Source organism: Echeneis naucrates, chromosome 2, assembly GCF_900963305.1.
Source record: "Echeneis naucrates chromosome 2, fEcheNa1.1, whole genome shotgun sequence".
NCBI classification, from domain to species: Eukaryota; Metazoa; Chordata; class Actinopteri; order Carangiformes; family Echeneidae; genus Echeneis; species Echeneis naucrates.
Genome location: NC_042512.1, coordinates 2,066,370 through 2,320,953, shown reverse-complemented (window position 1 = coordinate 2,320,953; position 254,584 = coordinate 2,066,370). Strand labels below are relative to the sequence as shown.

The 254,584-nt window shown below is 41.8% G+C and overlaps 5 protein-coding genes, 1 long non-coding RNA gene, 84 other non-coding genes and 1 pseudogene across 92 annotated transcripts; 57 read left to right on the top strand and 34 right to left on the bottom strand.

The window, feature by feature from the left end:
* Window positions 1-11,644: 11,644 nt before the first annotated feature.
* LOC115053729 (NACHT, LRR and PYD domains-containing protein 12-like) lies at window positions 11,645-84,314 on the bottom strand (the record flags this gene model as incomplete). Its single annotated transcript, XM_029518518.1, has 11 exons — window positions 84,131-84,314; window positions 81,310-81,413; window positions 77,541-77,714; window positions 77,101-77,348; window positions 75,244-77,026; window positions 74,586-74,759; window positions 20,853-21,029; window positions 19,582-19,755; window positions 13,733-13,906; window positions 13,116-13,289; window positions 11,645-11,819 (listed from the first exon to the last, which is right to left on the bottom strand). Coding segments are annotated over exons 3-11 (3,246 nt in total), but the record flags the coding sequence as incomplete, so codon positions are not given.
* trnam-cau (transfer RNA methionine (anticodon CAU)) lies at window positions 30,928-30,999 on the top strand. Its single transcript has one exon. It is a non-coding gene; the product is annotated as a tRNA-Met (tRNA).
* On the top strand, window positions 32,472-32,662 carry LOC115058394 (U2 spliceosomal RNA). The gene has a single exon (XR_003842070.1). It is a non-coding gene; the product is annotated as a U2 spliceosomal RNA (small nuclear RNA).
* trnay-gua (transfer RNA tyrosine (anticodon GUA)) lies at window positions 34,068-34,155 on the bottom strand. Its single transcript is given in 2 exon segments — window positions 34,068-34,103; window positions 34,119-34,155. It is a non-coding gene; the product is annotated as a tRNA-Tyr (tRNA).
* Window positions 34,360-34,441, bottom strand: trnas-gcu (transfer RNA serine (anticodon GCU)). The gene has a single exon. It is a non-coding gene; the product is annotated as a tRNA-Ser (tRNA).
* trnal-cag (transfer RNA leucine (anticodon CAG)) lies at window positions 34,581-34,663 on the top strand. The gene has a single exon. It is a non-coding gene; the product is annotated as a tRNA-Leu (tRNA).
* Window positions 35,649-35,730, top strand: trnal-uag (transfer RNA leucine (anticodon UAG)). The gene has a single exon. It is a non-coding gene; the product is annotated as a tRNA-Leu (tRNA).
* Window positions 35,937-36,009, top strand: trnaf-gaa (transfer RNA phenylalanine (anticodon GAA)). The gene has a single exon. It is a non-coding gene; the product is annotated as a tRNA-Phe (tRNA).
* On the top strand, window positions 36,457-36,529 carry trnak-cuu (transfer RNA lysine (anticodon CUU)). Its single transcript has one exon. It is a non-coding gene; the product is annotated as a tRNA-Lys (tRNA).
* On the top strand, window positions 37,303-37,373 carry trnag-ccc (transfer RNA glycine (anticodon CCC)). Its single transcript has one exon. It is a non-coding gene; the product is annotated as a tRNA-Gly (tRNA).
* On the top strand, window positions 39,713-39,784 carry trnap-ugg (transfer RNA proline (anticodon UGG)). Its single transcript has one exon. It is a non-coding gene; the product is annotated as a tRNA-Pro (tRNA).
* Window positions 40,195-40,266, bottom strand: trnaw-cca (transfer RNA tryptophan (anticodon CCA)). Its single transcript has one exon. It is a non-coding gene; the product is annotated as a tRNA-Trp (tRNA).
* trnay-gua (transfer RNA tyrosine (anticodon GUA)) lies at window positions 41,385-41,472 on the bottom strand. Its single transcript is given in 2 exon segments — window positions 41,385-41,420; window positions 41,436-41,472. It is a non-coding gene; the product is annotated as a tRNA-Tyr (tRNA).
* On the top strand, window positions 44,867-47,008 carry LOC115053461 (galactose-3-O-sulfotransferase 2-like). Its single transcript, XM_029518190.1, has 4 exons — window positions 44,867-44,958; window positions 45,270-45,362; window positions 45,542-45,854; window positions 46,158-47,008. The coding sequence occupies exons 1-4, from the start codon at window positions 44,867-44,869 to the stop codon at window positions 46,977-46,979; spliced, it is 1,320 nt and encodes a 439-aa protein (XP_029374050.1). The 3' UTR covers window positions 46,980-47,008.
* Window positions 49,801-49,873, top strand: trnak-uuu (transfer RNA lysine (anticodon UUU)). The gene has a single exon. It is a non-coding gene; the product is annotated as a tRNA-Lys (tRNA).
* Window positions 50,324-50,395, bottom strand: trnap-cgg (transfer RNA proline (anticodon CGG)). Its single transcript has one exon. It is a non-coding gene; the product is annotated as a tRNA-Pro (tRNA).
* Window positions 58,051-58,124, top strand: trnan-guu (transfer RNA asparagine (anticodon GUU)). Its single transcript has one exon. It is a non-coding gene; the product is annotated as a tRNA-Asn (tRNA).
* trnap-agg (transfer RNA proline (anticodon AGG)) lies at window positions 58,832-58,903 on the top strand. Its single transcript has one exon. It is a non-coding gene; the product is annotated as a tRNA-Pro (tRNA).
* On the top strand, window positions 59,204-59,275 carry trnag-ucc (transfer RNA glycine (anticodon UCC)). The gene has a single exon. It is a non-coding gene; the product is annotated as a tRNA-Gly (tRNA).
* Window positions 60,434-60,515, top strand: trnal-aag (transfer RNA leucine (anticodon AAG)). The gene has a single exon. It is a non-coding gene; the product is annotated as a tRNA-Leu (tRNA).
* Window positions 61,217-61,290, top strand: trnat-ugu (transfer RNA threonine (anticodon UGU)). The gene has a single exon. It is a non-coding gene; the product is annotated as a tRNA-Thr (tRNA).
* trnan-auu (transfer RNA asparagine (anticodon AUU)) lies at window positions 61,788-61,861 on the top strand. The gene has a single exon. It is a non-coding gene; the product is annotated as a tRNA-Asn (tRNA).
* On the top strand, window positions 62,348-62,419 carry trnad-guc (transfer RNA aspartic acid (anticodon GUC)). The gene has a single exon. It is a non-coding gene; the product is annotated as a tRNA-Asp (tRNA).
* trnag-gcc (transfer RNA glycine (anticodon GCC)) lies at window positions 69,507-69,577 on the bottom strand. Its single transcript has one exon. It is a non-coding gene; the product is annotated as a tRNA-Gly (tRNA).
* Window positions 84,315-86,116: 1,802 nt separating the features above from the next.
* Window positions 86,117-86,190, top strand: trnat-ugu (transfer RNA threonine (anticodon UGU)). Its single transcript has one exon. It is a non-coding gene; the product is annotated as a tRNA-Thr (tRNA).
* Window positions 86,191-86,609: 419 nt separating this feature from the next.
* On the bottom strand, window positions 86,610-86,691 carry trnas-gcu (transfer RNA serine (anticodon GCU)). Its single transcript has one exon. It is a non-coding gene; the product is annotated as a tRNA-Ser (tRNA).
* Window positions 86,692-87,855: 1,164 nt separating this feature from the next.
* On the bottom strand, window positions 87,856-87,927 carry trnap-agg (transfer RNA proline (anticodon AGG)). The gene has a single exon. It is a non-coding gene; the product is annotated as a tRNA-Pro (tRNA).
* Window positions 87,928-88,659: 732 nt separating this feature from the next.
* trnaf-gaa (transfer RNA phenylalanine (anticodon GAA)) lies at window positions 88,660-88,732 on the top strand. Its single transcript has one exon. It is a non-coding gene; the product is annotated as a tRNA-Phe (tRNA).
* Window positions 88,733-89,231: 499 nt separating this feature from the next.
* trnal-caa (transfer RNA leucine (anticodon CAA)) lies at window positions 89,232-89,342 on the bottom strand. Its single transcript has 2 exons — window positions 89,305-89,342; window positions 89,232-89,277 (listed from the first exon to the last, which is right to left on the bottom strand). It is a non-coding gene; the product is annotated as a tRNA-Leu (tRNA).
* A 4,988-nt stretch (window positions 89,343-94,330) lies between these two features.
* On the bottom strand, window positions 94,331-94,404 carry trnat-cgu (transfer RNA threonine (anticodon CGU)). The gene has a single exon. It is a non-coding gene; the product is annotated as a tRNA-Thr (tRNA).
* A 2,229-nt stretch (window positions 94,405-96,633) lies between these two features.
* On the top strand, window positions 96,634-96,705 carry trnap-cgg (transfer RNA proline (anticodon CGG)). The gene has a single exon. It is a non-coding gene; the product is annotated as a tRNA-Pro (tRNA).
* Window positions 96,706-97,170: 465 nt separating this feature from the next.
* trnaw-cca (transfer RNA tryptophan (anticodon CCA)) lies at window positions 97,171-97,242 on the top strand. Its single transcript has one exon. It is a non-coding gene; the product is annotated as a tRNA-Trp (tRNA).
* A 1,071-nt stretch (window positions 97,243-98,313) lies between these two features.
* On the top strand, window positions 98,314-98,387 carry trnat-agu (transfer RNA threonine (anticodon AGU)). Its single transcript has one exon. It is a non-coding gene; the product is annotated as a tRNA-Thr (tRNA).
* Window positions 98,388-98,650: 263 nt separating this feature from the next.
* Window positions 98,651-98,724, top strand: trnai-aau (transfer RNA isoleucine (anticodon AAU)). The gene has a single exon. It is a non-coding gene; the product is annotated as a tRNA-Ile (tRNA).
* A 3,008-nt stretch (window positions 98,725-101,732) lies between these two features.
* On the top strand, window positions 101,733-101,814 carry trnal-uag (transfer RNA leucine (anticodon UAG)). Its single transcript has one exon. It is a non-coding gene; the product is annotated as a tRNA-Leu (tRNA).
* Window positions 101,815-102,477: 663 nt separating this feature from the next.
* Window positions 102,478-102,565, bottom strand: trnay-gua (transfer RNA tyrosine (anticodon GUA)). Its single transcript is given in 2 exon segments — window positions 102,478-102,513; window positions 102,529-102,565. It is a non-coding gene; the product is annotated as a tRNA-Tyr (tRNA).
* A 792-nt stretch (window positions 102,566-103,357) lies between these two features.
* On the top strand, window positions 103,358-103,548 carry LOC115058391 (U2 spliceosomal RNA). Its single transcript, XR_003842068.1, has one exon. It is a non-coding gene; the product is annotated as a U2 spliceosomal RNA (small nuclear RNA).
* An 834-nt stretch (window positions 103,549-104,382) lies between these two features.
* Window positions 104,383-104,454, top strand: trnad-guc (transfer RNA aspartic acid (anticodon GUC)). The gene has a single exon. It is a non-coding gene; the product is annotated as a tRNA-Asp (tRNA).
* A 1,152-nt stretch (window positions 104,455-105,606) lies between these two features.
* Window positions 105,607-105,688, bottom strand: trnas-cga (transfer RNA serine (anticodon CGA)). Its single transcript has one exon. It is a non-coding gene; the product is annotated as a tRNA-Ser (tRNA).
* Window positions 105,689-106,094: 406 nt separating this feature from the next.
* trnaa-ugc (transfer RNA alanine (anticodon UGC)) lies at window positions 106,095-106,166 on the top strand. Its single transcript has one exon. It is a non-coding gene; the product is annotated as a tRNA-Ala (tRNA).
* Window positions 106,167-106,502: 336 nt separating this feature from the next.
* trnai-uau (transfer RNA isoleucine (anticodon UAU)) lies at window positions 106,503-106,596 on the top strand. Its single transcript has 2 exons — window positions 106,503-106,540; window positions 106,561-106,596. It is a non-coding gene; the product is annotated as a tRNA-Ile (tRNA).
* A 1,396-nt stretch (window positions 106,597-107,992) lies between these two features.
* trnap-agg (transfer RNA proline (anticodon AGG)) lies at window positions 107,993-108,064 on the top strand. The gene has a single exon. It is a non-coding gene; the product is annotated as a tRNA-Pro (tRNA).
* A 795-nt stretch (window positions 108,065-108,859) lies between these two features.
* On the bottom strand, window positions 108,860-108,932 carry trnar-ccu (transfer RNA arginine (anticodon CCU)). Its single transcript has one exon. It is a non-coding gene; the product is annotated as a tRNA-Arg (tRNA).
* A 4,186-nt stretch (window positions 108,933-113,118) lies between these two features.
* On the top strand, window positions 113,119-113,190 carry trnaq-cug (transfer RNA glutamine (anticodon CUG)). Its single transcript has one exon. It is a non-coding gene; the product is annotated as a tRNA-Gln (tRNA).
* Window positions 113,191-113,897: 707 nt separating this feature from the next.
* Window positions 113,898-113,970, top strand: trnar-ccu (transfer RNA arginine (anticodon CCU)). Its single transcript has one exon. It is a non-coding gene; the product is annotated as a tRNA-Arg (tRNA).
* Window positions 113,971-113,976: 6 nt separating this feature from the next.
* On the top strand, window positions 113,977-114,048 carry trnam-cau (transfer RNA methionine (anticodon CAU)). The gene has a single exon. It is a non-coding gene; the product is annotated as a tRNA-Met (tRNA).
* Window positions 114,049-115,477: 1,429 nt separating this feature from the next.
* Window positions 115,478-115,549, top strand: trnac-gca (transfer RNA cysteine (anticodon GCA)). Its single transcript has one exon. It is a non-coding gene; the product is annotated as a tRNA-Cys (tRNA).
* Window positions 115,550-121,435: 5,886 nt separating this feature from the next.
* Window positions 121,436-121,508, top strand: trnak-uuu (transfer RNA lysine (anticodon UUU)). The gene has a single exon. It is a non-coding gene; the product is annotated as a tRNA-Lys (tRNA).
* A 1,527-nt stretch (window positions 121,509-123,035) lies between these two features.
* On the top strand, window positions 123,036-123,109 carry trnai-aau (transfer RNA isoleucine (anticodon AAU)). Its single transcript has one exon. It is a non-coding gene; the product is annotated as a tRNA-Ile (tRNA).
* Window positions 123,110-124,113: 1,004 nt separating this feature from the next.
* On the bottom strand, window positions 124,114-124,195 carry trnas-aga (transfer RNA serine (anticodon AGA)). The gene has a single exon. It is a non-coding gene; the product is annotated as a tRNA-Ser (tRNA).
* Window positions 124,196-126,895: 2,700 nt separating this feature from the next.
* trnal-aag (transfer RNA leucine (anticodon AAG)) lies at window positions 126,896-126,977 on the top strand. Its single transcript has one exon. It is a non-coding gene; the product is annotated as a tRNA-Leu (tRNA).
* Window positions 126,978-127,872: 895 nt separating this feature from the next.
* On the bottom strand, window positions 127,873-127,954 carry trnas-aga (transfer RNA serine (anticodon AGA)). Its single transcript has one exon. It is a non-coding gene; the product is annotated as a tRNA-Ser (tRNA).
* A 5,728-nt stretch (window positions 127,955-133,682) lies between these two features.
* On the top strand, window positions 133,683-133,754 carry trnaa-ugc (transfer RNA alanine (anticodon UGC)). Its single transcript has one exon. It is a non-coding gene; the product is annotated as a tRNA-Ala (tRNA).
* A 336-nt stretch (window positions 133,755-134,090) lies between these two features.
* On the top strand, window positions 134,091-134,184 carry trnai-uau (transfer RNA isoleucine (anticodon UAU)). Its single transcript has 2 exons — window positions 134,091-134,128; window positions 134,149-134,184. It is a non-coding gene; the product is annotated as a tRNA-Ile (tRNA).
* Window positions 134,185-134,819: 635 nt separating this feature from the next.
* On the bottom strand, window positions 134,820-134,893 carry trnai-aau (transfer RNA isoleucine (anticodon AAU)). The gene has a single exon. It is a non-coding gene; the product is annotated as a tRNA-Ile (tRNA).
* A 5,372-nt stretch (window positions 134,894-140,265) lies between these two features.
* On the bottom strand, window positions 140,266-140,337 carry trnaa-ugc (transfer RNA alanine (anticodon UGC)). Its single transcript has one exon. It is a non-coding gene; the product is annotated as a tRNA-Ala (tRNA).
* Window positions 140,338-141,129: 792 nt separating this feature from the next.
* trnac-gca (transfer RNA cysteine (anticodon GCA)) lies at window positions 141,130-141,201 on the bottom strand. Its single transcript has one exon. It is a non-coding gene; the product is annotated as a tRNA-Cys (tRNA).
* Window positions 141,202-147,218: 6,017 nt separating this feature from the next.
* On the top strand, window positions 147,219-147,290 carry trnap-ugg (transfer RNA proline (anticodon UGG)). The gene has a single exon. It is a non-coding gene; the product is annotated as a tRNA-Pro (tRNA).
* A 407-nt stretch (window positions 147,291-147,697) lies between these two features.
* On the bottom strand, window positions 147,698-147,769 carry trnaw-cca (transfer RNA tryptophan (anticodon CCA)). Its single transcript has one exon. It is a non-coding gene; the product is annotated as a tRNA-Trp (tRNA).
* A 4,513-nt stretch (window positions 147,770-152,282) lies between these two features.
* On the top strand, window positions 152,283-154,391 carry LOC115057366 (galactose-3-O-sulfotransferase 2-like). The gene is made up of 3 exons (XM_029524449.1): window positions 152,283-152,374; window positions 152,954-153,266; window positions 153,570-154,391. The coding sequence occupies exons 1-3, from the start codon at window positions 152,283-152,285 to the stop codon at window positions 154,389-154,391; spliced, it is 1,227 nt and encodes a 408-aa protein (XP_029380309.1).
* A 3,077-nt stretch (window positions 154,392-157,468) lies between these two features.
* Window positions 157,469-157,556, top strand: trnay-gua (transfer RNA tyrosine (anticodon GUA)). The gene is given in 2 exon segments: window positions 157,469-157,505; window positions 157,521-157,556. It is a non-coding gene; the product is annotated as a tRNA-Tyr (tRNA).
* An 878-nt stretch (window positions 157,557-158,434) lies between these two features.
* On the bottom strand, window positions 158,435-158,517 carry trnal-cag (transfer RNA leucine (anticodon CAG)). Its single transcript has one exon. It is a non-coding gene; the product is annotated as a tRNA-Leu (tRNA).
* A 2,263-nt stretch (window positions 158,518-160,780) lies between these two features.
* On the bottom strand, window positions 160,781-160,971 carry LOC115058386 (U2 spliceosomal RNA). Its single transcript, XR_003842065.1, has one exon. It is a non-coding gene; the product is annotated as a U2 spliceosomal RNA (small nuclear RNA).
* An 838-nt stretch (window positions 160,972-161,809) lies between these two features.
* On the bottom strand, window positions 161,810-161,883 carry trnai-aau (transfer RNA isoleucine (anticodon AAU)). Its single transcript has one exon. It is a non-coding gene; the product is annotated as a tRNA-Ile (tRNA).
* A 541-nt stretch (window positions 161,884-162,424) lies between these two features.
* On the bottom strand, window positions 162,425-162,496 carry trnaw-cca (transfer RNA tryptophan (anticodon CCA)). The gene has a single exon. It is a non-coding gene; the product is annotated as a tRNA-Trp (tRNA).
* Window positions 162,497-163,618: 1,122 nt separating this feature from the next.
* On the top strand, window positions 163,619-163,706 carry trnay-gua (transfer RNA tyrosine (anticodon GUA)). The gene is given in 2 exon segments: window positions 163,619-163,655; window positions 163,671-163,706. It is a non-coding gene; the product is annotated as a tRNA-Tyr (tRNA).
* A 278-nt stretch (window positions 163,707-163,984) lies between these two features.
* Window positions 163,985-164,057, top strand: trnak-cuu (transfer RNA lysine (anticodon CUU)). Its single transcript has one exon. It is a non-coding gene; the product is annotated as a tRNA-Lys (tRNA).
* A 1,562-nt stretch (window positions 164,058-165,619) lies between these two features.
* trnaf-gaa (transfer RNA phenylalanine (anticodon GAA)) lies at window positions 165,620-165,692 on the top strand. Its single transcript has one exon. It is a non-coding gene; the product is annotated as a tRNA-Phe (tRNA).
* A 447-nt stretch (window positions 165,693-166,139) lies between these two features.
* trnak-cuu (transfer RNA lysine (anticodon CUU)) lies at window positions 166,140-166,212 on the top strand. The gene has a single exon. It is a non-coding gene; the product is annotated as a tRNA-Lys (tRNA).
* A 2,397-nt stretch (window positions 166,213-168,609) lies between these two features.
* Window positions 168,610-168,682, top strand: trnar-ucu (transfer RNA arginine (anticodon UCU)). Its single transcript has one exon. It is a non-coding gene; the product is annotated as a tRNA-Arg (tRNA).
* A 3,266-nt stretch (window positions 168,683-171,948) lies between these two features.
* trnal-cag (transfer RNA leucine (anticodon CAG)) lies at window positions 171,949-172,031 on the bottom strand. The gene has a single exon. It is a non-coding gene; the product is annotated as a tRNA-Leu (tRNA).
* Window positions 172,032-173,166: 1,135 nt separating this feature from the next.
* trnaa-cgc (transfer RNA alanine (anticodon CGC)) lies at window positions 173,167-173,238 on the bottom strand. Its single transcript has one exon. It is a non-coding gene; the product is annotated as a tRNA-Ala (tRNA).
* Window positions 173,239-174,110: 872 nt separating this feature from the next.
* On the top strand, window positions 174,111-174,183 carry trnar-ccu (transfer RNA arginine (anticodon CCU)). The gene has a single exon. It is a non-coding gene; the product is annotated as a tRNA-Arg (tRNA).
* Window positions 174,184-175,510: 1,327 nt separating this feature from the next.
* trnam-cau (transfer RNA methionine (anticodon CAU)) lies at window positions 175,511-175,582 on the top strand. Its single transcript has one exon. It is a non-coding gene; the product is annotated as a tRNA-Met (tRNA).
* Window positions 175,583-177,259: 1,677 nt separating this feature from the next.
* On the bottom strand, window positions 177,260-177,331 carry trnam-cau (transfer RNA methionine (anticodon CAU)). Its single transcript has one exon. It is a non-coding gene; the product is annotated as a tRNA-Met (tRNA).
* A 1,513-nt stretch (window positions 177,332-178,844) lies between these two features.
* trnas-gcu (transfer RNA serine (anticodon GCU)) lies at window positions 178,845-178,926 on the top strand. Its single transcript has one exon. It is a non-coding gene; the product is annotated as a tRNA-Ser (tRNA).
* A 3,327-nt stretch (window positions 178,927-182,253) lies between these two features.
* trnaa-ugc (transfer RNA alanine (anticodon UGC)) lies at window positions 182,254-182,325 on the bottom strand. The gene has a single exon. It is a non-coding gene; the product is annotated as a tRNA-Ala (tRNA).
* Window positions 182,326-183,120: 795 nt separating this feature from the next.
* On the top strand, window positions 183,121-183,202 carry trnas-cga (transfer RNA serine (anticodon CGA)). Its single transcript has one exon. It is a non-coding gene; the product is annotated as a tRNA-Ser (tRNA).
* A 727-nt stretch (window positions 183,203-183,929) lies between these two features.
* trnaq-cug (transfer RNA glutamine (anticodon CUG)) lies at window positions 183,930-184,001 on the top strand. Its single transcript has one exon. It is a non-coding gene; the product is annotated as a tRNA-Gln (tRNA).
* A 524-nt stretch (window positions 184,002-184,525) lies between these two features.
* trnak-uuu (transfer RNA lysine (anticodon UUU)) lies at window positions 184,526-184,598 on the top strand. Its single transcript has one exon. It is a non-coding gene; the product is annotated as a tRNA-Lys (tRNA).
* A 1,023-nt stretch (window positions 184,599-185,621) lies between these two features.
* trnaa-agc (transfer RNA alanine (anticodon AGC)) lies at window positions 185,622-185,694 on the bottom strand. Its single transcript has one exon. It is a non-coding gene; the product is annotated as a tRNA-Ala (tRNA).
* A 748-nt stretch (window positions 185,695-186,442) lies between these two features.
* Window positions 186,443-186,514, bottom strand: trnad-guc (transfer RNA aspartic acid (anticodon GUC)). Its single transcript has one exon. It is a non-coding gene; the product is annotated as a tRNA-Asp (tRNA).
* Window positions 186,515-187,339: 825 nt separating this feature from the next.
* LOC115058381 (U2 spliceosomal RNA) lies at window positions 187,340-187,530 on the bottom strand. The gene has a single exon (XR_003842060.1). It is a non-coding gene; the product is annotated as a U2 spliceosomal RNA (small nuclear RNA).
* Window positions 187,531-190,123: 2,593 nt separating this feature from the next.
* Window positions 190,124-194,908, bottom strand: LOC115053801 (GTPase IMAP family member 8-like). Its single transcript, XM_029518593.1, has 4 exons — window positions 194,752-194,908; window positions 192,513-193,059; window positions 192,294-192,325; window positions 190,124-191,721 (listed from the first exon to the last, which is right to left on the bottom strand). The coding sequence occupies exons 1-4, from the start codon at window positions 194,777-194,779 to the stop codon at window positions 191,087-191,089; spliced, it is 1,242 nt and encodes a 413-aa protein (XP_029374453.1). The 5' UTR covers window positions 194,780-194,908; the 3' UTR covers window positions 190,124-191,086.
* Window positions 194,909-194,928: 20 nt separating this feature from the next.
* LOC115053848 (GTPase IMAP family member 7-like) lies at window positions 194,929-197,236 on the top strand. Of its 2 annotated transcripts, XM_029518700.1 has the most exons (3): window positions 194,929-195,004; window positions 195,111-195,238; window positions 195,392-197,236. In XM_029518700.1, the coding sequence occupies exons 1-3, from the start codon at window positions 194,977-194,979 to the stop codon at window positions 195,896-195,898; spliced, it is 663 nt and encodes a 220-aa protein (XP_029374560.1). In that variant the 5' UTR covers window positions 194,929-194,976; the 3' UTR covers window positions 195,899-197,236. The 2 variants fall into 2 exon arrangements, with proteins under 2 accessions (XP_029374560.1, XP_029374552.1); XM_029518692.1 differs by having other exon boundaries at window positions 195,111-197,236.
* Window positions 197,237-198,096: 860 nt separating this feature from the next.
* Window positions 198,097-203,647, top strand: LOC115053898 (uncharacterized). Of its 2 annotated transcripts, none has more exons than XR_003841544.1 (3): window positions 198,097-198,226; window positions 200,805-200,908; window positions 203,585-203,647. It is a non-coding gene; the product is annotated as an uncharacterized LOC115053898 (long non-coding RNA). The 2 variants fall into 2 exon arrangements; XR_003841543.1 differs by lacking the exon at window positions 198,097-198,226 and adding an exon at window positions 200,466-200,690.
* A 5,365-nt stretch (window positions 203,648-209,012) lies between these two features.
* On the bottom strand, window positions 209,013-248,040 carry LOC115057359 (protein NLRC3-like; annotated as a pseudogene).
* trnag-gcc (transfer RNA glycine (anticodon GCC)) lies at window positions 226,908-226,978 on the top strand. Its single transcript has one exon. It is a non-coding gene; the product is annotated as a tRNA-Gly (tRNA).
* On the bottom strand, window positions 233,478-233,548 carry trnag-gcc (transfer RNA glycine (anticodon GCC)). The gene has a single exon. It is a non-coding gene; the product is annotated as a tRNA-Gly (tRNA).
* A 4,801-nt stretch (window positions 248,041-252,841) lies between the features above and the next one.
* Window positions 252,842-253,032, top strand: LOC115058375 (U2 spliceosomal RNA). The gene has a single exon (XR_003842059.1). It is a non-coding gene; the product is annotated as a U2 spliceosomal RNA (small nuclear RNA).
* An 825-nt stretch (window positions 253,033-253,857) lies between these two features.
* trnad-guc (transfer RNA aspartic acid (anticodon GUC)) lies at window positions 253,858-253,929 on the top strand. Its single transcript has one exon. It is a non-coding gene; the product is annotated as a tRNA-Asp (tRNA).
* The last annotated feature ends 655 nt before the right edge of the window (window positions 253,930-254,584 follow it).

Genomic DNA, 254,584 nt, shown 5'->3' with positions numbered 1-254,584 from the left:
TCAGCAGACTTGAGGTCTGTGAGTTTCCAGCTCAGTGTGTTCACTCCAACACGTTAACATGAGCTGAGAGGAAGCAGCTGCTGCACATCTGGACTGAACAGGACTGAAGTCCCTGCAGGTCTTTATGCTGGATCTGCATCACTGACTGACAGCTGATGGACAGAGTCAGGAAACACTGATGGATCTGCTCTCTTCTTCTCTACACAGGTGGCTGTGAAGAGGAAGTTGTGTGTTGATGGAGGATCAGCTGGTCATCATCAGGAAGCAGATGATCCAGATGTTGCAGCAGCAGCTTGTCCAGACTCTGGACCATGTTCCTGGGAGGTGGAGAGGAGAGCTTCATCCAGCAGAGACTGACAGAGGAATCAGAACTGGTCTGAGAACAGAGTCCAGTCCACCATGATCCCAGAGACTCCTCAAGTCCTCCTCTCCTCTCAGCCAGCTCCTCCAAACTCCACCTGGGGTTTAGGTTCAGCTTCTTCTGGACCCTTTGGGCTGCTTTGGGAACGTTTCTACAAGCATTACTCTATGAAAGACATCATTTTGTTGTGAAACATGTCAGCACAGATTAAACTTTTGAATTGGCCCTTTCTTCCCTTCATAAAATGTAAATATTATTTTTGAAAAAAAAAAAATAATTCAGATCTTGAATTTTTTTTTTTTTTAATAGTCAGACTTTATTTTAATTTCTTAACTTACATTACACTTACTCATGTAACACCAATAAACAGTGGTCTGTGTCGGGGGGGGCAAAAGTAAAAGTTAACTGAAATAGAAAATTATAATAAGAGTTCAGAATATGGAACAGAAAAACAAAGGCACAAAAACAAAAATTACCCAACAATTAAAAACAGAAGGGTTAGGGTTAGAAAAAGGCAGCAACATATCAACAGATGAAGTCATATGTGTCCTTACACATGTTAAATAACCTTCCTTAGCATCAATTGATTTGGTCTGGGACCGTCTAATCGAATATGCCCTTTCACCTCGAAATACACTTGTATCCCAAGGCAGGTCATCTAGCAGAGGCCACCATATTTCCAAAAAATAGTTTTTTCCTTTTAACTAGGCACTTAGTCTTTCCATAGGAGGGACTCAAAAAATGTTGAATAACTCTTATTTTTATCCACATGCTGCAAAAAATTCTATATATCAATAAATAATGGGATACTGAAAGGACAGAACTCAACAGAGGACACTGAAGTTTATCTGGAGAAAGGACAGTTTCATCTCATTGATGGAATCGTGCACCGCGTCCACTGTGTGTGTGTGTGTGTGCTCTCTCTGCTGGTCTGAGCTCTCAGTTTATTTAAATACTTTGTTGGATCTGTCTGTCTGTATCATGTCAGAAACTCTGAAACACTCTGAACTTCTTTAAAATACGCTGGATTTACTGATATCAAAGTGTCCAGCGGTCCATGATGGATTATCATAGAAAGATATCAGCTTGAATGTAAAAACATTGTTGTATATTAATACAGAAATTACAATAAAAGTTAAGATGTTGCCGAATAAATTATGTAAATTATGACGTCATGTATCACTTTCCTGACTGAGGAGTGACGTCAGAGCTCCGTCTCACTCAGCGGAGGAACAAAGGAGGAGCTTGTGTTTGAACCTGTGTGAGAAAAACAGAAAAAAGAAGACTCTCCCTGATCGGGTTAGTTGCCACGTTATAAAATGCAGGAAGTACTTCTGAACATGCCAGCAAGTGTTGAAGGCTGCTGATGACTGGAGAATCGTGACGTCATTGTAAAACTCATTACACAAGCATTGGTGGTTCAGTGGTAGAATTCTTGCCTGCCATGCGGGTTCGATTCCCGGCCAATGCAGAGTAACTCTTTACCAACATCCAGATGTTAGAAACACAGTGCTGCTTGGAAAATACCCTGATAGACTCCAACACACTGTGACTTTGTGAAACAACCAGTGGAGCCCCCTGGTGGTCAGTAGAAGTGCAGCCCCTCTGAGCTGGTGGCAGACCAAGGCTTCAGTCTGCACACATCTTCCACATGTGATGGCACACACACTGTGTATTGTGGCAACATCCGTCCCCTCAGAGAGAATCTGCTCTTTAACCCTCCTGTCGTTTTCACCCCCCGCCCCTTACTTTAGTGTTCCTGCTCTGTTTGATACGGTGGCCGGTAAGTGCAAAACTAAATTACACAGTGCCAAACACTTTTACAAAAAGTGAAACAAACTTACATGTTAAGAAACATTTTTACATTTTATTCAACAAAATTACACAAGAAAAATACTTTTACCACGGACAAAACAAACTTACAAATTAGAAAACAAATTTACATGTTGCGAAACAAATTTCCAATCGACAGAATCTTCCGGAAGGGGAATGTACCAAATGCCGGAAGTGATCCAGAAGAAGATTGACTGTGAGCTCAAAAAGTTTGTATCGGTTTGTGTGCCGGGAAAACTTTGCAGGCATAGATTAAATGATGTTTTGGACGTTTTGTGGAAAGAACTTGAGCCAATTTACGCGGTTGTGTTTTCCGTGCGGACGATCTGTAGAATGTTTAACGTTGATGAACGGACCAGACGGAAGGAGCACGCGCACAGGAGACATCTAATAAACAGCCGGAAAATGCTAAACAAGCTAAGTGTAGCATCGCGCTAACTAGCTGAAGCCGCTGTCAGACATGCAGTGAATTAAAGTGCACCGTTTCATTTAGCAGCTAATCGTTGTCTTCACGGAATATCAACGCGTTTAGTTAGTATGCGTGCGCTGCTGCTAACTTTCTGTTTTGATGCGGAACTCCGTTCATTCCAGCAGAACAACCATGAACATCATATAAACAATTCATGGAGGACAGAAAGTCAAAGTCAAAAGAACTGTGGGCCGAAAGGAAACAGGTCCAGGTACGTGTGTGGATATATCTGTAAAATATGGAAGTAAATATGTGTGTGTGTGAAATGAATGATATCTTTTTGTTATTTTAGCAGATAAACATGGATTGATGGCGCCACATGGAGCTGATTTAAAAGCTCAGAGAGGGAAAACACTCCCATTATATACAGATCCGGAGGTAGCAGCACCTGATCTACTGAAGCAAGCTGTCCAAGAAATGAGAACCTTTAACAAGAAGATGGATGAAGGAGCAGACCTTCTTTTGTATCCAGACTGTTCAGAGGTGCTCCATGTGCCTGGGTCAGAAAGCCCATTCAAACTGGCAGAATAATATTTTATTTTTACATATTTATTTACTCTGATGTAGCATAATTAATAATGTGTTTGTTTTTACTGCAGAGGTTGATACATCAGACTCTGATTCTGAAATTGTCATCACATCGAGGAGCACAGCTGAATTCAATGCAGCTGACACTGTGGTACGATCATTTTTACATTTTGTACTTTGATTCAGTTTTTTTTTTGTATTTATTTATTGATAGAATGTGCATTTGGTTTCAAGTATTAAGTCTAAGAACCAAGTCTTGATTATTTGGCATTTACTATTCCAATCAGACACCCTGATAACCTTTCACCACTGATATATACTGTATGTGGTGAGGGAACAATAATGGAAGCTGTTTAAAGTTGCTGACAATTGTGTGCTTTTCTTCTCAGGTTTTTGAACCAAAAAAACACATTTCTCTAAAACGCAAACCTGAAGATAAAGGGTAGGTATTAGTTTTTACAAAAGAAGTAATTTGTCTTTAAGTTGTTGATGTGATTGTGATGAACATGTGGTAGAAACTACCATACGTGTGATATAATTTATAACAAAATCATCTCTTATTTATAAATCTTATGGTTCCTCTCTACCTCTAAATGTTACTCAAAGCTCTGTTATACTCTGTATCATAAAGTTCATCAGTTTATCAATTTTATCATGTTTCAGAGATTCATCCACAGCTCAGCCTGGACAGGTATTAAGGCAGATTATGGCAGCCTGATGTTCTTTGCTTTCAGTGTGTTGTTTCAGACATTTTCATTTGTTTTTCAGACAGTAATATCTGACACTGAGGATCTGGATCCACCTGAAACAAATCCAGTCAGGAGTACTTGCTACGGGTAAGTAAAAAAACAACAGTGATTCACTTAATTTTAATATTAATTTATTGATAACATGGGAAAGATATTTGCATTTGTAAGATGTTCAACATATTCTGAAATCTGTGACATGCTGGTAAAATTCACAGATGATGCTGTTTTGGAAGAAGGAATCGACACAGGTGGGCCAAGACGAGAGTTTTTAACTCTACTGATGAAACATCTGAAAGACCGGCCCATTTCTGATGGACCAGAAGGACATCAGTTCTTGGTGTACAATGCAAATGGTATGAACAGGGTTAGATGTAAACAAAACTAATGGTTAATGATCATTAACTTTATATATCACATTATATATCGCTTTGTTGCTTGAACTATTTTTCAAAAACATTTACCCTGCCAAGTGCAAAGCAAGACAGAGTTCTTCTTTAAATCAGTAATGTTCAACACACAACCATTTTTACTCATTTCTATATGTTTGGGTGGATAGTCATTTTAGAAAACATTGAAGTTTCTTTAGGTCATTTAAATGTGAAACAATGTTTGTGGTGACTTTTTAGATTCAAAGATGGTCTTTCAGCTCTTCAGTTTCTGACTGCACTGCAGCAACAGCCTACTTTGCTGGCCCCTGTCCTGTGCCACTCTGAAAAGCCACTCACTGGTCTGGAACTTGAGACTCTTCAAACCTGACCTCAGTCCATCAGGAAGTAACAGGAGACTTAAAGAAAGTCAAACTTTGGGCTACTGGGCGGACTGTGTCTTTGATTGTGAAGGTTTGTAAATCACTTTTTTTTGTAATTTGTTGAGAAAATACATTGCCAAGATGTAACTGAAGGTTTTTCTTTGCAGAAGGTCAGGCTGCTGTGTCTCTGGAGGATGTTTTGATGTTTGCAGCTGGGCTGACTTCACCTCCCCCGTCCGGATTGGAACCGTCGCCAAGAATAGAGTTCCTGGATGACTCTCCATTCCCAGTTCCCAATACATGTTCAAACACATTGAAATTAGTACTCCTAGATTCACACACTGAATTTTAACTGTAACTTGTAATTGGTAACTAGATCACCCCTCGAGACCAGACTCCGAAAAGGTGTTTTTTTTTTTTTTGTTAGTTTTTGTTCTCTCCACACAGTTAAGATTTTCACCGTTAAGTTTTAGACAAAACAAATTTCAAGAAGTTTTGTATTCCATACTTACAAAAATATAGGACTCATTACTTTGCTATAATTTTTATCAATTGATTTCAAACACAGCAAAAATGAAGCTGTGACACTTTGTGTTCAGACAGACTGCAGTGTTCCACCACTCCAGATCAGATTTCTTAGCTTGTCATTCACTTTTCCTTGTGATGTTTCCAAATGATTCTGGTACCTGTTCATCTGAAGAAATGAAACAATGGCAATGTAAATGTTTTGTTTACAAACAATAAAAAAATTGCAAATATTTCCTTCTGATTGCATCTGTGATAGATTGGTTATGAGTTTTTTCCAAACTATTTTAAAACAGAAAAACAATATTTCATTAAATTCTGTGTTACTTGTCTAATACCAAATCACAGCACAGTCATCTCATGGCTCTTGACATGTATATTAAAAAAATTAATTAATTTAAAAAATAAATAGAAATAGGACAGAAACTCCAATGAGTAAGCACTTGATAACGCAGGAAGGGAAAATTCCCTTTGTCACTGACTCACAGCTGAGCAGTTTCTTTCAGCTTCATGTACAGTTCTGTTGCAGACTCCCAGTTCTCTGGCTTCTGTAGTTGTTTGTGCTCCATAACAAAGTCAAAGTCCTCCTGCATGTTTGAGTCCCCACATGGAGCTATTGACAGGCTCGCCTCTGGAACAGCATCCAAATCAGCTGGTTCAATCTCAAATCCAGTCTGTGGAGCCAAATCTGTGTTAGATACAATAAATAGCATTTATTGTAATATTGTAATACATTTTAGCAATAAATAAATAAAACAAACATGGAAATATCAATCATCACCAATATTACCTGTGTGGTCAGCAGTACAGTTCATTGGACATGACGCTGTTCTGGAAGTGTGAATCCTGTGACTGTTCCACAGTCTCACACACTCATCCAACATCACCATAGCAACATCTCAGAAGGCACTGATGCTCATGGCTCCCGTTGAAGTATCCAGCAAACAACTCCATCCAGAACTGAGACCTGTAGAAATGGATAGAATCCGAAGTAAATATATATTATTAGTAGAAGTGGGACTCCATTAAAAAAATCTAATTCATTAAAGGCTTTGTAGTGAATGAATTGAAATGAACGCGTTAAAGTCCCAGCCTCAATTATTATATATGTTCAGAGGAGTTCATCTGAGATAGAACATAAAGATAAAAATCAAATGAAAGGTCAGTCATAATAAAATGACTTCATGAAGGCCACTTACCTTCCCCTTCTAAATATGGCCCACCAGGATTCAACACGCTGCTTATTCGTGGATGAGCCATACATGTGGCTGGACGGCCCAGAGCAGCAGTCATCATGATGGAGGCGTAGGGGAGACTGAATGGCAGCCATAATGCCATTCTCCGTGCCACAATCAGTCCTCAGTCTCATGAGAGGAGATTCTCAGCGATCACTGTTGGCTTCTTGTTATTTGTCGGTCCACATTGGAGCCACAGCACTTTAGGTGAAAAAATCCATCCATGCGTCCTGAGAGAGCCAGTTTATCAGAACCATCTGCATGCCACATACAGTTCGCTCCCATTGAGGAGCAGCTTCTTCTTAGAAACCTTCTGCGTGCTCTCTCATTCATCACATCATCTCTCTTCACTCGAAGATTGGACTTTTGTCTGAGTACCTGCCACATCGTCCGATAGCCAAACAGTTGTCCAGGTCCACGAAGTTCCAACCTGATGGCGTTTGGAGAGGAATCATCCTTTTAAGAGTCCGCAGGCTGATGTTTGCACCGTGTAAACTTCCCATCATGTTTCAGTAGATCAGGTGCTGCTACCTCCGGATCTGTATATAATGGGAGTGTTTTCACTCTCTGAGCTTTTAAATCAGCTCCATGTGGCGCCATCAATCCATGTTTATCTGCTAAAATAACAAAAAGATATCATTCATTTCACACACACACACACATATACATACACACACACACACACACACATATATATATATATTTACTTCCATATTTTACAGATATATCCACACACGTACCTGGACCTGTTTCCTTTCGGCCCACAGTTCTTTTGACTTTGACTTTCTGTCCTCCATGAATTGTTTATATGATGTTCATGGTTGTTCTGCTGGAATGAACGGAGTTCCGTATCAAAACAGAAAGTTAGCAGCAGCTAAAACAATCAGCAACAATTGTGCGTTTAGCATAAATGTACGCCTAAAATAAATAAATAAATAAAAACTAGCAAGGCATACTATCTAAACGTGTTGCTATTCCGTGAAGACAACGATTGGCTGCAAAATGAAACGGTGCACTTTAATTCACTGCATGTCTGACAGCGGCTTCAGCTAGTTAGCGCGATGCTACACTTAGCTTGTTTAGCATTTTCCGGCTGTTTATTAGATGTCTCCTGTGCGCGTGCTCCTTCCGTCTGGTCCGTTCATCAACGTTAAACATTCTACAGATCGTCCGCACGGAAAACACAACCGCGTAAATTGGCTCAAGTTGTTTCCACAAAACGGCCAAAACATCATTTACTCCATGCTGCCATAAACTTTCACTCCGCAAAGTTCTCCCGCCACACAAACCGATACAAACTTTTTGAGCTCACAGTCAATCTTCTTCTGGATCACTTCCGGCATTTGGTACATTCCACTTCCGGAAGATTCTGTCGTTTGGAAATTTGTTTTATAAAATGTAAGTTTGTTTTGTCCGTTGTAAACGTGTTTTTCTTGTGTAATTTTGTTGAATAAAATTTCTCAACATGTAAATTATTTTCACGCTTTGTAAAAGTGTTTGGCACTTTGTAATTTAGTTTTGCACTTACCGGCCACCGTATAAAACAGAGCAGGAACACTAAAGTAAGGGGCGGGGGGTGAAAACGACAGGAGGGTTAAAGAGCAGATTCTCTCTGAGGGGACGGATGTTGCCACAATACACAGTGTGTGTGCCATCACATGTGGAAGATGTGTGCAGACTGAAGCCTTGGTCTGCCACCAGCTCAGAGGGGCTGCACTTCTACTGACCACCAGGGGGCTCCACTGGTTGTTTCACAAAGTCAGTGTGTTGGAGTCTATCAGGGTATTTTCCAAGCAGCACTGTGTTTCTAACATCTGGATGTTGGTAAAGAGTTACTTAGTTAGAGAATTCTACCACTGAACCACCAATGCTTATTTAAAGACTTTTACAATGACGTCATGAATCTCCAGTCATCAGCAGCCTTCAACACTTGCTGCATGTTCAGAAGAACTTCCTGCATTTTATAACGTGGCAACTAACCCGATCAGGGAGAGTCTTCTTTTTTCTGTTTTTCTCACACAGGTTCAAAAACAAGCTCCGCCTTTGTTCCTCCGCTGAGTGAGGCGGCAACATTTTTTTTACAAGTTTGACAGATGATTATTACACACAGTGGACGAGGTGCGCGATCTCAAAAATGAGTGAAAGCAGGAAAAGAAGCATTTTAATAAGTAGTAGGAGGAACAAAACAAAAGATTTGGTTTTAGTTCAATTTAACGCCACTTATTTGTCTAATAACAGCTGATTTGTGTTTCACTTCATTCATTCGCGAGACAAGCTTGAGATTCTTCGTGCGCATGCGCCGTTCCGGCTGAATCTCATGCGAGTGTGACGTTTGAGTTGGTGTCGCGTGGGGGAGAGATGAAGGACAGGAAATGCCTTTGATCTCCAGTGACGTCACACAGTCTCTTTGTGAGGTGAGTAAACGGCTGTTGATGCTGTCAGTGAAACATTCATTCATCCTCAGAGTCATCTGCTTCTACCGATCTCCATTTTCATTTCCAACCACTCAGAGAGACAAGAACACACACAGACACACTCTGACTAACCAAACCATTCCAGGAACAATCAGGATGATTCTGGCTCAGGGTGTGACAGGTCCGGGGTTCAAATCCCAGATGAGCCCTTTGTCAGCTGTTGTAAGAAGTGAAAAAGCCTCCTAAATGTGGAGGGAGGCCGACTCTGTCAGAGAGCAGTGTGCATTCTAGCTTCCTTTAGCTGTCAGCCTCTGATCATCAACTCTTCAGCTTCTATGACTTCAACAATTCCTTCTGAATGCAGTCTGAGGCAGTGATTGTGAAACTTTCATTCAGACAGAGATCCCACATTCAGAAGAAAACAGCCACACACAAACAAAGTCATCATGAACAGCCTACATGGAGCCTAAATGAAAAGAAGCAGGAACTAAAGTGTGAAAATAATGATGAACAAAGTGTCACACAGAGAGGCTGCAGCCTGGTGTGGACTATAACGTCAGAAAATGGATCAGTCTGTGACACGGAGCACTAAAGTTGGAAGGCTGAGTTCAGCTTCAGCTTCTTTCATGTTCTCCCTGTGAAAGAAAGAAGGTGAACATGAGCTTGATATGAGAACACAGCAGTGTGCATCATGGTGCTCATGTTCATATAGAAAGAAGGAGGAAAAGCAGCAGCTCTGGTTTGCTGTTTCACTCCCTTTCCCTCCCCGCTATGAGCTGTCACTCACCCACAGCACATACTGTAGACTGGTTCACAGTCAGACTCATGATTCATGACTCATTGGTTCAGAGTGGAACTCATGAGTCCCAGTTCAGCAGCAGCACATTCACACACTGAGCTGAGAGTCTGCTGCACGACTCCACTAGAACATTATTGGACTGTATTATATCACTATATCAGTCAATCATTCAATTAACCAACCAACTAATCAATCGCTGCTTTAAACTTTTATTTTACAGCCCCTTTAGAAAAAAAAAAAGTTTCGCAAAGGGCTTTAAACATTAAAATATAAGAATAATCAGGATGAGTTCTCCCACACAGGCCACATCTCTCTCTCACACACACACACACACACACACACACACACACACACACATTATGTTTTTCTACCAAATATAATTTAGTACACTGAATAAAAATTGTCCTTTCAGAAGAGAAACTGTTGCCATGTCCTCTGTTGAGTTCAGCCCTTTCAGCATCCCTTTATTTATTGACATGTTTTTGTTTGCCACATGTGGATAAAAATAAATATTGTTCAAGATAAGAAAAAACATTAAAGAAAAATGCAATATTTTTATGAAGTGAAGAAAGGGCCAATTTAAAAGCTTAATCACTGCTGAATGACAGTCAACATGTTTCACAAGAAAATATTTTATACTTTACACAAAAATGTTTCTGGAAATGTCCCCAAAGCAGCCCAAAGGGTCCAGAAGAAGCTGAACCTAAACCCCAGGTGGAGTTTGAGAGGAGAGGAGGACTTGAGGAGTCTCTGGGATCATGGTGGACTGGACTCTGTTCTCAGACCAGTTCTGATTCCTCTGTCAGTCTCTGCTGGATGAAGCTCTCCTCTCCACCTCCCAGGAACATGGTCCAGAGTCTGGACAAGCTGCTGCTGCAACATCTGGATCATCAGGAAGCAGCTGATCCTCCATCAACACACACCTTCCTCTTCACCGCCTCCACTTCCACCTGTGTAGAGAAGAAGAGAGCAGATCCATCAGTGTTTCCTGACTCTGTCCATCAGCTGTCAGTCAGTGATGCAGATCCAGCATAAAGACCTGCAGGGACTTCAGTCCTGTTCAGTCCAGATGTGCAGCAGCTGCTTCCTCTCAGCTCATGTTAACGTGTTGGAGGGAACACACTGAGCTGGAAACTCATAGTCTCAGCTCAGATCTGACAGTTTGATGGACGAGGACCAGAATCTGAACATCTCTGAGTTCTTCAGCTGGAATCTGCTTCATTTGATGGTCACATGATCACATCAGTCCTCTGACTGATCTGATTGGCTGACTGTTTTCTCTCTGTCTTTCTGTCTAATTCTGAAATCTGTTTCTGTTCTCCTCTCACAGCTTCACTGAGGAGTTTGAAGGTTCACAGGAAACACTGAGTCTTTGTTCTGATACTGGATTTAAACAATATTACTGAAAGGAACATGAACTGAGTCCAACTGACCTCAGAGTCTCCAGTCTGAAGTCTGGACTCTTCACAAGATCAGACAGATCCTTCAGGTCTGAATCCTTCAGGTCGTTCCAACTCAGGTCCATTTCTCTGAGATGGGAGGGGTTGGACTTCAGAGCTGAGACCAGAGAAGAACAGCTGATCTCTGACAAACTGCAGTGACTAAACCTGAGTGAAAAATAAAATATGTGACAGTTCCTGCTTGAAAGCATTCAGTACTTCATCTGTTCAGAGCTGAAGGTTTAGAAAATGAAAGTCAAACAGCTTCACAACAGTCAAATTTAGCAAGATTTAATGAGAAAACATTTGACAGAACCTGAACTGACTCATGACTGTCAACATGAATAAAAACTGTGCAAAATTAAAATGTCATTTTCAAATGATTGAAAATCTGTTGTAAAAATTTACTTTGAACCATTTAACAGTTAAATGTCTAAAACCTAAAGAGGATTTTCCCTCATAAATATCAACCTGTCTGCAGGTCAGAGTCACCTCAACTGTAACATCATATTAATCTGAGAGCAGAAATAAAACATGAGTCTGACCTCAGAGTCTCCAGTCTGCAGTGAGGACTCTCCAGAAAACCACACAGATCCTTCACTCCTGAATCCTTCAGCCTGTTCAGACTCAGGTCCAGTTTTCTGAGATGGGAGGGGTTGGACTTCAGAGCTGAGACCAGAAAAGAACAGCTGATCTCTGACAAACTGCAGTTCTCCAACCTGAGTAAAGAATAAAAGATGTGACTTTAGGAGACAAAGTTCCTGCTTGAAAGTGTTCAATGTTTCATCATCTGTTCAGAGCTGAAGGTTTAGAAAGTAGAAGTTTAGAAAATGAAAGTCAAACAGCTGAACCAACAGGAAGCAGCTTCACAACAGTCAAATACAAACAGTGAGAAGATTTAATGAGAAAATTAAACAACACTGTAAAGAACCTGAACTGACTCAAACTGTCAACATTGTGATTTGAACACATCAGAAATAACCAAACAGCAGAGTCAGCCAAACTTTATTTCTATCTCTGATTCTGCCACATATGATCTCCTGTATAACAATCTGAGCTCTGGCAGGTAAGTCCACTCTAAAACCAGTCAAAACAAATCAAACCATATTTGTTTGTGTTGCACCAAATTGTAACAAAGTTACATCAAGGCACTTTACAAATAGAGCAGGTCTAGACCTAACTGTTTATAAAATTATTTGAAGAAACCATAGAGAGAGTGGCAAGGGAAAACTTCCTCTAGGACGCAGAAACCTCGGGCAGAACCAGGCTCAGACGGGGCGGCCATCTGCCTTGACTGGTTGGGTTGAGAGTGGGAGAGAGAGAGAGAGACACATGATGGTGATGTTTACATTAGGTATGTTTGGAGCCACCTTATTTCCACTGCTGCAGTGAGTTGCTCATGTACATTCATGTAACTGCTTTGGGGTCAGTGGTTCATGTAAACATTATTATTCTAATAATGGACCAGGTGGGAAGGTTCCTTGGAAAATGAAAGCATTAGTTCTGACAATCTGTTTGATATTCAAACTAAATTCAAACTAAATGACACAAATGTGTCTACAGTAGCGGACTAACAATGGTCAGTGGAACTCCTCTAAGGGGCTGTTGTCACAAGGAGCTTTGTGAACACTCCTACAGAGGTTAAATACCTGGGTCCAACTCCACTGTCTGTCAGACCAGTGAGGACTGATGAACTGATGAAGCCCCTGAGATAAGAGGCCAAACATCTTCTTAGACAAACCTAAGTGCAGTTTCTTTCAATTCGACACACAAATAAATAAATAAATGTAATGAACCACAGAGTGAAATCTGCATATTAACATACAAATATTCATTAATATATGACGTCCCCCTAAAAATCTGTTTTCCAAAGTTACTTTCAAACCATTTAACAGTTTAAATGTTAAAACCTGAAGAGGATTTTCCCTCATAAATATAAACCTGTCTGCAGGTCAGAGTCACCACAACTGTAACATCATATTAATCTGAGAGCAGAAATAAAACATGAGTCTGACCTCAGAGTCTCCAGTCTGCAGTGAGGACTCTCCAGAAAACCACACAGATCCTTCAGTCCTGAATCCTCCAGATCGTTGTAATTCAGGTCCAGTTCTCTGAGATGGGAGGGGTTGGACTTCAGAGCTGAGACCAGAGAAGAACAGCTGATCTCTGACAAACTGCAGTTCTCCAACCTGAGTAAAGAATAAAAGATGTGACTTTAGGAGACAAAGTTCCTGCTTGAAAGTGTTCAATGTTTCATCATCTGTTCAGAGCTGAAGGTTTAGAAAGTAGAAGTTTAGAAAATGAAAGTCAAACAACTGAACCAATAGGAAGCAGCTTCACAACAGTGAAATACAAACAGTGACAAGATTTAATGAGATAATGAAACAACACTTTAAAGAACCTGAACTGACTCAAACTGTCAACATTGTGAATATAAACTGTGTGAAACTCAAATGTCATGTTGAAATGAGTGAAATTCAGTTTTCAAAAGTTATTTTCAACCATTTAACAGTTAAATGTCTAAAACCTGAAGAGGATTTTCCCTCATAAATATAAACTTGTCTGCAGGTCAGAGTCACCACAACTGTAACATCATATTAATCTGAGAGCAGAAATAAAACATGAGTCTGACCTCAGAGTCTCCAGTCTGCAGTGAGGACTCTCCAGAAAACCACACAGATCCTTCAGTCCTGAATCCTTCAGGTCGTTCTGACTCAGCTCCAGTTCTCTGAGATGGGAGGGGTTGGACTTCAGAGCTGAGACCAGAGAAGAACAGCTGATCTCTGACAAACTGGAGTTGTCAAATCTGAATAAAGAATAAAAGGTGCAGATAAAATCATTGATAATCAGTCAGAAATGTTCAGAAGACTTTAAAGTAAAGTTCCACCACATTCTGTCTGGATGTTTGAAGTGTTTCTTTAGTGTAATTGTCATTTCAGCCACTGGAGGCTGAAGTTCAGCAGCTCCTCACTCTAAAACAAAGTTATTCCCTCAGCTGACCTGCGGCTGCAGTGGAATACAGGACATACTGTTGTAGGAATACAGCAGGTGGCTGCTTCATAAATATGTGGCAGCAAAGGAAAGTTCTGCTTTGACGTGATGATGAAGCTGTAAAATCTTCTAAATGAAGAACATTTCAACATGTGTGGGACTGTTTGTTTTCAAAGTGTGTAGAAGAGCTTTTTGATGTTGACTCCGTCCACAGCAGCTCATCACTCAGCTTCTGTACCGCTGCTCTGAACTCCATCTACTGCAGTAACACACTGACTGAGTATGACCACACCACAAAGAAACACAACTATCACTGTGCTGCACATGAACTGTGCTCAGTGCAGGGAAACCTGTGGTGGAGCTCCAATCCTTTGGAAATAACAGCTTTCAGAGCACAGGGGGGCCACGGCCACGTGTCTGAAAGCCCCATGAGGGCTGGAGTCTCAACAACACAACTGACTCTGGTCCTCAGCTCCACACCCTCCAAGTCTGAAGACATTTATTAGGACATTAGATTCAGCGGTGGATTAAAGATCTACCACAGTGGACTGACCTCAGAGTCTCCAGTCTACAGTCTGGACTCTCCACAAGATCACGCAGTTCCTTCACATCTGGATCCTGCAGGAGGTTTCCTCTCAGGTCCAGTTCTCTGAGATGGGAGGGGTTGGACTTCAGAGCTGAGGCCAGAGAAGAACAGCTGATCTTTGACAACCAACAGCATCTCAACCTGAAAAAGAACAAATAATCAGTCAGAAATGTCCTGATCCAGAAATTCTCCATCTCCTCAAACTCATCACCCACTTTAACATCTCAAATGTTGCTGGTCCACATCAGACCTTGTTCCGATACAAAGACCAAGACCAAGATTTAAAGATCCAGTCCAGATCCAAGACTAAGGTCTCCCTTGGTCCTGGTTTCTGTCTGGAGATCAAACATGTGAAACCAACTCTTTGGTTCCTGGAAGACTTTTCCTGATTAATATATTGAACAAGTAAATTCATGTTTTGGGAAAGACTGACAACTTTTATTATTATTATTATTATTATTATTATTATTAGAAACAACTGGAAACATGAAACAACAGTGATTTTTAATAAAAGTGAATACAATCAAGTTAAATGTGAATATAAATTCTGGATTAATAAAATCTACAACAACAACTGAACAGACCTCAGAGTCTCCAGTCTACAGTGAGGACTCTCCAGAAAACCACAGAGATCCTTCAGTCCTGAATCCTTCAGGTACCAGCTGTGACTCAGGTCCAGTTCTCTGAGATGGGAGGGGTTGGACTTCAGAGCTGAGACCAGAGAAGAACAGCTGATCTCTGACAAACTGCAGCGTCTCAACCTGAGTAAAGAATAAAAGATGTGACTTTAGGAGACAAAGTTCCTGCTTAAAAGTGTTCAATGTTTAATCATCTGTTCAGAGCTGAAGGTTTAGAAAGAAGAAGTTTAGAAAATGAAATTCAAACAGCTGAACCAACAGGAAGCAGCTTCACAACAGTCAAATACAAACAGTGACAAGATTTAATGAGAAAATGAAACAACACTGTAAAGAACCTGAACTGACTCAAACTGTCAACATTGTGATTTGAACACATCAGAAATAACCAAACAGCAGAGTCAGCCAAACTTTATTTCTATCTCTGATTCTGCCACATATGAACTCCTGTATAACAATCTGAGCTCTGGCAGGTAAGTTCACTCTAAAACCAGTCAAACAGTCTACAAACAAGCAGCTGAAGTTCTACACAGAAAATATAACTCATCATTAATGATATATTTGAAGAAACATGAACAGTTGAATGTGGAAATCATACTTAACCCTCCTGTTATCCTTCAGGTCAATTTGACCACATTCAATGTTTATCATTCAAAAAATATTAGTAGATTTTTTTTTTTTTTTTTTTTGCTTCGTATTTCATGACATTTTCAAATTTGATGGGTACAATTGATTAAGCATAAAATTATCATGAAGACATTTTTCAATGTGCTGAACACATATTGCACACATTGGTATTGCTCTGGGGTCAATTTGACCCCAAGCTGTTTCAGCTGTGTAAAACTGGTCTGCCTGTGTGTGACCCATGTGTGACCTAACAGTCCCACACCTATAGGTGCAGAATTGATACTTTTAAGTTGATACGGGACATGGGGGGTATGAATGTGTGTGTATCTGACATATTACTAACACCTTCCGAAGTAGATCTGATATTTCCCGTGCTGTGGAGGGCGGGTTCTCCCCGTCAAAGACATTGGTAGTTCATTCAAAATAAGGGAGGAGCAAACATACAAAAGCTTGCTCTCTATCCAAATCATTCCTCATTGTGCTGTGTATAAGTAAGTAAGTCAGTCAGTCAGTCACACTCTCTCTCTCTCTCTGTGTGTGTGTGTGTGTGTGTGTTTGAGAGAGACAGAAGATTGTGTTGAGGAGGACCCTGATTTGGAGGCATTCTCATCTGATGGGAATGAGAGTGCTGACCCTCCTGTTGTCACTCAACCACCAGAAACACGATCCCCTCCAAAATGAAAATATGCTCCCTTTCTCCACTTCAACAGCAGGATAGACTTAGTGCTGCTAATATTATCAGAATGGTTCCAGGCCCAACCAGATATGCAGTCAGCCGTGGTGAAGACATCAGGTCATCATTTGAGCTCTTCATAACACCAGCAATTGAAAATATTGTTCTTGGGATGACAAATTTAGAGGGGAAGCGTGTGTATGGGGACACTTGGGAAGACTTGGATGTAGTTGACTTGGAAGCCTACATTGGCCTGCTCATTTTGGCAGGAGTTTATAAATCAAAAGGTGAAGCAACAGCAAGCCTTTGGAACGCTGAGACTGGAAAGGCAATATTTCCAGCCACCATGGCTCTGAAGACATTCCAAGTTTTGTCCCGTGTCATACGCTTTGACCAAACAAACAAGGCACGGCCTTGTTGTGCATTGTATGAATTACATGAATTACATTGTACCAGTACATTGTATGAATGTAGTGGAATGATGATTAGCATTTGCATTGAAAAGACAATTCTTTGATATATTGAAATAAATTGCTGGTTAAGCTCCTTGATTCCTGGATTGTGAGAACATCCAGACAGGTACACCTACCCAACTGCAACCTTGAGGAAGAAACGAGCTTGAAGAAAAAGGGGAGAGGAAGCTTTGATATGCGAGTGGAGGGGAACCACAACATCTGTGACAAAAGAGCAGTCACACTTGTTTTCTCCTTTGCTGGACCAGACACTGTGCAGAAGATTCAGCCCCGGGACAAAGACACCAAAACCATAACTGAAGCTGAGAGGCCTTACATTGCTGGTACCTGTAACATATAGATGGGGGGGATTTGTTGGACTCATTTGCATCAAAATACAAGTTCCCCATGAAATCCCACCACTGGCACATTTACATGGTTTGGCACAGCATCATCCTGCAGGATCTGACAATCTGTTTGATATTCAAACTAAATTAGTATTATGGCTGAAATTTCCCAAACTCAACCAAGAGAGCCATGTTACATGTGGATGATCTATTCTGTTGGCTAAGAAAGAAAAAATATTCACGTTATGCTGAACATTGTTCCAAAACGGTGCTGGAAGTGGAGACTAATGGAGAACCAAGACAAAACACAAGTGGAGCATTTTAGGCCAAGCTGAATGTTGTTAATCTTGGGACAGTACTGCTGTCCTACACTGATCAGTATCAATGTCTTGGCCTGTCGTTGGACCAACACATGACATTTAACCCAGCTGTCAGTGTTTTAGCTCAGTCTGCAGGTAGAGCCCTGAACAAGTCTGAACACTGTGCTCATCTGGGAGTTCATACTTTCACTCTGTTCTGTAATGTGTGTGTGTGTGTGTGTGTGTCAGTCGATGCTTCTGCTGTCTGGGGATTCTGTGAATATTCTCTTTGTAATACTCAGCATCATAGAGCTATTGGTTATCTTACAGCAGTACACAAATGGACCTCAGTGTTGGCTCTTCATGGTGATTTGGGTTGGGAGCCCTCGAGTATCAGACATCAGAGACAAATGCTCCAGCTCTGGAACAGATCTGTGAAGCTGCTGATCATAGAATTACTAAAAAGATATTTCATTCTGACACTTTGCATCACCATCCCTGGGCCAGTGAGCTGAAATTAATATTTTATACAAGTGATTTATGAATTCTTTCTTCATTTGTCCTGCTCGTGTGATGATTGACCTTTTCTTTGCAAAGAAAAGAAAAATTTGTCGGCCGGAAAAAGTCTCTATTTCATTCTTCACCAGCAACAGAGAATTTCCACAACAGAAATGACACACAAATGTGTCTACAGTAGCGGACTAACAATGGTCAGTGGAACTCCTCTCATGGGCTGTTGTCACAAGGAGCTTTGTGAACACTCCTACAGAGGTTAAATACCTGGGTCCAACTCCACTGTCTGTCAGACCAGTGAGGACTGATGAACTGATGAAGCCCCTGAGATAAGAGGCCAAACATCTTCTTAGACAAACCTAAGTGCAGTTGCTTTCAATTCAACATGCAAATAAATAAATAAATGAAAAAAACACACAAACTACAATCTGCATATCAACATACAGATATTCATTAATATATGATGTCCCCTTTCAGAAATAGAAGATTGATTGATAAACTGGTTGCAATTAAAATGTAATTTTCAAATTAATAGAAATCTGTTTTCCAAAGTTAATTTCAAACCATTTGACAGTTTAAATGTTAAAACCTGAAGAGGATTTTCCCTCATAAATATAAACCTGTCTGCAGGTCAGAGTCACCACAACTGTAACATCATATTAATCTGAGAGCAGAAATAAAACATCAGTCTGACCTCAGAGTCTCCAGTCTACAGTGAGGACTCTTCAGAAAACCACACAGATCCTTCAGTCCTGAATCCTTCAGGTCGTTCTGACTCAGCTCCAGTTCTCTGAGATGGGAGGGGTTGGACTTCAGAGCTGAGCCCAGAGAAGAACAGCTGATCTCTGACAAACTTGAGTTGTCAAATCTGAATAATGAATAAAATATGCAGATAAAATCATTGATAATCAGTCAGAAATGTTCAGAAGACTTTAAAGTAAAGTTCCACCACATTCTGTCTGGATGTTTGATAGATATATACTTTTATTTATCCCAGTCTGGGAAATTGCTGTGAAACAGCAGCATTACACACAGATATCAACCAACTTAGAGGGATAGAAACATATACAGTAAAGATAAAATATATGCAGTACACATAAAAATAATGAATATAATAAAAAATATCGAAGTGTTTTAGTGTAATTGTCATTTCAGCCACTGGAGGCTGAAGTTCAGCAGCTCCTCACTCTAAAACAAAGTGATTCCCTCAGCTGACCTGCGGCTGCAGTGGAATACAGGACATACTTGTGTAGGAATACAGCAGATGGCTGCTTCATAAATATGTGGCGGCAAAGGAAAGTTAGTTATTAGGACATTAGATTCAGTGGTGGATTAAAGATCTACCACAGTGGACTGACCTCAGAGTCTCCAGTCTACAGTCTGGACTCTCCACAAGATCACGCAGCTCCTTCACATCTGGATCCTGCAGGAGGTTTCCTCTCAGGTCCAGTTCTCTGAGATGGGAGGGGTTGGACTTCAGAGCTGAGGCCAGAGAAGAACAGCTGATCTCTGACAACCAACAGCATCTCAACCTGAAAAAAGAACAAATCATGGAGATCAGATGACTGATAATCAGCATACCTTTCAAGTATCCCGTTTTGGCCGGGATTTTCCCGTATTTGAGCCTCCTTTTTCAGCCCCCTCTGGTTTTAGTATTTTCCCGTAAATGTCCTGTATTTAACCTGCATTTATTAGAAATAATAATAATAATAATAATAATAATAATACTCCGCCCATTCCCAGTCTGACCTCTGCCACCTGCTACACTAACCTACTGCATGTACTGTAGGTGTCGCAAGGTTAGTGTGACATTGTCAGACTAGAGGGACAACAATGCGAGAGAAAAAAAAATAACGGCAGGGAAAAACAAAGATAAGGCAGAAAACCAGCTCCTTTGTTTCCTGTCTGCCATTATTGGACATACTGATTAATCCAGGTGTGACTGACCTCAGTAGTCATAACAACAATGGTCAGACACACCTGGATTAATCAATATGTCCAATAATAAAAAACAGGAAACAAAGGAGCTGGCTGACGTTCAGGACATAGTGGAGCTGCATAAAGCCAGTTGCAGTTTGTAGGTGGTTGACAAGTGGGGATTTTAGCTTTCTTTGTCCATCTGTCTTAAAATGTACGGGATACTGGAGCTTAGTTGGGGTGGTGGGACGTCTCGCAGCAGGTGCCGGAAAATATCCCTTATTTTCAAATCCAAAACATGACAGGTATGAATCAGTCAGAAATGTCTTCATCCAGAACATCTCCATCTTCTCAAACTCATCACCCACTTTAACATCTCAAATGTTGCTGGTCCACATCAGACCTTGTTCCAATACAAAGACCAAGAGCAAGATTTTAAGATCCAGACAGAAACCAAGACTAAGGTCTCCCTTGGTCCTGGTTTCTGTCTGGAGATCAAACATGTGAAACCAACTCTTTGGTTCTTGGAAGACTTTTCCTAATTAATATATTGAAGTAAATTAAAGTTTTGGAAAAGACTGACAACTTTTATTATTATCAATAGAACAACTGGAAACATGAAACAACAGCTATTTTTAATAAAAGTGAATACATTCAAGTTAAATGTGAATATAAATTCTGGATGAAACAAATCTACAACAACTGAACAGACCTCAGAGTCTCCAGTTTACAATCTGGACTCTCCAGAAAACCACACAGATCCTTCAGTCCTGAATCCTGCAGGTTGTTGTTGTGACTCAGGTCCAGTTCTCTGAGATGGGAGGGGTTGGACTTCAGAGCTGAGACCAGAGAAGAACAGCTGATCTCTGACAAACTGCAGTTCTCCAACCTGAGTAAAGAATAAAAGATGTGACTTTAGGAGACAAAGTTCCTGCTTGAAAATGTTCAGCGTTTCATCATCTGTTCAGACCTGAAGGTTTAGAAAGTAGGAGTTTAGAAAATGAAAGTCCAACAGCTGAAACACCTAGAATTGAGCTCCGGCAGATAAGTCCACTCTAAAACCAGTCGAAACAGTCTGCAAACAAGCTTCAAAAGTTCTACACAGAAAACCAAACTTATCATGAATGACATATGGGAAGATGACATGTCTTGGCCTGACTTTGGACCAACACATGACATTTAACCCAGCTGTCAGTGTTTTAGCTCAGTCTGCAGGTAGAGCCCTGAACAAGTCTGAACACTGTGCTCATCTGGGAGGTCATACTTTCACTCTGTTCTATAGTGTGTGTGTGTGTGTGTGTGTGTGTGTGTGTGTGTGTGTGTGTGTGTGTGTGTGTGTGTGTCAGACGATGCTTCTGCTGTCTGGGGATTCTGTGAATATTCTCTTTGTAATACTCAGCATCATAGAGCTATTGGTTATCTTACAGCAGTACACAGATTGACCTCAGTGTTGGCTCTTCATGGTGATTTGGGTTGGGAGCCCTCGAGTATCAGACATAAGAGACAAATGCTCCAGCTGTGGAACAGATCTGTGAAGCTGCCTGATCATAGAATTACTAAAAAGATATTTCATTCTGACACTTTGGCCCAATCCCAATGTTCACCTACTCACTCCCACCAGTCCTCACCCTCCACCCCTTAACCTTCAAAAGGAAGTCACAAGGGGTATAGCTTTGCTTCTTCCCAAGGAATTGGGACACCACTTGCTATGTCACTGCACAATTTACATTCAAGCACGCAAGCGACTGGGTATTCCCAGCAGCGAGAGTGAGGGGAACAAAGAAAAGCTGTCCAGGTTCATTCAACTCTGCCTGCTAATCAAAGAAATGTTGGGAAAATAAGAAAGCAGTAACATGAGGAAGAGAACCAGCTGGATTCACTGGAGGTTTGGAAACCCATGGCCTGAGGAGTGGTGATGATCCCAGGAGTGCCAAGGAGGAAAAAGGTGCCTGTATACTGGGACTCCATACCTGCCTGGGCTGGAGGAGCCCCACAACAGAGCTAACACAGTCCATCACTGTCCCCTCAACCATTTAACACACTGATCCACCATACGTCCACTCACACACACTGAACCCCGGAGGAAGTGGAACCAGCTGGACGGACGCACGCACGCACACACACACACTTTTTAGGGCATTGATGATTTAAGTTTTGTGTTGCCATGATTTGTGATAACTGGGTGAACTGTGTACTGTGATATGTTGTTTATGTCTGCCGATTAACCTTACGAGCAAATATTGCTTTGAGAGATTTTGATTTGTAGTGTGTATATTGGGTTACACATTACAGGTGCTTTTTTTTTTTTTTAAATGAACCTCAATTTGATTTCTGTATTAAAACCCACCTTTGATTTAGACTTAGCCTTGACATTCTCTACACATATATCTTTTTGTAGGTAGGAGTAACAGCTAGCCGGTGAATTTCTTTAGGTTACCCACACACCTAAATGATGACATCAAATCTGACAGGACAATCGTGTCTTTTGATCCAGCTCCTGTCTCCTGTCTGCTGCCCAACTACAGAGTGTGTTTGTAACCATTTCTAGACCCGAAGCTAGAAGGTTCATTCATCCACAGAGCATCATATCAGCAGTCCACTCAACCTCTGGTGTCTTTGAGCCCCTTAAATATTTCCCTGAATGAGAACTTCATCATCACAACTGTGACAGATGTCAATAGCAGCAGAAAGGTTGTGTCCACCTCCCTAAAAGTAAATGATCTTCAGTGAACATAGATGACATCACTACAAACCTCTTCAGTTATAATTTAAATAAAATTGTATAAAAAAATTAAATCCAGTTTTAGTATTCACACAAACATGAACTCTGACCTGAGAGCTTCCAGCTCACAGTGTGGACTCTTCAGTCCAACAGACAGCAGCTTCACTCCTGAATCCTGCAGGTTGTTGTTACTCAGGTCCAGATCTCTCAGACTAGAGGACTGGGAGCTGAGGACTGAGGACAGAGCTTCACAGCTTCTGTCTGAGAGGTTACAGCCACTCAGCCTGAGGAGGAATCAGCAAAACAAGTGATTAAAGAAACATGTTTTTGATTCTCAACTAAAAAAAAGATCCAGTTGATCTAGATGGATTTATTTTTACATACAGAACTTTGTTGGAGGCTTTGACCACTGGCAGCAGCCTCAGAAGAGCCTCCTCTGAAGCAGAGTATTTCTTCAGGTCCAACACGTCCAGATCTTTTTCTGATGACAGTAAGATGAAGACCAGAGCTGACCATTGTGCAGGAGACAGTTTATCTGTGGAGAGACGTCCTGATCTCAGGGAGTGTTGGATCTCCTCCACCAGAGAACCATCATTCAGTTCATTCAGACAGTGAAACAGGTTGATACTTTTCTCTGGAGACAGATCCTCACTGATCTTTGTCTTGATGTACTGGACTGTTTTCTGATTGGTCTCTGAGCTACTTCCTGTCTGTGTCACCAGGCCTCGTAGGAGAGTTTGGTTGGTCTGCAGTGAAAGACCCAGAAGGAACCGGAGGAACAAGTCCAGGTGTCCATGTGGACTCTGTAAGGCCTCATCCACAGCACTCTGGTAGAAAATTAAAGGTTCAGGTTTGTTCCTAAACAGTTTTGATCGCAGGGAGGTTGTTTTTTTTTCTGACATCAGATTGACTCCAGAGCTGATGAAGGTCAGATGGACATGAAGAGCAGCCAGAAACTCCTGAACACTCAGATGGACGAAGCAGAAGACCTTGTCCTGGTACAGCCCTGTCTCCTCTTTGAAGATCTGTGTCAACACTCCTGAGTAAACTGATGCTGCTCTGATATCGATGCCACACTCTGTCAGGTCTGATTCATAGAAGATCAGGTTTCCTTTCTGCAGCTGCTCAAAAGCCACTTTTCCCAGAGACTTAATTATCTTTCTGGTCTTTTTACTCCAGTGTGGATCTGACTCAGCTCCTCCATCGTACTTGACGTTCTTCACTTTGGACTGAACCACCAGGAAGTGGATGTACATCTCAGTCAGGGTCTTGGGCAGCTCTCCTCCCTCTCTGGTCTTCAACACCTCCTCCAGAACTGTAGCAGTGATCCAGCAGAAGACTGGGATGTGGCACATGATGTGGAGGCTTCGTGAGGTCTTGATGTGGGAGATGATCCTGCTGGCCTGCTCCTCATGTCTGAACCTCTTCCTGAAGTACTCCTCCTTCTGGGGGTCATTGAACCCTCTGACCTCTGTCACCATGTCAACACACTGAGGAGGGATCTGATTGGCTGCTGCAGGTCGTGTGGTTATCCAGAGGCGAGCAGAGGGAAGCAGTTTCCCCCTGATGAGGTTTGTCAGCAGCACGTCCACTGAGGTGGACTCTGTAGGATCAGTCAGGACCTCAGTGTTGTGGAAGTCCAGAGGAAGTCGACACTCATCCAGACCATCAAAGATGAACACAACCTGGAAGTGATCAAAGCTGCACATTCCTGCTTCTTTGGTTTCAGTGAAGAAGAGATGAACAAGTTCCACCAAGCTGAACTTCTTCTCTTTCAGCACATTCAGCTCTCTGAAGGTGAAGGGGAATGTGAACTCTATGTCCTGGTTGGCTTTGTCTTCAGCCCAGTCCAGAGTGAACTTCTGTGTTAAGACGGTTTTCCCAATGCCAGCCACTCCCTTTGTCATCACTGTTCTGATTGGTTGGTCTCTTCCAGGTGGGGGTTTAAAGATGTCTTCTTGTCTGATGCTTGTTTCTGCTCTGTCCTGTTTCCTGGATGCTGTTTCAATCTGTCTGACCTCATGTTCCTCATTGACCTCTCCAGTCCCTCCCTCTGTGATGTAGAGCTCTGTGTAGATCTGATTCAGAAGGGTTGGGTTTCCTGCTTTAGAGATCCCCTCAAACACACACTGGAACTTCTTCTTCAGGCCAGATTTCAGTTTACGGTGACAATCTGGAGCATGACTTTCTGAATTAAAAAAAAAAAAAAAGAGATTGAAAACAACAAGGTTGATGTTTACTTCTTCCATGAATAAGAATATGATCATGTTTCTCTCCGTCTCCTGAGACTTTAGTAAATATCTAATTGATCCATCATGTTAAATCCTCTTACTGCTCTGCAGACAGTCAGCCAGCTCCTCCTGCTTCATCCTCCTCAGGAAGTTCACTGTGATCTTCAGAAATGCCTCTCTGCTCCTCCTCTGCTCTTCATCCACCTCATCATCCTCATTCTTCATGAATTGTGGGTAATCTGGACTCAGACTCCTTTTGATTTTCTTCAGCTCGTTCTTCACAAAACAGACGATGTTCTCCTCCAGCAGCTGGAACACAATAACATCCTGTGTAAAGTTCACTCTCAGTATAAACTGATGGATCAAAGCATCAGATCATCAGTCAGCAGAGTTCAACTTTAGCTGCTGCTGTATCATCTGCTGCCACGTCTCTTTCCAGAGCTACACAGAAAGATTCAGACCTGCTGACTTCACTAAACTAACTTCACTGGTGTAACTTACTAAGTTTGACTTTAGATTCTGACAACACAGAGATCCTGATCATCACATGAAGACCAAACTGATACAGCCCTTCAACACATCAACTTAGGAAGTGAAAATTCAGGGTATTAACTGTGACTGTGGCTGAAGATGGATCAGACCACCTGAACTAGTTCACTGATGAATTATTCCATCTTTAAACCCTGTAGAGACAGAGTCCATGGAGGTCCAGGACTGAATCTGATTAACTTTGGTCTTTGTTATTAAGTCACAGCTCAAATTATCTGGAAAACAACTAAATAAACTTTCTTTAAGATTCACTGTAGATGAACAAGAAGGAGCAGAAATGTTTTGTAAGTCTCCAACAGACCATATTCATACAGAACATATCTGTTGAGGCTGATGGATTATTGCTCTGTGGTGAACTACAACTCCCAGTCCTCTCCCACTCTCTCCCACCCCAAACCTGTTCAATCCCAATTCAACTCCTGTCTGTCACAGAGTAAAGCTCTACTGGTCTAAAGAGTGCAGCTTCAAACTCAAGTCTTTGTTGGTGTCTGTTGTAGTCACTGGATGAACATTTACACACCATAAATATGAAGTCCAGGTCTGTGTGATGATGTTTGTCAGACTGAACTCTGAGGAGAAAAGACACAAACACACAGTTTGTTCCAGGAGTTTTCTATGAACAGCAGAGAAACTGATAGACAAGCTTTGATACCTTTAATGAGTCAAACAACAACAAATGATCAGCTTTTACCTTTTTTCTTTGATAAAGTCATCCATAGACTGATCACTCTTCATGGAGACACAGCTGGATACAGCAGACTGTTGTCCTCCCTTAAAACTAATAGGACGACCCATAGACTGATCACTCTTCATGAACACACAGCTCAGTTCAGGAGAATCTGGTCTTAACTTCTGGTAGCTGGTAGAAACAGAGCTGACAGTAAAAAAATTTTAAACCAAGAAAGTTGGCAGAAAATTATGAGTTTAAAATAAATCAGACAAGTTCAGTTTTTACCTGTTTAGCCACAAACCATCCAGATAATTTTATTGTGCAATGTTTTTGTTCATTTTAATGACATTTAAGGATCACTTTGACTGTTTGGATGTTTTTTCATGAAGTTTTATTGACCTGTGCAAGTCAAATAATAATAATAATAATAATAATAATAATAATAATAATATCTCAACATGCAGGCAGCACAATGGCATTGTGGTTAGTGGTGTTGCTCCACAACAGCCATGTCCGTATGTCTGAGTGTGAGTGTGGCAGATTGTTTGTCTCTGTCTGTCTCTGTGTGTTGGCCCTGTGATGGACTGGTGAATATGAATGAATGAATGAGTCTCCACATCCTGGTTGAGCTCCCAATGGAGACAAGGACAAACTAAACAACAGCAGTAAAAGTTCAGCAGTAAAAAATGTAAGTGACAGTGAGAGTGAATAATGATGGAGCAGTGATCTGAGTGCTGAGCTCTGACAGATGGACAGTTAACCTCATCTCACCTCTGAGCTTTGGTCTGACTCTCATGTTCCCCACACAGAGTGGTTTTAGAGGGAGGGGCTCCCTCCTCTCTGTCCTCACACTGATTCATAGCTGAGCCTCCACCTTCACACAAACACAACAAAGAGATTCATTACAACAGGATTTACATCACAGCACACATAATCAGCATTACTGTCACTAATATGTCACTAAGTTAAGCTTTTAACTCCCAACAACAAACTGTTTATTACAGAATTTGACTGAAACCAGAGATAAAATCCACAAACGGCATTCAACAATGTCAAATGTTCATCCCAACATTCAATTCAAATCATTACAAGCCTAATCAAACATCAGTTACATGGAAACCCGTCTGACCTTTGTAAGGGAAACCCCTGATTAAGGGAGGTGGTTCTCTCATCTGATGTTTAGGATGCACCTTAAACATCTGATTATTTATCTGACACATTATTTAAATACTGTGCCTCCACAATTTCACATAGAAATCAGTCCGATATGTCAATAATCAGGAAGTTTCAGAGAAATATATCTCAGATCTGATGTGCTTCTCTCTGTCCACTAGATGGTGGTATCTGACTGTAGGCTGTGTTGATAGTGATTTAATTCACGTCACATTATTGATCAGATTACGTGATAACGTGAATATTTCTGTTTTGCTTTAAATAATCAAACAATAAAATCAATGAGTGCTGCTTTAAACCTTCAATGGCTTCACTGTATATGGAAATAATCAGTGCACCATTAACAGTAAGACTTAAATTCTCTTAGAAGTTCATCCAAAGTATCAGATAAGTTCAGACATGTTTGTTCTGTCACACCTCAACAGAAACACTGCATACCAGTTCAAGGTTAATAAGTTAAGATTCATTTGTTGATCATCTTTCCAAAAATAAATCTGGTTTAAGTCTGGTGATTTAAAATTTAAATTCTTGACTTTACTCTGTGAATCTTACTTTATATTAGAACAAGAATAAAATCTAATTAACTAATCTAATTAATCTTGTATTGTCAATCAATACGTTTCAAAATAACAAATATAAAAGCTTAACTTATGCGCAGTTTCCCCTCCTCCGTGTCACTCAAATGACCAAGCTGCAGGCACCTTTGGCGATCAAAATGATTTCGATATAAATTTTAACAGTGTCCATCATGTTGGCTTGTTTACATTGCAGAATTATTTGCGCTCAAGCAGAAGCTGTAACTTGTGTGGAACACTTTGGAGGTCTGAACTCAGATTTTAACCGTGAAATTTCAGAGTTGCCTGGAACGCAGCATTATTTTACAACCAGTGCAGTTACAGTTTGGCATTTGTTTAACTTTTCAGACTTTGGACAGTCTGATCAAAAATCATAGTCTTTAGATATTTACAGATCTGTCTGATGTGATTCTCTCATGTCTCATTAACATGGAAGAACTACCTACCAAAGCAAATCATCTTTATCTGTGACAGCAGCTCTACATTTGGTATCAAAGTATAATCCCAAATGTGTTACATTTATCACAAAAGTTGTATTTGTTTTCGAATCCAGAACAACTGTATTGACACAAAAAAAAAAAAAAAAAAAAAAAAATGTCTTGGTAAAATAAATTGGAAATAGATTAAATACTACATCTGTTTTACAATACAAACCCTGATACTTCTGAGAAATCACACTTTCTGGGAAGACAAGTCTGTGCTATTGTCAGTGATAATTAATGTTGATCTTTTAAAAAGAACAAAGACAACGCCTCAGTCATTATCTGAGCTGTCAGACCAGTTCTGTCATTAAACTGTCAAAAGTTGGCACAACCTGTGGTTGTAAAGTATGAGGACAAAGACAGAAAAAAAAAAATAAATAAAAGTCAATTCACAAGATCAGTGCTCTGTTGATTCATTCATGGGCATAAAATACAACTTATCCTCAAATCATCGGCCTTTAACTCAAAAGACAAACTATTCATATTATTTGTACACATCTGAAAGCAGCCAATCAGCATCCAGAAAAGTTCTCCTGTCCAGTCAAACAGTGAAACAACACAATGTGATCACAGTGATCCTGTTCACACATTTACAGATTCTCACCTGCTGAACTCACTTCAGGGAGACTTTCTGACACTTTCCAGCTTCATGTGAAGAGAAGAAGCTGCTTGTTCTCCCTCATCAGTCCTGGTGTCTGTTTGATCTGAGGAAAAGTCACATCCTCATAACTTCAGAGTCCAAAGTATGACACATTAAAACCGCTCCAACCTGTTTTTGGTTTGTTGTTGTACTGCTGCTGTTAGTCAGCGAGGTGTTACGGGTCACTAAAATAGGACCCCGATGGAGAAACACATCCGGTAAAACCGAGTCCAACAGAAATAGTCCGGTAGGGATACAAAAGTCCAACAAAAAGAGGAAACACAGACTGAGCTCGACTTTCTGAAAAACTAACAAAGTAACAACAGAGAGAGAAAACAAAAGGCGAGACTGAACAAACAGGGAACCAAGAGAGAGGCTGACTGAGAGACACCGGAGAACCTGAACGGAGGCAGAGAAAAGACACGATAATAATAATAATAATTAAATTATTAAAAAAAACACAAATAAAAACAGTGAACGAGAGCAGCGGTACCAATAAGAAGAAGCAGGACACTCCGGCAGCGAAGAGAAGTCCGAGGAGGGAATCTATGTGGGCTGATTGGCGGGAAATGCAGGACAGGTGTGCCTCATTAGAAGAGAGGACACGCCCACTGGGACAGAACACAGGGGGGAGGGGCCGGGGGGACACGTGACTTTAGCAACAAGGAAGCAGCTGACATACACAACCTTTATCATTCAGCCTGTTTCAGTCCACAGCTGTACTCTGCTGTTTTTGTTGCTTTACCTCTTCCACAAAACTTCAGGCTGCTCCAAGGGGAGACATGAAGACTGTGCAGAGAGACTGCTGTGTCCTTTTAATGGGACTTCAGTAGAGGAAGTTAGATGATCCAGTCAGACGCAAATGTATCAAACACAAATCACGCGAGTACAAGCTCGTAGCTCATTTGTAAAAAAAAAAAAAAAAATTGCCTTTTAAACATTCAGTACATTCATACAGTGCCCCCATTCACAGTGATCAGTATGGATATGCAGTATGTTTGCTGTCAGTGGAGGAAACTCTCAGACAGGACTAATAGTCATGTTTGGGATGTTCCTGGATTTGAGTTGAATGAGTGTAAATTCTCTCTGATTTTAACACACGTTCACACATCCACCTCTATTCAGACATGGAGTTTACATATTGTTTGGAATTCTAATGTGAATGTCACAGACAGCATTTTTTGTCAACACTTGTTCTTATTATTAATGTTAAAACCCAGAAAGCAGCATATTTAATTGATTGTTGTACCAACCTGAAGGTGATCAGGGTTTATAGCTCATAACCTGATCACAGATCAATAATCAGCCATTGGAAGACGCTCTGAAACTTTCTTCTGCAGTCAGAACTCATCCACCTTCAGACTGGACATCTTCTGACTGTAGAACTGGAGCTTTTTATACATCTCACTGCAGCACAATAAAGTCCTCTGTGAGTATTGTGTGTCCAACAGTGTACATGACATCTGAGCAGCAATATTTCCACCTGCTGGAGATTTATTGTTACTACAGCTGTAAAATAAATCTATCAGAACATGAACTCAGTCTGTAGAATCCAGAAGATTAATGACACACTTTGTCCTGCTGTTATGGAATCAAATCCTACTTTAGGTTTTCTATATATTAAACTTATGAGCACTGTTGGGGATCAAACAGAAAAGGACAAACGTATTAAAGAAGATTTTTCTTTTCTTTTAATTATATATAACCCACAGATCCAGAAGAGACTGCATGCACACCTAGCTGTGAGCAGAGTGGCGCAGCGGAAGCGTGCTGGGCCCATAACCCAGAGGTCGATGGATCGAAACCATCCTCTGCTATTCTAAGACACTGGATGTCTCATCATGAGATACAAGTTTAACTTCATCAGCATTGATTATCAGAAAAACATGCAGAATGTCACTTTCTCCATTAATATGTAAATTTTTCACTGTGCTGCTTGTGACTCAGTGATACTGTTGAATGCTTTTCGTGCCGCCGTTCTTTAAGTGTGTCTTTCCGCCCGGAAAGTAACACAATCCAATTGTGAACTGGAATTGCTTACATTTTTGTCATCTTTTTTTTTTTTTACAATTACAGTTTTTCACAATTCACAATTTCAAATATAAAATGCACTTTAATTATTTTATTTGCTTCAAAAATGTCAAAAGTATAAGCGTCAATGTGAATCATCTTGTTTTTACATGATTACCAAATTTTCAACGACTGCACATAAACCAGGGTTAGTGTTCGGAACCAGCCTTCTCTGTGTTGTTCTCTTGAGACTTTTGTCTGTCATAACAATAGAGAATCGTTGTGTTTTGATAAGCTGTTAACTCGCAGAGTGCGGCTGCATTACTCTCGTCCAGACAGGGACCAACATTTACGCCAGATTTTCTCCGAAACCGCAAAACTTCATTTGAAACTTCAGGATGTGTTAGAAAACAAAATCACCTATTATATCATTACAGATATGACACAGGAAATGATCATCACAATGTTTAAATCTAAAGGTTCACAGCTCAGACAAATTTACTTTTTGGTCTCAAAAACAATTTTCCGGCAATAACTTCGTGGAAGTGTGACGTCATTTGATGCGTCTACATTTATCCGATTAGGAGTGTTATATTTGTCCCATGTTACTTTGGTATCGGCTCTCCCCGAAGTATTACTGCCATGTTTGAGATGAAATAAGTTCACTGACGCTTTAAAATGATCGCGGTACTGATGCTAATCCCGTTAGCCGGTCTATGGCGTTTTCCATTGTATGTTAGCATTAAACGGACATAACGGATTTTATGTTAAGATAAAATGATGGCAGTAATTCTGGTTAAAATTACTTTGAATGCTATTTTAAATATGTGTGTGGTCAGTCATTTGTGTTTTATACTGTTAATGACGAAGATACTCTTTCATTGCATTATTCTCACTTTTGGTCGAAAAAAGCCGAGTCCAGTCGAGGAGAGCCGAATCTTCAGAGAATCCGTGCAGACAGGGGGGTTATTTTGATGGACACACCATGAGGCCAATCACATGAGAGGACAAACTGATGTTTTCACAATAATATTCAGCTGGTACATTGACATAGATATGAAGTTTTACAGGTGACCAAGAAGAGACGTTTTCTTTGCTCTACAACGTAACTTTGTTAAAATAACATGTCTGTGGTTGTTTTCTGATCCCTCCTTCGGTTCTTCATGTCTTCTGTTTGTGTCTCTCTCTCGGAGTGATGTTGTTACTGAAGCCGACTCTGACCCCTCACTGAGCGGGTCGGTGCGGAGAAACACTCCGTTACCTCCGACAGCTGAGCGGTATCGCTTCTCGGCCTTTTGGCTAAGATCAAGTGTAGTATCTGTTCTTATCAGTTTAATATCTGATACGTCCCCTACCCGGGGACCATATATTAAATAGATTTTTGGAACAGGGAGATGGAATAGGGGCTTGCTCCGTCCACTCCACGCATCGACCTGGTATTGCAGTATCTCCAGGAACGGTGCACTCCCTCTGTGTGTTCAATACAAGTCCTGTTCAGCTCAACATCACCTTAAACACATGATGTTGTCTTCATGTGTGTAACGCTGTGTGTAAGTGTACAGAGTGTTCATGTTCAGTTTATGGTTTTACAATCAGTGATGCATTCATGTAGAAACATCAGTTTAATGTTGCTGATTTCATCAGGTTATATTCTGCTGACCAGACTGAATCAATAAAGTTTTGTTTCAACACGTCATCGTTTAAATGTTGGTTGTATTTTGCATTTGTCAGCTGAATCCACAGAGTGACTGAAATGATGAAGTAAATCCAGGAAAGGAAAAACATTTGGCTCTGAATCTCAATGTAGATTTGAACAAAGAGGTCCAGCTGAAGAAAACAATGCTGTCTGTTTCCAGATGATGAAGAACTCAGTTCTCAGTTGATGCTCAGTTATCTCCATCTAGTGGACAGATGGTAGAAGTTGATTCCTGAAAAGAGGAAGTGACTTTTCCTCAGATCAAACTGTTGAAGGAGAACGAGCAGCTTCTTCCTCACTGACTCACTCAACCTCTGTCTCCTGGGTTTGGATTTAGGTCTGGGTCTGGGTCTGGGTCTAAGACCAGGTGGGCCTGCTCAGAGTCTGTGTGTTGGATGTGAGCTGCTGAAATCTCTGAAAACCATGAGTAACTGCAGTGAAAATACAAATATGCACTGAAAACGTGCATAGCAGCTTCTGTCAGAAGTTGTTAGTTGTGTTGTGTTAGTTGTAACCAATGAACCATGACACAATTGATCATCATCTGTTTTGCTTCATCTGCTTTTTAGTGTCCAGGACACAGAGGAAGAGGATGTCTCCAGATGCACATTTGTTCTTGATGTTTTCACTCACTGTTTAATAAAAAAAAAACAATTTAATTCATCCAAGTGTGATCTTTTGTTGCTCTGTAATATCTTCGATTCACATTTTCTGTATGGATTAGTCTTAAAATTATAATGGTTGTGTGGTCAGCTCCTGCCTCATCAGAAGAAGTGGGATGGACACTAAATGCTGAATGGACTGTTGCTACTCTGCTTTCTCCATCACTATCAGACCACGAGTAAGTCAATAGGAATTAAAGCAAAATCAAGGAAATCCAATAATATATAACATATATATATCATATATGGATAACATATATCCAATAATAATCCAATAATCTGAAAGGATGGTGGTTCAAGCCCACCCAGGGATGTTCTTTGTTTAAACCCCGATGTGGACAGGATCTCTGCCTGTCTTGTGGAAGACTGGGATTTCAATTCCTGAATGTTAGAAACTCAGTGCTGCTTGCAATATAAAACACAGCTGCTCTACATGAACAGTGATACAGCAGTGGTCACCTCCTGTCTGTAGGCAGACTCATCACCGTGCTGGATGAGGCCGATGAAAATAAAGACCTCCTTCGAGCCAGAGTTGAACCAACGACCTAAGGATTTCAGCTGTAAGCCTCTACAGTCCTCCGCTCTACCAACTGAGCTATCGAAGGGAGCTGTTCAACCTCTCCTCTTCTTGTCTCCTTTGACTAATGTTTACAGATTTGGGTTAGGGAAAACCTGGAGAATGTCATTTATCACAGTATGATCAAAAAAGTGGCTCAGCTCTAACCAGCTGATGTTGAGGACAATTCTGACTGGATAGATAATTTTAGGTGGAATAGCAGGCTGCAACTTAGACAGACTAAAGCAACCACCGACGAGGATGGGATTCGAACCCACGCGTGCAGAGCACAATGGATTAGCAGTCCATCGCCTTAACCACTCTGCCACCTCGTCATGTTTAATTGCTTCAAAGGCAGATATTTATTAATTCTAGCTGAAATAGCAGGCTGCAACAGGAAAAGTTCTGCATGTCTCTGTCTCTTGATGGGCTAATTTTTCAACAAATTTTTCGGCTCATTTGCTAGCTTTCGTTGTCAGAATGGCCGAGCGGTCTAAGGCGCTGCGTTCAGGTCGCAGTCTCCCCTGGAGGTGTGGGTTCAAATCCCACTTCTGACAGAAAGTGCTTTTCTTTCACCTCTACTGCAGCAAGGTGTGTTTGTGATGTCACAAAGGTTCTAACGACATCAAAGAGATCAAAGACTCCTCCCACTTTTTTGTCATGACCTCCACAGTAGAGTTCACTCTGTTAATGAAGCTCAAAAGACAATCATGGTCCTGCCAGATACCTTTGAGTTCTGCCGACAGAAGCGACAACAAAACTGGAACTATTTGGACGGAACCTGGTTTGTCTGTATTACTTCCAAGGTAGGTTTGGAGGTCTACCAGGTCCAGTTCTCTCCAGATGTCCCCAAACACACGCTTCCCCTCCAGGTTTGTCATCTCCGACGTGGGGCTCAAACCCACAACCCTGAGCTTAAGAGTCTCATGCTCTACCGACTGAGCTGAGCAATTTTCAAATATAACCAACCATAGATCGCGAACAGCTAGCTGTTTCTAAAAGTTTGTTAGCAGAGGATTGTTTTGATTCATCAACCTCTAGGTTATGGGCCCATAACCACGCTACACACCTCTGCTGCAAACCACCCCAGATAGGACTTGAACCCAATAGTGACTTGTGGGTTCAAGTCCCATTTGGGGTGGTTGCACGCTGCAACAACATGTCTCTTTGGGTTAATCGGTCAGCGTGTTCACTAAAGCAGCTGTTCACTGAAAGGATGGTGGTTCAAGCCCACCCAGGGAAGTGCTTTGTCTTATCCACTGGAACTTTAGTCGACACATGGAAGATTTGATTTGGAGAAGGTGTGTGTCCGGGTTCCCAGGGATGTTCTGTGGGAATATAGAACCATCCCATCACTATACACCAAGATACAAAGAAGCTGGACTTGAGAGTTTGTGAGGTTGGACGCTACACGCTGATTGTTTGTGTGTCCAGGACGTTTCAAGGACATCTTTCTGCCATCCTCTGCTCCAAACATTTCGATGCAACTTTCAGGGGTCAGAAACATGTGGCATTATTGCAGGCAAGCTGGGATTGACATGTGGTAGTGTGGCCGAGCGGTCCAAGGCGCTGGATTTAGGCTCCAGTCTCTTCAGAGGTGTGAGTTCGAATCCCACCACTGCCAAGCTTTGCACTCTACAGTGTAATCTCTGTAACCTCTGCTGAGGCAGTGATGCAAATAACAAACTGCATTCTACATTGATCAACTTGCTGATCACTGCCACTACACTGCATGATAACACTGTGAGAGATGTGCATTTGAAGCCTTCACTGTGGGACTTTGGAGAAGTGGATGGTGAACAGAACATCCAGCATCAGTGGGCTCAGCCAGCCGAAATAGCTCAGTTGGGAGCGCGTTAGACTGAAAATCTAAAGGTCCCTGGTTCAATCCCGGGTTTTGGCATCAGAGGTGGTACCTGAGTGAGGTGCAAGCTCAGGTTTCTTTGACCTACATTTCCAATATTCTCCCTCCTCTTTCAACCACACCATGAAATATTGTGAGGTTGGATGCGTCACACTGACTGGTTGTGTGTCCAAAAGGCTCTCAAACACATCTTTCTTCCATTTTCTCCTCCAAACATTTGTACACAGTTTTGAGATTTCCCATAATGTCATATGTGTGTCATTTTTGCAGTGAAGTATTTAATTAAATGTAAAACTGTTATAAACGGAGTGTTGCATCAGTGGCCACCATCACTTCAAGTAACCCAAATGGGAAAGATTCTTATCGACAGCATTGTTGCGCTTTGCTACGTCTGAGCTAAAGATACAAATAAAGTAATCTAAACCGGCTTTTATTTTGAAATGATTTTTGGCGATTTTTTTTGGAGGATGTTTTGAATTTCTAGCAGCCCGGCTAGCTCAGTCGGTAGAGCATGAGACTCTTAATCTCAGGGTCGTGGGTTCGAGCCCCACGTTGGGCGATAAGCAGTTTTTTTTTTTTTTTAGACCCAAAGTTACATTTCCAATATTCTGCCTCGTCTTTCAACCACAACCACATGAAATATTGTGAGGTTGAATGCTGCACGCTGACTGGTTGTGTGTCCAAATGGCTTCAAAGACATCTTTCTGCCATTCACTCCTCCAAACCTTTGGACACAGCTTTGAGCTGTCTCACAGGTGTAACCTACAGCTGTGAAAACCCCAAAGTAGTTTGTTTCTACAACATCTGACCTGAGCAACAAGGAAGTGCTGGGAGTTGAATTTATTGTATTATTTGAATTTGACATCTGGGAGAGACTCGGAGTAGAACAGCTGCTCCTTTCTGATGCTCCACTGACTGAGCTACAGATGATTCAGTAACAGCTGAGTTTTCTTTAGTCCAACAACTGCTGTCCATTCCTACCACAGGGAGCCACAGGCTTTAGTGTTTTCAGTCCTAACTCCTTTATTGTGAAAAAGTGTAATTCACATTTTATACAGATTTTTCATCCACTTTGGAAGAGTTTGGATCACAAATTTTGCAAAAGGCTTTCTTTGTCAGGAGGGGGATTTGAACCCACGTCTCCATTCAGAGACCAGAACACCCTTTAGTGCAGGAAGGTGTTTACCTTGAGTCTGGCGCCTTAGACCACTCAGCCATCCTGACAGACAGACTGTTCATTGAATTTGAATTACTTCCATGTGACAAGTGGAGATATGCTACGCTCTACTCTGCATTGCCATCATATTGGAGGTGGGTTTGGCTGTGCAGTCAGCATTGGTGGTTCAGTGGTAGACTTCTCGCCTCCCATGCGAGAGGCCCGGGTTCAATTCCTGGCCAATGCAATGGTCACTGCTCTCCATGAAAAGCAGCAGTCAGTTCTGCCTGGATACAACAGTGGTCAGGGCTGTATGTTTATACTGAAACACTGACAGCTCTCCTCCATCTCACTCTTCTACTTACTCTGGGTTCCAGGCCTCGTTGATGCAGTAGGTAGTGTGTCAGTCTCATGAAGTTCCACTTCCAGGCCATGGCAGCAATAATGAGAAGTCATTTCCACTGTGTGCTGTACAAGACAGAGAAACAAGTTAAAGGTTTCTGCATTGCTGTTCAGTCAGATCAACAGCAGGCTGCCATCCACAGTTCATCACTTTTATTTTCATTCCTTCTTCAAATCTTTGTTTTTATCATTTAATATGTTTTGCTGTGTTTGAACTCCTTAACGCTTTGAGCTACAGAAAGAACAGGAGCTGTCGCACCACACAAGCATTTCAAAATAAAAGCCGATTTAGATTATTTTATTTCTATCTTTAGCTCAGATGTAGGCAAAGCACAACACTGTCGTCAAGAAGGATCTTTTCCACTTCGGTGACTCAAAGTGACGGTGGCCACTGGAGAATCCAGCACCTTGGACCGCTCAGCTACACCACCACATACATCTGCTAGCTTCACTGCACTAATGCCACATGTCTCACATTTTGTGTCTCCTCAAAGCTGCGTCCAAACGTTAGGAGGAGAGAGTACCAGAAAGATGTCCTTGAAGCATCCTGGACACACAACCAGTCAGCGTGCAGCATCCAAACTCACAAACTCTCAAACTATATTTCATGGTTCTGGTGAAACCAAAGTCGAGGAAAAGGACAGCACAACTGTGCGAACGTCAGCGTGTCGTGTTCATAGAACAGACCCTGGCTTCAGGTTTTGTTCTCCAAAGAACAGAAAAATGATGACAGGTCAGGAGTTTTTCAGCAGCACTGATTAACAGGAAAACATGGAGAATGTCATTTATCGCTTTCCTCAGTAATGTGTACTGTTCTGCTCCTGACTCAGTGATGCTGTTGAATGGTTATATGTATTATGTATTTAATGTTCTGTTGTCAGTTTATCATCTGTTCCATCGTCTCTACCAGCACTTGACTGGATCCATCTTGATCACTGAGCTACATCAGAACAGGAAAAGGTCAGATCCTGATATAATCTTGTGAATCCACAAGTATGCCTTTCTTTGTTTGTGTACCAACAGCCTGAGCTCTGGTTCTGACTTTGTTTTGATGAACCTCATTATTTACACACAGCACATTCAGGACATTAATGTGACAGTTTATTATTTGCTAAAGAAACTCTGGCAAGAGTCACAATTGTCAGCCACGTACGTTGAGGGTATTTTAAGATCCAAAATACATCCTATCTTATCAGCGTGTTGCTGTGGCTTAGTTGGTCAAAGCGCCTGTCTAGTAAACAGGAGATCCTGGGTTAGGGTTAGGTTATTGATCAAATTTAAGGTTGTTAAACTAAATTAACTGCACAGTCTTCATGTCTCTCTTTGGAGCATCCTAAAGTTTTGTGGAAGAGGTGAAACCAAACCAGATACTATCCAGCAAAAACAGCTGAGTAGAGTGCTGTGGATTTGAGCCGGTAACAGGCTGAATGATTTCAGTGCAGATAAAGGTTGTGTATGTTGGCTGGTTAAAGCAGCCTGTGTTTAAATCCCAGCAGTTCCTTGTTGCTAAAGTCAGATGTTGTAGAAACAAACTACTTTTGGGTTTTCATCAGCTGTAGATTACAACATGATAAGCACATGATAAGCACTTCCTGTGCAAAAGGCCACTCAAGGCAGAGCAGTCTAGACCTGCTCTATATGTACTTGACGTAACTTCATGATAATGTTTTGACGTGAGTATAAAAAAAGAGGCCAAAGCATTAGGAGTTTGCTTTTAAGTGGACTTCAATGGCTGCTGTTTTGTCATCACATGTACACTTGTGTTCACTTTGGCAATTTGGGAGGATGACTACACAGGATAAATTGCTCCAAGCTGAGAGGATAGTTGAGAGATCAGGGTGTTGCACAAGATAAGTACTTCCTGTGCTTCATGATCAACGCTGAAGATGGCGGGGATTGAACGCAGGGCCTCATACAGGCAAAGCATGCACTCTACCACTGAGCTACATCCCCTGCATGGTGCACAACGCCCGCTGGAAACTAATCACTAAACTGTTACAAAGGAAATGATCGATCTGCAGTCTTTGCTCTGATCATTGTAACTTTGTGTTATTGTTGTATCTGCTAAGTTAAGCAGCACTTCTAATGACCTTCTAATGGATCTTTCTTGTCAATAAAGAACGCGTGAATAAAGATCAGAATGAAAAGTAACATTTTTTCAATAATTTAAAAAACCTTATCAAGGGCTCGTTGGTCTAGGGGTATGATTCTCGCTTTGGGTGCGAGCGGTACCAGGTTCAAATCCCGGACGAGCCCTTCATATCAAGTGTCCAATGATCTGACCCCCTTCTGCTGTGGACATTTTACCTCCTTCACTTTGCAGCAAAACATTTCCAATATTATTTTTTTTAAACATTGATTCAATGTGGTCCTTAACCTGCAATATGCCCTTTAAGGTAACATTTGTGACTTTCTAACTACTTTCTTAACCCTCCACCCTCCATATCATTGATAAAACTTGCTGACTTTTGGGTTTTTTTTTTTTTTTTTTTTATATTGTTCAAAATAAACTGAAATAAAATCAAATGGTGATGTGTGTCCATCTAAAATAATGGGAAATAGTGATGTGAAATGTGATGTGAAGAAATTAAATGGATCATCAGAAAAACACGTCCTGCTGCACCACAGAGTATGTGAGCGTTTACCAAAAGTGCAAACAGATGATCTGACCCTGACGTGAGTTGAACACGCAACCTTCTGATCTGGAGTCAGACGCGCTACCATTGCGCCACAGAGTCTCTCAGAAGCGTGCAACTGTAGGAGTTGAAACGCAGCAAAACATATTAAATGACCAAAATAAAGATTTGAAGAAGGAAATACACATAACAGTCTGTGTTTTTTGTCAATTTTTTGGAGGATTTTTTGCAGTTCCTCATCAGAGACTGGCAGCTGGACACACATGTCAGGATGGCTCAGTGGTCTTTTGGAGCCCACTGAGAGACGTGCTGTGTTTAATCTACTTTCTCTTATCCAGCATACATCGACCAACAATGACTGCTAGAGTCAAATATCTTAACATCAGTATGAACCAACATGAAACTAGCTGAGGTTTAAATAGTGTAACTACAGCTGCTGGTCATTAAGTCTCTGTGGGGCAATGAGCCAGTGCGTTTGGCTGCTAACTGAAAGGATGGTGGACAGGAACCTGCAGAAAGATGCTGAGGTTGTGAGTTCAAGTCTCAGCTGGAGCATCTAGCAGTCTGTGGATTACTCCTGGAATGAACTTCATAAACTATGCACCAGAGTGTAGCAAAAAAAAAGTTCTGTGAACTCAGTCTGTAGAATCCAGAAGATGAATAACACACTTTGTCCTGCTGTTATGGAATCAAATCCTACTTTAGGTTTTCTATATATTAAACTGATAAGCACTGTTGGGGATCAAACAGAAAAGGACAAACGTATTAAAGAAGAACAGATTTAACACTTAGCTATGAGCAGAGTGGCGCAGCGGAAGCGTGCTGGGCCCATAACCCAGAGCTCGATGGATCGAAACCATCCTCTGCTATTCTAACACACTGGATGTCTCATCATGAGTTTAACTTCATCAGCATTGATTATCAGAAAAACATGCAGAATGTCACTTTCCACTGAGAGTGAATGTTGGATCTTTCTTGTCAATAAAGAATGCTTGAATAAAGATCATTCTGATCTTTATTCTGAGAGTGAAGCACTGCTGGGGTTTGAATGCAGGATGACCTTTTCCCAAGAAATAAGAGCAGGAACAACTTGCTGTCCTCCTGAAATCCATTGCCATCTGCACAGTCTTCAGATTTGGCTCCAGGTGGTTCTGACCACAGCAGACGACCAGTCTGTCCACCCCCCCGCCTGTAGGATTAGGCCGATGAAGAAAATTATGTCCTTCGAGCCAGATTTGAACCAGCGACCTAAGGATGTCAACTGTCAGCCTCTACAGTCCTCCGCTCTACCAACTGAGCTATTGAAGGTGAATAACGCAAAGAAAATACTAACCTTCCTCTGGTGTTAGAGTCAGTTTTTTTTTTTTTTTTGGGATAATACCTCAAATTTCAGGAAGGATAACAAAAGTAAAACTACGAGGGCCTGGAATTGAACCCGGGTCAACTGCTTGGAAGGCAGCTATGCTTAACATCTATACCACCATCACATGGGAAGAGTGAAAATCACGGTCCTTTTTAATGAAACTGGTTATGGGAACTCACATGTGGCTGGACTTATGAACGAACATTATCCACACTGTCAATGAATCAAAGTAAACTAATAATCCATCAACAGAGGAGAAGGCCTCAGATATGTCTTTCTTTCTTTCCATCCTCTGGTGGAGGCCACGAGAGCTGAAAAAAGCTTCCGAATCGATGTAACAGGTGTGATGTTTTCTACAGTTCTTAGAATTGCGGTACGTTAAAGTCCTCTCATCCATGTCGTCTAACAACGGTCACCCCCTGCGGGGCACTCTGACAGCACAGGGGAACTCCTTCAGTCAGAGGCCGCTCCACCCAAAGTGTGTGAAGGAACGCTACGACAGGTCCTTCCTGCCTTCAGTGGTTAGGGTTAGGGTTACATAACAAACATTGCACCCAGTAGTCCGCACACCTCGCATCCCCTCGCCTGCAATTCAAGCACTAAATCCTTGTAAATATCTGTTGGTTCTATAATTTCATTGATGTTGTGCTTCTTGTAAAAGGATGTGTGGGCATGGATTGGTATGCAAAGCTAGTGAAAACACTGACTATCATCCAGCAGCTCGTACTGTAGCCAGGCAGGATCTTTGTTTTCGCTCGGGGGCACTGACTGAGTTCATGAGGTGCAAGTGGGGACTGGATATACTGGTTAGGGGGGTGATGAGTGGAGCGACTGAGCTCATGAGGTGGAGTAGAGCTGCTCACTTTAATGTGTCCAGCTCAGGACGCATTTGCAGCACAGCACTGAATCAGGGACCAAAATAAAATACACAGGATACATTTATACTCTCTGACACCAGCCGTGCCACAGATGATGGGGAAATGCAGAAATTGGGCTTCCACTTGCCTGAGACACTTTGTGGCAGCAAGCAGGTAAACACATCTCATTCCAGCTCTTTACCACCTGACCCAGAGAAGTCCAGATTTTTCCAAGCAAATGACCAGAAGCAGTGGAGACAAATACAGGCAAAGAGCAGGCAAAGAACAAGATCAGGTTCAGAAGGCAGGTGTGTTTTCTGGGGCGGAGATGATGCAGGTGATTATACAGAGTGCTGGAAAGTTACAAAGAACAGTCCGACAGAGTGGAGGTGGACGAAGGGACAGAAATTAGAGTACAGCATAGTGCTGCTAAAGGTTCCCCATATTTGAATGGATTCAGACAACAGATTGGCCTCCATACTCATCCTGTTAGAGCTGAGAACTGCATTTTCCGACACTGACCATAATATGTTACACGGTCTGGAGTCGGAAATTTGGATTAAAGGAACAAAATCATATTTATCAGATGGATGGATTGGATTCTTCCAATACGCAAAAACAAAGTTCTATACAGGTACTACTTCTTTTCACGCTCTGTATGCATCCTTTAGGGAATATTATCAGGAAGCACCACATCAATTTTCATGGTTTCAACGATGATCCCCAGCTGTTCATATCAACGAAGCTAATCAGTCAGTCAGACTTCAGACATGTCTTAAAGGCATAAAGGGCTCGGAGGACCTGGAATTGTTTACTGAAACTGAAGTTGTTGTACCTCAGACAAGTCTGATCTGATCGTGTTATCGTTATAGATAGCGTTACCTTGGCCTCCCCTTCCACTGTTAGGAACCTTGGAGTCATTTTTGACCAGAGCTTGTCTTTTTCCCCCCTCACATAAAACAAGCCCGAGGCGTTCTTCTCTCACCTGTGAACTATTTCAAAAATCAGAAACATCCATCGTCATGGGAATGCAGTAAGACTAGTGCAGGCATTTGTTACCTCCGAGCAGGACGGCTGTAGTTCACTACTCTCAGGATGTACGAACAGATCTCTGAAAAGCCGTCAGCTGATTCAGGACGCTGCTTCACAAATATTAACAGCATCTGAAAAAGATCACATTACTCCTGTATTAGCTTCTTTTCAAATGCCAGCCAATGTTATGGGCGTGGGCCGGGATACACCCTGGACAGGTTGCCAGTCCATCACAGGGCAGCAGAGGTACAGGGAGAACATGTAAGCTCCATGCAACATGCAAACCATAAACTAACTAATAAATGCCAAATTTCTCCCCCCCAAAAATATATATAAATAAGAAATAAGATTAAATAAGAAGGTTTATCACATTGTGGCTGTAGCTGTCTTTTCTTTTATGATACTACCAGATGAACCAGCAGGCATCGTTTCCACCACACACAGCGTGGACACATGGCACAAAGATGTCACACACTGACACCAAGCCAAAATGATAACAAACGTCCTCATCATCTCTTCCAGCTGTTGACCGTCTGACTGACTGAGTGCATGAGCCAAGAGAGATTCATTGTCATCGTTTGAACACAAATGAAAGCAGTTTGGCAGCTCTTTTCTGGCAGCGAAATCAAACACAATGGAAGTAGAAAAATGGCAGACAGGTAAACCAGGAGGTCGGAATATTAACAAAGAATAACAAATAGTGTAAAAACATTTATGATACAAATACCATAAAAGTTAGACAAAAGGTGATTATACATTTTGCCGAGTTGGACATGTGTGCGAAAGCTGTAAATTCAGTGGTTGTAAGGTTTGACGCTTTGGTTCTCAACCTTTTTTCAGTGATGTACCCCCTGTGGAATATTTTCTCAGCCATGTACCCCCTTACCAGCGCAATTTTGGATGAATAAAAAAGATGCCAAACTGTGCATCAGTGACTGGTTAAACTCTGTAACTAAGAAACAGCAAATAATTATCAACTTAAAGTACTTAAAGTGCTTCCACCTCCTTAAAATTGGATTTTCTAGGACCTCAGAAAACATTCAACTTTAAAGTCTCACGTACCCCCTTGCGGTGCTTTCACTTACAGCTCTTGGATAGAAACAGTTTATTGTTTTATGGGAGAGGGCAGAGGAGAGAAGACATGATGTCCATGGTGTGTGTGCACAGAGAGCCTTCTTCAGATGGCAGTGTGTGATATTTTCCTGGTTGTTACCTGGTGTGAGATGTGACTGGTCCATGTGGACACAAAGGACTTTGAAGTTCCTGAAGGCATTTACAAATGATGTTAGACGCCTGTGGTGCAGACATCAACAGCTCCTGACAACGTTCCTTACCTGGTAATCATCCAGGTTAGGATTTGACAAAAAGGCAGAGTGTCCTCAGCACCTGCTTACTGGTGCTAAAAAGCAGATTTTGTGAAAGGACCCTGGGTTGTGATGCAGCTGCTAACATGACTCTGACAGCTCATTCACTATATGAGACATTCACCTTCACCAGTCAGAGTCAGGGTCCCCAGAGGAACTCCTCTGGTTTCTCCTCCAGGTAAACAGGAAGTGGGGATTTTACTCCTGAGACAGGGGCCATGGACCTGAGAAATCCACAAGGTCCAAACTATCCTGAGACCACCGTCGACATTAGAGATCTGGACCCTGTGGTGTGTATGTGAATGTGTGTGTCTGTGTTTGTGAGGAGCAGCCTGACAAGTTAGACCAGATTCTAAGTCTGGCTGCAGACCTGTTCCACATCCTACAGGCAGACCTGGACCTGCTCTGAAGTGAATGTTGGTAATGATGTCACTGAGCTGGATTTTCAACTGTTTTGTGTGTGTGTGTGTGTGTGTGTGTAAACCACAGGTATGTGAGAACTCGCAAGAGACGTAAATTACTGTGGAGATTGCTCCTTCTGCTCCTTCTCTGCTTCGTCCTTCGGACTTTCGTCATCAACAGGTGAGACTTACCTGTAATGTGTTTGTTTGTGTGTGTGTGTGTGTGTGTGTGTGAAAGTGAGTTTCAAATCAAATCAAACGTTATTTTTATCATGACAATCATGACAAAGTGTGTTTCTTCAGTAAAAACATGAGGGGAAACTCTTTTCAGTTACTTGATAAAGCGTTCAACTTTTTCAGACACTCAGACACAGCGAGGCGAGGAGTTCCACCTGATCCGAACTCTGTGGCTGATGTCCCCAACACAGCAACCTGCCACCCACAGTCTCACATTGTGTTCCTCAAGACGCACAAAACAGCCAGCAGCACCGTGTTAAACATCCTGTATCGCTATGGAGAGAGCAGGAACTTGACCTTTGCCCTCCCGGTCGGCCAAGCAATTCATTTGTTTTACCCCAAACTCTTTGAATCGCATTTTGTAGAAGGCTTCAGCAGCGGCAGAGTGAAGGAGTTCCACATCATGTGCAACCACATGAGGTTCAGAAAAGCTGAGGTGAGTTTTTTTGTTTTTGTTTTTGTGGGTTAGATTTAGGGCTCAGGGGTTATAGGGTTAGAGTAACAGGTTAGGGGTTGGGGCTGCTCACTGTGGTTTATGTGTGAATCGTTGTAAAGTGGTTAGCACTGTTGTGTCACAGCGGGAATGTTCTTAGTTTGGACCCTGGGGGTTGTTCCTCCAAACACACGCTGGTTGATTGGTGACGCTCACGAGTTTTTTCTGTATCACAATGAAAACTGATTGATTGAGAGAGAAAAAATCTCTGAGAAAGTTCTCCTCCTTTCATGTTTTATGTTCTAGGTGGCTAAAGTGATGCCTGAGGACACCTTCTACTTCTCCATCATAAGACATCCTGTGACCATGATAGAGTCCAGCTTTAGTTACTTCAAGGGAATACCGGCCTTCTCCAATAGTCGCAGTTTGGAGGACTTCCTGGACAACACCAACAACTACAAAGATTCAGCACCGTGGAGTTTCTTGGCTCACAACAATCTGGCCTTTGACTTTGGCTTTGACCACAATGTCACAGCTGATGCTGAAGACCACGAGGACAAAGCCAAAAGGGCTGTTGCCGCCATAGAACGGGACTTCCATCTTATTCTTGTTTCTGAATACTTTGATGAGTCCATGATCCTGCTCAAACACGTCCTTTGCTGGTCCCTGGAGGATGTGGTTTCCTTTAAGCTCAACAGTCGCAGTAATAGAACTCGTCATCAAATCTCACCAAACACTGCAGAGAAAATCAAGCGTTGGAATGCTCTGGATTGGAGTCTCTACCTGCACTTCAACGCCACCTTCTGGCAGAAAGTAGACAGTGTTGTTGGAAGAGAGCAAATGAAGAGTGAAGTGTCTCAGCTGAGGGAGCTACAGGACAAGCTAGCAAACACCTGCCTGAAAGGGGGCGGAGCTGTCGACCCATCCCAGATGAAAGATGCTGGGCTGAAGCCTGCTCAGTCTGGAACAGCTGTTATTCAGGGCTATAACCTGAAACCAGACTTAGACAGCCAAACCAGAACACAATGTCAAAGACTCACAACTCCAGAACTGCAGTACACGGAGCGCCTGAAGTCCCTGCAGTTCCCTGTTCAGCAGAAACAGGTAAAAAGGATGGTTCCTCCATAGCATCAACACAGGGAGTGGTCAGACCTACGGGAGCCTGCTATGGACAAGTCAGTACACACAAAATTACACATCTCAGGACATAAACAGCCCCAAGCGTCCTGTCAACACACTCAGAAGTTCAGAACAGACCAAGTCTGCCATGAGTGTTTCATGGTGTTCTTTCCAAACAGTTGATGATTTAAAACAAGCAATTTATTTCTGTTTTTAAAGCCTAAACAGCCTTCAGTCATGAGCCACAAGAAAATCAGGAGTAAGGCCATGAATAGTTTCTTTATTAGTACTGGAAGGTAAATTTATTAGACAGAAAGATCTCAGCAGTCCACAGAAACAAAAACCTTTAAATAAATAAAGCATAGAAAAAAGAGAATGTATCTGTTATTATAAATGAACACATAGTTAAATATAATAATTATTATTATTATTATTATTGTTATTATTATTATTACTTCTATTATTAAATGTTATTAAATGTTTGAATTCTTATTAAATGTTTTTTAGCATCACATTGCAAAATGCATTCATTTAGCTCTATTATAAATTCCAGTATGCATGCATATCTTGCTGAATCTGCGCACTCACTGTTTGTCTGTCTAGTCTGTCAAACCAGATACTATCCAGCAAAAACAGCTGAGTAGAGTGCTGTGGATTTGAGCCGGTAACAGGCTGAATGATTTCAATGCAGATAAAGGTTGTGTATGTTGGCTGGTTAAAGCAGCCTGTGTTTAAATCCCAGCAGTTCTTTGTTGCGAAAGTCAGATGTTGTAGAAACAAAGTATTTTTGGGTTTTCATCAGCTGTAGGTTACAACGATCAATATTATAGATATGACAGACAACATTCTCCATGTTTTCCTGTTAATCAGTGCTGCTGAATAACTCATGTCTCGTGATGGGACATCCAGTGTGTATTAACAGCAGAGGATGGTTTCGATGAACCCACCAGCTTGGCGTTAACTGAATATAACTGGCCAGTTACCAGGGTCATGGACAGGCCAACCACTGTCCATGACTTGTTGTTAGAAGATGTTAAACAATGTTGTGGGTGTGTATCTACTGTAACAGACCGACTGTAGCTGAATAGATAGAACGGTTTCATCCTCCTCCTGGTCTGTAGACCAGTTCTATAAATGTTATCTCATAATTCTGGACCTTCAAGGACACACACTGTGTAACAGGAGCTCAGTGGACAGGTGAAAAACAGAAACTTAGGTTCAGTGGAAAAGTACAGAGTAAGGATACATGCTGTCTTTAAACAAAGCCAACTGTAACACTGTCATATTTTAATGTTGTGCAGATTACAGAGATTCTCCAACATCCTCTGTAGCTCCCCAACCGGGAAACTTGGTTTCATGTTATTTTTCATTTGATGTCTAAAATATTTCCTTCAGTTCTTAGTTCCTGGCAGAAAGCTAAATATGCAGAGGAAAGCCCAGAAGAAGTGGAGCAGAGCATTGGTGGAGGAAGAGCAGGGAGCAGGTTTTCAGCTTCTGTTTAGTTTGATTGATAGTTTTTTTCACTGACTTATGTCTAGTTAAATGAAACACTTATGTCCCATGAGTTTAAAGAAGTATTAATCTGTTGGTTAAAAACCCCAGTGTGCCATTTGTGAGTCAGGTATGTTCTGTTCATTTATGTTTAAGCTTCAGTCTCCTTATGCTTAGTTGACCTTTCTTAAATAGGGCCTATATTTGTACATTTTTTAGAGTTATATTTCCTAATGATGTAAATTGTTATTTGTTGTGACATTGTTTCTTTTAATTAAAAGAAAAAAAAATCTTCTTTCATACCTTTGACTTTTTCTGTTTGATCCCCAACAGTGCTCGTTAGTTTAAAATATAAAAAACCTAAAGTAGGATTTGATTCCATAACAGCAGGACGAAGTGTGTCATTAATCTTCTGGATTCTACAGACTGAGTTCATGTTCTGATAGATTTATTTTACAGCTGTAGTAACAATAAATCTCCAGCAGGTGGAAGTATTGCTGCTCAGATGTCATGTACACTGTGGGACACACAATACTCACAGAGGACTTTATTGTGCTGCAGTGAGATGTATAAAAAGCTCCAGTTCTACAGTCAGAAGATGTCCAGTCTGAAGGTGGATGAGTTCTGACTGCAGAAGAAAGTTTCAGAGTGTCTTCCAATGGCTGATTATTGATCTGTGATCAGGTTATGAGCTATAAACACTGATCATCTTCAGGTTGGTACAACAATCAATCAAATATGCTGCTTTCTGGGTCTTAACATTAATAATAAAAAAAATGCTGCTTGTGACATTCACATTAGAATTCCAAACAATATGTAAACTCCATGTCTGAATAGAGGTGGATGTGTGAACGTGTGTTAAAATCTGAGAGAATTTACACTCATTCAACTCAAATCCAGGAACATCCCAAACATGACTATTAGTCCTGTCTGAGAGTTTCCTCCACTGACAGCAAACATACTGTATATCCATACTGATCACTGTGATCAGGTTTGAATCATCTCTGTGAGAATCCCACATGAAGCTGTCAGTCCTGCTGGATACACACACATCCCACTGAACACATTTTACCTCACTATCATATGAAGAAATATCACAAACCAGATGAACTTCTCAATGTGATGATCAGAGAGCCTTTAGATTTCATCTTCATATGAAAGAAACATGTTGGTTTTTTTATGAATATATTTTAATTAGTAAATGGCAGAGAGGCCTTCAGGAAACAGAGAGAGAGAGATGGCCTGCAGGATCAACCCCTGGCTGGGACAGGACTGTTTGTTCAATGAGTCAAGCTGAAATAATTAATTTAATTTCATCTGAATAATGCAGCCATCAGAAGCCTGAGTAGCTCAGTCGGTAGAGCATCAGACTTTTAATCTGAGGGTCCAGGGTTCAAGTCCCTGTTCAGGCGATGCAGCTTCTTCCCTTTAGTGGTTCACATTATAGACTCCACAGCAGTGATAGGTGACACTGATCTATGAAATAATGAAACCATGAGTCTTTCATGTTCAAGGCCCATTTGTGCAGGAAAGATCTTGAGTCTGTTACCTCAAACCACTGAGCCATCCTGACACGTGTGTCCAGCTGCCAGTCTCTGGTGAGGAAACAGAAAAGTTAATGCTAACTTTGGTAGGACAGTGTCAACCGGTTGGGGCAGATGGCCGCCCCCCTGAGCCTGGTTCTGCCTGAGGTTTCTGCCTCTTAAAGGAAGTTTTTCCTTGCCACTGGCGCCAAGTGCCTGCTCATCGGGGGATTACTTATCAAGTCCCTCCCTTCTCCTGCACTGTTGTTATGTTCTAATATGTCTCCGACTCCACCTTAAACTTTACTGTCAGATAAACGTGCTATACAACATGACAATGGGCTCGTCCGGGATTTGAACCCGGGACCTCTCGCACCCGAAGCGAGAATCATACATCTAGACCAACGAGCCATTTACAGTAAGACATTTATGGCATTTAAAATGTGGTCAAATGTTTTCTGGGGGGGTGGAAACTGATCTGGGGGAATTGATCATACACGACAACATTGAGTGTCCACACACTGCCTGATGGTCTAGTGGCTAGGATTCGGCGCTCTCACTGCTGTGGCCTGGATTTGATTCCCGGTCAGGGAAAATATTTTTAACAGATATTGATAACGGTATCGGGAAAAAATTTCATTTCAGTCCATCAGTAGTTTGAAGGGATTTGTGAGTCTGAAGAGCTCCTGTCTTTGATACATCACCTGATGATTCCTCGGTCTGCTGCGTGATAGGCGGAGATACTGTCCACTATACTAACGAGGAGCAGGAAAGAGAAACATCACGTGGTGTGTGACTTCACTTCCTCTGTGGAAAAACAAACAGAGAATAAAGTTCTTTCCTAACAGTTTCTATCCAGAAACCTTTAGTGTGTGAGGTGAACATGACAACTTTTACATATGTTGGATGTTGGCAATTAGTTCCTTTACATTGGCTGGAAATTGAGCCCAGGCCTCCCATTTGGTAGGTGTGAGTTCTACCACCAAACCACCCAAGCTGACTGAGTGTCAGGTCTGCCCACACATCCACCGTATGGTTTTGCACCATCAACAATGTCTCCCCTGATACTGGAACATCAACCCAGCACCTTGACCCACATCCTGCAGCACCTGTAGCAAATATTCCCCAGAGATCAGGTAAGAGCTCTACACTTGTCTTTTCTCTGTTTGCATGTGTTCTTCAACAACATTCAATAGACATGATTAGCATCTAACTCAGCTACGTTAGACGGGTTTCTGAGGAGCTCAGACATCTGGGAGAGCCATCCTGACATATGTATCCAGCTGCCAGTCTCTGATGAGGAAACAGAAAAGTTAATGCTAGCTTTGATAGCACAAAGCTAGCATTAACTTCAATGCCGGGTTCAATTCCCGGCCAATGCAATGGCCACTGCTCTCCATGAAAAGCAGCAGTCACAACTGCCTGGATAGGGTTAGGGTCCACCCTAACAGTGGTCAGGGCTGTATAATGTATGTTTATATTGAAACACTGACAGCTCTCCTCCATCTCCCTCTTTTACTTACTCTGGGTTCCAGCCCAGGCAGGCAGCAGGCAGCGTGTCAGTCTCATAATCTGAAGGTGGTGAGTTGGACCCTCTCACTTTTAGTTCCACTTCCAGGTCATGGAAGCAACAATGAGAAGTCATTTCCACTGTGTGCTGTCCAAGACGGAGAAACAACAAGATAAAGGTTTCTGCATCGCTGTTCAGTCACATCAACAGCAGGCTGCCATCCACAGTTCATCACTTTGATTTTCATTCCTTCTTCAAATCTTTATTTTTATCATTTAACATGTTTTGCTGTGTTTGAACTCCTTAACGCTTTGAGCTACAGAAAGAACAGGAGCTGTCGCAACACACAAGCATTTCAAAATAAAAGCCGATTTAGATTATTTTATTTCTATCTTTAGCTCAGATGTAGGCAAAACACAACACTGTCGTTGAGAAGGATCTTTTCCACTTCGGTGACTCAAAGTGACGGTGGCCACTGGAGAATCCAGCACCTTGGACCGCTCGGCTACACCACCACATACATCTGCTAGCTTCACTGCACTAATGCCACATGTCTCACATTTTGTGTCTCCTCAAAGCTGCGTCCAAAGGATAGGAGGAGAGAGTACCAGAAAGATGTCATTGAAGCATCCTGGACACACAACCAGTCAGCGTGCAGCATCCAACCTCACAAACTCTCAAACAATATTTCATGGTTCTGGTGAAACCAAAGTCGAGGAAAAGGACAGCACAACTGTGTGAATGTCAGCATGTCGTGTTCATGGAACAGACCCTGGCTTCAGGTTTGTAGACAGATTAAATTTGTTCTCCAAAGAACGGAAAAATTATGAGACAGGCAACAGATGCACTGATGGTGAGAGTTGAATAGCAGCCTCATCAAACCGACTGACTACAGAGGTGATGCCCCCTTGTTGCGAAAATCAGGGATTGACTCCAAATATCCAAAATTAACTGAAAAACGGCTCTGCTGTCACATTAAACACATCAAAACTGAAACAATTAAACTGTATAGTGTGAGCACATATTCATAGGTGTCACAATATACTTGATGTCCTCACGTATGAATGAATGTTTCACTGATGCAGATTTTTTTTTTTTTTGACATTCTGTTGGTTCCTGTTTTCTGCTCAAGTGATATTTTTATGAGCTCTCTTCGGTACCAGAGCATCCCTGTGACCTTACTGTGACCTGTGGATCTCATTTCTGCCAGCCAGAGTCTGTTATGAATGATAAAATCTGAAAACATTCATGGAATACATAGAAAACAGCATCACAGAGTGACAAACATTGTTAGAACTTTATAGCAAAGTATGTCACAATAAGTAGAAAATATGTTGATAGACCGACAGCATAGGTCTCACTTTGAGTGATGATTTAGAAAATAATGCTCAATGCTCATTTTCACAAAACTATAATGGATCACAGTTTAGTTCTGATAAAGTGAGTAACTTACAGGTTTAATCCATTTTCAGTTTATATTATTTTCATATCCCAGCATATTTTAGGCATAATACAACAAATTGTCACATAATTTCTGATGGCAAATAAAAAAAACAAAAAAACAAAAACACATGTTTCTATAAAGATGAATTAGCAGAACAAAAGTCAACATTTTTTATGCGTTTTATTGAAATTCTTTGACAAAACCTTTTTTTCTGGTATATATGTCACTGACTCAAACACAAATGAGTGAGGACAAAAAACAACAAAGCAAAAGTAAAAACAAATTACCAAACATGTTACAGTTTGCCTTTGGTCAACCAGCAAAGATCCGGCAGTCACCTGCTTCGGTCTTTCTCTTCTTAACATTTGTCACAACCAAACGGTTTCCCCTCTGTATGGGCCTCCATGTGAAATTTCAGGTTTCGCCTTCGTTTAAATTTTTTGCCACAAATATCACAGCTGAAGGGTTTCTCTTCTGTGTGGACTACCATGTGTTCTTTAAGGAATTTCTGTCGTTTAAACCTTTTCCCACAAACATCACAGCTGAAGGGTTTCTCTTCTGTGTGGATTACCATGTGTGATTTAAGGGCGTTCTGTAGTTTAAACCTTTTCCCACAAATATCACAGCTGAAGGGTTTCTCTTCTGTGTGGACTACCATGTGTTCTTTAAGGATTTTCTGTCGTTTAAACCTTTTCCCACAAACATCACAGCTGAAGGGTCTGTCTCCTGTATGGACTACCATGTGTTCTTTAAGGATTTTCTGTCGTTTAAACCTTTCCCCACAAACATCACAGCTGAAGGGTTTCTCTTCTGTATGGACTACCATGTGTAGTTTTAGAATATCCCGTCGCTTAAATCTTTTGCCACAAAATGAGCAGCCAAACGGTCTCTCTTCTGAGTGAACTACCATGTGAGACCTAAGATGGGCCTTCTGCAAAAATTTTTTCCCACAAACATCACAGCTGAAGGGTCTCTCCCCTGTGTGGACTACCTTGTGAATCTTCAGATCCCACTTTTTTTTAAACGTTTTCCCACACTCAGGGCAGCTGAATGGTTTTTCACTGCTGTCACATCTTCTAACATTTACATCACCTTCATCTATTTTAACATCTGACTGGGCGACTCTGGTTTCATTAGAATCATTCTCACTGATTTCAGTATCAGAGGAGTCTGAGACCTCTTCCTCTGGATCTGGATCTGGTTGAAGAGGACTCTGTGGATCACAGCTCCTGGCCGGTTCATTCATCTCTTCATCCTCACTCTTCACCTGAAACGGCCTCACAGGGTTCCTGGTCTCCTCCAGTCCTGGTACCTGGTCCTCCTCCTGTTCCTGTTTAAGGACTGGACTCTCTGAATCCTCCGGATCCGGACTGGAGGTGAACTCAGTAGGAACCTCTTTTTTCACCATCAGCTGCTGAACATCTGGAGGAAACGATTCAATAATGAATCCTCTTTATTAGCTACAATATGAACACAGTTATTCCTCCAGCTGCTTCATTCTACATCTGCCAAATACAGTCCTCAGCCTTTCTCACTCATAAAAACAACCGACCCGTTTTGTGGATCAGGACTCGGGGCTGCAGCAGCTCCAGCTGGCTCCTCTGCCGGTCGATCTCCTGCCTGAAGCCCGAAGCCTCCTCCTCATATCCGGCTACCATTCTGTCCACGGCCGCTAAGATCTCCCGGCAGGCGGCGGCGAGTCTGTCGGTGACAAAAGCCTGCAGGACTTCTGCTGTGGACATTTTACCTTGTTCACCTTTCAGCTGAGGGACAAAAGACCATCAGTCCTGTTTGTGTGCAGCAAATACACGGATATTATCAGTATGAGACACTTTATCAAAACATTTCCAATATTATTTTTTTAAACATTGATTCAATGTGGTCCTTAACCTGCAATATGCCCTTTAAGGTAACATTTGTGACTTTCTAACTACTTTCTTAACCCCCCACCCTCCATATCATTGATAAAACTTGCTGACTTGTGACTGACTTCTGAAATCACCAACACTACCCCAACAAATAGCACTTACTGCTCTCAGAACAGAAGTCTGTGCTTCATTTGGGGAAACGTTGGTGACAAATGCACTAATTCAGCTGATTTGAAGAAATGTATTAATTTTTGTCCAAATTCCATCCAGGACAACCCCAAAGAGAAGCACTTGTACAAAAGGAAGTCTTCCGTCTTTTTATTTGAAATGATCATTGTTGCATTCTAAGAAGAAGTTGTTGTCTTTGTCAGTCAGCACTGCTTCAACAAGTAGCACTTACTGAATTCAACAGTCAAGTCAGTGCTCAAGTTAAGGTAACATTTCTTCACCCCCAATTGATTAATTGATAAAACTTGTTGTCCTGGTGATTGAAGAAAAGAAGGAATTGCATTCCTCATCTTTTTTGTCCAATTTCCATCCAGGACAACCCCAAAGAGAAGCACTTATGCACAAAGACTTCATCAGTGTCTCTGATTGGAGTGATCTGAGTTAGATCTGAAGAAAACGTGGCTCCAAGACTTACTGTTGTTTTTGTCAATTAACACTGAAAGTGGAAAAAGAGAGCAATTGAATTGACTAAGTCACATTAAGCTTTCATTTTTACCTCACTTAGGATCTTCTCCTCAAGAGTCTTTGCAGCAACTTTCCAGTTGTGTCATTGTTCCAATGGGCTCCCTTTCAGGCTTTTACCTGAATTTATCTTCTACCTGAATGAAACCACTCCCACAGCTGCCTGTTTACTTAGTTTGGGCGGTTTAAATGGTCTTGGTAATGGTTTGTAATGAAGAACACATTTAGTCCATCAGGAACAAACAACGATCCTCTTAAATTCATGAGGACCATTAGCATATGGTGAGAGGACTGTTAACTGCAGTGATTAGGGATTAGGGTTGTGTTGTTGTAGCTGATCTGTACAAATCTATTTAAAATTGCAAATCATCATAATTTTTACTGAATTTCTGAGCAGGACAACCCCAAAGAAAAGCATTTATGTAGAAAGGAATAATTGTAACTGTCTGAGTTAGAACTTGCTGTTGTGTTTGTCAGTCAACAAATAGCTGAGCTGTGTAGTTGTGTTGTGCTACACACCAAACATGTCCAGAAAAGACAGACTGTTCTGTGTATTTCCCTGAAGAGTTGCACGACTGTGTTCACACCATGATTCCTGCCATCACAGTTCACCTTTTGTGTCTTACTTTTGTTATCCTTTCCAAAATTTTATTTGATGGCACAGAGGGACACGAGGCACTAATAAAAAAAGGGAGGGGGCCTGAAAGTGTGACTTGGTTCCCATCGTTCATATTAAAGAGCCGTTCAAGAGACTCTCTGTGATCAGGTTAGGGTTAGCTGTCATGTTTCTAAAAGCATGTCTGAGGAAAAAGTGCGTCAACAAGTGTTCAAGGCAGTGAGTTGGCGCCTCTCACCACTTCCAGTTCAACTTCCAGGCCATGGAAGCAACAATGAGAAGTCATTTCCACTGTGTGCTGTGCAGAAACAGCTCAGTTGGTAGAGTCTCTGGTTCAATCCTGGATTTTCGTACCTGTGGTGTGTCCTTTAGAAGACTGTCTTTTTTAATTAATGAGAGATAAAAAGCTATTTAGGAAATGTCAAGGTGCCAAACAAACCAACATTTTCTACCAACAGTTAATTGAGGAATCAGTAGAATGAGGACAGATGTGATTTAAAGCAAAACAAATTCATCAGTAAGGATCTTTTCTAAGAGGGCCCTCAGACAAAGAAGCTGGGTCACAGCACAGCACAGAGGATTTGAACCCACAGATCCAGAAGAGACTGCAGCACAGCCTGCTATGAGCAGAGTGGAGCAGCGGAAGTGTTTTGGGCCCATAATACAGAGGTTGATGGATTGAAACCCTCCTCTGCTATTCTAACACAGTGGCTGAATGTCATTTATCACTTTCTCCAGTAATGTGTACAGTTGTCACTGTGCTGCTCCTGACTCAGTGATGCTGTTGGATGCTTATAGGGCCGCCGTTCTTAAAGTGTGGGCTCCACCCCACTGGTGGGGAATAGAGACATGACAGGTGGGGCTTTGTTAATGCCTTTCTTTATGGACAACAAAGATCAGAAATTCAAAACAAAACACCCCCACACACACAAAAAGTCATCATCAACACTTAACACAGAACAGGTCCTTTTCTTTCAGCTCACTTTTAATTTTTATTTTATTTTACATTTTCTTGCAAAAGAAAAAAAAAACAGAGCACACATTCACCATATAAGAAGTGGAGACGGTTTGGCTCCATCAATGACATCCCTCGACACTGGAACCTCGAGCCAGCGCCTTTGATAAAGATCAGTAAACAGTCCTGTGGTTCCATGGTGTAATGGTTAGCACTCTGGACTTTGAATCCAGTGAGCCGAGTTCAAGTCTTGGGTGAACCTCTGTCTTCTGATTTTGTGGGACAGTGACTATATATAATAGTAACTCCACTCCACCCAAAACAGTGATCCACCCCTGAGCAGAGAGGAGGCTTCATGAAACAGTTTGTCTTTTCACCTGCTGCAGCAGCTCAGAGCCTCTGTGGTTCAGGAAAAACGACTAACCACTAAAGAAAGACATTTCAGGTGCATGTGATTACACTGAAATAATATAATTTGATTTATTTCATTTTATTCCATTCAGAAAGTAAAAATAATATATTTTATGACATCATTACACACAGTGACATATTTCAAGTGTTTATTTCTTTTAATATTGATCATTGTGACCTACAGCTGATAAAAACCCAAAAGTAGTTTATTTCAACAACATTTGACTTCACCCACAAGGAACTGCTGGGATTTAAACACAGGCTGCTTTAACAAAGTTTGTCTCCTGTGAAAAGCAGTCAATCACTAATTTCCCCTCTCTGCAGCACAGCATGAGCCACAAAGTTACTGTTGCTTCACTTTACAAGATACTGCAAATAACACAACCAGCCAACCTCACACAGCTCCATGTAATAAGAGTTAGCTCCCCTGACGACTGCAAGGCAACAGCTGGGCTCGTCCAGGATTTGAACTCTGAGTATCCGGTTCCAGAACAGCAGACAGTAGTTTGCTCAATCAACATTTAGGATAATTCTAGCTGGAACAGCAGACTGGAACGTGGAGAAGTCAATGTGTCTCTGTGGCGCAATCGGTCAGCGCGTTCGGCTGTTAACCGAAAGGATGGTGGTTCGAGCCCACCCAGGGACGATCTTTGTTTTTAAGCTGATTACTGCCACCACATGTTGATGTAGTCTTTCCTCGACTTTGGTTTCACCAGAACCATTAAATATGGTATAACCTGTAATACATAACTGCCCAACCACGAAGCGGTTAATTTTTCTGTCTGTCAGAATGGCCGAGCGGTCTAAGGCGCTGCGTTCAGGTCGCAGTCTCCCCTGGAGAGAGTGCTGCTACGGTTTTATCGGTGTTAGACATTTTAATTTCTGGTGATGAAGTCACACAGCCCCCCATGTTCTCCGAATGGACCCCTGGAGGCGTGGGTTCAAATCCCACTTCTGACAGAAGTGGCTTTTCTTTCATCTCCACTTAACCCCCTCAGGGACCACCTCTGATGCCAAAAACCAGGAGCCTTTACATCTCCAGTCTAACACTCTCCATTTGGGTTACTTGAAGTGATGGTGGCCACTGATGCAACACTCCGTAGCAGCACCACTCTGATGTACAGGGATGTATTTTGGATCTGAAAATACCCCCAACATATGTGGCTGACCATCATGACTCTTACCAAAGTTTCTTTAGCATATAATAAACTGTCACATTAACTGTCACATGAATTTGCTGTGTGTAAATAATGAAAAAAAAAAAAAAAAAAAAACGCCACAAATGTTCCATCATGACATCAAAGGGATGAAAGACTCCTCCCACTTTTTTGTCATGAACTCTGCATTCCACATGGCTCGTTGGTCTAGGGGTATGATTCTCGCTTAGGGTGCGAGAGGTCCTGGGTTCAAATCCCGGACGAGCCCATCTGTTGCCTTTCAGTCAATAAGGGTGCTAACTGTTACACTATGGAGCTGTGTGAGGTTTGCTGTCTGGTAGGCTATGTAATTATTTAAGATTGAACATCTGACATTACTGTTTGATAAATTTGGTGACAACTGCACTTTGGGTCCATTTGGAGAACATGGGGGGCTGTGTGACTTCATCACCAGAAATTAAAATGTCTAACATCGATAAAACCGTAGCAGCACAAATAAGAATTTTTGCAGCGCAAACAAAAGGTACCATTTCGCGTCCATTCGGAGTGGATGCTCACCATTTTGCATGCAATGGTGGTATAGTGGTGAGCATAGCTGCCTTCCAAGCAGTTGACCCGGGTTCGATTCCCGGCCATTGCAGTTTAACTGTGTGTCTACAATTTATATGTAGTCCAATGGTGCCCAACTGGTCTACAGACCAGGAGGAGGATGAAACCGTTCTATCTATTCAGCTACAGTCATTCTGTTACAGTAGATACACACCCACAACAACACTCACACACATTGTTTAACACATTCTAAGAACAAGTCATGGACAGTGGTTGGCCTGTCCATGACCCTGGTTACTGGCCAGTTATATTCAGTAACGCCAAGTTTGTGGGTTCAAGCCCCATACTGGCCACATGCAACCTCTCAAAATTTGATTTCTTCTCTCTCTCCTCTCTGTCTGTATGAAACCCCATAGACTTCAATACACTCTGACTTCATTTTCCAACCAGTGGAGCCCCCCCTGGTGGTTATTAGATAGACTGCAGGTGGAAGAGAGAGAAAGTGGATGTGGTGGTTAAAAATTACACAAAACTCCAGAGGACACTGCGACCTGAATGTAATGAGCAGAGTGGCGCAGCGGAAGCGTGCTGGGCCCATAACCCAGAGGTCGATGGATCGAAGCCCTCCTCTGCTATTTATACACACTACATGAGATTTTCAGCAGCACTGATTAACAGGAAAACATTGAGAACTCTGTCTGTCATATCTATAATATTGATCGTTGTAACCTACAGCTGATGAAAACCCAAAAGTCCTTTCTTTCTACAACATCTGACTTTGAGCAACAAGGAGCTGCTTGGAGACATGAAGACTGTGCAGTTAAGTGACTGGTCAGAGAGAGTGCTGTGTCCTTTTAATGAAACTTATATGAATTTAACTCAACAACCTTTATCAATGAGACACTGAACCCAGGACCTCCTGTTTACTAGACAGGCGCTTTGACCAACTAAGCCACAGCACCACTCTGATGTACAGGGATGTATTTTGGATCTGAAAATACCCCCAACATACGTGGCTGACCATCATGAGTCTGAACAAGGTTTCTTTAGCATATAATGAACTGTCACATTAATGTCCTGACTGTGCTGTGTGCAAATAATGAGTCCTGCCAGATACCTTTGAGTTCTGCAGACAGAAGCAACAACAAAACTGGAACTATTTGGACTGAACTGGATTTGAAACCTTCATTGTTGGACTTTGTAGAAGTGGGTGGTGAACATCCAGCATGAATTTAGACATCCACCCAGTGGTAGTGTGGCCGAGCGGTCCAAGGCGCTGGATTAAGGCTCCAGTCTCTTCGGAGGCGTGGGTTCGAATCCCACCACTGCCAGTTTGTTTCTTGTCAATGAAAACCAATCCACTAAGTCAGGCACTTTTCATCTCCCTGTGAACAAAAGTTACAGTGACAGATGATACCAACACCAGCTGGGCTGAAATGAGAAACATCACAGTCAGCCTTTTCAGACCCAGGTAGGTTTGGAGATGTCCAGATGTCCCCAAACACACGCTCTCCCTGCAGGTTTGTCATCTCCAGTATAATTCCCTCAATGAACTCTGGGAAAAAGAGTTGGAACCTGTGCTGGAAGCTCTACCGACTGAGCTAGCCGGGCTGCTAGAAACTCAAAACATCCTCCAAAAAATCGCCACACAGAATCAGCATCTCCTTTGATGGTTACTGATGGAACAGGAAAAGGTCAGATCCTGATATAATCTTGTGAATCCACAAGTATGCCTTTCTTTGTTTGTGTACCAACAGCCTGAGCTCTGGAACATTTAATTAAAGAATAAATTTTGATGACGGTTGGAAACGTCTGTTTATTGTTTATCACTTGTTAGGATCCCCGTTAGCTGTCACTGAGGCAGCAGCTACTCTTCCTGGGGTCCAAATGAAAATGCACATCTGCAGTCAAACAGGTTCAGGTAGATGCAGAGTCCAACATTAAAACAAACCACTTTACCATCAACTTCAACTGCAGTATACACATTACACTTCCATCACCAGATCCTCTGTATATACATGTACATCAGAGTGGTGCTGTGGCTTAGCTGGTCAAAGCACCTGTCTTGTAAACAGGAGATCCTGGGTTCAAATCCCAGCAGTGCCTTGTTCATAATGTAAGATGTAGTAGATCGGAAACACTTATACATGGGAAGTGCACATTCTACCACTGAGCTGCATGGTCTGGCAGCATTAGCTAACCAGATAGCTTCTGAGCTCATTCAACACTGATCTGTCTGATGAAGCCTTTTGGATGAGATGAGGACATTGATGATACTGCTGAATTTAGGTCACCTGCACTTATGTCAACAGTCAGAGCTCCATACACAATAAGAGTACTGAAGAAAAAAACTTTAAACATGAGCTCTGTGTCACATTCATGCAGCTTGTGTAGAAACAGTTCATTCCATCAGAATCAACCTTCACCTGTTAAGGTAACAGTTTGGTAACAGTTGAGGAGGAAACTATCCAGGCTGGAAAATGTTGAGTCACGGGAGCTTTCCTGTGTGTGGGTGTTGTGGCCGAGTGGTTAAGGTGATGGACTAGCAACATTTAGGATAATTATAGCTGGAACAGCAGGCTGTAACAGGAACTGGTCATCATGTCTCTGTGGCGCAATCGGTCAGCGCGTTCGGCTATTGACTGAAAGGATGGTAGTTCGAGCCCACCCAGGGACGATCTTTGTTTAATTCACTGGTATTATAGTTCACACATGGAAGAACGGAGGGTTTTTAAGTTGATGCTCAGTTATCTCCATCTAGTGGACAGATGGTAGAAGTTGATTCCTGAAAAGAGGAAGTGACTTTTCCTCAGATCAAACTGTTGAAGGAGAACGAGCAGCTTCTTCCTCACTGACTCACTCAACCTCTGTCTCCTGGGTTTGGATTTAGGTCTGGGTCTGGGTCTGGGTCTAAGACCAGGTGGGCCTGCTCAGAGTCTCTGTGTTGGATGTGAGCTGCTGAAATCTCTGAACACCATGACACAGATAATATCAGTCTGATGTGTCATCTGTGATCCAGATGTTGTCAGCAACAAACAGATGTTCCTGACAGAAGCTGTGCTGATGATGATTCTGGATAGAAACTGGGAGGAAAGAACTTATTCTCCAGTTGTTTTTCCACGAAGGAAGTGACGTTATATCACATGATTTTTCGCTTTCCAGCTCCTTGTTAGTATAGTGGACAGTATCTCCGCCTGTCACGCGGAAGACCGGGGTTCGATTCCCCGACGGGGAGAGCACGTGCATTTTTCTTTAATAGCTCAGTGACAGAAGTTAACTCTCTCTGCTCAGCGGCGTCCTGCTCGCAGACAGCAGTTTTATTTTGAAAACCAACCGGATTCTCTTGGCTTTAGAAAGTCCAACTTCGTGCCTGTCTCATGTAAAGACAGAACAGCAGATCTGAGTTAGTTGGATCAACTCAGAAACTACGGTGGCTGGTAAGTGCAAAACAAAATTACTAAGTGCAAAACAAATGTACATGTTGGGAAACATTTTTATCTTTTATTAAACAAAATTACACAATAAAAACACTCTTACCACAGACAAAATAAATGTATATTTTAAAAGACAAATTTAAAAGTGGCAGAACACTTTTACAAATGCCGAAACAAATTTCCAAACGACAGAATCTTCCGGAAGGGGAATGTACCAAATGCCGGAAGTGATCCAGAAGAAGATTGACTGTGAGCTCAAAAAGTTTGTATCGGTTTGTGTGGCGGGAAAACTTTGCAGAGTGAAAGTTTGTGGCAGCATGGAGTAAATGATGTTTTGGTCGTTTTGTGGAAACAACTTGAGCCAATTTACGCGGTTGTGTTTTCCGTGCGGACGATCTGTAGAATGTTTAACGTTGATGAACGGACCAGACGGAAGGAGCACGCGCACAGGAGACATCTAATAAACAGCCGGAAAATGCTAAACAAGCTAAGTGTAGCATCGCGCTAACGAGCTGAAGCCGCTGTCAGACATGCAGTGAATTAAAGTGCACCGTTTCATTTTGTAGCCAATCGTTGTCTTCACGGAATAGCAACGCGTTTAGTTAGTATGCGTCGCTAGTTTTTATTTATTTATTTTATTTTAGGCGTATATTTATGCTAAATGCACAATTGTTGCTGATTGTTTTAGCTGCTGCTAACTTTCTGTTTTGATACGGAACTCCGTTCATTCCAGCAGAACAACCATGAACATCATATAAACAATTCATGGAGGACAGAAAGTCAAAGTCAAAAGAACTGTGGGCCGAAAGGAAACAGGTCCAGGTACGTGTGTGGATATATCTGTAAAATATGGAAGTCAATATGTGTGTGTGTGAAATGAATGATATCTTTTTGTTATTTTAGCAGATAAACATGGATTGATGGCGCCACATGGAGCTGATTTAAAAGCTCAGAGAGGGAAAACACTCCCATTATATACAGATCCGGAGGTAGCAGCACCTGAGCTACTGAAGCAAGCTGTCCAAGAAATGAGAACATTTAACAAGAAGATGGATGAAGGAGCAGACCTTCTTTTGTATCCAGACTGTTCAGAGGTGCTCCATGTGCCTGGGTCAGAAAGCCCATTCAAACTGGCAGAATATAAAAAGGAAATAGGAAAGGCACTTTTTTCATTTGCCTAGAAACACACTTTAGAGGAGGTTTGTGGATCTCTTCATTCAATATTTTTACACATTTATTTACTCTGATGTAGCATAATTAAAGTGTTGTTTGTTTTTACTACAGAGGTTGATACATCAGACTCTGATTCTGAAATTGTCATCACATCGAGGAGCACAGCTGAATTCAATGCAGCTGACACTGTGGTACGTTCATTTTTACATTTTGTACTTTGTTTTTTTTATTTATTTATTGATAGAATATGCATTTGGTTTCAAGCATTAAGTCTAAGAACCAAGTCTTGATTATTTGGCATTTACTATTCCAATCAGACACCCTGATAACCTTTCACCATTGATATATACTGTATGTGGTGAGGGAACAATAATGGAAGCTGTTTAAAGTTGCTGACAATTGTGTGCTTTTGCAGTTCTCCCAAACACAAACCTGAAGATAAAGGGTAGGTATTAGTTTTTACAAAAGTTTAAGTTGTTGTGATTGTGATGAACATGTGGGAGAAAATACCATACGTGTGATATAATTTATAAGAAAATAATCTCTTATTTATAAATCTTATGGTTCCTCTCTACCTCTAAATGTTACTCAAAGCTCTGTTATACTCTGTATCATAAAGTTCATCAGTTTATCAATTTTATCATGTTTCAGAGATTCATCCACAGCTCAGCCTGGACAGGTATTAAGGCAGATTATGGCAGCCTGATGTTCTTTGCTTTCAGTGTGTTGTTTCAGACATTTTCATTTGTTTTTCAGACAGTAATATCTGACACTGAGGATCTGGATCCATCTGAAACAAATCCAGTCAGGAGTACTTACTACGGGTAAGTAAAAAAACAACAGTGACTCACTTAATTTTAATTTTAGTTTATTTAAGTTTAGGTTCTTGGTGTACAATGCAAATGGTATGAACAGGGTTAGATGTAAACAACACTAATGGTTCATGATCATTAACTTTATATATCACATGACATACACTTTGTTGCTTGAACTATTTTTTTTTTCCAAAAACATGTTTCATCTCAATACATTATAGTATATAATACGTGATAAGTTTTAATTTTACAACATAAATTAATGAACAGCTGTCAGGGAGGATGAATACTACCTGGCAGGAAAGATGATTGTGGTGTCAGCGGTGCATGGAGGTCCGGGGCCGCATTTCCTGTCACAAGATCTTGTTCATTATCTTTCGGGCCAACAGTTGATTCGATCACTGATGAAGAAATAGGGAAAGCTTTGAAAAAGGTGAGAGTAGGCTGTGGTGTGGTAGGACAGAGTATTATGTTGTTCCTGCAGTCTGTCTTATCACATACACAGAATTGGCTTCAATTATTGTTTATGTCAGAATTAAATCTTGTGTCATGGAATAAAAAGTAGGCAAGAAGATACAGAACACACTGTACGTAGTTATTGATATGAGTGTTTCTGTCATTTTTTTTTTGTGTCTTTCAGATTGAGAATGTTTCTTCAGTGGATGCTCTGTGAGAATGCATCATCAGACACAGCACAATGTTACAGACAGCAGGCTGTCTGAGACGTGTTGCTCCTGTTGAAGAAAAGAAAGAAATCGTGTCAGACTCCCTCCGATGGTACATTATTGACCGCAACCCATCTGTAATCGACAGGTAAGATCATATTTGTAATGATGTGATTTTTATTTTTTTGTATTTAAGATATTTTAGTTTGAAATGCCTCATCATCCCCCTCTGTGGTTTATTAAGAATGTATATTTTTTAGCTCTGAGTCAGTGTGTCAGAATGTGTGCCTTAGTTTAGTATAATTGCTCCCCTTCCTCTGTCTTATGCCAATCAAAAGGTGCTCATGTCATTCCAGTCTTGTGTTTGTGTGCGTAATTCTTGCAGTCTGTAGAGTAACAATTACCCTGCCAAGTGCAAAGCAAGACACAGAGTTCTTCTTTAAATCAGTAATGTTCAACACACAACCATTTTTACTCATTTCTGTATGTTTGGGTGGATAGTCATTTTAGAAAACATTGAAGTTTCTTTAGGTCATTTAAATGTGAAACAATGTTTGTGGTGACTTTTTAGATTCAAAGATGGTCTTTCAGCTCTTCAGGTTCTGACTGCACTGCAGCAACAGCCTACTTTGCTGGCCCCTGTCCTGTGCCACTCTGAAAAGCCACTCACTGGTCTGGAACTTGAGACTCTTCAAACCTGACCTCAGTCCATCAGGAAGTAACAGGAGACTTAAAGAAAGTCAAACTTTGGGCTACTGGGCGGACTGTGTCTTTTTTATTGTGAAGGTTTGTAAATCACATTTTTTTTTTTATATATATATAATTTGTTGAAAAAATACATTGCCAAGATGTAACTGAAGGTTTTTCTTTGCAGAAGGTCAGGCTGCTGTGTCTCTGGAGGATGTTTTGATGTTTGCAGCTGGGCTGACTTCACCTCCCCCGTCCGGATTGGAACCATCGCCACGAATAGAGTTCCTGGATGACTCTCCATTCCCAGTTCAATACATGTTCAAACACATTGAAATTAGCACACAGTGTTTAAGTCACACATGGACTTGTTACTGTAACTTGTAATGGGTAACTAGATCACCCCTCGAGACCAGACAACGAAAAGGTGTTTTTTTTCTCTCTCCACACAGTTAAGATTTTCACTGTTAAGTTTTAGACAAAACAAATTTCAAGAAGTTTTGTATTCCATACTTAGAAAAATATAGGACTCATTACTTTACTATAATTTTTATCAACTGATTTCAAACTCAGCAAAAATGAAGCTGTGACACTTTCTTAGCTTGTCATTCACTTTTCCTTGTGATGTTTCCAAATGATTCTGGTACCTGTTCATCTGAATGAAACAATGGGAATGCAAATGTTGACAAACAATAAAAAAATTACTAATATTTCCTTCTGATTGCATCTGTGATAGATTGGTTATGAGTTTTTTCCAAACTACTTTAAAACAGAAAAATTGCATGTTTTTCAGTCATGGCAATATTTGATTCAATTCTGTGTTACTTGTCTAATACCAAATCACATCACAGTCATCTCATGGCTCTTGACATGTATATTAAAAAATTAATTAATTTAAAAAATAAATAAAATAGAAATAGGACAGAAACCCCAATGAGTAAGCACTTGATAATGTGTGAAGGGAAAATTCCCTTTGTCACTGACTCACAGCTGAGCAGTTTCTTTCAGCTTCATGTACAGTTCTGTTGCAGACTCCCAGTTCTCTGGCTTCTGTAGTTGTTTGTGCTCCATAACAAAGTCAAAGTCCTCCTGCATGTTTGAGTCCCCACATGGAGCTATTGACAGGCTCGCCTCTGGAACAGCATCCAAATCAGCTGGTTCAATCTCAAATCCAGTCTGTGGAGCCAAATCTCTGTTAGATACAATAAATAGCATTTATTTACATTTAGTCAATAAAATAGTAATAAAACAAACACAGAAATATCAATCCATCACCAATATTACCTGTGTGGTCAGCAGTACAGTTCATTGGACTTGACGCTGTTCTGGAAGTGTGAATCCTGTGACTGTTCCACAGTCTCACACACTCATCCAACATCACCATAGCAACATCTCAGAAGGCACTGATGCTCATGGCTCCTGTTGAAGTATCCAGCAAACAACTCCATCCAGAACTAAGACCTGTAGAAATGGATAGAATCGGAAGAATATATATATTATTAGTAGAAGTGGGACTCCATTAAAAAAATCTAATTCATTAAAGGCTTTGTAATGAATGAATTGAAATGAAAAAGTTAAAGTCCCAGCCTCAATTATTATATATGTTTAGAGGAGTTCATCTGAGATAGAACATAAAGATAAAAATCAAATGAAAGGTCAGTCATAATAAAATGACTTCATGAAGGCCACTTACCTTCCCCTTCTAAATATGGCCCACCAGGATTCAACACGCTGCTTATTCGTGGACGGCCCAGAGCAGCAGTCATCATGATGGAGGCGTAGGGGAGACTGAATGGCAGCCATAATGCCATTCTCCGTGCCACAATCAGTCCTCAGTCTCATGAGAGGAGATTCTCAGCGATCACTGTTGGATTCTTGTTATTTGTCGGTCCACATTGGAGCCACAGCACTTTAGGTGAAAAAATCCATCCATGCGTCCTGAGAGAGCCAGTTTATCAGAACCATCTGCATGCCACATACAGTTCGCTCCCATTGAGGAGCAGCTTCTTCTTAGAAACCTTCTGCGTGCTCTCTCATTCATCACATCATCTCTCTTCACTCGAAGATTGGACTTTTGTCTGAGTACCTGCCACATCGTCCGATAGCCAAACAGTTGTCCAGGTCCACGAAGTTCCAACCTGATGGCGTTTGGAGAGGAATCATCCTTTTAAGAGTCCGCAGGCTGATGTTTGCACCGTGTAAACTTCACATCATGCTTCAGTAGATCAGGTGCTGCTACCTCCGGATCTGTATATAATGGGAGTGTTTTCCCTCTCTGAGCTTTTAAATCAGCTCCATGTGGCGCCATCAATCCATGTTTATCTGCTAAAATAACAAAAAGATATCATTCATTTCACACACACACACACACACATATTTACTTCCATATTTTACAGATATATCCACACACGTACCTGGACCTGTTTCCCTTCGGCCCACAGTTCTTTTGACTTTGACTTTCTGTCCTCCATGAATTGTTTATATGATGTTCATGGTTGTTCTGCTGGAATGAACGGAGTTCCGTATCAAAACAGAAAGTTAGCAGCTAAAACAATCAGCAACAATTGTGCATTTAGCATAATTGTAAGCCTAAAAAAAATAAAATAAAAAAGAAACTAGCAACGCTTACTAACTAAACGCGTTGCTATTCCGTGAAGACAACGATTGGCTACTAAATGAAACGGTGCACTTTAATTCACTGCATGTCTGACAGCGGCTTCAGCTAGTTAGCGCGATGCTACACTTAGCTTGTTTAGCATTTTCCGGCTGTTTATTAGATGTCTCCTGTGCCCGTGCTCCTTCCGTCTGGTCCGTTCATCAACGTTAAACATTCTACAGATCGTCCGCAGGAAAACACAACCGCGTAAATTGGCTCAAGTTGTTTCCACAAAACGGCCAAAACATCATTTACTCCATGCTGCCATAAACTTTCACTCCGCAAAGTTTTCCCGCCACACAAACTGATGCAAACTTTCTGAGCTCACAGTCAATCTTCTTCTGGATCACTTCCGGCATTTGGTACATTCCCCTTCCGGAAGATTCTGTCGTTTGGAAATTTGTTTCGCAACTTAAAACGTAAAATTGTTTTCTTAAATGTAAGTTTGTTTTATCCGTGGTAAAAGTATTTTTCTTATGTAATTTTGGTTAATAAAATGTAAAAATGTTTCCCCAACATGTAAATTATTTTCACGCTTTGTAAAAGTGTTTGGCACTTTGTAATTTAGTTTTGCACTTACCGGCCACCGTATCAAACAGAGCAGGAACACTAAAGTAAGGGGCGGGGGGTGAAAACGACAGGAGGGTTAAAGAGCAGATTCTCTCTGAGGGGACGGATGTTGCCACAATACACAGTGTGTGTGCCATCACATGTGGAAGATGTGTGCAGACTGAAGCCTTGGTCTGCCACCAGCTCAGAGGGGCTGCACTTCTACTGACCACCAGGGGGCTCCACTGGTTGTTTCACAAAGTCACAGTGTGTTGGAGTCTATCAGGGTATTTTCCAAGCAGCACTGTGTTTCTAACATCTGGATGTTGGTAAAGAGTTACTCTGCATTGGCCGGGAATCGAACCCGGGCCTCCCGCGTGGCAGGCGAGAATTCTACCACTGAACCACCATTGCTTGTGTAAAGAGTTTTACAATGACGTCACGATTCTTCAGTCATCGGCAGCCTTCAACACTTGCTGGCCTGTGGCTTGCTGGCTGCAAGTACTTCCTGCATTTTATAACGTGGCAACTAACCCGATCAGGGAGTCTTCTTTTTTCTGTTTTTCTCACACAAGCTCCTCCTTTGTTCCTCCGCCGAGTGAGACGGCAACATTTTTTACAAGTTTTACAGATGATTATTGTAATTTCTGTGTTTATATGCAACAATGTATTTACATTAAAGTTGATATCTTTCTATAACAATCCATCATGGACTCTTTGATATCAGTAAATCCACCGTGTTTTCAAGAAGTTCAGAGTGTTTCAGAGTTTCTGACATGATACAGACAGACAGATCCAACAAAGTATTTAAATGAACTGAGAGCTCAGACCAGCAGAGAGAGCACACACACACACACACACACAGTGGACGAAGTGCGACGCTTCGCTCATTCTGTTGAATGAGCACAAATTCAAACACAGATTCCAAAAATGAGCGAAAGCAGGAAAAGACACATTTTAATAAGTAGAAGGAGGAACAAACCAACAGATTTGGTTTTAGTTCAATTTAACGCCACTTATTTGTCTCATAACAGCTGATTTGTGTTTCACTTCATTCGTTCGCGAGACAAGCTTGAGATTCTTCGTGCGCATGCGCCGTTCCGGCTGAATCTTATGCGAGTGTGACATTTGAGTTGGTGTCGCGTGGGAGAGCGATGAAGGACAGGAAATGCATTTGATCTGCAGTGACGTCACACAGCCTCGTTGTGAGGTGAGTAAACAGTTGTTGATGTTGTCAGCGAAACATTCATTCATCCTCAGAGTCATCTGCTTCTACCGATCTCCATTTTCATTTCCAACCACTCAGAGAGACAAGAACACACACAGACACACTCTGACTAACCAAACCATTCCAGGAACAATCAGGATGATTCTGGCTCAGGGTGTGACAGGTCCGGGGTTCAAATCCCAGATGAGCCCTTTGTCAGCTGTTGTAAGAAGTGAAAAAGCCTCCTAAATGTGGAGGGAGGCCGACTCTGTCAGAGAGCAGTGTGCATTCTAGCTTCCTTTAGCTGTCAGCCTCTGATCATCAACTCTTCAGCTTCTATGACTTCAACAATTCCTTCTGAATGCAGTCTGAGGCAGTGATTGTGAAACTTTCATTCAGACAGAGATCCCACATTCAGAAGAAAACAGCCACACACAAACAAAGTCATCATGAACAGCCTACATGGAGCCTAAATGAAAAGAAGCAGGAAGTAAAGTGTGAAAATAATGATGAACAAAGTGTCACACAGAGAGGCTGCAGCCTGGTGTGGACTATAACGTCAGAAAATGGATCAGTCTGTGACACGGAGCACTAAAGTTGGAAGGCTGAGTTCAGCTTCAGCTTCTTTCATGTTCTCCCTGTGAAAGAAAGAAGGTGAACATGAGCTTGATATGAGAACACAGCAGTGTGCATCATGGTGCTCATGTTCATATAGAAAGAAGGAGGAAAAGCAGCAGCTCTGCTTTGCTGTTTCACTCCCTTTCCCTCCCCGCTATGAGCTGTCACTCACCCACAGCACATACTGTAGACTGGTTCACAGTCAGACTCATGATTCATGACTCATTGGTTCAGAGTGGAACTCATGAGTCCCAGTTCAGCAGCAGCACATTCACACACTGAGCTGAGAGTCTGCTGCACGACTCCGCTAGAACATCATTGGACTGTATTATATCACTATATCAGTCATTCATTCAATTAACATATTAATCCTTACTTTAAACTTTAGTTTATTTATACAGCCCCTTTCAAACAAGAAACAACATTCCACAAAGTGCTTTACACATTAAAAAAGAAGAAGAATCAGGATGAGATTTCCCAAACAGACCACATCATCATCCACACATAAATGCATACACATACACACACACACACACAGACATTCAGATTAAAACAGGATATTATGTTTGACTCCCAAAAATAATTTAGTACACTGAATAAAAATTGTCCTTTCAGAAGATGAACTACGCTGCTGCACTCTTGAGTTCTGCCCTTTCAGCATACTTTTATTTACTGAAACAAATTTTTGCCACATGTGGTTACAAAAAAAAAAAGAAAGATTGTAATAAGAACAAACATTAAAAAAAAAATTCATTTTGATGAAGGGAAGAAAATGCTAATTTAAAAAGTGCCGACTGACATTCACGTTTCACAACAGCAAATGACATCTTTTATAGAGTAATGCTTGTATAAATGTCCCCAAAGCAGCCCAAAGGGTCCAGAAGAAGCTGAACCTAAACCCCAGGTGGAGTTTGGAGGAGCTGGCTGAGAGAAGAGGAGGACTTGAGGAGTCTCTGGGATCATGGTGGACTGGACTCTGTTCTCAGACCAGTTCTGATTCCTCTGTCAGTCTCTGCTGGATGAAGCTCTCCTCTCCACCTCCCAGGAACATGGTCCAGAGTCTGGACAAGCTGCTGCTGCAACATCTGGATCATCAGGAAGCAGCTGATCCTCCATCAACACACACCTTCCTCTTTACTGCCACGTCCAGCACCTGTGTAGAGAAGAAGAGAGCAGATCCATCAGTGTTTCCTGACTCTGTCCATCAGCTGTCAGTCAGTGATGCAGATCCAGCATAAAGACCTGCAGGGACTTCAGTCCTGTTCAGTCCAGATGTGCAGCAGCTGCTTCCTCTCAGCTCATGTTAACGTGTTGGAGTGAACACACTGAGCTGGAAACTCACAGACCTCAAGTCTGCTGACTCAGCACATTTCTCTGAGTCCACAGTGGAGATAAAGAGCTGAGTCATGAAGGTTCATCACTTTACTGATGATTTACTGAAGGTACATTTAAACAGAGACTCAGACAGACAGACAGACAGGCAGGCAGACAGACAGGCAGACGGGATTCTGGTCTGCAGAAAGACCACATGGTGACAGTGTGATGAAAGAAGATCAGTGATGTGCAGCTTTCAGTCAGACTGATCTCAGAGCTGTGACAGATGAACCTGGTCACATGATCACAACAGTCCTCTGACTGATCTGATTGGCTGACTGTTTTCTCTCTGTCTTTCTGTCTAATTCTGAAATCTGTTTCTGTTCTCCTCTCACAGCTTCACTGAGGAGTTTGAAGGTTCACAGGAAACACTGAGTCTTTGCTCTGATACTGGATTTAAACAATATTACTGAAAGGAACATGAACTGAGTCCAACTCTACTGACCTCAGAGTCTCCAGTCTGAAGTCTGGACTCTTCACAAGACCAGAAAGATCCTTCAGATCTGAATCCTTCAGGTCGTTCTGATTCAGGTCCAGTTCTCTGAGATGGGAGGGGTTGGACTTCAGAGCTGAGACCAGAGAAGAACAGCTGATCTCTGACAAACTGCAGCTCTCCAACCTGAGTAAAGAATAAAAGATGTGACTTTAGGAGACAAAGTTCCTGTTTGAAAGTGTTCAATGTTTCATCATCTGTTCAGAGCTGAAGGTTTAGAAAGTAGAAGTTTAGAAAATGAAACAACACCTGAAAGAACCTGAACTGACTCAGACTGTCAACATTATTAATAAAAACTGTGCACAATTAAAATGTAACTTTCAAATGATTGAAAATCTGTTGTAAAAATTTACTTTGAACTATTTAACAGGTCTGCAGGTCAGAGTCACCACAACTGTAACATCATATTAATCTGAAAGCAGAAATAAAACATGAGTCTGACCTCAGAGTCTCCAGTCTACAGTGAGGACTCTTCAGAAAACCACACAGATCCTTCAGTCCTGAATCCTGCAGGTCGTTCCAACTCAGATCCAGTTCTCTGAGATGGGAGGGGTTGGACTTCAGAGCTGAGACCAGAGAAGAACAGCTGATCTCTGACAACCTGCAGCCCTTCAACCTGAGTAAAGAATAAAATATGTGACTTTAGGAAACAAAGTTCCTGCTTGAAAGTGTTCAATGTTTCATCATCTGTTCAGAGCTGAAGGTTTAGAAAGTAGAAGTTTAAAAATTTTAATTCAAACCGCTGAACCAACAGGAAGCAGCTTCACCACAGTCAAATACAAACAGTGACAAGATTTCATGAGAAAATTAAATATTTGAAAAACCTGAACTGACTCAAACCTTGGTTGGATATGGGTTGCAACATCAGACAAAGTTAGATAAGTAATTATGTAGTGCTGGTGAGCAACCATCATCCAACATTTAGTCAGTGTTACTTTACAATAATTAGACGTCGAGCCAACGTTAGGTTTTTAACATAAACCCAATTTTTAAATCTATATCATAATCCAATTATAATCAAATGTTGGGAGACAATGTTGTTCCAACGTCCCACTAACTTCAGGTTGTTTGCTGTTGCTGGCAACGATAAGCCAATCAGAGAATAGTAAACGCAGTATGCTTGCCTCTACCACTTTTTGTAATAACGGTACATACTGCGCCTCGCTTTATATGTTTTATCATGTGCCTTATGTATGAAAATAGACCTGTTAATTGATATTGCTCCTCATAATGCAGTGCACCTTATGGTCCGCAAAATACGGTAATTTTCAAATGATTAAAATGCAGTTTTTTTGCAGGATTTTCCCTCAAATATAAACTTGTCTGCAGGTCAGAGTCACCACAACTGTAACATCATATTAATCTGAGAGCAGAAATAAAACATCAGTCCGACCTCAGAGTCTCCAGTCTACAGTGAGGACTCTTCAGAAAACCACACAGATCCTTCAGTCCTGAATCCTTCAGCTTGTTGTGACTCAGGTCCAGTTCTCTGAGATGGGAGGGGTTGGACTTCAGAGCTGAGACCAGAGAAGAACAGCTGATCTCTGACAAACTGCAGTTCTCGAACCTGAGTAGAGAATAAAAGATGAAGATCAAATCATTGATAATAAATCAGAAATGTCCTCATCAATGATCTTTGTGTTATTGCGGGTCACCATCATGTCTAAACACACATCATCCAAACAACAGCACAACATTCAAACTACAGCAGGTCCAGTCAGTGAACTGACCTCAGAGTCTCTAGTCCACAGTTTGGACTCTCCAGTCCAGCACACACCAGCTTCAGTCCTGAATCCTCTATGTGGTTCTGACTCAGGTCCAGGTCTCTCAGATGGGAGGGGTTGGACTTTAGAGCTGAAGCCACAACATTGCACTCAGTCTTTGTGAGTCCACAACCAACAAGTCTGTGATGACACACATTACACAATATGTCACTGCGACAGAGGAAACTACATATTCGTCTGGAGGGTTTGAGGACTAAAGACTCAGACTTCTCTTCTGATTCAGATTTTGTCTTCTCACTGAATTTTTTCACTCTGACATGGAACTTTTGTTCTCATCTCTCTCACACTGAGTTTTATCCAATTTTCAGGTGAAGACATAAAATGTGTCCTCAGTCTGTCAGGGACCTGATCTAGGTTTTGATTTTCACTGAGTTCAGATCAGTGAACAGTGAAGCTGTGAAGATGATCAGTCACTGATACCTGCTGATGTCATCAGTCTTTAGCATTTCCACTAGAAACACAACTAAGTGAATATTTATCTCTGGCAGCATTTGAATAATCTGAAAACAAACAGCTGACATTGAAAAACCATCTGAATCAGATTTGATTTAAAAACATCTTCACTAACCTTCAGAAGGATGGATGAGAATGAGAGTGGACTCACCGAGCCTTCCTGCAGTTCATCACAGCTGGGATCAGTCTCCGTCGTCCCTCCTCTGATGTGTTGTACTTCTTCAGGTCTAACTCATCCAGAACATCCTCTGACATCTGTAGCATGTAGGCCAGACCTGAGCAGTGGATCAGGGAGAGTTTCTTCTCTGATCTGGTCTCTGACTTCAGGAACTCCTGGATCTCCTGATGAACTGAGTGATCCTTCAGCTCCATCAGACAGTGGAAGATGTTGATGCTTCTGTCAGGAGAGATAAAATAACTGTTCATCTTCTTCAGGTTGTTGATGGCTCTCTGGATGGTCTCTGGTTTGGTTTCTGTCTGACCCAGCAGACCTCCTAAGAGTCTCTGGTTGGACTGCAGAGAGAGACCATGAAGGAAGCGGACAAACAGGTCCAGGTGACCATTTTCACTTTCAAAGGATTTCTCCAGGACTGTGATCAGGAAGTCCTCCAGGGCTGAATCTTGCTGTTTTTTTCCCAGAAAGTCCTTCAGGACCTCCTTGTTCCTGTTGGTGTGACAGTGGAACATGTAGACTGCAGCCAGAAACTCCTGAACACTCAGATGAACAAAGCAGTAGACTGTTTTCTGGAAGATCACACTCTCTGTTTTGAAGATCTCAGTACAGAGTCCTGAGTACACCGAGGCCTCTGTGACATCAAGACCACACTGCTCCAGGTCTTCTTGGTAGAACAGGATGTTCCCTTTCTCCAGATGTTCAAACGCCAGCCTCCCCAGCTTCAGAAGAACTTCCCCGTAAGCCTCCATCAGCTCCTGTGGACTTGTCTCATGTCCCTCATGGTACTTGATCCTCTTCCTCCTGGTCTGGACCAGCAGGAAGTGTGAGTACAGGTCAGTCATGGTCTGGGGCAGCTCTCCTTGCTGGTCTGTAGTCAACATGTGCTCCAGAACTGTAGCGATGATCCAGCAGAAAACTGGGACTTGACACATGATGTGAAGACTTTTGGACGTCTTGATGTGTGAGATGATTCTGTTGGACAGCTCTTCATCCCTGGACCTCCTCCTGAAGTACTCCTCCTGCTGGGCGTCAGTGAAGCCTTGGACTTCTGTTAGCCTGTCAACACATGAAGGAGGGATCTGACTGGCTGCTGCAGGTCTGGAAGTGATCCAGACCAGAGCCGAGGGAAGCAGATTCCCCTGGATGAGGTTTGTCAGCAGCAGGTGGACCGATGACTCCTGTGTGACGTCAGACACGACCTCCCTGTTGGTGAAGTCCAGTGAAAGTCTGCTTTCATCCAGGCCGTCCAGGATGAACAGAACTTTACAGGCAGCCAGCTGCTCTGCTGTGACCTTCTGTAATGTTGGATGGAAAACATGAAGCAGCCTGAGAAGACTGTACTGCTGATCTCTGATCAGGTTCAGCTCCCTGAATGAAAGCAGAACCAGCAGACTGACATCCTGGTTCTCCAAGCCCTCTGCCCAGTCCAGACTGAACTTCTGCACAGAGAAAGTTTTTCCAACTCCAGCGACGCCGTTGGTCAGAACCAGTCTGATGGGACTCTGCTGGTCAGGTGACACTTTAAAGATGTGGTGACATTTGATTGGAGCATCAAGGAGGGTCTTCTTCTTAGAAGTTGTCTCCAGCTGCCTCACCTCATGTTGGGTATTAACCTCTTCACTCTGTCCCTCTGTGATGTAGAGCTCAGTGTAGATCCTGTTGAGGAGGGTTCCACTTCCTGTTCCTGTTCCTTCAGTCACATGTTGACATCTGGTCCTCAGACTGATCTTATGTTGATCTAAAACCTCCTGTAGAACACGATCTGCTGACAGAGAAGAGACAACGTCAGACAGAAGACAGAGAGTCTGAGGATCTGATGGAAACTAAAGACGTCAGTCAGAAGTTCAGTCTCACTCTGTTCAGGGCTGGTCTGTAGACCTGGTCTGGTTCTGGATCTTTGTCCACACTGGGGACAGGAGGAGTCTCCTGAAGAAGTAGACTGGTCCCAGTGTGAGGTGCAGCACTGTCTGCAGACCCAGTGTCCACAGCTGGTAGAGACTGGATCCTTCAGGACGTCCTGACACAGAGCACAGTGGGACGGCTGCTCCTCTTCAGAGACATGTCTTTTTCTCTTCCTGTCTCTGTGAAAACATTTCTTTATAACTGACATGATCTGACTAATGTAATGAAATGTTTGGTTAGGAAAAAACATCAGTAGTTTCTGGTGATAAAACCAGAAGATCCATCTCAGTGTCTTCCTGAATCTGCACTGATGATTCAGGATCATGAATATCTATGGATGGATTTTTACTCTCATCTTCACAGTCTCTTACTTTGTCTCTGAGGGTCCAGGTTCATTACTGAAGTCTGGAGGATTAAACTCTTTGGACCAGTCAGACTTCAGAGACAGACAGCTTGATCCTGGAGACTCTGGTCTGGCCTCCTCTTCCTCATCACAGTCCATCATCTTCGGGATGGAGTCGGTCTGAGAGGAAAACATTTTCTGACTGACAGAACAAAGAAGAAACAAGACAAACAGTTTGTTCCAAAGCTACACACCCAAAAATACTAAGTACCGTATTTTCCGCATTATAAGGCGCACCTTCAATGAATGACATATTTTGAAACTTTTTCCATATATAAGGCGCACCGCATTATAAGGTGCTACAGTAGAGGCTGGGATTACGTTACGTTACGTTATGCGTTAATGTCCATATTCACAATATGACCAACCTTGTTCAACTGTAAACACACAAAAGAAACACGTAAAGCTCACTTTATCAGTTCATTCCTCATCTACCAATCCCTCGAATTCTTCTTCTTCAGTGTCCGAATTGAACAGCTGGGCGAATGCGGCATCCAACACGCCCGGCTCCGTCTCATCAAAGTTGTCATTAATCGAGTCAGTGTCGCTGTTGTTGTCTGGCAGTTCAGTGACAATTCCTGCCTTCCTGAAAGCTCGGACCACAGTTGAGACTGATATATCAGCCCAGGCATTTACGATCCACTGGCAGATATATATATGGATCAATATCAATATCGATCCATATATAAGGCGCACCGGATTATAAGGCGCATGGTCAGCTTTTGAAAAAATTGAAGGCTCTTAGGTGCGCCTTATAGTGCGGAAAATACGGTAAATCCAAACACACACGTCACTGCTTCAGTCAGACTGAGTCACCTGGTTGCTTTGAGTTGACAGGTGGAGCTTTGAAACTTTGGAGTGGTACTCAGCCTGTTTAACTGTGTGTTACTAACAACCATCACTTTTGTGAATTTCTGACTTTTCAATCCTGGTGCCATTTAGGAAGAGTTCCCAAGTGTGGGACCCTTTGTGAGTTAGTGCCACCAAATAAAGAAAAAGTTGACTCAGTATCCAGCCAACAATTGAATCAAAAGCCCCAATGGCTTCATCAGTTCGTAACACATCAGTCTGACTAGTCTGACAATACAGTGGTGGTAGATGCAGGTATTTAACCTCTGTGGGAGTGTTCACAAAGCTCCCTGTGACAACAGCCCGTAAGTGGATTTTCACTGACCATTGTTTGCGTTTGTGAATTTCTCACTTTTCAATAATGATGCCATTAAGGAAGAGTTCCCAAGTGTGGGCATCTTTCAGTTGGTGCCACCAAATAAAGAATTACACGTTGACTCTGTGTTTATTCAAATATAATAGTCACAGTGCCACATCATCCATTGCCTTTCGTACTGACACTAAATAAAAAGAATGTAAGATTGAATTTTGTGAAGAAAATAAGACAAACAAATGCCCATCTGCTGTGGAAAAATGCAGATAAATCTCAAAAAAAAAAAATCTGAAAGGTGTCTGTATTAATGTTTTGTTTTGTTTTTTTCCTGGTTTCTACTGGTAAAAAGTGCAATCCACAGAAAAACGTTAAAAACTGTTTTATCACAAGAAGATCAGCTGATCACACAGCCTGTCAAAAAGAAAAAACATGACAATCAACCCGGAGTACCAGTCAACATGGGAGTAATGTTGACTGCATGCCACTGTATGAGCGTAGCCACAGTAGTCTTTGGTTTATGTTATTGTTATGTTTTATATTACAGAGGTTTTGATATTAGTTCATCGTTCAAATCTGCAGCCATTTTGTGGTGTTTAAAATATGAGTCAATTTTGGTCTTACCATTTTTATTTTTGAATTGAAATTGTGAAAAGCAAGGTTGTGTTCCATATTCTCAGCAATGTTTGTTAGATGGACCAAAATAAAACCATTAAATGTAAAGCCGGTAAGTAGTGCGATACTTGGAACGACAGTAAGCACGTTTACTTGACACCTAAAAAAAACTAATTATAGCGTCAATCCAACCAAAAGTGGACTTTTAAAGTACATGTAAACACATTAGCTCAGCTGAAATTGAGCTGAAAATAGTCGGACTAACACACCCAGATAATGTGATTGAAGGTTGAGCAACTGCTGCATGTAAACAGTCAGACTGGAGCTGGAGGAGGGGGATCTGTGAATGTGCTTTAATTTCGGGCAAAGCTATGACCCGGAAATTGAATGGCATTTAAAACGTAAATGCAAATACAAAGCTGCTTGCTAACGTGGCGAAGTAATGTACACATTTACAAGGTGGCCGCCCATTGTCATGCAAGTTTACCTCTGAGTCGCTAACTTGCTAGCTCACCGGTCTTAGCGGAGTGAACTGACTTAACTGTGCATGTAAACGTGCTGACTGACTCTATCATATCCTAACATGGTGAGTCGTTTTTTTTTGCGCTGACACTTTCTCCACTGCTGCAAGGGAATCAAAGCCAACGTTGATCCTGCTCTGGATGTAAATTTGCAAAGTTTCATGAAAGGACATTTGGTTTCCCTGTATTCTAACATTAAACAACTTGATTTAGCCTTTTTAATGTGGCTCGCCACCTCTCCACCTGTAATTACCACCTGGTGGTGGTAATTACAGCTCTGCCCTGTCATGCTCCTCCCCCTCCTTCTGCCCCTCATGTAAGCCTGGTGTCAGGAAACCTCCGACCAGAGGCGGTGGTTCTCTGATCTAATGTTTAGGATGCACCTTAAGCATTTGTTTCTTTGACACATTATTTAAATAGTGTGCCTCCACAATATCACATACAAATCAGTCCGATCTATCAGTAATCTACAAGTTTCAGAAAAATGCATCTCAGTTCTGATGTGCTTCTTCTCTCTGTCCACTAGATGGTGGTATCTAAATGTAGGATGTGTTGATTGAGCTGCGATTTAATTCATGTCACATTATTAATCAAACAACTTGTGGCGATTTAATTCCTATAAAAAATGATAATACAATTATTACAATTATATTCACATAATTCCCAACAAGTGAATGCTGCTTTAAACCTTCAATGGCCTCACTGTAACTGGAAATACTCAAGAGTGTGCCATTAATAGGAAGAGTTAAATTCTTTCAGCCAAGTTCAGACCAGTTCTGACATGTTTGTTCTGTTATTGCTCAACAGAAGGACGGGACATTGGTTCAAGGAAAACAACTTAACCTTCATCATGAAAGCTGATAAAAATGTGTTTCACTTCAGATTAATTTGTTTCGACCAATTAAAAACATTGTGTTGTGGTTTAACTCTGGCAATTCAAAATCTTTGGTTTACTAATTGAATCTTGCTTTATATTAGAGAAGAAAGAACAAAAAGAAGCGAAGGAGCTATTCACTTCAAATTCCTAATAAAATATTGATAGATTAGGTCTTTAAATTCTCATCTGCAGGGAGAATCTGTGCAGTGCAGATGGCTGCTGCTGTGAGATAAAATAAAATTTAATTTCCTCCTTACGGTTTTTTTTTTTGCCTATTTTAAAATGTTTATCAGTCTTTAATTCAGATCCTGACTATTAAATTTTATTTAAACTCTTTATGCCATGTTTTTCCCTGGATATTGTTGTCTTGTTCATTGTTCAGCAGAGAAAAGAGCCGCCTGCTCTCTGTCCATACTGATTCTTAGTTAACAGGTCGATGAGTTCTGAGGAGTGTCCAACAATAAAAAGATTACAATCAATCTGCTACCAAAAGTAACATGAAAATCTAAGTCAAAAAGCACAATGTGATCACAGTGATTCTCTTCAGACATTTACAGATTCTCACCTGCTGAACTCACTTCAGGTTGATTTAGTCACTTTACAGCTTCATGTGTCAAAGTAACATCTGAAGAGACGAAGCTGCTTATTCTCCCTCGTCAGTCCTGGTGTCTGTGAGTGTAACATCAACAACGAGTTTTAACTCATCCAAGTTCATCCAACGTTTCAGACCAGTTCTGACATGTTTGTTCTATCATGGCTCAACAATAACACTGCATACCAGTCCAAGGAAATCAACTTATCCTTCACCATGAAAGCTAAGTTGATAAAAATTTGTTTAATTGAAGATTACTTTGTTGTTACTTGTTGTTGTGACCATTTAAAGAACTTAAAAAAATCTAGTTTAAGTCTATTGATTTCATATATTAGTTTCCTCTGTGAATCCTATTTTATATTAAAATAGGAATAAAGTGAAGATAAATAGGAAATAGGAGATAGGAAGGAAGGTAGATAAACACCCAGTTGCTCAGCTCTACTCTCCTGTGACACCCACATCTCATTCCACCAGTTTTCCGCCAGATTATCTTGAGCATCTTGCAAAGCTTTGTCATATTCATTTCCAGGCTGTTAGGCAGGATTTCACCCTGCCTGTCTCTGACCACATAACCCGACCACCATCTGTCTCTGACTCCTCTGGCTGCTGGCCCCTCACCTCTCCCCTGTTTGCCTGGGTTCCCTCACCAGAGGGGCTTCAGAATAAACTGTTGAACTGTTCTTCTTTGATCTCAGTCTGTACTGTATTTGGGTTCGACCTAAAACCCGTTACAGTCAGTTAGTATTGAAATTTCGACTTTTTGCTTTAATAGGACTGGCGGTTAAAGGTGCAAACCAAATACAAAACGGCAGAAATGCATGATGCTAAAGATAATCTGACAGAAAATGAGTGGAATGAGATGGTTGCAATGATTAGGTGGGTGCAGCAGACGCGTAGAGCTGGGCCGGTGAAAAAAGAAGAAAACCAGTGCAGTGTGACGTCTTTGTGTTGATTCTATCATAGTGTACATTTATGACCTTTCCCATGGCAGAGCTAACAAAAACAAAAACATTATTAAACAGCTTTCAGTTCATGACACGCATAACTGCTTCTCATTGCCACTGAGAATTCTTGAGGAAACTCATAATAATGTATTAAAACACACCCAACACAAAAAAAATATCATAGACATTATATATTTATTGTATTGCATCTATACAGCATTGTGACCACACATTTGGGCAGAAAGTGTATCCATGGTTGTTTCTTTCCTGTTCTCTTCTCATTTGAAGTCACAGATTCAGGTTTAAAACCCAACCAGCCTTATTGCCTTATTGACTCACTGAGGATGATTTGTGTTGCATCTACCTGAAGCTTCTCAGTCATCTTGTCTAAGGTAATGTGCTAACATGAGTAACATGTTATCCATTTTACTTGGACAAACCACAGAATGCACCTTCAGAGAACTTAAGAGCAAAGATTCACTCTGCCAACATTGTTTTTGTGGCAGCAAAGGATGGGATAGTGTTGGGAAAATTTAACTGTCGACCAAAAACATCATCTGGGGGAGCTTCAGCCCAGGAAATGAATGAACTTAACCCCTCTCTACACAACACATATGAAGCACATGAAAAATGGTTGGGCGCAGGTCACACATTCAAAACATACTCACACAAGACACACACCAACTAACCTAAATAATACACCCCAAAAACTAAATAATGAAAACTAAGCTCTCCCAAATAAAGTCAAACAATCGCCCACTCTAATTCTTACAGAACTTATAAAAGAACACACTAACAGTTGTCCAATCAAATCAATAAAGAAAACTGTGGGGTTGGAGGACCGCCTGTGTGGAGCCTCTTTCAACCAACTCCCAGAAAAGAACATATTAATAACACCAACTAAATTAAACTAAAACAACTAACAGTAGGTGGTATAAATAAACCCACTGAAACATGGCTCGGTTCAGGAACCAGATTAGTTCAGCCACAGTGAGGAGAGGACAAACAAAACAGCAGCCTGTTGGCTGTGAAACACAGAAGGCACAGCCACTGGGCAGAGGGCCGTTTCCAACAGCGTGGAGGAGAGGAGAGGGCGCACTGCCAACTCACAACACCAAGAGGCTGAACAGGCTCTGAGCAGGAAACCGTAAACCCAGTCTGTATTCAAGAAGTCCCAGGAGGGAGCCACACTGACACTGACAGCAGGACACACACACACACCGGACTGTGAAGATGAGGAAGAGGAACCGGAGGATCCACGTAAACACACAGTAAATCTCCATCTGCCACACAAGAACCTGTTTTATTTTCGTTTATTTTATTGCTGTTTCCCACACAGATGCAAACATAAGCTCCACCTTTGTTAGGGTTAACACTGTCACACTTTTTACATTGAATATTTAACAGTTTCCTTGTGTAAATTTGAACACTGTGGCCGTTTTGGGAGGAGGGAGAGGATGAAGCTCACAGCAGTACCTGCTGCTGCTGCTGATAGAGAACTGCAGAACGATGTGTACTTTCACGAGTTTGATTCCCGGGCAATGCAATGTTACTTTTTCCTCCAACTTTTTAAAACGGAGCTGCTCTACATGAAAAGCAGCACTGACAGGTCTCCTCCATCTCACTCTTACTTAAGCTGACTTCCAGGCCTAGATGTTGCAGTCTCATTATATGAAAGCTGTGAGTTTGACCCTCACATGGGGTTCACCTGTGCTCATCTGTTCCCCTCACACAGGAAAAGTACCCGGAAGGGACCAGCTTTATTTAAGAGCAAAAACAACTAACCCTAACCCAACTAAATAAAATGTACAGCAACCTAAGAAAACTAAAAAAAAGAATAACTCACATACCTGCATTGTGGAGAAGAAACATTCACAGGTGTTGACAGGTTTTTCTCCTACATGCCCTCTGTGCTCTGTAACACCATGAACACAGTCACTACATGGCTCCTGTTAGCATCCAGTCTCAATAGCACACTCTAGCGTTATAAGCTAAGTAGCAGCCGAGCAACTCATGCTTCTCCACTTCTCCTCTAATTGGCGAGATTATGCATGAAAATAACAAAATATATAGTTTTACAACTTAACTCTGTGATTACACCAACTTCATAACTATTTTTTATCTAACTTACTTCAATTTGCACAACAAAAACGATAAAAAAAAACACAAAGAGCATCAGAAATGCGTAATTTTCTGGAAGGAGAGTCGCGAGCAAGAGGAAGTAATATGCAGCGCAAGACGGTAAGTGGAGATTACAAAATAAAATATGCATTCTATTTCCGGTGATTCGCAGACCTCCCTCCTGTTTTAAACCTTAACATCAACATCTGTAACTGTAAATTCCTGCCTACAATATTAACACTCAAAAGAATAAAAGAAAGCATGACAAAAAAAAAATACTGTCCTTCAAAATAAGAGTGTGCGCTTCACTGCCATGTTGTTTGTCTCTGAAACCACGTCTGTGTCGGTAAACACGTGTGCTCCTCACAGTTGTGTGTCACTTCCTCAAAGGTTTGAAGTGACGTGTGAGTCTGAAGCGCTGCTGCCTTTTGTGACGTCATTGCCATAAAGGCTAAAAGTCCGATCAGGAAGTGTGTCCCTCGCCGGGTGCGGTGGCGCGCGCCTGTAATCCAAGTTACCGGGAGGCTGAGGCTGGAGGAGCGTTTGAGCTCAGGAGCTCTGGGCTGCAGCGGACTATGTCGATCGGGTGTCCGCACTAAGTTCGGTATCGATATGGTGCTCCGGGGGGAGCCCGGGATCACCAGGTCGTCTAAGGAGGGGTGCACCGGCCCAGGTCGGACACGGAGCAGGTCAAAGCCCCCGTGCCGCTCAGTAGTGGGATCGCGCCCGTGAATAGACGCTGTAGTTCAGCCTGAGTAAGACAGCGGGACCCAGTCTTTATGCTGCCACTATACACACAACACGACCTCATCCTTTATTTTCACTGAAATCCTCCACAAACTGAAGGACTCTCCACCTGGAGCAGAGGACCAGACATCAACAAAATCTAACTTCATTCATTTTAACATTAGAAAAAAGCTGCGGCTGCCACCAGATCAGGAATATTAAAATGAACAGATTAAAATAGAATTCATATGTGTTTTAAATTTTACTAACTGTAGCAGTGAGCAATAAAGGCATAAACAACAAAAAAAGTCATATTATGTTGTTGGATGACAATTGTGGTGTGCAAAACCATGGACACTATCAACATTTCCTCCTTCCAGGGCTTGTTGGTGTACAGGTATGATTCTCACTCAGGGTGCAAGAGTTCCCAGTTTCAAATCCTGGACGAGCCCCTCGTATGACATTTTGAATGAATTTGCTTTAACTCTTTATGAATGTCTTCTTCTATGACAGATACAGTTTTCCAGCCCATTAATGTTGTTCACCCCTCTCCCCTCGTTTATCGTTGTTCTTTATTGCTCAATCATTTCTGACAAGGATTCATTTTCAAGTCCCACCTGCCCCCCAAAAAATGCCAATGAAATACACCAAGCTTACAATTTTCAAATGTAATGAAGTAACATCAAGTAACATGATGTTCTATCTGTCACCAACTTAAGTGGTCCGTGTCATAAAGTTTTTTATCTGTTCTGATGATGATTGGAAATGTCTGTTTATAGTTTATCACTTGTTAGGATCCCCGTTAGCTGTCACTGAGGCAGCAGCTACTCTTCCAGGGGTCCAAATGAAAATGCACATCTGCAGTCAAACAGGTTCAGGTAGATGCAGAGTCCTACATTAAAACAAACCACTTTACCATCAAACTCAGCTGCAGTATACACATTACACTTCTATTACCAGATCCTCTGTATATACATGTACTTCACAGTGGTGCTGTGGCTTAGCTGGTCAAAGCGCCTGTCTTGTAAACAGGAGATCCTGGATTCAAATCCCAGCAGTGCCTTGTGCATAATGTAAAATGTTACACATGTAACAGACACAGCTTTAGTTAATAATGAGAATTTAGTGGTTTCAACCTCAAATCCTTGAACACTGTCTGGTTAACATGTTTCGGTGATATTAGACTTCTATGGACCATTTCACCGCACCGCATTTTTGCAGAATCAACAACTAATAACTCCACAACGAGACTGTGTGACGTCACTGGAGATCAAAGGCATTTCCTGCCTTTCATTGATGCCCCACGCGACACAGATGGATACGTCACACTCTCACGTTCGCTTCAAATGAATGAGTGCATGCAGTTTCTGTAGTGTAGTGACCATCATGACTCTTAACAAAGTTTGACTCCTGTTAAAAAAAGGCAATCACCACATTTCAACAGCAGGGTACAACTCAGACAGACTAAAGCCAGCTGAACACCGACGAGGATGGGATTCGAACCCACGCGTGCAGAGCACAATGGATTAGCAGTCCATCGCCTTAACCACTCGGCCACCTCGTCATGAACGCAAAAGTACATGTGATGACAAAAAAACAGCCATTGGGAAGAAGCTGCAACATCTGAACAGGGACTTGAACCCTGGATCCTCAGATTAAAAGTCTGATGCTCTTCAATAAGATCTGACTTCATTTTCCAAGCTGCCCCCTCGTGGTCATTTGATACACTGCAGGTGGAAATCTCAGTACCTTTTAACCACCACAGCCGCTTTGACAGAAAGTGGATGTGGTGGTTAAAAATTACACAAAACTACTACATGGGATTTTCAGCAGCACTGATTAACAGGAAAACATTGAGAACTCTGTCTGTCATATCTATAACATTGATCGTTGGAACCTACAGCTGATGAAAACCCAGAAGTACTTTTTTTCTACAACATCTGACTTTTAGCAACAAGGAACTGCTGGGAGACATGAAGACTGTGCAGTTAAGTGACTGGTCAGAGAGAGTGCTGTGTCCTTTTAATGAAACTTATATGAATTTAACTCAACAACCTTAAACTTTATCAATTGATATTTGTGCTGCTACGGTTTTATCGATGTTAGACATTTTAATTTCTGGTGATGAAGTCACACAGCCCCCCATGTTCACCAAATGGACCCAAAGTGCAGTTGTCACCAAATTTATCAAACAGTAATGTCAGATGTCAGATGTCAGTAAGATGTTCAATCTTAAATAATTACATAGCCTATCGTAGCTCAAAGCTTTTGATCCAGTGAGACATTTATAAGCAGTTAGTTCCATTAGGCCACTGGGACAGATATTTAATATCTCCAAGAGGCGAGAATAGGTGAGGAAGGATACTAAATGTTGTAGTGTATGATCAATGCTCAGAAAACGTTTGACTACATTTTAAATGCCATAAATGTCCTGCTGTCAATGGCTCGTTGGTTTAGGGGTATGATTCTCGCTTCGGGTGCGAGAGGTCTGACTGGAACTTTTCCTGTTGCAGCCTGCTATTCCTGCTAGAATTATCCTAAATATCTGCCTTTAAGGACATCGTGAACTAGCAGACAATTGGTCACCTGCCAAGATAAAAATATATATAATCACGCTGCGCACGTGCAAATGAAGATCATTATATGCATCATAATCATGGACCAGTAAAGATGGTGACAGATAGAACATCATGTTATGTCAGCACCACAAAAGTGAAAGGCAACAGATGAGCTCATCCGGGATTTGAACCCGGGACCTCTCGCGCCCTAAGCGAGAATCATACCCCTAGACCAACGAGCCATGCTGACTGTGGAGTTCATGACAAAAAAGTGGGAGGAGTCTTTCATCCCTTTGATGTCATTAGAACTAAACTATTATTATTAACAACTAAAATATTGTGAGGTTGAATGCTGCACGCTGACTGGTTGTGTGTCCAAATGGCTTCAAAGACATCTTTCTGCCATTCACTCCTCCAAACCTTTGGACACAGCTTTGAGCTTTCTCACAGGTGACACAGGTGTCATTATTTCAGTGAAGATGTATGTGATATGGTGACCAAGGAACTGTATTCAGGCTCCAGTCTCTTTATGCAGGTCATCTCTCTCTCCGCCATTTACTAATATATATTATATTAGTATATTAGTATATATTATATATTCTTCATGACTCAAAGTTTGTCTCCAGCACCAACCACTAAAACACTGTTCCTCAGATTCTGCAGGTAAAAGCTGATTCAAAGAAAAGAGGGATCGGCATTCCTCATCTTTTTTGTCCAAATTCCAACCAGGACCAGAACCAAAGACAAAGAATTCATCGGTGTCTCTGATTGGAGTGAATCAATAGATTCTGTAATTGAAGTCATCTAACGTCTAAGAAGACATCAATTTAAAACTGATCGTTTTAATTGAAATTCCAACCAAGGTTTGGAAGGGGGGGCGGGGGGTGAAAATGACAGGAGGGTTAAAGAGCAGTGTTAATGGGCAAAAACAAGCAGAACTGTCGCAGAACATCCAGCAGAAATGCAGCCATCCAGCCGAAATAGCTCAGTTGGGAGAGCGTTAGACTGAAGATCTAAAGGTCCCTGGTTCAATCCCGGGTTTCGGCAACTGAGGTGGTACCTGAGTGAGATTCAAACTTTGCCTTTTTTTTAACCTACATTTCCAATATTCTCCCTCCTCTTTCAACCACAGCATGAAATATTGTGAGGGTGGATGCGTCACGCTGACTGGTTGTGTGTCCAAAAGTCAGGGGCCTTTACATCCCACAGCCCACACATCCACCGTTCAACAACATTCAATAGACATGATTAGCATCTAACTCAGCTACGTTAGACAGGTTTCTGAGGAGCTCAGACATCTGGGAGAGACTCGGAGTAGAACAGCTGCTCCTTTCTGATGCTCCACTGACTGAGCTACAGATGATTCAGTAACAGCTGAGTTATCTTTAGTCCAACAACTGCTGTCCATTCCTACCACAGGGAGCCACAGGCTTTAGTGTTTTCAGTCCTAACTCCTTTATTGTGAAAAAGTGTAATTCACATTTTATACAGATTTTTCATCCACTTTGGAAGAGTTTGGATCACAAATTTTGCAAAAGGCTTTCTTTGTCAGGAGTGGGATTCGAACCCACGTCTCCATTCAGAGACCAGAAGACCCTTTAGTGCAGGAAGGAGGTAACCTTGAGTCTGGCACCTTAGACCACTGAGCCATCCTGACAGACAGACAAGTGGAGATATGCTACGCTCTACTCTGCATTGCCATCATATTGGAGGTGGGTTTGGCTGTGCAGTCAGCATTGGCGGTTTAGTGGTAGAATTCTCACCTCCCATGCGAGAGGCCAGGGTTCAATTCCCAGCCAATTCAATGGCCACTGCTCTCCATGAAAAGCAGCAGTCAGCACTGCCTGGATACAACAGTGGTCAGGGCTGTACTGTATGTTTATACTGAAACACTGACAGCTCTCCTCCATCTCACTCTTCTACTTACTCTGGGTTCCAGGCCTCGTTGATGCAGTAGGTAGTGTGTCAGTCTCATGAAGTTCCACTTCCAGGCCATGGAAGCAACAATGAGAAGTCATTTCCACTGTGTGCTGTACAAGACGGAGACACAACAAGTTAAAGGTTTTTGCATCGCTGTTCAGTCAGATCAACAGCAGGCTGCCATCCACAGTTCATCACTTTTATTTTCATTCCTTCTTCAAATCTTTATTTTTATCATTTAACATGTTTTGCTGTGTTTGAACTCCTTAACGCTTTGAGCTACAGAAAGAACAGGAGCTGTCGCACCACACAAGCATTTCAAAATAAAAGCAGATTTAGATTATTTTATTTGTATCTTCAGCTCAGATGTAGGCAAAACACAACACTGTCGTCGAGAAAGATCTTTTCCACTTTGGTGACTCAAAGTGACGGTGGCCACTGGAGAATCCAGCACCTTGGACCGCTCAGCTACACCACCACATACAGCTGCTAGCTTCACTGCACTAATGCCACATGTCTCACATTTTGTGTCTCCTCAAAGCTGCGTCCAAAGGATAGGAGGAGAGAGTACCAGAAAGATGTCCTTGAAGCATCCTGGACACACAACCAGTCAGCGTGCAGCATCCAACCTCACAAACTCTCAAACAATATTTCATGGTTCTGGTGAAACCAAAGTCGAGGAAAAGGACAACACAACTGTGTGAACATCAGCATGCCGTGTTCATGGAACAGACCCTGGCTTCAGGTTTGTAGACAGATTAAATCTGTTCTCCAAAGAACGGAAAAATGATGAGACAGGCAACAGGCAATGTGTTGCACTGATGGTGAGAGTTGAATAGCAGCCTCGTCAAACCAACTGACTACAGAGGTGATGCCCCCTTGTTGCGAAAATCAGGGATTGACTCCAAATATCCAAAATTAACTGAAAAAAGGCTCAGCTGTCACAATAAACACATCAAAACTGAAACAATTAAACTGTATAGTGTGAGCACATATTCATGGGTGTCACAAGATACTTGATGTCCTCAAGTATGAATGAATGTTTCACTGATGCAGATTTTTTTTTTTTGACATTCCTTTGGTTCCTGTTTTCTGCTCAAGTGATATTTTTATGAGCTCTCTTCGGTACCAGAGCATCCCTGTGACCTTACTGTGACCTGTGGATCTCATTTCTGCCAGCCAGAGTCTGTTATGAAAGATAAAATCTGAAAACATTCATGGAATACATAGAAAACAGCATCACAGAGTGACAAATATTGGGAGAACTTTATAGCAAAGTATGTCACAATAAGTAGAAAATATGTTGATAGACCGACAGCATAGGTCTCACTTTGAGCGATGACTTAGAAAATAATGCTCAATGCTCATTTTCACAAAACTACAATGGATCACAGTTTAGTTCTGATAAATGACTTTGATAAAGTGAGTAACTTACAGGTTTAATCCATTTTCAGTTTATATTATTTTCATATCACAGCATATTTTAGGCATAATACAACAAATTGTCACATAATTTCTGATTGCAAATAAAAAAAACAAAAAACAAAAACACATGTTTCTATAAAGATGAATTAGCAGAACAAAAGTCAACATTTTTTATGCGTTTTATTGAAATTCATTGACAAAACCTTTTTTTCTGGTATATATGTCAGTGACTCAAACACAACTGAGTGAGGACAAAAAACAACAAAGCAAAAGTAAAAACAAATTACCAAACATGTTACAGTTTACTTTTGGTCAACCAGCAAAGATCCTGCAGTCACCTGCTTCGGTCTTTCTCTTCTTAACATTTGTCACAACCAAACGGTTTCCCCTCTGTATGGGCCTCCATGTGAAATTTCAGGTTTCGCCTTAGTTTAAATTTTTTGCCACAAATATCACAGCTGAAGGGTCTCTCTTCTGTGTGGACTACCATGTGTGCTTTAAGGATTTTCTGTAGTTTAAACCTTTTCCCACAAACATCACAGCTGAAGGGTTTCTCTCCTGTGTGGACTACCATGTGTGATTTAAGGGTGTTCTGTAGTTTAAACCTTTTCCCACAAACATCACAGCTGAAGGGTCTCTCTCCTGTGTGGACTACCATGTGTGATTTAAGGGCGTTCTGTAGTTTAAACCTTTTCCCACAAACATCACAGCTGAAGGGTCTCTCTCCTGTGTGGACTACCATGTGTGATTTAAGGGCGTTCTGTAGTTTAAACCTTTTCCCACAAACATCACAGCAGAATAGTCTCTCTTCTGTGTGGACTACCTTGTGACTCTTCAGATCCCACTTTTTTTTAAACGTTTTCCCACACTCAGGGCAGCTGAATGGTTTTTCACTGCTGTCACATCTTCTAACATTTGCATCACCTTCATGTATTTTCACATCTAACTGGGCCACTCTGGTTGCATTAGAATCATTCTCACTGATTTCAGTATCAGAGGAGTCTGAGACCTCTTCCTCTGGATCTGGATCTGGTTGAAGAGGACTCTGTGGATCACAGCTCCTGGCCGGTTCATTCATCTCTTCATCCTCACTCTTCTCCTGAAACGGCCTCACAGGGTTCCTGGTCTCCTCCAGTCCTGGTACCTGGTCCTCCTCCTGTTCCTGTTTAAGGACTGGACTCTCTGAATCCTCCGGATCCGGACTGGAGGTGAACTCAGCAGGAACCTCTTTTTTCACCATCAGCTGCTGAACATCTGGAGGAAACGATTCAATAATGAATCCTCTTTATTAGCTACAATATGAACACAGTAATTCCTCCAGCTGCTTCATTCTACATCTGCCAAATACAGTCCTCAGCCTTTCTCACTCATAAAAACAACCGACCCGTTTTGTGGATCAGGACTCGGGGCTGCAGCAGCTCCAGCTGGCTCCTCTGCCGGTCGATCTCCTGCCTGAAGCCCGAAGCCTCCTCCTCATATCCGGCTACCATTCTGTCCACGGCCGCTAAGATCTCCCGGCAGGCGGCGGCGAGTCTGTCGGTGACAAAACCCCGCAGGACTTCTGCTGTGGACATTTTAGCTCCTTCACTTTCCAGCTGAGGGACAAAAGACCATCAGTCCTGTTTGTGTGCAGCAAATATACGGATATTATCAGTATGAGACACTTTATCAAAACATTTGCTATATTATTTTTTTAAACATTGATTCAATGTGGTCCTTAACCTGCAATACGCCCTTTAAGGTAACATTTGTGACTTTCTAACTACTTTCTTAACCCCCCACCCTCCATATCATTGATAAAACTTGCTGACTTGTGATTGACCTCTGAAATCACCAACATTACCCCAACAAATAGCACTTACTGCTATCAGAACAGAAGTCTGTGCTTCAGTTGGGGAAACGTTGGTGACAAATGCATTAATTCAGCTGATCTGACGAAATGTATTAATTTTTGTTCAAATTCCATCCAGGACAACCCCAAAGAGAAGCACTTGTACAACAGGAAGTCTTCCGTCTTTTTATTTGAAATGATCAGTATTGTATTCTAAGAAGAAGTTGTTGTCTTTGTCAGTCAGCACTGCTCCAACAAGTATCACTTACTGAATTCAACAGTCAAGTCAGTGCTCAAGTTAAGGTACAATTTTTGACTTTCAAACTACTTTCTTAACCCCCAATTGATAAAATTATAAAACTTGTTGTCCTGGTGATTGAATAAAAGACAGAATTGCATTCCTCGTTTTTTTTTTTTTGTCCAATTTCCATCCAGGACAACCCCAAAGAGAAGCACTTATGCACAAAGACTTCATCAGTGTCTCTGATTGGAGTGATCCGAGTTAGATCTGAAGAAAACATGGCTCCAAGATTTACTGTTGTTTTTGTCAATTAACACTGAAAGTGGAAAAAGAGAGCAATTGAATTGATTAAGTCACATTAAGCTTTAATTTTTACCTCACTTAGGATCTTCTCCTCAAGAGTCTTTGCATTAACTTCCCAGTCGTGTCCAATGGACTCCCTTTCAGGCTTTTACCTGAATTTATCTTCTACCTGAATGAAACCACTCCCACAGCTGCCTGCCTACTTTGTTCGGGCGGTTTCAATGGTCTTGGTAATGGTTTGTAATGAAGAACACATTTAGTCCATCAGGAACAGACAACGATCCTCTTAAATTCATGAGGACTGTTAGCATATGGTGAGAGGACTGTTAACTGCAGTGATTAGGGATCAGGGTTGTGTTGTTGTAGCTGATCTGAAGAAATCTATTTAAAATTGCAAATCATCATAATTTTTACTGAATTTCTGAGCAGGACAACCCCAAAGAAAAGCATTTATGTAGAAAGGAATAATTGTAGCTGTCTGAGTTAGAGCTTGCTGTTGTGTTTGTCAGTCAACAAATAGCTCTAATAAATAGAGCCAGTGCCGTTGATAAAGATCAACTAACAGTCCTGTGGTTCCATGGTGTAATGGTTAGCACTCTGGACTTTGAATCCAGTGATCCGGTGGAACCTCTGTCTTTTCACCTGCTGCAGTAGCTCAGAGCCTCTGTGGTTCAGTAAAGGTCCAAAGAGGATGTAGCTCAGTGGTAGAGGACATGCCATATTGTGAATGAAGCTCACAGGACAGTCATGGTCACATACTCTTCTCTCCTCCAAACCTTTGAGGTTTCTCATCATGTCATTCCTTCTGTGAAGGTGGTAGAGCGGCCGAGCAGTCCAACCTACTGGATTAAGGCTCAAGTCTCTTTGGAGGCAAATAGTTTCAACTGCCAGCTTGTTATATCTGTAGTATCTAACATTATGAACAAGGCACTGCTGTGATTCAAACCCAGGATCTCCTGTTTACGAGACAGGTACTTTGACCAGCTAAGCCACAGCACCACTCTGAAGTACATGTATATACAGAGGATCTGGTGATGGAAGTGTAATGTGTATACTGCAGCTGAGGTTGATGGTAAAGTGGTTTGTTTTAATGTAGGACTCTGCGTCTACCTGAACCTGTTTGACTGCAGATGTGCGTTTTCATTTGGACCCCAGGAAGAGTAGCTGCTGCCTCAGTGACAGCTAACGGGGATCCTGACAAGTGATAAACAATAAACAGACATTTCCAATCATCATCAAAATGTATTCTTTCATCAAATGTTCCTAAACTTCTATTAAAGGCAGCATTATTGCAGCAGTCAGCACCGTCGTACAGTGTTGGGGAAGTTACTTTAAAATGGAATCAGTGACAGATTACTAATCACTGTAAAAGGGATAAAACAGAACTATTTCATTCCTTCAAAACGCTATAAGATAAATATATTCAACCACTTTTTGATTCATTTTATTCCATTCAGAAAGTAAAAATTATATATTTTATGACATCGTTACACACAGTGACATATTTCAAGTGTTTATTTCTATTAATATTGCTCACTGTGACCTCCAGCTGATGAAAACCCAAAAGTAGTTTATTTCAACAACATTTGACTTTACATCATCAACAGCATCAAGGGGAGGTTTTTCACTCAGACAGCTGTTTGCCACTGTTGGTAGAGGGCGTTCCTCCTTCCTGTTTCTCCAGCATTCTGGGGCTGAGGGGCTCACAGTGGGCGGAGTCTGCATCCTGGCTTGCCAATTCTAAGTATACATGTCCCATATGGTCTAGCGGTCAGGATTCCTGGTTTTCGCCCGGGTTCGACTCCCGGTATGGGAATGCTCTTGGATTACATGAACGAACAAACCTGGCATTTGTGTTATGATTTAAATCAATTTTGACTTGACTTAATGGAATAAATTAGCAAACGCTGTTGACAAGGACGTCTGAATTGACTACGCTCTGCTCTGCATTGCCATCATATTGGAGGTGGGTTTGTCTATGCAGTCAGCATTGGTGGTTCAGTGGTAGAATTCTCGCCTCCCATGCCAGAGGCCCGGGTTCAATTCGTGAACTTCTGACTTTAGGTCCATATTGAATGATCATTGAAACCTGTTGAAAGATCCTTATTCACAGCATTGTTGCGCTTTGCTACATCTGAGCTCAAGATACAAATAAAATAATCTAAAATGGCTTTTACTTTGAAATGCTTTTTTGGCGCGACTGCTCTTGTTCTTTCTGTTGCTCAAAGTGTTAAGGAGTTGAAACGCAGCAAAACATATGAAATGATGAAAATAAAGATTAGAATTCATTTAATTTTTGGTGGGATGACTATGCTGAGTGGATAACTGAGAGATCAGAGTGTTAGACAAGATAAGTACTTCCTGTGCTTCATTAGCAGTGCTGCAGATTGAACCCAGGACCTCATACATGCAAAACACACGCTCTCCCACTGAGCTACATCCCCTGCATGGTCTGGTAGCTTTAGCAGCTTTATGAGCTTTAGCTAGGGAGTTTTGTCAATGACCTGTATTTCTCATGAACTAAAGCCATTTTCCCCTGACCGAAAATCAAACCCGGGCTGCAGCAGTGAGAGCTGATCCAGCCACATGCAGTGGTGGTATAGTGGGAAGCATATTTTCATCAAAATTATGTTTTAACCGTTGTTGGCAGGACTCGAACTGTGTAAAACTGTGTACAAATGTTTGGAGGAGAAAATGGAAGAAAGATGTGTTTGACAGCCTTTTGGACACACAACCAGTCAGCGTGATGCATCCAACCTCACAATATTTCATGGTGTGGTTGAAAGAGGAGGGAGAATATTGGAAATGTAGGTCAGAAAAACCTGAGCTTGCACCTCACTCGAGTACTCACTCAAGAATATGCAGCTGTGCTTAATATTGTTACCCTGTTCAGCGTTATAGGGAAGAGGCACATTCAGCAGACAGACAGCAGCTCTTCAGACTCACACATCCCTTCAAACTACTGATGCACCGATATGAAAATTTTCCCCGATACCGTTATCAATATCTGTTAAAACTTTCTTGCCTGACCGGGAATCGAACCCAGGCTCTGGCAGCGAGAGCAGCTAATCCTAGCCACTAGACCATCAGGGAGTGTGTAGTGAACCCGGGACCTCTTGCACCCGAAGCGAGAATAGGTTAGGAAGGATACTAAATGTTGTAGTGTATGATCAATGCTCAGAAAACGTTTGACTACATTTTAAATGCCATAAATATCCTGCTGTCAATGGCTCGTTGGTCTAGGGGTATGATTCTCGCTTCGGGTGCGAGAGGTCCCGGGTTCAAATCCCGGACGAGCCCGTTGTCATGTTGCATAGCACATTTATCATACAATAATGTTTAAGGTGGAATCACAGACATATTAGAACATAACAACAGTGCTAGTGACTGGATTAGTCTAGACTTATTCATTTTTAAATTGCAAAACTTGCTTAAGCTTAAGACATATGCATCTGTGTCGCGTTGGAGATCAATGAAAGACAGGAAATGCCTTTGATCTCCAGTGACGTCACACAGTCTCGTTGTGGAGTTATGAGTTGTTGATGTTGTTCTGTAAAAATCTGCATCAGTGAAACATTCATTCATACGCGAGGACATCACGTATATTGTTGGAATAGAAAATCTTATTTTTTCTGTGTGTGCTCTGAGAAAGAGGCTCCTACTTCCTGTACTTCCTGTGCTTCATTATCAATGCTGAAGATGGCGGGGATTGAACCTGGGGCCTCACACAGACTGGTTGTGAGTTGAACTGTTAATCCTTGGTGTGACTCTGTGGCGCAATGGTAGCGCATCTGACTCCAGATCAGAAGGTTGCGTGTTCGACTCACGTCAGGGTCAGATCATCTGTTTGCACTTTTGGTAAACGCTCACATACTCTGTGGTGCAGCAGGAAGTGTTTTTCTGATGATCCATTTCATTTCTTCACATCACAGACAAATTCAGAATTTCAGGAGGACTATTGGACTATCTTAGCATCTCTGACTGCACATCTGAAGGCACAAGATGACGACTTCAAATCCCTGTAAGATCAAAGCTGCTGCTCTCCAAGTTGACGAGCTGCCTTTGTGGTTGCAGGCTGTCATATAGCTCAGCTGCAAACCGATCCAATGAACACTGTAGATCTCAGGCTGATGGTGCCAAAAGGACCACATCATCTTAAAAACCCTTCGACCTTCCACGTCTCCACGACAATACCATTTGACAACTTTGACGACCTTTGAGTTCACCATCAACAGAAACACAGCAACACAGAAAGGTCAACATGTCTCTGTGGTGCAATCGGTCAGCGTGTTCGGCTGTTATCTGAAAGGATGGTGGTTCAAGCCCACCCAGGGATGTCCTTTGTCTAAACCCCGATGTGGACAGGATCTCCACCTGTCTTGTGGAAGACTGGGATTTCAATTCCTGAAGGGGGAATGTGTCTTGTGCTGTTTGTGTAAATAATGAGGTTCATCAATACAAAACACCACACAAGTCAGAACCAGAGCTCAGGCTGTTGGTACACAAACAAAGAAAGGCATACTTGTGGATTCACAAGATTATATCAGGATCTGACCTTTTCCTGTTCCATCAGTAACCATCAAAGGAGATGCTGATTCTGTGATGTCACAAAGGTTCTAATGACATCACAGAGATCAAAGACTCCTCCCACTTTTTTCTCATGACCTCCACAGTAGAGTGCTGCCTGCTGCAATAATGCTGCCTTTAATAGAAGTTTAGGAACATTTGAGGAAAGAATGCTCCAGAGTGGTGCTGTGGCTTAGCTGGTCAAAGCACCTGTCTTGTAAACAGGAGAAATTTGGTGATTGACTGCTTTTCACAGGAGGCAAAATTTGGTAAGAGTCATGATGGTCAGCTACTTATGTTGGAATATTTTAAGATCCTCTGTACATTTTTGTACATCAGAGTGGTGCTGTGGCTTAGTTGGTCAAAGCGCCTGTCTAGTAAACAGGAAATCCTGCGTTCAAATCCCAGCAGTGCCTATTTTAACGTTGTTGAGAACTCATGTAACTTCTTCTGCAGGAGTTCCATTAAAACTCTCTGACCAATCAGGTAACTGCAGAGTCTTCATGTCTCCCTTTGGAACATCCTGATGTTTTGTGGAAGAAATTAAACCAAACCAGATACTATCCAACAAAAACAGCTGAGGACAGTGCTGTGGACTTGAGCCGGTAACAGGCTGAATGATTTCACAGCAAATGCTGTCAGCTGGTTAAAAATAAGCCAAAAAAAATGCTTTCACACAGGCCGGTTAGCTCAGCTGGTTAGAGTGTGGTGCTAATAACGCCAAGGTCATGGGTTCAATCCCCATACTGGCCACAAGCAGCATCTCAGGATTTGATGTTGTTCTCTCCATAGACTTCAATGCAGTCTGAAGTCTTTTTCCAACCAGTGGACCTGCCCCCTGGTGGTCATTAGAAGTGCAGCTTAACTTATCAGATACAACAATAATACAAAGTTACAATGATCAGAGCAAAGACTGCAGATTGATCATTTCCTTTGTAACAGTTTAGTGATTAGTTTCCAGCTGGCATTGTGCACCATGCAGGGGATGTAGCTCAGTGGTAGAGTGGATGCTTTGCATGTATGAGGCCCTGCGTTCAATCCCCGTCATCTTCAGCGTTGATCATGAAGCACAGGAAGTACTTATCTTGCGCAACACCCTGATCTCTCAACTATCCACTCAGCTTGGAGCAATTTATCCTGTGTAGTCATCCTACCAAATTAGTGAAGTGAACACAAGTGTACATGTGATGACAAAACAGCAGCCATTGAAGTCCACTTAAAGGCAAACTCCTAATGTTTCGGCCTCTTTTTTTGAATGAAGTTACGTCAAGTACATATAGAGCAGGTCTAGACCAAACTCTTATTAAAATAATTTTGACTTTTATTTTCAGAGCAGAAAGAAGGATATCCAATCATCTCATCTGCCACACCATACAGGGAATGTAGCTCAGTGGTAGAATGTGTGCTTTCCATGTATGAGTCCTTTGGTGCAATCCCCAGCATTGCTAAACAAGCACAGGAAGTACTTATTTGTACTAATATGACATGGGTGTCATTCCCATTCTGAAGTGTCCAAGGTGCCTGATTAAGGCTCCACTCCCTTCGGAGGCGTGGGTTTGAATCCCACCACTGCCAGTTGCCTCCATTCCTTTGGATCCTGCATTCAACATCAGTTGAGTGTGACGACTGAGTTCTCAGTTGAACACATGATGGATTCTAGGTCTCCCACATGAATACCTTTTATACCATGCATGCTGATATGAGAGATAAAAAGCTTGTAGGAAATGCCAAAGGTGCCACAGTTTCTACTAACAGTTGATTGAGGAATCAGAGGAATTGAAAACTGAATCACATCAGTGGAGGTGCGGTGATTTTCTGTTTGCAGAAACAGGCCCTGTGAGCAGCTCAGCCACAATCCTGAAATCCTGTAGATCTCAGGCCGATGGTGTCAAAGTCCTCCAGCTACAGGCCTGTAACCCGTCCTCACCACAGCTGTACATCTGTTACACCCTGTAGTTGTCTCGGGGAAAGGGAAGCTTATTGTCATATAGTGATGGGATGGCTCCATACTCCAGAACATCCCTGTGAACCCGGTCATACACCTTCTCCAGATCAAATCTTGGGGTTCCACATGTCCACTATAATTCCAGTGGATAAGACAAACCACTTCCATGGGTGGACTCAAACCACCATCCTTTCAGTGAACAGCTGAACACGCTGACCGATTGCCCCACAGAGACATGATGTTGCAGCCTGCTGTTCCAACTACACACAGCAACAAGTGAACTAAACACAGCAGGTCTCTGGTGGGCTTCACAGCCTTTCAGTAAACAGCTGATCACATCGATAATTGTGTCACAGAGTGGAGCCGCCCCCTGGTGGTCATTAGATAGACTGCAGGTGGAAGTCTCAGTACTTTTTAACCTGCTCATCCACTTTTATAGAAAGTTTATGGTCCTTAACTTACCAGATACAACAATAACACAAAGTTACAATGATCAGTCCAGGGACACTTCTGTGCATCTTTGTGCGCGTGCACTCAACCATTTGAAGCAAATATGAACAAGAATGTGACGTATTCATCTGTGTAGCGTTGGAGATCAATGAAAGACAGGAAATGCCTTTGATGCCTTTCAATTACAAATGTAACGATGTCATCTTCACATATAACAAAGTTTGGATAATGAACAGCTAGCTGTTGCTAAAACACCATTAGCAGAGGATGGTTTCGATCCATCGACCTCTGGGTTATGGGCCCAGCACGCTTCCGCTGCGCCACTCTGCTCAGAGCTAGCTGAGCTGCAGCGTATAAACTCGAATCCCATCTCTGTGGAATCTGCGTAGGAATGACATTCCTTCCTTTCTTCAATCACCAGGACAGCAGGTATTATCAGTGATATGGGGGGTGGGGAATAAGGAAGTAGTTTGAAAGTCACAAATGTTACCTTAACTTGAGCACTAACTTGACTGTTGAATTCAGTAAGTGCTACTTGTTGGGGCAGTGCTGACTGACAAAGACAACAACATCTTCTTAGAATACAATACTGATCATTTCAATTATGAAACACAGACGACTTCCTTTTGTACAATCCACCTTGAGAGAAAGTGGATGTGGTGGTTAAAAATTACACAAAACTCCAGAGGACACTGTGACCTCAATGCAGTGAGCAGAGTGGTGCAGAGGAAGCGTGCTGGGCCCATAACCCAGAGGTCAATGGATCGAAACCATCCTCTGCTGTTTATACACACTGGATGTCCCATCATGAGACATGACTTTTTCAGCAGCACTGATTAACAGGAAAACACGGAGAATGTTGTCCGTCAAATCTGTAATATTGATCTTTGTAACCTACAGCTGATGAAAACCCAAAAATAGTTTGTTTCTACAACATCTGACTTTAGCAACAAGGAACTGCTGGGATTTCAACACAGGCTGCTTCAACCAGCCAACATACACAACCTTTATCTGCATTGAAATCATTCAGCCTGTTACCGGCTCAAATCCACAGCACTCTACTCAGCTGTTTTTGCTGGATAGTTTCTGGTTTGGTTTCACCTCTTCCACAAAACTTTGGAGAAGGTGTGTGTCCGGGTTCCCAGGGATGTTCTGTGGGAATATAGAACCATCCCATCACTATACACCAAGATACAAAGAAGCTGGACTTGAGAGTTTGTGAGGTTGGATGCTGCATGCTGATTGTTTGTGTGTCCAGGACGTTTCAAGGACATCTTTCTGCCATTCTCTGCTCCAAACATTTCGATGCAACTTTCAGGGGTCAGAAACATGTGGCATTATTGCAGGCAAGGTAGGCATGACATGTGGTAGTGTGGCCGAGCGGTCCAAGGCGCTGGATTTAGGCTCCAGTCTCTTCAGAGGCGTGGGTTCGAATCCCACCACTGCCAAGCTTTGCACTCTACAGTATAATCTTGAAGTGTTTAAATCTAAAGCTCTTATGAATATAGTGTTCCACCAGTGGCTACCATCACTTTGAGTTACTGAAGTGGGGACCAACATCTGAGCTAAAGATACAAATAAAATAATCTGACATCATAGACCGTCTGCCATGGCAAAAAAAATATCACTGCAAATCACTTCCTCGCAACAAGAAGGTGCCCTGTCCTTTGAGTTGAAAACCATCCAGGCTGGAAAATGTTGAGTCACAGCTGCGCATGGTTGTTGTGGCCGAGTGGTTAAGGCGATGGACTAGAAATCCATTGGGGTTTCCCCACGCAGGTTCGAATCAGATGGTTCCTCTTTTCATCTGCTGCAGCAGCTCAGAGCCTCTGTGGTTCGGTAAAGGTCCAAAGAAGATGTAGATCAGTGGTAAAACAAACAGAGAATGAAGTTCTCTAATGTTTTGGCCTCTTTTTTTAACTCACGTCAAAACTTCACAATGAAGTTACGGTCTAGTACATAATTTGATTAAAATAACAAGTGTCCTGAAAACCACAGTCTTCAGATTTAGCTCCAGGTGGTTCTGACCAAACCAGACGACCGGTCTGTCCACCTGCTGTCTGTAGGCAGACTCATCACTGTGCTGGATGAGGCCGATGAAAAAAATGGTCTCCTTCAAGCCGGATTTGAACCACCGACCTAAGGATTTCAATGATGAACCACTACAGTCCTCCGCTCTACCAACTGAGCTATCGAAGGGAGACATTAGTGCTGTTGTCTTCTTGTCTTCTTTGACTAATATTTACAGATTTGACATTACTTCACAAATCCAGCCACGTCTGAGTTAGCACAAGTAGTTTCATTATAATGCCCAGTTGGGTTCTTTCTTCTGTTGGCAGAACTCAAAGTTATCTGGCATGGCCATGATTGTCTTTGGAGCTTCATTAACAGTGTGCACACATCACAGAATTTATTTTTTTTTTTTGCTACACTCTGGTGCAAAGTTTATTAAGTTCATTCCAGGAGTAATCCACAGACTGCCAGATGCTCCAGCTGAGGCTTGAACTCACAACCTCAGCATCTCTCTGCAGGTTCCTGTCCACCATCCTTTCAGTTAGCAGCCAAACACACTGGCTCATTGCCCCACAGAGACTTAATGACCAGCAGCTGTAGTTACACTATTTAAACCTCAGATAGTTGACACACATCACCATTTGATTTTATTTCAGACAGGGGGGTTATTTTGATGGACACACCATGAGGCCAATCACATGAGAGGACAAACTGATGTTTTCACAATAATATTCAGCTGGTAAATTGACATAGATATGAAGTTTTACAGGTGACCAAGAAGAGACGTTTTCTTTGCTCTACAACGTAACTTTGTGAAAATAACATGTCTGTGGTTGTTTTCTGATCCCTCCTTCGTTTCTTCATGTCTTCTGTTTGTGTCTCTCTCTCGGAGTGATGTTGTTACTGAAGCCGACTCTGACCCCTCACTGAGCGGGTCGGTGCGGAGAAACACTCCGTTACCTCCGACAGCTGAGCGGTATCGCTTCTCGGCCTTTTGGCTAAGATCAAGTGTAGTATCTGTTCTTATCAGTTTAATATCTGATACGTCCCCTACCCGGGGACCATATATTAAATAGATTTTTGGAACAGGGAGATGGAATAGGGGCTTGCTCCGTCCACTCCACGCATCGACCTGGTATTGCAGTATCTCCAGGAACGGTGCACTCCCTCTGTGTGTTCAATACAAGTCCTGTTCAGCTCAACATCACCTTAAACACATGATGTTGTCTTCATGTGTGTAACGCTGAGTGTACAGAGTGTTCATGTTCAGTTTATGGTTTTACAATCAGTGATGCATTCATGTAGAAACATCAGTTTAATGTTGCTGATTTCATCAGGTTATATTCTGCTGACCAGACTGAATCAATAAAGTTTTGTTTCAACACGTCATCTTTCAAATGTTGGTTGTATTTTGCATTTGTCAGCTGAATCCAGAGTGACTGAAATGATGAAGTAAATCCAGGAAAGGAAAAACATTTGGCTCTGAATCTCAATGTAGATTTGAACAAAGAGCTCCAGCTGAAGAAAACAATGCTGTCTGTTTCCAGATGATGAAGAACTCAGTTCTCAGTTGATGCTCAGTTATCTCCATCTAGTGGACAGATGGTAGAAGTTGATTCCTGAAAAGAGGAAGTGACTTTTCCTCAGATCAAACTGTTGAAGGAGAACGAGCAGCTTCTTCCTCACTGACTCACTCAACTTCTGTCTCCTGGGTTTGGATTTGAGCCTCTTTCTCAGGAGCACACACAGAAAAAATAAGATTTTCTATTCCAACAATATACGTGATGTCCTCGTGTATGAATGAATGTTTCACTGATGCACAACTCCACAACGAGACTGTGTGACGTCACTGGAGATCAAAGGCATTTCCTGCCTTTCATTGATCTCCCACGCTACACGGATGGATACGTCACTCTCTCACGGTCGCTTCAAATGAATGAGTGCAGTTTCTATAGTGTAGTGGTTGTCATGTTTACATCACACACTAAAAGTCTCTTCACAGCTCCTCGTTAGTATAGTGGACAGTATCTCCGCCTGTCACGCGGAAGACCGGGGTTCGATTCCCCGACGGGGAGAGCACGTGTGTTTTTCTATAATATGTTATTAACCAGAGTGATAGAAGTAAACAAAATGGCCACACTACAACTCCGTTGTAGCTCTCTTCCGGTCAGCTCAGCGGGCTGACATGAACCACGTGACCACCCCGCGGCGAGATCAGGAAGTGTCGGGACTCTTCTCTCTCTGTCTGTCTGTATCATGTCAGAAACTCTGAAACACTCTGAACTTCTTTAAAACACGGTGGATTTACTGATATCAAAGTGTCCAGCGGTCCATGATGGATTATTATAGAAAGATATCAACTTCAATTCAAATACATTGTTGAATATAAACACAGAAATTAATATAATCATCTGCAGCTTTTTTCTAATGTTAGAATGAATGAAGTCAGATCACAGACTCTGGTCCTCTGCTCCAGGTGGAGAGTCCTTCAGTTTGTGGAGGATTTCAGTGTGTATACAGATACAAATGCAAATAAAGATAAGTATATGCACCACAAAGGGCCTCTGATGTAATACAGAAATTGTCAATTAAAACGATCCAACTCTTTTTCCCACCTTGGCGTGATTAGCACCACGCTCTAACCAACTGAGCTAACCGGCCTATATGAACTTCTTTTTGGGCTTTTTATAAAACTTCACAGAACAACCAGCTGTATGTCAAGTTTGATAAAGATTAATTGACCATTAATTGTTATTTTTATTTGTATTTTTATCCAAAATAAGCTTTTCCTCTGGAGCCACAGCAGGGGGCTGAAAGGGCCCATGTGGCCACAGGTTGCCGACCCCTGCCCTAATCTAAGTGATTTCCATGTATTCTTCATTGTGAGACAATGTCAGGGAGGGAATTAAAGTTATATAATGATACATTATATCGTCTATATCAATTTCCATGATCTGAAATTTTTTGTCAGGCTTCCTCTCTCGCCTTGTTTGCAGAAACACTGTTGCAGTGTTGCAGTTCTCCCCCGAAAAGTGGAACTAAAAGTGTGTCGCTATATTGACCTTGATAATGAAAACTGAGCACCAGTCAGTGCTCTGATCTTCTTAGATGAGTCCTAACAACATCACTCAGCTCTCCCATATTTTAATGCCGTGCCAATTACAGACATTCTCCAACGTGCTCTGTAGCTCTCTAAGTGGGAAACTTGGTCCACGAAAAAAAACAACCGTTGTTGACAGGATTTGAACGTGCGCGGGAGAACCCCAATGGATTTCGAGTCCATCGCCTTAACCACTCGGCCACAACAACTACATGAGCCGCAAGAAAAGTAGAAATACACAAAATAAAACAAAAAAAAAACTAAAAAAGCTGAGCAGAGTGCTGTGGACTTTTGAAGGTGCTGTGTTCAGGTGACAGTCTCCTCTGGAATTGAGGGTTCAAATACCACTCCTGACAGTCTGTGCTGTTACCCAGCTTCTTTGTCTGAGGGCCTTCTGGGAAAGATCTTTGTTGTGCTTTAAGTCACATCATATCCTCATACGCCTGTGCATACAACCTGTCAAGGAATCTCTCGAGGCATCTGCACGGAATCCTCCTGTGGTTGTACGAGCAGTTTGGTGATCTTCTGTAGGATGGTGACCTGTTTCTTCTGTATCGCTGTCTCCTCTTCTTCCTATAGTCTGGAAAAAAACTGCTAAAGCTACCACACCATGCAGGGGATGTAGCTCAGTGGGAGAGCGCATGCTTTGCATGTATGAGGCCCCGGGTTCAATCCCTGGCATCTCCAGCATGGAACACAGGAAGTACTTATCTTGTCTAAAACTTATATTTTTACGATGAGAGCAGAGGAGTATCTGATGAAGGAAGCTCAACAGAGCCGGGCTTTGTTTGGCTGAGCTGGCTCGACAAAGTCGAAAGCTCCAACCAGAGATAACGAGTATCACGATGGTGGTTATCAACGTGTTTTGTCCACCCAGGCTTTCCTCAGCAGGCTCTGTGCATGTCCACATAAAAAGGGCTGTTTACATGGACCTTTAGATTTTCAGTCCAACGTTCTCCCAACTGAGCCATTTCTGGTGGAAGAGTTTGTTTCACAGAACGTGTCAGGAAAAACACATCACAGGCTCCAGTGGCGCAATCGGTTAGCGCGCGGTACTTATATGACAGTAACCTGCAGAGTGATGCCGAGGTTGTGAGTTCAAGCCTCACCTGGAGCAGCTGATTGAGCTTTTGGAAGAAAGTTGGTATCTTGTTGAAAAAAAAACATTCTCTCATGCCACCATGACATAAAAGACTCCTCCCACTTTTTCGCATGACCTCCACCACAGAGTACACACTGTTAATGAAGCTCAAAACACAAACATAGTCATGCCAGATACCTTTGAGTTCTGCCGACAGAAGCAACAACTGCAAGCAAAACTGGAACAAATTTTCACTGCTATGCAGATGAGCCCCACAACCTCTCACATGCTAAGCGAGCGCTCTACCATTTGAGCTAATTCCCCTGGGCTGGCATGCAAGCTAAGCTTTGGAAAAAAAAAGTGAATAGATCGAAGGAGGCAGACTGGGTACTCGGCACGAAAACAACATTTGAAATTTGCTTTACTTCCACTGCTAAGGAAAACTGCTGGGAGTTAAAACAAGCAAGGTTAATACTGTACTGAAGATCTTCCCTCTTCAGCTAGTGCAGCTTCAGTATGGCATTGTTACTATTGTAATGATGTCATCTTCAAATACGACAAACTTTGTCAATTGAGATTGAGGTTGTGATTTAATCATTTTACTCCTGGAGATACTTTCACAATATATGTGATCACACTGTGCACATGCAAATAAAGATCAGTATATGCATCGCGGTACCACTTTGGGTTCATTTACAGAACATGTGCTGACGGCTGGGGATTTAGCTCAAATGGTAGAGCGTTGGAGATTACAGCAACAAGTGAACTAAACACAGCAGGTCTCTGGGTGGACTTTGGAGCCTTTTGGTAAACAGAAGCAGGACTGTTGTTGTGTATGGAGCTTTGACTGTTACCTGAACAGATCATAAACTTAAGCAGCTGCTCTCCTGCTCACATGTTGTTCACACCATCACAATATATCGATGGTGGGTTGTTGATTTTTATCATTATGCTGCGTTTCAACTCCTTGATGCTCTGAGCTGCAGAAAAGCAGTCACACCATACAAGCATTTCAAAATAAAAGCCAATTTAGATTATTTTATTTGTATCTTTAGTTCAGATGTAGCAAAGCGCAGCAATGCTGTCAATAAGGATCTTTCCCATTTGGGTTACTTGAAGTGATGGTGGCCACTGATGCAACACTCCGTAGCAGCACCACTCTGATGTACAGGGATGTATTTTGGATCTGAAAATTCCCCCAACATATGTGGCTGACCATCATGACTCTTACCAAAGTTTCTTTAGCATATAATAAACTGTCACATTAACTGTCACATGAATGTGCTGTGTGTAAATAATGAAAAAAAAAACAAAAAAAAAAAAACGCCACAAATGTTTCATCACCATTCGTCACCATCAAAGGAGATGCTGATTCTGTGATGTCACAAAGGTTCTAATGACATCAAAGGGACGAAAGACTGCTCCTCCTCATGGCTCGTTGGTCTAGGGGTATGCTTCTCGCTTAGGGTGCGAGAGGTCCTGGGTTCAAATCCCGGACGAGCCCTTTCAGTCAATAAGGGTTAGGGGTTAGTTACACTATGGAGCTGTGTGAGGTTTGCTGTCTGGTTGTTTCTTTCTTTGTTTGTGTACCAACAGCCTGAGCTCTGGTTCTGACTTTGTTTTGATGAACCTCATTATTTACACACAGCACATTCAGGACATTAATGTGACAGTTTATTTTATGCTAAAGAAAATCCTTTGTCCTATTTGTCACAGTGGACTTGGCTCATCATATTTTTCTGACTAACTGGTATTGGAGTTGTATTGGAGTTCGATGAATGTCATGCCATGTTGCAATCATAAATGCCTCACTGTTATGATTCTTAACAATTTTTGTCACCTGTGAAAAGTGGTCACCAAATTTCCTTCTGCTAAACACAAAATTAAAATGCATTTAAAATGTTCTGAGGGAGAGAACTTTTCAGTCATCAAAAATCTCACACACTACAACATTTAGCGTCCACACACTCCCTGATGGTCTAGTGGCTAGGAACTTTTCCCTGACCGGGAAAGGAAAAGCAGCTTCTGTCAGAGGTGGGATTTGAACCCACGCATCAAGGGGGAGAACGCAGAAAGATAAACATGAGCACACACTGAATGTTCCTTTACATTATGAGACATGACTTCAGCTGGAAAATGTCAGGAGTTTTTCAAGCAGCACTGATTTACAGGAAACGACGAACATTGGATCGTGAACAGCTAGCTGTTGCTAAAAGGCTGTTAGCAGAGGATGGTTTTGATCCATCGACCTCTGGGTTATGGGCCCAGCACGCTTCCGCTGCGCCACTCTGCTGTAAACCACCTCAGATGGGACTCGAACCCACAATCCCTGGCTTAGGAGGCCAGTGCCTTATCCATTAGGCCACTGGGGCACATATTGATGTTTTTGGTGAAACCAATGTAGAGGAAAAGGACAACACAACTGTGCGAACATCAACATGTCGTGTGAGAATGACATTCAGTTTACAGCTGTGCTGTCCTTTTCCTCTACATTGGTTATTGGTTATAATAAACAATGTGCTACAGTGCTACAGGTCATTTAATGGTTATCACATTTGCACGTGTAAGGAAGGGTTAGTTCTACGACCATCCCCCAGATCTGGAAGCACAGTATGAAAGAGCACAGTATCAATAAAGACCAAAGAAACTAATCAGCTCCCTGTTTGTGTCTTTAGAAAATCAATGACACGTGTAGGCTGCAACATGTGGGTGCTCTGCGATTTGATGGACTGTCATGACTCTTCATGTTTGTCTCCAGCACCAACCACTAAAATAATGTTCCTCTTGTCCAGATTCTGCAGGTAAAAGCTGATTCAAAGAAAAGAGGGATTGGCATTCCTCATCTTTTTTGTCCAAATTCCAACCAGGACCAGAACAGAGAAACACAAAGAATTCATCAGTGTCTCTGATTGGAGTGAATGAGTATATTCTGCGATTTAAGTCATCTAACATCTAAGAAGACATCAGTTCCATGACTTGTTGTGTTTGGTAGTTAACACAGCACCAAGAAGTAGCACTATTAAATTCAAAACTCGTGATTATAGGTTGAAGGAACAACTTCATCACCAACACTACCCCAACTAATAGCACTTACTGCTCTCAGAACAAAAGTGTGTGCTTCATTTGGAGAAATGTGGAAGACAACTAGCTAAACATTCATTTAGCTAATGTATGATTTCTATTCATGGTGACAGTCATGGCTCCCACCAAAGCTGCTGTTGTCTTTGTCAGTCAGCACTGCTCCTACAAGTAGCACTTACTGAATTCAACAACCAAGTCAGTGCTCAGGTTAAGGTAACATTTGTGACATTCAAACAAATTCAAACGTTCACAACCCCCACTCCCCAAACATTGATAAAACTTACTGATCTGAACTCACCAACACGACCCCAACTAATAGCACTTACTGCTCTCACAGCAAGTCTGTGCTTCAGTTGGGGAAATGTTGATGACAAGTTCATGAATTTAGCTGATCTCACAAAATTGCTAAAACTAGATGTCGAACTAAAACTACTAAAACTGATTGTAACTTTTGTCCAAATTCCATCCAGGACAACCCCAAAGAGAAGCACTTATGCACAAACACTTCATCAGTGTCTCTGATTGGAGTGATCTGAGTTAGATCTGAAGAAAACATGGCTCCAAGACTTACTGTTGTTTTTGCCATTTAACAATGAAAGTGGAAAAAGAGAGCAAAGAGAATAGAAACATTCATGCAGAAAATAGTCAATGTCTCTCATTGAATTGGCTAAGTCACATTAAGCTTTCATTCTGACCTAACTCTGGTGATTACTGATTAGGGTAGTGTTGTTTCAATTGATCAGGAGAAATCTGTTCAAAATGGGAATCTTGATCATTTTGTTGAAACTCTAACCAGGACAACCCCAAAGAGAAGCACTTATGCACAAATAATTCATCAGTGTTTCTGATTGAGGTGGTCTGAGTTAGATTCTAAGAGTCTAATGGGAAATGGGTAAAGGAAGGAAAACTTCTGAAATCACCAACATTACCCCAACAAATAGCACTTACTGCTCTCAGAACACAAGTCTGTGCTTCAGTTGGGGAAATACAAAGGGGAAAGTTGTGAATTTAACTGATCACAATGAATCAATTTAGCAATGTTTTGTCAAATTCCAACCAGGACAACCCCAAAGAGAAGCACTTATGGACAAGAATTCATCAGTGTCTCTGATTGGAGTGATCCGAGTTAGATCTGAAGAAAACATGGCTCCAAGACTTACTGTCATTTTTGTGAATTAACCCTGAAAGGGGAAAAGAGAGCAAAGAGAATAGAAGTCACATTAACCTCTCATTTTTACCTCACATGATCTCCTCCAAAGAGTCTTTGCAGCCACTTCCTTGTTGTGTCAGTTCCAATGGACTCCCTTTCAGGCTTTTACCTGAATTTATCTTATACCTGAATGAAACCACTCCCACAGCTCCCTGCCTACTTTGTTCGGGCGGTTTCAATGGTCTTGGTCATGGTTTGTAATGAAGAACACATTTAGTCCATCAGGAACAGACAACGATCCTCTTAAATTCATGAGGACCGTTAGCATATGGTGAGAGGACTGTTAACTGCAGTGATTAGTGTTGCTGCAGCTGATCTGAACAAGTCTTTTCAAAATGGCCATCTTTGTTGTTGTTTATATTTCAACCAAAACTTCTTTTCTACCAAATGGTTGCATAAACTCTCTGTCCTGATTAATGCTTGGATGGAATGAACAACTTTTCAAATCACCAACTCTGCCCCAACTAATAGCACTTACTGCTCTGAAAACACAAGTCTTTGCTTCATTTGGGGAAATGTTGATGAGAAATGTATGCTTTTAACTGATCTCAAGAAACATTTCAACCAGAGCAAGCTCAAAGAATTAGTTAGAATTAGAATGCTTTTATTTTCATCATACACGATGTATAACAAACTTTAAAGACAACTCTGTGGTGCAAAATGCATTTATAAAATAAGAAAGACATAGTAAAAAGAGTTTGAATAAATTTACCAATAAGAATATATGTACAGTTGAGAATTAGCATGACTGCAGAGAACGGTGGAAATAAATATAATGTCCACTAAGAGAAGCACTGACCCACATGTCACCTCCAGTTAAAGTAACATTTGGGACTTCAAATTCTTTAGAGGTCACAAACTTTTCCCCTAAGAAGTAGCTATTACTGAATCCAACAGTCAAGGTAAGAAGAAAGAAAGGACACATTGACAGAACCACTGTGCTTCATACCAGGACACAGCAGCGTGACTCCTGAATCATCATGAATCATGACTTTCAACTACTTTCTTCACCCCCACCCACAAAAACACTGATAAAACTTGCTGTCCAACCACATCTCACATCACAAGTCTGTGTTTCAGTTCAGGAAATGTTGATGGCAAATTTGTGAATTTAGCTGATCTCAAGAAACAAATAAAATATTTTGTCAAAATTCCAAACAGGACCCCAAAGAGAAACACTCATGCAGAAAGGAATCAACAGTGTCTCTGACTGATGTGATCTGAGTTAGAAGACATTGATTCTGTACTTCTTTATTGTCTTTGTCAGTTAACGCTGCCCCAAACAAGCAGCATTTACTGAATTCAAAACACAAGTCAATACTCAGGTTGGATAATAAATTGTGACTTTCAGAAAACCTTCTCAAAACTTTTTTCAAGCAGTGTGTTGAATAAATGTGTTGTCCTCCTTCAGCAGGAAGTTTCTGTGGTCTTGGTAACGGTTTGAAGAACAGAATGATCAGACAACGATCCTCTTAAATTCATGAGGACCGTTAGCATATGATGAGAGGACTGTTAACTGCAGTGATTAGGGATCAGGGTTGTGTTGTTGTAGCTGATCTGAAGAAATCTATTTAAAATGGCAAATCACCATAATTTTTCAGAATCTCTGAGCAGGACAATCCCAAAGAGAAGGAAAGGAATAACTGTAGCTGTCTGAGTTAGAGCCTCAGATATGGCTATGGAAGTGCAACAGTCAGAGCTCCATACACAATAACATACTTGCTTCTGTTTACCAAAAGCCTCCAAAGTCCACCCTGTATGCTGTATCTCCAACAAAGAGCTAAAGTCTTGTGGAGAATGTGGGTATCGATCCCACTACCTCTCACATGCTAAGCGAGCACTCTACCATTTGAGCTAATTCCCGTGTTTGCATGCTAGAACACATTTAATTTCTGGTGATGACGTCACCCAGCCCCCCATGTTGTCCAAACGGACCCAAAGTGGTACCATTCATTTGTTCTTGCAGTGAAACACTATAATTCCTGTTTGTCTACAGTAAAGAAAAACAGTAAAGAAATATTTTCCTAACACATGTAAGGAAAGGGTTAAGTTTTCAACTATCATGTATATGCATATATGCATGATAATCAACGCTAGTTCTTGTCAAGCACCGTCATAAATGTGTAAATAATGTGTCAAATGACAGAATTTCTTTCACCTCTACTGCTGCAAGGCGTGTTTTGGGACAAAGGTATTTTGGTCCACCTTTGACTGTCCACGCTTTAAAAAACAATTCCATTCACATCTGCATGAAAGCACACCTGCCTGGTTCCATGGTGTAATGGTTAGCACTCTGGACTCTGAATCCAGCGATCCGAGTTCAAATCTCGGTGGAACCTGAATCTTGAGCCTCCATATGATCTTATAAGGCAGTCTTTGCGTGTTGTGTACTCACTTGTGGGATAATTTTTCAGCATCTGTCTTCAGAATGGCCTAATGGCCGAGCGGGTTCAGTTTCAGGTGACACATGTTCTCACCCTGTCCAGCTCCTCGTTAGTATAGTGGACAGTATCTCCGCCTGTCACGCAGAAGACCGGGGTTTGATTCCTGACAGGGAGAACACAGTGCGTTCTTTTTAAAATAGCTCATTAACCAGCGTGATCGAAGTTTACTCTCTCTGGATCTGACCAGTCAGATTCGTTGCGCTCGCAGGCAGGCAGACAACAAGGGGGGAGCCTTGTGTTCATTGCGCTTAAATATCTCGCAACACTGGCGTATTTTTACGCTACACAAAAAACAGCTGCTTTCCTTCCTTCCTTCCATCTTCCTTCCAGGAAGATGAGACGAGTAATGACTTCACAGCATTTCGTTTGCAGCACAACTTCCTAAACTTGTTTTTGGTCCTGAATGTACATTCTGTGGAGGAGATCTGGAGATCTGGAAAATCCAGCTTTGGATGTGCTCTTTGACTGACAGCCCGGCTGACTCAGTCGGTAGAGCCCCAGTGGGGTTATGGGCCCAGCACGCTTCCGCTGCGCCACTCTGCTCATAGCTGGCTGAGCTGCAGTCTCCTCTGACGCTGTGGGTTCAAATCCCACCCCTGTCAGCCCCAGTGGCCTAATGGATAAGGCACTGGCCTCCTAAGCCAGGGATTGTGGGTTCGAGTCCCATCTGGGGTGGTTTACAGCAGAGTGGCGCAGCGGAAGCGTGCTGGGCCCATAACCCAGAGGTCGATGGATCGAAACCATCCTCTGCTAACAGCTTTTTAGCAACAGCTAGCTGTTCATAATCCAGTGTTCGTTGTTTCCTGTAAATCAGTGCTGCTTGAAAAACTCCTGACATTTTCCAGCTGAAGTCATGTCTCATAATGTAAAGGAACATTCAGTGTGTGCTCATGTTTATCTTTCTGCATTTTCCCCCTTGATGCGTGGGTTCAAATCCCACCTCTGATGGAAGCTGCTTTTCCTTTCACCTCTACTGCTGTAATGTGTATTTTGGGGACAAATGTATTTTATATTTTGTGCTCTCCATGTATGAGTCCTTTCTATCCACAACATCTAACATTAGGAGCAAGGCACTGCTGGGATTTGAACCCAGGATCTCATTATTTACACACAGCACATTCAGGACATTAATGTGACAGTTTATTTTATGCTAAAGAAAATATTTGTCACAGTGGACTTGGCTCATCATATTTTGCTGACTAACTGGTATTGGAATTGTAAGCTCCTTATTTTGGCCTTCTCTTGTTGCCGTATCTCCAAAGAGCTAAAGTCATGCATTGAAAATTAATCTTAATGACCTGACAACAACTCTGAAAGCAGATACAACACATCCAGATAACCTTTGAATTAAACTTCAACAGGTTTGATTGATATATGGACCTGAAGTCAGACGTTTAGGATTACTCTACCTAGAATAGCAGGCTGCAACATGGACAGCTGAACTCAGAAGACGAGAGATGTGAACCCACACACAGGATACAGTAGATTAGCAGTCCATCGCCTTAAACACTCTGCCACCTCAGCATGCAGCGACCTGGACTGTGTGTGAATAGACGGATAGTTAACTGCTCACATTAATGTATCTATCAGCAATGAAGGAGAGAGTCATCGGCCACCTCGTCATGTTTGTTGTCAAACAGATGTGGTCTGAATGTTAGACTGAGCAGCGGTTCTGCTTTGAGTGGCCTTTTGTTTTGATGAACATCTACCACTGATCTACATCCTCTTTGGACCTTTACCTAACCACAGAGGTCGGTGAGCATCTATTTTGGGTGTTATTCTTAATCACTATCACACTGAATCAGATGGCAGAGGTTCCACTGAGATTTGAACTCAGTGGAACTCTCTGTCTGTGTTCCTTGAAGTAACCTGACAAGACACCAGTTGAACATAATCTTCAATCAGTGTCAACGGTGTGGCCAACTTTGTGTCCTTTTAATTACATTTTGTGATTGTTCCTGGAGTTAATGGAGACTTTTGTGGAGGAACTGACAGGAAAGCACACATCACTCTGCAGCTCTCAACAGCAGATGCTGCAGTGAGCCCCGTCCCAAAGCCCTCACCTGTTCAGTCTATTTATGAAACATTTCAGAAGTCTCAGTCTGACCCCTGTGGTTCATACTTTACAGTATGTTTTCAGTCAGACCTGCTGATCTGCAGTGATGGGCTGTGTGTGTTTATGGCGGGTGTAGCTCAGTGGTAGAGCATTTGACTGCAGATCAAGAGGTCCCCAGTTCAAATCTGGGTGCCCCCTGCCAAACACTGCATGGTTTCATGCACAAGCTCCAGCTGACTGTGATGTTTCTCATTTTTCTCATCTCAGCACAGGCTGTCAGGGGTGGGATTTGAACCCACAGCCTCAGAGGAGACTGCAGCTCAGCCAGCTATGAGCAGAGTGGCGCAGCGGAAGCGTGCTGGGCCCATAACCCCACTGGGGCTCTACCGACTGAGTCAGCTGGGCTGTCACTTGCACACATGCTCCAAAAATTTGTAAAACGGACAGACTGCCATGTGTGTCAACAAAGTCAAAGAGCACATCCCAAGCTGGATTTTCCAGATCTCCAGATCTCCTCCACAGAATGTGAAAGAAAAGGACCAAAAACAAGTTTAGGAAGTTGTGCTGCAAACGAAATGCTGTGAAGTCACTACTCGTGAGTCTTGAAACAACCTTCCATCTTCCTGCAGCAAATAATCTCCAGAGATCAGGTAAGAACTCACAACATTCAATTGAAATGATTAGCAGAGTCCTTCTTGAAAACTTCACTTAGTTACATCTAACTCAGCTACGTTAGACAGGTTTCTGAGGAGCTCAGACATCTGGGAGAGACTCGGATTAGAACAGCTGCTCCTTTCTGATGCTCCACTGACTGAGCTACAGATGATTCAGTAACAGCTGAGTTATCTTTAGTCCAACAACTGCTGTCCATTCCTACCACGGGGAGCCACAGGCTTTAGTGTTTTCAGTCCGAACCCCTGTTTTGTGAAAAAGTCTAATTCACAGATTTTTCATCCACTTTGGATCACAAATTTTGGAAAACACTTTCTTTGTCAGGAGTGGGATTTGAACCCACTTCTCAAATCAGAGACCAGAATGCCCTTTAGTACAGGAAGGAGTTTACCTTGAGTCTGGCACCTTAGACCACTCAGCCACCCTGACACGTGGGTCCTGCTGACAGGCTCTGATGAGGAAACAGAAACGTTAATGCTAGCTGTGATAGGACAGTGTCAGCTACACAGTGCACAGCAGTCAGCTGTGTATGAGGCAGCTGAGCTGCAGATCCAGTCAGGGGGCATCACCTGCCTGGTGAACACATGGCACCAGGATCCACTGTGGAAGAAGGCCAGCTGGCAGAGGCAGAGTTCTGCTGGGAAACTTTGGGTCTATAAAGCTATGTAATCACCCAACGTGGGGCTCCACGTCCATGAATATCACTAACAGAATGGGACAGCAAGCACAGCCCTGCTGGACACCAACACCCACAGCTTCCTGCCACACCGTGGCCACAAAGCCCCCTCAGGGAATTGAAATCCCAGTCTTCCACATGACAGGCAAAAATCCTGTCTGCAAGGGGTTAAAACAAAGATCACCCGTGGGTGGGCTCAAACCTCCATCCTTTTGGGTCAACAGCCAAACACGCTGTCCGATTGCGCCACAGAGACCTGTGAGTGTTTCCATGTTCGAGACTGAAGTTCCAGCTAGAATTATCCTAAATTGGTCCATCTTGAATGATTTCCAAATATCTTTGATATGAGGCTTTAACATGGGACGTCCCTGGGTGGGCTCAAACCTCTATCCTTTCAGTTTACACAGAGAACATATCGACACGAACATATATTCACATGACAAATACACATCCTGACCACCCGAATTTATTGACTTTGCGCCCTTTGGAAACTGGAATAGGAATTAAGTTACGCCATATTTAAATTCCGAGTAGGTGCATGATTTATAAGGAAATCAAATATCCATTCACTGAACACTTGGGCAATGTTTTCCTGAAAGCCTACTCATTATCTGTTATCTGTTGCACCACATGCCCATAAAATAGGCTGTAGGCCGACATTATTGTCACTGTGAAAATCAACAAGTTCAACTGTTGCATAGACGCAATAACAATTGAACAACAAAGCGTGGTATTTATTTATTCATTCAAATTTAGAAATGAATCAACAGGCGTGAACTCGGAGCTAAGGAATGACGAATTTTCAATTAACTCTTTCGTTAAAAACAATACCGAATGCCACAACAGAAGATGAACCACAATTCGAGAAATGTCGTTTTCGCTGCAATCTCACGCAGATCCTCAATCATTTAGGACCACTTCGCTTTCCGTAGAAGGTTGGTCCTGTGGGCGGAGTCAGCTAACGTGAATCTTCAAAGGGGAACCGGAAACGGCCGGAGCTGCTCCACACAAACGGGACTGGCGGTCTTTTGTCCCTCAGCTGGAAAGTGAAGGAGCTAAAATGTCCACAGCAGAAGTCCTGCGGGGTTTTGTCAGCAACAGACTCGCCGCCGCCTGCCGGGAGATCTTAGCGGCCGTGGACAGAATGGTAGCCGGATATGAGGAGGAGGCTTCGGGCTTCAGGCAGGAGATCGACCGGCAGAGGAGCCAGCTGGAGCTGCTGCAGCCCCGAGTCCTGATCCACAAAACGGGTCGGTTGTTTTTAAGAGTGAGAAAGGCTGAGGACTGTATTTGGCAGATGTAGAATGAAGCAGCTGGAGGAATAACTGTGTTCATATTGTAGCTAATAAAGAGGATTCATTATTGAATCGTTTCCTCCAGATGTTCAGCAGCTGATGGTGACAAAAGAGGTTCCTACTGAGTTCACCTCCAGTCCGGATCCGGAGGATTCAGAGAGTCCAGTCCTTAAACAGGAACAGGAGGAGGACCAGGTACCAGGACTGGAGGAGACCAGGAACCCTGTGAGGCCGTTTCAGGTGAAGAGTGAGGATGAAGAGATGAATGAACCGGCCAGGAGCTGTGATCCACAGAGTCCTCTTCAACCAGATCCAGATCCAGAGGAAGAGGTCTCAGACTCCTCTGATACTGAAATCAGTGAAGATGATTATCATGAAACCAGAGTGGCCCAGTCAGATGTGAAAATAGATGAAGATGATGTAAATGTTACACGTGACAACAATGAGAAACCCATCAGCTGCCCTGAGCGTGGGAAAAAAACGTTTTTTCTTAAGACTCATATGAAGACCCACACAGGGGAGAAACATCACCGTTGTGAAGTTTGCGGGAAAAGTTTTTTGTGGAAGGGCAATCTTAATTTTCACATGCAAGTTCACGCAGAAGAGAGACCGTTTGGCTGCTCATTTTGTGGCAAAAGATTTAAGCGAAAATATGATCTTAAATCACACATGGTAGTCCACACAGGAGAGAAACCCTTCAGCTGTGATGTTTGTGGGAAAAGATTTAACCGAAAGGGAATCTTTAACATGCACATGAGGGTCCATACAGGAGAGAAACCATTCAGCTGTGATGTTTGTGGGAAAATTTTTGAACTAAAGGCAGGCCTTAAAAAACACATGACGGTCCATACAGAGGAGAAATCTTTCAGCTGTGATGTTTGTGGGAAAACGGTTAATTTCGTGGGAAACCTTAAAAAACACATGGTAGTCCACACAGAAGAGAGACCATTCAGCTGTGATGTTTGTGGGAAAACATTTAAACTAATGGAAAACCTTAAAAAACACATGGTAGTCCACACAGAAGAGAGACCCTTCAGCTGTGATGTTTGTGGGAAAAGGTTTAAACTAAGGCGAACCCTGAAATCACACATGGCAGTCCACGCAGAAGAGAGACCCTTCAGCTGTGATGTTTGTGGGAAAAATTTTAAACTAAAGGGAATACTTACAATACACATGAAGGTCCATACAGAAGAGAAACCCTTCAGCTGTGATGTTTGTGGGAAAACATTTAAACTAAAGAAAAACATTAAACCACACATGAAGGTCCATACAGAAGAGAAACCCTTCAGCTGTGATGTTTGTGGGAAAACATTTAAAGAAAAGGGAATACTTAAAATACACATGAAGGTCCATACAGAGGAGAAACCCTTCAGCTGTGATGTTTGTGGGAAAACATTTAAACTAAAGAAAAGCATTAAACCACATATGAGGGTCCATACAGAAGAGAAACCCTTCGGCTGTGATGTTTGTGGGAAAAGATTTAAACTAAAGAAACACATTAAACCACATATGAAGGTCCATACAGAAGAGAAACACTTCAGCTGTGATGTTTTTGGGAAAAGATGATGAAAGAAAAGCCTTAAATTACACATGGAGGTCCATACAGAAGGGAAACCGTTTGGTTGTGACAACTGTCAAGAAAAAGACAGGATCTTTGCTGGTTGACCAAACGTAAACTGTAACTTGATTGGTCTTTGTTTTTTTTTTTTTGCTTTGCTTTGTTTTGGTTTTTTTTGTCCTCGCTCATTTGTGTTTGGGTCAGTGACATATATACCAGAAAAAGTTTTCTTTTTTTATATTTTGGTGTAAAATGAATATTTTCTAAATCATCACTCAATGTGAGACCTATGCCGTCGGTCTTACAACATATTTTCTATGTATTGTGATATTCTTTGCAATAAAATTCTAAAAATATTTGTGACTTTTGCTGATAATATTTTCTATGTATCCTGTGAAAGTTTTCAGATTCTACCATTCATAAAGGTACGTTATTTTCACGTGTAGCAGACTCTGGCTGGCAGAAATGAGATCCACAGGTCACAGTAAGGTCACGGGGATGCTCTTTCACTTCACTTCAACAGAAAACAGGAACTCCCTCAAAAAAATGAGGGACTTGTTTTTCATTTTTTCTTTATTTGACTGTATCTTTTATTTTCTCGCCGATGAGACAGGCAGGAAGTCGGGCTTTCAAAATGCAAGAGAATCCAGTTGGTTTTCAAAACAAAACTGCTGGCAGCGAGCGCGACGAATATGATTAGTCAGATCCAGAGAGAGTTCATTTCTATCACTCTGGTTAATGAGCTATTGAACTAAAATGAGCTAAAAATGCACTTGCTCTCCCCGTCGGGGAATCGAGCCCCAGTCTTCCACGTGAGAAGTGGAGATACTGTCCACTATACTAACTAAGAGCAAGAACGAGGAACATTATGTGGTGTGTGACTTTTGTGAAACCGCCATATGAAACCCCATAGACTTCAATACACTCTGACTTCATTTACAACAATAACACAAAGTTACAGTGATCAGTCCAGGGACATTTCTGTGTGTCTTTGTGCGCATGCGCTCATCCATTTGAAGCGAACGTGAGAGAGTGTGACGTATGCATCTGTGTCATGTTGGAGATCAATGAAAGAGAGGAAATGCCTTTGATCTCCAGTGACGTCACACAGTCTCGTTGTGGAGTTATTAGTTGTTGATGTTGTTTTGAAAAATCAGCATCAGTGAAACATTCATTCATACACGAGGACATCACGTATAATGTTGGAATAGAAAATCTTATTTTTTCTGTGTGTGCTCCTGAGAAAGAGGCTCAAATCCAAACCCAGGAGACAGAAGTTGAGTGAGTCAGTGAGGAAGAAGCTGCTCGTTCTCCTTCAACAGTTTGATCTGAGGAAAAGTCACTTCCTCAGATCATATGTACGGTAAAAAATTGCTGAATGTGACTTCTATTCTCTTTGCTCTCTTTTTCCACATTCAGTGTTAATTTACAAAAACAACATTAATTCTTGGAGCCATGTTTTCTTCAGATCTAACCCGGATCACTCCAATCAGAGACACTGATGGATTCTTGTGCATAAGGTCTTCTCTCTCTTTGTGAGATCAGTTAATTCATGAATCAACATTTCCCGAACTGAAGCACAGACTTGTGCTGTGAGAGCAGTAAGTGCTATTAGTTGGGGTAGTGTTGGTGATTTCAAATCAGCAAGTTTTATCAATGGTCGGGACGTGGGGATTAAGAACATCTGAACGTCACAAATGTTGCCTTAACCTGAGCACTGACTTGTTAATAATCACAAGTTAGTGGTTGGGACTAGAACCTCAGTTCCTTTAACAGTCTTGATGACCTGCAGTATCAGCCCCTGGCTGGGAAATGGCTGATTGTCCAATTAGCCAAGTTGGAATGATTAATCGAATTTCATTTGAATTATGCGCTCATCAGAAGCCTGAGTAGCTCAGTCGGTAGAGCATCAGACTTTTAATCTGAGGGTCCAGGGTTCAAGTCCCTGTTCAGGTGATGCATCTTCTTCCCTTCAGTGGTTCACATTATAGTCACAGCTGTTAGGCACAAACAGGAGGGGATCATCGGCATAGCAGTGAAAAGTGGTTCCAGTTCTGTTGTTGCTTCTGTCGGCAGAACTCAAAGGTATCTGGCATGACTACGTTTGTCTTTTGAGCTTCATTAACAGAGTGCACTCTGTGGTGGAGGTCATGACTAAAAAGTGGGAGGAGTCTTTGATCTCTTTGATGTCATTAGAACCTTTGTGACATCACAGAATCAGCATCTCCTTTGATGGTTACTGATGGAACAGGAAAAGGTCAGATCCTGATATAATCTTGTGAATCCACAAGTATGCCTTTCTTTGTTTGTGTACCAACAGCCTGAGCTCTGGTTCTGACTTTGTTTTGATGAACCTCATTATTTACACACAGCACATTCAGGACATTAATGTAATTAATTTATTTTATGCTAAAGAAACTTTGATAAGAGTCATGATGGTCAGCCACGTATGTTGGGGGTATTTTAAGATCCAAAATACATCCCTGTACATCAGAGTGGTGCTGTGGTTTAGTTGGTCAAAGAGCCTTGTTGCTCAGGTCAGATGTTGTAGAAACAAACTACTTTTGGGTTTTCATCAGCTGTAGGTTACAACGATCATTTTGATGAACCTCATTATTTACACACAGCACATTCAGGACATTAATGTGACAGTTTATTATATGCTAAGATCCTGGGTTCAGTGTCTCATTGATAAAGTTTAAGGTTGTTGAGTTAAATTCATATAAGTTTCATTAAAAGGACACAGCACTCTCTCTGACCAGTCACTTAACTGCACAGTCTTCATGTCTCCCAGCAGTTCCTTGTTGCTAAAGTCAGATGTTGTAGAAAAAAAGTACTTCTGGGTTTTCATCAGCTGTAGGTTACAATGATCAATATTATAGATATGACAGACAGAGTTCTCAATGTTATCCTGTTAATCAGTGCTGCTGAAAATCTCATGTCGTGTGTATAAACAGCAGAGGATGGTTTCGATCCATCGACCTCCAACATTATCCATCCAACATTAAGAACAGAACAGCTACACACAAACAAAATAATGATGAACAGCCCTTCAAGAAGGGGGACCAGAGGGTGTGTGCCAACTACAGGGTCATCATGAACCTCTGTTTTGGGTGGTGGTTGGATGTTATTGGTTTTTCTTAATCAATATCAAACTAAATAATGGCAATAAAGGTTCAATAAATAAAGGTTGCAGACCCCTGATCGAGGGGTATGATTCTGACTTTGGGTGCAAGAGGTTTGTGTGTAAATCCCAGAGGAGCCCCTCATATGATGTGTCCGCTGTCTGCAGTTCCACTATTCAAGTGTCAGTAAGTTAGACAACATGAATTCAGGAAGGCTTCTCTGACTTCAACAGGTTCTGTTCAATGTGCTCTAACTGCTTATAAATGTCTCACTGGATCAAAAGCTTTGAGCTACGATAGGCTAAGTAATTATTTAAGTTTAATTTGTAAAAATAAGCCGAAAAAACACTTTCCCACAGGCCGGTTAGCTCAGCTGGTTAGAGCGTGGTGCTAATAACGCCAAGGTCATGGGTTCAATCCCCATACTGGCCACAAGCAGCATCTCTGAAGTTGATGTTGTTCTCTTCATATACTTCAATGCAGTCTGAAGTCTTTTTCCAACCAGTGGAACTGCCCCCTGGTGGTCATTAGAAGTGCAGCTTAACTTATCAGATACAACAATAACACAAAGTTACAATGATCAGAGCAAAGACTGCAGATTGATCATTTCATTTGTAGGTCCAACAATCCATGAGGGGAGAAAAATTCATGGCACCCAGAGTGAGAAGCAAACCCCAAAACTAAGGAGCACAAATGCACATTGCATTTATCATACAAGACAAAAACACTTTTTTTTGGTTATTTATGCACTCAAAAGTTTTACCTGTCGCATGATCTCAGAAGCTAAAGCTGCCACACCATGCAGGGGATGTAGCTCAGTGATCAAGATGGATCCAGTCAAGTGCTGGTGGAGACGATGGAACAGACGATAAACTGACAACAGGACATTAAAGTCAGTCACACTCAGAGACCACATGGCCTAAAGGACAAGTCGTCTTAACTTTGTGGTTGGTCAGAGGTGTATTACAGGTGAAGGGAATAAGCAATTTGAAATTTACTAAATATCTTTTTATCTCTCATTTCGGCTTTAACTTAAGAAACAATGCCTGGTATAAAAGGCGTTCATGGAGAAGACATAGAATCTGTGATGTGTTACACTAAGTGACTATAACTCCATAATTAAAAAAGAAAGCTCAGGGAATGTCTTTAAAAGGACCCACAACAGCTGCTGAAACCTGGGATTGAAACAGGGACCTTTAAACCTTCAATCTAACGCTCTCCCAAATGAGCTATTTCAGCACAGCACACAGTAGAAATGACTTCTCATTATTGCTTCCATGACCTGGAAGTGGAACTAAAGGTGTGTCCCTATCACCGGCCTTGATAATGATAACTGAGCATCAGTGAGTGCTCTCCTCCTCTTAGATAAGTCCTAACAACAGCACTCAGCTGTGTCTCTCCCCAAATGGGAAACTTGGTCCATAAAAGGACATAAATGTTGTTGGCAGGATTTGAACCCGCACGGGGAAACCCCAAAGGATTTCTAGTCCATCGCCTTAACCACTCGGCCACAACAACCATGCACAGCAATGCTCCTGTGACTCAGCATTTTCCAGCCTGGATAGTTTTCTCCTCAAAGGACAGGGCACCTTCTTGTTGTGAGGAAGCACAGCTTTCAACCTTTGTGGAAGTGACACACAATTGTGAGGAGCACAAGCGTTGACTGACACAGACGTGGTTTTAGAAAAAAAGCTGCAGAGAAACTGGCAGCACTGATGCTGAGCTGCTTAAAGTGTCTGTCTTATAAACAGAACATCCTGCATTCAAACCCAGCAGTGCTTCACTCTCAGTGGAGTTCCTGCTCATCACTTCCTGTATTACAGCTTTTGCTTGCAGTTTCTGGACAAGACAAAGTGGTTGTTGCTGTGTTGAGCAGATGGAAATGTGGTGATTGACCGCTTTTAATAGGAGACAAACTTTGGGAAGAGTCATGATGGTCAGGCAGTGACATTGGCAACGCAATACTCAGGGCTCGTGAAAAAAGTACCCATTTAAAATCAATATGATACCAAATATGATATAGGAGGAATATCCAATGATTAAAATTAATTATTAAGTTGTTGTGATGGTTCAGAAATTAAATAAAATCGGCCCCCTTGTCCGGCCACAGCAACCGTTTAGCTGTCTTTCCATCTTACATCTTACATAAATAAAAAAATAAAACGTCACTCACTGTTGAAATAGAAAAAAACTTCATTTATAATGGGTTATAGTTTTCAATAAAATAATTGGATTCTATATTCAATTTCTAAAACCTAATAAATATAACCATATAAAACAGCCAAATGACAACATTAATGACGTTTTAAATGACAGGAAACGTCATGTTACCATGACAGCAAAGAGTTAGGGGGGAAGCCCGGCAGCAATTTCCAACGTTATGGGAGTTCTATGTTCGTCAGTCAGGCTACCCAACTCGTCCAGAATGACGAATAAAGGATGCTCCCTGAGCCTGTTGACACATTGGGAGTGAGAACATGTTGGAAAAACATGTGACATGCTTCTTATGTGAGGTGATCATCAGGGATCGCCCCTTTGTTCAGCTCCATTGGGTCGTACAGTCCAATATGTCCCATGTGGTCTGGCAGTGAGGATTCCTGTTTTTCACCCAGGCGGCTTTCAGAATGAGGGTCAGCAATGTAAGGATCTGGTACAGAAGTCATGTGGTTGTGTGATGTTGTGGTGACCCCCAAACAGGACACAACCTCAGTATCATGACAAGTCATGCTGCTGAACAATTAATGCTACAAGCTCTTTCTGTAGATCAAAGCGTTAAGGAGTTCAAACACAGCAAAACATACTGAATGATAAAAATGAAGATTTGAAGAAGGAATTAAAATAGAAGTGATGAACTGTGGATGGCAGCCTGCTGTTGATGCAACCTGTCAGTGTTTCAAGGTAAACATAAATGTTTACTGTTGTATCTGTTAGATCTTCAGTCATTCAGCCATTAATGCTGGATGTTTGGTCCAAAAGTCTCCAAAGTCCTACAGTGAAGGCTTCAAATTCACATCTCTCACAGTGTTATCATGACAAGAGAAAGAATATTTGGACAGACGAAGGTGAGCTGAACACAGACGAGGAAGGGATTCCAACCCACACGTGCAGAGCACAATGGATTAGCAGTCCATCACCTTAACCACTCAGCCACCTCGTCATGTTTGTTGTCAAAAAGATGTGGTCTGAATGTTAGACTGATCAGTGGTTCTGCCTTGAGTGGCCTTTTGCACAGGAAGTGCTTATCTTGTGCAACAATCTGATCTCTCAAATATCCACTCAGCTTGGAGTGATTTATCCTGTGTAGTCATCCTACCAAATTACTGACTGAACACAAATGTACATGTGATGGCAAAAAAACAGCCATTGGGAAGAAGCTGCAGCACCTGAACAGGGACTTGAACTCTGGATCCTCAGATTAAAAGTCTGATGCTCTTCAATAAGCTCTGACTTCATTCTCCAAGCCATGTCCCATCATGAGACATGAGTTTATCAGCAGCACTGATTAACAGGAAAACATGGAGAATGTTGTCTTTCATATCTATAATATTGATCGTTGTAACCTACAGCTGATGAAAGCCCAAAAGTAGTTTGTTTCTACAACATCTGACTTTAGCAACAAGGAACTGCTGGGATTTAAACACAGGCTGCTTTAACCAGCCAACATACACAACCTTTATCTGCATTGAAATCATTCAGCCTGTTACCGGCTCAAGTCCACAGCACTCTACTCAGCTGTTTTTGCTGGATAGTATCTGGTTTGGTTTCACCTCTTCCACAAAACTTGAGGATGCTCCAAAGGGAGACATGAAGACTGTGACAGTTAGCTGACTGGTCAGAGAGAGTGTTGTGTCTTTTTAACACACAAACAAAGAAAGGCATACTTGTGGATTCACAAGATTATATCAGGATCTGACCTTTTCCTGTTCCATCAGTAACCATCAAAGGAGATGCTGATTCTGTGATGTCACAAAGGTTCTAATGACATCACAGAGAGCAAAGACTCCTCCCACTTTTTTGTCATGACCTCCACAGTAGAGTGCACTCTGTTAATGAAGCTCAAAACACAATCATGGTCCTGCCAGATACCTTTGTGTTCTGCCGACAGAAGCAACAACAAAACTGGAACTATTTGGACTGAACTGGATTTGAAACCTTCACTGTTGGACTTTGGAGAAGTGGGTGGTGAACATCCAGTATGAAGTTTGACATCCATCCAGTGGTAGTGTGGCCGAGCGGTCCAAGGTGCTGGATTAAGGCTCCAGTCTCTTCGGAGGCGTGGGTTCAAATCCCACCACTGCCAGATTGTTTCTTGTCAATGAAAACTAATCAGCTAATTCGGGCATTTTTTGTCTCCCTGTGAACAAAAGTTACAGAAGCCAGTGAAAGACGATACCAACACCAGGTGGGCTGAAATGAGAAACATCACAGTCAACCAGAGTTCGTGCTTGCATATGAAAACATGTAGGTTTGGCAGGGGCACCCAAATTTGAACTGAATGAAATAATTTATATCTGTGAAAAAAGTCAAATTTGTAAAAGATGCCACACAGTAATTGCATATGATTAGACATTTTAAGGACTTAAAATTGTGTAATGGTTAGCACTGTGTACTTTGAATCCACTGATCTGAGTTCAGCTCTCAGTGGAACCTCTGCCATCTGATTTAGTGTGAGAGGAATTGAGAATAACCTTCACCTATATAACATGTGAATAACATGCACCCACCACCCAAAACAGAGAGGAAGCTTCACCAGATGGTTTCTCTTTTCCCCTTCTGCAGCAGCTCAGAGCCTCTGTGGTTAGGTAGGTAGATGGATCGAAACCATCCTCAGCTATTCTAACACACAGAAGGTCTCATCATTTAGTGTGTCAGGAGTTTTTCAGCAGCACTGATTAACAGGAAAACATGGAGAATGTCATGTATCACTTTCTCCAGTAATGTGTACAGTTGTCACTGTGCTCAGTGACTCAGTGATGCTGTTGGATGCTTATAGGGCCGCCGTTCTGAAAGTGTGGGCTCCACCCCACTGGTGGGGAACAGAGACATGACAAACTGGAGGAAATGTTCTCATCCTCTTAGAGTCCTAACAGCAGCACTCAGCTCTGTCATACTTTAATGCCTTGCAGATTACAGAGATTCTCAAACAGGCTGTGTCTCTCCCCAAATGGGAAACTTGGTCCATGAAAACAACTAACCGTTGTTGGCAGGATTTGAACCTGCGCGGGGAAACCCCAACGGATTTCTAGTCCATCGCCTTAACCACTCGGCCACAACAACCACGCACAGCAAAGCTCCCAGCACAGCTTCCAACTCTTTTTCCCAGAGTCCATCGAGGGAATTATACTGGAGATGACGAACCTGGAGGGGAAGCGTGTGTTTGGGGACATCTGGAGAGAATTGGACCTGGTAGACCTCCAAACCTACCTGGGTCTGAAAAGGCTGACTGTGATGTTTCTCATTTCAGCCCAGCTGGTGTTGGTATCGTCTGTCACTGTAACTTTTGTTCACAGGGAGATGAAAAGTGCCTGACTTAGTGGATTGGTTTTCATTGACAAGAAACAAACTGGCAGTGGTGGGATTTCTTACCGGAGCTCAGGTAAGAACTCTACTTGTCTTTTCTCTTTTTGCACATTAAACTGTTAAACTTAAGTTCACTACATCAAACTCAGCCTGGACAGATGATTCAGTAACAGCTAAGTTATATTTAGTCCAACAACTGCTGTCCATTTCTACCACAGGGAGCCACAGGCTTTAGAGTTTTCAGTCCTAACCCCTTTATTGTCAAGCAATCATATTCCCATTTTATGCTGATTTTTCATCCACAAAAAGTTGTCAGGAGTGGGGTTCGAACCCACGCCTCTATTCAGAGACCAGAATTCCCCGCTTCACAGGAAGTATCGTAACTTAAGTCTGGCGCCTTAGACCACTCGGCCAAAGTTAATGCTGGGACTGGGAATTGAACTCAGGCTGCACAACCATTTTTATGGACTGAATTTCCATCAAAGGCTCACATACTGAATTAGAACGCTGTCAGTGGAAAGAATAGCTTAGCTCTGACTTTTGATTGCACATCCAGTGCCAGTAGATGCATTGATGAGGGTCCCGACTGAGACCTCAGGTGCATGATAAGTTTAATCAATGACCTGTATTCAAAGCCATTTTCCCTGTCACCCACATGTATACTCAGGTAAAGTATGATATAATTACTCACCCTGGCTTCAGTGAGAATGTGGTCAAACTTCATTGCAACAGCCATGCGCCCCCTCTTTGCAGGGAGGATTCTGGGGGTCAAGGGTGTATCTGTTGTCCATTGCAACACAGACAGACACAGACAAAAAAAAATAAATAAACAAAATGATCCAGACAAACAGTTGGACAAACAAACATGTTTGTTAAAAATGTTCTATGTTTATGACGCCACCGTAAACATTACTGTCTTAGTGTATGATAAATGTGGTGGGAAACATGTTGAACTCAAAGCATCTCATAAACGCAGTGTGTAACATTTTGAATGCCATTAAAGTCTTGCTGCTAATGGCTCGTTGGTCTCGGATGATTCTTGCTGAGGGTGCGAGAGGTCACAATCACAAGTCCCTGACTGCCATGTTTCTTACTGAGGTCTGTCTTCTGTAAAAAGAGGTCAATCACCACATGTCTTTCTGCTAAACACAGCACCAACCACTAAAACACAGTTTCTCTTCTCCAGATGCTGCAGGTAAAGTTTTTAATACAGGAATTGATGATTTTCTTCCGTTTGTTTAAGTGATGAACAGGAACTCCACTGAGAGCGAAGCACTGGTGGGGTTTGAATGCAGGATGTCCTGTGACACAGACCAGGAAAGTTGACCAAAGATAGAACATCTTAAGTGCAGAATGGCCAACGATACATGAGGGGAGAAAGATGTGCGGCATTAATGAGCTGGCAAACCACTTTTGTCATTCAGTAAGACATTTACAATCACTTGGAGCAGATTCAAAGAAACCTGTTGAAGTTCTAGCAGACCAGCATTATTCACATGTAAAGTGATTCCAGTTCCTTTTAGGTTTGAACTCATTTTCCTTTGAGCTGAAGCATCACCGTCAGGAAGTGCACCACAGAAGAGTCACATGGAGGTTTAAGTCAACGTCTGAGGAACCAGCTGAGAAACAAAACCAAAAGAGCCAACAAGCAAATATTCTGTTATTTTTCTTTATTTAAGGGGTCCTGGATTCTTGCTTGGAGCTCTGTAGACCTCCTTTGGACCCGGTCTTTGGGGGAAGCTGGGTTGGCTCTTCTGGTTCCTCAGAGAGGGGCAGAGGGTACTCTGGGGAGTAGTTCATGTGGGTCTGGCCCTCTCGTGCTCGCAGGTAGCCGCTCCTCTGCTGGATGATGAAGGTTGGCGGCAGCAGAGAGGACGTCTCACTGGAGCCCATCTTTGCTGCACCGCCGGAGCCCCAGACGTCAAAGTCTGGGAATAAACGAGAAGGCAGCCAGGTGCTGGGGTCAGGGAACTGGACGCGGGCTTCACCTGCAGGCTGAATGTCCCAAGAAGGTGATCCAGAACCAACCACAAAACCAGATGGTTGGAATAGAGGACCAGAGAGGGAACCCACATCACCACCAAGTCCAGAACCAGGCTGCCCATGAGATCCTGGAGTATTCTGTCCATGGTGGACCAGGCTGACGTAGCTTCCACCCTGAGGCATCAGAGGTCTGGATTGAGCGCTGGGCTGTTGGACTGGAGCTCCAAGCTGCGACATCAGGGGAGGATGTGAACCTCCAGAAGGAAGGTTTGGTGATCCAGCACCACCACTGGAGCTCCAGGAACCAGTGTAGGGGTACTTGTAGTCTGGACAGAGGAGAGGTGGATCAGGAAGAGCATCAACTCATGAAGCACCAAGACCAGTTGGGCTATCCTGAAACTGAAGACCTGGACCAATACAGTGAAACTCAGTGTTACCTGCTTTTGTTGCAGAAGGTGATCCAGAACCAGATGGTTGGACTAGAGGACCAGAGAGGGAACCCACATCACCACCAAGTCCGGAACCCAGCTGAGACTGCCCATGAGATCCTTGAGTGTTCTGTACAGGGTTGACCGGGCTGATGTGGCTTCCACGCTGAGGCATCAGAGGTCTGGATGGAGCGCTGGGCTGTTGGACTGGTGCTCCAACCTGCGGCATCAGGGGAGGACGTGAACCTCCAGAAGGAAGGTTTGGTGATCCAGCACCACCACTGGAGCTCCAGGAACCAGTGTAGGGATACTTGTAATCTGGACAGAGAAGAGGAGGAGGATCAGGAGGAGCATCAACTCATGAAGCACCAAGCCCAGTTGGGCTACCCTGAAACTGAAGACCTGGACCAATAAAGTGAAACTCAAAGTCTTTACCTGCTTTCGTTGCAGGAAAAGCAGAAGCACTGCTGAACAGCAGACACATCCAAGAAAACCTGAAACAGACAAAGTTACTTCAGCTTCAGAACATCAGCATGAACTGAAAGGTGAACCAAGTCCCAACCTCAGAGAAGGGCCCAGCACCATGTTGGAGTCCAGCGGCTCCGATGGTCCTCAGCAGACTGAAGGTCTGGTCTGTTGTCTGCAGGCAGCTGGTCTGGTTTTATACCGGAGCTGCTCTCTGCTCTGATTACACTGATTAACATCAGCTGAGGTCCAATCAGAACCTGAGTCCAGATGGAACGTTCAGGTTCAGTCTGACTTTTCTTGTGTTAAATTGCTTTTAATTATTTTGTTTTTTTTTTATTGTGCATATTTTAAAAAGTACTGAGACTTCCACCTGCAGTCTACCGGCTACACTGGTTGGAAAATCAAGTCAAAGTGTATTGAAGTCTATGGGGTTTCATACAGACAGAGTGAAAGGTATCACGTTCTGAGATGCTGCATGTGGTCAATATGGGGATTGAACCCATGACCTTGGCATTGTCAGCACCACACTCTAACCATTGCAGTTAGCTGTATATGAGTGTGTGTGTGTGTCCATTCAGTGTGTATCACCTGCCTGGTGAACACATGGCACCGGAATCCACTGCTGAAGAAGGCCAGCTGGCAGAGGCAGAGTTCTGCTGGGTAACTTTGGGTCTAGAAAAGCTATTTAATCACCCAACATGGGGCTCAAACCCACAACCCTGAGATTTAGACTCTCATGCTCTACCGACTGAACTAGCCAGGTTGCTACAGTTGTGTGTCACTTCCTCAACTGTTTGAAGTGATGTGTGAGTCTGAAGAACTGCTGCCTTTGACGCATCACCTGATGATGTCATGATACTCACAGAATTAAACTTTTCCTTTGAAGCTGCTTTGAAGAATTTCCAAAATCACATGTGATTCAGATGTAAACACAAAGGCTGCCCCACTGTCACCATTCAGAACAGCTGAGTAGCTTATTGATACAAATACATGTGACCTTGGCGTTATTCAAGGTCAAATTCAGTGGTTTTCAGGACACTTGTTATTTTAATCAAATTATGTACTAAACCGTAACTTCATTGTGAAGTTTTGACGTGAGTTAAAAAAAGAGGCCAAAACATTAGAGAACTTCATTCTCTGTTTGTTTTTCCACAGAGGAAGTGAAGTCACACACCACATGATGTTTCTCTTTCCTGCTCCTCGTTAAAATAGTGGACAGTATCTCTGTCTGTCACACAGAAGACTTCAAACCTTCAAACTACTGATGCACCGATATGAAATTTTTCCCCGATACCGTTATCAATATCTGTTAAAAATACGTTCCCTGACCGGGATTCCAACCCGGGCCGCGGCGGAGAGAGCGCCCAATCCTAGCCGCTAGACCATCAGGGAGTGTGGTCGGTTGGGATCGCCAACCTCGTCCTTCAACCACAACCACATGAAATATTGTGAGGTTGAATGCTGCACGCTGACTGCTTGTGTGTCCAAATGGCTTCAAAGACATCTTTCTGCCATTCACTCCTCCAAACCTTTGGACACAGCTTTGAGCTTTCTCACAGGTGTCATTATTTCAGTGAAGATGTATGTATGGATGTATTCCCCCTGAATCCTGCGATTCACAGCTTCCACCAAATGGAGCCAAATAAGACACAAAACTAATTGTGATGTGAGTCTGAAGAGCTGCTGCTCTTCACACAAGTAAATGAATTCCCCACGTACAGTAACAGCACAATGCCAGCTGGAAACTAATCACTAAACTGTTACAAAGGAAATTATCAAAAATAAATAAAATAAAAAAAAATAAAACACAAAAAACTAAAAAAGCTGAGCAGAGTGCTGTGGACTTTTGAAGGTGCTGTGTTCAGGTGACAGTCTCCTCTGGAATTGAGGGTTCAAATACCACTCCTGACAGTCTGTGCTGTTACCCAGCTTCTTTGTCTGAGGGCCTTCTGGGAAAGATCTTTTTTGTGCTTTAAGTCACATCTGTCCTCATTCAGCTGATTCCTCAACTAACTGTTAGTACAAACTGTTTGTAAATGTTAGCACCTTGAAACTTCCGACATAGCTCTCTCTCTCTCTCTCATTTCAGCATTAAGAAGCAATGTCTATGGCATTCAAACATTCTGTGTGTGAAACCACTGGTGGAGAAGGTGAATCAACCTGAGAGAAATGAGGAGAGACGGGGGGCTCCTGGTGCCATGTGTTCACCATCAGTCGCAGAATCATTTTCTATAGTTAAATTGTTTATTACAGATCGTAGTTCAATTACAGCATTCATTACAGCTTCAGGATGATTCAACTCATCTATAGCGAAGTTTATTGCAAGAAAAAGGTTGTCTGAAAAACTCCTGCAGTCGTCATTACCTTTTTGTTCCATTTCACACTTTTTTTTTTTTAAACTCAAACCACATTAAAACATCATATCCTCATACGCCTGTGCATACAACCTGTCAAGGAATCTCTCGAGTTGTCTGCACGGAATCCTCCTGTGGTTGTACGAGCAGTTTGGTGATCTTCTGTAGGATGGCGACCTGTTTCTTCTGTATCGCTGGCTCCTCTTCTTCCTATAGTCTGGGAAAAAACTGCTAAAGCTACCACACCATGCAGGGGATGTAGCTCAGTGGGAGAGCGCATGCTTTGCATGTATGAGGCCCCGGGTTCAATCCCCAGCATCTCCAGCATGGTACACAGGAAGTCCTTATCTTGTCTAAAACTTAGATTTTTACGATGAGAGCAGAGGAGGATCTTATGAAGGAAGCTCAACAGAGCCGGGCTTTGTTTGGGTGAGCTGGCTCGCCAAAGACGAAAGCTCCAACCAGAGATAACGAGTATCACAACGGTGGTTATCAACTTGGTTTGTCGACCCAGGCTTTCCTCAGCAGGCTCTGTGTGTGTTCACATAAAAACGGCTGTTTACAGGGACCTTTAGATTTTCAGTCCAACATTCTCCCAACTGAGCCATTTCGGGTGGAAGAGTTTGTTTCACAGAATGTGTCAGAAGGGACACATCACAGGCTCCAGTGGCACAATCGGTTAGCGCGCGGTACTTATATGACAGTAACCTGCGGAGTGATGCCGAGCTTGTGAGTTCAAGCCTCACCTGGAGCAGCTGATTGAGCTTTTTGAAGAAAGTTGGTATCTTGTTGAAAAAAAATAAGATTCTGTCATGCCACAAGACTCCTCCCACTTTTTCGCATGACCTCCACCATTGACTATTCATTCTGACTCTGCAACAATTTGATCTACAGAAAGAGGACATGACCTGACTGTGTGTCTCATAAATGTATGAATCCAATCTTTCTTAAAGTGAAGCTGAAATGAATCCTTGTAGCATTAATTGTTCAGCAGCATGACTTGTCATGATACTGAGGTTGTGTCCTGTTTGGGGGTCACCACAGAGGAGGAGCTAGTGAGGACAGGCAGCATTATCAATGTCCTCATCTCATCCAGAAGGTTTCATCAGACAGATAATTGATTTAGCTGTCAGGCTCCAATGTCATGGGAGACGTCTGTAGACCATAAGCCATTTAAAAAAAAAAATCCAGTTTGATGATGATTGGAAATGTCTGTTTATTGTTTATCACTTGTTAGGATCCCCGTTAGCTGTCACTGAGGCAGCAACTACTCTTCCTGGGGTCCAAATGAAAATGCACATCTGCAGTCAAACAGGTTCACAAACCACTTTAACAATTGTGAAAAGGATTCTGTTACAAATTCCTAAACTACTTCAAGGACTCTGCAGCTGGCCAGTATGGGGATTGAACCCATGACCTTGGCGTTATTAGCACCACGCTCTAACCAGCTGAGCTAACCGGCCTGCTTGGATGCTACTAAGGCTTATTATAAAAGTAAACAGAACAAATAGCAGCTTGAACTTTTTGGAAAATTCAGCACGCTAGCATCGGCTGCTGGCTTAGCATGTATTTGTATCAATAAGCCTCTCAGCTGCTCTGAATGGTGACAGTGGGGCAGCCTTTGTGTTTACATCTGAATCACATGTGACACTCATGGAGCCTAAATCAAATGAACATCAGATTGAGACAGGAAACCTCAAAGGTTTGGAGGAGAGAAGAGTATGTGACCATGACTGTCCTGTGAGCTTCATTCACAATATGACATGTCCTCTACCACTGAGCTACATCCTCTTTGGACCTTTCCTGAACCACAGAGGCTCTGAGCTGCTGCAGCAGGTGAAAAGAGAAACTGTTTCATGAAGCCTCCTCTCTGCTCAGGGGTGGATCACTGTTTTGGGGGGAATGGAGTGACTGTTACTTACAGTCATTATCCCACTAAATCAGAAGACAGAGGTTCCACCGAGACATTCAAAAGTCCAGAGTGCTAACCATTACACCATGGAACCACAGGGCTCTTTAGCAATGTTCCAGTGTCAAGGGATGTCATTGATGGAGCCAAACCGTCTCCACTTCTTATATGGTGAATGTGTGTTTCTGTGTTATTTTTCTTTAGCAAGAAAATGTAAAATAAAATAAAACTTAAAAGTGAGCTGAAAGAAAAGGACCTGTTCTGTCTTAAGTGTTACTGATGACTTTTTGTGTGTGTGGGGGTGTTTTGTTTTGAATTTCTGATCTTTGTTGTCCATAAAGAAAGGCATTAACAAAGCCCCACCTGTCATGTCTCTGTTCCCCACCAGTGGGGTGGAGCCCACACTTTAAGAACGGCGGCCCTATAAGCATCCAACAGCATCACTGAGTCAGGAGCAGCTGACTGTTCAGTTCAACTCTCACCATCAGTGCAACACATTGCCTGTTGCCTGTCTCATTATTTTTCTGTTCTTTGGAGAACAAATTTAATCTGTCTACAAGCCTGAAGCAAGGGTCTGTTACATGAACACGACATGCTGATGTTCACACAGTTGTGCTGTCCTTTTCCTCGACTTTGGTTTCACCAGAACCATGAAATATTGTTTGAGAGTTTGTGGAAAAGAAGTGGAAGAAGTGGAAAAGATCCTTCTTGACGACAGTGTTGTGTTTTGCCTACATCAGAGCTAAAGATACAAATAAAATAATCTAAATCGGCTTTTATTTTGAAATGCTTGTGTGGTGCGACAGCTCCTGTTCTTTCTGTAGCTCAAAGCGTTAAGGAGTTCAAACACAGCAAAACATGTTAAATGATAAAAATAAAGATTTGAAGAAGGAATGAAAATAAAAGTGATGAACTGTGGATGGCGGCCTGCTGTTGATCTGACTGAACAACGATACAGAAACCTTTATCTTGTTGAGAGCTGCAGAGCGATGTGCACTTTCACATCAGTTTACACTACCAAAGTGGTGTGGAGACGCTGACAACTTCCCCGCCCTGCAGGGTACGGATTAACTGATTAGCCTTGTTTATCTTTAGATCAGTACCCAGCACACAGGAAGACTCTGTGGCGCAATGGTAGCGCGTCTGACTCCAGATCAGAAGGTTGCGTGTTCAAATCACGTTACGTTACGCTTCCATGATCTGGAAGTGGAACTAAAGGTGTGCCCCAATGCCTGCCCTCATAATGCTAACTGATCATCAGTGAGTGCTCTGATCCTTTTAGATGAGTCCGAACAACAGCTGTGCAGCTCGACATCGGGTTTTAAACATATTTTAAGGCTGTGCAGATTACAGAGATTCTCAAATATGCTTGGGTGGTCAAAAGTAGACCAAAACAACTTTGTCCCCAAACACACCTTACAGCAGAGAATCAGCACTCATCACAGTAATTTACAGTGACAAGCCTCTCTCTGTCTTTTCTTTTTCCTTTGAAATTTCACGTGTGTCTGAAGAGCTGCTGCCTTTGATACATCGCCTGATGATGTCACAATACTCACAGAATGAAACTCCTCCTTTGAAGCTGCTTTGAAGAATTTCCAAAATCACATGTGATTCAGATGTAAACACAAAGGCTGCCCCACTGTCACCATTCAGAGCAGCTGTGAAGATTATTGATCATTCAAAAATTCTGTGCAGTCATATTCAAATAATAAACAATGTTCTACGTTTCTCAAAGTGAGATTTACAGTTTACTTCATCCTCACACTACATGCTAATGTGAGCACAGTTGCACTGCCCCTTTCCTCTACATTGGTTTCTGTTTCCTCATCAGAGACTGGCAGCTGGACGAACATGTCAGGTGGTCTAAGGCGCTAGACTCAAGGTTAACTCCTTGAGAGATGTTTGCTTTCCCACTAAAACTTGAAAACGTATCTAAGTAATACTTATCCAGAGCTTTCAGTTGTCACCCCACCACTCCAAATGTGAAACTGACATGCAAATATGGAATGATGCAATAACAGCCAAACAAGTAGTTGAGTATGCGATTTTATTTCTATTTAGCATGCAATGTCTCAGTCTCTGCTGTCTGTTCCACAGAAGAACATGAAAGCTCAGCGGGCCTCTTCTCTCTCTGGGACACTGGATCTGTCTGTCTGTATCCATGTCAGAAACTCTGAACTTCTTTAAAACACAGTGGATTTACTGACATGAAAGTGTCCACCGGTCCACCAACCCACCATCGATATCTTGTGATGGTGTGAAGAACATGTGAGCAGGAGAGCAGCTGCTTCAGTTTATGATGTGTTCAGGAAACAGTCAAAGCTCCATACACAACAATAGTCCTGCTTCTGTTTACCAAAAGCCTCCAAAGTCCACCCTCCAACAAAGAGCTAAAGTCTTGTGGAGAACGTGGGCATCGATCCCACTACCTCTCACATGCTAAGCGAGCGCTCTACCATTTGAGCTAATTCCCCTGCCATCACCCCCCATGTTCTCTAAACGAACCCAAAGTGGTACCGTGATGCATATACTGATCTTTATTTGCACGTGCACAGTGTGATTATATATATTTTTATTTTGGCAGGTGACCAATTGTCTGCTAGTTTGTCTTTGCTAGCTGTGAAAGTATCTCCAGGAGTAAAATGATTAAATCACAACCTCGTTTTAATTGACAATGTCTATATTACATCAGAGGCCCTTTGTGGTGCATATACTTATTTGCATTTGTATCTGTATACACACACACACACACACACACACCACCTTTTCCAGCCCTCATGGTTCTTGGGGAATCCATACATGTGGAAACCCTTCTCGGACTGATTGGAGCATCCAAACGTTGCACAGCCAACCATGGTATGATACTGATCTACAAAATGTTAGTTGTTACCAATGAACCATGACACAACTGAACTGTTTTTTTTTATTTTATTTTTTTATTTTGGTCTTTTAAAAGTGTGGGCCAGTCAAAAGTCGACCAAAACAACTTTGTCTAGACAGGATGTCTATGTTTAGTTCACTTGTTGTGAACTTGTGGGATCTTCATCCTCTTTGGCATGATGTTTGTGTTTGTCAGTGTGTTTCACTGTAGTTCTCCTGTGCATGTACTGTGATGTGACTCTGTCTGCCAGTTGGTATTTACATGGAATTATGGGGAGCCAATGACATTCGTCACTTCAAAGGCAACTGAATCATTTCAAAGGCGATGGAATCTTGTCCCAGTAATGTCTTATAGAGCAGAAGACAGAGTTTTGTTTTTTAATTATGTATTATATTATCTTCTACCCACGTTCATTATTCTAATTGACCACTAGTGTGCATTTACAGTCTATTGGTGTAACACACACATGTCCCACATGTTTGTCACCTCGTCATGTTTGTTGAAGATGTGGTCTGAGCACGGCCTGGTCTTGAGACTGAGCAGTGGTTCTGCCTTGAGTGGCCTTTTGTTTTGGTGAACGTCTACCACTGAGCTACAGCCGAACACGCTGACTGATTGTGCCACAGAGAAATGCAGAACTTTTCCTGTTGCAGCCTGCTATTCCAGCTAGAATTATCCTAAATATCTGCCTTTAAGGACATTGTGAATGATTTCTAAATATCTTTGAAACCTGTTGATGGTGAACTCAGAGGTTGTTAAAGGAGCCTTTTTAAAGGGTCTGGCATGCCAGTACAGGGGAATTAGCTCAAATGGTAGAGCGCTAGCTTAGCATTAGTGAGAGGTAGTGGGATCGATGCCCACATTCTCCACAACACTTTAGCTTACCTGAGCGCTGACTTGGCTGTTGAATTCACTAAGTGCTACTTGTTGAGGCAGTGCTGACTGACAAAGGCAACAGCAGGTTTGGTGGGAGCCATAACTGCCACCACAAAGTGAAAGTCGCAATTAATTACGCAACCTCAACGTTTACTTTTGAGTTTGAGTTTTGAATTTAATAGTGTTATTTCTTGGTGCTGTGTTTACTACCAAACACAAGTCATGGAAGTGATGCTTCTTCCCAATGGCTGTTTTTTTGTCATCACATGTACCTTTGGGTTCATGACGAGGTGGCCGAGTGGTGAAGGCGATGGACTGCTAATCCATTGTGCTCTGCACGTTCTGCTCTGCATATTCTGAGGGGGAGAACTTTTCAGTCATCAAAAATCTCACACAGAGCATTGATCATACATTACAACCTTTAGTGTTCTCACACTCCCTGATGGTCTAGTGGCTAGGATTCGGTGCTCTCAGCGCCGCGGCCTGGGTTCGATTCGAGTCAGGGAAAATGTTTTTACTGAAAAATACAGGTGATTGACCCCAGAACATAAATATGTCATCATGCAGCTGGGGGGTATTCCAGGTAGGAGTTTCAACGAACTTTGAGTCTCTCCCTGAACTCTGAGTTGACTGAGGTCGATGGATGCCATACTGAAGCTGCACTAGCTGTCAATAGTTTTAGTACCCACTCTGCCTCCTTTGATCTATTGAAAAGTTTCATGTTGGTTCAAACTGACTGAACACAGTCCACTGCAGTTAGCTGAGCTGCAGACCAGTCAGGGTGGAAGAAGGCAAGTTGGCAGAGGCAGTGTTCTGCTGGGTAACTTTGGGTCTGAAGAAACTGCTAATCACCCAACGTGGGGCTCAAACCCACGATCCAGAGATTAAGAGTCTCATGCTCTACCGACTGAGCTGGCTGCTAGAACTGCAAAAAAACTTTGAAAAAAATTGACAAAAAATACAGAGTGTTATATGTATTTCAAGTGTGAACAAGACAAGAGCATGATTGTCTTTGGAGCTTCATTAACATTGTGCGCTCCATGGTGGAGGTCATGACAAGAAAAGGGCAGTCTTTGATCTCATACATATGTATGTGCATTCTCAGTAATTTGTTTGAGTGACTAAGCAGGAGCAGTTGAACATTTCATACAGCATTATATTATAAATGCTGGAAATGCCGGGGATTGAACCCGGGGCCTCATACATGCAAAGCATGCACTCTCCCACTGAGCTACATCCCCTGTGTGGCTGCCCACAGGGCTTCTAACACACTGTGACAGGTGAAGGTTCATTCTGATGGAATGAACTGTTTCTACACAAGCTGCATGAATGTGACACAGAGCTCATGTTTAAAGTATTTTTCTTCAGTACTGTTATTGTGTCTGGAGCTCTGACTGTTGACATAAGTGCAGGCGACGTAAATTCAGCAGGACAGGCAGCATTATCAATGGCCACTGCCTCATCATAGTCCTTGTTGCAGAAGAGTAGCTGCTGCCTCAGTGACAGCTAACAGGGATCCTAACGAGTGATAAACAATAAACAGACATTTCCAATTGTCATCAAAATGTATTCTTTATATACATTTAATGGAGTCTTTGATCTCTTTGATGTCATTCAAAGAGATCAAAGACTCATTCATTCAGGACATTAATGTGACAGTTTATTATATGCTAAAGAAACTTTGGTAAGAGTCATGATGGTCAGCCATGTATGTTGGGGGTATTTTCAGATCCAAAATACATCCCTGTACATCAGAGTGGTGCTGTGGCTTAGTTGGTCAAAGCGCCTTGTTGCTCAGGTCAGATGTTGTAGAAACAAACTAGTTTTGGTGATTAACTGCATGGAAAACTTTAGTAAGACTAATGACAGCCCGTGAGAAAGTTGCATCCAAATGTTTAATTGATTTGGTTTAAACAGATTCTTATTTGAGAGAATAATCACTCATCACAGTAATTTACTGTGACAAGCCTCCCTCTGCTTTTCCCCTTTGTAATTTCAACCCCACCCCCACATGAAAACATGCAGTGTTTGGTAGGGGGCACCTAGATTTGAACTGGGGACCTCTTGATCTGCAGTCAAATGCTCTACCACTGAGCTACACCCCCCATAAACACACACAGCCCATCACTGCAGATCAGCAGGTCTGACTGAAAACATACTGTAAAGTCTGAACCACAGCACTGCTGGGGTTTGAATGTGTAGGGTGCGAGAGGTCAACACTTGTGCTCCTCACAGTTGTGTGTCATTTGTGTGTCTGAAGAGCTGCTGCCTTTGATACATCGCCTGATGATGTAACAATACTCACAGAATGAAATGCTTCCTTTGAAGCTGCTTTGAAGAATTTCCAAAATCACATGTGATTCAGATGTAAACACAAAGGCTGCCCCACTGTCACAATTCAGAGCAGCTGAGAAGCTGATTGCAGTGCAGTCATATTCAAATAATAAACAATGTTCTAAGTTGCTCAAAGTGAGATTTACAGTTTACTTCATCCTCACACTACATGCTAATGTGAGCACAGTTACACTGCCCCTTTCCTCTACATTGGTTTCTGTTTCCTCATCAGAGACTGGCAGCTGGACAAACATGTCAGGATGGTCGGTGGTCTAAGGCGCCAGACTCAAGGTTAACTCCTTGAGAGATGTTTGCTTTCCCACTAAAACTTGAAAACGTATCTAAGTAATACTTATCCAGAGCTTTCAGTTGTCACCCTACCACTCCAAATGTGAAACTGACATGCAAATATGGAATGATGCAATAACAGCCAAACAAGTAGTTGAGTATGCGATTTAATTTCTATTTAGCATGCAATGTCTCAGTCTCTGCTGTCTGTTCCACAGAAGAACACGACAGCTCAGCGGGACTCTTCTCTCTCTGGGACACTGGATCTGTCTGTCTGTATCCATGTCAGAAACTCTGAAACACTCTGAACTTCTTTAAAACACGCTGGATTTACTGACATGAAAGTGTCCACCGGTCCACCAACCCACCATCGATATATTGTGATGGTGTGAAGAACATGTGAGCAGGAGAGCAGCTGCTTAAGTTTATGATGTGTTCAGGAAACAGTCAAAGCTCCATACACAACAAGAGTCCTGCTTCTGTTTACCAAAAGCCTCCAACAAAGAGCTAAAGTCTTGTGGAGAATGTGGGCATTGATCCTACTCCCTCTCACATGCTCAGCGAGCGCTCTACCATTTGAGCTAATTCCCCTGCCATCACACCCCATGTTCTCTAAACGAACCCAAAGTGGTACCGTGATGCATATACTGATCTTTATTTGCACGTGCACAGTGTGATTATATATATTTTTATTTTGGCAGGTGACCAATTGTCTGCTAGTTTGTCTTTGCTAGCTGTGAAAGTATCTCCAGGAGTAAAATGATTAAATCACAACCTCGTTTTAATTGACAATGTCTATATTACATCAGAGGCCCTTTGTGGTGCATATACTTATTTGCATTTGTATCTGTATACACACACACACACACACACACACACACACACACACCACCTTTTCCAGCCCTCATGGTTCTTGGGGAATCCATACATGTGGAAACCCTTCTCGGACTGATTGGAGCATCCAAACGTTGCACAGCCAACCATGGTATGATACTGATCTACAAAATGTTAGTTGTTACCAATGAACCATGACACAACTGAACTGTTTTTTTTTTATTTTATTTTTTTATTTTTGTCTTTTAAAAGTGTGGGCCAGTCAAAAGTCGACCAAAACAACTTTGTCTAGACAGGATGTCTATGTTTAGTTCACTTGTTGTGAACTTGTGGGATCTTCATCCTCTTTGGCATGATGTTTGTGTTTGTCAGTGTGTTTCGCTGTAGTCCTCCTGTGCATGTACTGTGATGTGACTCTGTCTGCCAGCTGGTATTTACATGGAATTATGGGGAGCCAATGACATCACAGTCACTTCAAAGGCAACTGAATCATTTCAAAGGCGATGGAATCTTGTCCCAGTAATGTCTTATAGAGCAGAAGACAGAGTTTTGTTTTTTAATTATGTATTATATTATCTTCTACCCACGTTCATTATTCTAATTGACCACTAGTGTGCATTTACAGTCTATTGGTGTAACACACACATGTCCCACATGTTTGTCACCTCGTCATGTTTGCTGAAGATGTGGTCTGAGCACGGCCTGGTCTTGAGACTGAGCAGTGGTTCTGCCTTGAGTGGCCTTTTGTTTTGGTGAACGTCTACCACTGAGCTACAGCCGAACACGCTGACTGATTGCGCCACAGAGAAATGCAGAACTTTTCCTGTTGCAGCCTGCTATTCCAGCTAGAATTATCCTAAATATCTGCCTTTAAGGCCATCGTGAATGATTTCTAAATATCTTTGAAACCTGTTGATGGTGAACTCAGAGGTTGTTAAAGGAGCCTTTTTAAAGGGTCTAGCATACCAGTACAGGGGAATTAGCTCAAGTGGTAGCGCGCTCGCTTAGCATGTGAGAGGTAGTGGGCTCGATGCCCACATTCTCCACAAGACTTTAACTTACCTGAGCACTGACTTGGCTGTTGAATTCACTAAGTGCTCCTTGTTGAGGCAGTGCTGACTGACAAAGGCAACAGCAGGTTTGGTGGGAGCCATAACTGCCACCACAAAGTGAAAGTCGCAATTAACTACGCAACCTCAACGTTTACTTGAGTTTTGAATTTAATAGTGTTATTTCTTGGTGCTGTGTTTCCTACCAAACACAACAAGTCATGGAATTGATGTCTTCTTAGACGTTAGATGACTTCAGTTACAGAATCTATTGATTTACTCCAATCAGAGACACTGATGAATTCTTTGTCTTTCGTTCTGGTATTTCTATACATATATCATAAATATCATATATATATATTATAATATAATGTATATTATTATATTATAAATATAATATATTAAATAATGGCAGAGAGAGAGATGACCTGGCAGTGGTGGGATTTGAACCCACGCCAAGAGACTGGAGCCTGAATACAGCACACCTGTGTCACCTGTGAGAAAGCTCAAAGCTGTGTCCAAAGGTTTGGAGGAGTTCATGGCAAAAAGATGTGTTTGAAGCCATTTGGACACACAAGCAGTCAGCGTGCAGCATTCAACCTCACAATATTTCATGGTGTGGTTGAAAGAGGAGGCAGAATATTGGAAATGTAGGTCAAAACAAGCAGGTCATAAAAAGTCATTTGGCAAGAGTTATGGGGTACTTCGGGTGAGGTCAACTCTGACTGAGAGTGAAGCACTGCTGGGGTTTGAATGCAGAATGTCCTGTTTACAAGACAGACACTTTAAGCAGCTCAGCATCAGTACTGCCAGTTTGTGTCTGTATCGTAGAGGAAGAAAACACAAATGTCTGTCACAAAGGTTCTAATGACATCAAAGAGATCAAAGACTCCTCCCACTTTTTTCTCATGACCTCCACAGTACAGTGCACTCTGTTAATGAAGCTCCAAAGACAATCATGGTCCTGCCAGATACCTTTGAGTTCTGCAGACAGAAGAAAGAACCAAACTGGGCCAGGAGCCAAATGTTTGTTGGATCAGGCATCCTGAAATTTCTCTCTTTTGTGCAGTCAGGATGTCCAAGCAATCTCAGACTGTCCCTGTTTTACCAGCAGCTCTACAAGTGAATTGGTCTTTTTTTGTTATAGATATAACAGACACAGCTTTAGTTAATAATGAGAATTTAGTGGTTTAAAGCTCAAATCCTTGAACACTGTCTGGTTAACATGTTTCTATCCTTCTATGGACCATTTCACTGCACTGGACCATTTTTGCAGAATCAACAACTAATAACTCCACAACGAGACTGTGTGACGTCACTGGAGATCAAAGGCATTTCCTGCCTTTCATTGATGCCCCACGCGACACAGATGGATACGTCACACTCTCACGTTCGCTTCAAATGAATGAGTGCATGCAGTTTCTGTAGTGGAGTGACCATCGTGACTCTTAACAAAGTTTGTCTCCTGTTAAAAAAAGGCAATCACCACATTTCAATCTGCTCAACAGCAGGGTACAACTCAGACAGACTAAAGCCAGCTGAACACCGACGAGGAAGGGGTTCAAACCCACGCGTGCAGAGCACAATGGATTAGCGGTCCATCGCCTTCACCACTCGGCCACCTCGTCATGTATCATGTATCAGTACCAGTCTCTTCGGAGGCGTGGGTTCGAATCCCACCACTGCCAGTTTGTTTCTTGTAAATGGAAACCAATCCACTAAGTCAGGCACTTTTCATCTCCCTATGAACAAAAGTTACAGTGACAGGTTCAAATCCTGCCAACAACGGTTAGTCGTTTTCATGGACCAAGTTTCACATGTTCCCAAGCAGAATCTCTGTAATCTGCACAGCCTTAAAATATGACACAGCTGAGTGCTGTTGTTAGGACTCTAAAAGGATGAGATGAATCCCATCGCTACTAATTACCTCTATTCCTCTGAATGTAACCTGTTTACAACATCAGTTGAGTGTGATGACTGAGCTCTTAGTGAAACACATCACGGGTTCTAGGTCTTCCACGTGAATGCCTTTTTATAGCAGGCATTGCTTCTTAATGCTGAAATGAGAGATAAAAAGCTATGTCGGAAGTTTCAAGGTGCTAACATTTACAAACAGTTTGTACTAACAGTTAATTGAGGAATCAGCTGAATGAGGACAGATGTGACTTAAAGCACAACAAAGATCTTTCCCAGAGGGCCCTCAGACAAAGAAGCTGGGTAACAGCACAGACTGTCAGGAGTGGTATTTGAACCCTCAATTCCAGAGGAGACTGTCACCTGAACACAGCACCTTCTACAGCTGCTATCAAAAGGCTTGTTGGGGAAATCCTTTCACTGTTTCAGTTTTAAAATGTTTTACACCAGAGAGAAACAAATGTGATTGGGGGACCTTTGGAGCTGCAGTCATATGCTCTACCCCTGAGCTGCACCCCCTTCCTCAGTGTGTGTTCCTTGAGGGCTTGTTAGTCTCGGGGTATTATTTAGAATGAACGGCTCAATTAAATTAAAAACTCTCTTTAAAGAGGCTAGTTGGTACTGGGTCTGATAGACAGGTTGACAGGTTGACCGATGCATCTACTGGCACCGGATGTGCAGTCTAAAGTAAAAACTAAAATAATATTCAACCACCACTCAAAAAGGAGGCTCACAAACCAACTGTGAGCAGAGAGGAGGCTTCATGAAACAGTTTCTCTTTTCACCTGCTGCAGTAGCTCAGAGCCTCTGTGGTTAGGTAAAGGTCCAAAGAGATCAGTGGTAGATGTTCATCAAAACAAATGGCGATGGACTGCTAATCCATTGTGCTCTGCACGCGTGGGTTGGAATCCCATCCTCGTCGGTCTGTCAGCAGAATTATCCAAAGTGTCTGACTTGAGGTCCATCATGAATGATCTATAAATGTGTTTGAAAACTGTTCAAGGTTAATTCAAAGGGCACCTGAAAAAACTGCTTCTGCTTTCAAAAACATTTTCAGTTTTTATCCACAAGACTTTAGCTCTTTGAAGATACGGCAACAAGAGAAGGCCAAAATAAGGAGCTTAAAACTCCAATACCAGTTAGTCAGCAAAATATGATGAGCCAAGTCCACTGGCTTAAATAATTACATAGCCTATCGTAGCTCAAAGCTTTTGATCCAGTGAGACATTTATAAGCAGTTAGAGCACATTGAACAGAACCTGTTGAAGTCAGAGAAGCCTTCCTGAATTCATGTTGTCTAACTTACTGACACTTGAATAGTGGAACTGCAGACAGCGGACACATCATATGAGGGGCTCCTCTGGGATTTACACACAGAACCTCTTGCACCCAAAGTCAGAATCATACCCCTCGATCAGGGGTCTGCAACATTTATTTATTTCACCTTTATTGCCATTATTTAGTTTGATATTGATTAAGAAAAACCAATAACATCCAACCACCACCCAAAACAGAGGTTCATGATGACCCTGTAGTTGGCACACACCCTCTGGTCCCCCTTCTTGAAGGGCTGTTCATCATTATTTTGTTTGTGTGTAGCTGTTCTGTTCTTAATGTTGGATCTTTCTTGTCAATAAAGAACGCTTGAATAAAGATCAGAATGAAAAGTAAAATTTTTTCAATAATTAAAAAACTTTATCAAGGGCTTGTTGGTCTAGGGGTATGATTCTCGCTTTGGGTGCGAGAGGTCCCGGGTTCAAATCCCGGACGAGCCCTTCATATGAAGTGTCCAATTATCTGCCCCCCTTCTGCTGTGGACATTTTACCTCCTTCACTTTCCAGCAAAACATTTCCAATATTATTTTTTTAAACATTGATTCAATGTGGTCCTTAACCTGCAATACGCCCTTTAAGGTAACATTTGTGACTTTCTAACTACTTTCTTAACCCTCCACCCTCCATATCATTGATAAAACTTGCTGACTTTTGGGTTTTTTTTTAATTTTTTTATATTGTTCAAAATAAACTGAAATAAAATCAAATGGTGATGTGTGTCCATCTAAAATAATGGGAAATAGTGATGTGAAATGTGATGTGAAGAAATTAAATGGCTCATCAGAAAAACACGTCCTGCTGCACCACAGAGTATGTGAGCGTTTACCAAAAGTGCAAACAGATGATCTGACCCTTACGTGAGTTGAACACGCAACCTTCTGATCTGGAGTCAGACGCACTACCATTGTGCCACAGAGTCTCTCATGCACAAACAACTGTAGGAGTTGAAACGCAGCAAAACATATTAAATGACCAAACTAAAGATTTGAAGAAGGAAATACACATAACAGTCTGTGTTTTTTGTCAATTTTTTGGAGGATTTTTTGCAGTTCCTCATCAGAGACTGGCAGCTGGAAACACATGTCAGGATGGCTCAGTGGTCTTTTGGAGCCCACTGAGAGACGTGCTGTGTTTAATCTACTTTCTCTTATCCAGCATACATCGACCAACAATGACTGCTAGAGTCAAATATTCTAACATCAGTTTGAACCAACATGAAACTAGCTGAGGTTTAAGGGTTAGGGAAAGGATGAAAGGATGAAAGGATGGTGGACAGGAACCTGCAGAGAGATGCTGAGGTTGTGAGTTCAAGTCTCAGCTGGAGCATCTGGCAGTCTGTGGATTACTCCTGGAATGAACTTCAGAAACTTTGCACCAGAGTGTAGCAAAAAAAAATTCTGTGAACTCAGTCTGTAGAATCCAGAAGATGAATAACACACTTTGTCCTGCTGTTATGGAATCAAATCCTACTTTAGGTTTTCTATATATTGAACTGATAAGCACTGTTGGGGATCAAACAGAAAAGGACAAAGGTATTAAAGAAGATTTAATACTTAGCTACGAGCAGAGTGGCGAAGCGGAAGCGTGCTGGGCCCATAACCCAGAGGTCGATGGATCGAAACCATCCTCTGCTACTCTAACACACTGGATGTCTCATCATGAGTTTAACTTCATCAGCATTGATTATCAGAAAAACATGCAGAATGTCACTTTCCACTGAGAGTGAATGTTGGATCTTTCTTGTCAATAAAGAATGCTTGAATAAAGATCATTCTGATCTTTATTCTGAGAGTGAAGCACTGCTGGGGTTTGAATGCAGGATGACCTTTTCCCAAGAAATAAGAGCAGGAACAACTTGCTGTCCTCCTGAAATCCATTGTCATCTGCACAGTCTTCAGATTTGGCTCCAGGTGGTTCTGACCACACCAGACGACCAGTCTGTCCACCCCCCCGCCTGTAGGATTAGGCCGATGAAGAAAATTATGTCCTTTGAGCCGGATTTGTACCAGCGACCTCAGGATGTCAACTGTCAGCCTCTACAGTCCTCCGCTCTACCAACTGAGCTATTGAAGGTGAATAACGCAAAGGTGTTAGAGTCAGTTTTTTTTTGGATAATACCTCAAATTTCAGGAAGGATAACAAAAGTAAAACTACGAGGGCCTGGAATTGAACCCGGGTCAACTGCTTGGAAGGCAGCTATGCTTGACATCTATACCACCATCACAAGGGAAGAGTGAAAATCACGGTCCTTTTTAATGAAACTGGTTATGGGAACTCACATGTGGCTGGACTTATGACCGAACATTATCCACACTGTCAATGAATCAAAGTAAACTAATCATCCCTCAACAGAGGAGAAGGCCTCAGATATGTCTTTCTTTCTTTCCATCCTCTGGTGGAGGCCACGAGAGCTGAAAAAAGCTTCCGAATCGATGTAACAGGTGTGATGTTTTCTACAGTTCTTAGAATTGCGGTACGTTAAAGTCCTCTCATCCATGTCGTCTAACAACGGTCACCCCCTGCGGGGCACTCTGACAGCACAGGGGAACTCCTTCAGTCAGAGGCCGCTCCACCCAAAGTGTGTGAAGGAACGCTACGACAGGTCCTTCCTGCCTTCGGTGGTTAGGGTTAGGGTTACATAACAAACATTGCACCCAGTAGTCCGCACACCTCGCATCCCCTCGCCTGCAATTCAAGCACTAAATCCTTGTAAATATCTGTTGGTTCTATAATTTCATTGATGTTGTGCTTCTTGTAAAAGGATGTGTGGGCATGGATTGGTATGCAAAGCTGGTGAAAACACTGACTATCATCCAGCAGCTCGTACTGTAGCCAGGCAGGATCTTTGTTTTCGCTCGGGGGCACTGACTGAGTTCATGAGGTGCAAGTGGGGACTGGATATACTGGTTAGGGGGGTGATGAGTGGAGCGACTGAGCTCATGAGGTGGAGTAGAGCTGCTCACTTTAATGTGTCCAGCTCAGGACGCATTTGCAGCACAGCACTGAATCAGGGACCAAAATAAAATACACAGGATACATTTATACTCTCTGACAAGCAGCCGTGCCACAGATGATGGGGAAATGCAGAAATTGGGCTTCCACTTGCCTGAGACACTTTGTGGCAGCAAGCAGGTAAACACATCTCATTCCGGCTCTTTACCACCTGACCCAGAGAAGTCCAGATTTTTCCAAGCAAATGACCAGAAGCAGTGGAGACAAATACAGGCAAAGAGCAGGCAAAGAACAAGATCAGGTTCAGAAGGCAGGTGTGTTTTCTGGGGCGGAGATGATACGGGTGATTATACAGAGTGCTGGAAAGTTACAAAGAACAGTCCGACAGAGTGGAGGTGGACGAAGGGACAGAAATTAGAGTACAGCATAGTGCTGCTAAAGGTTCCCCATATTTGAATGGATTCAGACAACAGATTGGCCTCCATACTCATCCTGTTAGAGCTGAGAACTGCATTTTCCGACACTGACCATAATATGTTACACGGTCTGGAGTCGGAAATTTGGATTAAAGGAACAAAATCATATTTATCAGATGGATGGATTGGATTCTTCCAATACGCAAAAACAAAGTTATATACAGGTACTACTTCTTTTCACGCTCTGTATGCATCCTTTAGGGAATATTATCAGGAAGCACCACATCAATTTTCATGGTTTCAACGATGATCCCCAGCTGTTCATATCACCGAAGCTAATCAGTCAGTCAGACTTCCGACATGTCTTAAAGGCATAAAGGGCTTGGAGGACCTGGAATTGTTTACTGAAACTGAAGTTGTTTTACCTCAGACAAGTCTGATCTGATCGTGTTATCGTTATAGATAGCGTTACCTTGGCCTCCCCTTCCACTGTTCCAGTCCTTTTTGACCAGAGCATGTCTTTTTCCCCCCTCACATAAAACAAGCCCGAGGCGTTCTTCTCTCACCTGTGAACTATTTCAAAAATCAGAAACATCCATTGTCATGGGAATGCAGTAAGACTAGTGCAGGCATTTGTTACTTCCGAGCAGGACGGCTGTAGTTCACTACTCTCAGGATGTACGAACAGATCTCTGAAAAGCCGTCAGCTGATTCAGGACGCTGCTTCACAAATATTAACAGCATCTGAAAAAGATCACATTTCTCCTGTATTAGCTTCTTTTCAAATGCCAGCCAATGTTATGGGCGTGGGCCGGGATACACCCTGGACAGGTTGCCAGTCCATCACAGGGCAGCAGACGTACAGGGAGAACATGTAAGCTCCATGCAGCATGCAAACCATAAACTAACTAATAAATGCCAAATTTCTCCCCCCAAAAAATATATATAAATAAGAAATAAGATTAAATAAGAAGGTTTATCACATTGTGGCTGTAGCTGTCTTTTCTTTTATGATACTACCAGATGAACCAGCAGGCATCGTTTCCACCACACACAGCGTGGACACATTGCACAAAGATGTCACACACTGACACCAAGCCAAAATGATAACAAACGTCCTCATCATCTCTTCCAGCTGTTGACCGTCTGACTGACTGAGTGCATGAGCCAAGAGAGATTCATTGTCATCGTTTGAACACAAATGAAAGCAGTTTGGCAGCTCTTTTCTGGCAGCGAAATCAAACACAATGGAAGTAGAAAAAGGGCAGACAGGTAAACCAGGAGGTCGGAATATTAACAAAGAATAACAAATAGAGGAAAAAGATTTATGATACAAATACCATAAAAGTTAGACAAAAGGTGATTATACATTTTGCCGAGTTGGACATGTGTGCAAAAGCTGTAAATTCAGTGGTTGTAAGGTTTGACGCTTTGGTTCTCAACCTTTTTTCAGTGATGTACCCCCTGTGGAATATTTTCTCAGCCATGTACCCCCTTACCAGCGCAATTTTGGGTGAATAAAAAAGATGCCAAACTGTGCATCAGTGACTGGTTAAACTCTGTAACTAAGAAACAGCAAATAATTATCAACTTAAAGTACTTAAAGTGCTTCCACCTCCTTAAAATTGGATTTTCTATGACCTCAGAGAAACATTCAACTGTAAAGTCTCACGTACCCCCTGCGGTGCTTTCACTTACAGCTCTTGGATAGAAACAGTTTATTGTTTTATGGGAGAGGGCAGAGGAGAGAAGACATGATGTCCATGGTGTGTGTTGCACAGAGAGCCTTCTTCAGATGGCAGTGTGTGATATTTTCCTGGTTGTTACCTGGTGTGAGATGTGACTGGTCCATGTGGACACAAAGGACTTTGAAGTTCCTGAAGGCATTTACAAATGATGTTAGACGCCTGTGGTGCAGACATCAACAGCTCCTGACAACGTTCCTTACCTGGTAATCATCCAGGTTAGGATTTGACAAAAAGGCAGAGTGTCCTCAGCACCTGCTTACTGGTGCTAAAAAGCAGATGTTGTGAAAGGACCCTGGGTTGTGATGCAGCTGCTAACATGACTCTGACAGCTCATTTACTATATGAGACATTCACCTTCACCAGTCAGAGTCAGGGTCCCCAGAGGAACTCCTCTGGTTTCTCCTCCAGGTAAACAGGAAGTGGGGCTTTTACTCCTGAGACAGGGGCCATGGACCTGAGAAATCCACAAGGTCCAAACTATCCTGAGACCACCGTCGACTTTAGAGATCTGGACCCTGTGGTGTGTATGTGAATGTGTGTGTCTGTGTTTGTGAGGAGCAGCCTGACAAGTTAGACCAGATTCTAAGTCTGGCTGCTAGACCTGTTCCACATCCTACAGGCAGACCTGGACCTGCTCTGAAGTGAATGTTGGTAATGATGTCACTGAGCTGGATTTTCAACTGTTTTGTGTGTGTGTGTGTGTGTGTGTGTAAACCACAGGTATGTGAGAACTCGCAAGAGACGTCATTTGCTGTGGAGATTGCTCCTTCTGCTCCTTCTCTGCTTCGTCCTCCGGACTTTCGTCATCGACAGGTGAGACTGACCTGTAATGTGTTTGTTTGTGTGTGTGTGTGTGTGTGAAAGTGAGTTTCAAATCAAATCAAATGTTATTTTTATTGCACACAATCATGACAAAGTGTGTTTCTTCAGTAAAAACATGAGGGCAAACTCTTTTCAGTTACTTGATAAAGCGTTCAACTTTTTCAGACACTCAGACACAGCGAGGCGAGGAGTTCCACCTGATCCGAACTCTGTGGCTGATGTCCCCAACACAGCAACCTGCCACCCACAGTCTCACATTGTGTTCCTCAAGACGCACAAAACAGCCAGCAGCACCGTGTTAAACATCCTGTATCGCTATGGAGAGAGCAGGAACCTGACCTTTGCCCTCCCGGTCGGCCAAGCAATGCATTTGTTTTACCCCAAACTCTTTGAATCGCATTTTGTAGAAGGCTTCAGCAGCGGCAGAGTGAAGGAGTTCCACATCATGTGCAACCACATGAGGTTCAGAAAAGCTGAGGTGAGTTTTTTTGTTTTTGTTTTTGTGGGTTAGATTTAGGGCTCAGGGGTTATAGGGTTAGAGTAACAGGTTAGGGGTTGGGGCTGCTCACTGTGGTTTATGTGTGAATCGTTGTAAAGTGGTTAGCACTGTTGTGTCACAGCGGGAATGTTCTTAGTTTGGACCCTGGGGGTTGTTCCTCCAAACACACGCTGGTTGATTGGTGACGCTCACGAGTTTTTTCTGTATCACAATGAAAACTGATTGATTGACAGAGAAAAAATCTCTGAGAAAGTTCTCCTCCTTTCATGTTTTATGTTCTAGGTGGCTAAAGTGATGCCTGAGGACACCTTCTACTTCTCCATCATAAGACATCCTGTGACCATGATAGAGTCCAGCTTTAGTTACTTCAAGGGAATACCGGCCTTCTTCAATAGTCGCAGTTTGGAGGACTTCCTGGACAACACCAACAACTTCAAAGATTCAGCACCGTGGAATTTCTTGGCTCACAACAATCTGGCCTTTGACTTTGGCTTTGACCACAATGTCACAGCTGATGCTGACGACCACGAGGACAAAGCCAAAAGGGCTGTTGCCGCCATAGAACGGGACTTCCATCTTATTCTTGTTTCTGAATACTTTGATGAGTCCATGATCCTGCTCAAACACGTCCTTTGCTGGTCCCTGGAGGATGTGGTTTCCTTTAAACTCAACAGTCGCAGTAATAGAACTCTTCATCAAATCTCACCAAACACTGCAGAGAAAATCAAGCGCTGGGATGCTCTGGATTGGAGTCTCTACCTGCACTTCAACGCCACCTTCTGGCAGAAAGTAGACAGTGTTGTTGGAAGAGAGCAAATGAAGAGTGAAGTGTCTCAGCTGAGGGAGCTACAGGACAAGCTAGCAAACACCTGCCTGAAAGGGGGCGGAGCTGTCGACCCATCCCAGATGAAAGATGCTGGGCTGATGCCTGCTCAGTCTGGAACAGCTGTTATTCAGGGCTATAACCTGAAACCAGACTTAGACAGCCAAACCAGAACACAATGTCAAAGACTCACAACTCCAGAAGTGCAGTACACGCAGCGCCTGAAGTCCCTGCAGTTCCCTGTTCAGCAGAAGCAGGTAAAAAGGATGGTTCCTCCATAGCATCAACACAGGGAGTGGTCAGACCTACGGGAGCCTGCTATGGACAAGTCAGCACACACAAAATCACACATCTCAGGACATAAACAGCCCCAAGCGTCCTGTCAACACACTCAGAAGTTCAGAACAGACCAAGTCTGCCATGAGTGTTTCATGGTGTTCTTTCCAAACAGTTGATGATTTAAAACAAGCCATTTTTTTCTGTTTTTAAAGCCTAAACAGCCTTCAGTCATGAGCCACAAGAAAATCAGGAGTAAAGCCATGAATAGTTTCTTTATTAGTACTGGAAGGTAAATTTATTAGACAGACAGATCTCAGCAGTCCACAGAAACAAAAACCTTTAAATAAATAAAGCATCGAAAAAAGAGAATGTATCTGCTATTATAAATGAACACATCGTTAAATATAATAATAATAATAATTATTATTATTGTTATTATTATTGTTACTACTATTATTAAATGTTATTAAATGTTTTTTATCATCACATCGCAAAATGCATTCATTTAGCTCTATTATAAATTCCAGTATGCGTGCATTTCTTGCTGAATCTGTGCACTCACTGTAGAGGAGAGTAGAGTGCTGTGGATTTGAGCCGGTAAAAGGCTGAATGATTTCAATGCAGATAAAGGTTGCGTATATTGGCTGGTTAAAGCAGCCTGTGTTTAAATCCCAGCAGTTCCTTGTTGCTAAAGTCAGATGTTGTAGAAACAAACTACTTTTGGGTTTTCATCAGCTGTAGGTTACAACCATCAATGTTATAGATATGACAGACAACATTCTCCATGTTTTCCTGTTAATCAGTGCTGCTGAATAACTCATGCCTCATGATGGGACATCCAGTGTGTTAGAACAGCAGAGGATGGTTTTGATGAACCCACCAGCTTGGCGTTAACTGAATATAACTGGCCAGTTACCAGGGTCATGGACAGGCCAACCACTGTCCATGACTTGTTGTTAGAATGTGTTAAATGTGAGTGTTGTTGTGGGTGTGTATCTACTGTAACAGACCGACTGTAGCTGAATAGATAGAACGGTTTCATCCTCCTCCTGGTCTGTAGACCAGTTCTATAAATGTTATCTCATAATTCTGGACCTTCAAGGACACACACTGTGTAACAGGAGCTCAGTGGACAGGTGAAAAACAGAAACTTAGGTTCAGTGGAAAAGTACAGAGTAAGGATACATGCTGTCTTTAAACAAAGCCAACTGTAACACTGTCATATTTTAATGTTTTGCAGATTACAGAGACTCTCCAACATCCTCTGTAGCTCCCCAACCGGGAAACTTGGTTTCATGTTATTTTTCATTTGATGTCTAAAATATTTCCTTCAGTTCTGAGTTCCTGGCAGGAAGCTAAATATGGAGAGGACGACCCACAAGAAGTGGAGCAGAGCATTGGTGGAGGAAGAGCAGGGAGCAGGTTTTCAACTTCTGTTTAGTTTGATTGATAGTTTTTTTCACTGACTTATGTCTAGTTAAATGAAACACTCTTGTCCTGTGAGTTTAAAGAAGTATTAGTCCGTTGGTTAAAAACCCCAGCGTGCCATTTGTGAGTCAGGTATGTTCTGTTCATTTATGTTTAAGCTTCAGTCTCCTTATGCTTAGTTGACCTTTCTTAAATAGGGCCTATATTTGTCAGTTTTTTGGAGTTATATTTCCTAACGATGTAAATTGTTCTTTGTTGTGACATTGTTTCTTTTAATTAAAAGAAAAAAAAAATCTTCTTTCAGACCTCTGTCCTTTTCTGTTTGATCCCCAACAGTGCTCATGAGTTTAATATATAGAAAACCTAAAGTAGGATTTGATTCCATAACAGCAGGACAAAGTGTGTCATTAATCTTCTGGATTCTACAGACTGAGTTCATGTTCTGATGGATTTATTTTACAGCTGTAGTAACAATAAATCTCCAGCAGGTGGAAGTATTGCTGCTCAGATGTCATGTACACTGTGGGACACACAATACTCACAGAGGACTTTATTGTGCTGCAGTGAGATGTATAAAAAGCTCCAGTTCTACAGTCAGAAGATGTCCAGTCTGAAGGTGGTTGAGTTCTGACTGCAGAAGAAAGTTTCAGAGCGTCTTCCAATGGCTGATTATTGATCTGTGATCAGGTTATGAACTAGAAACACTGATCATCTTCATTACAAACCAATTCCAAACAATATGTAAACTCCATGTCTGAATAGAGGTGGATGTGTGAACGTGTGTTAAAATCAGAGAGAATTTACACTCATTCAACTCAAATCCAGGAACATCCCAAACATGACTATTAGTCCTGTCTGAGAGTTTCCTCCACTGACAGCAAACATACTGTATATCCATACTGATCACTGTGATCAGGTTTGAATCATCTCTGTGAGAATCCCACATGAAGCTGTCAGTCCTGCTGGATACACACACATCCCACTGAACACATTTTACCTCACTATCATATGAAGAAATATCACAAACCAGATGAACTTCTCAATGTGATGATCAGAGAGCCTTTAGATTTCATCATCATATGATAGAAACATGTTGGTTTTTTATGAATATATAAGTTGGTTCTTGTGAACGTTGTGATAATCCCTGCAGGTCAGATTTATGAAAGTTGCCATGTTTTTGATTTTGATGATGTTCCTTTTGGCAACGGTCTGTTCCCCTGAGGTTAGTCTGTGCTGTGCTGAGTGCCCCCGACGTGCCCGGGGTCCTTTGGGTGCTCTGTTCATTACAGGCCTCGTTGGCGCAGTAGGCAGTGCGTCAGTCTCATAATCTGAAGGTCGTGAGTTCGAGCCTCACACGGGGCACAGCTTTAGTTAATAATGAGGAGTTAATGAGCCTGCTATTCCAGCTAGAATTATCCTAAATATCTGCCTTTGAGGCCATCAAACATGACGAGGTGGCCGAGTGCTATTCCAGTCAGAATTATCCTCAACGTCAGCTGGTGAGAGCGTTCCAGTATCAAGGGTGACATTGTTGATGACTGCAGTCATGGATTTGATCATACTGTGATAAATGACATTCTCCATGTTTTCCCTAACCCAAATCTGCAAATATTAGTCAAAGGAGACAAGAAGAGGAGAGGTTGATCAGCTCCCTTTGATAGCTCAGTTGGTAGAGCGGAGGACTGTAGAGGCTTACAGCTGAAATCCTTAGGTCGCTGGTTCAACTCCGGCTCGAAGGAGGTCTTTATTTTCATTGGCCTCATCCAGCAGAGTGATGAGTCTGCCTCCAGACAGGAGGTGACCACTGTTGTATCACTTTTCATGTAGAGCAGCTGTGTTTTATATTGCAAGCAGCACTGAGTTTCTAACATTCAGGAATTGAAATCCCAGTCTTCCACAAGACAGGCAGAGATCTTATCCGCAAAGGGGTTTAAACAAAGAACATCCCTGGGTGGGCTTGAACCACCATCCTTTCAGATAACAGCCGAACACGCTGACCGATTGCACCACAGAGACATGTTGAGACATGTTGAGAAAATCAAAGTGATGAACTGTGGATGGCAGCCTGCTGTTGGTCTGACTGAACAACGATGCAGAAACAACAGACAAAGTCAAATGAATCAGAATTAAGAATTAAGGGTTCAATTCAGGATAAAATGTCTTTTTAATCATCTGAATTCACAGAACTTCTGACATCATAGATCATCTGACATCACAGATTGTCTGCCATGGCAAAAGCAGTGCAAAAGTTCACTGCAAATGCACTGCAACACGCAGTGAAAAAAAAAAAAAATCACTGCGAATGCACTGCAAATTGCAGTGAAAAACCAACACCACACTGCAAAATGCATCGAATATCCACCGTATTCGCACTGGAGATGGTTTTGTGGCATCAACGATGTCTCCTTTGATACTGGAACCTCAACCCAGCACCTTTCTCTGTTTGCATGTGTTGTTGTTTCCATTGTTTCCATTTTCGAAGGACGGAGTAGCAATATTTCGACATGTCAAAGGAATTTTGGTCTTTTAAAAGTTTGGGCGGTCAAGAGTAGACCAAAACATCTTTTTCCTCAAAAAACACACCTTAATGCAGTAGAGGTGAAATGAAAGTGGTTTCTGTCAGAAGTGGGATTTGAACCCACGCCTCAAGGAGAGACTGCAACCTGAACGCAGCACTTTAGACCGCTCGGCCATTCTGACAACAAGAGCTACAACAATAGCCGAAAAATTTGCTGAAAAATTAGCCCATCAAGAGACAGAGACATGCGGAACTTTTCCTGTTGCAGCCTGCTATTCCAGCTAGAATTATCCTAAATATCTGCCTTTAAGGCCGTGAATGATTTCTAAATATCTTTGAAACCTGTTGATGGTGAACTCAGAGGTTGTTAAAGGGGCCTTTTCTCAAAGCTTAGCTTGCATGCCAGTACAGGGGAATTAGCTCAAATGGTAGAGCGCTAGCTTAGCATGTGAGAGGTAGTGGGATCGATGCCCACATTCTCCACAAGACTTTAGCTCTTTGGAGATACAGCAATAAGTGAACTAAACACAGCAGGTCCCTGGGTGGACTTTGGAGATGCCCAGAGATGCCGGGTATTGCCGGGGATTGAACCCAGGGCCTCATACATGCAAAGCATGCGCTCTACCACTGAGCTACATCCCCTACATACCCCCAGGTGAAGGTTCATTCTGATGGAATGAACTGTTTCTACACAAGCTGCATGAATGTGACACAGAGCTCATGTTTAAAGTTTTTTTAAGTAAGCATTATCAATGGGCTGTCACTCCTCAGTAAGGAAAGTGACACATGACATCATCACACAACTGGCATAATTTATTTGGCAACATCTTAAGTTTTACAGATGAATATTTTAATTTCTGTGCTTATATTCAACAATGTATTTGAATTAAAGTTAATATCTTTCTATAATGATCCAACATGGACCGCTGGACACTTTGATATCAGTAAATCCACCGTGTTTTAAAGAAGTTCAGAGTGTTTCAGAGTTTCTGACATGATACAGACAGACAGATCCAGTGTCCCAGAGAGAGAAGAGTCCCGACACTCCCTGATCTCACTGCGGGGTGGTCACGTGGTTCATGTCAGCCCGCTGAACTGTCATGTCCTTCTGTGGAACAGACAGCAGAGACTGAGACATTGCATGCTAAATATAAATAAAATCACATACCCAAGTACTTGTTTGGCTGTTATTGCATTATTCCATATTCGTAAATGTCAGTTTTACATTTTGGGTGGTGGGGTGACAACTGAAAGCTCTATATAAGAATTACTTAAATACGTTTTGGAGGGAAAGCATCACGTTTGTGTCAGCTGGGGAAATATTTTGATGATTCAAATGCTCTTTTTGGCGTAGATGGATTATTGGATCTCCTTGATTTTGCTTTAATTCCTATTGACTTACTCGTGGTCTGATAGTGATGGAGAAAGCAGAGTAGCAACAGTCCATTCAGCATTTATTGTCCATCCCACTTCTTCTGATGAGGCAGGAGCTGACCATACAACCATTATAATTTTAAAACTAAGCCATACAGAAAATGTGAATCGAACATATTACAGAGCAACAAAAGATCACACTTGGATGAATTAAATTGTATTTTTTTTTTATTAAACAGTGAGTGAAAACATCAAGAACAAATGTGCATGTGGAGACATCCTCTTCCTCTGTGTCCTGGACACTAAAAAGCAGATGAAGCAAAACAGATGATGTTCAATTGTGTCATGGTTCATTGGTTACAACTAACACAACACAACTAACAACTTCTGACAGAAGCTGCTATGCACGTTTTCAGTGCATATTTGTATTTTCACTGCAGTTACTCATGGTGTTCAGAGATTTCAGCAGCTCACATCCAACACAGAGACTCTGAGCAGGCCCACCTGGTCTTAGACCCAGACCCAGACCCAGACCTAAATCCAAACCCAGGAGACAGAGGTTGAGTGAGTCAGTGAGGAAGAAGCTGCTCGTTCTCCTTCAACAGTTTGAGCTGAGAAAAAGTCACTTCCTCTTTTCAGGAATCAACTTCTACCATCTGTCCACTAGATGGAGATAACTGAGCATCAACTGAGAACTGAGTTCTTCATCATCTGGAAACAGACAGCATTGTTTTCTTCAGCTGGAGCTCTTTGTTCAAATCTACATTGAGATTCAGAGCCAAATGTTTTTCCTTTCCTGGATTTACTTCATCATTTCAGTCACTCTGTGGATTCAGCAAATACAACCAACATTTAAACCAAAAACAAAACTTTATTGATTCAGTCTTGTCAGCAGAATATAACCTGATGAAATCAGCAACATTAAACTGATGTTTCTACATGAATGCATCACTGATTGTAAAACCATAAACTGAACATGAACACTCTGTACACTCAGCGTTACACACATGAAGACAACATCATGTGTTTAAGGTGATGTTGAGCTGAACAGGACTTGTATTGAACACACAGAGGGAGTGCACCGTTCCTGGAGATACTGCAATACCAGGTCGATGCGTGGAGTGGACGGAGCAAGCCCCTATTCCATCTCCCTGTTCCAAAAATCTATTTAATATATGGTCCCCGGGTAGGGGACGTATCAGATATTAAACTGATAAGAACAGATACTACACTTGATCTTAGCCAAAAGGCCGAGAAGCGATACCGCTCAGCTGTCGGAGGTAACGGAGTGTTTCTCCGCACCGACCCGCTCAGTGAGGGGTCAGAGTCGGCTTCAGTAACAACATCACTCCGAGAGAGAGACACAAACAGAAGACATGAAGAAACGAAGGAGGGATCAGAAAACAACCACAGACATGTTATTTTCACAAAGTTACGTTGTAGAGCAAAGAAAACGTCTCTTCTTGGTCACCTGTAAAACTTCATATCTATGTCAGTTTACCAGCTGAATATTATTGTGAAAACATCAGTTTGTCCTCTCATGTGATTGGCCTCATGGTGTGTCCATCAAAATAACCCCCCTGTCTGCACGGATTCTCTGAAGATTCGGCTCTCCTCGACTGGACTCGGCTTTTTTCGACCGAAAGAGAGAATAATAAAATGAAAGAGTATCTTTGTTATCCACAGAATAAAAGCACAAATGACTGAACATCCAGATATTTAAAATGGCGTTCAAAGTTATTTTAATCCAGCATTACTGCCATCATTTTATCTTAACATAAAGTCTGTTATGTCCGTTTAATGCGTGTCACATCTGTAATGATATAATACATTATTTAGTTTTCTAACACATCCACTACATCCCCTGGATGGTGCACCCCTGGTGGTCCAGCTGGAAACTAATCACTAAACTGTTACAAAGGAAATGATCAATCTGCAGTCTTTGCTCTGATCGTTGTAACTTTGTGTTATTGTTGTATCTGATAAGTTAAGCTGCACTTCTAATGACCACCAGGGGGCAGTTCCACTGGTTGGAAAAAAGACTTCAGGCTGCATTGAAGTATACGGAGAGAACAACATCAAGTTCAGAGATGCTGCATGTGGCCAGTATGGGGATTGAACCCATGACCTTGGCGTTATTAGCACCACGCTCTAACCAGCTGAGCTAACTGGCCTGTGTGACAGTGATTTATTGGCTTATTTTTACAAATCAACCTTATCAAATCAACCTTATCACGGGTTAGTTGCTCTAGGGGTATGATTCTCGCTTTGGGTGCGAGACGTCCCGGGTTCAAATCCCCGACGAGCCCTGCATATGACTTGTCCAATGATCTGCCTACCTTCTGCTGTGGACATTTTACCTCCTTCACTTTCCAGCAAAACATTTCCAATATTATTTTTTTAAACATTGATTCAATGTGGTCCTTAACCTGCAATATGCCCTTTAAGGTAACATTTGTGACTTTCTAACTACTTTCTAAACCCTCACCCTCCATATCATTGATAAAACTTGCTGACTTTTGGGTTTTTTTGTTTTTTTTTTATATTGTTCAAAATAAACTGAAATAAAATCAAATGGTGATGTGTGTCCATCTAACATAATGGGAAATAGTGATGTGAAATGTGATGTGAAGAAATTAAATGGATCATCAGAAAAACACGTCCTGCTGCACCACAGAGGATGTGAGTGTTTACCAAAAGTGCAAACTAATGATCTGACCCTGACTTGAGTTGAACACGCAACCTTCTCATCTGGAGTCAGACGCGCTACCATTGCGCCACAGAGTCTCTCAGAAGCACACAACTGCAGGATTTGAAACGCATCAAAACATATTAAATGACCAAAATAAAGATTTGAAGAAGGAAATACACATAACAGTCTGTGTTTTTTGTCAATTTTTTGGAGGATTTTTTGCAGTTCCTCATCAGAGACTGGCAGCTGGACACACATGTCAGGATGGCTCAGTGGTCTTTTGGAGCCCACTGAGAGACGTGCTGTGTTTAATCTACTTTCTCTTATCCAGCATACATCGACCAACAATGACTGCTAGTTCAGTTCAGTTGGTTCAAACATCAGTTTGAACCAACATGAAACTATCTGAGGTTTAAATAGTGTAACTACAGCTGCTGGTCATTAAGTCTCTGCGGGGCAATGAGCCAGTGTGTTTGGCTGCTAACTGAAAGGATGGTGGACAGGAACCTGCAGAGAGATGCTGAGGTTGTGAGTTCAAGCCTCAGCTGGAGCATCTGGCAGTCTGTGGATTACTCCTGGAATGAACTTAATAAGCTTTGCACCAGAGTGTAGCAAAAAAAAAAATTCTGTGATGTGTGCACACTGTTAATGAAGCTCCAAAGACAATCATGGTCCTGCCAGATAACTTTGAGTTCTGCTGACAGAAGAAAGAACCAAACTGGGCAAGGAGCCAAATGTTTGTTGGATCAGGAATCCTGAAATGTCTCTCTTTTGTGCAGTCAGGATGTCCAAGCAATCTCAGACTGTCCATGTTTTACAATCTGTCTTTTTCTTTTGTCCTCAGAAAAATAAACTACATTTAAAAGCTTCACAAAGTGAACAAGCTTCCAATGACAACCGTCCCAAGTAAAGTCTCCATATTGTTCAACTTTTGCCCAAATGATTCAGTTGTGGAACAAATTTTCACTCCTATGCCGATGATCCCCTCCAACGAGACAACCACCTTTTGTTACTCAGTGTGATTCAACTTTGTTAAGATTTGGCAATATATATGAACGAATCTGATTTAATTTGAATCTGTGATTTTTGTTTTGGTGGTCATCAGAATTTATCATGAAACTAGTTGTGCTAACTCAGACGTGGCTGGATTTGTGAAGTAATGTCAAATCTGTAAATATTAGTCAAAGAAGACAAGAAGACCAACACACTAACGGCTCCCTTCGATAGCTCAGTTGGTAGAGCGGAGGGCTGTAGAGGCTTACAGCTGAAATCCTTAGGTCGCTGGTTCAACTCCGGCTCGAAGGAGGTCTTTCTTTTCATCAGCCTCATCCAGCAGAGTGATGAGTCTGTCTACAGACAGGAGGTGACCACTGTTGTATCACTTTTCAAGTGGAGCAACTGTGTTTTATACTGCAAGCAGCACTGAGTTTCTAACATTCAGGAAATGAAATCCCAGTCTTCCACAAGACAGGCAGAGATCCTGTCCACAAAGGGGTTTAAACAAAGAACATCCCTGGGTGGGCTTGAACCACCATCCTATGATTCTCGCTTAATTTTTAGGATCATTTTTTGCAGCGTTAGCAGCCCGGCTAGCTCAGTCGGTAGAGCATGAGACTCTTATTCTCAGGGTCATGGGTTCGAGCCCCACGTTGGGCGATAAGTAGTTTCTTTTTTTAGACCCAAACTTACCCAGCAGAACACTGCCTGGTTATGAGCAGGTTAAAAAGTACTGAGACTTCCACCTGCAGTCTATCCAATGGCCAGCAGGGGGCTCCACTGGTTGACAAAATGGTTGAGATACAGCAACAAGTGAACTAAACACAGCAAGTCTTTGTTTTTTTTGTATGGATTCATGGCAGAGGTTACAAAATTAAGGAGGTCAAGGAGGTCAGTGGATCAGCAACAACCACAAAATTACTGTTTCTTCTTCTTACCTGAGCTCTGGTGAATATTTATTACAGGTGCTGCAGGAAGACAGAAGGTTGTTTCAAGACTCATGAGTGGTGAATTTACAGCATTTAGTTTGCATTTAGAGCCAGGTGATCAGAATGAGGATGCAACTTTAAGGAGGAGATAGGAGTTGTTCTTTGGGTATTCAGACAGGAAGTGTCATTTATTTAGTGTCATAACACGTAGCATGATTCTTGTGCTGGACGTCAGGAGTGAAGGCAGTAACTCCAACAGTTCATCCAATATGATCAGGACTGTGGCAGCAAAATGAAGAAGCATGAAACCAGATTCTGTGATGTCACAAAGGTTCTAATGACATCAAAGAGATCAAAGACTCCTCCCACTTTTTTGTCATGACCTCCACAGTAGAGTGCACTCTGTTAATGAAGCTCAAAAGACAAACGTGGTCCTGCCAGATACCTTTGAGTTCTGCTGACAGAAGCAACAACAAAACTGGAACTATCTGGACTGAACTGGATTTGAAACCTTCACTGTCACCACCCACCACTGCCAGTTTGTTTCTTGTCAATGAAAACTAATCAGCTAATTCAGGCATTTTTCATCTCCCTGTGAACAAAAGTTATAGAAGCCAGTGAAAGACGATACCAACACCAGGTGGGCTGAAATGAGAAACATCACAGTCAACCAGAGTTCATGCTTGCGTATGAAAACATGCAGGTTCGGCAGGGGGCACCCAAATTTGAACTGGGGACCTCTTGACCTGCAGTCAAATGGCCACGCCGTTGATGTGACATTATGTTACGGCTTCAGCTGGCGTCTTCACTGTGGCAAGTGTCTTGTCAAGATCCTTCAAGTAACACAACCAGACAGCAAACTTCACACAGCTCCATGGTGTAATTGTTAGCACTCTAAATCTGTAATTCATAACATAACAGCGGGCGTTGTGCACCATGCAGGGAATCTACCTCAGTGGTAGAGTGCATGCTTTGCATGTATGAGGCCCCGCGGTCCCTGTCATCTCCAGCGTTGATAATGAAGCATGGGAAGTCTTTATCTCATTGGATCAGTTTACAGCAGAGTGTGAAGCAGCAGTGGAGCAGTGGAAGAGTGCTGGGCCCAAAACCCACCTCTGCTGAGGCAGTGATGCAAATAACAAACTACATTCTACATTGATCCCATTGTCAGAATCAGTCAGTTCTTTCTCTTGTCATGATAACACTGTGAGAGATGTGCATTTGAAGCCTTCACTGTGGGACTTTGGAGAAGTGGATGGTGAACAGAACATCCTGCATCGATGGGCTCAACCAGCCGAAATAGCTCAGCTGGGAGAGCGTTAGACTGAAGATCTAAAGGTCCCTGGTTCAATCCTGGGTTTTGGCGTCGGAGGGGGTACCTGAGTGAGGTTCAAACTCAGGCTTTTTTGACCTACATTTCCAATGTTCTCCCTCCTCTTTCAACCACACCATGAAATATTGTGAGGGTGGATGCGTCACGCTGACTGGTTGTGTGTCCAAAAGGCTGTCAAACACATCTTTCTTCCATTTTCTCCTCCAAACATTTGGACACAGTTTTGAGATTTCCCATAATGTCATATGTGTGTCATTTTTGCAGTGAAGTATTTAATTAAATGTAAAACTGTTATAAACGGAGTGCTGCATCAGTGGCCACCATCACTTCAAGTAACCCAAATGGGAAAGATCCTTATCGACAGCATTGTTGCGCTTTGCTACATCTGAGCTAAAGATACAAATAAAATAATCTAAACTGGCTTTTATTTTGAAATTATTTTTGGTGATTTTTTTTGGAGGATGTTTTGAATTTCTAGCAGCCCGGCTAGCTCAGTCGGTAGAGCATGAGACTCTTAATCTCAGGGTCGTGGGTTCGAGCCCCACGTTGGGCGTTGAGCAGTTTTTTTTTTAGACCCAAAGTTACATTTCCAATATTCTGCCTCGTCTTTCAACCACAACCACATGAAATATTGTGAGGTTGAATGCTGCACGCTGACTGGTTGTGTGTCCAAATGGCTTCAAAGACATCTTTCTGCCATTCACTCCTCCAAACCTTTGGACACAGCTTTGAGCTGTCTCACAGGTGTCATTATTTCAGTGAAGATGTATGTATGGATGTATTCCCCCTGAATCCTGCGATTCACAGCTTCCACCAAATGGAGCCAAATAAGACACAAAACTTATTGTGATGTGAGTCGGAAGAGCTGCTGCCTTTGATACGTCAACTGATGATGTCACAATACGATGATCAGTTAGCATTATGAGGGCAGGCATAGGGGCACACCTTTGTGTGCACACCTGTGTGCTGGGTACTGATCTAAAGATAAACAAGGCTAATCAGTTAATCAGTAGCCTGCAGGGCGGGGAAGTTGTCAGCGTCTCCACACCACTTTGGTGGTGTAAACTGATGTGAAAGCGCACATCGCTCTGCAGCTCTCATCAGCGGGTGCTCTCGCACCCTAAGCAAGAATCATACCCCTAGACCAACGAGCCATGTGGGCTGGGGAGGTCATGACAAAAAAGTGGGAGGAGTCTTTGATCCCTTTGATGTCATTCGAACCTTTGTGACATCACAGAATCAGCATCTCCTTTGATGGTTACTGATGGAACATTTGTGGCGTTCGTTTTTTTTTTTTTTTTTGATGAACCTCATTATTTACACACAGCACATTCAGGACATTAATGTGACAGTTAATTATATGCTAAAGAAAAGTCACGATGGTCAGCCACGTACGTTGGGGGTGTTTTCAGATCAAAGTGCCTGTCTAGTAAACAGGAGATCCTTGGTTCAAATCCCAGCAGTGCCTCATTGATAAAATTTAAGACTGTTGAGTTAAACTCATGTAAGTTCTGTTAAAAAGGCACAACATTCTCTCTGACCAGTCAGTTAACTGTTACAGTCTTCATGTTTCTCTTTGGAGCAGCCTGAAGTTTTGTGGAAGAGGTGAAACCCAACCAGATACTATCCAGCAAAAACAGCTGAGCAGAGTGCTGTGGATTTGAGCCGGTAACAGGCTTTGATGTCATTAGAACCTTTGTGACATCACAGAATCAGTATTCAGGGGTGCTGATTTATATTGGTGGGAGCGTTGATAGATTGTTGAAGCTGCTTTGAAGAATTTCCAGGATGGCCGAGCGGTCTAAGGTCGCAGTCTCTCCTGGAGGTGTGAATTCAAATCCCACTTCTGACAGAAACTGCTTTTCTTTTCGCGACTGCTGTAAGATGTGTTTGGGGACAAAGTTGTTTTGGTCAACTTTTGACCACCCGCACTTCAGGCAGGCTATCAGGCAGTCTTTACTGTAAGGCCACTTTCAGACTGCTCAAATGGTAGAGCTCTCACTTAGCATGTAGAATGTAGCATGTAGAATTAGAATTATCCTCGACGTCTCAAAAGTTAGGTTCGCTCAGCTGGTTAGAGCGTGGTGCTAATAACACCACAGTCATGGATTTGATCCCCATTCTGAGATAAATGACGTTTTCCTGTAAATCAGTGCTTCAGAAATGTTGAAATGGAAACATTCTTCTATGATACAGATACAGAAGGTTTCAGAGAACAACTGCAGAGAAACTGGCAGTACTGATGCTAAGCTGCTTAAAGTGTCTGTCTTGTAAACAGGACATCCTGCGTTCAAACCCCAGCAGTGCTTCGCTCTCAGTGGAGTTCCTGCTCATCACTGAAACAAACTGATGAAAACCATCACTTCCTGTATTACAGCTTTTACCTGCAATATCTGGACAAGAGTGGCTGGATTTATGACCGAACATTATCCACACTTTAAATGAATCAAAGTAAACTAATTCTTTGTCTTTGATCTCTGTGATGTCATTAGAACCTTTGTGACATCACAGAATCAGCATCTCCTTTGATGGTTACTGATGGAACAGGAAAAGGTCAGATCCTGATATAATCTTGTGAATCCACAAGTCTGCCTTTCTTTGTTTGTGTACCAACAGCCTGAGCTCTGGTTCTGACTTTGTTTTGATGAACCTCATTATTTACACACAGCACATTCAGGACATTAATGTGACAGTTTATTTTATGCTAAAGAAAACCCTTTGTTATTTGTCACAGTGGACTTGGCTCAAACAGTCTGTGATGTTCCACAGGAAGTGATGGTTTTCATCAGTATGTTTTAGTGATGAGCAGGAACTCCACTGAGAGTGAAGCACTGCTGGGGTAATTGGCAGTGATGGGATTCGAGTTTGGATGCTGCACACCGTAACCCATTCCACCATGATTTCATCGCATTTTTTTGCCATTTCTTGGGCAAATAATGTGCCCATATGTGTCCCAGTGGCCTAATGGATAAGGCACTGGCCTTCTAAGCCAGGGATTGTGGGTTCGAGTCCCATCTGGTGTGGTTTACAGCAGAGTGCTGCAGTGGCACTTCTGTTGTTGGCTACAAGACATCCTGCAGTGCTTCGCTCTCAGTGGAGTTCCTGCTCATCACTTCCTTTATTACAGCTTTGTTCAGCAGAAGGAAATTTGGTGATTAACTGCTTTTCATGCTCGGAAAACTTTAGTAAGACTAATGACAGCCCGTCAGAAAGTTGTGTCCAAATGTTTAATTGATTTGGTTTAAACAGATTCTTATTTGAGAGAATCAGCACTCATCACAGTAATTTACAGTGACAAGCCTCCCTCTGTCTTTTCTTTCTCCCTTTGTAATTTCAACCCCCCCACCCCCATGTGAAAACATGCAGTGTTTGGCAGGGGGCACACACAGCCCATCACTGCAGATCAGCAGGTCTGACTGAAAACATGCTGTAAAGTATGAACCACAGCACTGCTGGGGTTTGAATGTGTAGGGTGCGAGAGGTCAACACTTGTGCTCCTCACAGTTGTGTGTCACTTGTGTGTCTGAAGAGCTGCTGCCTTTGATACATCGCCTGATGATGTCACAATACTCACAGAATGAAACTCCTCCTTTGAAGCTGCTTTGAAGAATTTCCAAAATCACATGTGGTTCAGATGTAAACACAAAGGCTGCCCCACTGTCACAATTCAGAGCAGCTGAGAAGATTATTGATCATTCAAAAACTCTGTGCAGTCATATTCAAATAATAAACAATGTTCTACGTTGCTCAAAGTGAGATTTACAGTTTACTTCATCCTCACACTACATGCTAATGTTAGCACAGTTGCACTGCCAGGTGCAGGAACATGTCAGGTGGTCTAAGGCTCCAGACTCAAGGTTAACTCCTTGAGAGATGTGTTTGCTTTCCCACTAAAACTTGAAAACGTATCTAAGTAATACTTCTACAGAGCTTTCAGTTGTCACCCTACCACTCCAAATGTGAAACTGACATGTCCAAATATGGAATGATGCAATAACAGCCAAACAAGTAGTTGAGTTTGTGATTTCATTTATATTTAGCATGCAATGTCTCAGTCTCTGCTGTCTGTTACACAGAAGAACATGACAGCTCAGCGGGACTCCTCTCTCTCTGTGACACTGGATCTGTCTGTCTGTATCCATGTCAGAAACTCTGAAAAACTCTGAACTTCTTTAAAACACGGTGGATTTACTGATGTCAAAGTGTCCACCGGTCCACCAACCCACCATCGATATCTTGTGATGGTGTGAAGAACATGTGAGCAGGAGAGCAGCTGCTTAAGTTTATGATGTGTTCAGGAAACAGTCAAAGCTCCATACACAACAATAGTCTTGCTTCTGTTTACCAAAAGGCTCCAAAGCCCACTCAGGGACCTGCTGTGTTTAGTTCACTTGTTGCAGTAATCTCACTACCTCTCACATGCTAAGCAAGCACTCTACCATTTGAGCTAATTCCCCAGCCTTCAGCACATGTTCTCTAAATGAACCCAAAGCGGTACCGTGATGCATATACTGATCTTTATTTGCACGTGCACAGTGTGATTATATATATTTTTATTTTGGCAGGTGACCAATTGTTTGCTAGTTTGTTCTCACAACTTTGGTAGCTGTGAAAGTATCTCCAGGAGTAAAATGATTAAATCAATACCTCGTTTTAATTGACAATCTCTGTATTATATCAGAGGCCCTTTGTGGTGCATATACTTATCTTTATTTGCATTTGTATCTGTATACACACACACACACACACACAATTTTCCAGCCCTCATGGTTCTTGGGGAATCCATACATGTGGAAACCCTTCTCGGACTGATTGGAGCATCCAAACGCTGCACAGCCAACCATGGTATGCTACTGATCTACAAAATGTTAGTTGTTACCAATGAACCATGACACAACTGAACATCATCTGTTTCCATAATCTGACCCTGTAACTTTTGTTTTGTTTGGTCAACCCTCACATACGTTTAATTCAAAGGTTATCTGGACGTACTGTATCTTTCTGTTTTTTCTACACAAGACTTCAGCTCTTTGGAGATACGGCAACAAGAGAAGGCCAAAATAAGTAACTTAAAACTCCAATACCAGTTAGTCAGAAAAATATGATGAGCCAAGTCCACTGTGACAAAGGATTTTCTTTAGCATAAAATAAACTGTCACATTAATGTCCTGAATGTGCTGTGTGTAAATAATGAGGTTCATCATTGAGTCCTGAGATCCACTGTCAGGGGACTCCAGGACACGTGTCAAACATGACGAGGTGGCCGAGTGTTTATGGCGATGGACTGCTAATCCATTGTGCTCTGCACGCGTGGTTTCGAATCCCATCCTCGTTGGTGGTTGCTTTAGTCTGTCTAAGTTGCACCCTGTTATTCCAGTCAGAATTATCCTCAACGTCAGCTGGTTAGAGCGTGGTGCTAATAACACCACAGTCATGGATTTGATCCCCATACTGTGATAAATGACAGGGAGGCTCACGGCTCCCTTCGATAGCTCAGTTGGTAGAGGCTTATAGCTGAAATCCTTGCTGCATGCTGCAAATTTGTCTGACATATAAGCTACCTTTTTAAAAAATATCTGAATTCCAGGAAGACTGACTGTACATCTGAAGGCTCTGTGTTAAAATTCTGTTGGGATCAATGCTGGTGCTCTCCAAGTTTGTAGGCTGCCTTTTTGGTGTCTACACGGCCTCATGGATTTTTTTCATGGTGTCAAAAGAAGACACTCGAAAAGCAGCATACAGTACTTGCACAGACAAGGTAATGTAGGGAGGAAAGGAAAGAGAAACATCACGTGGTGTGTGACTTCACTTCCTCTGTGGATAAACAAGGAGAATAAAGTTGTTTCCTAACAGCTTCTATCCAGAGACCTTTAGTGTGTGAGGTGAACATGACAATTTTTACATATGTTGGATGTTGGCAACTGGCTCCTTTGCATCAGTTGGGAATTGAACCCAGGCCTCCCGTTTGGCAGGTGTGAGTTCTACCACCAAACCACCCAAGCTGACTGAGAGTCAGTTCTGCCCACATATCCACCGTATTCGCACTGGAGATGGTTTTGTGGCATCAACGATGTCTCCCTTGATACTGGAACCTCAACCCAGCACCTTTCTCTGTTTGCATGTGTTGTTGTTTCCATTGTTTCCATTTTCGAAGGACGGAGTAGCAATATTTCGACATGTCAAAGGAATTTTGGTCTTTTAAAAGTTTGGGTGGTCAAGAATAGACCAAAACAACTTTGTCCTCAAAAAACACACCTTGCTGCAGTAGAGGTGAAATGAAAGCAGTCTCTGTCAGAAGTGGGATTTGAACCCACGCCTCCAGGAGAGACTGCGACCTGAACGCAGCGCCTTAGACCGCTCAGCCGTTCTGACGACAAAAGCCGCAACAATAGCCAAAAAATTTGCTGAAAAATTAGCCCATCAAAAGACAGAGACATGCAGAACTTTTCCTGTTGCAGCCTGCTATTCCAGCGAGAATTATCCTAAATATCTGCCTTTAAGGCCATCGTGAATGATTTCTAAATATCTTTGAAACCTGTTGATGGTGAACGCAGAGGTTGTTAAAGGGGCCTTTTCTCAAAGCTTAGCTTGCATGCCAGTACAGGGGAATTAGCTCAAATGGTAGAGTGCTCGCTTAGCATGTGAGAGGTAGTGGGATTGATGCACACATTCTCCACAAGACTTTAGCTCTTTGGAGATACAGCAACAAGTGAACTAAACACAGCAGGTCTCTGGGTGGACTTTGGAGCCTTTTGGTAAACAGAAGCAGGACTGTTGTTGTGTATGGAGCTTTCACTGTTTCCTTTAGCTTTCAGCTGATCATTAGCTGTGGATGGACCTGGTATCTGCTATCTGGATCTTTGCTTGGTTTCACCTCCTCAACCAAAGTTGAAGCTGTACCAGAAGGAGACATGAAGACTATCCAGATCATTGACAGGTTGGGGGAGAAAGTTAAGTTTTCACGATTATGATATAAGACTTCTGCAGACAGGATACTGAGATCGGATTTTCAGAACAAAGTAGCACAGGTAGCTTAACCAGGAAGAAGGATATCCAATACAGTAAGTTGGGGAGTCTGGGGTTCATAACCCAAAGATAAAGTTAAATTAATCATATCCAGAATGAAGAGCTCAATTAAGAATAACATTTCTTTTAAACATCTGACATTACTGTTTGATAAATTTGGTGACAACTGCACTTTGGGTCCATTTGGAGAACATGGGGGGCTGTGTGACCTCATCACCAGAAATGAAAATGTCTAACATCGATAAAACTGCAGCAGCACAAATAAAAAAATGTACAGCACAAACAAACGGTACCATTTTGCGTCCATTCAGAGTGGATGAGGGGCTGGGTGAACTCTGGATGACGTGAAAAATAAGCTTTAGATCAGCGGCCAGCAGTTTGTCTTTCACACATACGTATGTGTGTTGTCAGTAATTTGTTTGAGTGAGTAAGCAGGACAACATGGAGCAGTTCAGGATTTCCTACGCTTCATTATAAATGCTGGAGATGCCGGGGATTGAACCCGGGGCCTCATACATGCGAAGCATGCGCTCTCCCACTGAGCTACATCCCCATTTTCCAACCAGCGGAGCCCTGGTGGTTATTGGATACACTGCAGGTGGAAGTGAGACAAAGTGGATGTGGTGGTTAAAAATTACACAAAACTCCAGAGGACACTGCGACCTGAACGTACTGAGCAGAGTGGCGCAGCGGAAGCGTGCTGGGCCCATAACTCAGAGGTCGATGAATCGAAACCATCCTCTGCTATTTATACACACTACATGAGATTTTCAGCAGCACTGATTAACAGGAAAACATCGAGAACTCTGTCTGTCATATCTTTAATATTGATCGTTGGAACCTACAGCTGATGAAAACCCAGAAGTACTTTTTTTCTACAACATCTGACTTTAGCAACAAGGAGCTGCTGGGAGACATGAAGACTGTGCAGTTAAGTGACTGGTCAGAGAGAGTGCTGTGTCCTTTTAATGAAACTGTTATGAATTTAACTCAACAACCTTAAACTTTATCAATGAGATACTGAACCCAGGATCTCCTGTTTACTAGACAGGCGCTTTGACCAACTAAACCACAGCACCACTCTGATGTACAGGGATGTATTTTGGATCTGAAAATACCCCCAACATACGTGGCTGACCATCATGAGTCTTAACAAGGTTTCTTTAGCATATAATAAACTGTCACATTAATGTCCTGAATGTGCTGTGTGTAAATAATGAGGTTCATCAAAACAAAGTCAGAACCAGAGCTCAGGCTGTTGGTACACAAACAAAGAAAGGCATACTTGTGGATTCACAAGATTATATCAGGATCTGACCTTTTCCTGTTCCATCAGTAACCATCAAAGGAGATGCTGATTCTGTGATGTCACAAAGGTTCTAATGACATCACAGAGATCAAAGGCTCCTCCAATTCGCTTTTTGTGCCCCAGTGGCCTAATGGATAAGGCACTGGCCTCCTAAGCCAGGCATTGTGGGTTCGAGTCCCATCTGGGGTGGTTTACAGCAGAGTGGAGCAGCGGGAGCGTGCTGGGCCCATAACCCAGAGGTCGATGGATCGAAACCATCCTCTGCTAACAGCTTTTTAGCAACAGCTAGCTGTTCACCATCCAATGTTCGTCGTTTCCTGTAAATCAGTGCTGCTTGAAAAACTCCTGACATTTTCCAGCTGAAGTCATGTCTCATAATGTAAAGGAACATTCAGTGTGTGCTCATGTTTATCTTTCTGCATTGTCCCCTTTGATGCGTGGGTTCAAATCCCACCTTTGATGGAAGCTGCTTTTCCTTTCACCTCTACTGCTGTAAGGTGTATTTTGGGGACAAATGTATTTTATATTTTGTGCTCTCCATGTATGAGTCCTTTCTATCCACAACATCTAACATTAGGAGCAAGGCACTGCTGGGATTTGAACCCAGGATCTCATTATTTACACACAGCACATTCAGGACATTAATGTGACAGTTTATTTTATGGTAAAGAAAATATTTGTCACAGTGGACTTGGCTCATCATTGAGTTGACGTCTACCACTGATCTACATCCTCTTTGGACCTTGACCTAACCACAGAGGCTCTGAGCTGCTGCAGAGAAGCCTTCCTGAATTCATGTTGTCTAACTTACTGACACTTGAATAGTGGAACTGCAGACAGTGGACACATCATATGAGGGGCTCCTCTGGGATTTACACACAGAACCTCTTGCACCCAAAGTCAGAATCATACCCCTCGATCAAGGGTCTGCAACCTTTAGCACTAAAAGAGTTATTTGGGTCCATTTCCACCAAATTAAAACCCACTCAGAGCCACTCACCCACTCACAGAGGAAGTGGAGTCACACACCACGTGATATCTGTCTTTCCTGCTCCTGAGTTAGTATAGTGGACAGTGTCTCTGCCTGTCACGCAGAAGACTGGCGTTTGATTCTCCAACGGGGAGAGCATGTGCATCTTTATAGCTCATTCACACCAGAGTGATAGAAGCTAATTGTCTGGGGGGCCTGAAAGTGTGACTTGGTTCCCATCGTTCATATTAAAGAGCCGTTCAAGAGACTCTCTGTGATCAGCTTAGGGTTAGCTGTCATGTTTCTAAAAGCATGTCTGAGGAAACAAAGTGTAAACAAGTGTTCAAGGCCTTTTATGGTGGTCAGTCATTGGTGGTTCATCAGTGAAATGCTCACATCCCAGGTGCGAGGCCTGGGTTCAATTCCTGGCCAATGCAACATAAATCTTTACCAGCATCTAACCAACCAACATCAGCTGGGTCACAGCACAGCACAGAGGATTTTCAACCCACGGATCCAGAAGAGACTGAAGGGCATCCAGGTATGAGCAGAGTGGCGCAGCGGAAGCGTGCTGGGCCCATAACCCAGAGGTCGATGGATCGAAACCATCCTCTGCTATTTATACACACTAAAGATTCCTTTACTGTCCCACCAGGAGTGATAACTTAAACTGGAAAATGTCAGCAGTTTTTCAGCAGCACTGATTAACAGGAAAACATGGAGAATGTCATTTATCGCTTTTACCAGTTATGTGTACTGTTCTGCTCCTGACTTATATGTATTATGTATTTCATCAGCATTTTGTTGGGGCAGGTGGGACTTAAACACTGACCCTTGTCCAAAGTGGGAAATGACGGAGAAAGTCCAACAATCTATGAGGGGAGAAAAATTCATGGCACCCAGAGTGAGAAGCAAACCCCAAAACTAGGAAGCACAAATGCACATTGCATTTATCATACAAGACAAAAACACTTTTTTTGGTTATTTATGCACTCAAAAGTTTTACCTGTCGCAGGATCTCAGAAGCTAAAGCTGCCACACCATGCAGGGGATGTAGCTCAGTGATCAAGATGGATCCAGTCAAGTGCTGGTAGAGACGATGGAACAGACGATAAACTGACAACAAGACATTAAAATCAGCCACACTCAGAGACCACGTGACCTAAAGGACAAGTCGTCTTAACTTTGTGGTTGGTCAGAGGTGTATTACAGGTGAAGGGAATAAACAATTTGAAATTTCCTGAATAACATTTTATCTCTCATTTCGGCTTTAACTTAAGAAACAATGCCTGGTATAAAAGGCGTTCATGGAGAAGACATAGAATCTGTGATGTGTTACACTAAGTGACTTTAACTCCATAATTAAAAAACAACAAACCCGGGATTGAAACAGGGACCTTTAAACCTTCAATCTAACGCTCTCCCAAATGAGCTATTTCAGCACAGCACACAGTGGAAATGACTTCTCATTATTGCTTCCATGACCTGGAAGTGGAACTAAAGGTGTGTCCCTATCACCGGCCTTGATAATGATTACTGAGCACCAGTGAGTGCTGTCATCCTCTTAGATGAGTCCTAAAAACAGCACTCGGCTGTGTCTCTCCCCAAATGGAAAACTTGTTCCATAAAAGGAAGTAAACATTGCTGGCAGGATTCGAACCTGGATTTCTAGTCCATCGCCTTAACCACTCGGCCACAACTTCACAAACTTCACGATTGTACTCGCTCGGCCACACTACCACATACTTCTGCCAGCTTCACTGCAAAAATGACACACATATGACATTACGAGAAACCTCAAAACTGTGTACAAATGTTTGGAGGAGAAAATGGAAGAAAGATGTGTTTGACAGCCTTTTGGACACACAACCAGTCAGCATGATGCATCCACCCTCACAATATTTCATGGTGTGGTTGAAAGAGGGTTAGGGTTAGGGTTAGGCCAAAACAACCTGAGCTTGAATCTCACTCAGGTACTACCTCAGATGCCGAAACCCGGGATTAAACCAGGGACCTTTAGATCTAAGCTTTGGGGAAAAAAAAAAAGTGAATAGATCGAAGGAGGCAGACTGGGTACTCGGCACTGAAACAACAGTTGAAATCTGCTTTACTTCCACTGCTGAGGAAAACTGCTGGGAGTTAAAACAAGCAAGATTAATACGGAAGTTTGTTTTCAAGACTGAAGATCTTCCCTCTTCAGCTAGTGCAGCTTCAGTATGGCATTGTTACTATTGTAATGATTCAACAAACAACAAACATTGGATAGTGAACAGCTAGCTGTTGCTAAAAAGCCATTAGCAGAGGATGGATTCGATCCATCGACCTCTGGGTTATGGGCCCAGCACGCTTCCGCTGCGCCACTCTGCCCTGTGGAACCTGTGCAGGAATGCCATTCCTTCTTCTCTTCAATCACCAGGACAGCAGATATTATCAGTGATATGGGGGTGGGGGATAAGGAATTAATTTGAAAGTCACAAATGTTACCTTAACTTGAGCACTAACTTGACTGTTGAATTCAGTAAGTGCTACTTGTTGGGGCAGCACTAACTGACAAAGACAACAACATCTTCTTAGAATACAATACTGATCATTTCAATTATGAAACACAGACTTCCTTTTGTACCAATGCCTCTCTTTGCGGTTGTCCTGGATGGAATTACAACCAGTTTTGATAGATTTCTTCAGATCAGCTGAGTGAGTGAATTTTTCGTCAACATTTCCCGAACTGAAGCACAGACTTGTGTTCTGAGAGCAGTAAGTGCTATTTGTTGGGATAGTGTTGGTGATTTCAGAAGTCAATGACAAGTTTTATCAGTTTTTAGGGTGTGGGGGTTAAGAACATCTGAATTAGTTAGCACATACTAAGTTATCTTAATGGGTAGGCTGCTGGCTTAGCATGTATTTGTATCAATCAGCTTCTCAGCTGTTCTGAATGGTGACAGTTGTTACATCATCAGGCGATGTATCAAAGGCAGCAGCTCTTCAGACACACAAGTGACACACAACTGTGAGGAGCACAAGTGTTGACCTCTCGCACCCTACACATTCAAACCCCAGCAGTGCTGTGGTTCATACTTTACAGCATGTTTTCAGTCAGACCTGCTGATCTGCAGTGATGGGCTGTGTGTGCCCCCTGCCAAACACTGCATGTTTTCACATGGGGGGGGGGGCTGAAATTACAAAGGGAGAAAGAAAAGACAGAGGGAGGCTTGTATCTGTAAATTACTGTGATGAGTGCTGATTCTCTCAAATAAGAATCTTTTTAAAACAAACAAACCAAATCAATTAAACGGCTTTGCTTTATCGTGACACCCAAACATTTGGACACAACTTTCTGACGGGCTGTCATTAGCCTTACTAAAGTTTTCCAAGCGTGAAATCACCAAATTTCCTTCTGCTGAACAAAGCTGTAATAAAGGAAGTGATGAGCAGGAACTCCACTGAGAGCGAAGCACTGCAGGATGTCTTGTAGCCAACAACAGAAGTGCCACTGCACCACTCTGCTGCTCAACTCTCAGTATTATAGATATGATAGACAACATTCTCCGTGTTTTCCTGTTAATCAGTGCTGCTGATAAACTCATGTCTCATGATGGGACATCCAGTGTGTATAAACAGCAGAGGATGGTTTCGATCCATCGACCTCTGGGCAATGTCCTCTGGAGTTTTGTATAATTTTAAATCTCAGTTAAAAAGTACTGAGATTTCCACCTGCAGTGTATCAAATGACCACGAGGGGGCAGCTTGGAAAATGAAGTCAGATCTTATTGAAGAGCATCAGACTTTTAATCTGAGGATCCAGGGTTCAAGTCCCTGTTCAGGTGCTGCAGCTTCTTCCCAATGGCTGTTTTTTTGTCATCACGTGTACCTTTGCGTTCATGACGAGGTGGCCGAGTGGTGAAGGCGATGGACTGCTAATCCATTGTGCTCTGCACGCGTGGGTTCGAATCCCATCCTCGTCGGTGTTCAGCTGGCTTTAGTCTGTCTGAGTTGTACCCTGCTGTTGTGAAATGTGGTCATTGCCCTTTTTTAACAGGAGACAAACTTTGGTAAGAGTCATGATGGTCACTACACTACAGAAACTGCATGCACTCATTCATTTGAAGCGAACATGAGAGTGTGACGTATCCATCGCGTGGGGCATCAATGAAAGGCAGGAAATGCCTTTGATCTCCAGTGACGTCACACAGTCTCGTTGTGGAGTTATTCGTTGTTGATGTTGTTCTGAAAAAATCTGCGTCACAGTGATTGAAGAAAGGAAGGAATGGCATTCCTACGCAGATTCCGCAGTGATGGGATTCGAGTTTATATGCTGCAGCTCAGCTAGCTATGAGCAGAGTGGCGCAGCGGAAGCGTGCTGGGCCCATAACCCAGAGGTCGATGGATCGAAGCCTTCCTCTGCTAATGGTGTTTTAGCAACAGCTAGCTGTTCACTATCCAAAGTTCGTTATATGTGAAGATGACATCGTTACAATAGTAATTGAAAGACATCAAAGGCATTTCCTGTCTGTCATTGATCTCCAATGCTACACAGATGAATATGTCACATTCTTGTTCATGTTTGCTTCAAATGGTTGAGCGTATGTGCACAAAGACGCACAGAAGTGTCCCTGGACTGATCATTGTAACTTTATGTTATTGTTGTATCTGATAAGTTAAGGACCAGAAACTTTCTATAAAAGTGGATGTGCTGGTTAAAAAGTACTGAGACTTCCACCTGCAGTCTATCTAATGACCACCAGGGGGCGGCTCCACTCTGTGACACAATGATCAATGTGATCAGCTGTTTACTGAAAGGCTGTGAAGCCCACCAGAGACCTGCTGTGTTTAGTTCACTTGTTGCTGTGTGTAGTTGGAACAGCAGGCTACAACATGTACATGTACATGTACAACATGTCTCTGTGGGGCGATTGGTCAGCGCGTTTGGCTGTTAACTGAAAGGATGATGGTTTGAGTCCACCCAGAGACGTGCTTTGTCTTATCCACTGGAATTATAGTGGACATGTGGAACCCCAAGATTTGATTTGGAGAAGGTGTATGACCGGGTTCACAGGGATGTTCTGGAGTATGGAGCCATCCCATCACTATATGACAATAAGCTTCCCTTTCCCCGAGACAACTACAGGGTGTAACAGATGTACAGCTGTGGTGAGGACGGGTTACAGGTCTGTAGCTGGAGGACTTTGGCACCATCGGCCTGAGATCTACAATATTTCAGGATTTCAGGATTTCTGGAAGGAAAACAAACATGAAAAACACAAAGTTAAATTGTAGACACACAGTTGAACTGCAATGGCCGGGAATCAAACCCGGGTCAACTGCTTGGAAGGCAGCTATGCAAACCAAGCAAAGCTCCATATAGCAGATACCAGGTCCATCCACAGCTACTGATCAGCTGAAAGCTAAAAAACTGAGCAGAGTGCTGTGGACTTGAGTGAAACAGTGAAAGGATTTCCCCAATAAGCCTTTTGATCGTAGCTGTAGAATGTCATAAAGATGTTCTGTGGCTTAGCTGCTCACAGGGCCTGTTTCTGCAAACAGAAAATCACCGCACCTCCACTGATGTGATTCAGTTTTCAATTCCTCTGATTCCTCAATCAACTGTTAGTAGAAACTGTGGCACCTTTGGCATTTCCTACAAGCTTTTTATCTCTCATTTCAGCATGCATGGTATAAAAGGTATTCATGTGGGAGACCTAGAATCCATCATGTGTTAAACTGAGAACTCAGTCGTCACACTCAACTGATGTTGAATGCAGGATCCAAAGGAATGGAGGCAACTGGCAGTGGTGGGATTCAAACCCACACCTCCGAAGAGAGTGGAGCCTTAATCAGGCACCTTGGACACTTCAGAATGGGAATGACACCCATCTCATATTAGTACAAATAAGTACTTCCTGTGCTTGTTTAGCAATGCTGGGGATTGCACCAAAGGACTCATACATGGAAAGCACACATTCTACCACTGAATTGTCATGTCATTGTCATCACATGTACATTTGTGTTCACTTTGGTAATTTGTTAGGATGACTGCACAGGATAAATTGCTCCAAGCTGAGTGGATAGTTGAGAGATCAGGGTGTTGCACAAGATAAGTACTTCCTGTGCTTCATTATCAACGCTGAAGATGGCGGGGATTGAACGCGGGGCCTCATACGGACAAGGCATGTAATATAAATATTCCAGCATAAGTAGCTGACCATCATGACTCTTACAAGACAGGTACTTTGACCAGCTAAGCCCCAGCAGCACTGCAACATTCATCTATATGCAGAGGATCTGGTAATGGAAGTGTAATGTGTATACAGTTGAGGTTGATGGTAAAGTGGTTTGTGAGCCTGTTTGACTGCAGATGTGCATTTTCATTTGGACCCCAGGAAGAGTAGCTGCTGCCTCAGTGACAGCTAACAGGGATCCTAACAAGTGATAAACAATAAACAGACATTTCCAATCATCATCAAACTGGATTTTTTTTTTAAATGGCTTATGATCTACAGATGTCTCCCATGACACTGGAGCCTGACAGCTAAATCAATTATCAGTCTGATGAAACCTTCTGGATGAGATGAGGTCATTGATAATGCTGCCTGTCCTCACTAGCTCCTCCTCTGTGGTGACCCCCAAACAGGACACAACCTCAGTATCATGACAAGTCATGCTGCTGAACAATTAATGCTGCAAGGATTCATTTCAGCTTATACATTTATGAGACACACAGTCAGGTCATGTCCTCTTTCTGTAGATCAAATTGTTGCAGAGTCAGAATGAATAGTCAATGGTGGAGGTCATGCGAAAAAGTGGGAGGAGTCTTGTGGCATGACAGAATCTTATTTTTTTTCAACAAGATACCAACTTTCTTCCAAAAGCTCAATCAGCTGCTCCAGGTGAGGCTTGAACTCACAACCTCAGCATCACTCTGCAGGTTACTGTCATATAAGTACCGCGCGCTAACCGATTGCGCCGCTGGAGCCTGTGGTGTGTCTCTCCTGACACGTTCTGTGAAACAAACTCTTCCACCAGAAATGGCTCAGTTGGGAAAATGTTGGACTGAAAATCTAAAGGTCCCCGTAAACAGCCCTTTTTATGTGGACATGCACAGAGCCTGCTGAGGAAAGCCTGGGTCGACAAACCAAGTTGATAACGTCGTGATACTCGTTATCTCTGGTTGGAGCTTTCGTCTTTGTCGAGCCAGCTCACCCAAACAAAGCCCGGCTCTGTTGAACTTCCTTCGTAAGATACTCCTCTGCTCTCATCGTAAAAATTGTCTAAGTTTTAAACAAGATAAGTTGTGGAGATGCCGGGGATTAAACCCGGGGCCTCATACATGCAAAGCATGCGCTCTCCCACTGAGCTACATCCCCTGGATGGTATGGGAGCTTTAGCAGTTTTTCCCCAGACTATAGGAAGAAGAGGCGACAGCGATACAGAAGAAACAGGTCGCCATCCTACAGAAGATCACCAAACTGCTCGTACAACCACAGGAGGATTCCGTGCAGACACCTCGAGAGATTCCTTGACAGGTTGTATGCACAGGCGTATGAGGATATGATGTTTTAATGTGGTTTGAGTTTTTTAAAAAAAAAAGTGTGACATGGAACAAAAAGGTAATGACGACTGCAGGAGTTTTTCAGATTACCCTTTTCTTGCAATAAACTTCGCTATAGATGAGTTGAATCATCCTGAAGCTGTAATGAATGCTGTAATTGAACTACGATCTGTAATAAAAAATTTAACTATAGAAAATTATTCTGCAACTGAACCCCCGTCTCTGCTCATTTCTCTCAGGTAGATTCACCTTCTCCACCAGCGGTTTCACACACAGAATGTTTGAATGCCATAGACATTGCTTCTTAATGCTGAAATGAGAGATAAAAAGCTATGTCGGAAGTTTCAAGGTGCTAACATTTACAAACAGTTTGTACTAACAGTTAGTTGAGGAATCAGCTGAATGAGGACAGATGTGACTTAAAGCACAACAAAGATCTTTCCCAGAAGGCCCTCAGACAAAGAAGCTGGGTAACAGCACAGACTGTCAGGAGTGGTATTTGAACCTTTAATTCCAGAGGAGACTGTCACCTGACCACAGCACTCTGCTCAGCTTTTTTAGTTTTTTGTGTTTGATTTTGTGTATTTCTACTTTTCTTGCGGCTCATGTAGTTGTTGTGGCCGAGTGGTTAAGGCGATGGACTCGAAATCCATTGGGGTTCTCCCGCGCAGGTTCAAATCCTGTCAACAACGGTTGGTTTTTTTCATGGACCAAGTTTCCCACTTAGAGAGCTACAGACCATGTTGGAGAATGTCTGTAATTGGCACGGCATTAAAATATGGGAGAGCTGAGTGATGTTGTCAGGACTCATCTAAGAGGATCAGAGCACTAACTGGTGCTCAGTTTTCATTATCAAGGTCGATGATAGCGACACACTTTTAGTTCCACTTTCGGGGGAGAACTGCAACACTGCAACAGTGTTTCTGCAAACAAGGCGAGAGAGGAAGCCTGACAAAAAATTTCAGATCATGGAAATTGATATAGACGATATAATGTATCATTATATAACTTGAATTCCCTCCCTGACATTGTCTCACAATGAAGAATACATGGAAATCACTCAGATTAGGGCAGGGGTCGGCAACCTGTGGCCACATGGGCCCTTTCAGCCCCCTGCTGTGGCTCCAGAGGAAAAGCTTATTTTGGAAAAAAATACAAATAAAAATAACAATTAATGGTCAATTAATCTTTATCAAACTTGATTTACGAAGTTTGATTTATTTATGAAAATTATTTGAATTTCAAAACTGACATACAGCTGGTTGTGAAGATTTATAAAAAGCCCAAAAAGAAGTTCATATAGGCCGGTTAGCTCAGTTGGTTAGAGCGTGGTGCTAATAACACCAAGGTGGGAAAAAGAGTTGGAAGCTGTGCTTCCTCACAACAAGAAGGTATCAATTTTTTTAGCTACACCTGCCTGGTTCCATGGTGTAATGGTTAGCACTCTGGACTCTGAATCCAGCGATCTGAGTTCAAGTCTCGGTGGAACCTGAATCTTACCAGACACTGAGAGTCCTGTCAAAATATTGCCACTCTGTCCTTCGAAAATGGAAACAACCTCATTTTGTCCACTCTTCATGTATGAATGCATGCAAATTGTCTGTCTGATGAGGCCTCCTCTCTGCTTTATCCTCAGCAAGAAAATGGAAAATAAAATTAATTTTAGAAGTGAGCTGAAAGAAAAGGAGCAATTCTTTTCAGAATTTTAAAAAGGTGGCTTACTGTATATGTGAACACATTTTACCTCACTATCATATGAAGAGATATCACAAACCAGATGTGGAGATCAGATGAACTTCTCAATGTGATGATCAGAGAGCCTTTAGATTTCATCATCATATGATAGAAACAAGTTGGTTTTTTTATGAATATATTTTAATTAGTAAATGGCAGAGAGGCCTTCAGGAAACAGAGAGAGAGAGAGATGGCCTGCAGGATCAACCCCTGGCTGGTTGTTCAATGAGTCAAGCTGAAATAATTAATTGAATTTCATCTGAATTATGCTGCCATCAGAAGCCTGAGTAGCTCAGTTGGTAGAGCATCAGACTTTTAATCTGAGGGTCCAGGGTTCAAGTCCCTGTTCAGGTGCTGCAACTACTTCCCTTTAGTGGTTCACATTATAGACTCCACAGCAGTGATAGGTGACACTGATCTATGAAATAATGAAGCCATGAGTCTTTCATGTTCAAGGCCCATTTGTGCAGGAAAGATCTTGAGTCTGTTACCTCAGACCACTGAGCCATCCTGACACGTGTATCCAGCTACCACTCTCTGGTGGGGAAACAGAAAAGTTAATGCTGGCTTTGGTAGGACAGTGTCAGCTCTCTCTCTCCCTCTCTCAACCCAACAGGTCGAGGCAGATGGGCACCCCCCCCCGAGCCTGCTCCTGCTTCAGCAGTTTTTCAGCAGCACTGATTAACAGGAAAACATAAAGAAAGCCCAATATTAACACTGCACAGATTATAGAGATTCTCTAAAATGCTCTTTCATGGAATCGAAAATAGCTAACCGTTGTTGGCAGGACTCGACTCTGCGGGGGGAAACCCCAATGGATTTCTAGTCCATCGCCTTAACCACTCAGCCACAACAACTACACAGAGCCATTGAGCCTTATATCATAGGTGATAGAGCTATAGATCATAACATGCGTCCTCCACCTAAAACAGAGCAGAAGCCTTGTGAGCAGAGAGGAGGCTTCATCAGATGGTTCTTCTTTTCACCTGCTGCAGCAGCTCAGAGCCTCTGTGGTTAGGTAAATATCCAAAGAGGATGTAGCTCAGCGGTAGAGGAGCTGCCATATTTCAGGTATTCTGCCTCCTCTTTCATCCAAACAGTTAAATATTATTTAAAGTTTGTGAGGTTGGATGCTGCACGCTGACTGGTTGTGTGTCCAAGAGGCTTCAAAGATGTCTTTCTGTCTTTGTAACTTCGCGTTACATTAAAGATTTAAAGGCCCCTGTTTCAATCCTGTCCTGTTTGAATGCAGCTTTGCATTTGGACCCCAGGAAGAGTAACTGCTGCCTCAGTGACAGCTGCTACTCCAAAGCCCACCCAGGGACCTGCTGTTTCGCTCACTTGTTGCTGTATCTCCAACAGAGAGCTAAAGTCTTGTGGAGAATGTGGGCATTGATCCCACTACCTCTCACATGCTAAGCGAGCGCTCTACCATTTGAGCTAATTCCCCAGCCTTCAGCACATGTTCTCTAAACGAACCCAAAGTGGTAACGTGATGCATATACTGATCTTTATTTGCACGTGCACAGTGTGATTATATATATTTTTATTTTGGCAGGTGACCAATTGTCTGCTAGTTTGTTCTCACGACTTTGGTAGCTGTGAAAGTATCTCCAGGAGTAAAATGATTAAATCAATACCTCGTTTTAATTGACAATTTCTGTATTACATCAGCGGCCCTTTGTGGTGCATATACTTATCTTTATTTGCATTTGTATCTGTATACACACTGAAATCCTCCACAAACTGAAGGACTCTCCACCTGGAGCAGAGGACCAGAGAACAACAACACAACAGTCTGTGATCTGACTTCATTCATTTTAACATTAGAAAAAGCTGCAGATGATTATTTAGATTTCTGTGTTTATATTCAACAATGTATTTGAATTAAAGTTGATGTCTTTCTATAATAATCCATCATGGACCGCTGGACACTTTGATATCAGTAAATCCACCGTGTTTTAAAGACGTTCAGAGTGTTTCAGAGTTTCTGACATGGATACAGACAGACAGATCCAGTGTCCCAGAAAGAGAGGAGTCCCGACACTCCCTGATCTCACCGCGGGGTGGTCGCATGGTTCACGTCAGCCTACTGAGCTGACCGGAAGAGAGCTACAACGGAGTCCTGTGGCAGTGTGGCCATTTTGTTTACTTCTATCACTCTGGTTAATAACATATTATAGAAAAACACACGTGCTCTCCCCGTCGGGGAATCGAACCCCGGTCTTCCGCGTGACAGGCGGAGATACTGTCCACTATACTAACGAGGAGCTGCGAAGAGACTTTTAGTGTGTGATGTAAAAATGACAACCACTACACTACAGAAACTGCACTCATTCATTTGGAGCGAACGTGAGAGAGTGACGTATGAATCTGTGTCGCGTGGGAGATCAATGAAAGGCAGGAAATGCCTTTGATCTCCAGTGACGTCACACAGTCTCGTTGTGGATTTGTGCATCAGTTAAACATTCATTCATACACGACGACATCACGTATATTGTTGGAATAGAAAATCTTATTTTTTCTGGGTGTGCTCCTGAGAAAGAGGCTCAAATCCAAACCCAGGAGACAGAAGTTGAGTGAGTCAGTGAGGAAGAAGCTGCTCGTTCTCCTTCAACAGTTTGATCTGAGGAAAAGTCACTTCCTCTTTTCAGGAATCAACTTCTACCATCTGTCCACTAGATGGAGATAACTGAGCATCAACTGAGAACTGAGTTCTTCATCATCTGGAAACAGACAGCATTGTTTTCTTCAGCTGGAGCTCTTTGTTCAAATCTACATTGAGATTCAGAGCCAAATGTTTTTCCTTTCCTGGATTTACTTCATCATTTCAGTCACTCTGTGGATTCAGCTGACAAATGCAAAACACAACCAACATTTAAACGATGACGTGTTTAAATGTTGTCTGGTCAGCAGAATATAACCTGATGAAATCAGCTGCAACATTAAACTGATGTTTCTACATGAATGCATCACTGATTCTAAAACCATAAACTGAACATGAACACTCTGTACACTCAGCGTTACACACATGAAGACAACATCATGTGTTTAAGGTGATGTTGAGCTGAACAGGACTTGTATTGAACACACAGAGGGAGTGCACCGTTCCTGGAGATACTGCAATACCAGGTCGATGCGTGGAGTGGACGGAGCAAGCCCCTATTCCATCTCCCTGTTCCAAAAATCTATTTAATATATGGTCCCCGGGTAGGGGACGTATCAGATATTAAACTGATAAGAACAGATACTACACTTGATCTTAGCCAAAAGGCCGAGAAGCGATACCGCTCAGCTGTCGGAGGTAACGGAGTGTTTCTCCGCACCGACCCGCTCAGTGAGGGGTCAGAGTCGGCTTCAGTAACAACATCACTCCGAGAGAGAGACACAAACAGAAGACATGAAGAAACGAAGGAGGGATCAGAGAACAACCACAGACATGTTATTTTCACAAAGTTACGTTGTAGAGCAAAGAAAACGTCTCTTCTTGGTCACCTGTAAAACTTCATATCTATGTCAATGTCGGATTCTCTGAAGATTCGGCTCTCCTCGACAGGACTCGGCTTTTTTCGACCGAAAGAGAATTATAAAATGAAAGAGTAACTTAAAACCACAAATGACTGAAAACACATATATTTAAAATAGCATCCAAAGTCATTTTAACCAGCATTACTGCCATCATTTTATCTTAACAAAAAGTCTGTTATGTCCATTTAATGCTAACATACAATGGAAAACGCCATAGACCGGCTAACGGGATTAGCATCAGTACCGCGATCATTTTAAAGCATCAGTGAATTTATTCCAACTCCAACATGGCAGTAATACAGACATGTACAACAACACTTACAGACATGTATTCTCTCAGCTCTTACAGAACAATAATACAGCAGGAATTTAGTTTCTACCTGTCTGTTTCTGTCTGCTACATCATTAAAAACCTGCTGTCACACTACTGATCCCTTCAGATTGAGTCACAGAGACATGATGAGCAGAGTGAAGCTCTGCTGGGTGAATGCAGGATGTCCTGTTTATAAGACAGACACTTTAAGCAGCTCAGCATCGGTGCTGACAGTTTCTCTGCAGTCTGTCTCTGAAACCACGTCTGTGTCGGTGAACTCTTGTGCTCCTCACAGTTGTGTGTCACTCCCTCAAAGGTTTGAAGTGATGTGTCAGTATGAAGAGCTGCTGCCTTTGATACATCACCTGATGAGGTCACAGTACTCACAGAATGAAACTCCTCCTTTGAAGCTGCTTTGAAGAATTTCCAAAATCACATGTGATTCAGATGTAAACACAAAGGCTGCCCCACTGTCCCCATTCAGAGCTGCTGAGAAGCTTATTGATCATTCATTGATTATTAATGATCAGCTCAGAACCAAACAGTGTATCTTTCATCCAAATCCTGACAGTTTCTCCACACAGGAGGTGTTTCAGGCGTCTGATGGAATAAACTGTTTCGACACAAGCTGCACAGAGTCCAGAGTCAGGCCGACCACAGAGCCTGTTCTCCTGATCAGCCTGTTCAGTCTCTGTGTGTCTCCTTTTTGTTGCTGTCTGCTTTAGTTTAGTTTATTTGCACATTAGAAGGACACTGATAAAGACTTCATGATAAAACTGCAGGGGAATATAGAAGTCAGAAAATGTTTATTGAAATACTAAAAGCATCAAAGTTTTCATTTTCACATGATTAAATTATTTATTATTTATCAATTAATTTATTTATCAATGAATTCAAACGCTACAAATTCTTCAAGAATTTACCACTGGGTGTCGCCATCCCTTTTGGTGAGGGGTGCAGTACATTTTTCTCTGCTCATGTATCGTTGGTCTTTTTGGTCATTCATTTTTGATAAGGCTGAATATCCAAGTCCCAACTGCCCCCAACAAAATGCTAATGAAATACACCATGCTTACAATTTTCAAAGATAATGAAGTAACATCAAGGAACATAATGTTCTGTCACTAACTTGTGTGGTAACAAAGGCCAAGGTTTTTTATCTGTTCTGATGACGGTTGGAAATGTCTGTTTATTGTTTATTACTTGTTAGGATCCCTGTTAGCTGTCACTGAGGCAGCAGCTACTCTTCCTGGGGTCCAAATGAAAATGCACATCTGCAGTCAAACAGGTTCAGGTAGATGCAGAGTCCTACATTAAAACAAACCACTTTACCATCAACCTCAACTGCAGTATACACATTACACTTCCATCACCAGATCCTCTGTATATACATGTACTTCAGAGTGGTGCTGTGGCTTAGCTGGTCAAAGCACCTGTCTTGTAAACATTTTAATTATTTCTGATATTCTGCCTCCTCTTTCATCCAAACTATTAAATAATGTTAAAAGTTTGACAAAGTTGTGAGGTTGAATGCTGCACGCTGACTGGTTGTGTGTCCAAAAGGCTTCAAAGACATCTTTCTGCCATTCTCTCCTCCAAACCTTTGGACACAGCTTTGAGCTTTCTCATCATGTGATAAGGGTGTTATTAATGCTGTGAAGGGGGTAGTGTTGCTGAGCGGTCTGAGGCGTTGGATTATTTCTGTGTCTTTAGAGGCATGGATTCGAAGCCCTCCACTGCCGGTGTTGTTGTTCCTGGTGTTGTTTTATTATGAAGCACTTTGAGACTTTATTGTATTTTAGCATGTGCAAGGACTCATTAAATCCCACCTATTTGAAACAATAGAAATAAGAAGACTTTACCACAGACTTTACAGTTGTACTTAAGTTATGTTTTTAAGTTATGCTTTTTGCCACACCATGCAGGGAAATTGTGTAATTTAATCAAAATTACTTTAAATTACTCAAAAGGAAGAACATGTTACACAAATCTGGCATAATTAACTTAGTAGAACTTTTTTATACACAAATTTAACCATTTAATTATTTTGTAGGTTCTGTATTACAATTTATTTTGTAGCTTTAATGGAAAAACAGACTCGATATTTTAAAACAAAGAAACAAAACCTTTTAGATTTTTTTTATGGATATTTTATTTCATGAGCAAATATTTTTGGAAACAAATTAAAGTGAATTGTCAGATAACATTTTTCTGGTTTAACTGATATCATGCTGATGTTTTCAGCAGTAATTTCATGTAAGTTCATGTCTACATTTTAAGAGATTTTGTTACTAAGTAACCACATCATCCACAACCAACCCTCTTTATCTGGAATCTGAACAGGGAGCTGTGAGGAGTTTGATGGCTCATCATCACGATTAAAGCATTCACTGACTGCAACATTTAAATTAATTAACAGTTTATTTTAACAGTGAACATTAAACAGAACTGTCCGGACTTAGTTATTCTTCTTTAGAAATCTGAGAAGGTAGCTGGTTTAAAAAATGATCATCATGGCCCCAGATATGACCATAAAACTGTCAATTTTCAAATAAAATTTCTAAATATCACTTCTGAAATAATATATCATTTTTCACAACGTAATTAAACCATTAAAAACATTGAATTCAAAAAGGAACTAATTTTGATCATCTTATGTTCACAAGCTGTCTTGACAATGCTGACTATGCACGGACGTCAGCAGCAATCCTAAAAACAGAAAACAATATGTACAATGTCATGATGATTTAAAAAAAACAAAAAAAAAAAAAACAAATATCTTGCAAGTTCTGTTACAAATGAGTGACCACTGGCTGCACTTGCAACTTGATGCAATGTGGTGGTGCTGTTGCTCGTATCCAACAGGAAGGTTTTGGGTGCCAATTGCGGGATTTGTGTGGAGTTTTCATGATTTCTCTTGGTTAAAAAAAATGGTTTGACATGATGAAAAACTGAAATGATCTGCGATGATCATTATATCATAAATATGTGTATTGCCAATTTAGCATAACAAACATTCAGAAAGCAGGGCTTTTTTTTCAAACTTTGGGAAAATGTTCCAATAATTTGACATTTTCTGCATGAGTGCTATGACTTGCTTAGTGTCCTTGGAGTTGTTATTGAATAGATGATAACGACCACCACACATTTGAATTATGTTACTGAAGGGAGTATGTTCAGAGGTAAACTGCTCCCTATTTCTTTTCAGGTCATCTCCATGGGTCAGTAACACAATTGTGCTTTCCCTGATCCGCCAACCTAACGCCCTCTCCAGGCTTTGTAATATTTCTCCCTCAGCATCGGTGAAGCGGCCCAGCTGCAACACGAGTAGGAGCACACACAGGCCAGGCTGACAGTACTTCTTACACTCCTCTATATGTGTTTGGGGATTTTTGAGATGTTCATGACCGAAGTCTGGAGTATCAACCACTCTCACAGGCCTTCCAAAGGGCTTTGCCATGATTCTGACCTCACACTCTGTGGTGACTGGCAGGGAACTTGCCCGAGATGCAAAAAGTTGCCTTTGGTCCAGTCGTGAGTCTCCTGCAGCCAGAATGGTGTTCGCTGATGCACTCTTTCCGGTCCCACTTAGTCCCAGAAGAACAATGTTCAAAGTGTTGTCCACAGCACCGTTACCTGGATGATACAGTGACAGCAAATTTGTCAGTAATTTTGACTGAATTATTTAATCAATACTTATAAAAAGTAATTGATAAAACAATGAGAATACAGAAAATTTGACATGATATCTCAGAGTTGTTTTCATTCTAAATTAGACATTATGAGCATAGAGTCATGAATCCTACCATCAGTAAGGGGGTATACTTTCACTAGAGGGGCCAAATCAAACAGATCTGTAGTTGTCCCCTCAGCTAAGTAGGTGTTTTTGAAAATGTTGACATGCACTGATTTTGTTGCCTAATGATGTAACGACTTTCTAATCTGATCCAATAATGTATGAGGTTCTGGTTTATTCAGTTCTGAAATTACCAGTGTGATTTTCAAGTTGACCCTGCTGCAAGTGCTTTAGAGTTCACTGAGAATAACAGAGAAAAAAAAAGAAAACAAAAGAAAAAGCCTTCTGAGCTCCCTGGCACCAAATCAATCTCAACCCAGGCTCTTTTTTAAAAGATATAATTTTCATAAACTAAATCAACACCTGACGTTTTCAAACATTTAACAGAAAATGGTTAAAACCACAGATTTACCTGCTCTCTCGTGGTGAGATGGAGGGTTGCATCTGAAACAGTTATGAAAATGATCATAAAACAACAGATACAGACTGAAGGCCCATCTCCCATTTAAGAAGACATCAATAAAAATGTTATGAATTCATATATTACATGTTCCAGCTTTGTGTTGAGCCTTAGAAGAACATACTGAGAAACACAGTATCTCAGTGAAAATGAAGGAAATGAAGCCACTACCTTAATCTCTCTAAGGCTGTCCTTCTTCGCCGTACAACATCTTGACTGTAGTTTTTGTAATCATATTGGAACTGATGATGTAAAGACTGATGACGCCAGTTTCTGCATTCCTGGGCCACATTTTCAGTGGTGGCCAGCTGGATTTGGAACATTTCCTTCAGATGGATGAGTGAATGGCAGCTTTCATTATCTGCTAAGATAAGGACTAAATGTGCTGTGATTCTTTCTCCAAATATACCCTGAAGTGTAATGATTTGTGCAGTGACTTTTTCCTCTTGGGCGTTCTCTGAGTCCACTGACAATATGAAAAGATTAGGGCCGGGATAGCACATTGCCATTAAGTCAATAATCTGTTGGTCTGGGTGCTCACATTTTTCATCAAAGAAATCTGGAGCATTGACGACTTTGAATGAGTCGTTCTCTGCCACAACATGGCTGTTTGATACTGTAACAAAAGCATTTGGATTGCTGAGGATCATATTGCCAATATTGTTCTTTAAATGAACTCTTTCTCCAAGCAGAGCGATGGTAAACTTTTCAGGATACGCTGCAGAGAGAAAAAACATGTTTAAAATAGTAATCAGTGTTTGTGTGCATATGTTAACAGTGACATTTAATCATTTAACATCTCTCTTAAAAAAATGTAATATGACAACTATACAGGTTTCAGACAAGCTAACTGTAGATGTTAATGTAGTGCATCAAGTTCAAAAAGCAGCAATTTGCTGTTTCAGGAGATGAAAGAAAGTGAGATTTGAGACAACGCCTGCTGCTGCAATATGTACCAATACTTACTATAAGCTGCCATTATTATTAAGAATGTCTGTTATTACTTTGTCTGCTCTCATTCTCTGTCATTCTCCTCTGCTTTAACAATGTGCAAGTGTGTCACGAATTTATCTCACATTTTGTTGGTTAATTCTGATATGATATGACACTTTGCCAAGATGTTTGTAAGATTATAAATCCTGGACATGTTTGACATTTTAAAAAAAGAAACATGCTTTTATCCATGTCAGTCAAATGGTAGTCCACAGTGACATTACCGTTGATGAAAGCAGTCTTTAATTTGCAATTCACCTGTTGCAATCGTTACCGTTTTTAAAAGTTATTGACCAACTTGTTTTACTTTTATCTCTTGCTTTGAACACAATCCTTTTTATATCATTGATCAGATTCGAAAGCGATCTTGAAAAGGACAAAAACTCAGACCTGTATTTTTGGTTTTTATTCTATTCAGACTCTGAAAGTGCACTCAGTACTTATCTGGAGAGCAAAGGTCCCCACCAAGTGAGCATAATCTATGTGGTATGTAATGCTAGATGGTGATATCAGGTTTGACGGACAGGCAATTGTAAATTCTCTGGCATCAAAAACGTATGTGTGAAGAAGGAATGCAGATGAACATCTTCTCCTTTACTGTAGTCAAAACCAGTTCAACTGATATTTGCGTGGACGAATTTGTGTCACCAGATCTACCTCAATGAGCCCAAACCTAAAAACTGTGAACATATTCACATAAAAGTTGGGGCTGAAATATAAATTAACTTGTACTAATAAGATAATCAGGTAACTAAAATGAATTAAAATACAAACAATAAATGTGTGGTGTTCCATTTCTCTGGATTTTGAGCTGCTGTATTTAGTAAGTGACAATGTTTGATAAATCCTTTTTGTAAATACAGTTGAAATACATTTGTAAATAAATAAATGAAAATGTAACTATAGAATTACAAAATAAATGAAAAAAAAAAACATCATTTCAGTCACATGTATCCTTTTTTTTTCATTCAGCATACAATACAGGCCAAAAGTTTGGATTAACATTCTCATTCAAATGAATAGGAAAGTTTGTCCAAACTTTTGGCCATACATACATCTATATTGTATACACTTTGGTTTAGTAAAAACAAGCATATAGAGGAGTTATGTACCACAGTTTTGTTTCCTGCCTTGCAGAAATCATTCAGCTACTGTGGAATAATTAAAAACGCATTGTAATATTTATCAAAGAATAATATGGCTTTATCAGAAATTAGTGGGAACAAAGTAAAACACAAAATTTAAGTGTTTAAGTTCAAAATCACCTTCCTACTTCTTCAACCCTCCCAAGAACAGTTCAGCTGATTCCTTTAAAAGTGTGTTTGAGTCAGATTTAAAAATGTCCCTAAAGGTTCTTGAATAAAAAAAAAATAATAATAATAAAATAAAAAGAAGAAAAGAAATAAGATTTACTCACGTGGCAGGAGATGTCTGTTTGGATACATTTTAGTCACCTAGAGAAACACAAACAATGGTGAATATTCCCTGCTAACTCTTGATCAGTACTGAAAGTAGTCCAGCATGTTTCTGACTAATAAAGACTGTACCAGTGGGTGGAGGCTGAAAACTGAAAACTCAAAAACATATAACCACAAGTGAGCTCTGCTGTTGCTCATTCTCTCACACAGCCAGATAGAAAGAGATGGGTGTTCGCTTCTCACTTCCTGAAGGTGACATTTTTTTCTGCATATTGTTGTGATTATTTAATTCACCTAAAAATATTTCTACTTCGGGGATTGATAATTTTATAATTAGTGAATGTATTTCTGTTTACAAGTTCTCCACTAAGGATTGTGATGATTGGAAAAACTGGAGTTGGAAAGAGTGCTGTTGGCAACACCATCGTTGGTAGAAAGGTTTTTACATCTTCAGCAAGTGCACATTCTGTGACAGAGACCTGTCAGGTAAGCTGTGCCAGAAGTAAAAGACACATTCTTGTCATCGATACTCCAGGGATTCTGGATACATCCAAAAGTGCAGAAAGCATCAAACAAGAGATTGCAAAATGCGTTCAGGTGTCCTCTCCTGGCCCCCATGTCTTCTTGCTGGTTATGCAGATCGGTAGATTCACCAAAGAAGAGGAAAACTCTGTACAAGCCCTTGAGGAAATCTTTGGACCAGAGGCATCCAAGTACATGATTGTTCTGTTTACCCGTGGTGATGAGCTGCAGGGCACAACCATACAGAATTATTTGCGAAGTGGCCACCCAAAGCTGCGAGAGGTGGTAAACAGATGTGGTAACAGGTGCCATGTCTTCAACAACAAGATTAAATACAATCGATACCAAGTGGTTGAGCTGATCAGGAAGATTGATGGCATGGTGGCAGCTAATGGGGGCATGCACTTCAGTGATGAAATGTATCGGGAGGCGGAGAGGACCCTACAGCAGCAGATGATCAACACAGGCACAGAGCAGCGGGTTTACAACTTCTCCTTTATGTCTGATCTTCTGCAAAGGGTCATCCTGTTTCAGACGATATTGGCTGCGGCTGCACAGGACAACACCAACAACCTGGACATCACCAATCATTCCTTCTACTGCAATCTAAGACCTGCTGTCTGAGGGAAACATCATTGATTTCTGCTAATCTCACACAGAACAGATCAAATAATAAAAAAAATCAGAGTGGAAAATTAACCTTTTGTGCAATCAGACACAGTAGCTGGACAAAATAGGAAGTTTTCTAATTATCTAATATTCTGATTTTCTTTGTGGCCAAATAAGACACAAATTGCATTTCTGGTGCAATGGGTGTATGGTTTGATTGTGATGTCCACTCGCCTGCATGTCTAAGTGCTCATCATGAAAGATACTGTACCACAAATTGACACACCATCACTATTAAGTGGTGTGTAAGTTGGATATGAAAAATGCTGTATAAATGTGGCTTGTAGTGTAAATTGCCACGTGTAGTGATTTAATAAATTGCTTATTAACATGAACACCTGCTTTTTGTAAATATTCAAAATTGCCTAGAGCATTTATTGTTCCTTATAGATGTAATATGTTGGGAAGAGACAAAGATTACCAGCTCAGGATGTTCCCAAATTCCACCAATTGTCAGTTGGGATTGAAATTAGACCACTTTGTGTGGTATACAAAATGAATAGTTTTATTATGATACTATGAAGATTGAGCAAGATCAAGGAAAAGGGTTTAATAAAGGGCAGAAAAACAGAGGAGATAACCGGGAGACAAAAACAATCATATGACATCATTCAAACAAAATGCATTTATCTAACACAAAATCATAACAGAGTTACTTCAGGGCATGAACGGTAAAGTCAAAACAAACACATAGTCATCATTCAAAGACACTTATGGGAAGTGGTTGAAGAACCTGTCAGACCACAGCTTACTGAAACAGGGAAGAATGTTTTAGTTGGGTGAGGAAAAAACATGAGGTCAAATAACTTTGTGTCACACCGTGGTGAGGTTGTCTTGTCTGGGCTCACTGTATCTCGTCATTTCCTGTTTTATTTTGAAATGCCTAACTCTCCTCTCGTTTCAGAACACTTGCCCTTCCTCATGTCTCCTGTGTGCCCTCCTGATTACCAATTGTCTCCACCTGTTCCCCATTTCCCCCCACAGCTCAAATAGTCTGTCTTCCCCTTGTCCTGTGCCAGTGTGTCGTCGATTCATGCCCCACACCAGCGTCACGTCCATGCCACAGTCCTCAATTCCTTGTGTAAGCTTTTGGTCCTCGACTGAGTGAATTTTTGTTTGTAATTTCTATACCAGAGTTAGCCCTTTTTCCCCATAGCCTTTTGTTCTTTCCTCTACATGAGTGACTTTTTGTCTGTAAATTCTGTTGGATAGATTAATGTTCGTAGCTTTTGTGTTTTCCTCGTTGAGAGTGATTTTGAGTTTTCATAACGTTTTCATAGAATTACCTTGAACCTCCGCTTAGTAGCGTGAGTGAGTGTCTCTTGTTTTATTAGTCAGGTTTTTCCTCCCTACTGAGCGTTTTTTTTGTTTTCCCTCTTTTTTTTCCTTGTGATTTCCCTTTAAGATAATGTTTCATAGCCCTGTTTTCTTTATTCACTTGGTTCTGAGATCATTGCTGCCAAGAATAAAGTCGGTGTCTTACAAAGCCTCTGCTCCTGAGTCCTGGCCTGACACTTTGTGCAAGATTCATGACTTTGTGTGATTTTTAAAAACATTCATTGCAGTTATTAAATATTAATGATCAGATGCTATCGCAAAAGACATGTGGTCCCACACACCAAAGCATACATGCACAGAGAGATAGAAAAGCGCATTCTGTTTGCATGTCTTGGTTATACACAACTTCTAAGTTATGTCTGCCCCTGAGCCGATTTCACTGAGTCCCTGTTCTTAAGTGTCACCTGTACCTCATTAACCCCTTCCAGACATGTATTCATGCTGTGCTCCGCATTCTTTCTGTGCCAGATTGTCTCACCACTTGTGTCAGTTTCTCATTCATTACTGGAGTCTGTTCAAACTAAATAAGACTGGGAAAAAAGGGATAAACATCTATTCAGAATTCTATACAGAGTTTAACACTGTCACCATGTGGTCTTTCTGGAGACCAGAATCCTGTCTGTCTGTCTGCCTGTCTGTCTGTCTGTCTGAGTCTCTCAGTTTAAATGGACCTTCAGTAAATCATCAGTAAAGTGATGAACCTTCATGACTCAGCTCTTTATCTCCACTGTGGACTCAGAGAAATGTGCTGAGTCAGCAGACTTGAGGTCTGTGAGTTTCCAGCTCAGTGTGTTCACTCCAACACGTTAACATGAGCTGAGAGGAAGCAGCTGCTGCACATCTGGACTGAACAGGACTGATTGCTTGAGAAAGTGATATAAAGTAGTCCAATAATGTCCTTCTAGCGGAGTTCTACTGGAGTGGTGCAGCAGACTCTCAGCTCAGGTAGGGGAGGAGCTCTCCCATCTGTGTTCTTTGCTGTCACGCTCTGATCTCTTGGACCATGTGTCCTTCTTAGGAAAGTGTCCTGGGTTCAAATCCCAGAGAAGCCTGTCATTTCGTACGTTGGTGTGAAAGTCGTTGGTCATAACTCCAGCATGAAAGTTAACATTAGCTATGTAGCAATGGGATGGATGCTTCATTTGCCTTTGTGTTGGAATGAATTCATACACTGCGGGGCTACGGGTCATAGAATGAGAATTTTTTTAATGATGGGCATGGTGCTCTTCTACTGGCAAATGAAGTAATCAGGCATTTCAACTTCAGTAGACTAACAGTTTAACAAAAGCAAACTTGTGTATTATGTGCCAAATGAAGCAAAACATGTTGCTCTTCAGTGTTTGAAAGCCGTGTTTTTTCAGTCACTCAAATGACAGCTACAGCACTACACTCGAAATGAACAAATAACTTGTAAAATGACTTCTTTCATTTTACTTAACAAGATTAATAGCTCCAAACTCCCCATAGCTACTCCTGTGTTGCCACGGTCTTGTGACCACTAATGCACGCATGACCTACCACCACTAACAGTAATAATAATACTCATCTATTTATTTATATAATTCTTTTAACAATGCTCAAAGACATTATACAGGAATCAGCTGAAATTAATTCTGAAGCCATTGCTGAATTACATAATTAATTGGTTATAATATCAGACAGTTTGAAATCCAACAGGAGAGCATTTCTCTGGCAGGACTGGTTTTGAAGGTAAAAAGTTCATCAACTTGGCAGCAAAACAGATTTAACAGTACTACAGAAGGAAGCTGTACTTTGATATGAATGAAAACAATGTTGGCAGAGGGAAACTTTGCATTCTGTGGTTTGTCCAAGTAAAATGGGTGACGTGTTACTCATGTTAGCACGTTACCTTTGACAAGATAACTGAGAAACTTCAGGTAGATGCAACACAGATCATCCCCAGCGAGTGAAGAAGGCAATAAGACTAATTTGTCTTTAAACCTGAATTTGTAACTTCAAAGACAACAGGAAAGAAACAACCATGGATAGACTTTCTGCCCAGCTGTATGGTCACAATGCTTTATATATGCAATTCAGTAAATATAAAATATCGATGATATTTTTTGTGTTGGGTGTTGTGTTCTAATCCATTATTATAGGTTTCCTCAAAACTTCTCAATGAGAAGGAGGAGCAGTTGTGCGTGTCATGAACTGAAAGCTGTTTAATAATGTCTTAGTCTGTGTTAGTTCTGCCATGAAGAAGGTCATAAATGCACGCTATGATAGAATCAACACCAAGATGTGACATTGTCGCACTCCACTTCCGGTTGTCTTCCCTCCTGCCAGTACTTTTCCACTTACCTGCCCAGCTCTACCTGCCTGCTGTACCCACCTAATCAGTGCATTTGTCTCATTCCACCCATTTTCTGATATGATTTTCTGATCATACCTTGGCAGAGTTGTGGCGTGCCAAGTGAGGCTGAGTGGAGTGAGGGAGGAGCGTTGTATGCCCATTAGGACTGAGAGAGAAGCTGCACTCACACACTCTCTGTGAGGAAATTCAAGTCATGTGTTTAATGTATAAAAGAGAGACTGCAACAAAAACATCAATTTCATCACACTAGTATTGGTCCAATACTGTTAAAGACCTTGGTATCAATGCTGTTGATATGTGGATTGATCCGCCCACCTCAACTTGCCAGCACTTTTCCACTCACCTGCCCAGCTCTACCCGCCTGCTGCACCCACTAATCAGTGCAACCATCTCATTCCACTCATTTTCTGCCAGATTATCTTTAGCATCATGTGAGGGACATTTCTGGTGTTTTGTATTTGGTTTGCACCTTTAACCCTCAGTCCTATTAAAGTAATATCCACCTATGATACAAAATTTCAATACTAACTGATGGTTAACGGGCGTTAGGTCGAAAAAAAAGGACAGCACATACTGAGAACAAAGAAGAACAGTTCAACAGTTTATTCTGAAGCCCCTCTGGTGAGGGAATCCAGGTAAACAGGGGAGAGGTGAGGGGCCGGCAGTCAGAGACAGACGGTGGTCAGGTTATGCGGACAGAGACAGGCAGGGTGAAATCCAGACAAACAGTCTGGCAATGAATGTGAGAGAGCTTTGCAAGATGCTAAAGATAATCTGGTGGAAAATGGGTGGAATGAGATGAACGCACTGTTTAGGTGGGTGCAGCAGGCGGGTAGAGCTGAGCGACGGGGTGTTTATCTACCTTCCCTGCTATCTGATATTTTCCTATTTATCTTCACTTTATTCTTGTTTTAATATAAAATAGGATTCACTGAGGAAACTAAGATGAAATCACCAGACTTAAACTAGATTTTTTTAAGGTCTTTAAATGGTCACAACAAAATAATCTTCAATGAAAGAAATTTTTATCAACTCAGCTTTCATGATGAAGGATAAGTTGATTTCCTTGGACTGGTATGCAGTGTTATTGTTGAGCCATGATAGAACAAACATGTCAGAACTGGTCTGAAACGTTGGATGAACTTGGGTGAGTGAATTAAACTCGTCTTGTTGATGTTACACTCTCAGACACCAGGACTGACGAGGGAGAAGAAGCAGCTTCGTCTCTTCAGATGTTACTTCGACACATGAAGCTGTAAAGTGACTAAATCAACCTGAAGTGAGTTCAGCAGGTGAGAATCTGTAAATGTCTGAACTGGATCACTGTGATCACATTGTGCTCTTTGACACAGATTTTCATCTTACTTTTGGTAGCGGATTGATTGTAATCTTTTTATTATTGGACACTCTTCAGAACTCATCGACCTGTTAACTAAGAGTCAGTGTGGACAGAGAGGAGGCAGCTCTTTCCTCTACTGAACGGGACAACAATATTCAGGAAAACGTGTGACGTAAATAGTTAAAATAACATTTAATAGTCGGGATTTGAATTACAGAATGGTAAAGAATTTAAAACAGGCAGAAAAACTGTGAAGCGCTTTTTGATTTTTAAAGTTAGAGGGCAACAGACATGCAGCCATCGACACTGCAAAGATTCTCACTGAAGGACAAACAAACAGAACAGAACAAACATGTCAGAGCTGGTCTGAAATCTTGGATGAACTTGGCTGAGTAAATTGAACTCTTACTGTTAATTGTACACTCTGAGTATTTCCAGATACAAGGAAGCCATTGAAGGTTTAAAGCAGCACTCCACTTGTTGGGGATTATCTAAGTATTATTAATTAATTATTTGTGGGAATTAAATTGTCACAAGTTGTTTGCTCAATAATGTGACATGAATTAAATCACAGCTCCATCAACACATCCCACAGTCAGATACCACCATCTAGTGGACAGACAGAAGAAGCACCATCAGACCTGAGATACATTTCTATGAGACTTCCAGATTAATGACAGGTCAGACTAATTTGTGTATGAAGTTGTGGAGGCACATTATTCAACCCTCCTATTACTCTCAAATATTACTAACACATTTCACCCTTGGGGTCAATCTGACACAAGGAATATTTGTGCCAAGAAATTGATTTACAGATTTTCAGGCCAAACATTTAAATTAGAAATAATTTATCTTGAAAATCTTTCATCCAAACCTTTTCTAATTTGGGATGAACATTCATGATTCTCAAACAATGAGACATAGTGATTAATCCCCCACCCCTCTCACTCACCCCTCCTTTTTTTGGTTATCTAGATTTGGGACAGGCAGTGGCAGAGTAGTTTTTGTGTTTTGTTTTGGGGTTTTTTTGTTTGATTTTTTTTTCTCCTTTTTTGGTGTTTGTGAGGGGGTTTGCATATTTGAAACAGAAAATCATAATGAGAACATCAGTCAGAGAGTCAGAACATGGAACCGCTCTTTCTGCACACAGTCAAGCTTCTAGTCTGGACTACTTTACACAGGATGTGCAGTGTGTGTGCATGCTCCTTGCAGACATGTTTGTTGCATAACCGGTGATGCTGGTCTAAGAATTTCGGGTGGGACAAATCTGAGACCTGCCACATTTCTCGCCTGCGGTTTGTACCATTGGAGGAATTGGGATGTTTGTCTCTGTCTGTATGTCCTTCACAATAGCTACAGCAGCTGTTGATGCTCTTGGAAGGCACCGTCTTCTCTCAGTCTGAGGTTTCACCAGTGCATTACCAAGCTGCTCCAGGAAAATCCTCCTTCGGCTAAGTTTTCCCCTTTTCCAGTCCTTGTTTATTTCACACCATATCACAAATGCATTGTATGCACTCATGTTAATGATGTGGAAGAAGATGACAAGGGGCCAACAGGCAGTCATGTGTCGACAGTTTGATTTGTAAACTCCTGCCAAAATGAGCAGGCTAAAATACGTAGGTTTCCAAGTCAACTACATCCAAGTCTTCCCAAGTCTTCCCCATACACACGCTTCCCCTCTAAATTTGTCATTCCAAGAACAATATTTTCAATTGCTGGTGTTATGAAGAGCTAAAATGATGACCTGATGTCTGATGAACCATTTTGATAATATTAGCAGCACTAAGTCTACCCTGCTATTGAAATGGAGAAAGGGACCATATTTTCATTTTGGAGGGGATCGTGTTGCTGGTGGTTGAGTGACAACAGGAGGGTCAACGCTCTCATTCCCATCAGATGACAATGCCTCCAAATCAGGGTCCTCCTCAACACAATCCTCTGTGTCACTTTCACTGTCAAAGAGCTGTTCCAACATCACTGACAGTAAACATTTTCCCAGGGAGATATCAGCTCTACTTCAGCAGGGGTGGTCAAATTGACCCCAGGGGAATACCAATGTGTGCAATATGTGTTCAGCACTTGGAAAAAATGTCATGATAATTTGATGCTTAATCAACTGCACCCATCAAATTAGGAGAAGTCATGGTCATAATCAAGTCTATGAAGCAAAAAAAAAAAAAAAATTAACTATTGTTTTTTGAATGATAAACATTGAATGTGGTCAAATTGACCCCAAAGATAATAGGAGGGTTAAATAATGTATCAAATAAAGAAACAAATGTTTAAGGTTCATCCTAAACATCAGATGAGAGAACCACCTCCTCTGATCTTGGTTTTCCTGACACAGGTCAGAGTGTTTTAAATGTAACTTTTGATTTTATGTATTTTTTATCTTTTACTTTGCTTCAGGAGGAATGATTTGGTCGTCAAAATGTATTTCATTAAAATTCTGTTCCTTCAAATGTGCCAACATATGGTGATCAAAACTGTGTCAGGGATCATTAATTCTTCAACTTCATGATTCAGGAATGTTTCTGTTAAAACTGAATCTGACTGAAATCAACAGAGAGAGAGAAAATTGTTGTAATGGTGTCCTGTTGTAATGAAGCTTTTTGTTGTTTGTGTGAAGGTGGAGGCTCAGCTATGAATCAGTGTGAGGACAGAGAGGAGGGAGCCCCTCCCTCTAAAACCACTCTGTGTGGGGAACATGAGAGTCAGACCAAAGCTCAGAGGTGAGATGAGGATCTCTAACTGTCCATCTGTCAGAGCTCAGCACTCAGATCACTGCTCCATCATTATTCACTCCCACTGTCACTTACATTTTTTACTGCTGAACTTTTTCCGCTGCTGATATGTTGTTTTTTTTTTGTGTCTTCTTTGCCAATATAAAAAAAATATATAAATTAAGATGAAAAAATAAATCACAAAATAAAATGTGATTCGTGGTTATAAAAATGAAAGCTGGATTTGATTATTTTAATTTAAACAGATCATGTTATGCTCTGTTTCTTGGTTGTTATTTATTTTCATGTAAACTGGTTTCTTCTAGCAACCAGAAGTCAAGACCAGATTCTCCTGAACTGAGCTGTGTGTCCATGAAGAGTGATCGATCTATGGATGACTTTATCAAAGAAAAAAGGTAAAAGCTGATCATTTGTTGTTGTTTGACTCATTAAAGGTATCAAAGCTTGTCTATCAGTTCCTGGAACAAACTGTGTGTTTGTGTCTTTTCTCCTCAGAGTTCAGTCTGACAAACATCATCACACAGACCTGGACTCCATATTTATGGTGTGTAAATGTTCATCCAGTGACTACAACAGACACCAACAAAGACTTGAGTTTGAAGCTGCACTCTTTAGACCAGTAGAGCTTTACTCTGTGACAGACAGGAGTTGAATTGGGATTGAACAGGTTTGGGGTGGGAGAGAGTGGGAGAGGACTGGGAGTTGTAGTTCACCACAGAGCAATAATCCATCAGCCTCAACAGATATGTTCTGTATGAATATGGTCTGTTGGAGACTTTTACAAAACATTTCTGCTCCTTCTTCTTCATCTACAGTGAATCCTAAAGAAAAGTTTATTTTGTTGTTTTCCAGATAATTTCAGCTGTGACTTAATAACAAAGACCAAAGTTAATCAGATTCAGTCCTGGACCTCCATGGACTCTGTCTCTACAGAGTTTAAAGATGGAATAATTCATCAGTGAACTAGTTCAGGTGGTCTGATCCATCTTCAGCCACAGTCACAGTTAATACCCTGAATTTTCACTTCCTAAGTTGATGTGTTGAAGGGCTGTATCAGTTTGGTCTTCATGTGATGATCAGGATCTCTGTGTTGTCAGAATCTAAAGTCAAACTTAGTAAGTTACACCAGTGAAGTTAGTTTAGTGAAGTCAGCAGGTCTGAATCTTTCTGTGTAGCTCTGGAAAGAGACGTGGCAGCAGATGATACAGCAGCAGCTAAAGTTGAACTCTGCTGACTGATGATCTGATGCTTTGATCCATCAGTTTATACTGAGAGTGAACTTTACACAGGATGTTATTGTGTTCCAGCTGCTGGAGGAGAACATCGTCTGTTTTGTGAAGAACGAGCTGAAGAAAATCAAAAGGAGTCTGAGTCCAGATTACCCACAATTCATCAAGAATGAGGATGATGAGGTGGATGAAGAGCAGAGGAGGAGCAGAGAGGCATTTCTGAAGATCACAGTGAACTTCCTGAGGAGGATGAAACATGAGGAGCTTGCTGACGGTCTGCAGAGCAGTAAGAGGATTTAATATGCTGGATCAATTACACATTTACTAAAGTCTCAGGAGACGGAGAGAAATATGATCATATTCTTATTCCTTAGGAGAAGTAAATATCAACCTTGTAGTTAGATTTTTTTTAATTTCATTTGTTTTTGTTCATTCAGAAAGTCATGCTCAAGTTTGTCAACGTAAACTCAAATCTGGCCTGAAGAAGAAGTTCCAGTGTGTGTTTGAGGGGATCTCTAAAGCAGGAAAGCCAACCCTTCTGAATCAGATCTACACAGAGCTCTACATCACAGAGGGAGGGACTGGAGAGGTCAATGAGGAACATGAGGTCAGACAGATTGAAACAGCATCCAGGAAACAGGACAGAGCAGAAACAAGCATCAGACAAGAAGACATCTTTAAACCCCCACCTGGAAGAGACCAACCAATCAGAACAGTGATGACAAAGGGAGTGGCTGGCATTGGGAAAACCGTCTTAACACAGAAGTTCACTCTGGACTGGGCTGAAGACAAAGCCAACCAGGACATAGAGTTCACATTCCCCTTCACCTTCAGAGAGCTGAATGTGCTGAAAGAGAAGAAGTTCAGCTTGGTGGAACTTGTTCATCTCTTCTTCACTGAAACCAAAGAAGCAGGAATGTGCAGCTTTGATCACTTCCAGGTTGTGTTCATCTTTGACGGTCTGGATGAGTGTCGACTTCCTCTGGACTTCCACAACACTGAGGTCCTGACTGATCCTACAGAGTCCACCTCAGTGGACGTGCTGCTGACAAACCTCATCAGGGGGAAACTGCTTCCCTCTGCTCGCCTCTGGATAACCACACGACCTGCAGCAGCCAATCAGATCCCTCCTCAGTGTGTTGACATGGTGACAGAGGTCAGAGGGTTCAGTGACCCCCAGAAGGAGGAGTACTTCAGGAATAGGTTCAGACATGAGGAGCAGGCCAGCAGGATCATCTCCCACATCAAGACCTCACGAAGCCTCCACATCATGTGCCACATCCCAGTCTTCTGCTGGATCACTGCTACAGTTCTGGAGGAGGTGTTGAAGACCAGAGAGGGAGGAGAGCTGCCCAAGACCCTGACTGAGATGTACATCCACTTCCTAGTGGTTCAGTCCAAACTGAAGAAGGTCAAGTACGATGGGGGAGCTGAGTCAGATCCACACTGGAATAAAAAGACCAGGAAGATGATTGAGTCTCTGGGAAAAGTGGCTTTTGAGCAGCTGCAGAAAGGAAACCTGATCTTCTATGAATCAGACCTGACAGAGTGTGGCATCGATATCAGAGCAGCATCAGTTTACTCAGGAGTGTTCACACAGATCTTCAAAGAGGAGACAGGGCTGTACCAGGACAAGGTCTTCTGCTTCGTCCATCTGAGTGTTCAGGAGTTTCTGGCTGCTCTTCATGTCCATCTGACCTTCATCAACTCTGGAGTCAATCTGATGTCAGAAAAACAAACAACTCGAAAGTTTAAAATAATAAGGACTGGATCTAAAACAACACGTCTCTACCAGAGTGCTGTGGTTAAGGCCTTACAGAGTCCAAATGGACACCTGGACTTGTTCCTCCGGTTTCTTCTGGGTCTTTCACTGCAGACCAACCAAACTCTCCTACGAGGCCTGGTGACACAGACAGGAAGTAGCTCAGAGACCAATCATGAAACAGTCCAGTACATCAAGACAAAGATCAGTGAGAATGTGTCTCCAGAGAAAAGTATCAACCTGTTTCACTGTCTGAATGAACTGAATGATGGTTCTCTGGTGGAGGAGATCCAACAGTCCCTGAGATCAGGACGTCTCTCCACAGATAAACTGTCTCCTGCTCAATGGTCAGCGCTGGTCTTCATCTTACTGTCATCAGAAAAAGATCTGGACGTGTTTGACCTGAAGAAATACTCTGCTTCAGAGGAGGCTCTTCTGAGGCTGCTGCCAGTGGTCAAAGCCTCCAACAAAGTTCTGTATGTGCAAATAAATCCAACAAGATCAACTAAATCTTTTTTTTAGTTGAGAATCAAAAACATGTTTCTTTAATAATTTCTTATTTTGCTGATTCCTCCTCAGACTGAGTGGCTGTAACCTCTCAGACAGAAGCTGTGAAGCTCTGTCCTCAGTCCTCAGCTCCCAGTCCTCTAGTCTGAGAGATCTGGACCTGAGTAACAACAACCTGCAGGATTCAGGAGTGAAGCTGCTGTCTGCTGGACTGAAGAGTCCACACTGTGAGCTGGAAACTCTCAGGTCAGAGTTCATGTTTGTGTCAAGACTTTTGATGTAGTTTATTATATATTTTATTTAATATTTTCATTAAATTGAGTTTGTGTGAATACTAAAACTGGATTTAGTTTTTTATTATAAATTTTTATTTAAATGAGTAAAAATTGAAAACTGAAGAGGTTTGTAGATTTTGGTTCGTAGTGGTGACTTCTATGTTCACTGAGGATCATTTACTTTTAGGCAGGTGGACACAACCTTTCTGCTGCTTTTGGCATCTGTCACAGTTGTGATGATGGAGTTCTCATTCAGGAAAATATTTAAGGGACCAGAGGTTGAGTGGACTGCTGATATGATGCTCTGTGGATGAATGAACCTTCTAGCTTAGTGTCTAGAAACGGTAACGCACACGTTGTAGTTGGGCGGCAGACAGTAGCTGGATCAAAAGACACTATTGTCCTGTCAGATGTGATGTAATTATTTAGGTGTGTGGGTAACAAAGAAATTCACCGCTAGCTGTTACTCCTACCTACAAAATAATATGTGGAGAAAATGTCAAGGCTAACTCTAAATCAAAGGGGGTTTTCATACATAAATCAAATTGAGGTTCCTTTAAAAAAAAGCACCTGTAATGTGTAACCCAATATACACACTACAAATCACAATCCATCCAAACAATATTTGCTCAGAAGGTTAATCGGCATAGACATAAACAAAATATCACAGTACACAGTTCACCCTGTTATCACAAATCATGGCAACACAAAACTTAAATCATCAATGCCCCAAACAGAATGGAGGGATGTGTGGGTTAGTCCAGATCAAGCTTCCTGTGTAACAGCATGAGGATGATTAAAAGTTTATTTTGAGGTGTGTGTGTGTGTTAGCCCAGCTGGTTCCAGTTCCTCTGGGGTTCAGTGTGTGTGAGTGGACGTATGGTGGATCAGTGTGTTAAATGGTTGAGGGGACAGTGATGGACTGTACTTAGCTCTGTTGTGGGGCTCCTCCAGGCAGGTATGGAGTCCCAGTATACAGGCACCTTTTTCCTCCTTGGTACTCCTGGGATCATCACCACTCCTCAGGCCATGGGTTTCCAAACCTCCAGTGAATCCAGCTGGTTCTCTTCCTCATGTTACTGCTTTCTTATTTTCCCAACATTTGTTGGGTTCTCCTTGCTGTTTGTGTCAGTAGCTTTTTCCTTCCACCAGTTCACAGTTGCCACTCATTTGTTAACTCACCTGTTTTTTGTTTTTTTTTTTCTCCACTCGCACTCCTGCAGTTTTTTCTACCACAACCTATTGGTTGAACATAGAACAGAATCAATGCATCACTATACAATGTTTGTGTTACTGTGTCTTTACTTTAATGAGTATGTTTGTTGTTCTGTTGTTTATCTGAGTTGTAATCATAGTCAAGTAAGGTTTGAAAAATATAACCTGAAGAAAAAAAAATAAAAAAAACAACCCTACCTCTCTGACGATGAAATAGGAGAACAAGATTGCCAAAAACAAATTCTCTCCCCTAAAGCTATGACAGCTACTAAGACTGCTATTTGTAACATAAACAAGTACAACAAAACTACACATGCACAGCCCATCATGATTCAGAGTTGGGAGCAGGAGGAGGAGTCACCTCAGTACAGGAGAACTTCCCTTTTAAAGAGGAGAACCAGCCAATCCCATCTTTACACCTGAACAGGAAATGGGACACACACACAGAGTGGACTCCACCCTGAGAACAAGGAGGGCAAACAACAATATATACAAATGATCAAAGGTCATAACAGAGTTCTTAATAAGGCAATAGGTTCTTCATTTTGGCTTCCTCCAAACATCCAGAGACCATTTATCTCTTTGCTTTTGGAAATATAATATTAATGTTGATATTAATTCTACAACATCATTTATTTTGGAAAATCTCAGATAAATCACTCAGAATATTGATTTCAGCTCACTGGCCCAGGGATGGTGATGCAAAGGCCCAGTCCAAGCACACCTCCTACCCCTACATTTTAGCTCTACCCCGACATTTTGCGCGCTCCTGTTAGGGTAGTGATGTCCCAATAACTTTTTTTACGTAGGGGAAGGGGGCATAATGAGGAGTAGGGACGATGAATCTAGCCCTTAACATCGAGGGTTTTCCGATTCTGACTTCCTGTGGTAGGGCCAGTTCGTGAGCGAGATGGTGTGGAGAAGTCTGAGGGGGAAAAAAAACTACAAATAAATAACAAGAGACAACAGATGTCAATGTTGTATTCTTCTCTGTGTACCTGTTGGTTTATTTATCCACCGAAGCATGATGAAATCTAAAAGAATGATCGCAACCATAGACTTTTTTTTTTTTGGACAAAATTTTTTGCTGCTGGGAATACCCAGTCGCTTGCGTGCCTGAACATAAACAATGCCGTGACATAGCAAGTGGTGTCCCAATTCCTTAGGAAGAAGCAAAGCTATACCCCTTGTGACTTCCTTTTGAAGGTTAAGGGGTGGGGGGGTGAGGGCTGGTGGGAGTGAATAGGGTGAACATTGGGATTGGGCCAAAGTGTCAGAATGAAATATCTTTTTAGTAATTCTATGATCAGGCAGCTTCACAGATCTGTTCCACAGCTGGAGCATTTGTCTCTTATGTCTGATACTCGAGGGCTCCCAACCCAAATCACCATGAAGAGCCAACACTGAGGTCCATTTGTGTACTGCTGTAAGATAACCAATAGCTCTATGATGCTGAGTATTACAAAGAGAATATTCACAGAATCCCCAGACAGCAGAAGCATCGTCTGACACACACACACACACACACACACACTCTCTAACTACAGAACAGAGTGAAAGTATGAACTCCCAGATGAGCACAGTGTTCAGACTTGTTCAGGGCTCTACCTGCAGACTGAGCTAAAACACTGACAGCTGGGTTAAATGTCATGTGTTGGTCCAATGTCAGGCCAAGACATGTCATCTTCAAATATATCATTCATGATAAGTTTGGTTTTCTGTGTAGAACTTTTGAAGCTTGTTTGCGGACTGTTTCTACTGGTTTTAGAGTGGACTTACCTACCGGAGCTCAATTCTATGTGTTTTAGCTGTTGGGCTTTCATTTCCTAAACTTCTACTTTCTAAACCTTCAGCTCTGAACAGATGATGAAACATTGAACGCTTTTAGGCAGGAACTTTGTCTCCTAAAGTCACATCTTTATTCTTTACTCAGGTTGGAGAACTGCAGTTTGTCAGAGATCAGCTGTTCTTCTCTGGTCTCAGCTCTGAAGTCCAACCCCTCCCATCTCAGAGAACTGGAGCTGAGTCACAACAATGACCTGCAGGATTCAGGACTTAAGGATCTGTGTGGTTTTCTGAAGAGTCCAGATTGTAGACTGCAGATTCTGAGGTCTGTTTACTTGCTGTTGTAGATTAGTTTAATCCAGAATGTATATTCACATTTAACTTGAATGTATTCACTCTTGAATGTATTCAAAATCGCTGTTGTTTCATGTTTCCAGTTGTTCTAATAATAATAATAAATGTTGTCAGTCTTTTCCAAAACTTGAATTTACCTGTTCAATATATTAATCATGAAAAGTCTTCCAGGAACCAAAGAGTTGGTTTCACATGTTTGATCTCCAGACAGAAACCAGGACCAAATCTTGCTCTTGGTCTTTGTATTGGAACAAAGTATGATGTGGACCAGCAACATTTGTGATGTCAAAGTGGGTGATGAGTTTGAGAAGATGGAGAAGTTCTGGATCAGGACATTTCTGACTGATTATCAGTCATCCGATCTCCATGATTTGTTCTTTTTTCAGGTTCAGATTCTGTTGGTTGTCAAAGATCAGCTGTTCTTCTCTGGGCTCAGCTCTGAAGTCCAACCCCTCCCATCTCAGAGAACTGGACCTGAGAGGAAACCTCCTGCAGGATCCAGATGTGAAGGAGCTGCGTGATCTTGTGGAGAGTCCAGACTGTAGACTGGAGACTCTGAGGTCAGTCCACTGTGGTAGATCTTTAATCCACCGCTGAATCTAATGTCCTAATAAATGTCTTCAGACTTGGAGGGTGTGGAGCTGAGGACCAGAGTCAGTTGTGTTGTTGAGACTCCAGCCCTCATGGGGCTTTCAGACACGTGGCCGTGGCCCCCCTGTGCTCTGAAAGCTGTTATTTCCAAAGGATTGGAGCTCCACCACAGGTTTCCCTGCACTGACCACAGTTCATGTGCAGCACAGTGATAGTTGTGTTTCTTTGTGGTGTGGTCATACTCAGTCAGTGTGTTACTGCAGTAGATGGAGTTCAGAGCAGCGGTACAGAAGCTGAGTGATGAGCTGCTGTGGACGGAGTCAACATCAAAAAGCTCTTCTACACACTTTGAAAACAAACAGTCCCACACATGTTGAAATGTTCTTCATTTAGAAGATTTTACAGCTTCATCTTCACATCAAAGCAGAACTTTCCTTTGCTGCCACATATTTATGAAGCAGCCAATTGCTGTATTCCTACACACAAGTATGTCCTGTATTCCACTGCAGCCGCAGGTCAGCTGAGGGAATCACTTTGTTTTAGAGTGAGGAGCTGCTGAACTTCAGCCTCCAGTGGCTGAAATGACAATTACACTAAAGAAACACTTCAAACATCCAGACAGAATGTGGTGGCACTTTTCTTTAAAGTCTCGTGAACATATCTGACTGATTATCAATGATTTTATCTGCATCTTTTATTCCTTATTCAGATTTGACAACTCCAGTTTGTCAGAGATCAGCTGTTCTTCTCTGGTCTCAGCTCTGAAGTCCAACCCCTCCCATCTCAGAGAACTGGAGCTGAGTCAGAACGACCTGAAGGATTCAGGACTGAAGGATCTGTGTGGTTTTCTGGAGAGTCCTCACTGTAGACTGGAGACTCTGAGGTCAGACTGATGTTTTATTTCTGCTCTCAGATTAATATGATGTTACAGTTGTGGTGACTCTGACCTGCACACAGGTTTATATTTATGAGGGAAAATCCTCTTCAGGTTTTTAACATTTAAACTGTTAAATGGTTTGAAAGTAACTTTGGAAAACAGATTTCTATTAATTTGAAAATTACATTTTAATTGCAAGCAGTTTATCAATCAATCTTGTATTTTTGAAAGGGAACATCATATATTAATGAATATTTGTATGTTAATATGCAGATTGTAGTTTGTGGTTTTTTTCATTTATTTATTTATTTGCGTGTTGAATTGAAAGCAACTGCACTTTGTTTGTCTAAGAAGATGTTTGGCCTCTTATCTCAGGGGCTTCATCAGTTCATCAGTCCTCACTAGTCTGACAGACAGTGGAGTTGGACCCAGGTATTTAACCTCTGTAGGAGTGTTCACAAAGCTCCTTGTGACAACAGCCCATTAGAGGAGTTCCACTGACCTTTGTTAGTCCGCTGCTGCAGACACATTTGTGTCCTTTCTGTTGTGGAAATTCTCTGCTGCTGGTGAAGAATGAAATAGAGACTTTTTCTGGCCGACAAGTTTTTATTTTCTTTGCAAAGAAAAAGTCAATCATCACACGAGCAGGACAAATGAAGAAAGAATTCATAAATCACTCATATAGAATATTAATTTCAGCTCACTGGCCCAGGGATGGTGATGCAACGTGTCAGAATGAAATATCTTTTTACTAATTCTATGATCAGGCAGCTTCACAGATCTGTTCCACAGCTGGAGCATTTGTCTCTTATGTCTGATACTCGAGGGCTCCCAACCCAAATCACCATGAAGAGCCAACACTGAGGTCCATTTGTGTACTGCTGTAAGATAACCAATAGCTCTATGATGCTGAGTATTACAAAGAGAATATTCACAGAATCCCCAGACAGCAGAAGCATCGTCTGACACACACACACACACACACACACACACACACACACACACACACACACTATAGAACAGAGTGAAAGTATGAACTCCCAGATGAGCACAGTCTTCAGACTTGTTCAGGGCTCTACCTGCAGACTGAGCTAAAACACTGACAGCTGGGTTAAATGTCATGTGTTGGTCCAACGTCAGGCCAAGACATTATACACAGCACAATGAGGAATGATTTGGATAGACAGCAAGCTTTTATATGTTTGCTCCTCCCTTATTTTGAATGAACTACCAATGTCTTTGATGGGGAGAACCCGCCCTCCACAGCACGGGAAATATCTGTTCTACTTCGAAAGGTGTTAGTAATATTTCAGATACACACACACATTCATACCCCCCATGTCCTGTATCAACTTAAAAGTATCAATTCTGCACCTATAGGTGTGGGAATGTCAGGTCACACATGGGTCACACACAGACAGACCAGTTTTACACAGCTGAAACAGTTTGGGGTCAAATTGACCCCTGAGGAATACCAATGTGTGCAATATGTGTTCAGCACATTGAAAAATGTCTTCATGATAATTTTATGCTTAATCAGTTGTACCCAACAAATTTGGAAAAGTAATGAAATACGAAGCCAAAAAAAAAAGAAAGTCAACTAATATTATTTGAATGATAAACATTGAATGTGGTCATATTGACCCCGAGGATAATAGGAGGGTTAAGTATGATTTCCACATTCAGCTGTTCATGTTTCTTCAAATATATCATTAATGATGAGTTAGATTTTCTGTGTAGAACTTCTGCAGCTTGTTTGTAGACGGTTTGACTGATTTTAGAGTGGACTTACCTGCCAGAGCTCAGATTGTTATACAGGAGTTCATATGTGGCAGAATCAGAGATAGAAATAAAGTTTGGCTGACTCTGCTGTTTGATTATTTCTGATGTGTTAAAATCACAATGTTGACAGTTTGAGTCAGTTCAGGTTTTTTACAGTGTTGTTTCATTTTCTCATTAAATCTTGTCACTGTTTGTATTTGAAGCTGCTTCCTGTTGGTTCAGCTGTCTGACTTTCATTTTCTAAACTTGTACTTTCTAAACCTTCAGCTCTGAACGGATGATGAAACATTGAACACTTTCAAGCAGGAACTTTGTCTCCTAAAGTCACATCTTTTATTCTTTACTCAGGTTGAAGAACTGCAGTTTGTCAGAGATCAGCTGTTCTTCTCTGGTCTCAGCTCTGAAGTCCAACCCCTCCCATCTCAGAGAACTGGAGCTGAGTCACAACAATGACCTGCAGGATTCAGGACTGAAGGATCTGTGTGGTTTTCTGAAGAGTCCTCACTGTAGACTGGAGACTCTGAGGTCAGACTCATGTTTTATTTCTGCTCTCAGATTAATATGATGTTACAGTTGTGGTGACTCTGACCTGCAGACAGGTTTATATTTCTGAGGGAAAATCCTCTTCAGGTTTTACACATTTAACTGTTAAATGGTTGAAAATAGCTTTTGAAAAAGTTTATTTCAAAATGACATTGGAATGGAAAACATTAATCTAATGTTTTTGAAAGGGGACATCGTATATTCATTTGAAATATTAAAATCTTATTTCAATGTTTCTTAGAATCATCCAAAATCTAAGAAATCAACACAAATATAAACCCTTTTGCCAACAAAAACACCTCTGAGGTGCTCATACACAGAACAACAAAACTGTAATGGGTTCACTCTCTCACCCAAGAATGGCACAAGTCTAGACTGGAACAGCTGAGAACTTTATTGACTACGTGCAATAGCCCAGGCAGAGGCAGAGTCTAGAGACAGGCAGCAGGTCAGGTTACCGGGGCAGAGATGAGGAGTAGTGGTCTGGGGCCGAAGGCAGGTTAGGCCCCAGGAGGTCCGTCGGGAAAGCTGAGCGTAATGCAAAGACAATCTGGCAGAGAGGCAGAGTGGAGGAGCTGGTTAAGGGGAGTCTGGGAGGAACAGATGAGTCTGTTTATCCTGATTCAGAGAGGTAAGCAGGCAGGTAGAGTGGGTGGTGGAGGGGAGAACCAGGAGTGGACTATGACAAAAACAAAACATGGATCTGACTTTCTACTTCATCCAGTTTGCATAGTGAACAAATCCGGTCTTCCTCAGGTGTGGCATTAAAGCTCCCTGTTTCTGGGACTAATGGAAGTGTTCCTGAACACAACTGTCCATAATGATCTTTGTCTTTTAGTTCACTTATTCTTAATGTAAGGTTCCACACTGTAAGTGTTCTTATTAAGACAGTAGGTTCTTCATTTTGGCTTCCTCCAAACATCCAGAGACCGTTTATCTCTCTGCTTTAGGAACAGTTTGTTTATAATATCTGTAATATCACAACATCATTTATGAATGAAAATATCAGAAATCACAAATATAGAATATTAATTTAATCCACATGTAACATGGCTCTATTGGTTGAGTTTGGGAGTTTAGGAAAACATCCATTTTGCTGTGATTGTGTAGCAAAGCTTTAGTCCAATCAGCTGCAGTGGTTTGGTTCCACACTAAGATAAGGATTGGCTCTAAGGGCTGGTCTGCTGGGGGAGCAGTTGCCCCGTTGCCCTCCTCTCTCTGCTGCAGGAAACATGTTTGCTCCGTCTGCCTCACTGATCTCCCAGCTATGTTAAATATCAGTCTCAGGATTCTATGGACTGATATCAGATCACTCAAATGAAGATCAGTCAGAATCAGGAAAATCAACAATTTTATATATTTAATTTTGAACCCATCCTTATAATCCATTAAAGATGACAGATCAGAATAGATTCTGAATATTTGAGTATGATTTTCACATTCAGCTATTCATGTTTCTTCAAATATATCATTAATGATAAGTTATGTTTTGTGTGTAGAACTTTTGGAGGTTGTGTAGTTGACAGTTTGACTGGTTTTAGAGTGGACTTACCTGCCAGAGCTAACAGATGGAGGCTCCAGTCGAACTTAAGTCGCACACTTCAGCCTCCAACAAACGTCACCATTGGCTGGTAAAGCTGTCAATCAAATGTATGTTTTTGATTGACAGATTCATCAGCCATTCATGTGGCCCCTTACATTTCTCCACACTTAAACCGTTGGTGACTGTCGTCACTATGGCAACAATAAACAACACCTTTTGCAAAGGCGGCATGTAACATACGGTCACATAGTTTATGTTCATTCAAACATTTAACTTTGCTAAGCAGGATGCTTCCACTCATTCAGTGACATTGCACGATTTACAACAAGGGGATAGTCAGATAAATGTTACTGACAGGTTGAGGTTGAGTCTCTCCATGTGATTGATCGACAGCTTTATCAGCCAATGGTGATGTTGGTTGAACTGCAACATCAGATCAGTCTCAAAATTCAACACACAGATTTCATAACTGCACATTCAGCAATTTGTATGCTCCATAAATTTATCTTACAAGTGTGCCTCAAAATCACATTTGCGAAGCCCAAAATACGAGTACAAAACTGTGAAATACGACTACGACACTGCAAAATATGAGTACGACAACCCCCACGAGAGTTCATTCATTATGAGATTGTTCTGACTCCATACAAAAAAGTGTAAGGGAAATGCCCCCACCCAAAATTCCATCCCTGACCAGAAGACCATCTCTGCGTTATACAAGAGATCATATGTGGCAGAATCAGAGATAGAAATAAAGTTTGGCTGACTCTGCTGTTTGGTTATTTCTGATGTGTTAAAATCACAATGTTGACAGTTTGAGTCAGTTCAGGTTCTTTACAGTGTTGTTTTTAATTTTCTCATTAAATCTTGTCACTGTTTGTAGTTGACTGTTGTGAAGCTGCTTCCTGTTGGTTCAGCTGTTTGACTTTCATTTTCTAAACGTCTACTTTCTAAACCTTCAGCTCTGAACAGATGATGAAACATTGAACACTTTCAAGCAGGAACTTTGTCTCCTGAAGTCACATCTTTTATTCTTTACTCAGGTTGATGAGCTGCAGATTGTCAAAGATCAGCTGTTCTTCTCTGGTCTCAGCTCTGAAGTCCAACCCCTCCCATCTCAGAAAACTGGACCTGAGTTGGAACAACCTGCAGGATTCAGGACTGAAGGATCTGTGTGGTTTTCTGAAGAGTCCTCACTGCAGACTGGAGACTCTGAGGTCAGACTCATGTTTTATTTCTACTCTAAGATTAATATGATGTTACAGTTGTGGTGACTCTGACCTGCAGACAGGTTTATATTTATGAGGGGAAATCCTCTTCAGGTTTTAGACATTTAACTGTTAAATGGTTGAAAATAGCTTTTGAAAAAGTTTATTTCAAAATGACATTGGAATGGAAAACATTAATCTAATGTTTTTTTTAAAGGGGACATCGTATATTAATTTGAAATATTAAAATCTTATTTCAATGTTTGTTAGAATCACCCAAAGTCAAAGAAATCAACACAAATATAAACCCGTTTGCCAACAAAAACACCTCTGAGGTGCTCATACACAGAACAACAAAACTGTAATGGGTTCGCTCTCACCCAAGAATGGCACAAGTCTAGACTGGAACAGCTGAGAACTTTATTGACTACGTGCAATAGCCCAAACAGACGGCAGGCAGAGGCAGAGTCTAGAGACAGGCAGCAGGTCAGGTTACCGGGGCAGAGATGAGGAGTAGTGGTCTGGGGCCGAAGGCAGGTTAGGCCCCAGGAGGTCCGTCGGGAAAGCTGAGCGTAATGCAGAGAGGCAGAGTGGAGGAGCTGGTTAAGGGGAGTCTGGGAGGAACAGATGAGTCTGTTTATCCTGATTAAGAGAGGTAAGCAGGCAGGTAGAGTGGGTGGTGGAGGGGAGAACCAGGAGTGGACTATGACAAAAACAAAACATGGATCTGACTTTCTACTTCATCCAGTTTGCATAGTGAACAAATCCGGTCTTCCTCAGGTGTGGCATTAAAGCTCCCTGTTTCTGGGACTAATGGAAGTGTTCCTGAACACAACTGTCCATAATGATCTTTGTCTTTTAGTTCACTTATTCTTAATGTAAGCTTCCACACTGTAAGTGTTCTTATTAAGACAGAAGGTTCTTCATTTTGGCTTCCTCCAAACATCCAGAGACCGTTTATCTCTCTGCTTTAGGAACAGTTTGTTTATAATATCTGTAATATCACAACATCATTTATGAATGAAAATATCAGAGAAATCACAAATATAGAATATTAATTTCATCCACATGTAACATGGCTCTATTGGTTCAGTTTGGGATATTTCAGTCATAATGCCAATTTAGTTTGAATATCAAACAGATTGTAAGAACTAATGCTTTCATTTTCCAAGGAACCTTCCCAGCTGGTCCATTAACAGAATAATAATGTTTACATGAACCACTGACCCCAAAGCAGTTACATGAATGTACATGAGCAACACACTGCAGCAGTGGAAATAAGGTGACTCCAAACATACCTAATGTAAACATCACCACCTCAGGAAAACATCCATTTTGCTGTGATTGTGTAGCAAAGCTTTAGTCCAATCAGCTGCAGTGGTTTGGTTCCACACTAAGATAAGGATTGGCTCTAAGGGCTGGTCTGCTGGGGGAGCAGTTGCCCCGTTGCCCTCCTCTCTCTGCTGCAGGAAACATGTTTGCTCCGTCAGTCAGTTCAAGTTCTTTCAGGTGTTGTTTCATTTTCTCATTAAATCTTCTCACTGTTTGTATTTGACTGTTGTGAAGCTGCTTCCTGTTGGTTCAGCTGTTTGAATTTCAGTTTCTAAACTTCTACTTTTTAAACCTTCACCTCTGAACAGATGATGAAACATTGAACACTTTCAAGCAGGAACTTTGTGTCCTAAAGTCACATCTTTTATTCTTTACTCAGGTTGATGAACTGCAGTTTGTCAGAGATCAGCTGTTCTTCTCTGGTCTCAGCTCTGAAGTCCAACCCCTCCCATCTCAGAGAACTGGACCTGAGTCAGAACAACCTGAAGGATTCAGGACTGAAGGATCTGTGTGGTTTTCTGGAGAGTCCTCACTGTAGACTGGAGACTCTGAGGTCAGACTCATGTTTTATTTCTGCTCTCAGATTAATATGATGTTACAGTTGTGGTGACTCTGACCTGCAGACATCAGGCTGATATTATACTGATCCTCACTGAGGATCTTCATGCTGACGTCTGTTTTCTTCTTCTCTGGTTTAGTCCAGTCAGTGTGGCAGAGAAACATTGAACTACAGATTTAAAACTAAAAATAATAATAAAAATCCTTCAGCGTTTCAATGACAGGAAATATTTTTCCTCACTGACATGGACAAATATATATTCAGTGGGGTCGGAATCATTCACTCTCCAAATATTCGATTCGATTTGGATTTTTGGGGCTATGATTCGATTGTAAATTGATTCTTTATTCAAAATGATTTTGGATTCAAAACAATTCGATTCATAGTCATTTCTGCTTCAATCTATAGGTGTGCAAAGGATCCTCATGATCTGCTCCAGTCTGCTTTGCAAGACAAAATGACGAATGGAGACATTAAAGTTTCTTTTTCACATTTATTAAGTTTTAAACATTTATCCATGGTCAGATGGAATTGTTGCAACTGTTGTTTAATACAATATCACATATTACTTGAATAGCAAAAATAAAAGTGTCTCTTTAAAAAAAAAGCAGTTAAACATGCTGCATTTTAAATTTTAAGGAAAGTGCCTTTTCAAATGTGTGTGGACCAAAACTGCTACTCTGAGCAGCAAGATATAAAATAAGTCATGTCAAGCTCAGTAAAAACCAAAATGAGTCAGAATCTTTGCCTGCAACGAGGACGGGGCCTGTTGAATCTCTCTTTCCTGCATTATTGTAGTTTCCTCCTTGTTTTGGTGCATGCGTATGTTCCAGAACCAGCTCTGTGGTGACGTCAGACAGCGTCTTTGTCAGCATTGTTTTATTTTTTTAAATCGATTTTGGGACATTTTGAATCGATTCAGAATCATAGCAAATGAGAATTGTGATTCTTATATCAATCGTTTTTTGTTTTTTGTTTTCTCTCTTTGGGTACAACATTAATATTCAGTTTTTTCGTGTTCCAACACGACTATAAAGTCATTGTGACTCAAGCAGACTGAAAGATTCAGACCAAACTCAGCATGTTAAACGTGGTCACCGCTGAATTAAGTGAAAATGTTCCAGATGTTGTGAATCAAGTGTTGACTTGATGAAACATTGAACGCTTTCAAGCAGGAACTTTGTCTCCTAAAGTCACATCTTTTATTATTTACTCAGGTTGATGAACTGCAGATTGTCAGAGATCAGCTGTTCTTCTCTGGTCTCAGTTCTGAAGTCCAACCCCTCCCATCTCAGAAAACTGGCCCTGAGTCTGAACAGGCTGAAGGATTCAGGACTGAAGGATCTGTGTGGTTTTCTGAAGAGTCCTCACTGTAGACTGGAGACTCTGAGGTCAGACTGATGTTTTATTTCTGCTCTCAGATTAATATGATGTTACAGTTGTGGTGACTCTGACCTGCAGACAGGTTTATATTTATGAGGGAAAATCCTCTTCAGGTTTTAGACATTTCAACTGTTAAATGGTTGAAAATAACTTTTGAAAACTGAATTTCACTCATTTGAACATGACATTTGAATTTCACACAGTTCATATTCACAATGCTGACAGTTTGAGTCAGTTCAGGTTCTTTACAGTGTTTCATTTTCTCATTAAATCTTCTCACTGTTTGTATTTGACTGTTGTGAAGCTGCTTCCTGTTGGTTCAGCTGTTTGACTTTCATTTTCTAAACTTCCTCTTTCTAAACCTTCAGTTCTGAACAGATGATGAAACATTGAACACTTTCGAGCAGGAACTTTGTCTCCTAAAGTCACATCTTTTATTCTTTACTCAGGTTGATGAAGTGCAGTTTGTCAGAGATCAGCTGTTCTTCTCTGGTCTCAGCTCTGAAGTCCAACCCCTCCCATCTCAGAGAACTGGACCTGAGTGTGAACGACCTGCAGGATTCAGGAGTGAAGGATCTTTGTGGTTTTCTGGAGAGTCCTCACTGCAGACTGGAGACTCTGAGGTCAGACTCATGTTTTATTTCTGCTCTCAGATTAATATGATGTTACAGTTGTGGTGACTCTGACCTGCAGACATCAGGCTGATATTATACTGATCCTCACTGAGGATCTTCATGCTGACGTCTGTTTTCTTCTTCTCTGGTTTAGTCCAGTCAGTGTGGCAGAGAAATGTTGAACTACAGATTTAAAACTTAAAAAAAATAATAAAAATCCTTCAGTGTTTCAATGACAGAAAATATTTTTCCTCACTGACATGGACAAATATATATTCAGTGGGGTCAGAATCATTTACTCTCCAAATATTCGATTCAATTTGGATTTTTGGGGCTATGATTCGATTGTAAATTGATTCTTTATTCAAAATAAGTTTTCGATTCATAGTCATTTCTGCTTCAATCTATAGGTGTGCAAAGGATCCTCATGATCTACTCCAGACTGCTTTGCAAGACAAAATAACGAATGGAGACATTAAAGTTTCTTTTTCACATTTATTAAGTTTTAAACATTTATCCATGCTCAGATGAAATTGTTGCAACTGCTGCTTAATACAATATCACATATTGCTCGAAGAGCAAAAATAAAAGTGTCTCTTTAAAAAAAAAAAAAAAGAGCAGTTAAACATGCTGCCTTTTAAATTTTAAGGAAAGTGCCTTTTCAAATGTGTGTGGACCACAACTGCTACTCTGAGCAGCAAGCTATAAAATAAGTCATGTCAAGCTCAGTAAAAACCAAAATGAGTCAGAATCTTTGCCTGCAACGAGGACGGGGCCTGTTGAATCTCTCTTTCCTCCATTATTGTAGTTTCCTCCTTGTTTTGGTGCATATGTACGTTCCAGAACCAGCTCTGTGGTGACGTCAGACAGCGTCTTTGTCAGCATTGTTTTATTTTTTACATCGATTTTGGGACATTTTGAATCGATTCTGAATCATAGTAAATGAAAATTGTGATTTTTTTTTTTTTTTTTTTTTTTTTATATATCAATCGTTTTTGTTTTTTTGTCTTTCTTTGGGTACAGCACTAATATTCAGTGTCTTCCTGTTCCAACACGACTATAAAGTCATTGTGACTCAAGCAGACTGAAAGATTCAGACCAAACTCAGCATGTTAAACGTGGTCACCGCTGAATTAAGTGAAAATGTTCCAGATGTTGTGAATCATGTTGGCTTGATGAAACATTGAACACTTTCAAACAGGAACTTTGTCTCCTAAAGTCACAACTTTTATTCTTTACTCAGTTTGAAGAACTGCAGTTTGCAGTTTTAACTTTGAAAAACAGATTTTTATTAAATTGAAAAAGACGTTTTAATTGCATGCAGTTTATCAATCAATCTTGTATTTTTGAAAGGGGACATCATATATTCATATGTATTTGTATGTTAGTATGCAGATTTTAGTCTGTGGTTCATTTCATTTATTAATTTATTTGCATGTCATTCATAAAAATGTCCAACCCACATGGGTTTATAAGACGTATTTAATCATCCAGTGGCTGTTGTAACAACCTGAACTCTCATATATCTGCATATAAACATACACAGATACATTATTTTCCTTTTCTCAAGTCATAATGGTACATTTTAAACAAAACAATCAACCAAAGAAAAATATTTTGCCTTCTTTCCCAAACCACAGAAATAAAATCAGCTACCACAAGTCCCTTCACTAAAACATAATTCGCTCTGAACAGATGATGAAACATAAAACACACTGCAATTTCCCAGTCTGGGATAAATAAAGTATCTATCGATCTATCTTTCAAGCAGGAACTTTGTGTCCTAAAGTCACATCTTTTATTCTTTGCTCAGGTTGAGACGCTGCAGTTTGTCAAAGATCAGCTGTTCTTCTCTGGTCTCAGCTCTGAAGTCCAACCCCTCCCATCTCAGAGAACTGGACCTGAGTTGGAACGACCTGAAGGATTCAGACCTGAAGGATCTGTCTGATCTTGTGAAGAGTCCAAACTTCAGACTGGAGACTCTGAGGTCAGACTCATGTTTTATTTCCGCTACAGTTGGACTCAGTTCATGTTCCTTTCAGTAATATTGTTTCACTCTAACCCTCAGTGAAGCTGTGAGAGGAGAACAGAAACAGATTTCAGGATTAGACAGAAAGACAGAGAGAAAACAGTCAGCCAATCAGATCAGTCAGAGGACTGTTGTGATCATGTGACCATCAAATGAAGCAGATTCCAGCTGAAGAACTCAGAGATGTTCAGATTCTGGTCCTCGTCCATCAAACTGTCAGATCTGAGCTGAGACTGTTTGTTCTCTGATCAGGTTCATCTGTCACAGCTCTGAGATCAGTCTGACTGAAAGCTGCACATCACTGATCTTCTTTCATCACACTGTCACCATGTGGTGTTTCTGCAGACCAGAATCCTGTCTGTCTGTCTGAGTCTCTCGGTTTAAATGGACCTTCAGTAAATCATCAGTCAAGTGATGAACCTTCATGACTCAGCTCTTTATCTCCACTGTGGACTCAGACAAAATGTGCTGAGTCAGCAGACTTGAGGTCTGTGAGTTTCCAGCTCAGTGTGTTCACTCCAACACGTTAACATGAGCTGAGAGGAAGCAGCTGCTGCACATCTGGACTGAACAGGACTGAAGTCCCTGCAGGTCTTTATGCTGGATCTGCATCACTGACTGACAGCTGATGGACAGAGTCAGGAAACACTGATGGATCTGCTCTCTTCTTCTCTACACAGGTGGAAGTGAAGGGGAAGGTGTGTTGATGGAGGATCAGCTGCTTCCTGATGATCCAGATGTTGCAGCAGCAGCTTGTCCAGATTCTGGACCATGTTCCTGGGAGGTGGAGAGGAGAGCTTCATCCAGCAGAGACTGACAGAGGAATCAGAACTGGTCTGAGAACAGAGTCCAGTCCACCATGATCCCAGAGACTCCTCAAGTCCTCCTCTCCTCTCAGCCAGCTCCTCCAAACTCCACCTGGGGTTTAGGTTCAGCTTCTTCTGGACCCTTTGGGCTGCTTTTGGGACATTTCCAGAAGCATTTTTGTGTAAAGTATAATGTTAGAATAAATGTACATAAAATGATTATCACAATGTTGCTAAACTTTTACTAACCCTGCAAGAATGCAGAAACTTGTGTTTTTCTCACAGGAGCTGAGATCATATCTCCGGAATATAAGCAACGACCTTCAAAGAGGAACATGAAGACAGGGAGGAGACGGGAACCAGATTACTTCGGTTATGAACTAGCTACTCAAAGTGTTTGGTGTGTCATGTTTCAGAGGTGTACCTTGAATATGATTATACAATAAGCATCTATCCACTACGTTGCAGCTGTGTGTTCCCCACCCTTTAGAGCTGCAACGTCATGTAACTAGGGACCACCCTAAGGAAATAAAGATGGGAGAACAGAGGAGATACGTCAGAGCAGGTAGAGAATGTAACTGAACATATCTCTGTCTGTTCTCCTTGCAAGTAAAATGAGCACTTATGTCCTTTGTCTTTCTTCCCTATGTGTTTAATAATGTTCTAGGTGGCTTAAACCTGACATATAAAATATTTCCTTGTCAAACGTGACTGTGAGTCGGAACTGATTAAACTTTTAAATTAGCCCTTTCTTCCCTTCATAAAATGTAAATATGTATTTTTTTTTGTTTTTATTATCTCAAATAATTCTTATTTTTTAACCACAAATTGTAGAAAATGTCTATGTAAATAATAACAGGATCCTGAAAGAGCAGAACTCAGAGGACACTGCAGCACTTTATCTTCTGGAAAGAAATTTTTTATTTTGTGTACTAAATGATCTTTGTGAGACAAACATAACGTCCTGTTTTAATCTGAGTGTCTGTGTGGATGGTGATGCAGCCTGGGTGGGGATATATTCATGTTAATTTTTATATTTTAATGTGTAAAGCACTTTCTGCATGCTTGTCCTTTGTTTGAAAAGTGCTGCATAAATAAACTTTAAGCGATTGATTAATTGTTGGTTAATTGATTTTTGATTGATTGATATAGTGATAAAATCGTAGTAGTGCAGCAGACTCTCAGCTCAGTGTGTGAATGTGCTGCTGCTGAACTGGGACTCATGAGTTCCACTCTGAACCAATGAGTCATGAATCATGAGTCTGACTGTGAACCAGTCTACAGTATGTGCTGTGGGTGAGTGACAGCTCATAGCGGGGAGGGAAAGGGAGTGAAACAGCAAACCAGAGCTGCTGCTTTTCCTCCTTCTTTCTATATGAACATGAGCACCATGATGCACACTGCTGTGTTCTCATATCAAGCTCATGTTCACCTTCTTTCTTTCACAGGGAGAACATGAAAGAAGCTGAAGCTGAACTCAGCCTTCCAACTTTAGTGCTCCGTGTCACAGACTGATCCATTTTCTGACGTTATAGTCCACACCAGGCTGCAGCCTCTCTGTGTGACACTTTGTTCATCATTATTTTCACACTTTAGTTCACACTTTGTTTGTGTGTGGCTGTTTTCTTCTGAATGTGGGATCTCTGTCTGAATGAAAGTTTCACAATCACTGCCTCAGACTGCATTCAGAAGGAATTGTTGAAGTCATAGAAGCTGAAGAGTTGATGATCAGAGGCTGACAGCTAAAGGAAGCTAGAATGCACACTGCTCTCTGACAGAGTCGGCCTCCCTCCACATTTAGGAGGCTTTTTCACTTCTTACAACAGCTGACAAAGGGCTCATCTGGGATTTGAACCCCGGACCTGTCACACCCTGAGCCAGAATCATCCTGATTGTTCCTGGAATGGTTTGGTTAGTCAGAGTGTGTCTGTGTGTGTTCTTGTCTCTCTGAGTGGTTGGAAATGAAAATGGAGATCGGTAGAAGCAGATGACTCTGAGGATGAATGAATGTTTCACTGACAACATGAACAACTGTTTACTCACCGCTAAACGCGGCTGTGTGACGTCACTGGAGATCAAAGGCATTTCCTGTCCTTCATCGCTCTCCCACGCGACACCAACTCAAACGTCACACTCGCATTCGATTCAGCTAGAACGGCGCATGCGCACGAAGAAGCTCACACTTGTCTCGCGAACGAATGAAGTGAAACACAAATCAGCTGTTCTACGACAAATAAGTGGCGTTAATTTGAACTAAAACCAAATCTGTTGGTTTGTTCCTCCTTCTACTTATTAAAATGCGTCTTTTCCTGCTTTTGCTCATTTTTGCAATCACAGACTGAGCGAAGCTGCGCACCTCGTCCACTGTGTGTGTGTGTGTGTGTGTGCTCTCTCTGCTGGTCTGAGCTCTCAGTTCATTTAAATACTTTGTTGGATCTGTCTGTCTGTATCATGTCAGAAACTCTGAAACACTCTGAACTTCTTTAAAACACGGTGGATTTACTGATTTGAAAGTGTCCAGCAGTCCATGATGGATTATTATAGAAAGATATCAGCTTTAATGTAAATACATTGTTGCATATAAACACAGAAATTACAATAATCATCTGTAAAACTTGTAAAAAAAAATGTTGCCGTCTCACTCAGCGGAGGAACAAAGGAGGAGCCTGTGTGAGAAAAACAGAAAAAAGAAGACTCCCTGATCGGGTTAGTTGCCACGTTATAAAATGCAGGAAGTACTTCTGAACATGCAGCAAGTGTTGAAGGCTGCTGATGCCTGGAGAATCGTGACGTCATTGTAAACACATTACACAAGCATTGGTGGTTCAGTGGTAGAATTCTCGCCTGCCACGCGGGAGGCCCGGGTTCGATTCCCGGCCAATGCAGAGTAACTTTTTACCAACATCCAGATGTTAGAAACACAGTGCTGTTTGGAAAATACCCTGATAGACTCCAACACACTGTGACTTTGTGAAACAACCAGTGGAGCCCCCTGGTGGTCAGTAGAAGTGCAGCCCCTCTGAGCTGGTGGCAGACCAAGGCTTCAGTCTGCACACATCTTCCACATGTGATGGCACACACACTGTGTATTGTGGCAACATCCGTCCCCTCAGAGAGAATCTGCTCTTTAACCCTCCTGTCGTTTTCACCCCCCGCCCCTTACTTTAGTGTTCCTGCTCTGTTTGATACGGTGGCCGGTAAGTGCAAAACTAAATTACAAAGTGCCAAACACTTTTACAAAGCGTCAAACAAGTTTACATGTTGGGAAACATTTTTACATTTTATTCAACAAAATTACATAATAAAAACACTTTTACCTCGGACAAAACAAATTCACATTTTAGAAAACAAATTTCCAAAAGAAATCTTCCGGAAGGGGAATGTACCAAATGCCGGAAGTGATCCAGAAGAAGATTGACTGTGAGCTCAAAATGTTTGTATCGGTTTGTGTGGCTGGAAAACTTTGCGGAGTGAAAATTTATGGCAGCATGGAGTAAATGATGTTTTGGCCGTTTTGTGGAAATAACTTGAGCCAATTTACGCGGTTGTGTTTTCCGTGCGGACGGTCTGTAGAATGTTTAACGTTGATGAACGGACCAGACGGAAGGAGCACGCGCACAGGAGACATCTAATAAACAGCCGGAAAATGCTAAACAAGCTAAGTGTAGCATCGTGCTAACTAGCTGAAGCCGCTGTCAGACATGCAGTGAATTAAAGTGCACCGTTTCATTTTGCAGCCAATCGTTGTCTTCACGGAATAGCAACGCGTTTAGATAGTATGCGTTGCTAGTTTTTTATTTATTTATTTATTTATTTGTTCGGCTTTCAGTTATGCTAAATGCACAATTGTTGCTGATTGTTTTAGCTACTGCTAACTTTCTGTTTTGATACGGAACTCCGTTCATTCCAGCAGAACAACCATGAACATCATATAAACAATTCATGGAGGACAGAAAGTCAAAGTCAAAAGAACTGTGGACCGAAAGGAAACAGGTCCAGGTACGTGTGTGGATATATCTGTAAAATATGGAAGTAAATATGTGTGTGTGTGAAATGAATTATATCTTTTTGTTATTTTAGCAGATAAACATGGATTGATTAGAGAGGGAAAACACTCCCATTATATACAGATCCGGAACCTGATCTACTGAAGCATGATGTGAAGTTTACACGGTGCAAACATCAGCCTGCGGACTCTTAAAAGGATGATTCCTCTCCAAACGCCATCAGGTTGGAACTTCGTGGACCTGGACAACTGTTTGGCTATCGGACGATGTGGCAGGTACTCAGACAAAAGTCCAATCTTCGAGTGAAGAGAGATGATGTGATGAATGAGAGAGCACGCAGAAGGTTTCTAAGAAGAAGCTGCTCCTCAATGGGAGCGAACTGTATGTGGCATGCAGATGGTTCTGATAAACTGGCTCTCTCAGGACGCATGGATGGATTTTTTCACCTAAAGTGCTGTGGCTCCAATGTGGACCGACAAATAACAAGAAGCCAACAGTGATCGCTGAGAATCTCCTCTCATGAGACTGAGGACTGATTGTGGCACGGAGAATGGCATTATGGCTGCCATTCAGTCTCCCCTACGCCTCCATCATGATGACTGCTGCTCTGGGCCGTCCAGCCACATGTATGGCTCATCCACGAATAAGCAGCGTGTTGAATCCTGGTTGGCCATATTTAGAAGGGGAAGGTAAGTGGCCTTCATGAAGTCATTTTATTATGACTGACCTTTCATTTGATTTTTATCTTTATGTTCTATCTCAGATGAACTCCTCTAAACATATATAATAATTGAGGCTGGGACTTTAACGCGTTCATTTCAATTCACTCATTACAAAACCTTTAATTAATTAGATTTTAATGGAGTCCCACTTTTACTAATATATATTTTCTTCCGAATCTATCCATTTCTACAGGTCTCAGTTCTGGATGGAGTTGTTTGCTGGATACTTCAACGGGAGCCATGAGCATCAGTGCCTTCTGAGATGTTGCTATGGTGATGTTGGATGAGTGTGTGAGACTGTGGAACAGTCACAGGATTCACACTTCCAGAACAGCGTCATGTCCAATGAACTGTACTGCTGACCACACAGGTAATATTGGTGATGGATTGATATTTCCATGTTTGTTTTATTATTTTATTCCTTAAATGTAAATAAATCATATAAATGCTATTGATTCTATCTAACACAGATTTGAGATTGAACCAGCTGATTTGGATGCTGTTCCAGAGGCGAGCCTGTCAATAGCTCCATGTGGGGACTCAAACATGCAGGAGGACTTTGACTTTGTTATGGAGCACAAACAACTACAGAAGCCAGAGAACTGGGAGTCTGCAACAGAACTGTACATGAAGCTGAAAGAAACTGCTCAGCTGTGAGTCAGTGACAAAGGGAATTTTCCCTTCCACATTATCAAGTGCTTGTTCATTGGGGTTTCTGTCCTATTTCTTTTTTTTTTTTTTTTTTATAAATTATTTTTTTTAATATACATGTCAAGAGCCATGAGATGACTGTGCTGTGATTTTGTATTAGACAAGTAACACAGAATTGAATCAAATATTACCATGACTGAAAAACATGCAATTTTTCTCTCTTAAAATAGTTTGGAAAAAACTCATAACCAATCTATCACAGATGCAATCAGAAGGAAATATTTGTAATTTTTTTATTGTTTGTAAACATAACATTTGCATTCCCATTGTTTCATTTCTTCAGATGAACAGGTACCAGAATCATTTGGAAACATCACAAGGAAAAGTGAATGACAAACTATGAAATCTGATTTGGAGTGGTGGAACACTGCAGTCTGTCTGAACACCAAGTGTCACAGCTTCATTTTTGCTGAGTTTGAAATCAATTGATAAAAATTATAGCAAAGTAATGAGTCCTATATTTTTGTAAGTATGGAATACAAAACTTCTTGAAATAATTTGTTTTGTCTGAAACTTACTGGTCTCGAGGGGTGATCCAGTTACCAATTACAAGTTACAGTTACAAGTCCATGTGTGACTTAAACACAGTGTGTGAATCTAGGAGTGCTAATTTCAGTGTGTTTGAACATGTATTGGGAACTGGGAATGGAGAGTCATCCAGGAACTCTATTCTTGGCGATGGTTCCAATCCGGACAGGGGAGGTGAAGTCAGCCCAGCTGCAAACATCAAAACATCCTCCAGAGACACAGCAGCCTGACCTTCTGCAAAGAAAAACCTTCAAACAAACATCTTGGCAATGCATTTTCTCAACAAATCATAAAAAATAAAAATGTGATTTACAAACCTTCACAATAAAAGACACAGTCGGCCCAGTAGCCCAAAGTTTGACTTTCTTTAGTTTCCTGTTACTTCCTGATGGACTGAGGTCAGGTTTGAAGAGTCTCAAGTTCCAGACCAGTGAGTGGCTTTTCAGAGTGGCACAGGACAGGGGCCAGCAAAGTAGGCTGTTGCTGCAGTGCAGTCAGAAACTGAAGAGCTGAAAGACCATCTTTGAATCTAAAAAGTCACCACAAACATTGTTTCACATTTAAATGACCTAAAGAAACTTCACTGTTTTCTAAAATGACTATCCACCCAAACATATAGAAATGAGTAAAAATGGTTGTGTGTTGAACATTACTGATTTAAAGAAGAACTCTGTGTCTTGCTTTGCACTTGGCAGGGTAAATGTTTTTGAAAAATAGTTCAAGCAACAAAGCGTGTCATGTGATATATAAAGTTAATGATCACTAACCATTAGTATTGTTTACATCTAAACCTGTTCATACCATTTGCATTGTACACCAAGAACTGATGTCCTTCTGGTCCATCAGAAATGGGCCGGTCTTTCAGATGTTTCATCAGTAGAGTTAAAAACTCTTGTCTCGGCCCACCTGTGTCAATTCCTTCTTCCAAAACAGCAGCATCATCTGTGAATTTTACCAGCATGTCACAAGTTTCAGAATATGTTGAACATCTTACAAATGCAAATATCTTTCCCAGGTAATCAATAAAGTAAAATTAAATTGAGTGAGTCACTGTTGTTTTTTTTACTTACCCGTAGCAAGTACTCCTGACTGGATTTGTTTCAGGTGGATCCAGATCCTCAGTGTCAGATATTACTGTCTGAAAAACAAATGAAAATGTCTGAAACAACACACTGAAAGCAAAGAACATCAGGCTGCCATAATCTGCCTTAATACCTGTCCAGGCTGAGCTGTGGATGAATCTCTGAAACATGATAAAATTGATAAACTGATGAACTTTATGATACAGAGTATAACAGAGCTTTGAGTAACATTTAGAGGTAGAGAGGAACCATAAGATTTATAAATAAGATGATTTTGTTATAAATTATATCACACGTATGATATTTTCTACCACATGTTCATCACAATCACATCAACAACTTAAAGACAAATTACTTCTTTTGTAAAAACTAACACCTACCCTTTATCTTCAGGTTTGTGTGGGAGAACTGTGTTTTTTTTGGTTCAAAAACCTGAGAAGAAAAGCACACAATTGTCAGCAACTTTAAACAGCTTCCATTATTGTTCCCTCACCACATACTGTATATATCAATGGTGAAAGGTTATCAGGGTGTCTGATTGGAATAGTAAATGCCAAATAATCAAGACTTGGTTCTTAGACTTAATGCTTGAAACCAAATGCAAATCTATCAATAAATAAATAAAAACTGAATCAAAGTACAAAATGTAAAAATTAACCTACCACAGTTTCAGCTGCATTGAATTCAGCTGTGCTCCTCGATGTGATGACAATTTCAGAATCAGAGTCTGATGTATCAACCTCTGTAGTAAAAACAAACAATTCAACACATTATTAATTATGCTACATCAGAGTAAATAAATGTGTAAAAATATTGAATGAAGAGATCCACAAACCTCCTCTAAAGTGTGTTTCTAGGCAAATGAAAAAAGTGCCTTTCCTATTTCCTTTTTATATTCTGCCAGTTTGAATGGGCTTTCTGACCCAGGCACATGGAGCACCTCTGAACAGTCTGGATACAAAAGAAGGTCTGCTCCTTCATCCATCTTCTTGTTAAATGTTCTCATTTCTTGGACAGCTTGCTTCAGTAGATCAGGTGCTGCTACCTCCGGATCTGTATATAATGGGAGTGTTTTCCCTCTCTGAGCTTTTAAATCAGCTCCATGTGGCGCCATCAATCCATGTTTATCTGCTAAAATAACAAAAAGATATCATTCATTTCACACACACACATATTGACTTCCATATTTTACAGATATATCCACACACGTACCTGGACCTGTTTCCTTTCGGCCCACAGTTCTTTTGACTTTGACTTTCTGTCCTCCATGAATTGTTTATATGATGTTCATGGTTGTTCTGCTGGAATGAACGGAGTTCCGTATCAAAACAGAAAGTTAGCAGCAGCTAAAACAATCAGCCACAATTGTGCATTTAGCGTAACTGTAAGCCTAAAATAAAAAAAAAAAAAAATATTAGCAACGCATACTAATTAAACGCGTTGATATTCCGTGAAGACAACGATTGGCTGCAAAATTAAACGGTGCACTTTAATTCACTGCATGTCTGACAGCGGCTTCAGCTAGTTAGCACGATGCTACACTTAGCTTGTTTAGCATTTTCCGGCTGTTTATTAGATGTCTCCTGTGCGCGTGCTCCTTCCGTCTGGTCCGTTCATCAACGTTAAACATTCTACAGATCGTCCGCACGGAAAACACAACCGCGTAAATTGGCTCAAGTTGTTTCCACAAAACGCCCAAAACACCATTTAATCTATGCCTGCTAAGTTTTCCCGGCACACAATCCGATACAAACATTTTGAGCTCACAGTCAATCTTCTTCTGGATCACTTCCGGCATTTGGTACATTCCCCTTCCGGAAGATTTCTTTTGGAAATTTGTTTTCTAACATGTGAATTTGTTTTGTCCGTGTTAAAAGTGTTTTTCTTATGTAATGTTGTTTAATAAAATGTAAAAGTGTAAATTTGTGTTATGTTTTTGTTATGTTATGTGTTATATTTGTGTAAATTTGTTTGACGCTTTGTAAAAGTGTTTGGCACTTTGTAATTTAGTTTTGCACTTACCGGCCACCGTATCAAACAGAGCAGGAACACTAAAGTAAGGGGCGGGGGGTGAAAACGACAGGAGGGTTAAAGAGCAGATTCTCTCTGAGGGGACGGATGTTGCCACAATACACAGTGTGTGTGCCATCACATGTGGAAGATGTGTGCAGACTGAAGCCTTGGTCTGCCACCAGCTCAGAGGGGCTGCACTTCTACTGACCACCAGGGGGCTCCACTGGTTGTTTCACAAAGTCACAGTGTGTTGGAGTCTATCAGGGTATTTTCCAAGCAGCACTGTGTTTCTAACATCTGGATGTTGGTAAAAAGTTACTCTGCATTGGCCGGGAATCGAACCCGGGCCTCCCGCGTGGCAGGCGAGAATTCTACCACTGAACCACCAATGCTTGTTTTATGGACACTTTGATATCAGTAAATCCACCGTGTTTTAAAGAAGTTCAGAGTGTTTCAGAGTTTCTGACATGATACAGACAGACAGATCCAACAAAGCATTTAAATGAACTGAGATCTCAGACCAGCAGAGAGAGCACACACACACACACACACACACACACACACACAGTGGACGAGGTGCGCGATCCCAAAGATGAGCGAAAGCAGGAAAAGAAGCATTTTAATAAGTAGAAGGAGGAACAAACCAACAGATTTGGTTTTTGTTCAATTTAACGGCACTTATTTGTCTAATAACAGCTGATTTGTGTTTCACTTCATTCGTTCGCGAGACAAGCGTGAGCGTCTTTGTGCGCATGCGCCGTTCCGTCTGACTCTTTGACGCATCCGTCTTTGATCTCCGATGACGTCACACAGCCGCGTTGAGAGGTGAGTAAACAGTTGTGATGTTGTCAGTGAAACATTCATTCATCCTCAGAGTCATCTGCTTCTACCGATCTCCATTTTCATTTCCAACCACTCAGAGAGACAAGAACACACACAGACACACTCTGACTAACCAAACCATTCCAGGAACAATCAGGATGATTCTGGCTCAGGGTGTGACAGGTCCGGGGTTCAAATCCCAGATGAGCCCTTTGTCAGCTGTTGTAAGAAGTGAAAAAGCCTCCTAAATGTGGAGGGAGGCCGACTCTGTCAGAGAGCAGTGTGCATTCTAGCTTCCTTTAGCTGTCAGCCTCTGATCATCAACTCTTCAGCTTCTATGACTTCAACAATTCCTTCTGAATGCAGTCTGAGGCAGTGATTGTGAAACTTTCATTCAGACAGAGATCCCACATTCAGAAGAAAACAGCCACACACAAAGTCATCATGAACAGCCTACATGGAGCCTAAATGAAAAGAAGCAGGAACTAAAGTGTGAAAATAATGATGAACAAAGTGTCACACAGAGAGGCTGCAGCCTGGTGTGGACTATAACGTCAGAAAATGGATCAGTCTGTGACACGGAGCACTAAAGTTGGAAGGCTGAGTTCAGCTTCAGCTTCTTTCATGTTCTCCCTGTGAAAGAAAGAAGGTGAACATGAGCTTGATATGAGAACACAGCAGTGTGCATCATGGTGCTCATGTTCATATAGAAAGAAGAAGGAAAAGCAGCAGCTCTGGTTTGCTGTTTCACTCCCTTTCCCTCCCCGCTATGAGCTGTCACTCACCCACAGCACATACTGTAGACTGGTTTACAGTCAGACTCATGATTCATGACTCATTGGTTCAGAGTGGAAAAGTGCTTTACACATTAAAATATAAAAATAAACACGAATATATCCCCATCCAGGCCACATCACCATCCACACAGACACTCAGATTAAAACAGGACGTTATGTTTGTCTCACAAAGATTATTTAGTATACAAAATAAAAAATTTCTTTTCAGAAGATTAACTGCTGCAGTGTCCTCTGAGTTCTGTTCTTTCAGGATCCTGTTACTATTTACATAGACATTTTCTACAACTTGTGGTTAAAAAATAAGAATTATTTGAGATAATAAAAAGAAAAAAAAATACATATTTACATTTTATGAAGGGAAGAAAGGGCCAATTTAAAAGTTTAATCAGTGCCAACTCACAGTCACGTGTTTCACAAGAAAATGTTTTATAATAACAAAAAAAAATGCTTCTGGAAATTTTCTCAAAGCAGCCCAAAGGGTCCAGAAGAAGCTGAACCTAAACCCCAGGTGGAGTTTGGAGGAGCTGGCTGAGAGGAGAGGAGGACTTGAGGAGTCTCTGGGATCATGGTGGACTGGACTCTGTTCTCACACCAGTTCTGATTCCTCTCCACCTCCCAGGAACATGGTCCAGAGTCTGGACAAGCTGCTGCTGCAACATCTGGATCATCAGGAAGCAGCTGATCCTCCATCAACACACACCTTCCTCTTCACAGCCACCTGTGTAGAGAAGAAGAAGAGAGCAGATCCATCAGTGTTTCCTGACTCTGTCCATCAGCTGTCAGTCAGTGATGCAGATCCAGCATAAAGACCTGCAGGGACTTCAGTCCTGTTCAGTCCAGATGTGCAGCAGCTGCTTCCTCTCAGCTCATGTTAACGTGTTGGAGTGAACACACTGAGCTGGAAACTCACAGACCTCAAGTCTGCTGACTCAGCACATTTCTCTGAGTCCACAGTGGAGATAAAGAGCTGAGTCACTTTACTGATGATTTACTGAAGGTCCATTTAAACAGAGACTCAGACAGACAGACAGACAGACAGACAGACAGACAGGCAGACAGGCAGACAGGATTCTGGTCTGCAGAAAGACCACATGGTGACAGTGTGATGAAAGAAGATCAGTGATGTGCAGCTTTCAGTCAGACTGATCTCAGAGCTGTGACAGATGAACCTGATCAGAGAACAAACAGTCTCAGCTCAGATCGGACAGTTTGATGGACGAGGACCAGAATCTGAACATCTCTGAGTTCTTCAGCTGGAATCTGCTTCATTTGAAGGTCACATGATCACAACAGTCCTCTGACTGATCTGATTGGCTGACTGTTTTCTCTCTGTCTTTGTCTAATCCTGAAATCTGTTTCTGTTCTCCTCTCTCAGCTTCACTGAGGGTTAGAGTTAAACAATATTACTGAAAGGAACATGAACTGAGTCCAACTGTAGCAGAAATAAAACATGAGTCTGACCTCAGAGTCTCCAGTCTGAAGTCTGGACTCTGCACAAAACCACACAGATCCTTCAGGTCTGAATGCTTCAGGTTGTTCTCACTCAGGTCCAGTTCTCTGAGATGGGAGGGGTTGGACTTCAGAGCTGAGACCAGAGAAGAACAGCTGATCTCTGACAACCTGCAGTTCTCCAACCTGAGTAAAGAATAAAAGATGTGACTTTAGGAGACAAAGTTCCTGCTTGAAAGTGTTTTGTCATCTGTTCAGAGTGAATTATGTTTTAGTGAAGGGACTTGTGGTAGCTGATTTTATTTCTGTGGTTTGGGAAATAACACAAAATATTTTTTTTGGTTGTTTGTTTTGTTTAAAATGAACCATTATGACTTGAGAAAAGGAAAATATTGTATCTGTGTATGTTTATATGCAGATATATGAGAGTTCAGGTTGTTACAACAGCCACTGGATGATTAAATACTCTTATAAATCCATGTGGGTTGGACATTTTTATGAATGACATGCAAATAAATGAATAAATGAAATGAACCACAGACTAAAATCTGCATACTAACATACAAATATATATGAATATATGATGTCCCCTTTCAAAAATACAAGATTGATTGATAAACTGCATGCAATTAAAACTCTTTTTCAATTTAATAAAATCTGTTTTCCAAAGTTAAACCTGCAAACTGCAGTTCTCCAAACTGAGTAAAGAATAAAAGTTGTGACTTTAGGAGACAAAGTTCCTGCTTGAAAGCGTTCAATGTTTCATCAAGTCAACACATGATTCACAACATCTGGAACATTTTCACTTAATTCAGCGGTGACCACGTTTAACATGCTGAGTTTGGTCTGAATCTTTCAGTCTGCTTGAGTCACATGACTTTATAGTCGTGTTGGAACACGAAAACACTGAATATTAGTGCTGTACCCAAAGAAAAAGAAAAAAAAACAAAACAAAAAACGATTGATATAAGAGTCACAATTTTCATTTACTATGATTCAGAATCGATTCAAAATGTCCCAAAATCGATTTAAAAAATAAAACAATGCTGACAAAGACGCTGTCTGACGTCACCACGGAGCTGGTTCTGGAACATACACATGCACCAAAACAAGGAGGAAACTACAATAATGGAGGAAAGAGAGATTCAACAGGCCCCGTCCTCGTTGCAGGCAAAGATTCTGACTCATTTTGGTTTTTACTGAGCTTGACATGACTTATTTTATAGCTTGCTGCTCAGAGTAGCAGTTGTAGTCCACACACATTTGAAAAGGCACTTTCCTTAAAAGCAGCATGTTTAACTGCTCTTTTTTTTTAAAGAGACACTTTTATTTTTGATATTCAAGTAATATGTGATATTGTATTAAACAACAGTTGCAACAATTCCATCTGAGCATGGATAAATGTTCAAAACTTAATAAATGTCAAAAAGACTCTTTAATGTCTCCATTCGTCATTTTGTCTAACAAAGCAGACTGGAGTAGATCATGAGGATCCGTTGCACATCTATAGATTGAAGCAGAAATGACTATGAATTGAATTGTTTTGAATCGAAAATCATTTTGAATAAAGAATCAATTTTGAATTGAATCATAGCCCCAAAAATCCAAATCGAATCGCATTGTTGGAGAGTGAATGATTCCGACACCACTGAATATATATTTGTCCATGTTGGTGAGGAAAAATATTTCCTGTCATTGAAACACTGAGGGATTTTTATTTATTTTTTTTAAATTTTAAATCTGTAGTTCAACATTTCTCTGCCACACTGACTGGACTAAACCAGAGAAGAAGAAAACAGACGTCAGCATGAAGATCCTCAGAGAGGATCAGTATAATATCAGCCTGATGTCTGCAGGTCAGAGTCACCACAACTGTAACATCATATTAACCTGAGAGCAGAAATAAAACATGAGTCTGACCTCAGAGTCTCCAGTCTACAGTGAGGACTCTTCAGAAAACCACACAGATCCTTCAGTCCTGAATCCTTCAGGTCATTGTTGTGACTCAGGTCCAGTTCTCTGAGATGGGAGGGGTTGGACTTCAGAGCTGAGCCCAGAGAAGAACAGCTGATCTTTGACAACCTGCAGCTCTTCAACCTGAGTAAAGAATAAAAGATGTGACTTTAGGAGACAAAGTTCCTGCTTGAACGGTCTTTCATCATCTGTTCAGAGCTGAAAGTTTAGAAAGTAGAAGTTAAGAAAATGAAATTCAAACAGCTGAACCAAAGAGTATGATCTCTTGTATGATGCAGAGATGGTCTTCTGGTCAGGGATGGAATTTTGGGTGGGGGCATTTCCCTTACACTGTTTTGTATGGAGTCAGAACAATCTCATAATGAACGAACTCTCGTGGGGGCTTTCGTACTCATATTTTGCAGTGTCGTAGTCGTATTTCACAGTTTTTTACTCGTATTTCAGACTCGTATTTCAGAGTCACCACAACTGGAACATCATATTAATCTGAGAGCAGAAATAAAACATGAGTCTGACCTCAGAGTCTCCAGTCTACAGTGAGGACTCTCCAGGAAACCACACAGATCCTTCAGTCCTGAATCCTTCAGCCTGTTCCAACTCAGGTCCAGTTCTCTGAGATGGGAGGGGTTGGACTTCAGAGCTGAGACCAGAGAAGAACAGCTGATCTCTGACAAACTGGAGTGCTCCAACCTGAGTAAAGAATAAAAGATGTGACTTTAGGAGACAAAGTTCCTGCTGGAGAGTGTTCAATGTTTCATCATTCTTTTCAGAACTGAAGGTTTAGAAAGTAGAAGTTGAGAAAATGAAATTCAAACAGCTGAACCAACAGGAAGCAGCTTCACAACAGTCAAATACAAACAGTGACAAGATTTAATGAGAAAATGAAACAACACTGTAAAGAACTTGAACTGACTGACGGAGCAAACATGTTTCCTGCAGCAGAGAGAGGAGGGCAACGGGGTAACTGCTCCCCCAGCAGACCAGCCCTTAGAGCCAATCCTTATCTTAGTGTGGAACCAAACCACTGCAGCTGATTGGACTAAAGCTTTGCTACACAATCACAGCAAAATGGATGTTGTCCTGAGGTGGTGATGTTTACATTAGGTATGTTTGGAGCCACCTTATTTCCACTGCTGCAGTGTGTTGGTCATGTACATTCATGTAACTGCTTTGGGGTCAGTGGTTAATGTAAACATTATTATTCTAATAATGGACCAGGTGGGAAGGTTCCTTGTAAAATGAAAGCATTAATTCTGACAATCTGTTTGATATTCAAACTAAATTGGCATTATGACTAAAATAAGAACACTTACAGTGTGGAACCTTACATTAAGAATAAGTGAACTAAAAGACAAAGATCATTATGGACAGTTGTGTTCAGGAACACTTCCATTAGTCCCAGAAACAGGGAGCTTTAATGCCACACCTGAGGAAGACCGGATTTGTTCACTATGCAAACTGGATGAAGTAGAAAGTCAGATCCATGTTTTGTTTTTGTCATAGTCCACTCCTGGTTCTCCCCTCCACCACCCACTCTACCTGCCTGCTTACCTCTCTTAATCAGGATAAACAGACTCATCTGTTCCTCCCAGACTCACCTTAACCAGCTCCTCCACTCTGCCTCTCTGCCAGATTGTCTTTGCATTACGCTAAGCTTTCCCGGCGGACCTCCTGGGGCCTAACCTGCCTTCGGCCCCAGACCACTACTCCTCATCTCTGCCCCGGTAACCTGACCTGCTGCCTGTCTCTAGACTCTGCCTCTGCCTGCCGTCTGTTTGGGCTATTGCACGTAGTCAAAGTTCTCAGCTGTTCCAGTCTAGACTTGTGCCATTCTTGGGTGAGAGAGCGAACCCATTACAGTTTTGTTGTTCTGTGTATGAGCACCTCAGAGGTGTCTTTGTTGGCAAAAGGTGTTATATTTGTGTTGATTTCTTTGATTTTGGATGAATCTAAGAAACATTGAAATAATATTTTTAAATTTCAATTTAATATATGATGTAGCCTTTCAAAAACATTAGATTAATGTTTTCCATTCCGATGTCATTTTGAAGTAAACTTTCAAAAGCTATTTTCAACCATTTAACAGTTAAATGTATAAAACCTGAAGAGGATTTTCCCTCATAAATATAAACCTGTCTGCAAGTCAGAGTCACCACAACTGTAACATCATATTAATCTGAGAGCAGAAATAAAACGTCAGTCTGACCTAAAGAGCCTCCACATACCAGTTCCAACTCAGGGCCCTTTTTCTGAGATGGGAGGGGTTGGACATCAGCTCTGATCCCCGAGAAGAATAGCTGATCTCTGACAACCTGCAGTTGTTCAACGTGAATAAAGAATAAAAGATGTGACTTTAGGAGACAAAGTTCCTGCTTGAAAGTGTTCAATGTTTCATCATCTGTTCAGAGCTGAAGGTTTAGAAAGTAGAAGTTTAGAAAATGAAAGTCAAACAGCTGAACCAACAGGAAGCAGCTTCACAACAGTCAAATATAAACAGTGAAAAGATTTAATGAGAAAATGAAACAACACTGTAAAGAACCTGAACTGACTCAAACTGTCAACATTGTGATTTGAACACATCAGAAATAACCAAACAGCAGAGTCAGCCACACTTTATTTCTATCTCTGATTCTGCCACATATGAACTCCTGTATAACAATCTGAGCTCTGGCAGGTAAGTCCACTCTAAAACCAGTCAAACAGTCTACAAACAAGCTGCAGAAGTTCTAGACAGAAAACCAAACTCATCATTAATGATATATTTGAAGAAACATGAACAGTTGAATGTGGAAATCATACTTAACCCTCCTATTATCCTTGGGGTCAATTTGACCACATTCAATGTTTATCATTCAAAAAAATATTAGTTGACTTTTTTTTGCTTCGTATTTCACACCTTCGAACTGATATTTCCCGTGCTGTGGAGGGCGGAGTTTTCCCCCCATCAAGGACATTGGTAGTTCATTGAAAATAAGGGAGGAGCAAACATAAAATCTTGCTCTCTATCCAAATCATTCCTCATTGAGCTGTGTATAAGTAAGTAAGTAAGTCGGTTAGTCAGTCACACTCTGTGTGTGTGTGTTTGAGAGAGACAAGATTGTGTTGAGAAGGACCCTGATTTGGAGGCATGCTCAGCTGATGGGAATGAGAGTGTTGACCCTCCTGTTGTCACTCAACCACCAGCGACACGATCCCCTCCAAAATGAAAATATGGTCCCTTTGTCCACTTCAACAGCAGGATAGACTTCGTGCTGCTAATATTATCAAAACGGTTCCAGGCCCAACCAGATATGCAGTCAGCCGTGTTGAAGACATCAAGTCATCATTTGAGCTCTTCATAACACCAGCAATTGAAATTATTGTTCTGGGGATGACAAATTTAGAGGGGAAGTGTGTGTATGGGGACACTTGGGAAGACTTGGATGTAGTTGACTTGGAAGCCTACATTGGCCTGCTCATTTTGGCAGGAGTTTATAAATCAAAAGGTTCCTTTGGAATACTGAGACTGGAAAGGCAATATTTCCAGCCACCATGTCTCTGAAGACATTCCAAGTTTTGTCCCGTGTCATACGCTTTGATGACAAACAAACAGGGCCAAGTTGTACATTGTATGAATTACATGAATTACATTGTATGAATGTAGTGGAATGTTGATTAGCATTTGCATTGAAAAGACAATACTTTGATATATTTAAATAAATTGCTGGTTAAGCTCCTTGATTCCTGGATTGTGAGAACATCAGACAGGTACGCCTACCCAACTGGAACATTGAGGATGAAACGAGCTTGAAGAAAAAGGCGAGAGGAAGCTTTGATATGCGAGTGGAGGGGAACCACAACATCTGTGCTGTCAAATGGTACGACAACAGAGCAGTCACACGTGTTTTCTCCTTTGCTGGACCAGACACTGTGCAGAAGATTCAGCCCCGGGACAAAGACACCAAAACCATAACTGAAGCTGAGAGGCCTTACATTGCTGGTACCTGTAACATATAGATGGGGGGGATTTGTTGGACTCATTTGCATCAAAATACAGGTTCCCCATGAAATCCCACCACTGGCACATTTACATGGTCTGGAACAGCATCATCCTGCTGGATCTGACAATCTGTTTGATATTCAAACTAAATTGGTATTATGGCTGAAGTATCCCAAACTGAACCAATAGAGCCATGTTACATGTGGATGATTCTATTCTGTTGGCTAAGAAAGAAAAAATGTTCAGGTTATGCTGAACATTGTTCCAAAACGGTGCTGGAAGTGGAGACTAATGGAGAACCAAGACAAAACACAAGTGGTGAATTTTAGGCCAAGCTGAATGTTGTTAATCTTGGGACAGTACTGCTGTCCTACACTGATCAGTATAAATGTCCTGACGTTGGACCAACCCATGACATTTAACCCAGCTGTCAGTGTTTTAGCTCAGTCTGCAGGTAGAGCCCTGAACAAGTCTGAACACTGTGCTCATCTGGGAGTTCATACTTTCACTCTGTTCTGTAATGTGTGTGTGTGTGTGTGTGTGTGTGTGTGTCAGACGATGCTTCTGCTGTCTGGGGATTCTGTGAATATTCTCTTTGTAATACTCAGCATCATAGAGCTATTGGTTATCTTACAGCAGGACACAAATGGACCTCAGTGTTGGCTCTTCATGGTGATTTGGGTTGGGAGCCCTCGAGTATCAGACATAAGAGACAAATGCTCCAGCTGTGGAACAGATCTGTGAAGCTGCCTGATCATAGAATTACTAAAAAGATATTTCATTCACCATCCCTGGGCCAGTGAGCTGAAATTAATATTTTATACAAGTGATTTATGAGTTCTTTCTTCATTTGTCCTGCTCGTGTGATGATTGACTTTCTTTACAAAGAAAAGAAAAACTTGTCGGCCAGAAAAAGTCTGTATTTCATTCTTCACCAGCAGCAGAGAATTTCCACAACAGAAATGACACACAAATGTATCTACAGTAGCGGACTAACAATGGTCAGTGGAACTCCTCTAATGGGCTGTTGTCACAAGGAGCTTTGTGAACACTCCTACAGAGGTTAAATACCTGGGTCCAACTCCACTGTCTGTCAGACTAGTGAGGACTGATGAACTGATGAAGCCCCTGAGATAAGAGGCCAAACATCTTCTTAGACAAACAAAGTGCAGTTGCTTTCAATTTGACACGCAAATAAATAAATGGGGAAAAACAAAAAACAAAAAAAAACAAACGAAAAAAAAACAACAACAAACAAACTACAATCTGCATATTAACATACAAATATTCATTAATATATGATGTCCCCTTTCAAAAATACAAGATTGATTGATAAACTGCTTGCAATTAAAATGTAATTTTCAAATTAATAGAAATCTGTTTTTGCAAAGTTACTTTCAAACCATTTAACAGTTTAAATGTTTAAAACCTGAAGAGGATTTCCCCTCATAAATATAAACCTGTCTGCAGGTCAGAGTCACCACAACTGTAACATCATATTAATCTGAGAGCAGAAATAAAACATGAGTCTGACCTCAGAGTCTCCAGTCTACAGTGAGGACTCTTCAGAAAACCACAAAGATCCTTCAGTCCTGAATCCTTCAGCTTGTTCTGACTCAGGTCCAGTTCTCTGAGATGGGAGGGGTTGGACTTCAGAGCTGAGACCAGAGAAGAACAGCTGATCTCTGACAAACTGGAGTTGTCAAATCTGAATAAGGAATAAAAAATGCAGATAAAATCATTGATAATCAGTCAGATATGTTCAGAAGACTTTAAATGAAATTTCCACCACATTCTGTCTGGATGTTTGAAGTGTTTCTTTAGTGTAATTGTCATTTCAGCCACTGGAGGCTGAAGTTCAGCAGCTCCTCACTCTAAAACAAAGTGATTCCCTCAGCTGACCTGCGGCTGCAGTGGAATACAGGACATACTTGTGTAGGAATACAGCAGATGGCTGCTTCATAAATATGTGGCAGCAAAGGAAAGTTCTGCTTTGACGTGAAGATGAAGCTGTAAAATCTTCTAAATGAAGAACATTTCAACATGTGTGGGACTGTTTGTTTTCAAAGTGTGTAGAGGAGCTTTTTGATGTTGACTCCGTCCACAGCAGCTCATCACTCAACTTCTGTACCGCTGCTCTGAACTCCATCTACTGCAGTAACACACTGACTGAGTATGACCACACCACAAAGAAACACAACTATCACTGTGCTGCACATGAACTGTGCTCAGTGCAGGGAAACCTGTGGTGGAGCTCCAATCCTTTGGAAATAACAGCTTTCAGAGCACAGGGGGGCCACGGCCACGTGTCTGAAAGCCCCATGAGGGCTGGAGTCTCAACAACACAACTGACTCTGGTCCTCAGCTCCACACCCTCCAAGTCTGAAGACATTTATTAGGACATTAAATTAAAGATCTACCACAGTGGACTGACCTCAGAGTCTCCAGTCTACAGTCTGGACTCTTCACAAGATCACGCAGCTCCTTCACATCTGGATCCTGCAGAAGGTTTCCTCTCAGGTCCAGTTCTCTGAGATGGGAGGGGTTGGACTTCAGAGCTGAGGCCAGAGAAGAACAGCTGATCTCTGACAACCAACAGCATCTCAACCTGAAAAAAGAACAAATCATGGAGATCAGATGACTGATGATCAGCATACCTTTCAAGTATCCCGTTTTGGCCGGGATTTTCGCGTAAATTTCCTGTATTTAACCTGCATTTATTTAAAAAAAAATATATAATAATAATAATAATAATAATAATAATAATAATAATACCCCGGGGTGAGCCGCCCATTCCCAGTCTTAACCTCTGCCACCTTCTACACTAACCAACTGCATGTACTGTAGGTGTCGCAAAGTTAGTGTGACATTGTGAGACTAGAGAGACAACAATGCGAGAGAAAAAAAAAATAACAGCAGGGAAAAACAAAGATAAGGCAAGCAACCAGCTCCTTTGTTTCCTGTCTGGCATTATTGGACATACTGATTAATCCAGGTGTGACTGTTATGACTCAGTAGTCATAACAACAATGGTCAGACACACCTGGATTAATCATTATGTCCAATAATGAAAGACAGGAAACAAAGGAGCTGGCTGACGTTCAGGACATAGTGGAGCTGCATAAAGCCAATTGCAGTTTGTAGGTAGCTGACAAGTGGTGATTTTAGCTTTCTTGTCCATCTGTCTTAAAATGTACGGGATACTGGAGCTTAGTTGGGGTGGTGGGACGTCTCGCAGCAGGTGCCGGAAAATATCCCTTATTTTCAAATCCAAAACTTAACAGGTATGAATCAGAAATGTCTTGTTCCAGAACTTCTCCACCTTCTCAAACTCATCACCCACTTTAACATCTCAAATGTTGCTGGTCCACATCAGACCTTGTTCCAAAAAAAGACCAAGACCAAGATTTCAAGATCCAGTCCAGATTAATATATTGAACAAGTAAATTCAAGTTTTGGAAAAGACTGACAACTTTTATTATTAGAAACAACTGGAAACATGAAACAGCTATTTTTAATAAAAGTGAATACATTCAAGTTAAATGTGAATATAAATTCTGGATTAAACAAATCTACAACAACTGAACAGACCTCAGAGTCTCCAGTCTGCAGTGAGGACTCTCCAGAAAACCACACAGATCCTTCAGTCCTGAATCCTGCAGGTCGTTGTTCTGACTCAGGTCCAGTTCTCTGAGATGGGAGGGGTTGGACTTCAGAGCTGAGACCAGAGAGGAACAGCTGATCACTGACAAACTGCAGTTCTCCAACCTGAGTAAAGAATAAAAGATGAAGATCAAATCATTGTTCATCAATTAGAAATGTCCTCATCAATGATCTTTGTGTTATTGTGGGTCACCGTCATGTCTCAACACACATAATCCAAACAACAGCAGGTCCAGTCAGTGAACTGACCTCAGAGTCTCCAGTCCACAGTTTGGACTCTCCAGTCCAGCACACACCAGCTTCAGTCCTGAATCCTTTATGTGGTTCTGACTCAGGTCCAGGTCTCTCAGATGGGAGGGGTTGGACTTAAGAGCTGAGGCCACAACATCATACTCAGTCTCTGAGAGTCCACAACCAACAAGTCTGTGATGACACATATTACACAATGTCACTGACACAGGACACTACATATTCATCTGGAGGGTTTGAGGACTAAAGACACCAAGACTTCCATCTCTCTCTCACACTGTCAGAGTTTCAATCCTTTTTCAGGTGAAGAGACAAAATGTGATCAGTTGGTCTTCCATCAGGACTTCAGTCTGTCAGGGACCTGATCAGGTCTGTCTCCTCTGAGGGACCATGAGGCCATGTTGACCTGAAAACATTTGACTGTCTACTGATTAAATTTTCACTGACTTGAGATCAGTGAACAGTGAAGCTGGTGAAGATGATCAGTCACTGATACCTGCTGATGTCATCAGTCTTCAGGATTTCCACTAGAAACACAACTAAGTGAATATTTATCTCTGGCAGCATTTGAACCATTTAAAAAACAAACAGCTGACAGTGAAACACCATCTGAATCAGATTGGATTTAAACACATCAGAAGGATGGATGAGAATGAGAGTGGACTCACCGAGCCTTCCTGCAGTTCCTCACAGCTGGGATCAGTCTCCGTCGTCCCTCATCTGATGTGTTGTACTTCTTCAGGTCTAACTCATCCAGAACTTCCTCTGACATCTGTAGCATGTAGGCCAGAGCTGAGCAGTGTATCAGGGAGAGTTCCTTCTCTGATCTGGTCTCTGACTTCAGGAACTCCTGGATCTCCTGATGAACTGAGTGATCCTTCAGCTCCATCAGACAGTGGAAGATGTTGATGCTTCTGTCAGGAGAGATAAAATAACTGTTCATTGTCTTCAGGTTGTTGATGGCTCTCTGGATGGTCTCTGGTTTGGTTTCTGTCTGACCCAGCAGACCTCCTAAGAGTCTCTGGTTGGACTGCAGAGAGAGACCATGAAGGAAGCGGACAAACAGGTCCAGGTGACCATTTTTATTTCTGTGGGATTTCTTCAGGACTGCCATCAGAAAGTCCTCCAGGGCTGAATCTTGCTGTTTTTTTCCCAGAAAGTTCTTCAGGACCTCCTTGTTCCTGTTGGTGTGACAGTGAAACATGTAGACTGCAGCCAGAAACTCCTGAACACTCAGATGAACAAAGCAGTAGACTGTTTTCTGGAAGATCACACTCTCTGCTTTGAAGATCTCAGTACAGAGTCCTGAGTACACCGAGGCCTCTGTGACATCAAGACCACACTGCTCCAGGTCTTCTTGGTAGAACATGATGTTCCCTTTCTCCAGATGTTAAAACGCCAGCCTCCCCAGCTTCAGAAGAACTTCCCTGCCAGCCTCCATCAGCTCTTGTGGACTTGTCTCATGTCCCTCATGGTACTTGATCCTCTTCCTCCTGGTCTGGACCAGCAGGAAGTGTGAGTACAGGTCAGTCATGGTCTGGGGCAGCTCTCCTTGCTGGTCTGTAGTCAACATGTGCTCCAGAACTGTAGCGATGATCCAGCAGAAAACTGGGACTTGACACATGATGTGAAGACTTTTGGACTTCTTGATGTGTGAGATGATTTTGTTGGACAGCTCTTCATCCCTGGACCTCCTCCTGAAGTACTCCTCCTGCTGGGCGTCAGTGAAGCCTCGGACTTCTGATAGCCTGTCAACACATGAAGGAGGGATCTGACTGGCTGCTGCAGGTCTGGAAGTGATCCAGACCAGAGCCGAGGGAAGCAGATTCCCCTGGATGAGGTTTGTCAGCAGCAGGTGGACCGATGACTCCTGTGTGACGTCAGACACGACCTCCCTGTTGGTGAAGTCCAGTGAAAGTCTGCTTTCATCCAGGCCGTCCAGGATGAACAGAACTTTACAGGCAGACAGCTGCTCTGCTGTGACCTTCTGTAATGTTGGATGGAAAACATGAAGCAGCCTGAGAAGACTGTACTGCTGATCTCTGATCAGGTTCAGCTCCCTGAATGAAAGCAGAACCAGCAGACTGACATCCTGGTTCTCCAAGCCCTCTGCCCAGTCCAGACTGAACTTCTGCACAGAGAAAGTTTTTCCAACTCCAGCGACGCCGTTGGTCAGAACCAGTCTGATGGGACTCTGCTGGTCAGGTGAGACTCTAAAGATGTGGTGACATTTGATTGGAGCATCATGGAGGGTCTTCTTCTTAGAAGTTGTCTCCAGCTGCCTCACCTCATGTTGGGTATTAACCTCTTCACTCTGTCCCTCTGTGATGTAGAGCTCAGTGTAGATCCTGTTGAGGAGGGTTCCACTTCCTGTTCCTGTTCCTTCAGTCACATGTTGACATCTGGACCTCAGACTGATCTTATGTTGATCTAAAGCCTCCTGTAGAACACGATCTGCTGACAGAGAAGAGACAACGTTAGACTGAAGACAGAGAGTCTGAGGATCTGATGGAAAACTAAAGACGTCAGTCAGAAGTTCAGTCTCACTCTGTTCAGGGCTGGTCTGTAGACCTGGTCTGGTTCTGGATCTTTGTCCACACTGGGGACAGGAGGAGTCTCCTGAAGAAGCAGACTGGTCCCAGTGTGAGGTGCAGCACTGTCTGCAGACCAAGTGTCCACAGTTGGTAGAGACTGGATCCTTCAGGACGTCCTGACACAGAGCACAGCGTGAAGCTTCCTCATCAGAGTCCTTCATCTTCAGGACAGAGTTGGTCTGAGAGGGAAACACTTTCTGACTGACAGGAGACAGAAAAAACAGGATAAACAGTTTGTTCCAAAGCTACAAAATACCAAGTAAATCCAAACACACACCGTCCTTCAGAATCAGTCCTGAAAAATAAAGTCCTGGTCAGGTTTGTTGGTTTCATTATAGGTTTCATGTTTATTATCCAGCTCATCATCACATTGAGTCAAACTGTCAATGGGGAGAACAGGAAGTACCTCACTTTAAAGTGTGTCCTCATTTTGTCTCAGCGTCTTTTTGTGGACAGACCTTCATTCAGACTCTTCTTCCTCCACAGTGGACAGAACATGTAACTGACAGAGATGGGCAATATTTCTAATACATGTCTTTTAAATACAAAACACTATTTTGTAATTTGTATTTTATTGAGATGATGAAAACGCATTTATATTTTGCATCAAAATACTGAACTGTTATGTATTTTTGTATTTTTTGAATACTGTAAAATACTTTCTCTGGAACACTGTGATGAAATGATCTATTTATTTATCTTTCTATGCATGTATAAAGAACAACATCTCTGTTTGTCTGTCTGTGGCCCCCTTGCATGGTCACAAACCTGTGATACCGCTCTCGGCAAAATGTGATTGTTGCACTCATTCACACTATGGGCATGCACACTTCATGCACTCATCACAACACAAAACGTGCAGTGCTGCAGATTGCACTGAGTCCTGGGTATTTGGTGTTTTGTCTGGACCTGTCAAGGAAGTCCTTTCACAGCAAGATGAGCAATCAAATTAGACATTTAAAAATTAGACAATTTTTGTAACCAACCATGAATCGTGTTGTTACGAAAAGCCATCACCTTTGTGAATATCTGACTTTTCAGTAATGGCACCATTAAGGAAGAGTTCCCAAGTGTGGGATCTTTGGTGCCACCAAATAAATAATAAGTTGACTCTGTGTTTATTCAAATATAATAGTCACAGTGCCACATCATCCAGGGGTGCCCTTCATACTGACAGCAAACAAAAATAATCTAAGATGAATATTATGACGGAAATAACAAGACAAAGAAATGCCCATCCGCTGTGGAAAAATTACTAGTCCTGAATGAAAACACACCTCCGGGACACCAAGAACAATACCAAAGAAAATATCCAGGAAGTTTTTGAAAAGTTGTCGATCCAAACACAGTCTGAGCTCTCTGTGGAAAACTGAATATGACTTACAGTAAAATCTGATTCCAGAGCAGCTCTGAACTTTCTGTATCAGGTAGATCCTTCATCCTTTGATACTATCAGACATTACGGTCTGTTCTCAGCTCAGCTGGAGTTTTTCTCTGTTCGTCAAAGTGAACTCTGACCTCCATGTCTCAGTGTCTCAGTGTTACAGAAGTCCGCTGTGAGTCTTCGTCCCTCCACAGTCCACAGGGACAAACTGACAGTGAAATAATAATAATGTTAACACTCACCGGCCTCAGCCTTCAGTTTCCCTGCTTCTGCTCCGACAGCTTCAAAATTGAGGCTGAACTCTGAACACTTCTCCTCTCAGCTGCTGCGGTTACTTGAAGTCACACAACCCTGCATGGGAATGCGTGTGTTTGTTTCCTCTGATATGGGTGTTACTGTGCCTCATATTTCCCTTCTTCACTGAGTCTCCATTTCAACTTGTGTCCAAAGTGAGGTCTCCAAACTATATACTGTTTTTAAACCTGACTGATAGGCCGAGTAATAAACAATCTGCATCATTCTTTATGCTCTTTCCTGAATGTTGTTGTCCCGTTCAGTAAAAAAGGGAAGCGCTCACAAGCAGAGAGAAACATGGCGCCCCCTTTCCTATTGGTGGAAAAATGCACCACGCCAGCCAATCAAAAAATTATTAGGCAGGACGCAACAGTTGGTTGCTAAGGAGAGGAGAAAGATGTTGGAGTGACAGCAGTAAAACGAAGGACAGAGATATCGACAGTGAGTTTTTAGATAAAAATAATAATTTGTGCAGCACCTCATTGTGAAATCTGATTGGTTTGTAAATATTTGTAGATCGATGTTCAAAGACCGCCTGAGACATTGCCTGAAATTTAATATCAATGGTTGTAAATAACTAAAGTTTTCAAAATTTATATTTACATTCTAAGTAATAAAAATGGTTTGTGAAACATGTCATGCAATAGCATGAGCATTAAGAAAGAAAAAGGAGAAAATAATATAATATAAATAAAATATATGGTAGATAAGAATTAGAATTTCAAAACAATAACATTTTTCAGAATCCATGATTTCACCCATTTTTATTTCTTATGGTGTTATTTCTATGTTGCTAAGGTTGATGTTAAAACTGTGAAGAATATGGAGCCAGAGTAAATAATACGAATTAGTCATTTGTGTTTATGTCTAGGTTGATTGTGCTGACGAGTGAAGGTGAGACCTGTGTGAGTTTCTTCGTCCCTGTCAACTCAATATTTTCCTGTTTAAGGGCACAACAGCAGCATCCAGCTTCTCTGTCGGAGAGCAGTGAAGTTCTGCAGATCCGTCCATTTCCTGAACTTTTAGAAGAGAAGATACCAAAGAGCAGAATTTATAATAACGTCTTTCTGATTCTGATCATCTCCATTAGAGCATCATTGTGTAATTCAGTGTGTGTGCAGTTTGGGACACATTCATAAAACAGGGCAGAACCAGCATACACATACATATACATCTCACTGCAGCACAATAAAGTCCTCTGTGAGTATTGTGTGTCCAACAGTGTACATGACATCTGCGCTCCAGCCACCTGCTGGAGATTTATTGTTACTACAGCTGTAAAATAAATCTATCAGAACATGAACTCAGTCTGTAGAATCCAGAAGATTAATGACACACTTTGTCCTGCTGTTATGGAATAAAATCCTACTTTAGGTTTTCTATATATTAAACTAATGAGCACTGTTGGGGATCAAACAGAAAAGGACAAAGGTATCATTTTCTCTTATTCTATCCTATCACATATTCCAAGATGTGAATCATATCAATCCTTCCTGCTGAAAGAGGTTCAAACATCAGAGCTCAGATTGTGCAATCTCTGTTTCCTCTACAGACCTTTTCTATATTTCACCCAGTGTCTCATTCAGAGCTAATGAAGACTATTAATAGCATGAAATCTTCCTCTTCTCCTTTAGATGATATACCCACAATACTAAAATCTTTTCAATCTTCAGATATTTTTCCAGTCATTGATAAGACGTTTATAAATCTTCCGGGGTTGTTCCTTCTGTCTTTACATCAGCAGTGATGCACTCATTTCTGAAACATACCAACCTTTACACTAATGATCCAGTGTGGTTTCCCTTTGCAGGTCTGTATTCTGCCAACTGTGTTTGTAAGTATTACTGCCATGTTTGAGTTGGAATAAATTCAGTGACTCTTTAATATGATCGCGGTACTGATGCTAATCCCGTTAGCTGGTCTATGACGTTTTCCATTGTATGTTAGCATTAAACGGGCATAGCGGACTTTATGTTAAGATAAACTGATGGCAGTAATTCTGGTTAAAATGACTTTGAATGCTGTTAAATATGTGTGTGTTCAGTCATTTGTGGTTTTATTCTGTGGATGACAAAGTAACTCATTTTATTATTCTCTCTTTCGGTGAAAAAAGCCGAGTCCAGTCGAGGAGAGCCGAATCTTCAGAGAATCCGTGCAGACAGGGGGGTTATTTTGATGGACACACCATGAGGCCAATCACATGAGAGGACAAACTGATGTTTTCACAATAATATTCAGCTGGTAAATTGACATAGATATGAAGTTTTACAGGTGACCAAGAAGAGACGTTTTCTTTGCTCTACAACGTAACTTTGTGAAAATAACATGTCTGTGGTTGTTTTCTGATCCCTCCTTCGTTTCTTCATGTCTTCTGTTTGTGTCTCTCTCTCGGAGTGATGTTGTTACTGAAGCCGACTCTGACCCCTCACTGAGCGGGTCGGTGCGGAGAAACACTCCGTTACCTCCGACAGCTGAGCGGTATCGCTTCTCGGCCTTTTGGCTAAGATCAAGTGTAGTATCTGTTCTTATCAGTTTAATATCTGATACGTCCCCTACCCGGGGACCATATATTAAATAGATTTTTGGAACAGGGAGATGGAATAGGGGCTTGCTCCGTCCACTCCACGCATCGACCTGGTATTGCAGTATCTCCAGGAACGGTGCACTCCCTCTGTGTGTTCAATACAAGTCCTGTTCAGCTCAACATCACCTTAAACACATGATGTTGTCTTCATGTGTGTAACGCTGAGTGTACAGAGTGTTCATGTTCAGTTTATGGTTTTAGAATCAGCGATGCATTCATGTAGAAACATCAGTTTAATGTTGCAGCTGATTTCATCAGGTTATATTCTGCTGACCAGACTGAATCAATAAAGTTTTGTTTCAACACGTCATCGTTTAAATGTTGGTTGTATTTTGCATTTGTCAGCTGAATCCACAGAGTGACTGAAATGATGAAGTAAATCCAGGAAAGGAAAAACATTTGGCTCTGAATCTCAATGTAGATTTGAACAAAGACCTCCAGCTGAAGAAAACAATGCTGTCTGTTTCCAGATGATGAAGAACTCAGTTCTCAGTTGATGCTCAGTTATCTCCATCTAGTGGACAGATGGTAGAAGTTGATTCCTGAAAAGAGGAAGTGACTTTTCCTCAGATCAAACTGTTGAAGGAGAACGAGCAGCTTCTTCCTCACTGACTCACTCAACTTCTGTCTCCTGGGTTTGGATTTGAGCCTCTTTCTCAGGAGCACACACAGAATAATATACACATATACGTGATGTCCTCGTGTATGAATGAATGTTTCACTGATGCACAACTCCACAACGAGACTGTGTGACATCACTGGAGATCAAAGGCGTTTCCTGCCTTTCATTGATCTCCCACGCGACACAGATTCACACGTCACTCTCTCACGTTCGCTTCAAATGAATGAGTGCAGTCTCTGTAGTGTAGTGGTTGTCATGTTTACATCACACACTAAAGGTCTCTTCGCAGCTCCTCGTTAGTATAGTGGACAGTATCTCCGCCTGTCACGCGGAAGACCGGGGTTCGATTCCCCGACGGGGAGAGCGCGTGTTTATTTCTATAATATGTTATTAACCAGCGTGATAGAAGTAAACAAAATGGCCACACTGCCACAGGACTCCGTTGTAGCTCTCTTCCGGTCAGCTCAGCGGGCTGACATGAACCACGTGAGATCAGGGAGTGTCGGGACTCTTCTCTCTCTGGGACACTGGATCTGTCTGTCTGCATCCATGTCCGAAACTCTGAAACACTCTGAACTTCTTTAAAACACGGTGGATTTACTGATATGAAAGTGTCCAGCGGTCCAAGATGGATCATTATAGAAAGATATCAACTTTAATTCAAATACATTGTTGTGCAGCATCCAACCTCACAAACTTTAAACAATATTTAACTGTTTGGATGAAAGAGGAGGCAGAATACCTGAAATATGGCAGCTCCTCTACCACTGAGCTACATCCTCTTTGGATATTTACCTAACCACAGAGGCTCTGAGCTGATGAACCACCTGATGAAGCCTCCTCTCTGCTCACAAGGCTTCTGCTCTGTTTTAGGTGGAGGGCGCATGTTATGAAAAATATTTCCTTTCCTTTTATTTCCTTTTAGAGATCTATAGCTCTATCACCTATGATATAAGGCTCAGTGGCTCTGTGTAGTTGTTGTGGCTGAGTGGTTAAGGCAATGGACTAGAAATCCAT

Excerpts from the sequence above, each read along its gene's own strand:
- LOC115053461 (XM_029518190.1), top strand. The coding sequence starts at position 44,867 with ATGACTCTGACAGCTCATTCACTATATGAGACATTCACCTTCACCAGT. Across the intron at positions 45,363-45,541 it reads CGGACTTTCGTCATCAACAG|ACACTCAGACACAGCGAGGC; the intron begins GTGAGACTTACC and ends CAACTTTTTCAG. Across the intron at positions 45,855-46,157 it reads TGAGGTTCAGAAAAGCTGAG|GTGGCTAAAGTGATGCCTGA; the intron begins GTGAGTTTTTTT and ends TTTATGTTCTAG.
- LOC115057366 (XM_029524449.1), top strand. The coding sequence starts at position 152,283 with ATGACTCTGACAGCTCATTTACTATATGAGACATTCACCTTCACCAGT. Across the intron at positions 152,375-152,953 it reads TCCTCTGGTTTCTCCTCCAG|ACACTCAGACACAGCGAGGC; the intron begins GTAAACAGGAAG and ends CAACTTTTTCAG. Across the intron at positions 153,267-153,569 it reads TGAGGTTCAGAAAAGCTGAG|GTGGCTAAAGTGATGCCTGA; the intron begins GTGAGTTTTTTT and ends TTTATGTTCTAG.
- LOC115053801 (XM_029518593.1), bottom strand. The coding sequence starts at position 194,779 with ATGTATCCAAACAGACATCTCCTGCCAC. Across the intron at positions 193,060-194,751 it reads AAACAGACATCTCCTGCCAC|CGTATCCTGAAAAGTTTACC; the intron begins GTGAGTAAATCT and ends TTCTCTCTGCAG. Across the intron at positions 192,326-192,512 it reads ACAGCCTTAGAGAGATTAAG|ATGCAACCCTCCATCTCACC; the intron begins GTAGTGGCTTCA and ends TAACTGTTTCAG.
- LOC115053848 (XM_029518692.1), top strand. The coding sequence starts at position 194,977 with ATGGGTGTTCGCTTCTCACTTCCTGAAG. Across the intron at positions 195,005-195,110 it reads TCGCTTCTCACTTCCTGAAG|GTTCTCCACTAAGGATTGTG; the intron begins GTGACATTTTTT and ends TTCTGTTTACAA.